Below are 288,358 nucleotides of genomic sequence, written 5' to 3'. Positions count from 1 at the left end.
GTAATTCCACATATTCAGGGCGATATCGAACTCCTTTCACATGACAGGAGAAAATTAGAAAATTTCACATTTCATTTTTTATAAACTTCATATCTGCGATGTTGAAAATGATTTCAAATAATATATGAACTTAAAGGACAAACACACCCCAATAAAAAGTTGATTTGAATAACAGAAAAATACAACAAACACAACACTCAAAATTTCATCAAAACTGATGTAAAATAAGAAAGTTATGATATTTTAAAGTTTCGCTTAATATCACAAACAGTTATATGCACATCATGGTGGCCATGCAAAAGAGAATACTGATTACGCCATCCACTCACTATTTATTTTGTATTTTATTATATGAAATATGAAATATTCTCATTTTCTCCCCATTGTCAAGTGTAACAGTAAATAATTCCTCACTGAACAGGTGGAATTAGCATTGTTTGATACTTTATGATTCAGTCAAGTTGGTCCTTGTCAAATTTGTAAAACAATGATATATTGTATAATTAAAACAATAAAAAAAAAGAAATAGTGAGTGATGGACATCATCATCTGATTCATTTGCATGACAAAGAATTGTGCATATCACTGTTTTGTGAAAAATAAGCGAAAATTTAAATGCCATAACTTTCTTATTTTACATCCGATTTTGATGAAATTTTCAGCGTTATGCTAGTTTGATTTTTGTCTATTTATTCAAATCAACATTTTTCTTGGGTGGACTTGACCTTAAAGTTGAGGTAATCATGTTATCAAGGGTTTTTGATAATAAACACAAAAACATTATTTTTTAAATGGAAATCAATAATTAATCGGGAAAAACATTAGACGAAAATAGTAACACTACATAGGTTTAAAACTTCGATTCAGAAGATGGCTAAAGCTCTTAAGCAGTAGGCAAGAACAAGATATCATTTTTTGTTGGCCTTTCTAAAATCTCTGCTTGAATAAGAACTATAACTCATTATTTCCAGGGTTTTTTTTTAATTGATGATTAAAAAACAGAGATAAAGTTCTACCGGGGGATACCTGATACGTGTCTGCGCATGACACAAACTAGAAATGTTAGCAAATGCAGGTACTACGCTTATATCATTTCTCCTCTTATTCCATGGCATAAATATTCTTGATTTCAACCTTAACCCTTTCGAAGGGAAACGGGAATAAGCACAAATGGAACGCTTCTTTCTCTCATTTACAGAGAAACAAATACATGTAAATCATATTCTCGTGTATTAAGGCATACCTTGAGGACAGATGAAAAGCTTAGCTTTGGTATCTTTGTAGTTAATTCAGAGTAGGTTCATTACAATTGGATAGAAAAAAATAGGTTGATATATAATTCAATTATTCTCCTGGTATACAAACTATATGATGTCCAATATATCATATTCTTGACAGTTTGAGGTTTTCTTTTCTTTCTTTCAACCAGGTGATGTTCGAAGTAGATAACCATGGGATTTAGAAAAGAAAAAAAAAGCTCGTAGTGTATTTGGTTCATGCAATGAATATATGCATTAATTTAAGAATCAATTTGAATTTTTTTTTAATTCGGTAATTGGTAGTATTTTGGAACAAGAATAAAGAATGTTCTTTCTGCCAAGAAGTTGGTAACTAAAAAAAATCTCCTCCCCAAATAAAATGGTATCAGCAAACAAATCATTAAAGCCTACTTGCGAGAAGTCTGACAAGCCCCACCCCCAAAGAAAAAGTGTGTGGAGGGGGGGGGGTTAACTGCAATACTAAGTATACTGACATAATTGTGCTCGGTGCTCTTCTCTTTTGCAATGCCTATCACTAAAAAGTTTACACTGTCAAAAAGTCCCAGGAATTGAAAAATATACCTTGCAGTGATATTTTTATCATACATATTTTGGGCTATGGGCCTCATGATCTATATTATGAAAGTTAATAAATTGACACCGTGCTACACTTGACTGAGGACTGTCCATTTTTGTAAAGCTCGCAAAAATCGGTTTGCACAGAAATGCTCATTTTCACGCTGTGTCAAGGAACATTTTTTTATACATTTCTCTTGCATTTTAGCCACTTGAAATAAAACATATACATCTAAGCCTTTTGTAACAAATTTGCCACCTAAATATTTGAGTCTAACCCAGAAAAAAAATTTGATTTGAATAAATAGAGAAAAATCAAACTAGCAAAAAAAATGCTGAAAATCTCATCAAAATCGGATGAAAAGAAGAAAGTTTTGACACTTTAAAGTTTTGCTTATTTTTCACAAAACAGTGATGTGCTTAACTCAAATGAGAAAGTTGACGATGTCCCTCACTAACCTTTTCTTTTGCTTTTTATTGTTTGAATTATACAATATTTCATTTTTATATATATATAGATTTGACAATGCGGACCAACTTGACTGAATCATGGAGTATCAAACAATGCAATTCCACATGTTCAGGGAGGAATAAATCATTGTTTCACTTGACAATGGGAGGAGAAATCCCTATTTCATATATCAATATACAAAAGAGAAAGTGAGTGGATGACGACATCAGTCTCATTTGCATACCCACCAGGATGTGCATATAACTGTTTTTTTTTAAATTAAGCAAAAATTTAAAATGTCATAACTTTCTTGCTTTACATCCGATTTAGATGAAATTTTCAGTGTTATGTTTGTGGGATTTTTCTCTCTTTATTCAAATCAGGTTTTTTGTTAGGGTGGACTTGTCATTTAATATCTAAACCGCAGGTAAGCATAACCGTTACATTTTTTGTTCCCGATGGATCCAAGGACATAACAGAATGTACACAATAATTTATTTCAGACATCTCCAACATTCTTTCACGAAGTTTGTATCATTTAAAGGGGGTTTATATTACATATTTCATTCAATACTTGTCTCTCTACACTTTTCCATAGATTGACAAGTATTAAAAAAACGAAAATCAAACCAAAGTCATTTCATGTGAAGGCACCGCTCTTTGTAAAGCAGATATCATCACGATGCCCCCAGTGCATGGGAAGGGGTGGATGTGCAATGGCGCTCTTTGATTTTTTTGGGGGGAAGAAAGCAAGTTAAAGAGGTGAAAGATATCTTGAAATCAATCTTCCAAGCTAAAGTTTTTGTGCTCTTCATGATTAAATTCTAAACCCCTCAAAAAAAAGTTCTGCAACTCAAGTTTGAGTGCTGATAAATTTATTAGTGAGCCATCATCATATGTAAAAGTTGTACCATTGGAAAGTATGATTATTCCTCTTTACAATCATGTGTCATTTGTAATGCTAGTGTTATCATGAAATACGCAGACATGATAAATATGCAGCAATGTAAAAAATGAAATGTTGCAAAATTCGTTGCCATCTCATGTTTGAGTTCTGCAACTCAAACTGCAAGTTTGAGTGCCAGTAAATTTCTTAATGTGCCATCATCATGAGTAAAAGTGATATCTTTAGAAAGCATGATTATTCTCCTTTACAATCGTGTGTCATTTGTAATGCTAGTGTTACCATGAAATACACAGACATGATAATACGCAGCAATATTAGAATTGAAATGTTGCAAAATGCGTCGTTTCCAATAGCGAATTTCCAATTGTTTCGAGGATGGACCGAGTGCATTCACTGTCACCGGCCGGCCTGCATGGTGGAAATTCTATAGAAATGGAGACTCTTGTTAGAAATCAATGCACTTTGCAACATTTCACTTCTGACTTTTCTCAATGTTCATGGTGACTGCATATTCCATGATTACATAATCACAGCAAATGGCATGTCATTGTCAAGAGGAATCATTCAGCTTTCCAATGAAACCAGTTTCATTTTTTATACTTCATTAACAAAACAGATATCATCCCCCAAAACTGAGTTGCAAAACTTTTTTTGAGGGGTTTACTTTATCCATTTAAGAATTTCCAAGCAAATAATTTTTCACGAACTTTCAAAAGTAAGTGGTGTTCCCTCGAGCAGAAAGATTTTTCTTAACTTTTTCATTATAAAATTCCCAATGAATTCATGTACTAGTTTTCACCTTGAAGAAAGAAAAAAATTAAATACACGTATCAAGGCCTTTTCCAAATCTGAATAGGAATTTCTCAAGATTTCAAATCTTTCCGTTGTTATTGAAGTGGCTCCAAAAACACATTTGCCAAAAACAAAACCCTGAGAATTACCTACATACCTCGAAATGAAAACATAACCACAGCTATTGTTAGAAAGGTATGCGCGTCTAGTATTAGGTGCTAAATGTCGATTGCGCGGTGGCCTTTTTCATGAGAGCGTGACATTACATTGATCAGCTACATGTCGAAAGTAAAATAATGTTACCTGTTTACTTGGACTGGGACCCTCATGTTCTGTGCGGCGTATTGGTCATCAACAGATCTCTTCAAATGCTTCTTCTCTTGTGCTAATAGTATCTGCCTCTTTCCTGGTAAGCCCCATTTTTGGAGGTCTTCCTTTAGGTAGTTATTAGCCTAGTTAAAAAAAAATAATGAGTGATAATAATTTCTAATGAGTAAAATTGGTTAAAGCTTAAATCCATTTGCATCCTTCTTCAGCATTTATTAGCCAATTTCAAAGAATCAAATGAATTTCGTTTCACGTTCAAACAGTTGTTTGATTTATTGCAATTTGATTCTAACCGAGCAGTTATCCATGATGTCTACCTGGTTATGTATGAATTTATTTCGAACATGAAATATTAAAACTTTATTTATTCATGATTTTAGTACTTAACAAGCTATTTTTATTTCTTCAAAGTTCTGGTAAGAGATCGATCGAATTTTAAAACGAAATTGTTGGAATAAAGACTTTCTAGTCGCACATTTTCTCTCATTGCGTACCTTGACACAATGTGAACATCCGCTTTATCAATGTTCGAAATCTAAAGATACTATAAACATGATAAACTCGGAGGCTTTGTGTACCGAAAGTGGAGAAGATGCGGTGAATGATTGGCAGACCACGAAAACCACCCACCTAAGAGGTGAGACAGGTGCTGATGATCTGTTTGATGGAATGCGTGCGTGCGAGTGCGCGTGTGTTAGAGCCAAAACAAAGGTGAATATCAATTGATGACCACACACTACCCTAGAAAACGCGCATTACAAAGAAATAATAGCACAGAGCTAAAGTTCATTTTTAGAAGAACTAAAACAAAGAGGGGGGGGATTGAAAGGAGACAGTACCCTTTAGTAAGCACACGCATTAGAAAAGAGGGTTTTGAAAATTATTTTTGAGAAGATTCGGAGAAGGGGAGCGAGTGAATGTGAAAGAAGTCTACAGAAGTAGGTTAGATTTATTACAGGTACTCCATAACCCGAACAATAGACAATATTTTGGAGTGAATATTTTAATGTACCAGTAACCATTGATTGGAAAAAGGTCCTCAATAATTTCCTTTGCACTATTGATACTAAAATGAAGTATTTTTATATCAGGATTTTTTATCAAAGCTATTACATTTAATGATTTTTTTCAGATTAAACAGAAAGATCTTTATGTGAAAATAGAAAATGCAATGAACACCTTATTTTGAGAAAATCAAAATGATTCCTTCAACTCAAGAAACATTCTAGTTCTCAGGATAGAAATGTCAATAATATTTCAAATTTGGTAATTTTTACTTAAGCATTCGTTTATACAATTGACTGTTTCATCTTGAGAAGATAATGTGTATTCCTCATAATATACTAAATTACACGAAAATCAAGCAAGCTTACATAAACTGAAATTGAATTATTAATAATATACTTCAATTAAATAAATTACTTTTATTTCATTTGTTTTACCAAGTTTATTTCTTGTGAGAAAGCCAATTCTAAATATTTGTGGAAAAAAAGCCATTTCGATAGACAGACCTACGAATATAGTCACATTCCAGATTTAATTATTTACAATGGTGATAGCGCCCCCTTCCGGTGCCCGCAATCCCAACTGTTGGGTAAAGTAACATCTTGAGAAAATTGTCTTTGAAAGGCACCTCTTGAGACGTATCGCATTGAGTGAGTGTTGCCGTGCCCCCAAGCCTCGAGTCCGTACTTAGGAAGGCACACATCGGAACGATGGAGACACTCCACGCAGACAGTTTCCCCGCAACTCCGTGATGGGCCACCTGCACCCTCTGGTCTGTAGTGGTTACCTGTTTAAGGCATTCTCCGAATGGGAAATGCGAATGCCTCAGGCCGGGTCTGACTGGATTCTCGGACCTGATTGACAGACAGGACTTGCTTTCTAACACCCATGCCTCATAAACACTCCATCCCTCTTGTTTACACCGGAAGATACGAAACCTCCTCCATACACAAACGAAAAGGGTGGTAACATTATTTAGGCGGCACACTCTCGAAGAAAAACAAATTACCATGACTGAATGGGGCCAACTGTATTGTCTTTGTATCACACAGTCTGAAATAAAAGATGTGACTGAGTAGTATTTAAGTACCAACGAGATATCTATTCTGCTGTATTATTTTTTTTTCAATTCATCAATTCAATTCAAGTTTATTTTTCTTTCTGCATAAAATGAACATAAAATTATGATAAAATACATGAGGAACGAATAAAACATAACCTCAAAGACACATACGTTTACCCACAAAAAGCATTGAGAGGGAAGCAGCCAAGAAGGGGAAAATGTCCTTTTAATGCGGCCAACCCAAATTACTAAAATAATAATGATTATTTCCTTTATATATATATATATATATATATATATATATATAAACAGGTTCTATTATCATTTCAAAAATATCTAAACTAACGTTTGAAAATATCAAATCTTTTCTCCTCTCTAAAAACATATATCTCCGATTGGTGTGTAAAAGAAAATTGTTGAAATCAACTTGAGACAGCATGTTCATAAAAACACTGGGGCTGTATCATCATTATTGGCGAAAATTAAACCTGTACTGATGTGCTTATTACGTTTCCTCTCTTTTGACATCCCGATCCAGGGGATGCGAAACGATTTTGAAAGTGGGGGGGGGCGAAAATTCACAATCAGATGATCATTTCACGTTTTTGTACAGCCCTCCCCCCTCCCGTGGTTCCACAGCCCCCGCAAATTCAGTAAATACGTACACATCTACTCTAGATAGCAGGTTTTCGTGGAGTTAAATATTCGTTACATTTCGTATGGATTAACACTTAATTCAAAATCAGTTGATGATGTGGCTAATCTTATCTCCTTAAATTTAATCTCCATTTGGTCAGCTTGTTAGCGAGTACAGCTTTAATACTTACACATCTACTCTAGATAGCAGGGTCTTGTGAAGCTAGATATTCCTTAAAAACTTACATTAGAAACGCATTATCACAATTACCTTGCTTAATAGAATTATTCAATCATGTGGCTATATCGTTTCCTTCCTTATAGTTTTATCTAAATATGATCAGTATGTCATCGAATACAGCTTGATTATGTACACATCTTCTCTAGAAAGCAGGGTCTTGTAAAGTTTGAATGCTTTATCACTTAAATTCACAGTTCTTTACTGATGGAGCCAATCTTGTCCTCTTTCTTATATTTAATCTCAGTTTGATCAGTATGTTAGAGGATAAAGGGTAAATATGTACACATCTACTCTAGATAGCTGGCTCTTAGCTAGTTAATGAATGGGCCGATCGTGTCCCCTTTCTTATATTCTGATCTCAATTTGATCAATGCGTTAGAGGCCGTGATGCCCCCCCCCCCTCTTCAACGCTTCACGCGATATTTCCGAAATGCAAAGCGATAGAGCCGCAAAATTTCATGACTTTATTCGCGTCATACATTTATAGCATTGCGATGCCATGTGACTTTTTACGGGACAATGTCGTGCCGAAAATGGCTCTTTTTGACACTTTGTGTACAAAGTCTATGGGAGATGGAATTCATAAAAGGTCGATTATTTTTTATTTTAATTGTTCTGCTTAATAATTTAGGGTTGAATTTAGTTCTAAAAAGGTCTGTAATAATTTCCTTTAAAAGAAAGAAAAACATTGGTTAAAAAATAAAGAAATACATTTAAAAATGCTAAAAACAAGAAATACATAAGGAAAAAAACAACTTTCGCAATTTTTCTTTGAAGAAACCTTTAAATTAGACTACAAAGGTGACATCTGGAATGCTAAATATGAAAATAATAATTTTCACGAATAAATTTGCATATTTTATTTATAATAAACAAAATATAATTACTTTGAGATTTTTTTTTGTACTGACTCTAGTAGATTCTCGTCTAGTGAAATACTCCTTACATTTATACACGTATTATCACTCTTGACTTCAATCAAATTTCTCAAATGATATGGTTATATTTTGTCTCCTTCCTTATATCTTTATCTCAATTTAATAAGTATGTTTAGAGAATATCACTACAATAACCATGTATACATCTATTCTAGAAAGCAGGTTAATGAATGTTGAATAGGGTCTATTTCTTATATTTCGAATGCATTCTTACTCAATTCAAAATCATTTATTGATATTCTATATTTTGAGTCCTTTGTTATATTTTCATCTCAATTTTATCAGTATGTAAGCGAATGTAGCTTATATATGTACACATCTACTAAAGAAAGCAGATTCTTGTTTAGTTAAATACTCCTTTCATAAACGCATTATCACTTCCAGTTCAAATCAAAATCCTTAAATGTTATGGCTATATCTTTTCTCCTTCCTTGTATTTTTTAAGATTTGATTTGTTTGTTAGAGAATATAACTACAATAATTATGTAGAAATCTAGTCTAGATAGCAGATTCGTGTGTAGATAAATAATCTAACACATTATCACTCTTGGCTTGAATAAAAAAAAATCCTTTAATGATATGGCTATATTTTGTTTCCTTTCTTATATTTTGATCTCAATTGGATCAGTACGTTAGCGAATATAGCTTAAATACATACACATCTACTCTAGATAACAGTAGTAAAATCTTTATTTATTACAAACGCATCATCACGACAATAATTGGCTTAAATAAAATTCATTTAATGATATTGATACATATTTTACCTTAGACATAGCTTGATCTTGACATGATCAATATGTTAAAGGATGTCGCTAAAATATGCACATATCTACTTTAGAAAGCATATGCATAATAGAGTTGACCATTTCACTAATCTGTGACTGTGACATCGTGACTTGAATATAAACCAAAATTATTATGCTATTTCTTGTCCCCCTCCCTTAAATGTATATGATATCTTAATGGGAACACTGTATAATGGAATTTCGCTAAAGTAGGTACACATCTACTCTAGATAGCATATTTCTACATAGTTTAATATATTCTTAAAATATTGACTGTATTGTCCATTTATGCTTGAATGAAACCCTCGACACATCCGTCTACACATTTTCTCCTTTTTTATCACCATTTCAGTATGTAAAAAGTATATTTCTAAAATATGGACCATTTACTTTCAATAACATGCGCTTAATATTTGAATATTCCATTACATTATATATATTTTCACTTTAAGTCTTCAATGAATCATTTAATATATATTGTCCCCTTGATCACATCTGACTTCACCATTTAGCCCCATACTTAAGTGGAAATCATCAAGATATGTACACCTCAATATGTGATGTAAAGCAAATTCCTAAGTAGTTGAATATTTCATTGCATTATGACTGTATTGTCAGCCGTGGCTATATAGCTGACACCTTCACTTTGTCGGTATGTGTATTGCTGAAATATGTATATATCTATCCTATATAGGATTTGAATATCCCATTATGTTTTGACCGTATTATCACAATTAGCATACACTAAATTCTACAATGATGTGGTAATGTCTCCTTTTGACAACCCCATTGGTCACTAAAATCAAATTATTTTACGACTTAAATGTGTACACATCTTCTGTAGATCGCATAGATAGCATATGCTTTGAAAGTTGGACATTTTTTATATATTTTTATTGATAAAAAAAGGTACAACCGTTATACTACATCTTGTTTCCCATATCAATTTAACTGACCCATTTAGTCACTGTCCCAAAGGATATTGATGAAATATGTACACATCTACTTTAGATAGTAAATTAGAATTATTTTATCTATTCAAAATGGATTTTGCAATTTTTATTTCAAAATAATTTTTTTAGAATTATCAATAAGGTTTGTGAAACATCCATCGTTTTGGAAAGAGTTTTCTTCAAAATATTCTTTCAAAGAAAACTCCATACTTTTACTACCTATCTTACGTTAACTTTTTTTTCAATTAATTATATGTTTATAACATTATCCTTGTCCTCCATGCAAAACATTACCTTCTATGCAACATTCCTACTGAAAATGATAATAACTAACCACAAACACTTCGTGCCCTGTTTAGTCATACTCAATCATTCATCATGTAACCTGAGACATATCATTCTAAAACACTAGGCCCCGATGTGAATATTTCTCCTTGATTCTCGACACATTATTCGAAGTCTTTCTCTATCTTCGTTGCTAGCTTGGGGAGAACATTCGTCTCCTTTTGCCCATTGTAATTATTTGTTATTTAGAGACCTGCCCAATACGAGCCGCTATGTCATGCAATCAATCTTGGGTCTTTTGGGGGTTTATGCTTCCTCTTTTTCTTTCTTTGTCTTTTCCTATTTTTTAACAATTGCAAAGGATATGTTACCGAGCCAAACAGGTCTTGGTTCTTGTTCCCTTTCGGGTTTACTTGAGGATCCCCGTAAATATTTCCGTGTCAAAAATTGTAGAATATAAAAACAAATTCCATGCGACAAAGCATGGAATTGTCTTTGTTTTTATGTTGATAAAATCCGAAGAATTGGGATGACATTAAAAGTTTCCTCTAGCCGTGTATTCAAATTTGCATTGAATATTGTTTATACCTTAAAAATTGTGAATAAAATTGTTTTTGTGTAATTTTACATTAATCTCTTAGTGTACTTCAGCCTTTCACAAATTTTGAGCATGCCCATTAGTTAGTCATCTTAAAAGAGGCAGAGAACACATTAAAATCGAAATCGTTGCTCTGAATTTAAGTTTCAAATTAAAAAGGACAACGTCAGGATAATACCTACTATTTTATTAAGCTGAAAAGTTTAAACTTACATGAAACTTCAGAAATGTTATTTGTCAGTACTCTTTGCAGAAATATTGGATATAAAAGCAATCATTCAGCATCTATAGATGCTTTGCACATAACAGGAGGATGTGTGAAGGAAAACTAGAATGAAAAGTGTACCAGATATAGGATCACGAGGTGAATGACGTAAATGAGAAGTAGATATAGTGATAGAAAGGGGATGAATGTGTGGGGAGATAGAGAGAGAACGGAAAATAAATGTAGGAGGGGGAAAAACAGGTGCATAGAGAGACAAAGGCGGAGAAAACGTTAAAAAAGATATTCGAAGTATCAACCGTTTATTCATAATTTTATGTCATTTTAATTTTTCCTTTACTAAACGACATGAAATTCAACTCTGACTCAAGCTAAATAAATCAATATCTGAACAACAACTATCAACTATTTTTTTAAGGGTAATATTGTGATATTTACACAAGAGAATATGGCGAATAAACAGGAAAGTCATTTGGATTCATTATTGTTCTAAATCCCTTTAAAATTCATCCGGCGGTGTCAAAGGTGAAGGAGGACGATTCCCAAGATCCATTCAAGCACGTGCAGGCGTCGAAGGCAGTAAATACATTGGCATTCACAGAGACAGTCTAACCCCGACCCATCAATATCCTGCTCCAAATTCCCAACAGGACCCCTCTCCTTGTCGATCGTCTACTCTAAATATACGTACACTGTACTTTATGTCGAACAGGCCCCCTCCTTTTCCTCCTCCTCCTCCTCAGCCCCTCACCCATTTGTGTGTCAAGAGAGTTTTACTTTCCGATCACGTTTGTGGCTTTATCGATGGCATTATAGAACAAGGATAGCGACCATTTGCTTTTATCGCACCGTTTATCTTTTGAGTCAGAGTGCCGATGCCCTGCTAAAGGAGGATTTCGCTTGCTATTATCTTAACTTTTACAACCCATTTGAGTTTGTATTCGGGGAATGTGCCAGAAAGTCGTCTGTTTTAATGCTTTTATTAGGGAATGAATAGTATCTAAATGTGTTTGCAAACTGTTGAAATCGCCTGAAGAGCCCACCAAGTCACAGAGATAAACAGACACGCGTGAAGTGCCACATAGTCACAAGTCTAGATGAAGTAACACCCGTCTTTGCAGCATGTACAAAACTAGATTCAACATTTGTATAACGTAAAGATCAATACATCAGTACTTTCGATTATTATTTATGATGATTTCAATACTCACAAATAGACAATTTTTAAAGGATACATCCACATGAGTTGAGCCAAACGTTTTATTTACATAAGGAATCAATCAGATATGAAAAGAACGGTATACTACTTGAAAACTTTGCTTATTTTTTAGAAATGCCTATAATCACCATTTTCCAGAATCTTTATTGGTAGGTCATTTTCTTCTGTTGTAGATATGTGCAAAAATTGGGAAATAATTGTGTACAATTCTGTAAAATATCACAATTTTGTTACAAGTGCAATACATCATTATGAAAAATTAAAGGAACATACAATGTGGCTCAGTGTACAGTAGATACCCGGTCCAGTTATACACCAAAATCTTTTGAACATTGGACCTTTTGTCATATAGCCAAGTGTATTTCATTTTAGAAAGGGTAATAATGGAGGGTTCGCCCGGAGGGTTCGTTGTCTAAAACTAGCTAAGGAGACAAAAGTAATGATTATTAATGCTATTGTTATGAAAGTAATGATAGCATTATTTATTATCATTATTGTTATTATTTTCATCTTCATCATTATCATCATTAATGATATTATCGATATTATTACTGTAATAAGTATTTATCATTATTAGTATAATGATTACTATCATCAGGAATATTATAGTAAAACTTCTTTCCTTCAGACATGAGGTCTACGGTAAAATTATATAAAATCAAGTAAATCATAATGGATAGGGGTGGGGTACCAGCCAGCATAGTATTAAAGTGAAATAATGAAAAGTAAATGTATCAAAGATATATGACTGTCCGTAGTGCACTAATGTACTTTTCAGTAGGCGTTTATACAACACGACCTTTCCTGTTCATTTCTGCAGTAGAAAGGTGAAAATTTGATGTGTGCTAATTACTATGTGCTTCGTCAAGTATATGATGTGCATTGACCTTGAGGAAAGAGGAATGAAAGGGGGCCAAAGGGAAAGAGAGGAAGAGACAGAGCGATAAATAATTAGATAGGTAGGCTGCAATTATGCAAGGCCGACAAAAAAATAAAAAATGGGAGGAGAAAAGATGACACTGGCTTGTGTTGTTGCAAGAAATACATAATGAAAGCTTTATGATTAACCAAATGGGATCTTCGGTGTACTAATAATAGTTTGTCTAGATATACAACGGCGTCAGCTGGTTCAATTAATCAGTATCGGATGCTTTTAACGACATTGCTTGCTCTCTATGATGAGTTTTACCTGGTGAATTATCACTGATTATAATAGACGAGGCTCCCCATCACAACTGGAAATATGGGTTATTTTTCATATAGTTTCTGTAGAACAACCAGCAATAATTGTGGGTTAGCTGATCTATCAAAATCATTGATGATGACTGCCGTATGGGGTGAACTGGGACTCCTTGATTTCGTATCAGAATGCGTTTACTCAGGTAGACGAGAGTGAAGATTCTCAGATTGAAAATAAATCCTCCAGGGAACACAAGGCTTTCTCGTATATTCAATCCCGCAAGACAATTATTGCATAGGAGTGACCTCATCTTTGATGAGAATTATCATTCAATGGTGACGACAGTTGTAGATTAGGAAATATTTAGCGGCGGATCCGGTAAGATTGGCTAGTAGTGGGGCCTACGAATTATTTTATAATTCTGTGACTTTCCCATTAAATTTCTCAGGAAACCAAAACATTAGTAAAAAGGTTGTCACTCCAATCTCACTCCGCCCTTGACCCCAGAGGGTAGGGGCCAAATAAAACAAAATATACCCATTTTGTATATTTCCAATTGTGTTTAAAAACTTTTCACATTTATTTCCTCAACTGACGAGGATCGGGGCTGCCACCGGAGATTAAACAGAAATAACATAAATGTGTCTTCTTTGGGGCGTTGTGGTCTCGTGGTTAAGACTCAAGTCTTTCAATCTGAAGGACGTGGGATCGATTTCAAGCCATTGTGTGTTTTCCTTCAGCATGAAATTTTTACCCACAGTCTTTCACTCAACCAAGGTGTGGTAAATGGGTACCGACAGGAATTAATTCTTCAAAAAGCTGTGAATACCGTATTCAGTAGACTAGCTTAGCCCGGGGTGATAAAGGACGACCTTGAGTACCTTACAAGGTGGATACGCGCGCTATATAAATCCTATATCATTTTTCCTTTTTTTATTACTAGGTAGAACCGTTCACACAAGTAATTTACAGCATGCCAGGCAAAGCATAAATGCAGACATATACGAAATTAATATTCTCAACAGTAGTATTCACAATCATAACGAATGTCTTCAGGGTTGAGGCAATGTTTCTTCTTTTTTTTTAATTATAAGAGAGAATTCTTCACCACCATATTCCACCAATGCCTCTGTAGGGTGAAAGGAGTATTGTGCTAAGTTGTTCTTTTGGCTGCATCACAGATCCTTATTAAAAAGCTCAGGAAAATCATGATATATTATCATTCTCTTTCCCTTATTAATACAGCTTTGCAGTTTTGTTAAGTGTTCACTCATCTCAATAAAAAAACAATATCTCGGGGTAATAGATGGCGTGTGGTGATATGAGAAGACCGTCGTTGACAGATTATGTGAATCATTAATGAATAATAACAAAAACATATTGGTGGTCGAGTAACGAAGAAAATATAAAGAAGTGAGTGTTTGGCAATGACTAAATGATGACGTTTGCAGTACCCCGCAGACCAAGGAAACACATCAGACCAGATGGTGAATGAAGATGGGGTTTCCATGGTGACAGACTCCCCAGGGAACATACCTGTAGGCCAATCTGTGTGTCCTATTTTGTTCTGCAGTCCTCTTGGGAATGATATTCAGGGTCATGATGACAGACCTGATGGTTGGGTGAAATGAACGAAACAAAAGTAACGTTACGGTACATCAAATGTTGATACATTACTTGTACTAAAATTCGATATAAAGTTTTCTAAATATATTTAACTGCATAATTGGATCATTGGTTCTCATGGAATATTTACTTTTGATTTTTTTTGTTTCATTGGGTCTCTTTCAGTTATAACGAATTCGTTAATCAATTGTAGTATTATGATTATCATATTGATATGAAAGCTCTTTATCGAAATAAAATAAACCTTTAAGAAATGATGGGTAATAATTGGGTAATAAGACAACTACAGAGTTCTAATTTTTTTCTGTTTCCTTAATTGATTTCCGAAATTCAAAACTATCCAGTTTTGAACTCACATAATACTTTCATACTGCAATAAGACCCTGCTATAAACATGAATGCTACGAAATAATATCAGACTAAACGTACCATAGAACATGCTTTCATTGCTGCCGGAAGTTTATTCATTAGTTGTATGGCAATGGATCATCCTAACATAATCATGAAAAGGGCCCTGAAATGAATGAATCAGAGTATACATTTAAAAACAGGCGCATGGAATACAAAGCTTATACATAATTTCACCTTTTCTGATAACGCTCCCGTAATAATGGCTAAAACGAAACTTAGCCCCTGCTTTTATTAGCACAGAAAATTTGACTTACATTGACATTTATCACCCCAGTATGAACAGCAATCTACTGGGGTTTGAAGCAAAGCCAAATAAGACCCATCTCATGAAAAGAGTCAGAAACCCCATTCTAATTCAATCGTAACAAGAGGGTATCGTTTCGAGTAATACAACAAGTTAGTTTAGAAAAGGTAAACAATTGAACTCAACGCGGTCATTCCAGGTCTTTTTCAAGTGCTAGGCACGGAGATCTGAAACAGGATACACCATACTACGTGAGAGCAATGTCGAGTCCTCAACGACTCGATGTGGCAGAGAATACGGTTCGAAATGCTTACAGCCTATAATCAAGGCGAGCAAAGCATGTTCGTTGTGTGGATGTATCCAAATCATGTTTTATTATTCATACTGATTATTTGACATATTTACACACATTACAGACTCGTTCCATCAGTGATGCTTTATTTGAGATAATAATACGCATAATAATAGGCAGAAAAGTGAATTAAATTAAAAAATAACAGTTACGTATTGCCATAGGCCTTTTCAAAATAATAAAGGTGGAATATTTTTTTTCACCAAATTTTCACAGCGTAATTATTACAACATAATTTAAATATGGCATTTATGGTGCATGATAACCACTTTAGTTTATTATTCTGCCTTTTACACACGTTTGACAGTGATATTTTACAAGTTTATGTCCTAAGCGATGGATGTCATGAGCATAGAACCACAATGACGACAATATACAGTAAATTAAAGTATCATGAATATTTATTTTCAATCTCTCTCAGTTTTCCAGATGACTTCTTTTTTGTGATTTCATGGACAAATTTGCATCAAACTTGAGTCATTGTTCTTACTCAGTCGCTAGTATCGGGTATGTCCACCCCTGGCACGAACCAGCGCATGCAGACGTCGTGGCATGCTGTCCACAAGCTTGTTGATGACGTCAACAGGCATAGCGTCCCATTCTTCCCTCAGAGCATCTGCCAACTCCTGCAGATTTTGAGGAATGACCTCTCTGTCGTTGATGGCTCGGCCTAGGGCATCCCATGCATGCTCTATGGGGTTCATATCCGGCGAACAAGCTGGCCATGGCAACTGTACGACGCCCTCTGCCTCCAGGAATTCCCTTACTGCAGCGGCCCTGTGCGGTCTAGCGTTGTCATCCTGCAGTCGGAAATTGTGCCCATACGCTCGTCTTGCATATGGAAGACAGTGGAACTCCAAGATATCCCTGTAGGCGGCGGCGTTGACGTTTCCGTCCGGAACCACCAGTGGCGTTTTCCCTCCATAATGGATGCCGGCCCATATCATCACTGAGCCGCCTCCGCCTTGAGTCGTCTCGTGGATACATTCATCGCGAAGGTTTTCCCCGGCTAATCGACGAACTCGTTGTCTCCCATCCTTTCGGTCAAGGATGAACCGGCTCTCGTCCGTGAAGACCACATGTTGCCAATGTCCTGGATGAAGCCTTCTGTGCTCCCTAGCCCAAAGAAGACGAGCTACTCTGTGGCGAACAGACAGGCGTGGACATTTGGTCAACCGTCGTGCTCGGTAACCATGTTGGAGCAATCTGCGATTAACGGTTGACCGGGAAACGTTGATCCCATGATATCTCCTCCACAATCGACGAAGACGGCTCGTGGGCAATTTCCGGTTTCTGCGGCTGAAATTCAACAGTTGGCGATCATCTCTTCTTGTGGTCAATCTGGGACGTCCTGGAGATTTCCGTGGCCGCACATTCCCCTCCTTACGTTGACGTTTCAGGATCTTAGAGACTGCACTCTGTGATATCCCTAGGACTTCTGCGATATCAGTCTGCTTGTAGCCCTCCTGTCGCAGTGCTACCACTCTCTCGCGTGTTGCTGTTGCCGTTGGACCAGGCATAGTCCAGGGAACGTCTCTACCGATTTTTATTTCAAACGGTACAAGGAACTCGAAAAAATGCAACCTTCTTATACACAGTGCCAAATCAGGGAAAGGGATAGAATATCACATGCATAGGCTTTTATAGTCTACAAAAAAAGAATTTATTACGTAATCCAAATTTCTCATGTTATAATGTCACCTGTGTAATGGGGAAACATTATGTAATCACTGAATTACCATTGTGTCTACGCGTAGCCTTTCAAATACCAACAAAACTGTCGACTTTCATTCAAAACTATTTTATTCCACCTTTATGACCAAGAGTATATGAACATATACATAAACCCAAATTAGTGGGATGTTTGAGACTAAAGAGGCTGACTTTACGAGAGACAAATAGGCACAATTATCACTATTCATTGTTTTAATGGGTTTCGAACAGAATGACGCGCCCTATATCACACCTATATAACTTAGGAAACGGGTCCCGTAACGCAAAGGTAAGCGATTAATCGTATTCCTGATTTTCACGATTGGTTGTACATTGAAGTCAATGGAATCAATCGTAGAAAAAAATGTTTTACGATCATTGCTAAGCTTTGTGTTATGAGTCTCAGGAAATGAACAACCAACTGCTATAAACCTACCTACTATCATGGCATACATAAGCATAAAAATATCATTACGATGACGTCGAAGACGACGAGGGTAATGACAATGATAACAAATCCTGACATCAAAGGCGGATCAGAAATGGGAAGGGGCAATTAATGAAATCATGATATTAATCTATCGATAAAGCATTGCAAATTCAACCATACAGAAATCACTCTCAAATTTGAAGAGTATCAAAGCTTTGCATTGAACTGTAAACGTTTCGATAAAGACAAACATGTTTACGTAGGCTCTAATTATTAAAGAGTGCACCGTTTTCCCTCGAACAGCTTCTAATGATAAATGGTTTGACATGAACCAAGTGTATGCGAGTTTCAATTGCACTCCGTGGCTTGAGGCATATCCGCTCCCTCATCATAATATTATAGCTAAAATGAGGGATTCTGTGACCGATATTGGTAATTGTTTTGCTGACATGTTTTCCCCATTTCCAGCGTTTTCCCAATTAAATGATAACGATCTCGCCGATTTTGCCGCCTGTATTAAAGCTCGGAAAGCGTCAGCGGGATATTAATTTCATTTACACCCTACGAGATTGATGTGGTGGAGTTAAACCGAACTCAGCCACCAACGATCCATGGACTAGATTTTGGAGCTATGTCCCGGTTTAAGATAACACTTAATACAAATTATCCCGATCAGAGGCACGATAAACAATGCAAATAAAAGAATAACTATTTGCAGAAGTACACAGATTTCAGCGTACCTGTGATCGAATTACCCTTCCTCACAATGCCTGCTTTAGGCATGTTAGTGTGTACAACTGATTACAGACAAATAAAATGAAATATGAAACTACCTTGGAGCATTTGGCATCAGTTTGTCATATGCTTGCTTATTTGGCTAACATCATATAATTCAATTTACAAGGTAGCAATTCAAATCCTATTTGTTTCATTTCTTTCCATTTAACCAGGTTTTTTACCCACTGATCAGTTTGTTTTTTATTATATCTCTCTTACAACTTCTATTTTTATGAATATCTCAAAAGAAACTATGTATTTCGATGTTATACTAATACATAATTCTGTGATAAGTTATAATCTGTATGTCGTATTCCATAAGAAATATATTATTGGTTAAAAAATATTCATTTTCTAGAAAATAATGTATAATATTTCACACAACCTCGAACATAATACACACAAACTATGCACGCACAAACACACCCACCCGCATGTACACCCTCCTACACAAACATCCCATGCACGTGCAGACACTCCCGAACAGACACACGTACAAAAGTCCCATATTTCATTTACTTATCATATCCCTATGGCTATGTGCTCTTATTACATTTCCAGTCAAATCAGGGGCGGCTAGAGGGTACTGTGAAGGGGTAAGGTCCACCTAAATGCAACATCTTTTCCCCTCAATTAGATAATAATTATGTAAAATATAAAGTTGGATAGTACTTTTCTTTCTCCTTACTCCCTTTCCCTTCCTCCTCTCCCCTATCCTCTTCTCTTTTTCAAAATTCTTAGAGAAAGGGGTTGCCCCCGGCCCTATCTCCTTTAAGATTGTGCAGCATCCCCACCTTTCACTCTTGCTTTGTAAATGTTCTTTAATTGAAAGCGCTGCGGCGTGTTAGCCTGGTAATATGGTGGTGTTAAGTCCACTTTAGCTCTCAAGTAAATGACCCTCAAACAGCGTAATTGGTCAACCCACGTCACTGATGCATGGTCCACAGCGTATCCCACCAAAGGTGCAGAAGTGATCAAGATTCCATGGAAGATTCGGACAAATTGTTGGTAGGATATTCGTTTATGAATAAAAGCACAATAAATAATTATATAAAACGGCTATTAAATGCTGACAATGTTAAAGCTAAATATTTGTTCATTTAATATGTGTTGTTATGTAAGATATCTCTTCATCTGAGGTGAAAATTTGTTTGTCATACACTTATCTTCTTCTCTTGCAGTGGCATCAATTTGACATTAAAAAGAAAAGTTTCTTTGCTGTATAAAGAACACTTACCAGATGTGAATATGTAGAATTTTTTTCATGACGATTAGCAATGTCTTTGGGGGAAATGGAGCACTGACACTCGAGGCTATAAGGTCTAGAGTAAGTATGATTGAAACGGAGGGGTGGGGAAGATGTAAAGAGAGAGAGAGGAGGGTAGAGACAAATAAATAGAGGAAAGAGAAAGATAGAGAGTGACACATGGAGAGAAAGAGAGAGAGATTAAACTTGGTAAGAAACCATTATATAATCATTTATACATACATGTATATTACTTCAAAACGTACAAATGACCAGTACCACGTAGGCCGTTACATGAAGAAGACTAAACTTTCGATCTTGCCTGTTCCCAAAGGTCACATCGATGTTTATTCCTATTCCATTGGAATGAAAATGTCATTTATCTGACATCAATCTGTATTATATCCCGGTCATTATTTCACTTCGGTTCGAATCTCATTGTTTACCGAGAGCTTGTCAGCAGCAGAAAGACCCAACAAATCTATTTGGCGTAAACCATACGGAGGAAGAGATGTTGCTGTTTAAACTTCATATTGCATTTTTTAATATATATAACTAATAGATGAAATTGTATTTCTTATGATTGCTTGTTCCTAATAGTAGAGGATATAAAACCATTAGCCGAGTAGAAAATGGATTCCGTTACTAAAGAGGCAACAACCCCTTTCCGTTCTTCAGATTGTATCACCTCTTGAGATTCCCAGTCAAACCAATGTCATGGCACTCTATCGAATATTCAAGGATGGAGTAAAGCAGGCTTCTCTCTCTGTGCCGTTTCAAATTACTTGCAAATTAGAAATGGATCGTATTGGTTCATGTATGGTCTGAAATGACCGCGTTCGGAGTGCAGGGTGGAGTGAGATGACGCTGGTTTGAAAATCAGGGCCACTATCGGAGTTCTTCTTAACCCGAGGAGTTACCCCCCCCCCCCCCTCCATCCCACTTGTAGATTAAGCCAACGATCTACCTTCTGAGTAAATTATCAACTTTTTAAATCTTTTGTCCTAAATTTAATCCATTTCATACTCCAAACTCGGTGGAAAATTTACCACACTTTCTAGATATGTATTCCAATGTGTCTGGGAGGACTAGATGACATCCTAAACAAATGCAAGTTTAATTTCTCGTCCACATTTAAAATAAATATATGTTATTCATTTATCACCTGCCAATCGCTTCATGAGGCTTGCAGGGTTATTAGATAGAGTACATGTAAAAGAAGTGGTGTCGTGAAATTGTGGATAACTGCAGAATTTCATTATATTGTCGGCTAAGTCCATAAGGACATTTCCCTAACATGCCCAAAGCATGTGGCTTTAGCCCCGGCTTCGGTTGTGGGCAATGCGGTTATTTCATCACTGACTTGCATGTAAGTTATCCCCGGTGGCATTTGTGATCAACCAACGAACATTTTACCTCTATTCATCTAATCACCTATAAAACCCAATCACAAACACAGTCTCTTCTTCATTAATAGTTGCGTCTTTTTCGGAGCATACCTCATCAAATCTATAATTTCTTGCCTATCATTACGTGCTAGCCATGACGTTGAGTATTTTTTAGTTAACGTATCAATCTGTTTTAAACCTTGGCATCACAACTTCCTGCACAGACGCACTTCCGGTACGATTAAGATCATTCATCCCTTCAAAGTGCATTACCTCTATCTACCCCTTTTAATTCCTTATTCTGTCTTTTCCGTTTTCCTTTCCCCCTAGAGGTGGAGGATTCCTACGTTTTCCCGCCGTCTGGATATCACGTGGCACTCTAGGGGAAGGACGAAGGCTGAATATATCTCGGTCAATATGTACTGGGATAATAACGTGTCTGCAACCCCCACCTATGAAAAAAAAGACCAGGGGCCCGTAACACAAAGCTTATCAACCGTAGATCTTTTTTTACGATTGATTGCATTGACTACAAAGTAAAATTAATCGTGAAAATCAAGCCTATGAATAATCGCTAACAGCTAACCTTCGTCATGTTCGTGTTACGGGAATCAGGGGCCAATGCGACCAATTCAATACAGTCTATGCCTATCTTAAAATCCTAAGACCACAAAGCTAAACATCTCTTAATTTTTTATTTAATTTTGGTGATTTTAAACGAACATACTAGGATGCAACCGCACTTTATAGTCGATTACCTTCCGCACCGACCCACACACACATAACACACACCCTCGAACACATATCCTTCTACAAGCACGTACAGCACATCCTACACACATAGAGACAGACAAACTAACTTATATCAAGATATTTTTTCTAGTCTAAGTTAGTCTAAATGTTTAGAAATCTCAAAGACAAGGAATTATTATGGAACTTATCTATACCATACCTTCAAACATTCTAGAAAGCAACTGGTTATAGTCTATGTTACACCGTATGTCGAATATCAAGACTATTATAATCCACGGTCGATGTTAGATGCCTTAGACAAGTTGGATGGGCACAGTTTAAAAAAAGTTCAAATACATTCGTCCTTGTCCTCTTGACTGCTGTCATTCAATAAAATCAATAACTTTCTTATGCAGGGAATGATCGATCACCTGCGCTAAGGTCTACAGTTCCAGGCCATGTCTGTTGTTTTGTTTCCAATTTACATGTACACATGGTTGGAACTACCCCTTATCGACCACCTAATCTTCTAAGTATCGTATCTGCGAAAATATTCATCAATTTTACCCAGTTTTCATCTCATTTGTGCTGAAAATTAAGCAGATCAGATTCCCATGTTTCGCACGGCGACTCCGATTCAATCCGCTTATATATCGACGAACAACGAATACGACGATTTTACATTTGCTCATTTGCACCCATCTTTTGAAACCGACCACCAGCGATACACTAAGTTTACGGCCGATTCTTGTCGCGGTGGCGAAGAATGTTAACTCTTCCAAATCAGTTCTATGATGTCAACATGCTAAATGATCGTCTCACTACTTCCATTGCGAGCTCCGGTACATGATTCGACGATTGACGACGGAAATTTGTTCTAAAGCCGTTTCCTATCGGATTTCTTGGTTTTTCAGTGGGGTTTGGGTCTGGTCAATACAATTTTGATTAATTCTACTCAATTTATACTTTTTGTTGCTTCCTTTTTTCTCGTAAAATCGATTTTTACCGTTTCTATGGACACTGCGCCTACTCTCCCGCGCGTATCGTTTGTAATACGCAATAATTTTAACGCGCGCAAGGTGGTCGGTTTCAAAAGAGGTGGTCGATATGTGGTAGTGTCACCATACACATGGGGCAGAGATTAAAAATAAACTCGGGTACCAACGGACGAAATTCGTTATGAATTATTGACAATTATCCTTTTTATAGTTGTATATGAATTTCAATTCAGGAAGATATATATATTAAAATTCAAGATTTCGAGCGAGCTGCGGGCTAGAGCACTTCGGCTTGTCCAATACAAGAGGAAGTTGGGGTTATGGTAAGGGTTAAACTTCATCATTAAGATCAGGATCCAAAGCCAGCTCGCATCTTATCCATTAATATGTCCCCAATTCACAAAGGTGGTTTTGAAAACCCACGGTTGAGTCCATGGTTCATGGAGATTTCCTATGTAAATTACGCTTAATTTAGTGCGTATCGGGCGCATGCATAAAAAATGTCCAATATTGATGCGCGCTTTTGTCCCAGTGCGCCGAATTGAAGCCTGTCGCCGTGGTTACCCACGCTATTTTATTAATGAGTCCACTGTTTTTAATTCAATTCAATTATTTATTTTCCACTTTCAATTTCATATTTACAATTATAATTCAATTGACATAGTAACATATTACAATCACATTTGAAGTACATACAAAAAATAAATTACATTCTAAAATTACAATAGACAATCATCAGATCGAGATATATAAATATTTGAAAGGGAGGGAGGGCCAACTAAAAAGCAGAGCTTGTAAAATGTAGGCCCCCCTTATTGTTTTAATTACTTTTTTTATAGCAACTGAATTGCCTTTTTTTGTAAAAAACGAAATAAAACAAACAAACAAAAAACGTAACAATATTTACATTATGGAATATATACATTATTATACAAATCATATGCATCATATTTTAAAAAATATATATATGAATCATTCACAGTATATACAAATTATTAAAGGTTTTCCACTTAACACTGAAGGCCTAATTTGAAATTGATGAATTGAATATTTAGTAATAATTCAGGAGAAATAATTTAAGTCGTTTTTTGAACATTTGTATAGAATTGCATTGTTTTATATCAATTGTAAATGAATTCCATAGTTTAGGACCCATAAATATAAACGTTTTTTGAGCAAATGATGTCCTGTTCAATGGCAAATGAAAAGAGTTTGCTTGGCGAGTGAAGTGACTATGAATCGAACTATTTTTTAAAAACATATCAATTAGAGGCAAAGGTAGTTGTTTAGTATTGAGCTTGAACATAAACTGTCCAAGTTGAAAAGTGTACAATTCTTTAATTTTCAGAATTTTATTTTTTAAGAATAGATTATTTGTACGTGCCCGGAAATCTGCATTATTTATTACACGAATAGCTCTTTTTTGCAATATAAATATTCTATCGATCAGCCAATTTGTTGCATTACCCCAAGCGATAAGTCCATAATTTAAGTAAGGGAGGATTAATGTAGAATACAAGGATAGCATAATAGTGTGTGGTAAGAATTGTTTTAATTTACCAAGGATGCCAGTATTTCGAGCCATGATTTTGCAGACATTATCAATGTGCGGTTTCCAAGAAAGCTTGTCATCTATGATTAGTCCAAGGAATCGAGTGGATCGGACCCTTTGGATGACAGTACCATCAAAAATTACATCACTTGGTAAAGCTTCAAATTTATTACTAAACAGCATATAACTAGTTTTATCAAGGTTTAGTGATAATTTGTTTGCTTTTATCCAATTTGCAACGTTTTTAAGTTCTTGATTTAACATTTGCGTCAATTGTTTTGGATCATGATGTGAGAAAAATATGTTTGAATCATCAGCAAAAAGAATGAATTGAAGTAGCCTAGACGACTTTTCAATGTCATTTATATAAATTATAAACAACATTGGACCAATAATACTGCCCTGTGGAACTCCGCAAAGGACAGGCTTGTGTTCAGAGAAATTGTCATTAATTGAAACGAACTGGGAGCGCCCTTTAAGATAATTCCTAAACCATATCAATGGTTTTCCCCGAATGCCGTAATGTGATAGTTTGAAAAGAAGGATGTCGTGATCAACAGTATCAAATGCTTTAGAAAAATCTATGAACAAACCAACCGTACTAGAAGACTGGTCACTTTCTTTGGCAACCTTTTGAACTAAGGAAAGTATTGCATGAGTAGTGCTACTCTTTTCTCGGAAGCCATATTGAGTATTAGAAAGAATATTGTGCTTATGAAAGAAATTTATTGTACGAATGTGGACCAACTTCTCAAGGATTTTGGACAAAGTTGTTAGCAATGAAATGGGTCTATAATTATTTTTTAGCTCTCTATCACCCTTTTTGAAAACAGGAATTATTTTCGATATTTTCATTGATTCTGGAATATTTCCAGATGATAAAGACAGATTGAATATATGAACAAGAGGATGAACAATATAATTCATAGTTTTTTGCAGAAGGTTGTTATCGATTCCATCAAATCCTGCACTCTTATTCAATTTCAGCCCATATATTATTTTGATTATTTCTTGTGGGTAGGTAGGAGAGAAAAATAAAGAACTTTCGTTTCTATCAGTCAGATAGTTATGAAAAGAGTGATCTGTTGGTGGTATATGGCTAGCGAGGTTAAAACCTACATTGGAAAAATAATTGTTAAATATATTTGCCATTTGAACTGTATTCTCAATTATAGCATTATCATGCCTAAGCTTAGTAATCCTAGGATGCTTTGATCCATTATGAAGGGTAGAATTAATTATCTTCCATGTTCGCCTTAGATCATTTTGACAGCGATTAAATTGGTCATGATAATATACCTTTTTTGCTGTGCGAATGACACTTGTAAGTACATTCTTATAACTTGTATATTGAATCCTTGTTTGATCAGTACATTTAGACATATGTTTATAGTACAACCTATTTTTTCGATTTATCGATCGCAGAATCGAATTCGTAATCCAAGGAAGTCTTGGCGACTTCTTATAATTTTTAGACTTATGTGTAGAAAAAGGAATATTTCGATTTACGTGAGACATGAAAATGTTAATGAAATTAACATACGAATGATTAACATCTTCGTTATTAAATACATCATGCCAAGTTTCTTCCTCAAGGCTTAACTTCAAACGATTAATGTTTTCATCACTAAACACGCGTCTTTTTGTGAAATCACTGGGGGTATTCTTTGGTTGAAATTTATCAGTGTAATGCATAAATATCGGAAAATGATCAGATATATCTGACAGAACGATTCCAGCATTAAACTCTGAATGTATATTTGAAAAGAAGTTATCAATGAGAGTTGCTGAAGTTCTGGTTATTCTAGTGGGTTTAGAAATGAGTGGAAGGAAGGAAGCAGAGAGAAATGTCTCTAAAAATTCATGTGTGGAAGTATTAATATTGCTCGATAAAAGATCATAATTAAAATCTCCCATTATTATACACCTTTTGTTTTGAACAGAATTATGATTTAATAAATTATTCAATGAATCAAGAAAATCAGTATGGTTGCTTTGAGGTGGCTTATAGATAACTCCTAAGATGGTTTTGCATTTATTTCGGTCAGTAATTTCGATAAACAACGTTTCCAACGATTCACTTAAGAATGACATGTCTTCAATGATAACATAATCAAAGTGATTCGGTACAAAGAATGCAACGCCACCACCTATTCTATTTTCACGATTTTTTGAAAGCATATCATAACCAGGTAAAGAAAACAAAATGTCATTTTTATCTGAAAGCCAAGTCTCAGTTAAACCTAATATTGTATTATGTGGAACTCGAGTATTATCAAGAAACATCCGAAAACGTTCACAATTCTTATTTAAACTTCTGATATTAAGGTGTAAAAGGGATAAGCAGGAGTCGGGCAAACTTTTGAAAACATTTTTTGCTAAGTTCTCAGTGTAATATTTAGAGGAAATAAGACCAGAGGCATTATCGTTTGGATCCAAATCACATTTCAACTCATCATATTTATCATAAATCTCTTGACTAAGATAACGATCATTAATGTTCATCATTAGAATCAAATGTTATTTACAAGGAACATATAGACAAGATAATATTTACTTAATCTTGGCCATGTCTTCTCGAGAATGAATAATGATAGGAGATGCCGTATCTTCCTTCCTCAAGTATATCCTTCCATTATATGTCCAAAGGAACTTGAAGCCAGCCTTCTTTCTTTCCACGTTCACTTCTCCAAAGAGAGCACGAGTTGCAGGGATCAGGTTTTCGTTGATGAAGATCTTCTTAGCTGGTGCACCTTGGATTCCAACATCCTTCGTCGAAACGCTTCTCATCTTTCGCCTTCCTTCGTATACAGCATTCCGAGATCGGCGATTCGTAAATCTCACGATGATGGGTCTCGCACCTCGTCGATCTTTAGGGGAACCAATTCGATGGGCGATGTCGATGTCACTCTTCATGATCGTCTGATCTACCTTCTGTGCCACCTTGAGTGCTATCTCCTCCGGATTTTCGTCCTTCTGCTCTAATCATGAGTTCACTCTTCAGACAGTGGACTCATGAATAAAATTGCGTATCTAACCATGGTAACAGGCGTCAATAGTATTTTGCGCACTGTGACAAATACGCGCGTCAACATTGGACATTTTTTATAGACGCACCCGATACGTGCTAAATTAAGCGTAATTCATACAGGAAACCTGCATAAACCATGGATTCAACCATGGGTTTTCAAAACCACCTTTGTGAATTCGGGCCTTTATGTTTCCGCTTGTGAAGTTTACTTTTTGGAAAAAAAGACATTCTTATCGGAGAATATGACTTAAAAATCAACCCAAACTTGATACCTTCAACCAATAAATTGTTAAATTTTGATTAATTTCATCGATCGGACGAATATTCACCATCAGATTGGTTACTTTGATTAATCCTTCTTGAAAGATTAATACATCTAAAAATTCATATTTAAAACAAAACAAAATGAAGTACACTTGAAGTATAGAGGTAGTTTTTACTATCGGGAGTATGGAGACTTAAAGACGAGATACAGAATTAAAGGGTAATTATAGTAAAGACAAAGAATAAAAGGAGGAAAAGGAAGTTACAAAGGAGAATAATGTAGAGATGAAAAACGACAAAGGGTGACGAAGAACAAGAATCTAAAAAAATAGAAGATGGACAATGCATTGGAGCAATGGAGAAAAAATGATAATACAAGGAAGAAGAGTAATGAATAGAAAGAGGAAGATCATATGATGATGAAGCAAAACAACAACAAAAATGAAAACCCCTAAGCAATGTATTGGAGAATAATGAAGTCATTTGACAGTACGTCAATGAATTTAATGTGCTTGCATTTGAAGAAAAAAAATGATCGTAATCATCTTAACCCTTTTTGCTAGGGGGATCATAATCCTATCATCATGCCACCATGATATTCAGAATATTACAATGATGAGCACCATTCGTGGATTCCAAGAGACATATATATTTAGTTATCCCCGTGACCAAATTGATTAACCCACATTTCAATGATGATCCTCCCGGAGATCGCTTTATACCAAGATCAATGAAGGCACATCTATAATAAAGGCATAAATGATCATCATCTCCTATCGCTCATTCAGTCATAAAGTTTTTTTTATTACGCAGGCTGAGAGCCTCTTGCCCCCGCTCCGGGCTTTGCTTCTATACGCTTCTATGGATTTATAAGATTCATTTCGTTCCCCGACTTTACTCCCTCTTTAACCCTTTCTTAAGACTGCATTCCATTTTGACCCTTTTCCTCAAATCTACCACGATTATCATGGTATGTCCCCCCCCCCCTTCGCTGGTCACGAAAAATAATTCGCATAATGGCTTGAATCATGAATATGAAACATAATACCTGTCATTTTTAATCTGGTTACTGCAAAGAAAAATCGATGGAAAAGGGATTGCCATTCGTTGCATTTTTACTTTATAATTTCATCTAGGATATAACGTAACTTCTAATCAGTATCACTCTCTCTCTTTTTCTCTCATTATCTTTAGGCTTGATACTATGCCCCGATTTCTTGTGATCATCAGCTCCATCCGGCCTTTCAATTCTTTCTTTTTTCCTTCTCAATCATTAAACAGTCCATGGCCTCGTTTTTCTTTCTCGCTTATTCACTGTCCGCAGATCGTTGACGAGAGCTGAATTCGGTGCTATGGAGAAAATCCGACAATACAGCAAATATTTTCCTTTTATTCTCTGACATTTTGCCACGCACGAACCAAGTCAACCGGGAGCAATCGCAACAGCAAGAAAGGAATTCATATGGGGCATCTGTGGCACAATTTCACTTCTTTTCCATCGTATTTTACTTCTTGATTTTTTACACTGATCGCAATCCATGCATGAATGGGAAGTTTTATGTATGGAGCTCAATGGTTTATGCATATGAAGTCTTTGATAAGTTATATTTATATTTGTTAACATGCCAAAACAGAAATTCCGAATATAAGAGCAAAATTTGTCTATTATGTAAATAGTGCAACGCACGGCACCATTCATTTCATAATATTTCCTGGGTAAATCGTATGCAACATAATGTGTAAGGAACCTTACTCTCTTTTCTTCCGAAATTGCAACATGGTATAAAAGCGAGATCATAAACCAGGCTCTTCCAGATGAAATACACCAAAAGAATCCAGGAGATTGGAAGTATAAGAAAGGAATTGTGCACTGAGGTCAGATATTAATCCGGTAAGCTTTCCTACCCAACCAAACAAAACATGGAATACGGCATTGCGCATCGAAGAACATCTGTCCATTCAAGTGCCATTTTAGCAAATGAAAAGAGTGTGTTGCCAAACCTTAGAAAAGAAAAGAAAAATCCATGTATATAAAGAGAGAGTCGCAATGACACACAGATAAATGTTTTCTTATTGTGAATTGCGAAGCCTAAGTGTTTTGTTTCGTGAGCATTAGTGAAGTAGATTGATACATACATTTATTTTCTTTATAAAGATCGGAACGCAATGATGCACCCTGACTCAAGCTGAGCAAGGGATATAGAGGTAATTAAATATATTAAACACAAATGCACCAATGGTATCAGCTTGTTTTCGTGAACACTGGTGAATTGGCATGATACATATTTTCACCACAATAGGCTCAAATACAATGATCCATACTGAATCAAGCATAGAAAGGAATGTAGATACAATCACATACATTATAAATAAATGCACCAATAATGTCATTTTTTACAAACAATTATCACAGGAGGACTTTTACTTAATTATGTAGTGTTTGCATCATTGTGACATTTTTTAAGGAGAGAATCCTGCCTGTAAGTTCTATATTTCATTTTACTTCCGATTGCTTCTCTAGTACCCCTTTCTATATTTGTCCAGCTCGTTTTCTCATCTTACATCCGTAAAGTCTCTATTTTTTTCTGATTCCTTTGTTATTGAGTAATTACGGTGAAAACATCAAGAGCAGAGATAATGATCTTCATAATGGCCAAACGTAGCCTCATCAAAACATCATTTCTGAAAGTAGAGGCCAGATATCTGTTGGATGTCGAATTAGGAGAGAGCGGGGAAGAGAAGAGAGGGAGAATGATTCTGGCATTGTATAGATGCATTTTTCCGAATGTTAGCTCTTAAATTGTTACGCTTTTAAAAACATTATATTACATTAATATCCTACATAGATTTTTTTCATAAAGAAAAATATTTTACATTGCTAACTCCAACCTTATGCCCTCTGAGATATCAAGACAGGAGCAAAGGTAGCAGGAACATAATTCGTCGGCTTCCCGCAAGAAGAGACTTGGTGCGCACGTGCGCAAACCGTACATTTTCGAGAAGACGCAAATTATGTTTTGATCTTATTTTTGTGCTTTTATCAGCTAGTGTATTATTTTCTGCCCTAATTCTCAAGTTTTCTAACAAAGCAAGATTTTTGTCTTCATTGATATTTTGTATTTTTATTTAAAACACTTTAAACGCTTTCTAAATCGTGAACTTCGTACGCCCTTTTCCCGGGAACAAACATGCGCGATCCACGATAACACAAAAGGGCATTCCGATTCCTGGCGCGTATCAATCTATGCGCGTAGGCACGTTGAACGAAGAACAGTCTTTTTTCCGGGAACGAAATGCACGATCCAGTTCCCAGAGCCAAAAGACGCGTCTATGTGCGTATGGCACGTTGGACATTTTTGCTTATTACGTCATAATGACATCACATTTAGGTTCAAGAATGGTACCAGAAGAAAGTTTATGACATGCTTTTTCCATTTCAAGACTAAAAAAAAAAGAATGTCGATAGGTCCCTTCGGGAAGCCGACGAAGTTTTGTCGTGTCATCGACTGTACATGACGTCCTTATTCGATTAGATATTCCTTTTGCTTTTATTTAGATAGATAATATACTACAGTAGTATAGTAATGGACTGGTATTTCAGTTTTCACACGATGCTTTGAATTTCGGCAGATTAATTTGCCCCCTGTCTCAAGGTCTACATATGTTGTGATGCTATATTCCAAAATCAGGTCACAAATCAATCGTAAGGTATATAGTTTCAATGAACTGTATGAAACTTAGAAAGCTTGGAAGTTTGAAAGTGTAAAACTTACAAAGTTTTGAAACTCAAGACCTTCTTCGGCTAGAGTGTCGTATGCAAAAACATTACAACAAAACACATATACATGAATCACTGAAAAGTTATAATAGTAATAATGATTCTTTATCTATAAATGACAACATCTTCACGGATTATTGTCTGTGATATCATGAATATATAATTAGGTACACTTACCATTACCATTAAGCACACATGCAAAATATCATGTCGTCTTTATTAATAAATGGACTTGACATTACAAAACATGCGCTTCATGTGATATCAAACCGACAAATAAAATGAGAAAATAATGGGGTTTTGATTGATGGTCGGAGCGATATAACATTACTCGTCAAAACCATAATCATCAAGGTTGATAAGGCTTTGAAATCATAATCACCTTAGATGAGTCAATACCACGGAGGATAGTCATCGAATTTTTGAGAGAAAAAATGTCATACTTAAACTTGAGGTTCATTGGTGCTACACAACATTGAGAGACGGCTAAAGCTAACCCGTTCGACTTAGACTTGACATCAGATGAAATCCCGATAGGATATGATTACATTTGTTATCGCAATGCTATGCACACTGTGGTCTCTGAGCGTATTTCTCCCTGATAAATGCTTTGCTTCAAATAACTAAAACAACAAAGAGTTTTGTTCTGTTGGAGAATGCAGTTGACGCTTTTATCGTCCGACCCCACTTTCAGACACCCCCAATTTTATCGTAGGATCGTACGACCTACGAAAGCTTGCGCTTGCTCTGATACGATACATGTATTCGGCCAGTCCACGGATCGTGATCACCAATGATCGATATAAGAGCATTCACACTTAAAAAATCCTATATCCATACAATTGTGTCCTAAATAAGTCATTTTGCACATAAAAAAAGTAATTGTATTTTATCCCTTTTCTAGTAACCTTGTTTACAGTGGAAATGCAAATCTAGTCAGGATCATTACATCCTGAAAATAAACAAAATTGGATACATCTTATTTAATCCAAGGACGGCATTTGAGCGGCAATAAGAATGTTATGACATTTAAAAGCTTCGCTTATTTTCACAAAACAGTGATGCAAAATTCAATGACATGTAAATGAGAAAGTCGATGATGTCCTTCACTCACTATTTCTTTTTTCTTTTATAGCTTGACTTATACAATATTGAGGTTTTACACATTTGACAATAGGGGCCAACTTGACTGAACCATATGGTATTAAACAATGTCAATTCCACAGGTTCAAGGAAAAACTGTTTCATTTGACAATGAGTAGAAAATAAGAATATTTCGTATTTTATATTAAAAAAAATACAAAATAAATGGTGAGTGGATAAAGTAATCAGTCTCCTCATTTGCATACCGACCAGGATGTGCATATAATTGTTTTGCGAAATTAAGCAAACTTTAAAATGCCATAACTTTCTTATCTTACAACCGATTTTGATGAATTTTCCATTGATATGCTTGTTGAATTTTCTCTTCTTATTCAAATCAATTTTTTGTTGGGATAGACTTGTCCTTTAATAAGGGGGTAAGTTTACTCCTGATCTTGGCGTCTTTATCTACATTTTGTAGTAGGTTTTTGACGTCATTTTGAAGTGTACTGTTACTAAATGCATTTCATGGGTGAGAATCCATATCAAGGTGAGGGATCAGGTAAATAAGATTAGCTGTTGTTTTTTTAGGCTGGTCGAACATCTAATTTCATTAGATGTTGCATCCCTGTCCTAAGCCATTCTTTAACATTCATGTAGACGGAATGTCTGATCGGGAAATAAATGCCAAGGCAGAAAGTTGATTTCTTGGTTTCTTCTTAGAAAAGTTTGAATAAAACAGGGAAAGGGAATACGACCAGAATGAAATTATTGATAAATCCTTAATTAAGCTAAGGTCTCAATGTGACAAAGAACACGCCATTCAGCGACCACTGAAACGACGAATTTGTATTGCACAAAATCGATCGGTAAACGAGTGGACATCGAGTGGCGAATGATCTGACACCGATGATTTTGAAGGGTATCAAACGGTCGCCGTAGAAATTTTACCGCGGACAAGAAATGTCACCGAAGACCGGCCGGTTTACCGCAATGATACGTACGATGACCAGTCAGTCCCCAATGGCTCACCGCCCGATAAGTATCTAACCGACTTATCGCTGTCGAGCAATTAAGGTCGAAAGCCAGAGCCCTTGTTCGAATGGAGATCAGAAATTAATAGACTTGGTCACCGGTCGGTCACTGTTTGGTCCCACATCTTTCTCCATGAATGAACGGTCACCGCTCAGGGACCTACCGCACCAACAAACCGCTTCAAAATAAATGATTAGGTAACGTATGTAAAAAAAAAATATTTCGTTATAAAAGCTGTAAGTTTTATCGTTGCTACCTTATTTTACTCAGACGAAGGGGGGGGGAGGGAAAAAGATTTTCAAACACTCGTGGTTAATGAAAATTATGAAACATAATTATGTAGTGCACAATGCAGTGGCGTAAATTTTGTGGGTTCTTAGGGACCATGGACCTCCCAAAATCAAATAAAAAGGAACAAAAGGGAGGGAAACAGGTATAATGTGATATTCTTTTCTTAGTAGACGTCAAAATATATCTCAAAAACAGGGTTTTTTTGTATTAAAAATGTAGAATTTTGCAAGCACGTGTCACTTTCTCGAAACCTTTTACAATTTTGCCGGATACGCCACGCCTATTTTTTACAATTAGTGACGCAATTAATAATACAAAAGTGATTGTTTTCATTGAATATCAGATTAAACATTGTACACAGCAAAAAACTGTGGTGTTAACCGGTGTACATAGAGGACCACACCAGTTATAGGCGTTATTACAACACATTTGGTTGTTACATTTTATGGACCCCTACGAAAAACAGCATGTGCTGATAGGGTGTTCCATCCCATAAGTGGTAAATAAATAAATAAAAAAATAAAAAAACATTTACACTCTTTGGTGTTAGGGTGTAATTTTAACACCTCAGGGTGTGGTCCTCTATTAACACCAATTGGTGTCAGTTTTAACACCACAGTTTTTATAGTGTACACTAGATTAAAGATTGAATCTGCGTTTAAAATCCAAGTTCCAAAACGCCCAAATTCTAATGTTCTTATCATAATTGAATCAAAGTTTGATTAGATTATGCCATTATTCTTTTAAACACATATTTTCATCGGAAATTACCTATTTGACCCATGCACTGGTTAATTATGGATTGCAGAAAAAAGAAAAATCGACGGACAGCTAAAATGTATTGATGCGCATTACAAGGCCAATCCAATGAATTATTCATAATGTGTCGCAATCAATCTATTCCAATACCCGAAGGAGTTCGGTAAAAGATTGATAAACAACAGCTGACGTGGAAAATAATCGCTTTTTCGACAGCTAACTAGATAGTACAAGAGAGTAAAAAATGATCGCAAAATTTTCATGAAGATACATGAAGAAGTATTTTCTCCCCAAATAGTCACATCTGTCTCAAATCGTTATTTTTTTAATTGTCGCACCAAGTGGTTTTCATCATTTTTTTTACAGACCTCTACATCTTCATGATTGTACTGCCATATTTGGCATATGAGCAAAGCTGTAAGTCATACGACCTGATAATATGCTAAATATTGATTTAGAAACTACTGACATCTAGAAGGAAAAAAGGTCGAAATTTGAAGAGGTGAATTTTAAGAACCAGCATAATGAAAGGTGTGCTATACGTTATAATGCCATTTAGCACAAGTCCTCTCAGGAATGAGTGCTTTTAGATTTTGTATTGTAAGTTTTTATTGTAAAATGTGCTAAATGCACTTCCGCTCTTGTAAGTAAATCAACACGTTCATTTCCTTTTGCAATTGTCGAGTCTTCATCCTGTATGTGCATTGACCAACTTTATAGGGTTATGTGTTTTTAAAAATAACTACATTGAATAAAACCTCAGGCCAGCAAACACAAATCTTTTATAATTTTTTTGCAATAGTTTTCTACGTTTACCCAAGGATCAACTTAATTCACATCGAACCTCACCGGCCCTCGGTAACAACCCCCTTCCCTTTCTTTTATTTTGATTTTGTCTTATCCTCAGATTGCGTTGCTTCGAACTCATATCGCGTCGGTATAATTCTGTTTTGTGTGTATTATTCAACACATTGGAGTACGTGTAAATGGTAAGTGTTTTAGATATACCGAGAAGTCGTCTATCAGAGGCCTGGGAACGATTTTCCTAGAGGGGTGCTAATTTGTCAAGAAAAAAATGAAGGCGATATTCATCAGAGCACTTTGGACCGAAAAACAAAACAAACAAAAAAGAGATAAGAAAAATGGATTTTAGTTTCAAAATAAAGGTGATTTTGGTCAAGGGAAGTTTGACAAGGAAAAAAATATAATAAAAAGTGACAATTGGTGACTCTCCACATCTCCCGCATTTTAATTTTGCTGACGTTTTATCTATGCCATGCTATATTCGAATATGTGAGATCACATGTGCATTAAACGAAGAATTATTAAATGAATTGTGGAAAATAATTCTATTAGGGCATTACCTCCTTTTGTAACGAGCAGATTTGACTTAATGTATTTAGAAATCTTTATCGGAATTGAACTGTTGCAGTTTCAAGAAATACCATGAAGAGTTTTTTTTTACCACAAGTTGCACGTGAAATAGCCTGTGGAAGTTTGAGGTAGTAAAAAGTTATTTTTCTTATCATTTTTCTATTTTTTTTTTTCTTTTGCACTTACCATGATTCTAAATTCCCATTTCTTTCGTTACATCATTTTAAGAGTTGCCAAATGCAATAGTTGTAAATATGCTATTCCTACACTAGGTATACACAACATACACACACACACATGCGTCTTTCCCTTTCCTCCTTTTCGCGTTCACTGTGCTATCTGTCCATTCCCTTCTTTCTGTCTCTCCCCCTTCTCTCTCCCACTCTCCCCCTCTCTCTCCTTCTCTCTCTTTCTTTTGGGCTCTTTCTACTCCAAACCCATTAAAAAAAAAAGTTGAAAGCTTTATCAGAGCGCACAGAGGTTCATTTATAGCTGATTTTTAAATTATGGCCGCCTGGTTGATATCCGGTATCGTGTTTTGTTTTACAGACAACGCCTCATCTGAATGTGGATAAATCGGACATACGATACGAAATCGAGACTGTTCGTGTATTAATAATTCCACGTATTAAGGTACAAGTACGACACTTTTAATGAGGGCGAAAAATGACATGTCTATCCTTTTCTCTAGGAGAAACCCTTTCCATCTGTATCACAATGAGGAAAAGCATACCGTCTTGTGATGCATTATGGTGTACAAGACTTTTAACTTTTTAGGATACGAGCTCAAAACGCAAAAACATATAATACTATTGAAATATGACTTAATCGTTTGGGACCCAATATTTGAGAATAGTACTCCTCTGGTAGAGATGAGGATATTCGATGATACACTATCAAAATAACAATACATGGGAAATACATGTGCATAATATTCTAAGTCTGACATTGTCACTATTACTTACTTAAAATAGACATTTTGTAAACCCACTACTACTACTACTACTACTACTACTACTACTACTATTACTACTACTACTATTACTACTAATACTATTACTACTACTACTACTACTACTACTACTATTACTACTACTATACTGCTACTACTACTTCTACTACTACTACTACTAATACTAATACTACTACTACTTCTACTACTACTACTACTACTACTACTACTGCTGCTAATACTACTACTAATACTATTAATACTACAACAACTACTACTAATACTATTAATACTACAACAACTACTACTAATACTATTAATACTACAACAACTACTACTAATAATAATAATGATAATAATAATAATAATAATAATGATAGTGATGATAATAATATGTATGATAATAAATATGCTCACCAAAGTTCTATTCTATCAAAAGAAATAATTACTTCAATGCGAAATAACGACATAAAAATGGAAATGACAATTTGGAAAGTAATTATATTGTTGGAATTGGCATAACGTGACTCTAACGTGAAGCAAATTATCACCCAAAATGAATAATAAAAAAAACAGGTGGTCACATGTAGTCATAAATGTAGCGTTTCGTGTTTTATGCTAAAAGAGCCATGATAAAGGTTTTTCTGCGCATTTCCCCTAACTACCACCTAATAATTTCTCTACGCCTCACACATATAAAATACATTAAGCGAATACCGAGACATTCCTTTTAATGAAAGGAATAGCCTTTATAATTTCGTTTTTTTCCCTGCTTTCTATTTTCGTCTTACTTCATCAAAATGTCATTTCTGTAGTCATGAGCATAGCATCCAGTTGATCATAATAAATGAAACTCAACTTACTAGTCTTGTGTAATTATTTTTCCACTCTGAAAGCATTTATTCCACGCCGAGAGCAATGTTTTCCATTTACCTGTTAATAGGTCTTCTGTCTACGAAAGGCCCTCCTATTTACGTATCGACGCGGAGTCTATTTTGTCTCCACATCATGCACGTAAAGCTTATGGACATCATACATATGGAGGGAAAGTTGTAGCTTTTTCCGGCAATAGAAAATGTTTATTGTTAAACATTGAAAGGAGCATGGGAGAAAAAGATACCGAGACTTCTGCAGAGAGAGAGAGAGAGAGAGAGAGGGAGGGAGGGAGAATAAGAGGGAAAATATAGTAAAGAAATAAAAAGAGAAGAGGGGAAGATATGAAGAGAAAGAGATGGCAAAGAGAATTTCGTCTCCACTCTTATTCTTAAGAATATAGAACACATAATGAACACATCATGCAAAGTATATACCTTGTTGCTGAAATAAGACAGCATCTTTCGATTTCGATCTTTGAAATGAGTTGCACTTTTCCATCTATAAGTACCTCGCTCACCTCTTATCTAGTCTCTATGTGTTTTTTATTTAAGATTTTGTGCAGTTGGTGCACACAATATCATCCATCATTTACACTGCAATGGAGCTATTTCTATCAGACTTTTTAGAATGTATAACATTGGGTTTTATGGCAACTTACTAAATTCAAATATGAGGTAAGTCAGACATTAACAAAATAATAATCATTAACATTTTGGAACGACATCAATTGTATGTGTAGAAAAATAGTATTACGGTACGATTAGCTAACATCAAGTAAGGTACAAAGATGACAAAAAGACAACAATACTGAAAAAACGTTAATCTTAAGATGAGTGATGATGATGATGATGATGATAATGACAATCATAAAAACAACGATTACTGTTATTAGTGATATTATTATCATTATTATTTATTATTATTATCATCATTATCATCTTCATTACTTCGTTTATAATTACAAAAATATTAATACGACTACTGCTAACAATGGCAATGATACTGATAATGAATGCAGTAGCAGATTACTACTATTTTTATGTGCACTGTATATGTATATTTGTTTGAATGAAAATATCGGCTTACACATTGTAATAGCGATAATAGCTCTGCCCACTTCTCATCTAAAAACAATCATTAGGAATCACAAATCTGCACCAGCAGCTGTGCAATATAAATATCATAATTCCAAGAAAATGAAGCGTCTGCTTCATTATACATACAGAATGTCTGCGAAATATCCATTTCTGTTTTTTTTTTAGTTTTTGTTAAAGGATAGCAAAGCAGAGATGTACTTGATGGCACCATTTTTAAAATAACTCATTATGATGTAGACTGAATCGAGGATCTTACATTAAGAATATAGCAGGGTTTTATGGACATATAAGCTCGTAATAGGTCCTGTATTTGAAGGTTAGCACACTTTGGCGACGCAGGGAGACTTCCTTTATATTGATTTTAACACTAAATTTGGAGGCCTTCACTAAAGAATCAGCCAAGCAGATTTTAATTTCACCTTTCCTGCTACTGTACAATATCTTCCCGACACCAGGGGAGCATTGCATCAAATAAATAGTCGGTATTTTTTCTGTTTTTTACTTACAATTTAATCTATGAGTTTTACATTGTTTTCAAGGACAAAAAAAGAAGTCAAGAGACCACCATCCTGCGCCTGAGAGCTTCAAATAGACATGCACGAAAGGAAACGGACGAGAACATAATTAAGATGCAATAATTCTTAATCTGATAGAGCTATTATTAGTCCTTAAGTTTTAAATTAGTCATTTCGACTTTGGATACAAGCTTTATTTCCCCCAATGAGCACAACCATTTCCATACGCAGATAATTCTAAATAGGTCCTTAGACCTACATGTACACTGATTGTCATTTGTTAGATTAATTGTAAAGGAGAAACATACAATTTAACCGTTGAATGTTTACAGGTGTCTATGGATAAGTAATGTCCCGAAGGAAAGCATGTGTATATATATATATATATTGCTTGTGTTTCAATCCATTCCGGATTTGTCTTGACAATTCTTTTCAATTTGTCGAATTAGGCGGTAATATATCACCGATTCGCCCACGTTTCTAGATTTTAATGAAAGTCTGCCCTACAAACCGAGTCACGGCGCAGCCTTAAATCAGCGACCGCCTGAACACCAGAAGAACTTAAAAAAAAAGAAGAGTTGGTAAAACAAATGATGTGACAAGATTGTGCTTTCAAGCCTTCATGAAGCCTCTGTTGTATTAAGTTCATGATGATTCAATCAAGATATAATGAGTACTGACTGTGAGACATACGTTTCATAAAAAAATATATTTAAATGCCCATTTTGCACCAAAAAAACCGTCTCCAAACTGGCCGATGGTTTGGCATTGGATACAACGTAATAAATTTGGTCGGTCTGAGAACGGTTTCACTTGTGTGACAATAGCGTTTGCATGACATTTGTTCCGGCGACAATTCTCCGGTGTAAAATAATATGTCCGCTAAGCCAAACATAAAACTTAACGTCCAAAACCAAATAATCCCAAATCCTCATATTTGCATTATTCTATACTCTCTCACAATCCTAACTCGAATACTATGTCCTCTGAGATATGAAGACCGGAGGACGTGTCGTGTCACCACTCCGGTACTGTATCGTACCCGCTGCCGTGTGATCCTTTACGACCGCCACGACTGGCTTTTCAGTCATCGCGAAAGTATTGGAACCTTAAAAAAAATCATACGATCAATACGATTGCCACGACTGATCTGCGATTACTACGATTTCACCACGATTATCAGACCCCCGTTTCAATCATGGCGCAAATTGCAAAAATGGGAACTAGAAGTTACTGCATTAAGAGAGCATACGTGCATTCACAATAGAGCCGATGTATTCTTCTTGATTCAATCTTAGGCATGTATTGTGCGCTTTACACAAGAAAATTCCGATGGGCAAGGTCTGTTTTCTTAATAAAACAAGATTAAGTTGTTAATCCAGAAGATCCCAGCCGCAAGCTGAAGAGCATCTGACAAATCGGGTAAACTGAGCTCTGATAGAAATCGTCTTTAAGAGCAAGAGCAGCCTTTTTTCCAAGGCTTTTTTATCCGTCTACGTTTAGAGAGCTTAAACATTTTAAGAAGTATTAGAGGGATGAGCAGGGGAAATCGACAGACCAGACTAGGAATATCAGAAGTTATCAATCCATCAAAATGAATAGAGGTAGGGGAGACGGACACCTGTACTTACCGAGGAGGATTTCATGAAGAACTTTATCAGTGAAACATCACTGATATAAGCTACTGAAAATCATTGCATATAATTGGCTGAGAGCAAATTTGACGGCGAAATTCAGAGACCAAACTGTCAATAACAGCTTCCAGTCTCCCCAAGACACGTGTTTATCTTAATATTTTTTCTGGTTTAGAAATCGGTCGAAAGCACTCGGACCATGCATTACATCACAAATCTTCTTAAAGTAGAAGTACAAATGTGATCTTGGTCTATGAAAGTGAGTGCGGCGGTGTGCTGACGACCGCAAGTCAACTGTCACATCGGTGAGTTTTCATGCTGGGGGATATTCCGAGACGAAATCAATGACACGATGAAAACAATTAAGAAAAATGCGTACGACTTAATGTTGCTTATTGAAGCAATTGCAATTTCGCCCGTGTCACTTGTTCTGTTCGTTTCCTTGGCGAAATCTGATTTGGGGAGAATAATTGATGTGTACTAGCAGTTTGCCATGGTCATACATCAATCCTTGCCCTTAGGTATCAATGTCGTTTACATTTTCAGAACATTTTTGGCGACAACGGTAATGACAATCACATGGCTCTGTGATTTCAGTTGGCTTAACGAAGTCATCGACCCCGTCCAAAACTATCCTTTATTTGTATTTCATTTATCATGCTTATTCTCAAACTTGTTTTCGCTCCCCACTTCAAATGCGCATTTTTTAACAAGTTTTTAATTGCTTCATCGCTTTCTGTTTGTTTTGTTTTTCCCTCACTGAATTCGTACTGCACTCACAACCATCCTACTTCTTAAAAACAAGGTACATGTATGTATAAACTTAATTGTTAGAAAGTAAAATAAAAAAATAGAAAAAAAATGTGCACTATCAATATCGTTGCTAATAAGGATAATAATGATAACAATAATAGTAATAGTATGATGATGATGATAATGATAACGATAAGAATAAATGTAATAGTAGTGATAAAGTTGATAATTATTTCGAAGTCAATGAAGATGGATGTTATCATCGTCGTCGTCGCCGCCGCGGCAATTATCCAGGTAACTTGCAAAGTGAATACTTAAATATATGCACATAAAGTACACATTGTCCAATATTTCGTATTTTCAGATAGTAGATGTTTTCATAAAGAGCAATAGAGCAAGTGCAATGCTTCTTTACCTGCAGGAAAAATTACATTCGTCAATATATCAGAAAAAATATAAACAGTATATATCTATGTTCAGTTTATCTTGGGTGTTTTTTTTGGTAGGGTATAATTTTTCGCGTTGCAATCATTTTAAAGTGTGATTTTTAATGTTCAGTTGATTCATGAATTTGTAAAGCGCTCAGAGATTTTGAACACTACGCTTGTAAGTCACCCATGTATAATCAAATGCACTATATATATATATATATATACTTAATATACAGTGCGTATCAAAAAAAAGTTTACACTTTGAAAAAGCCCTGGGAATTAAGAGATATACAACATATGGGTACTTTTTTCACATATTATCTTGGGTTTGGGTCTCATCTATCCAATGAAAGTAAAAGTTTTGACAGAATGTTACACTTGAGTGAGCACTGTCCATTTTTGTAAAGCTCGCAGAAATCTGTTTGCGCAGAAATGCTCGTTTTCACGCTGTGTCAAGGGGAAAGGGCGAAATCAAACTTACCCTGCGAAACATTTCTCATAAATGTCCCTCGGACTTTTGGTCAATTGAAATAAAAGGGATACATTCAAGCATTTTGTAACAAATTAGCCACCCAAATTGAAATTTCAACACTTAGTAAGGACAACCTTTACCCCTTTTGTGCCAGCTGGATCTGAGGACATAACTGAATCTGAATAAAAGTTTATCTCAAACATTTTCACCTTTTTTCATTGAATTTTTATCATTTAAAGTGGGTTTACATTTCATTTTTCATTTAATACTTGTTTCTCCACACTTTTCCCAAGCTTGACAATGATTAACAAAATGAAAATCAAGCCTAAGCCATTTCATGTAAATCGCAGCTCAGTGTAAAGCAAATATCGTCACGATGGCCTCGGTGTGTGGGGGTGTGGGGTGGGGCGTAATGCACTCTTCGAAGTGTTTTGGGCAAGGAAACAAGTTAAAAAGGTAAAACATATCTTCAAATCAATTTTACTAGCTAAATTCCACACGTTCTTCATGATTTAGGTCTAATTTTATTCGCATAACTATTTCAAAGTTCTGCGCAAATCATTTTTCACTAACTTTTCAAAAGTAAGTGGTGCTCACTCAAGCGGAAATATTTTTCGACAGTTATATCGTCATTTGCTTAAATGGATCTGTACCAATGTTAAAATGTTGAAAAATTTTCAGGATATTACAAATGTATAATTTTACAGGATTTTTTCTAAGTGTAAACTTTTTTTTGATACGCACTGTATATCAGCATATTTTCATCGATTATCATCACAATTGATATTATCATTATTACTATTACCACTATTATATTCGTTCCCCTCACGCTCCGTATGTATTTGAAATGTATCCTAACGAAGAAAAGAAATACGTCCGGGTTTATATACAGTAGTGGCTTTTCGTTAAATGTTTATAACACAATAATACATATCAAAGTGAAAGAATGCCGGAGTTAAATATGAAATAATGCGCAATTATTTTGTTATATGAATAAGATTAGCTTGCACCCAGGCATAAGGTGATGACGTATAACAACTTGGCATGTAATGGTCTCTTACAAAATACGTCTAAATAAATTCCAGTCATTCGGTATACCTTGTATTGGGGGTTAGAAGAAGGTGAATAGCCTTTGGAATTATACTTTGAATTACCAATTTGCTGACGGCTCCTGATGATATTATGATTGTTATTTTCTAAGGCACCATGGTTTGTTAACTCGGTTGTTTTCTTGTTTTGATTGCACGACACCAGACACCCTTTTGCGCTTATTGCATTACGAAGCGATGTAAGGAAAACAACATTTAGATTTATTTTTTTCACGCCAATTATTCAAGACCAATCGAATACTACTGTTGAATCGATTATGTGTCACTTAACTTAATGGTGAGATATTACATTTCCCTCTCGTAAGATTAAAGCAATATTTTGCTTTCAGTTCTCAAAAGAACCCAAGCCACTACCCCCCCCCATGCATACAACCATCGTCAGATGTCGGTCGGCGCTACTGCACAGTCATTGATGGTATCAATTAAATATCATGTACCCTACTTGTGGTGCTTTTATGAACTTGTCTGGAATATTTTGTGGTATAGAATAGGATGTGGCTACGCCGAAGTTGATACGATACAGTATTGTTTCATTTTGAATCAGACTGAAATATCACTCCGTTTCGAATTCAAACTATACATGATATAGGAGTGAAGTGGAGAGTGGAACGTGGAATAGAGAAAGGGTGAGAACAAGTGGGTGAGAGGAAGAATAAGACAGACCAACAGAAATAGAGAGAGAGAGAACGAAAGAAAGAGAGAGAAATAACTCTGAGTGAATACTGCAAAGGTTTAGTAGAAATATTGGGAACGAGTTATTCCGCATTTCCCTATCATCTAAGCATAAATTTGATTAAGGAGCTACTCTATTCGAGCGTTAATTTAATCAGAATTTCATTTGGTGAAATTTCTCGGTAAATAAGCTGAAAATGTTATAATCTTGGTGTATTCTAAAGTAGGAACTGATGAAATGATAATATGATGTACAAAGAAAAATTCGATTCTCTTGCATCAATATGAATCGGTCAAATAAAGACCTTTGTGGAAGCCTAGTTGTTTTTTTAATTCCTTTTTATTCAGGCGATCTGCTTCCAAACCATAGTGAATTGAATCGTGCCTTAACCTTTTGAGATTTAAGCAAGAAAAAAATCATCTAAAAGAGAAGGCTCATACGAAGGGAGAAATTTTAAATGTTATTGTCGTTTACATTAGATCTTAGTCACATGATAACATCTACACAAAGTAATGCTAAAACAATTTGTAAATCTGTAAATTCCTTGTTAAAGAAAAATGACAAAATTCGCATATAATGTATTCAATTATGATAAATGATGTTTACAAAACAAATCAAAAGTATTAAATTTGAATATCTCTGATTACACTAAACGCTACTTCCTATTTAATCTTTCAAAAATATCCAAGCTAGTAATGAATAAATTGTTCGTCGTCAGCAAAATCATACGTATTCTATGATCGCCTTTTAACAAGGGCGATATTGAATACTATATTTCAAATAAAGCATAGTAAACTTTTTTGGTAAGTGAATGAATTTGACTTAGACACGGTAAGGGAATTGTGGCGTGGTTGGTTGGCAGTATATACAGGGGTCGCGGAACGGTTGTGAAAGTGGGAGGGGGGGGGGGCTGACCATGAAAAACTCACAAACAGAAGGTATTTTTCACGTTTTCCTTACACTGTTTTGGAAAGAAAATGTGTATGGGGGTGAAGCTTACTCAGCTCCGTTTCCCCTTCTGAATATGAATTTTATCTGACAGGTACATGTATCTGACAAAGGCGAATGAGTTGTTAAATTTGCGTTACATTTGTGAACCTTTATTGATTGCATTTCATTCCGAGCCTTAAGCGCGTATCGTGATTGGTGGGAAGGCGAAGCTTCCATGCGCGGTGAGTCGGTAATAGGAAGCTTTGGCGACGCTGATTCCGTGACGCGCTCATTCAGCAAAGAAAGGTGTTGTAATACGCACGTGCGAGGTAACTGCTTGAAATGATTATCGAGTCTCCGTATTTCTCACAAAGAAGTCACAACAGTTCTGGATCAGATAACTGTCCGCTCTAATATAAGACGCATCCTCCTAAGCTGCACAACCTCCACGATAATGTATTTTTTTAAATAGGAACGTCCACGCCAGAAATACGTCATTAAAGCATGTTTGGATTTACGACATACAGTGTTCGTTCTTTAAAATGCGTTAGAATTCGATTTCATTAATACACAGTTCGCCTCTTGTGTTTTTTTAATTCTTTTTTACTCATCGTATTTATGTTCCTGATTATGAAATTAACATGATTTCAGTGTTGCCGTTTTCGTAATACTTTAGTGGCCGATATCCAAAAAGGAGGATGCGTCTAAAAACAAAGGTATTAGAGTCTTCCACGCAACCGAAGAGGGAGAACTCGGGAGGCAGACTCAGACTAAACAATGCGCATTGATCCACTATTCGAATAGCTACTCCAAGAACATTTAATAAAACAACCCTAGTGCTCAAATTGAGCATATTGTTGTTTCAGATCTTCACAACTCATCCATTAAACGATGGGCAAGGGTTTCCCTCACAGGCTGGGGTGCCCATATTAACCCCTCTGAGTCAACAATATTGTAAGGCCTACGCACCACAAACTTGATTAATAAAGGCTGCTACATCATCGAACAGCTTCTCGTCTGACCGTGGTAACCTCAGCCAGGATTGGTAGAAATATGCAGAGAGTATGAAAAAGGGAATGATGAGGGCTGATATCCAAAAAGAGAAAATGTTTTATATAATATTATTTTTTTTAATGATAATACTAGAGTAATATAAAAGGGGGCTTAAAATGTGGTATGATGTATTTTTATCATCATTATCGTTATTAGTAGTATTAGTAGTATTATTAGAAGAAGTAGTAGTATTATTATCGTCATCATCATCATCATTATTATTACACAGTAAAACAAATATACAATGCTCTTTACTATATGAACCTTACAGTAATTGTTTAAACAGTTTAAACAAGTGTTTAAACCTTAAGCAAAGAAGTTTAATTTTCATTATAATCTTGAATAAATTAAACATGATTGTTCAAACGCTTAAATAAATACTGTAAGATTTATGAAACGACGTTGTATAAAATCTTAAACAGCGTTTTTACTGTGCTTTATTGTTGTTGTTGTTGTTGTTGTAAAGGAGCATTTTGATATGTCTCTGGTGTGGAAGCTATAATGGAAAACTGGCTATTAAATAAATTTATTTCATTTATATTTGTCAATACTAATTATTTTAATGAATAAATGTTCCGATGGTTGTTGCTGGTTTCTTCTATTCATCAAAGAAGGTGCTTCAAAAGTGCGGCTAAATTGTGTTTTTCTAGTTCAGGAAACAATTTACTGCGCATCATCACATGTGACCGTAACACATACTTTTCTTAGAGGTTAATAAATACAAAGGCAGAAAGTTTAATTCCATCGTCTTAGCGTCTGAACAAAATACTGTGTGATTAACGATAAAAACAAGATGCAAGTTTTTATGTTAACAGAATTGACCTTTCAATCGAATATTTATCAGGCAGAGGTGTGCTGTTTTCAATTAGTTTGCTTTAAGTGCTTGAATATTTTTTACCCTTAGCTTGGGGGAATCTTTAGCCCGCGAGGTCTGCCTCGCAGTAAGCCCGTGAGCATGGTTGATGTAATCTACCTTGACACGACCCACCACCACTTTGATTGATTATGTCGCTCTCATTTCAAATTTTAATCAAATTCCTTTGTCGCTCCGATTTCACTTTTCAATGAAAGGAAGGAATTATGTCATCGATTGGGAAATGGTTCCGCGGAGTCACATTTTAGTCCCGGGAATTTTTACCCTAAAGGTTTACAGTTTCCTATCAAAGGGCGATGGAATTTTTAAAGAGCTATTTCGGGTGAAAATGACATAAAACCATGAAATTTAATTTCATTCCTCTTTTCTTTGTCACCGGGGCATGAAAAATATCAAGATATCTTCAAAATGAATGTACAATTAATATTTTGCGACCATGTACATTTGGTCGTGGTTAATTCTGTGAAATAGTGTTGCAAAGCTTGACATATTTTATTCCATACTGCGTGTCGTATTACCCCTTTTCTGGACCTCTAGGAAGAACAGAGCCATTATATTAATGGCTCTAAATAGAGTGATCCATCCGTATATTTTTATGTGTATGTTTATATATTTACATTTAATATCATATCTTGTGCAATGTATTTTATTGTGATTTTTATACGGTAAATAAAACCAAACCAATAATCAAGAACAATATCCAATAGATGTTTAAAAACATGTATTCTTCAAGAAATAGAATATGACCCATTACCCCCCAAATATAGAGATAGTCCTACTTCAAGCAACTGGAGCTGACTTGTTTTGATATAAACGCTACATACTAAGCTTAACATATCACGATTATTATTATGTCAATTACATGATTTAATACCTAACTATACACAACCACGGCCTAATAAACGCTATAAATGAATTATTTCACCTTGTTTCATATATAAAGAAATACATACCCAATGGAAGGAAATTAAATTATTAATACGATGATATGAATGTCGTCTGAAAGACATAAACTCTCCGACACTGGATACGATATCAACAGTCGTCTTTAACATCCGATTCTCTTTCCCTTTCAGAATTATGAAATACATATTTTATGATTTCTCATTTATAGCATTTATATCACCCCAGCCCCCAACGGCATTAACCTGTTGGCTTAGCCCTTGGACGGAAAATGATTGCAAATTGCTCTGAGCCTCCATGGTTGGCAGCGTTCTCTTTTCCTCCAACTTCTCACTTTCCCTTCTATTTGCTGTCACTCCCCTCCTGGGATGGACCGAGGAAATGAGAGAGGAAGATGGAAAGCTAGACCTCGATAAATTGACGTCGTAATAAAAAATAACTCCGGCTATGGTGTATAACCTCTAATAATATCCCACCAAACCTGATGAATAATAGATGCATATTAAAGCAAGAGCACAGTTTAATCGCGCTACACGACGGCATACAGGATGTGGATGGATTAGATAATGAAGGTTGGAGAGAGAAGTGAAGTAAATCAGGCAGACAATCCAAGTGGGTGGATAAGCCCGTTACACAGCAATTTATTTGGGCTGTGTTATTTACCGTTCGCTATGCTGATCAAATAATGGGTGAGAAGCGTTTTGGAGAGAGCTTTATTGGCCATGTGTAATGGAGCGGTTTCCTCTGGACAAGGAGCACATCTCCCATAACACTGGTCAAACAAGAAGCGTGAAAATAGTTGTCTACTTCACAGGGTTTTAAGTGGGACATGGTCTCGTGCCGTACTGTCTTGCCAACTTATTAAATTTCGAGCTCGATTAAACTACTTTTCAGCACGGTCACTTCGTTAGGCGTCTGGTATCGGGTCGCACACTGACTGACATTCCCAGAGTAGACCAACAACGTTGACTGAGCCGTGTTATACACGAAGTTCCACAACAAGACTTGAGATACACATCAGAATAAACGATAAAAACTTTCGTAGAATATCACGAATAATTAAGGAAACATTCAAAAAAATATCACATCATCAATCACGTAACACTCATTGAAAAATTTTAAGGCTTCACCACTTATAACGAGAAGGTTGTATAATTCAGCCATTGGCAACGACCACTTTGACTGTAAAACCATGTTTATCAGACGAGCTGAAGAAGCGTCCCGGATCGGACGGGAAACTGTTCTCTGTTTCAAACCAGTAAGCCCAGATGATCAGATTTATCTCTATTCGTAATTCATGTTTATCATCTATAGCATAATGGGAAATGAGTAAAAGCATATTCCGCAGATAGAATACCACAAACGATTTAGGAAAACATAGAAATATATTAACATCATCAATCATTTTGAAAACGGTTTAAAGCTTCAACGCTTATAAAGAGAAAGTTGAATAAAATTAGCCAATGGCAATGATCACTTTGCCTATAAAACCATGTACATCATTTATAGCATAACGGGAAATGTGTTTATCTGCTGATAGAATATCACGAATAATTAAGAAAACCTTAGAAAAATATTACCATCATGAATCACGTAACACTATTTAAAAAAACTTTATTTAAGGCCTCCCACTAATAACAAAAAGTTGCATAAATAAGAAAATGGTATTGATCACTTTACCTACACCATTTACATTATCTATAGCATAATCATGATAATGGTAAATGTAGTAAAAACATATTACACAGATTGTGCTCTAGTGTCAACATACATGTATCTAATACGACTGTAATCTGTCGTAAGACGGCTAGACGTCAACCGGGCGGTTTTTTAGCGTTTTTTTTCTCGAATTTATGATCCATCTCCATCCAGGCTCAGTAACACGTCATGAAGCCATATAGAAAGGGGTTTTCAGAAGTCCATATTACACATTTTTACTTATCAAAGGATGACGTTGATCGGTATGCCTTGTGAATAAGAGGCAATATACTGAACGTGCAAAACATGTCAGGAACTTCATTTTTCTTGCCAAACGATATCAACTATTAATCCTTGAATCGTATTACGTGCATTGCATTAATTTTTGCCTGATTCAAACTAGCTTTGATACTTTACGTTGACTTCATATTTTCACATTTAACTTATTTTCTCTATCTCTCCCTTTTCTTGTGCCCCCCTCCTATAATAATGTCGTTGTTTTTAATCTACTGATATTTAAATAGAGCAACAACATTTTGACTACCTACCCCATTACCCACTCCTTAAGGAATCCGATTTCCCTTACATGAGCATCAAGCTAAAATAGGTTCAGAAGCGTGACACCAAAGTCTTTAGGACTAAGGAGAGTACAAATACAAATACAATACTTTAAAAAGACAGCTTATTGACAATTTTCCAGAATGTTAGGAGGGCCACATTTGAGCTGAGCACGAAATTGCCTTTGTCATCGGAGGTCAATCTTCTATACATTCTTTGATTTGATCCTTCCGGGTACGCATTTACCTCGCCTGGGTCGAGTGCAGCACAATATGGATCCATTTCTTGCTGAGGAAAGAATATGTGACATTTATATAGCGTTTAATGCATTTTTTTCTGAGCGCATACTATTTACCCCGCCTTTACCACGCCTAGCCTGATCGGACGTTCAAATATTTAAGGAGTTACTTCCTACCGAGTAACCATTTACTTATCCTTGGTGAAGAGTGGCAAAAGTAAACAAAAAAATACTTCTGGAGACTTATCCAATGAGCCACAACACCTCGATTAAAATGATCAGGCTATAGCTGGGATTGGAACATGTGGCCTTCTGTTTCGTAGTCCGGAGACTAGTCCACTAGGCAACAACGCTCCACAACGAAATAAATTTACACAAAAAGTTATATTTTAGATACGTAAGGAGGCCGATATAAGTTGATAGACTTAATTTAATCCACTTTCCTTAAACTAAAGACAACTACATTGTTTTCCATAATAAGAGCCTCTTTGTAACTAGTCGATGTGGGTAGAATTTTCAGTCAAAAAAAGCGCTATTTTTCCCCAAAAAGAGACCACCACTTCAAAGCCGCTGATGAACTGGTAGCACGTTACTGACCCCGTTGATTATGATCGTTGCGCTGTCCTTGATAAAATCGACCAGGAAAGGCGACAGATAGAATTTGAAGGGTGAAAAATGAGTGGGAGGGTGGTTGGAGACGAGGGGCAACTTCACACTTTCCAGACTTCGACATAAGTGTTGTCCCGTCCTTGACTATTGATTACTCAGCTTTGACGCTACTGAACGATAAAAATTCAATAATCAGAAAAATACAGGCCTGTTGATCTTTAGGCCTCGCTTTTGCTTCATCAATACGCCTACAAAGGGATGGACAGATCTTCGGTTAAGTAGTACAGTATGCATAAATGAAATCAATATTAGTATATAGTTTACATGTAGATGGGAATTGTGATACTTACAATAGGAACACGTAACAGGGAAATGTGCCAATATAAATCATCAACAGCAAACTTATTGCGTTTACGAATCAAAATGTCCATTGACGTAAAAAGGGGAAACTAAAAACAGAGAAAAACTTGTCACTAACGGAATATGTGAGCCAAATATCTTAATTGCACATAGTGTATATTTAAAATGAAGTGAAAGAAAATATCACGGTAAAATATGCAAATACTTTTTTCACCCTGTAATGAGCCTCTTCCTGATAATCACATGATTACGACAGCCAACAGCTTCACCGCTAATAATGGGTTCACATCTACCTTAGATAGTCATTAGTTATTATCTACCACATTCTCTTCTAACAATTTTTACCCTTATGATGTTGAATAAAAATCTCTCTAAGTAAATCACTTTTTTAATATTTACTTTATTACCTTTGGATGATAAATTGCCATTTGGTCTACACCCACCTTGTCTACTTTCTGTCTAATCAGAGATAATCTTATCCTATTTTGTCGACAACCAAAACGGCTACTAATCATTTATCATTGTGTCTAATTTCTAGTAAGACGATAACTATTTTCTGTAATATACACTTAGTCTTAACCCTATCTAGGCTTAGTCTTAACCCTATCAACGAATCGCGCGATATTTTCGCTGCGCAAAATTTTTTGAGCGCGCCGCTCACTGACTTTTTACTTTCAAGTCTTGCGCAACTTTTGAGACCAATTCATTATTTTTAGTTTTGCTGGTCTAAATGTATTTATTTTATGCTTTTTTATGATATCAGAGGAGTCCCCAACGAATTTCATTGAAAAAACAGTGAAAAGCAAAAGGTCCAAAAAACAAAGAAATACATAAGAAATTGCAAAAAAAATATAAAGACCAAACTGGTATGAACTAAGTGGGCGTGACCGTGATGGTGTTAGACGATCTGGGAATTGACCATCCGGGTCCCTAAGCATAAAAGTTTCTATTATTCTAAGCAGCTAATCTAAATTAAGGATTTCATTATAGATATATTATTGGATAACAAAGCTAATAGTGACTTTATGCAAGGGGGTGCTAGTAGACCAAGTGGATATACACCTTTGGAATTTTCAGCAGTCGCATTTTATTTCAGGTCACCCGTCTGTTGAAATGATAACATATTTCAATGAGCCCTATGCCTCCCGGGGACCTTTGCTTAAAGAGTTGTAATCAAACACTTATCCTCTTTATCATACGTCGCTTGATTTTTATCCAATCAAATACGAGCATTCAGGACTTGGGCTTGATAATTTTGACTAACGTTTAAAAGCAACTCTTGCATATTCGACCTGCCACCTCTCTACTGTCAATAAATATGTATCCTATGAATTTTAACTCTAGTTGGGTGTGTCTAAATAATTTCATTTTAAAGCAAATTATCCGTGATATGGAAACAAACAGATGTTCATTTTAATTTTTTTTCTTTTAGAAAATTCACGAGAGGAAATATATTCGTGCATTCACAGAATAAACGTAAATTAAAAGACTATAGTCCCATTTAAATTGCATATCACTCATTTATTTAGCACTCAAAAACCTACATCTTGAATACGAAAAAATAAAAAGGATCAATTTCAGACATCGGCGATGCGTTACAATCGGACCAATTAAAAAACGAGGTCGGGATTGAAGTTTGTTATTCTGAAATAAAAAAATACAAGGATTTTTTTCAGATTGTTTTACATCTAGGACTGAACCATTGCAAATTTGAAAGAAATCTTAGACGATCGATTTCTTTTCATCTTCGAGTTGCCATAAGACAGTAAACATTGATAATGTAGAAACCTTGCAATATGTACATGCATTAACCTAAATGTCCACAAAAAACAGACCGAGTTGTAACGTTATACTAAGAACACGGAAACAGACTTTCATTATTTGAGGGTAAACTATTTCTTTAGTATAATTTCTCCCATGCACCTGTCAACATGGTCATTAATATCCTAGATATTTAACAAGTCATCGGTATCATTAGTTAACAAGTTGGCCTATACACTTTAAAAAAATGAAGTGCTAATTTAAACTAGAAAATCAACACTCGTAGTGCAGTCACTATACAAGCACTTTAAGTGCTAAATTAGCACTTCATTTGTTTTTACAGTGTATTAGGGACCAATTTCATGCCGATGGCCAATACTCCCTCTAAGTAATGTGGAACAAATGCTTCGATCACCCATACCCACTCAACCCAAATACACCCCCATATCGCTCATCATATTCACCGCAAAATGAAGTGCTAATTTAGCACTCACACTGCACTACAAGTGCTGATTTTCTAGTTTAAATTTGCACTAGAAAATCAGCACTCGTAGTGCAGTCACTATACAAGCACTGTCAGTGCTAAATTAGCACTTCAGCTTTTACAGTGTTCGTTATTTATATCTACTTGGACATATGGACACATACTCCCTCATCCCCTCTCCCACACACACTCACACACCCACACACACACACTATATATATATATATATCTACACTTATAATGTACTTGCTATCAAACAAACCTTCAATATGGCATGTCATGGATAAAATGAGTTGATAATACAATAAGCAGACGGGAAAGCAATAATCATTATCCATTCTCAAATAAATATTGACAAGCCCATCAGATAATCAAGGTCATGATTGTCATGATGGTCGTGAGATGGATCGGCTCGCTGTGCGTAATCAAAACAGTGTTTCATTAATCCCAACAGGGCAACAATCCGGGTAAAAAAACATTTGCTACCTTTAGTTGACTCCTATCGGGCGTAGGACGTAGATTTGCTCTCGTAGGCATTTTAGAACATTTATTTGTCCCGTATGTGGAACCTTTTTGGTCTCCAATGAAGCAGAAAGGGGTTCAAAACAGGTCTTTAGTACAGTTGTTGGTTCCACAATGAACCGTTGAAAAGGTTCTCTACAACCAATGCGTATAAAGAACCCAGAGGTTGTATTTAGGCCATCTATTTTTTTTTCTTCTTGAACGAACATTTAAAGATCCCAAATACGGGCCAAAGAAAGGCAGCTCTAAAATTTCTAAAAGTGTGTTTGATAAAATTGTTAACATAAATGAACGGGAGTTTCCAACTGTTAGCCTAATGGCCCTAAAATGCAAGGACAACGTTCAATGCAAAAAAAGGAAAAATATTTTCTTAAATCATGTAGTTGGGAGTAATTTCCCCTTATCAGCCAAAAAAAACCCCAGAACATTATCACACCTACAAGGGATGAAAGATGACATTATTCATGAACAACACTAAAAAGACTGATGGAATTAGAATTGACTAATCCTGTTACGAACCTCAATGCATGATTCAATAAAATGGAGATATGAAATCGTAATGAATACGATTAGCTTTGATCCCATTTACAAATTGGATGATGGCAGAGGATAGATTAGTTCACCTCAATTTTCTGAGTGCCGCTTTACAAAATGGTCTTCATAAGAGACATCGCCCTGAATCGCTTCTCCCTGTTTACATAAAAAAAAGGTTCTTCAGGATAAAGGTAAACTTATTTTTGAAATGATCACGTCAGGTCGTAAAGAAATATTTCGCTAGGAGAGATTTCATCGCAGTCCAATAAGCCAGTTCGTAGTTCCTTTTTGCGCTTGATCGAAAGATTCTGCGCATGATCAGAGGAAGGTAATTTGTACTAAAATGACATGGTGGTTTAAAATCTAATAAGCACCAACTTTGATTTCTTGATTATTCATATATTATTTTGAATTGTGTTTTGCATTTACATCCCGAAACAACAACAATGCGTCCACGAACGACTGGTATTTTACAGTTTGCCACATTGTCCGGCACATTGTGCAACATGCTATGATATGCAAAGTAGGAATGCTACACATACCTTCATAAAGTGTTCATTGTTGTGCTATTCTAGTCACCTGCCACCTGGTCTATTCAATTTCTTCAACCTGCTATGTAAGACATGCTTACGTAATATCTTGCTTTTAAATCTGCCTATCATAATGAAAGAAATGAAATGTTATTTTACCAAAATTGTCCACGAAGCAACTACGAACTGGTATATCAACCAATGTTCCAGTTACATATACATTAAGGATGATGCCTTTTAAAATTCATAATTTTAATTTCAGGGAAATTTTGAACTCGCAGTTCATTCACCATTTCTTTCTTTATTTAATATTCGTCAATTCTAATATGATCCTAAATACTAATCATGCTTAGAACTCTAGTTTATATAAAAATGAGTGAGATATTAAAAAACATCGTGAGACAAACAATCAGTGTTCACCACAAAAATAAAAAATGAAACGGATAATTTTAACTCAAAATAAATCGGCTGCCGAGGAAGGGAGTGAAAGATTTAAAAGGAAATGAGAAGTAAGAGAAAGAAAATGAGGAAAAGGGAAAAAGAGGAATAGAAAGAGAAGGTGGAGAAAGAGAAGAAATATACCGAGAGGAATGCCAGGAACATGGCGTGTGATTCATTTCTGCAACTCGGGATGTGAAATATCGAAACCATTGATGTGTGGGAGGCCCATTTTGATGAAGTCCTCGCGTCTAAAAAGTTCATCAGCAGAGATTGACTTTGTATCATCTAAAAATCCAATGTCGGATTACGAGTGATGTGCAATGATAGCGCGAAGGAATGGTAAAGTCCATTGCATCGGTTCAAGTTATTTCATTACGAAAACTTGCTGGTATGTAAATCAGCAGGGGAGATATTTAGATCACGATTGAAGAAACGACACCGCTTCAAGAATGAAAGCAATGTACATGTACTATAACTGGTCCGGATCAGCGAGTTACTGCAAGCGGTATAGATAGGCATATTGTGTTATGGTATTTTCATCTATTCTTTCCTGTTTTAAAGATAAGCTAGTGAATATTTTATAACTCTCCTCTCAATAGAAATGGCAGGCTATTGACTTCTATTACACCTTTTCCCCTTCAGAATTGAGAAAGAAGCTGGTTACCTTTGCAACGTCCTCTGTGGAAAGGTTAGACGATTTGATGGATATATATGTATCGCTATTCTGACTGCCAAGAATCTTGGATGAAGGACAAGCACGTAGATGTAGTGGCATAAACACAATCGAGTCAAGTATTGTTTTATAGATTGATAGAATATTTTACAGAATCTTGCCTTTCCTCTATACCGAGAAGGTTATGTAAAGACCTTTACTCAAGTTATATGTTGGCACCTTTTATTTTGTTGTAAATCCCAGCTAAACTTGTGCTGTAGTCTCACCTTTGTGTATTTCACTTTCTACGTGTTCCATTACAAACTATTCGCGCACAAAAGAATTTCCAATGAATAGAAGAAAAGCATAAAAACACATTTTGAAAAAAAATTTAAGTCCTATAAATGTTTACTACATTGGTAAATGTCTCTTAACGTGAAAGGCGGTGCCGACAATATATTCCGTGAGTACTAATTAAGAAAAAGTTCGCCAAAATCGATTTGGGCGAAGCAATGAAACAATGTTGTCTGTCCTAAGATCAAGCTGGCACAAAAAAAATCCAAAAAGTAGTGGTACCTATGTTGTCAAACTTGTTATCTTATGTACATTAACTGAAATACAGAAGAAAATATTACAAATGTGTACAACGCCTGTCAGTTCGTGTTTTCTCGTGTTTTTTCTCCCGTCCCAGCGTGATAACAATCATTTTTTTGCGAAAGCCGATTTCTGCGCGCTCTACAAATATCAAAATTTCTCACTCCAGCTAACATTCTGTAAATAAAAAAAAAGACTTATACTTTCTGGTGCTAGATTAGACCAAAGCCCGAAAATATGTGTGAAAATTTATCACCCATATTTATTTCCCAAATTAAAATACTTTTCAAAGTTTAAACATTTTACTGATCAATTGATATGAGCAGTATTATAGCGTTGTAATTTGACGTGCATTTTCAAAGGAATTAGTGTAGAAAGCGTCTGTGTTGTGAAAATTCATTTAATGGATAAATTTAAGAACGTAGATTTCTTCAAAAATTGGGTTCTCATTAATAAATATCTGCGACACTGACATTATAGCAGATTGTTCCCTTTGTATGAAAATAGATTGCGAAAAGCATTAAGACTCCTTCATAGAAATGGCAGCAAAACAAAAATCGATAACTTGGATCATTTGAAAATACCGTGATTTGCCTTTTGGACTCAATCATACTCATTCAGCTTGTTAGTAGTAGTGAAAAGCGTTCAATAATGAATGTGCAGTGAGATATGGTAAAGGAGGATTTTGCTGGTGTGAAATGTATGTCCATAAAATATTTTGTCATGTTTGTACTATAGCTATTCCCAGCGATATGATGGGAAAGATAAAACGTTACATTATTAGACCCCTGATAGACCTGCGTCGACAATTTTTTTTTTTGGGGGGGTCTGGAATAACGCACAGACGCACGAACTCCTTTCATTAGGGTTACCAAAAGGAAAATCTAAGTTTTTAAATCTATGTTAAAAAGCATTGAAAAGTACCTCACCTGAATCAGCATACTCAAAAACCACAAGTGAATGACTTTTGGTATTCCAAAGAGATCTAATTATCTGTTAATCTGAGGCTAAATTAGGTCCGAATTGTGACAGTTTTTGTGTACAAATTTTTCGTTGAAATTTCGTCGACACGCATGCACAAAGCTCGGCACTGAACGAGGGATTGTGGGCGTGTCCTTTCTCGCCTCGGCCCATTGTTACCCAAATAACGAAAGTACGTTCACCGTCCCAGTTAGTCTCGGATCCGAGCTTATCCAAATAAACAATGATTAAAAAACAACCAAAAAATAAAAAGAAGAGAAAAGAAAAAATAAACGGCTCAAATGCAGTCGTTTGGTGACGGATAGTATGCTCTGACATCTTGCTGATATAAGGATTAGACATGGCATAAGTTTTATGCTATGATAACTAAAGCATGGGGGGGGGGGGCGAGGGCACTCTGACTTTCAAAATTATTAATTCTTTAAACATCTATATCTAGACAAGGGAGGGTCCAGGATTTTCCAAAGGGGGGAGCATTATTATCTACGGCAGTCAAAAAAATTTAGGGGGGGGGCACCAAAATTTTTGACAAAAAAAGGTTATCAAAGGGGGGGGGGGCCGAAAAAAAAATTTGCCAAAAAAAGTAACGTCCCCCCATAGGCAGCGGGGGGGGGGTCGTGCCCCCCTCTAATTTTGAGGTGGGGGACGATCGCCCCCCCTAATTTTTTTGTTGATAACCTTTTTTTTTGCTTGTCATTTTTTTTTCCTGCGTGCCCCCTAAATTCCAGTGGACCCCCTAAAAAAATCATGTGGTTTCCCCTAAAATTTGTGCTGATAAACTTTTTGGGGGGATAGGGCTTGTCACTAAAGTTTGGTGGCCCCCCCTCCCAAAATTTTGCTTTCCGCTGCCAATGGTCCCCACCTGAATTTTAGGGGGATAAGGCCTATGGAGGGCACATTTTCCCGATACAAATTTGATATGCCTTAAAAAATGTTTTTACCAAAAATGGAAAGTCATTTCGTCCCTAAAAATTGACAAGCAAAAAATAGGGCCTATATATATATATATATATATATATATATATCCTCACTTTCAAGGGGGGCATGCTTGGGTAAAAAGGGCATGTTTATATAACAAATTACAATTTTGGCTCTCGATAATTATGCCCCTTGGATCCACCAGTAATCTAAGGGGATTTTTTTTTTTAGTTTTGATATGGCTACCTTCTCGGAGGGCGTCCTCGCCGCGGTAGCTGGATAGTGCTGCAAAAGAGTAGGCTTTATACTTCTTTTGCAGCATTAACTGACACTCCGAGACTTATAATTTTACCTTATACTTAAAAAATGAATGATACAAAATAAAACATAAACACTTGTTTTTAGAGTAAGTTGATGTAAAAATATATTCAGTCTGGGGCCATTGGCGTAGCGACGGTGGGCCGGGGGGCATCTGCCCCCCTGAGATTTGGGGCTCCCTCCCCAGGTCCCCCCCCAGAAAAAATTGGCAGAGCAAAAAAAAGTAAAGAAAAAAGGGAGAAAGAAGAAAGAAAAAGGAAAAGAAGAAGAAAGACAGAAGAAAAAAAGAAGAGAAAAATAAGGAGGAAGACGAGTGAATGAAATAATGTGAGGGGAAGACTTGCAATTTTTTAAAAAAATCTTTTCATGTTACTACATGTATATAAAATTTTTGCTGGCGCTTCGCGCCATAATTGCCTGTTCGATGGGATTCATATCTTTCTCAATAGGCTGATGTGGAGCAAGTTTTGAACTCAATATGCAACACATATTTTAGCTCGGACATCGAGCTTTCATTATTTTTTTTCATTTACAAATTTAATTGCTCTGTAAAATGTCCGTTTTATGGTCTACATTATCAGCATTTTAAGCTCACGCTGCGTGGTCACATTGTTTGATTTGCCAAGTTCATATTGTCTACGGGTATTCCATAATGTTCCATTCAACAAATGTATTCATGATGCCCAGAATTTAGGTCTGAATATAAAACATGCGCGATAGCGTGCATGTTCTTTATTTAAAATGTACTTAAATTATTCAGCTTTACATCAGAATATCAATAATTGTCTGCTCACGCTTCACGATCGCATTATTAATGATACCCAATTGACTATATCCTATTTATGACTTACAAAATATGAATAGAGTGTCCCGCTTTTAGGTCTAAAATCTCAGTTATCTTTCTCTCGCGCTTCGCGCTCGCATCAATTGTTTAGTTAAATACCTATTGGCTATCCTATTAATTAATACAAAAATTGCTTGGAATGATTACTTTTTTTTAAGGTCGGAATGTCAAAAAATTTGCTCGCGCTTCGCGCTCGCATTATTGAAATATATACCGTCTTCATGGGTAACTGTAAGCAGTCCTTAACAGGTCTCTTTTCGATAATGCTAGAACAGTTGATAAAAATTTATGTTCAAGCTTGGGGGTACATACGAATTTTGTTGAGGATCACACATAACATTGCCATGAAAATTAAATTTCAGGAAAAAATACATTAAAGTAGAAAAAAAAAATCGCTCGCGCTTCGCGCTCGCACTTTTATGAGATTATTTTATGTTTATGTTGTTTTATAAGAATAAAATTAACAAGTGACTGATATAGGTGAAGATAATTTCGGGCCCCGTCCCCTATTGGCGAAAGTCGGATCCGCTCTTGTGGACACATACACACCCCCTGAAAAAGCATGGACCCTGGAAAAAAAATCCTAGCTACACCACTGTCTGGGGCATGGAGACTTGGAACTCTGCCCCATATCACTGTGCTTGCCTCGCTCGATTTGTATCATAAAAAAAAAATGTTTCCACATTAAAATACAGATCTAAGTACAATGGCCAGAAATATTAGTACGAATAAGCTAGCAGAATATAATTGAACGCCAACGAAGGCGTTTCTAAAACCTGTTTGTTTTATCCTACTTTTCCACTAAGATCTATCCCTTTTGCGTGTCATATGAAAGTAGTTTTGTGTGCAGATCTAGCGTACCGGTAGGACCACATGCAGTCATTAATAGGTCTCTTTAATTTTTTTTTTCAACAAATGATGTCTCACTCACGCTTTCTTTAAAATTAATAAATTAGAGTCCTTGTATATGGTCCTGGGAAGTGGGGTGCTCGGGTTGTGACCCCCAAGATTTTTTTTTTTAGCTGGTGGTGCGTTTTTTTTTTGTACACGTACGACAGGGGGAGTGAAGCAAAGTTGAAAGTGGGGGAACAGAAAAGGGGCACCTTTTAGTGATTTTTAAAGTGGGGGCATTGAGCTCCCACCTATCCCCAGGATCGCCGCCCCTGAACCAGAAGCACCATCCCCTGGAAATCAGTTTAGTATGATATTCGACCAAAATCATCTTATCTTTAGAGAGATAATTTCTTTCTCTTGGCTTTTTTTTCAAAGCCAGCAACCCCTTTAAAAGATATCTCCTCGGGCAATCCTCATGATTATCTAAAAAAATAGTGACGGATGGTATACCCGGTAATCATATTACTAGCAGTGGCGGTATTGCCACCCCCTCCCAGTTTTTTTTTCAAGTAGTTTAAAACAGGAAGAAGAATGACATTGATTTTTGTACCGCATTATATTTCATCAATAATTTCATTGGTAGAAACACACAAAAAAAATTTCATGTTTAGCCCCTTTTTCAAAAATATTCCGCGGCTCCTTGAAGAATGGAGAAATTGATGAAAGGAGAGAAACAAATAGGATGAAGGGGTTGATTCAGCTTTCGTCAAGGGGGGGGGGGCCAATTCTTTTTTCACCCATATTTTTCCCCAAGCGGCCGCGCGAAGATGATTTATATTTGTTTCTTTGAAGAAATGTCACTTTTTAGCTTTTGTCTTATAAATCAACATAAATATATAACCCTTTTTATTTAGTGCGAGCGCAAAGCGCGAGCTAATTCATTGAAATAATTATTTTTTGATCCACAAACTTTGAAATTTCTGTGCAATGTTTATCATGAAAAAAATGTTTATGCAACTAAACAATTACTAAAAACGCAAAGCGCAAGCAGAATTGACATCATATATTGGCACTTTTTGTAACTTAAACAGGATAGGTATGCAACTCAGCAACTGATGCGAAGCACGATCACAAAATTGGAAGATTTAGACCTAAAAACGAGACATGTCTATTCGTGTCTTTTAAATCATGCAAGGAAAGGATGTCAAATTGCCAATCTTTAATAATGCTCGCGCTGTGCGCGAGCATAAGATTTTTGCCGGATTTTTGTATACGTTTCGAACTGATCAAAAAGGTACCTGTTAAGGACTATTTCACTTAATGGAGACGTTACTTCAACAATAAAATAATGCAAGCGCGAAGGGCGAGCCGATTTTTTGGACTCTTCTAAATAAAAAATTTGAAAATTTAAATCAATTATTGTGACCATGTACAGGATCGTCGCTATAAAACAATGCGAGCGCCAAGCCCGAGCAGAAAAAAAATCGAGATTTAGACCTAAAAATGGGACACTCGATTCATGTGTTGTACATCATGAAAAGGATGAGTAATAGGGGTTCCTCCTACATTAAAAATGCGAGCACAAAGCGCTAACATAATTTTGTTTTTCTGAAACTGGATAATAATTGAAATACTAACAAGTTGAGTATCTGGATAAACATGCGCGCGCGTGTTTCCGATTTATGCCTACAATCTAGGCATTCTGAATATATATTTTAATACGAAAATCCAAGCGAGCACGAAGCGCGACCTTAAAATATTTGATATTCCGATCTGAAAAAAGGATAGATTTCAGATCAAGTACTTTGTGAGGTGCATTTGGATCGCACTTAATAAAGAGCTGATATAGATTTGACAAAGGATCGGACATGAAAGTGATGAATATTTTCCTATTCCTCTTGCTAAGCGCGAGATGAAACAAAATGGACAATTTAACCATTAAAATTAATATCTGATCTATTAATGCCTAACGACTCACCTATTCAAGCACGCGCGCTCAATGCTAACTGATATAAGATTTTGAGAAATTTATGAAATATGGCCTTCATGAAGAGTGTAGGTAGTCCACAAATGAAATAATGCTATAGGGCACAGCGTGAGCTACAAATGTTGATACTCAGATCATAAAACAAATATTTTACAAAGCACTTTTTTATTGATTCGTGATACCTCGGTCACATTTTTTTCTAAGGTGAGTAGAAAACAGTTGTATTAAACATTTTTTTTGTGTGTGCCAGCTAAATATTGGTGGTTTCAATAAAAAAGAAATGAAATGGCTGTTTCGACTCTCCGCACGGCCGCCGTACAAGCAAATGTGACCGAGGTATAAATAAAAAAATAATAATGAAAGTTCAATGTTCTATAGCTGACCGTAGAGTATATGTTTTGTATTTTGACTGCAAAGCTTGAAATGTCAAGCTGATATATATCAGCTATTGACATTGGCGGCGGAAGCCAATAAATTTAGGGGGTGTCCACCTGGAATTTTGGGATGGACACATGTTAAAAATAGGACAAGCGCCCCAAAAATTTTTGAGAAGCAAAAAAAAAAAAAAAAAAAAAAAAAAAAAAAAAAAAAAAGGTCAAAACAAAATTTAGGGGGGGATCGTCCCCCCCAACTAAAATTTAGGGGGGGACACGTCCCCCCGCTTCCGCCGCCTATGGCTATTGAGCAATATGTACTCATCGAAAATGAGCAATGCGAGTGCGAAGCGCGAGCGAAAATGTCAATTTTGCATGTTTTTTTTTAAATCATCAAAGTCTCCCCTCCCTAATTTTATTCACTTTTCTCCCTCCCATTCCCCTCTTCCTTTTCCCCTCTCTTTTCCTTCTGTTTCTTCTTCCTTTCTTAATTTTTTGGCCAACGGGGTGGGGGGTGACCGGCCCCCTGATCCCTTCTTTGGTAGCGATTGTGAAAGCATTTGAATTATTCACCTCACAGTGCATGTTAAACGGGGAAAATAGGAAATGGCTAAATTTTGAAAATTATTAATGTGATGGAGCCCTATTAAATTTTATTTTCATCTATATACACCTTGACAGGTGCTGATCCGGGATTTTCAAAAGTTGAGGCATTCAATACAAAAAATAAACAAGACCTAGTATACTAGACCCCCCCCCCCCCTTTAATAGGTGAAATTTGCTAGGAAAAAAATCATCAAAAGTTGAAAAATAAGTCCTCACTTGAGAATGAACGACAAAATCCACTAACAAATATTTGATATATTACGGGAGGGGGCATCTTTATTTTTCTCCCCTTTCCTTATTCCTCATCCATTCCATAGGCAGATCCAGGTGCCGGACCCAATTATGGGCGGCGGCACCCCCTCCTACTGGCGGTGCGAAAAATAAAAAGAAAGGTATATCGTGCTGTTTTGTCAAGAAAAAAAAATCGGTTTTTAACGGCGCCGATCGGGGAGAAAAATTGTAGCCCCCCCCCCCCCCCATTAGCAAAATGTTGATCTACACTGGGTATTTGTCTGTCGTACCTCTGAGTAAATGAAACAAAAAAATCAACAAATCACCGTTGCACTATATAGTACTAAAATTTTTGCGAGTCTTTATTTTTTAAATATTTTTGTTTATTAATAGTGGAGGTTCGCATCCCGAGAATGTGAAATGAAAACAAAGAAAAAAAATGCACTTAATAGGAAACACTAAACGTCCTTTTCAATTCCAATTAACTTAAAGTCCTTTAAATACAAAAAACAAGCATCATTTTTTATACCTTAACTTGTTCATCACGAATACAATGAAGCCGATAATTATTATTTGCTTTGTTTTCGATTAATCTTTATATCATTAATTCACTTAAAATAAAATTCAAACATAAACAGGAAAACATATCACAGAAAATAATATAAAAAAATGAATTGCAGTTGTATAAAACATCAGAGAAAATAACATGACAGCTAAATTCTATCTCGACAGGCACACTGTTCATTCGACCATAAAACAATCGCGCTGTTTCACTCTTTGTATACCCACAACTCTATCAATATTGTTTCATCTTCATATGTCCTCAATGGCAAGGACACCAGCATAATAAATTCACTTCAAATAAAATTCATACATACATATACAGGAAAATATCAAAGAAAATAATATAACAAATCAATTGCAGTTGTATAAACATGGAAGAAAATAACATGGCAGATGAATTTTATCTCGACAGGCACACTAATTCATTCGATCATGAAACGATCGCGCTGTTTCACTCATTGTACCCGCGCAACTCTATCTGAATTGTTTCATCTGTCGTCAGTGCGGCAAACACTAGCAGTGATGATAAGTGCATGCACAAGTTGCAGTTGGACGTGCGCGGAGAATGAATTAAATTCGGCGGCTGAGTCAAGTCTACAAGTCACCAACGAACTTCACGATAGACCACGCCTACTTGCCGAGGTAACCAACGTTGATTGACGGCCCATTTAGTTTTTTGAGTAGTAGGAAAAAGTGCAGGCATGTATAAACTTCATTTTAATTTGAATTCATTCAAAAAAAGCATTTTTCTTCTAATATAGATGTTTCCAACACATTCAATGTGTAAAACATAATTTTTAAAACATTTATTGCTATATTTTTATAATGGAAAAAGGATTTCTTACGCAACAACAAGTATGATATGTGTGGGCAAGAGAACTGCCGTTTTAGTCATAAAGCATATTTTTTATGATTTTATTGTGAGCCTACTCAAAGGATTTTCGTTTATTTTTTATGAATTTCTAGACCATGTTCAACAGCGCCATCTCGAGCTTGCAATAATGCATGCGATCGCACGCATTTTTCTCCATAGCGAATACACGCGACGATAATCGTGGATTTCTCATGGATTTAACCTCCAAACGTCACTTTCGATACCACATAAAGGTAAGACACTTCATCCCACATTAGTCAAATTTAATATAGACAACAACGAGCCTAAAATTTGTAACTAAGATAAACTAATTTGCTGAGGAAAAGCATTTCAATGCTCATTTTTGCCATCGAGAACAGACGATGGGTGGCAATGCGCACGATTTACGCACTTGCAATTGGATTTTCATTTGCCCATAGGCTTTTTGCTCATTGGATCGGCCGACCTTTTGGTAACCCTACTTTCATCATTTACCACTTTGCTGATCTGTCTTTAACAGTTTTCAAATTCAGTTCACCAATCATTTCTAGTTTCTTTGACGGCAAAAGCGTTTTCCTTATCATACATCGCAGTTCGTGCGTTTAGTGGTAAAGGTATCTTGGTCATTGTGATTTTTTTTTTGAAAACTGGTTCGCAAGGTGGGGTAAAGTTCTAACGTGTTGCACTTAAATGCGATTGTGTAATTACCTAGAAAATTTGAACAACGTATGGCTATCTTTCCAGGTATTCTTTGCAATCATGGTAATTGATGGTCCAAAAATAAATCTTTAAACCAAGTAAAACTTTAAAAATGTCAATAATCAGTATCATATCTTGTAAGGCTTCGTTGATCATTCTATTTTTATTTGAATTTCCTTCTTCAGGGTTAGTAACTATTTTTTTCTCTTTTCCGCTTTTATGCTGATGTTCAACCTAAAACTTCTGCAAGTCATTGGGTATAACTTTATATTCTTGAGATCCTTTTGGTATATTTATCCTCATTTATCATGAAATTCTCATTTGTGCCGTCGTGGATTGACTCGCTATCTCATTATTATGGCGATGCACGTTTCCATCTGCCACCCTCTTCCAATGTTACTTATAAATCAGATTTCTGAAAGGAAAAAAAAACCCCGAGTTTGAAGGGATACGGAGACGGTATAATACACTGCTTTTATCAACCATCTTCCAATCAATCATAGGCATTCATATTTCTTTTTAATCCACAGCAGCGGGGTTGAAAAGATGACGCGAATGCAAGCTCGTGATGGGGTTCTGCATACGCATACTTGACTCTGTTTAAATGTGGGTATAGTTGCATCGTGATCAGTCATTGGTTTGGCTTAATATATCATTGGATGTGATCATGCTTGCCAGACTGATGTCAGTCAACGTTTTATTCCCCTCTAGTTATTTCGGTGTTTTAATCGATGTTGACCTTTTTCGAGAGTCATTTCAAACCCCTTTAGCTTAACATATATCTGATTCGGAATGCATTGAGCCGTCTGTTGATCCATATTTCTTTAAAGCACTTGAAGACCTCGGTGGACAATTTCTTTTGAAAACTTGACGCTAGAGACCCCGCATTACCCTTAATGATCATTAACCCTTCAGTCTCTGCCGTCTCCTTGAATGGTTCAACAATCATTTTCATATTTAATATTTCATTTAGAGTATACGAGTTTTAGGTTACAAAGAGACGAATGAAATAATATTCACTCGAATGATAAAAAGGTAACTGACACCAACGGTGTTTTTTACACACATAAGATTGTAAGACCTACATGGATCAGCCTGTTCCTTGTCTCACAGAATTAGAAATATACGCTTTCAGAAAATGTGAGATCTTAAGGAAAACGGAGGTAAAGTATTCGGCGTAGGTGGATACATTAATGACGCTGTATATGGGTGATTAACCCTACACATTCAAGTAGTTTGCAATCGACATGACAAAGTGGGGGAGAGTATTTATACGCTTAATTCACATCAAAGGGTTATGCTGAGAGGAATATTTGAGATTGATGGTTGTTTAAAGGTTAAGTCCACACCAAAAAAGGTGATTTAAATGTGTAGAGAATAATCAAACATGAATAACGCTGAAAACTTGATCAAAATCGGATGTAAAATAAGAAAACTATGACATTTTAAAATTTCGCTTATTTTTCATAAAACGGTGAAATGCACAATTCAGTGACATTCAAATGAGACAGTTGATATCCTTCACTCGCTATTTCTCTCTCTTTTTATAATTATATAATATTTCAGATTTTGTTTTTACACATTTGACAATAAGGACCAACTTGACTGAACCATGCAGTATTAACAATGTTAATTCTACATGTTCAGGGAGGAATTAATCATTGTTTCACCTGACAATGAGAAAATTATAATATTTCATATAATGAAATACAAAAGAAATAGTGTGTTTATGATGTCATCAGTCTCCTCATTTGCATACCTACCAGGATGTGCATATACCTATTTTGTAAAATTAAGCAAAACTTTGATATGTCATAGCTTTCTTATTTTATAACCGATTTGAAATAAATTTTCAGTGTTATGCTTGTTGGACTTTTCTCTTTTCATTCGAATCAAAGTTTTGTTGGAGGTTGACTTGTCCTTTAAAAAGATCAACAAAGCAAGTGAGCCCAGCTAGATCCTTAGTCCGTCCACTCATGTAAAAACATGAACGATGCATGTTGAATAAATTATAATACGTCCGCAGCGCAAGACAAAAAGAAGAGTAGGAGGAGGAATAGAAAAGGATGGATTGTGAAAAAATAAAGTGGATAAATAGCACAAAAAGGGGGAAAACAACGAATAAAGAAATATAAGTATACAAATAAATACAGGTGAAAATAAGAGATGAAGTGGTTTGAAGTAGCATTCTCTACATTTTGGTCACAACTTCATACAGGCACCTCAGCTGGAAGCCATTTACATTCATGCAGTGTTACTTTCCTATTCATGCCTCCACTTTGTTAATGGACCAGATGAATAACACAAATCGATGACGATGAAGCCGAAACCAAGTCCAATAATGCGTAAATAAAAAAAAGTATTAAAAAAGGTTCTATTCGTTAAATACCGTCCATTAACGGGAGATTTTTCCTTTACTCCACTTAACAGAAGAACCATGAGCACCACCATCTATGTATATCGTAACCATGGATATGGGGTTTTGTTGTTATTGTTTCTAATATAAGCAATCTGAACCCATATAAAGCAAGATATGGCTTACGTTATCAACCACGTAATATGACTTGTCTCATAGCACTTTGCGCGATGTGCGGAAGTCATTTTGATATACTATCAAGGATGAAAGTACTGAATAGTCAATAGCGTTTAAAAGAGTGCATTGTCAGTATTTCACGTGTTAATAGTCTGTGCATGAGTCTTCCAATGTCCTCCAAGTCTCCTAATGCAGTGTCAATTAAATGGAGAAATAAATGAAGCATTTTACTTACACATGGAGACAAATAAGAACCAGATAGTTGAGGAGTTTTCAAGAAAGCGAAGTAAAGAGGTGTAGACTGATGTTAATTAACTTTGTATGATCGAGCTCTATATTCTAGCCACTCTTTACATCTATCAAAGTCATTCTAATATGTGTATTAAAAGCCCATCACAAATCCTTAAGTCCGAAACTTTTACTGTGGAAAGTTAATTGAGGGTATAATAATATTCAGTTCTTGTAATAGCGCATATCAATTTATGAATAATGTCTCTATGCGCTTCCAAAGGACTTGGATATCATTACCCCAGCTGTAGCTTGGCAGCCGTAATGACTAAGATTACAGCGCACACCCATTTCAAGGAATAAATTCCTGCCAGGTACCAATTCACCTCACCTGGATTGAGTGCAGCACAATTTTGATGAATTTCTTGCTGAAGGAAATTACGCCATGACTGGGATTCGAACCCAAGACTATCCGTTTCAAAGTCAGAAGACTAATCCACTGGGTCACGACGCTCCACAAATCCATATATCGACTGCCTGCCAAATGCTTTTTATCAGAAAGTTCATCTCTCCCAAAGATAACACGTGGGTAATTGCCGTTTTAATGAGACAATTTGGAAGTAGCTATCTTTCCGTAGCGAAGGTGGGACACAATGTGTTTCACATGTTAGTCTGCCCTGTATTCTCCTCCTATAAATAAAGATGAGTTCATTGTAAGAATAAAGAGGTGCCATTCAGACTGAATACTCGCAGTTTATAGTTTTTACGCGACATTAACATTTTATCGCCCAACGACTTTCGGACGATCTAAACACAGACTGGTGTATTTCCAAATCCCTATCAAATGACAGAAGATTCCTAGGAATTATCTGTGGACAATAAAAATGGTTGAGATAGCATCGATATAGAAACTGAAGTGCTGTGGCGGAGTGGTCTAAGCTGCTCGGCTGGAGATCCGAGGATCGGAGGTTCAATTTCCTACATTGCATTCCTTTAGCAAGGCACTTTATCCACATTGCTGTTTTATCGTACATCAGATAAATGAAAATGCTAGTATGCATTATAAATGCCAATGTGTGAACTTGTTCTTTTAAAAAAAATGTTGCTTGAGGTAGAACGGAGTGGGAAGGGTTGCCCAAAGTGCGATAAATGCCGAGACGCCGCTGATTAATAGGAGGTATATAGCACAAATGCAGATTATTTATAATTTGTTTTTATTATTGATATGCTTGTCATTGATCATCCTACTTTCGAGGAATCTTTCTTACAACATCTGCCCTCCTTCTATGTGATATGAATCAAATATTGTGGCGATGTATTCAGGAAAACACTATGTCCAAAGGAAATTATTCTACAGAAGAAGCCTGGCATCTGCAAGTCAAGGTTATATATCTGTACATGGAGCAAAGAGCACTCCTTCATATTAGAGACCAGCCAACCATGAACACCGCAATACAGACCCACATTAAGACCTCACCAGGGCACGATTTGCTGGTAATGTCCTCGACGTATCGTGCTTTTGATGACGCCTTAAGATATCACTTTCAATTATGTTCTTGGCCAGGCAGTCAATTCGTAAATTGAACATTAGTTCCAGGGGGCTGGGTATCACCGGCGCGCAAAAGGGGTAATGTATCGTTCCAATTTCACGCTCATCTGAGTCGCATGCATTGGTTTCCCAAGTGGGCCGTGGCCTGTATTCAGATAATGCACCGGACCGGTAGGGTTAGATGCTGTATGTATTCTTATTAGTTCGTTCCAGTAACTATCTATTTATGTTAGAAGTTCATCAACCCAAACTCATAACACCTTCCAGCAGTGGCGCGATGAGTTAAAAATAAAAATAAGAGCCAGATATGGCGGATGGAAAATTACCTTTGACCTGAAGGAAAGATTTCGCCAGAAATCTTGTTTGGGTCGAACCTATTTGCCTAAATGAAATACCCATTTTCAGGCTTGTTCTTAAAAAATATCAAAAGAGGAATGAAAGATGCTGCTGAATCGCATCCTAATGTGTTAATAGTTTTGGTTAATGGAGTTGTTCCCTTGCTTAACTGTTAATCACTAGAACAAGTTAGACAGAAAGAGAGTTTTATCAATTTTGATAATAAAACAGAATGGAATGCTAAGACTTATATTTGCACGTATCAAAATTTGGATATATGGATATGTCAAACTTTACAACATTGGCTTACTTAAAAAAATAATGGTAATAATCAAGGTTATTCGTTTTCTCATTCACTCAATTCAAGGTCTCATATCCGATAATCTTGAAATTCATCAGGTGATTCTTTGGTGTTTCTTCTCGGTATTTTCTTCTACTTGGTGCACTTATAATACATGGCCGGCCATTTGGACATTCTGTACAACTTCTTACAGGCTTCTAGACATTTTCAGGTCTACACGTCAAAGGTCTAATCGACCATACCTCAGAAAAAAATGATGTAGACTGGTCTACAATGTCTATGGTTTGAATGGCCGACTTTCATGAAAATAGGAAGCGTTCTGATTGGCAAATAAGCTAAAATCGACCCATTTATATCAACAGTTGTTGGGAGTGTATATATCAATTGATATATACATATATGTTGGTGATGGAGGGTGTGCGTATGTGTGTGTGTGTATGTGTATGCTGTCTGAGGATTTTTAAGCCATCTCTTCATCTGCCTAAGAGGTATCTGGTTATTTTTTCCTTATATTCTTGACTCGTATTTCAAAATAGAAAAATGGTATTATAAAAGGAAAATATAGTGGTAAACAGGTCATGGAATCTCCTCTTTAGGAGTATATATTGGAAATGACTGGAAATTGGCGAAGAGAAAACAAAATGATGAGGGTCATGCATGTTTATGCAGAGTCATGAACAGACAAATATATATATATGTATGTATATATATATAGTAAAGAAATGGATGAAGAGAACAATGGTAGACGTATCCATTTCTTTACAATATTTAAATAAAAGAGTTGCCAAAGCTGTTGTACATGTATAGCTTCACACACACACACACACACACACACACACACACACACACACACATATATATATATATATATATATATATATATATATATATATATATATATATATATATATTGGCATAAATGTGCCAAGTGGGTAAATTGAAAGTTAATTATGAAAAAGAAGAAAATTGGTTTTAAGTTTAAGAAATAAGGCCCGATTAATACGTTAATAAGTATTAGTGTGAAAATAGCTACATTGAAACACAGATGAGGGTGTGCGTATTTGAGGGATGATAAAATAGTATTCATTGCTCATTGCATGATAGATCTTAGGACAGGGTAGATTTATGAAAAAAAGAGAGATTAACAAAGAGGGGACACTTTTTAGAGCAACAGAATTAATTTCGATATGTAAGTGAACGAGGGAAAGTGTGCGAATCTGAGGAAGGGCTAGTGAATAATGCGAGAGGAGAAGAGAAAAAAGTAAGTGATGTAATTTATAAAGTTATTATGGAGCCAGAGGAACATGTAGCGAGGTTAAAGCCCTTTGGTCATGTTTACAGTGCTACCTTGACCAGGATATGGTAGAATATGATGACGTCATGCTGTAGGGGGTAACACATTCTTCCTCTCAACGATTCCCATTTGAACATCGATTTGCTCTCTCCGGCAATTCCTCATCAAGTCCTCATACTGCGTGGTTACCTTTTTGCTATGCCCTCACTGGTTCCCCTTTTTAAGTTCATTCGAATTTCTATCCATATTACTTCCAGCTATGATAAGTACTTCAACCGAGTGATATGGCGATATTTTGGCTCACAATAGCATACATCCAAGTTGTTGTAATGTTCATTGGTGTATAATGTATTTCCATCCTCGAATTTTCATGATGGGAAATTGGTCGTTTACCCACTGTTTCAAGCATAAATATTTTAGCTATGCTTCATGGTAGGGTTAAATTTTAGTGTTATTTTCTGTTATCTATCTTCTACGACTACTTGTATGTTGGGAATTATTTTACGAATACAATATCTCGATTCTCTCTTACAGCACAGAAAACCTTGGGTGTTTTATAATTATGTTCTGAAAGTTATGCAAGAGTAAGGTAACTGGAGTATGAAGTGCAAGTATGGAAAACAATCATTGGACAATATATCCCGTCCGGATGCAAATCATGCAATAAGAAAGGAACGACAATTTCATTCGTACAATGGCGAGGAAAAGGTATACTTTACGCCAAAAATGTGTGGCAACGTATAGAAAATCAATCGTAATCTAAATAACTCATCTTTAGTATTAGTGTAGTGCATAAGGATAGGGGGAACCCACTTTGGTTTGTCTACATAATATCAAAGTGCTTCATAACGTCACACGTTAGTTTACATATATTTATACATGATCATGAAACATCCGCAGAATGTGAGGGGGTCATGGGTGTGGTTTTGGGGATATGAATTCACGAGTCTTAGTACTTTTCTTAACACCCGGGGTGGTACTTTACGTGTCTCTTTTCGGCTTCGTCATACCATCGAGCTATAGCTCTATGGTCATACCATTGATCGTTCTCCCCATGGACCGAGGTCCATGTTCTCTCGAACCGTACTCTCTCCTCTCCTACTTTTGATGAAACATGGATAGATAAGCATATGGAAAAGTTGTCCCATTCGAGGCTCAATGGGCATGGTGCGCGCGCGTACTTTACAAAGTCTATGGAGTGGAGATGTAAAAAGCAGAGGTAGAGGACATAATTCCAAATATGCAAATATTATATTTTAAGCCCGGATTTATGCCAACTCGGGTTGCATAGAAATTGATTTTCTATACTATTTGTAATAAGTCAGACATATATGACAACGGAAGGCCATTTCAACTCGTCGGACTTTATCTCCAAAGACCATCTTTTTTTATTAAATCTTCCGCAACAATCTCTAATGCTTTAAAGGACAAGTCCGCCCCAACAAAAAATTGATTTGAATAAAAAAAGAAAAATCCAACAAACATAACACTGAGAATTTCATCAAAATCGGATGTAAAATAAGTTATGACATTTTAAAGTTTTGCTTGATTTCATAAAACAATTATATGCACATCCTGATCTGTATTCAAATGATGAGACTGATGACGTCATCCACTCACTATTTCTTTGTATTTTATTGTATGAAGTATGAAATATTCTAATTTTCTCCTGATTGGCAAGTGGAACATCGATTTTTCCCCTGAACATGTGGAATAATGATAATAATAATTATAATAATAACGTTTTATGTACCCAGGGTAGCCACTTCAGTTAGAAAACTGCTCTTCCAGCGGGCCCTGCTTAACATAATGTTATTATAACGCTTCTCCAATCTAAATGCTGAGCGCCTACCAAGAAGGCAGAATATTCCATTTTTATAAGTCTTTGGTATGACACGACCTCCCGTTCATGAGGCGGACGCTCTACCACTGAGCAACCATGCCTATATGGTTCAGTCAAGTCGGTCCTTATTGTCAAATCTGTCAAAAATGAAATATTGTATAATTCAAACTATAAAAAAAAGATATAGTCTCATTTGCATGTCACCGAGTTGTGCATATCAATGTCTTGTGAAATATAAACGAAACTTTAAAATGTCATAACTTTCTTATTTTACATCCGATTTTGATGAAATTTTCAGTGTTATGCAAGTTTGACTTTTTTTGTATTTATTCAAGTCAACATTTTTCTGGGGTGGACTTGAACTTTAACATGCATATTGCATGGTTCACTAAATCACAGACGGCGGTACTGTGAATTCGAACTGTCCTATCTCTTGAATTAATGTAATTCCACCCAGACGGGTTTTCAGGAATCTTTTCTACTTTACATTTTAAAATCGTTGTGATTGGTTAAATATTGGCGTTGGACTTTATGAAGAATCAATGAAAGCTGATTAGACATTGTTGTCAAACTGGACCCCTCAGAAGAACAGCCGCTAGGCTGAAGAGGGCTATCCAGCCCATGTGTTGGAAAATGAATAAATAAATTAAAAAAAAAAAAAAACATTACTGTGCGTTAAAAACCAGTTTGCTTAGGATGTGTATCAAATACTATCTACAGTTAATTTCGTGAATCCCGTTCTTCTTCATGTCACCAAACTGTAACATTGTACGTGGTTCGAAGGTGATTACACCATAATTACCCCCGAGGACAACCACAGTCTCAGAACATAACTAGCAGCAAATTAAAAATAAATCTGATACTCTATTTTTTTGTCGGCACACGCACCATTGACAAGGGGGTGTTGGCCTACGCTCCCTATGCAGCTATCCCTACAGCTATAAGCACTGTAAGGGCTCTTTACCGCATTACCATCAGAAATTAAATAGTTAACACTGGGGTATCTGAAGTAGGCATCTCTGAACCTCGATGTGTAAAGTATTCAGCCGTAGGTAGGGACCTATACACTAAAATGAGCCGGTAGGGCACTTGCCGAAAACGGCCAAAATGTTTTTTGCCCTTGCTCTCCAGGACGCGGTGTGTATTTGTGACCCAAACCTTAGGTATATAGGCAGCTTAAAACCTAGCAAAAGCTCGAAAAGTAAAGGTTATCAATCAACTCATATTTGGGGGGTGGGGACTAATTGCTCGCTCGTTTGAAAGGCTAATGCAGAGCAACATTTATATATATGAAAAAAACCTTAAGAAAGATTAAACGCTTAATTTGTTAGTGGGACCCCAAAAATGCCCTTTGATATCTTTGTAGCTGTTTTCGAGTCCCTTCAGTTCATTTCTCTTCAAAGATTGCATTAACCTGTTATGTCATCTTCCGTAAAGTAATGACCCTGGGCTTTATATTACATGGAATCAAATAGAAGAACTCAAACTAAAAGCATCTTCCCGCTGCTTCAAGATCGCTTTCCTTTATTTTTTGAATAATTGTTCAGCGCTTTTTCCCCAAACAAGAAAAACGGACAGAAATATGAGATTGCAGAGTCAACATTTTCAGGGCAAACATATCGATTGGTGATGGAATTGACCCGAGCCTCCCTACAATGTCTGCGACATTTCGCTGACCAGAGGATCTTATAAAGAAAATGGTCGTTGAAGGTCAGGAATAATACCTTTTCGTCGTTATACCAATATTATCTGATATCCCATGTCAAACGACGTTCGGTTTTGATACAATGGATGTTTGTCTGGAGCAATTTAAGAGGCATCCATCTTACGTGATTGAGACAGATCCAGATTGTGATCTGGGGCCCATTTCATTAAACTTATAATAATGAAAAAGTTGCATTAACAGTTAAAAGCTACTGAAATACTTTAATGTGATTGGCTGGTAGGAAATTTGTTATAAAAATTATGCATTTGTTATTATAGCAGGTCTTTATGAAATAAGACCCAGAAGGAGTAATTGTCATCAAACGCAACTTGATTTCCAACCAATGACATGCGTTTATCAGGAGCTTCCGCTTGATTTTGATCTCAATGAATTATTTTTTTAAATGACAATAAAAGGGTTCACTGGTGTCCTGTCAAATTTGTTGGTATTTGTTCTAAACAAAACACAAAACTGGGGGGGGGGCAGACGTGTACATGGTGTGCAACGGGCAATTTTCGATTGTTACGCAGTAGAGCGCATTCTCATAGTCTGATTTGACCAGAGAGATCCTCACAACTCCCTGATTTGACCAATGCGGCGATGCCTTTTATACCGCACGTAACAGGGAATTAAAGTGCAACTTTAACTCACACATAAATCTTTGCGAAACGCCCCCTGTTTGGAATATAATCTACAATGTCATTCAAAACGTAAATCAAGGCCATTACGCGGATACAACATTTATGTAATATACAAGACGGTATCTCACCTCAGTTCTTTCCATGCACATGGGCATTGATCCGCGAAAGGGATCCCCACTGGCGTCGATCCTGGGCGATGAGGGCTGGTAGGAGTTTCTTTTCACATGCTCCAATACTACTAGACGAGACAGTGCACAACTGCAATAGTAGCCCTGGGTGTAAAAAGCAAATTGAATGACCGTCTGGGATTAAAGATATTGCGAATTCATTAAGGATACAACATGGTTAATTTCCCGGTAGAAATGAAGCTAACTATACAAACTTATCACTAAAATTATATAAGCAAATCAATGGCATAAATGAATAAAAGATAAATAAATAAATAAATAGATGAGTGATAAACAAAGAGAGAAATACGGAAAAGAATAAATTAAAAGAATTTATAAAGTTAATAAATTAATAACTGAATTAATTAACTAATAAATTAATATCCCTAGCACTGAAGCTGCAACATGTATGTGTTTATGTGTTCTTTGTACTATTTCATAATTTCATGATCGGCTTACACATTGAGAGCCATGGCCCTCAAAAGCGCTACCAAGATAAAATGGGAGAAAGGAAAGGAAAGGGGAAGAAAAAGGGGGTAAAGTATGTCGTCATTTTTCATATATATATATTTGTCAAAATCTGTAACAAACTTAGAATTTCTTATAGAAAAGGGTCTTTTTCGCGCTCGCTTGCTTAATGTTTTTTTTAAATATCTGATCATGCAACGTTTCTGACCCCCCTCTTTATTTTGGTTCATGACGCTACTGGGTAGATGTCTCGTTTTGTTTTTCTTTTTCGTTAACGCCCCCCCCCCCCCGAATCCACCTTTTTCTCTATTATTGGCCCCTTATACGCATGAATCGGGTCTGAGGCCGCCTCAAACGAGGTCTTTGAAGCCGCCTTCACGCTTTGACACACACCGAAAACGGACTGGAGGCGCCCGATATCATTATCCCCCCTTAATCACCTAAGCCGGCGTCACATTGCCTATTCACGTGACACGAGTCTCCTGAATTTTCATGTTAACATATCCTATTGTTCGTTAGCAATAAAATAATATTGTTCGCTTTTTCTATTCCAGTGATCAAGCCGGCTTGATTCCACTAGGAGGTGACACACATACCAATTTTAGGAATGAAGCCGGCGTGAAGGCGCCTTTATACTACATTCAAAGGTAGACTCAAGGCGGCGTCAGTCCGGAAATAAAAAAAAGGGAAGTGATACATATAAGTCGAGCCGCCTCCGTCGCAACGGTGATTTCAGTTCACTTTCAGCGCATGTGTATCACCACCCATTAAAAAACGGCAGATTTCCATTTATTTCCCCTTATGCTACATTCGGATTATCACCATCTTAAAAGTGCAAAAATAGACGATTAGTCAAGATATTTACAGAATAAGTAGCATCGCTTCCTTCTCATTCTCTGTACTTCAAATCTGATAACGACCATTGTGTCGGTAAGTAGAAGAAAAAGAAAATCACTGATAAATATTCCTCCTAAGTAGAAATCAGATAACTAGCATGACTAATGATTCATATTCATACTTTGACGAGTGGATTCGTGCAACTGAAATGTTAAAGCATGTACATAGCACTGGTGTAGATTCAATAAGAAATCATATTGGACTGCGATTCCCATATTCCAATCTTACTTAAGTGAATGCGTGTCACTTTCCATACTTGATAATTCGTATATACCGTAAATAGAAAGATGTTTTTAAAGTCATTTTATTTTTTGTTACAATTTGATTGATTGTACACTTCCGGGGAAAGCTACATAGTGCATCGCGTCTTTCTCATATGCATGTATTTTATAGCATACATACATGTATTCTATATCAAACAAGGAATGAAAACGTACAAAGAAGAATAACGTTTAGATTTACCAAAAATACTATGTAACTAAGCACAGAGCCTACCATCCGAGTCATTGTTGTTTCGTGTTTGACACTAAGGGTAGTCTTTAGGTCATTTTCTTCCCTTTTGGCAAAATTGGAGTAGGCCGAAGAGTTGCTTGATGTGTTGTGTAGTGTGTACTTTTAACACCATGAACTAGACCTTAAGATTAAGTATTGAGTAACGGAACGGTCATGGTCGCAGGGGATGTATCATCTAGACAGACAGTGTAATTCATTACACAAGACAGATATTAAGTCTACAATTTGTAACTTTGGAAAATTCTGTTCTTTTCGGATGCCCTGTTTACAGATCTAATAATGATAATAATAATCACATGTTTCATTTATATAGCACTTGATACAATGTTTATAAGAGCTGTATATACTATTACCCTGGCTATAGCACGGCTACCCTGATCAGGTTACGATCATTCAATGAATTCCTTCCTACCCGGTGGACTCGGATACCCATTTACTCTTATGGATGGAGAGTGGTAAATGTAGATAAATGCCTTGCCAAAAGACAAAAATGCAGCGTTGGAATTTGAACCCCGAAACTTTTGGTTCGAAGTCTGGAGACTTATCCACTGAGCCACAACACCTCTATCTATGTTTGTTTAATTTACACGCCCCTTGTCTCTTTAGCAAAGTGACAAGGTATTTGCTGAAACTTGACAACGGCGAACGTATCTAGGTTGATAAGTGACGATCTAACGATTTAATATCGGTAGATCAACCCGAATTATACTGCTCTAAGGGTAAGCAATACGCTACGCTACGTATTCCATCGAATACATCAAAAATAATATTTTTTGTTCCTGTGACAAAATAGTCAGTCGGTTTCTATCATCAGTCGCCAGGAATATTTTTTGGCGAAAAAAATCTTCCTTTTAAAATTCATATTTAACAAATCGCCTCCTTATTCAAACTTTTCTAAATTACAAAAGAATACGTTTGGAAAACTGTGAAAATTAAACTCCATATTTAATTGTTCGAAATATAATCTGAAAAAGAAATTCTTCAGAAATTCACTTTGCCCAATCAATTACAGGCCCCGCAGCTACTGTGCAGCGACAGATCGACGTAGCTCATAAGGACGTTCCACAGTTAAAATGAAATCCATGCCATTTTCACGAATTTTAGCACCTAAATATTTCAAATATGCAAAAATGAACATTTGTACATGTGCTTGATTTTTTGCTATTGAGCTTTGAAGTTCACCTATTTGAAAGGTCTCGAGAAATACGAGTTATGTATTATTGAATTATTTATCTATTCATTTATTGGTTTTATTTATTTTATACTACAGGGTAGGCCTGTTCAGGTGGGTGTTTCATATTAAAAGCTGTTCGTAAGTTAAGAGCGAGTTTAAGAACGACTTGTGATCCTTTCGTGTGGTAAATGATATATTCATTGGCGGCGGTTTCGCGCGTAAGAAAAGATCACCATTAAGTCGCTCTTAACTTACGAACGGTTCTAGGACAATTACCCCCCGGACAACTACCCCGGACAATTACCCCCTGAGGAAATTACCCCCGGACAACTACCCCCCGGACAATTACCCCCGAGGACAATTACCCCCGTACAATTACCCCCGACAATTACCCCCCCGGACAACTACCCCCCGGACAACTACCCCCCGAGAACAATTACCCCCAGGACAATAAAAGGAGTGCACAGAGTCATAGATCCAGGGGGGCGAGGGGCCCGCCCCCCTAAAGGGGAAAGAAAGAAAAAGGGGAAAGAAAGGAGGGAAAGGAAAGGAGGCATTAATGATTTTCGTGATAAATATATCAGAATGCCCAGATTCTAAAACACGCGCACAATATTGAGATATGCAGCTTCATCTTATTCAAAACGTGCTAAACTTGTCTAGTTTCAGATCAGATCGCGCTTTGCGCTCGCATAATTAACGTAGGAAGAACAAAAAATTACCCATCCTTTTTCATGATTTACAAAACATGATTAGAGTGTCCTATTTTTATGTCTGAAATCTCAATTTTTTACCTGCTCGCGCTTCGCGTTCGCATCATTATTGTTTGGTTTTATACCTATACTGTTAATGATTACAAAAAGTGCTAAAAATTTCCTTTTTTAGGTCAGAATTTCACCACAATTTCAGCTCGCGCTTCGCGCTCACATTAGTTAATAGTTGAAATATGTATCGTTTTAACATGTTTAATGGCTAAGTGCAGGTCCCTTTTCGATCAAGCCAGAAACCATATCAAAAGTTTCTGCTCGCGCTTAGCGCTCGCAGTAATATAGTTACATACGCAACTTGTTCAGCTTCACAAACATTGCCCAGAATCGTCAATTTTCAGGTGAAAATATATATTATTATTATTTATTATTACTTATTATTTGTACTGCGCTTTTCCCATTAGGCCCAAACCGCTTACAATGAATTAATTAAATGTAATATTTTAATAAGTACAAAGTACGAAAGAGATGAGTATTTCGTGCTCGCACTATTTAAATAGGGCTTATAAGATAATTACACTTTTTATGTTGTTTTATAAGAATAAAGCGTAGAAATGACTAATACGACATCGGCGTTTCCCCCCCCCCCCCACCGCCCTTATTTTTCACGACCAAGAAAAAAAGAGAAAAGCAAAGGGATGAGGGTGAAATATAGGCCTATCATTTTCGAAAAATGTTATGTCAAAATCTATCAAAAACTTTGATTTTTGTGATAAAAATGTTGAAATTTTTGCTCGCTCGCTTCGCTCACAACTTCTTATTAATTTTTACGTGATACGCTGTATTGAGCCCCCTCAAAATTTTTGGCCCATTACTCTTCTGGGACAACCCCTTCAAAAACAAATTAAAATTAACTTTGGGCGGCCGATCTGGGTAAATATGGGTGACAAAAAAATTCGCCCCCCCCCCAACTGGCAAGAGCTTGATTCGCCCCGGCCATCTACAAATCTTTACGAAACCCAGAATTCGATCATAATTTGTATGTCACCATAGCATAAGATCATTCGTTTTGGCAATCTTCGCAGTGGCGTAGTATACGGGGGGCCAGAGGGGTACGTGCCCCTCCCTGAGACTTGGTTTGCCCCCCTGAAAAAAATTGACGGAGCAAAAAAAAGGGGGAGAAAAAAAAGAAGAGGAAAATGAAAGGATTGAATAATATAAGGTGAAGGGAAGACTTTCTTTTTATGTCACTTTATAAAATTTTCGCTCACGCTTCCCGCTCGCATTGCCTTTTCGATGAGATTCATATCTTTCTCAATATAAGCTGATATGGAGCTTAAAATATCAAGTTTTGAAGTCAATATAGAAAACATATTTCATCTCGGATATCGAGCTTTTATTATTTTTAAATTTACAAATTGATTTTTCAAGTGCTCTGTAAAATGTCCGTTTTATGGTCTAACTATTAATATTTTCAGCTCACGCTGCTCGGTCGCATTATTTGATTTGCATAGGCCTACTTCTTTATAAATTCTTACAAACCGTCCTTATATGTATACTACCATGATTGTCAATTTGTATAGAAAAACACTGTATTTGATTATGTCATAATGTTTACAATTTAGTAATTTTAGTACTTAATTTCCTTCTTTAATGTTTAATTGCTTTCACCCAAGAATAATACACACAAAAACACCTTGTAATTTTACCATTTAGGGCCTAAATGGTAAAATTACAAGATGTTCTTGTGTGTGTTATTATCTTTGCATAATTTTTTTAAGCTTACTGTATTAAGTCATAAAGCCACATGTGCTGCACTCAACCCAGGTGAGGTAAATGGGTACCTGGCAGGAATTTATTCCTTGAAACGCAGAAATGTACACAAATTGTTTCATAATTCTTAGCTACTTGTTAGTTGAATTGTTTTAAAATAACAGGTTTATAGGTCCTACTTGACAGTGTTAGTGTTGATAGTTGCGTTATCGATATTTCTACCTATGAAGGTGTCTTTTTTACGTTTTATCTATTTGCCTGATTTCTTTCCTGAAATTAAACCCAAAATAAATATTTTTAAAAATCAGATCAGTTGGAATCAGAGATATTCAGCATTTATGATTATTATGACTAATCGTGTTGAATCTTTCTATGAAAACTTAGTATGAGGGTCACTTTACACATTTTCTGATGTATATATGCATAGCCAAACGGGAGGTTTCAGGTAGAAGCCCCCCCCCCCCATTTTTCATGATGCAGAAGGCGCCGCTTAACAAAAAAAAGGAAAAAAGAAGAAAGTGAGAGAACAGGAGAAAGACCAATATAAAAGAGAAAGAAAAAATTAACGTAAGATAAAATATGAAATATTTCGAAAACCTGTGCCACCGACCAAAACTTACAAAAGGGTAATTGTCTGGGGGTAATTGTCCGGGGGGTAATTGTCCGGGGTAGTTGTCCGGGGGGTAATTGTCCAGGGAGTAGTTGTCCGGGGAGTAGTTGTCCAAGGAGTAGTTGTCCGGGGAGTAGTTGTCCGGGGGTTATTGACCGGGGGTAGTTGTCCGGGGGTAATTGTCCGGGGGGTAATTGTCCTCGGGGAGTAATTGTCCGGGAGTAGTTGTCTGGGGGATAAATGTCCGGGGGAGTAATTGTCCTCGGGGGTAATTGTCCGGGGAAGTTGTCCGGGGTAATTGTCCGGGGGGTAGTTGTCCTGATCCCCTTACGAACAGCTTTATGAAACACCCACCAGGTATGCAAAACTGCTTTCCAAAGGCGCCCTGCAGTTTAACAAATAACTCAACATCATAGCAAAGCAATGCATGTAACATGTAATACACTAAAAGCAGAATACATTATATACATATAGAGTGAAATCAACAATTACTCATGGAATCACTACATTAACATCGAGAAGAATTGTTAGAGAAATTACATGTACATTCATTCAATTAATTATTTTTTACTTCAAGGAACTTCATTGCATAATAAGAATATTCAAGAATGTATCAGATAAGCTTTGTTAGGCACACATATTAAATGAGAGACTGCAGTGCCTGGTCTTTTTTTTTGTAATTTACGATCATAGAGACTGCTAGACAATAGGGACTGCCAGCAGGGAAATAGTACAATAAGATTAGCTATGCTGTTTACATTTTTAATTTCACTGAGGTCATTCAAGAGTCTTCTAGAATTAGGATTGCTCTACAGAAAGGAGAATGTTCTTTTTAAAGACAATACTAGAAGCTTCCAGATTTGTGGAAATTTATATGTGTAAGCTGGCAGTTTCTTCAAGGACATCATCATATCATATCAGATCAGAGTTTCACACCAGACTTTATGTCAGAGCATAGTTTACTTCCAACTGTAATAAAACGTCTATCTTCTGTGGAATTATTTTGCACATCATCAGTTAACTGTTTGCAGTGTTATATTTTAAGAAATTCTCAGTTCTCATCGAGATCATTCACCTGTTCTAAAGAATATTTTGTCAACCCATGGATTCCTGAAATCGACTGTCTATTATCATCTTCGTCTTGTCTTCCCGGACATTTCAACTCACTGTAGTGCTATAATCATCCATCTCATTTTTTGAACTTTAATCTAAGGAATTTTCGCCAGCCAACCTGGAAATTATTTGAATTTAATACTGGAATATACATTTATGGACTAACCAGACCCGATCCTTCAATATATGTAAGATAACTCAGCATTTTGTTTTATTATTTTGTCATTTGTTGTATGTAAATAAATAAAAAGAAGAGGATAGTTTTAACTCTTTTGATTATTTCTTTAATTATTTGTTGCAATATCGTAACATATGCAATACAAATAATTTTGCATTTTCAGACACAACGAGATTACAACGTTGAATTTATACCTCTGTTACTTAGTCAAAATCCATATAGATTTTACAAAACTTTACATTATAGCTTATAATTATATACTAAAGATAAAGAATCCCTTCATATTGTTATTCGTTTGCTCTATAAAGAGTAGTAGTATCTTCTTTTCTGAAAATAAGGTGTGGACGACGACAAAAACATATCTTAAAAATCCGAAATTTTTATGAATAATTTGAGAAGTAAAAAAAATGCTGTACTTTATTTCAAACCCATGTCATTTTCACAAAATTTTGCATGATTGTAGAGAAAGGTATACTAAAAAGCTGTGAACATAAAACAATTGGGGGTTCAGGTTTCTAACTATCATCGCTTTTGTTGGAGCAAATGTGCTTTCAAAAGACGCGTTAAGAGGCTTGTATCGACATGAAGGAAAATTCTTCATCGCTATCCCGTTTAACATGTTTAATCAAACTCGAGGTCATATTCGTCAAACTTCGCAGCACTGTAGAGTAAAGTATTCTGAAGAGCTAGAAGCGTTCAAGAATTTGGTCCACATATTATTTTCAGCTAATAGCTTCGTAAAATAACACTTTTAAGATATGCAGTTGTTAAGAGTATCGATGACTGGAAAAATCAGCTGACGTGTAGCTGATTACTCACCTGTTCACTTATTGTGACGTTAATGCGCATTTGAATCGTTGAACGCCAAACAGGGTAGAAACAACTCCCATCTTTTAACTTCTTGACCTGACGCGGGCTAAGAACTCCCGGACGCTCTACCAACTAAGCCAACACACCGGTCACTATGCAGAGGCTGCGTTCAGGTCTTAAACCCTTCCTTCAATAAACATGTATAAAAACATTATAAATACCGTCATATTGTGATTTTATGGTGTTCAGCATGTTTACAGCCCCTTACTTTTGATCCCCCCCCCCCCTCTCCCCATAGAGTATTCCTGGTTACGAGATCGATGTGAAGATGATGATCTTAATTGTGAAGTTTGTGAGTGATAAAGAGTGTTATACGAAATATTTAGAGGTAAAATAATTCTCAATCTTTCTTTTAATCTTGTAATTATGAGGATTGCGTGATGCTTAATTTTAATACTCAAACAGTCATGAACATAGTTTAAATCAAGCATTCAGACGAATGTTGTCATTTCAAAAGGATGACACATTTATTATTGAGCGGCTAAAAAAAATCATAAAATATAAAAAAGCATTCATGCATCTCCATGTACAGTGACAACCTTAAGTAGTATCACGAGCTGAAGCCGGGTTGAGAATGTTTTCTATCATCTGACCAAAAGCGCTATGTCGATCCAACTATTATTACTATCAGTATCATTTCTTAAACTGGAAAGATTTACAATATCGGTACTCACAAAAATTTAGGTAACGCGAAGCAAGAACTCCCCTTTTCCATCTGAGAGGAAACACCTACCGGGGCTTGCAGAGTACGACTGACACCAGTGACGTTAATAAAATGAGACAACTGGCAAATGGAGGATAAATCGTATTGAAAATGTACAGATTTTCAGGTGTACTTCTTTCCTTCTTTCAGAGTGTGTTATCGGTATTCAACGTGGATATATTTTCGTATCAATGGGCGAAAATTTATCACTGTCATTTGAACGATCTCCTTTTAAAGGCACCCTTGGTAGCGGAAGTCTGCATTATAAAAGATTAACTGTCATTATCACTAACAATGGAATTGTCTACCCTTAAGACTATGACAAAAGTCAGTGTCAGCATTTTGTGCATGAATGCAGCCATATTGTTCCCTGCTAATCCAATGAGACTGCTGGGCGGGCTTTTCAAAATAAAAAAATGCCAACTAACACGAAGCGTACCCCTTCCTGCGGGCTTATGTCGAAAGGGTGGGTGCTGTCGCGTTAGGGTGCGTCAACGCGAACGCGAAGATTCGTCCAAAGCCCCCCCGGTTTGGCCGAAAGGGTGCGTTGGGAGCGCCACGTCGCGTCGCGTTCACTGGAACGCGCCCTTTCGTCCAAAGCCCCCCCGGTTTGGACGAAAGGGTGTGTTTAATAATAATGAATAAATAAATACAAATATTTATAAGAAAGCTGAATATAAGGTATTTTGTCAAACATTGCCAATTTGCACGTAAAATAGTGGATTTTCAATCATTTAAAGCATTGACAATTTGAGGAAAAGAAAGAAAAGTTCAACTAAGAATAATAATGATAATAATAATAATAATAATAATAATAATAATAATAATGATAATAATGATAATAAAATCAGATACCCACCCTTGCAATAAGCCACTTGGCGCCAATTTTTCACTCCAAATTGATTTCCATAAATTCACTCTTTGGGGTGAAAATTATTATTATTATCATTATTATAAGTATTATTATTATTATTATTATACAAACAACACGCACTTATTATTATTATTATTATTATACACACAACACGCACACATACACAACATACATCTCACAAAATATACTGAGGCAGGGTCTCAAGTGTAAAATATAGTAAGGTAGGGTCTGAAGAGTTAAACGTTGTGAATGCCGACCCGACATCAATTTTGGCCTTGCCCTTCCAGGACACATCTGCCGTAAGTTTTATTATTTGGGGGACACCAAATATCTCCAGGTATACGAATGTTTTCCTTTGTAATAAATACACACCTGCAAAGTATAAAATTGAAGGTAAGTTACTTTTTTTATTTGAAAGAACCTTGAAATCAGTCATAATTTTTACATGTATCAATATTACACCATAAAACATTTCCACCGAAAAATCCTCATGCAGCATGCCGTCATTGTTTTTTTTACCTTAAAAAGAATGTTTGTGCCATGATGATTTATGTTCCTATGCAAATTTCACATATCACTCGTCTTTTTTGTTTGTTCAGCTTTCTTATAAATATTTGTATTTATTTATTCATTATTATTAAACACACCCTTTCGTCCAAACCGGGGGGCTTTGGACGAAAGGGCGCGTTCCAGTGAACGCGACGCGACGTGGCGCTCCCAACGCACCCTTTCGGCCAAACCGGGGGGGCTTTGGACGAATCTTCGCGTTCGCGTTGACGCACCCTAACGCGACAGCACCCACCCTTTCGAAATAAGCCTTCCTGCGAATGTCTTTGTTCACATGTAGCCATGGTAGTCGGGTTGCTGGGCATCTTCTCTTGTATCAGCACAATAAGCCAATTGCGATGTTTTCAGTTGCAATGAATGCACTCATGATCCATACGCTTGAGCTATACAGAGTGAGTCTGAATTAAAAAAAATCCCATTAGTTTGAAATTGTCATGTCTTAAGTATGAACATTCATTGGCTCATTGATATGTCATGATAGAGATGTTGTCCCTGCATATTTAGATACATTTTTATATGGCTCTTTACACGCATGAATGAGTACAAGACAAATTCCTGAAGGTCGTAAAATCTTAACTTTACTACTGTAAGTTACTGGGTGAATAATGAAACAAAGTGTGAAAAAGTAATTATGTCCACACAAAAAGACACATATATCCATCTTTCCACACAAACCATTACACAGAACACATCACCTCTCTTGTACACACACTCACACACTCCCGTAAACACACAACAATTCACATATCCACACACAAACCATCACCCTACAACAGACACACACATGGAAGGGCTTAACAACTGCTTCCAAATCAGGCAAGCTATTTAATTGGACAAGCGATTAGGTAGGTATAACAATAATTTTTGTCCAGTGTCATCAACAAAAAAATAAACAATAAGATAAGGAGAAACAGGGAAATGTAAACGCTGCTCTATGGAGTGTTTACAAATGGTTTAGAAAGCGTGTGTGTGGATGTGGGAGTATGAGTGGGTGTGTGTGTGTGTGTGTGTGAGGGTATAAGAGGGTGTATGTGCATGTGTTTGTTTCTGTGCAAAGGGATAAGTAGATCAGGGGCGGATCCAGGATTTTGAAATAGGGGGGCGCCAGCGGCGAGGGAGCGAAGCGACCGAGCGGGGGGAGGGTGTGGGAGGGGGGATACCCCCCTCCGACGGCAAGGACTTTTTCAAAAAATCATGTCCAAAAGTCGTATTTTGAGAGCACCTTTAGAAGAAAAATGCACCCTTAAATCACTGTAACTTCATGAATAAAAGACACATACTGACTCATTTAGGAGCTGGTTTCCAGTCACACACCGTACAGTGCGTCCCAGAATAAACGAAACCGATATTTAGCGATCATTTATCATAACTTAATCATAAATAGAATAGACAAATGACCTACCAATTTAAAGCTTAGAATCTCCTCTTTCATCTGATTTTACTAAGGTTATTTCTTATTCACGCATGAGTGAGCAAAAACAATTTGAAGAAAGGATACCAAAAACTCATTTGGCGGGGGTATCTGGGTTTCAAAAAGAAAACCACATTTCTTAAAAGTTCAATATCTGCTCTTTAATTTGGTACCTCAATTACAGAAAATGGTCAAGAAATAAAAAAGTTCTGGTCATTTGAAATAAGGCTTGTATTTCCATAATTTCATGAGATAAACGTGTTTTCACCGGTTTCCCACAGAAGCTTTCGCATGGTGAACAAAAGATTTAATGCATGGCTGATCGTCAACAAAACGGAGTGTTGAGTGAGTTTGAAAGCCAGCCTGGAGAACCTCTTCATTTTATGAAATTATTGAAATTCAAGCCTTATTTCAAATGACCAGAACTTTGTTTTTTCTTGACCATTTTCTGTAATTTAGGTATCAAATTAAAGAGGAGATATTGAACTTTTCAAAAATGTGGTTTTCTTTTTGAAACCCAGATACCCCCCGCCAAATGAGTTTTTGATATCCTTTCTTCAAATTGTATTTGCTCACTCATGCGTGAATGAAAAAAATCTAAGTAATATCAGATGAAAGAAGAGATTCTAAGCTTTAAATTGGTAGGTCATTTGTCTATTTTCCTTATGATTAAGTTATGATAAATGATCGCTAAATCTCGGTTTCGTTTTTTCTGGGACGCACTGTATAAGCGGTCATTCAAAACATACATTTGGCAAAGGCTCTTCACTTGCTTGCATCGTGTGATTGAAACGTCAAATTTAAATGATACGAAACTGAGACTTGTAATCGATAAGTTCCGAATAATCCATTCTGTTTATTGTCATTTGTGTATTTACATTGTGTGTTTCAAACGAGAATTGTTTAGTCGTATGGCAACATGCATAAAATTTGGTTCTTTTTTCCCCAAAATGCACAGTTTGCTCCTTGATAATTCGTTGGAATGATTGCTTCGGCGAAACTTAGTTGGGGCGCCCTGGATAATATGCCTCTGAATCTACCAGAAAGTGTAAAAGTTAGTTTACATTAAATACAAATATGTCTGACCTATACATTTCAGTGAAAACGTACATGACCAAGGCAGAATGATAATGCTGCGCACGTGGCGCCTGATATAGGGCTTCATCTTTGAGTGAAGAATAATCTCGGGGATAGACATTATCATTCGCATCGTTGACACTTTCTCTCGCGATCTGTTACTTACAATTTACATGTATTTGCCATAAAGACGGACAAACGCATGTTACAAAAAACACAAAACTTCGGGAAAAAATGATATCCAATCCAACATCTTCACACTGGTCACTGCACTGCAACTCCCGATTACAAGTGGTGCAACTTTCCAACCAATCGACTTGCGCGCCCTGGAATTCCGGAATTTACATATTGCAATACAGTATGACAGAGGTGCATTTGTGCGAACACAAAGGCCATGAGCGTAAGTTAAAATATAATTTTGACTAGATCTAGCCCTTGAAATTGACTACATTGTACCAATCCAGTAAATATAACCATCAAAAAAAAAAAAAAAAAAATCCGGCGAAAATAGGGGGGGGGGGGCGCGCCCGGGGCGCCCCCCTCTGGATCCGCCACTGTAGATATCTGCCTGCTTACTCTTTTTCATCCTTCACCCAACTACTTGGCGCAACTGAGATTTTACGACCTTTAGAATTTCATCTCTAGTAGGTCCATGGCAGTAAGTCACGTATGCAAAGATAAAAATCTACCAAAATATGAGCGGAGAATAACTCTGATCTAATGCTCATAATTTAGACAAGACAACCTCAAACAGTTGGGATTTTTTTCTGACAGATAGGCAGATAGTACAGGTAGCATGTCTGCTTACTTTAAAATGCCGAATTTCATCGAATTCATCCGTAATGATTGGCTATAAAGAAGTCGTCGTATTATTTTTTTTATATTTTCTCTGTTTGCATCCAACGATTTTTTACCAAACAAAACTTTACAGATCTGTCATCTAATGATTCTAGCATAAAATGAATTCCTGATTTTTGCAACGTAAAAATGTGTTTGTGTAAATACATTAATATTCCTTTTACGATGCCACGCTCACTCGGGAGCGAACGATCGACAACCCTAGCTATTAGTATTGCCTTATAAAAATGCATAGCATACGTTCATTTTAATTAGCCAGAACTCGTTAGCTTAAAGCCATTAAGCTACTAATCACCTAATGGCGATTTGTAACTTCATGGAATAATAATTTATTGAACATTTTCTATTAAGCTTTGTACAGATTGGCATACAAAGAGGGCTAATGCCAATAAGAATCAGATGGTCTCTACATTCATAATGTAAGTCTGATTCCATTTAACCATCACTCTTACTGTAAGGCATGTTGCTGGAAATGGGATCACATGTGACATTTCTTATCGCAGTTAGATCATGAAAAACATTTCTTGAACGTTGATCATTCTTTTTATTTCATTAGGATGAGAACAAGCACTTTCAACTGAAGACGTTTCGCAAGTTTTCTAGGCATAGCATTCAAATTCTAAGAAAGAAAGGCATGGTATCAAGTAACTAGAATAATACGTCAGCGATCAAGTTTATTTGGGGTCCGACCACTTGATCGAAGGCCCGCGAGATCGACTTTTTTTATTATTGTATTTTCCTTCATCAGGAACCGAGTGGTTTAATGCGCCTCGTTATGCCTGTTATCAGACGGGGGAGGGGCAGAGCCAAATATTTCCCGGTAAATCGGTCTAGAATTAGTGACATGGATTTCAGGATTTCAGTTTAGGGGCGGTAGTAAGCACGGGAAGCTCGCTCCGGGGGGGGGGGTGGTGCAGGGAGGGAGAGTGTCCCCGCGAAAAGCATGGAAGCTCCGACGATCCTGTGCATGAATCGGAACTTGTCTGCTCCCGCTCATCCTTATACGTCATCTGCCTGTTTTTTTTTTTTTTGGGGGGGGGAGAGCCAAATTATTTCACGGTAATCTAAGTCCAAAAGGGTATCATTTTAGGGGGCGTTAGTGAGCACGCGATGTGGCGAAACACTTAAACTGAGAGCGCGATAGGCGCTCCCTATATGGGGGAGTTTTTACCCTCCCGCGCAAAGCACGGAAGCTCCGACGTTTTCTTCGAATTGTTCCTTTTCTGCTTCCGCTTCTCTTACATTCTCTGCCTGCTATATTTGGGGGGGCAAATTATTCCCGATAGCTAAATTTAGAATCAGTGGCGTTGCCAGGATTTTATTTTAGGGGGCGGCGGTGAGCACGCGAATCGTGCGAAACACTGCGCGCACGAAACGGCTCTCTAGGGGGGTGCAGGGAGGGGGTGTTTCCGCTACTTACAGTATAAACTTGCGTTGCCTAAGACTGCGACAATGCCTCTCTAAAGGATTCATATATTATGAAAATCGCTAAACTGTTAGATGTATTGAAAGAAAAAAAATAACATAGTTGTGAAAAGATTTGTTTGCGAGAATCTTGCTCTCCAAATCAAAATAGATCTCAAATTTATTCTAGCATCTAAAGAAAACCTTCACATAAAATGAGACTTTTCTTGCGAGTTGAAGAGAATTGGAAATACAAAATTTTCGACACTGCTGTGACAGACAATGGACATACATAATTTCCAATTTCACAGAATTCAAATGTGTTTTAGCTTGAGTTACTTTCTACCGGCGCGATTGAATGGCAGCGAGGAGAAATGACATCCGGAAACATTTTTCTCCTCCTACCCAGGAGATGTGATTGTTGATGGTAGCCCACGCAGAGGACAAAAGAATTGAGTAATAAGATGATCTTGAAAAAAAAGCGAGTGACCTAACAAAAAATATAACAAAGTGATGAGAAGAGGGAGGCCTATAAAAATCTAATGGAGAAAAGGGCAAGAAGGGACGTTGTTTCGTTGTAAGATGGAAGAGATTAAAAAAAGGCATAATTATGTTAATATACAGATGTAAAATGGCGGGCTAAAATGGGTAAAAATATAATCGCACGTTAATAAATTATGATCTTATTGTTTTCTTCTACATTCATATTCGTGTATACATTTTTTCCATAACATAACAGACATGATTAAAAACTGTTTTGGCATGAATCATAGAGAAACAAATAACAAAATCTAAACAAATATGATCTACTACCAAATTAAAACAAACAATCGCAGGAGAAGGATTGTCATCATAAGCAGATTCTGGAACTCCCTATCTAATAATGATAAAGACAGTGTCTCTTTAAATTCATTCAAACGTAAACTCAAACTTATCCTGCTTCATTCCTATAATTCTTCGCAACGGAACTAAGACTTCATTATCTTGATTAAATCATCATTACATTTGTCATTTTTTATTGTTTTATCTATTTTATATTGTCCAGTCATATCACCTTTTGTTACTTCACTTGATCAAGCTGGTTTGTGGATAGCCCATCTCCATTCTGACTTTTCTCCTTTTATTAATTATTTTTTTCTTTAATTTATTATGTTATCTTGTCTTGTACTGTCCTGTCTCTTGTTTTGTCTTGCCTTCTATGTCTTGTCATCCCTTCTCTCCCCGCTTTTTCTTCTGTCTTTTGCGCAACATATCCTTCACAGCGGAGACCTCTTTGTGTGAATAGATTTGCACTTGTTCTGTAATTATGTTTACATCAATATGATTTCGACATTTTGGTTCCTTCTGTTTTTTCTTTCCTGTATATAAATGCATATATGAATAAGTCGATTATATTTTCTTCATTTTCAAGGGGATCCACACTTTACAAGCTTTGCTTTTTAGTGGACCCCCTCATTTCCATTTATGCTCAATATTATACTTTTTTTCATATTTGTTTTACGAAGTAAGAATGTTCGTCTGTATAATTGTATTTGATTTGTATTACTTTATATTACTTTGTATTATGCTTTTAATGGAAATGGAATCAAAGAATTGAATTGAATTGCTAGAGAGAAAAATGACAACCACATATTTCATAATTAATAATACATTTATACAGCAAAATAATCAAAATAATGAAGATGGAGATGATGAGCATGGTGATGCTAGGTCGACATGAATAGGTTTTATCTTTCTATTCTATACTATAAAATGGAAATGATATAAAAGTTGCTACGTGCCGTCATCAGCCTTCTTTCAATTGTGGTGCATTTTGGGGGAAAGAGGCAAAATTTACCAATTCCTTCGCAAAAGACATACAATCCTCTTTATTATGTCATGGAGCCCCGACCACAAGAAGGACAGGCCTGTTGAATTAAAGTGTTTATTTATGCTTTCCGTATTTCCTGCGAACCTAATGTGTATTAATCCAGTTTGTATGCATTACTTGTTTGTTACTTTGTTCGAGCAGGCGTCTGACAATGTTACAGGTTATTTATTTTTTTAGAACATTTATTTCATAATTAAGCATACAATTTGAATTTTCTAGTAAAAAGGTCTATTGAATGCCGACTTGTCTGCCACCACAACGTGGTGACCACATGATCTCCTCAATTCGGAACAGAACCGTGGAGGTCCCATGAAATTGAACTTATTGGGGGTTTCCCTCCACGTTAAGAAAGCAGTGCGATCATCAAACAACAAAATCCACTGATAGAAAACGAAGAAATTATGTTTATCCTTCAATTCCCTTTCTTTGTTTTTATTCTTTCCATGTGACAGTGGGTGAAGGGGAAAGATAAGCGTCTTTGGGGTGATTGCTTTGAGGTGGCTACAGTAAGACTGCGGCTTTTTGTCCCTCAGGGATCGTTGGCCTAGTTTAAGTTCTGATTCAGGCCGCGTTCTTATAAAAAGGGTAAGATATCGCTAGAAAATGAGGGAAAATATCCATGCTGTTGCTTCAGTCACGCCAATGCAACCAACCCCAAGCCGGTTGATGCTGTGTCACTGGAAATAGCGTTATAGCTTTTGGTCGGTCTTGATGAGGTTTCGCGGGTAAGACTGTAGCATAATGTGTATAACTCATTACCCATGACATTTTGAATAATGATTGAAAAAGGGAGTTTCACTTTCTTTGAGAGACAGTGATATGGAGGTAAGGAACGGAAGGTAGGAATAGGGAGTTCTAGAGAGTTAAACCCGGCTCACACTCTGCGATTCGTTGCGTCGCGATTTATCAAGAAATCGCATTTTGCATAAAATGTGAAAGTTTCAAGAAGTAAAATTAGTTTATTTAAAGTTTGGCATTATGTTAGGAAATTACAAAGTAAATTTTTACTTTGCTACAAGCCCTGCATGTGATCGGGGTAAAGTCCGATTCAGCTTCCAGTCACAGCCGATGATGACGTCATTACGATTTGGATTTGAATTTTTTTTTAATCATTCAGGGAGGATTGAACTGGACTGAATTTCGATTTCAGTAGTCCTACCACTATTCTGAATTCTGATCCGTAACATTTTATTAGTTGGAATGGCCATATCAAATATTATCACAATATCTTTGAAATTCGGATCGCAACGAAGCGTTGTGGCCCAGTGGATTTGTCTCCGGACTCTGAAACAGAGGGTCGTGGGTTCGAATCCCAACCATGGCGTAATTTCCTTCAGCAAGAAATTAATTCACAATGTGCTGCACTCAACCCAGGTGAGGTAAATGGGTACCTGGCAGGAATCTATTCCTTGAAACGCAGCGCGCGTAACAGCTGCACTGCTAAAGCCAGGGTAATTATGCTGCATATACTGTAGAGCGCTTAGAGACTTCTGACAAAGTAAGTGTTAAGCGCTATATAAGAAAGTATAATTATTATAATTATTATAACGAAACGAATGGTGTGAGTCGGGCTTTAAGTATTTCGTTAAATCGTATCGTATATATTGTTCCGTATCTCTTTTTGCGATTTAATTTTTAAATTACAAATCATAAGAAGTTGTGGGTACTTCGGAGAGAAAGAAAACCATTGAAAAACAAAAATATTGGTACAAATACAACAAACTCTATTAAAAAATACTTATGATCTGGCGAGGAGTTAAAGGGATACTCCAGGCTGAAAATATTCATATGTAAATAAATAGAGTAATACTGAAAATTTCACCAAAATCTGATAATAACAAAGTTATTGAATTCTAAAATTTAGCAATATATTGTGAAAACGGTAATTGCACGTCGTCATGAATATTCATTAGGTGGGCTGATGATGTCACATCTCCACTGTGCTTTTTCTTATGTTATTACATGAAATCGTGATTGTTTGATTTTGTCATACGTGACTTATGTGAATGTTATGTCTCCCTTCTTGTGAAATAAGTTGCAGCAATAAATATCTAATGCACTGAATTAGTTGTCAATCCAACAATTTTAATTCCTTGAGTAAAAAGGAAATGGATGAACCTAATTTCATATGATAAAAAACAAAAAAAAAGTGGGGATTTGACATCATCAATTTATTCACTGAATATTCATGAAGACCTGCCTAAACTGTTTCACCGGAATAATGCAAATCTTTAAAACACTATAACTTGTTATACCTTGTCCGATTTTGATCCAATTTTCAGTGTATTGTTTGTCTGATTTTATCTAATCTGTTCAAATCATTCGATTTTCAGCCTGGAGCATCCTTTTAAACAGGTTTTCAGACAACAGAATCGTAAAGATACATAAATTCGGTAATTTTAATTTCACCAGATTAGGGAAATGAAAAACAAGAAGAGATTTAAAAGGAAACGATTGAAGTACTAGGGGGCGCTTATTTGGGGCTGAACGTTCCCCTCCCCCCCAAAAAAAAAAAAAATAAATAAATAATATAAGGCCGGACATGTGCACTGGTCATTGAACATCCTAGACAATAATATCTGGCCGAGAGATAGTACATGTACGTGTGTATGGTAGGTAGGTAGGACTAGCAAGTATTGTATCCTACAAAAATTAAATCCTGTGTGCTGATTGGTTTAAATAGCATCATGCGACCAAATATATTCTCACTATTTTGCGATGATGTTGAAAATGGAAAATCTACTGAAGAAAATATACTATTCCGTGACGCCAATGATGGAATTGTGCACTGTTCCTCATTGACGTCACAGATGATGACGGCGCAGCAGGACCCCGAAGCTCCGCCATTAAATAATCCGCGTTCCTCGCACTGAGCGCGTGGCTTCAGGAATAGTAGGTCAGTCAGCGTAGCGGGTTATCTATATTTGGTTAAGATTTTTAAAGGATGAACTACGGATGAACTAGGATTGGTCTTTATTTCGAAAGTACAGAGGGAATTATTTATCCTTGGTTTTACTGGGAAAACAATAGTGCCAGTCCAACCTCTGATGAATGAATCCCGCTATACCTAGGCTACAGGATATGCATCTAAATGCACATGCATTTCATATCATTTATATCGATCAGGATGTTTATAAAATGACTTACCGGCTACATTCAGGTTTTTGCCAGCTTGCAGAAAAAAAAAATTTTGATGATAAATAAATAATGAAGAGGATGGGCATCTAATTATGCATTTGCGTCAAACACATGTAAAACTTGAATTTGGCGCCCCAGTCAAACATCAAATTAGCGCCCAAAAGGTCAAATATAAATTTGGCGCCCCCCCACTTCCTAGGTTGGACATGAATTTGGCGCCTCGGGACAAATATCAATAATTGGTGCTCCTAATTCGAAAATCAATTCGGCTCCCCTTAGTAAAACATCAATTTGGCGCACCCCTAGGACGGACATCAATTTGGCGCCCCCTATGTCGAACATCAATGCGGCACCGCGAAGTAAAATATCGATTCGGCGCCCCAATGTCGAACATCAGTTGGGCGCCCCCTATATCAAACTCTGATTCGGTGCAACTGGTAGAACATCGTTAAGGTGCCCCCCCCCCCCCCCGATTAAAGATCAATTCGGCGCCCCTATCGTCCAGCTCTCCTTCTCTCTTTTTTCTTCTCTCTTTCTTTCTTTTATTTTCTTCTTGCCTTCCTTTTTTCTCCCTCTTTTATTTTCCTCTCCTTTCGTCTTATTTTTGGCGCCCCGCTTTTCGCATACCAGAGGCCCGTTGCATAAAACGTTTTATCTGAGAAAACTCAGGTTGTTTTTACCGGAGTTTTTGTCCTGTGTTAAAGTCAATGGCAGAAATCAGACTAACCTAAGTTTTCGATTTTACCAGAGTTTTCTCAGGTAAAAAGTTTTATGCAACAGGCCCCAGGAGGCGTAGGTTCCGAAACCACCCTAGAAAACACGCTTGAAACCGGTATGTACACCAGCAAACAATGCATAATGAACGAAAAGTGATTAATATAGATTGCATGATATTAGACCTAATTGCTTTGGATAGCGTCTGTACAATGCAAAGGAGGACTTGGCGTATAGTTATCCCTTGAACTAATCAACTATCGTACAATTATTTTAAGTTAGTATTCCTGTCGTGCTTGTCTTTTGAACATTAACCTTTCGGCAATGTTAAATATCTGAGTCGGAATGGTTTCATTTAATCACCCTGATCTGCCATTATGACTCCAAAAATACTTCATATTCAACCTTTATTTGATTTGGACCCTGTTATGTAATAATTGCTACAACGGTATCTTTTCCATCCCATGGCAACTTCCACATTATTATTATTATGTATTATGCTTCAATTTGATTGGCTGTTGATCTCTGTTTTCATAAGAGTTACAGTTGTATATATAATAGGGGTCGTGTGATCTATTGGTTAGAGCATTGGACTCATAATCGCGATGTAGTGGGTTCGAATTCCCACTCTGCCATTTTCTCAACTTTGATAAAAAGGCCCGAGGGTAATAGATGTCAGCCATGAGGTCAGCCACTATGACTGATTAACCTAAACGTAAAATGTTTCCAATATAGGTAATGGGTTATACACCAGCTTGGCGTTTACCAGCAAAAACTCTCCTGCCGAGTTCTTACGGGAGTAGTATAGAAGATCACTGAGAGTAGAACAATATTTCAAAATCTCTTTGCGGTTTGTATTATTATCATTACTATTTTTTTTATCTTATACCATAATAAATTACTACAATTATCCAAATCCATAATTCCAAATCCATAATTTGTTGTTCGAAATAGACATGAAATGAAATACTCCGAAAATTTGCTTTGCCCAATTGATCGTGGGCCCGGCAGCCACCGTGCAGCGCCAAATCGACGAGGCTCTATCCCTTTAATTGTTGAACACCAAACAGGGTAGCAGCAACTCCCATCTTTTAACGTCTTTTGGTCTGACGCGGCCGGGGTTTGAATTTCCGACCTCCCGGTTGTGAGACGGACGGATAATCATAATTATAATTATGATTATCATCGTTATTAAGATGATTAATATGCATCTTTACTACCATTGTTACCATATGTTTATTTTTATAGTCCTAGCAATGATAATAGTATTGTTATCATCATAATTGCTACTTTTATTAAACTGTAAAACAAGATTCACAAACCCTCCAAAAAAATTTCGCAAATATGATAGGCAATTTTTCTTTTAGAATATACATGAAAATATGACATGCCTACTTCCACTTGAGAGCAGACCAATGCTGCGTGACGCCTTGCCATTTCTTTTAAGCTGGAGTATATAGGCGTAACCCAATTTACTTTCATTGCATTTGATTTCCCTTAAGACAGGTTCTTACAACGTGAAAACCTATTCCAACATTTGATTATCTATCGAACCTCAAATATCTATGCTATTCTATTTTCGCAGTCTAATAAGAATTGGTGCACCATTTTCTTTATCCAAGACATGACAGGCGTTGGTATTTGGCTAGATGTTTAAACTAAAGGAAATCAATTACTTCACTCTAAAAAAATATTTAATATTGGGTAAAATGTGAACATGCATGTTGGTTGGGTAAAACGATACCAAATATTTTGTCACCTTTACGCAATGTTGGGTAAATTTACCCTTAAAACATGCATTTTGCCCAATATGGGTTAAAAAAATCCAAACAAACATGCATGTCCCCTTCTTACCCAATATTGGGTACAATTTTATTCAGTGTTTTTAGAGTTTTCTTGTAGATGCAAGAAGCAGGCAAGCAAATATGTAACAAATTAAAAGTTTGTTGATTGATTTTACGACCTAATTGTGACTTGCAATCGATCGCAATTTTCTTGCAATGCCCATAGTCGTTCATACAGTTAGAATAGCAATTAAAACTTGTGTGGAATATCAATTGACACTTTTTGTAGAATATCAAGCTCAAGTAAGTGCCTCATCCTATGAGCTTTCGACTTGGGAAGCATGTTTTGACAGGGTAACTACATGGGCATGCTGGGAAGCCGAGCCAGCAAGCCGCATGCCGTACAACCCGAAGTGTACTGGCTTGGTTTACCTGGAATTTTTCCGTCATAGGATTGGCGATATTTCATTTGAATAATGTCATAAAAACTTAGGACGACGCGCATTTGTGTTTGTTCATGCGCAGAAAAGATGGATTTTCGTTATTTCATTACGGCTGCTTTCTTCCAAGTAAGACCTTTTACCACTGTCTATAGATGGAGGTATCCCCCCCCCCTAAAAAAAATGAGGACCAAGGAAAAAATGAAAGGAGAATTTAAAAAAAATAGAAAAGATTTTATATCATCTTAAGATTATTCTGGTAAAGTTTACCACAATATAAAATAAAAGGGTAGAAAAGCTTTAGTCGCTCACGGCTTTTAGAAAAAATTATTGCTCCATTTGCCATGTTGTGTTTCGAATAAAAGAAAAGCCCCTTTCTTAGTCTTCATATTTTGCATAGCTGTTACGGGCTAATAATGATGATGATCATAATATTTTTTTCCTGCCTACTTGATCATTATTATTATCATTATTGTCATTGTTTATTATTAGTATTGCTATTATTATTATTATTCCCACCGTCATCAATTACTTAATTATTATAATTACAATCATGAAATCTATGTCATGATTGTCATGGTGTCATTTTCCTTTTAAAATCTATTTTTTATCAATTTACATTTTCATCATATTTAGACTGCGAATTTTTCTTCTTTTTCTGATTTGCCATTTAATGCCTCATTTCGTCATTGATTGATAAGGTTCATAACGAGATTGATAATACTTATAACAAATGATAGCTATGATGATGATTACGATATTGATTATTATTATTATGATTATTATTATTATCATGGTTTGTTTTTATGTTATAGCTACCATTCTGATACATTGATAAACCATGTGAATGCGCAAGTCCCAATGCGCGCGTTTAATTGGTAGAAAAAGAATCATAGTTTGCTTTTTAGAATTGCATTTGATTGTAACTCTTTCTGCAAGGGGGGGCATGGAAGAAGTTGTAGACTAATCTAAACCTGGACGTTAGTAGTTATTTATTTTGGAAAACACCTACACTCATTCATCCCAAACAGTTTACACACTGTCTTTTCACTTCCTTTCACCGAGAAGTGAAAATGCCGTGTGTGTGTCTGTTTGTGAGGGTGTGTGTGTGTGTGTATACTGTGCGGGAAGAAATGAGAGTAGGTTTACCAAATAAATAACTTCTAACGTCCATATCTAGACTCGTGGTAGACGTGATAGTCCCATTCCTTACCTCTTTGACTTTGCCCCCCCCCCCTCTCTCTCTCTCCCACTCTCAATTTTCACTTTCTTTTTTTTTCTCTTCGCTGGTTTCCATGTTGCACTGAATCATCCCTCCCCTATATTTTCCTCATTTCAAAACTAATCAAAAACAGAAATAAAGCTGTTTTTGTCACATTTATTGCAGTGATATATATATATATTTCGTGCATTTTTTGTACAACAAATATCTAATACATAATTTTCTTATAATACAATAATTACATGTATTATACATTGTAAAATAGTATACATCACATTTCGGTTCATATTCACGTGACTTGTGACATTTGCCATGTCAATAAAAATATATTTTTTTAATTAAATAAAAAAAATTACTGCATTAATGAACCTCGAAAAGAGACTTCCCCTTTTCTATAGTTTATTTATTTCCAGCTAAATTATTTTAGGACTACATGCTCTCAATATTGATTCAAATATCATGGTCACCGTTAGCATACCAAATAAACACACAATTTATTTACTTCAGAATAATTCTATATCAGTATCTATCATTAAAAACTACTTCAAAATATTGACAGCTTTAAGTCTAAGAATATGAAAACCTACTACTCTATAGTATAGGCGGTCGGGATTAAGCGATTCCTGATAATTATCACCATAAGTCAATCTCTGTGAATAGTGTATTTCTATTCCTCATCTATAAATGCATATATTTAATATTCCAAATATACAAATGATGCTATATAAAGAGGTTTTCTAGCATACTACCAACATTTGATTGCACTCAGTAACGAGTTTTCGCTTCGCGACGTACGTTACTTTTGGTGACACGGGGGTATGGCAAGTCATTTTAACATTAAATGGAATGAATTTAATCCTTATTCTATTTCATGATATCTAGATTTAACTTCATGTATTCAAGAATCGATTCCTTCGAGCTACAGGAAAATATAATTCAAATCTTTATAACAAGACATACAATTTTTGACATCATGGATTGTTTTTTTTTTATATATAATAAAGAAATGTAAAAAGGCTCGCCATACACCAGCGTCGCTTGGAGCTCTGTACTTCGCTGAGCGAAAATTGCTAGTACTAATTATAGGCATGTGGAAAATCGTACACCCCTGAATGTCGGTAATTCACAATAATAAATTTGGACCGGATTCGGATCTGCTTATGACGTTACTAACAAGTAAAAAAAAATAGTTGCTTGATCTTTTGCAGGGTTTATTTCAAGGACGTACTGGGCTTTCAGCAACGCGTGTGCATCGCCCCCCCTCCCCTTTTTAACATCTGTCCCCTTTCTTGATATCAAAAGGTGTAATTCTAAGTGTCAAGACTTGTTTCTTTTCAAATAAAAAAATAAATTCTTGAAGAAAAAAAGAAGTAAATTTTTTAAAGTCTTTAGTGGGAATGAGTGTTAAACGATCTTGCCATACACTCCTGTCGCTGAAAACCCCGTAAGTGCTGATCAAAACTCGCTAGTTACACAAAATTTTCAGTGCGATAGCAATTCCTGTACCTCGTAACACACTCATCAATTGAATACGAGTAAGAGTATCGGTCGGATAATGAATCCACTAGAGATCTTCGCATCATACCTAAAGACTTCCGAGGGAAAGATTTATTCATCTATTTCTGGATTTAGTGTGTATGACCCTTTAGTTGCCCGGCTGTTATTGCCCTTCTCTGGTGCGAAAAGAAGAAACTGTTTTGTCAACGCCCTACTAAAGACCTGGGGAGCATTCCATAAAGCAAAATAATAGTCAGTGGTTAACACTTGAGTCTGCTATAGGCTACTGAATTCCTTGGAACTGATTGGCTCAGTAAGTTAATCAGTAAAAAATCACAGAGAACGTGTTCCATGGAATACTCCCCAGAAGCCTTACATAAAACCTCCATTCGCTTTAATGATGGTAAAACAAGAGCAAAGTGGAATAGTGTGAATACCATGTACAGGAAGTTAAAGAGGTTAAATTTTGCGTGGTTGATAACATCACATTCGTGAATTATAATGTACGTGATACAGAAGAGTATGTGACACCATCATAATTACGATAATTTCCATATTGATACGTCACATGCTATAAGTCATTAGCGTTCTACAATAGTCATTCAAAATATGATACACATGTATACTACACCTATATAGAACTATGTTGGATGGACGTCAGAAACTATTTTTGGACGTTACTTTTAACCTTTGGTCAAAGATCAATGAATCTTGGATATTACAATGTTGCTTTTCATTGTAATAAAAAATGGATCTTGTGGTAACCATTTAGACACTCATATAAGAAGTGAATGCAAAACAAATAAAGAGGTGTGATTTTTACTATTTTTCCCCATATATACATCAAAAATATGCATTTACAGCAAGGTAAACAATCACGTAACAGTACAGGCCGAGGAGACGCGTTTTTTTTTTTTTTACCATGCTTTGGGTAAGATCTGAGAAATGTGTATGTACAACAATTGCAATGTGCGTATGTTTTCAATTATCAATATTGATATCATGAAGATAAAAGCGTTTAAAATTCATCCGGTTAAAGATTGACAAATAAAGGCTTTTTCGTATTTCCGATGATAAGAAAAAAAACAATCGATGTCAATCACAAATCGTAGTTTGGCAGTGCCCCTCTCTCACCCAATGCAAATCGTTTTAATGGTAAGAGTTAGTACCATAACAATACATGAAAATAATTCCACATCATGATTCAATTTTGTTTGTAACTAATGATTACATTCCATATCAGCAGCATGAATACGTTAATAAGAAAATAAGAAGCATTAATCAAAACTGACCATTAATAAAGAAACACATTTAATATGTAATAAACCTCCATGAGGAGTAATTTCATCACGCCAGTTGAAAATATTGTAAAATATCATTTTTTGAAGATTCGTTCAGATTTGCACCATTTCAAAAGATTTTTGATTATCATAATTTTTTGATAAACTTGTTGCAACTGTCATCAGAGCTGGAAGTCCCAAAACAATGATATCGTTTTCAAATAGTGATTATAAATTTTCAATTGAAAATACTTGTCATTTTATCGCCTAATGAGAATTTCGGGCTTTCACATCATTTAGGTATGCCTCATCATAAATCCCATTTCAGATAAGCGACGGATTTTTATTTTGTCAAAATAAATCTTAGCCAGTAACTTCATTTCATATTTTTTTTTCAACCTTGCAAAAATTCCACACTTTCACGATAATTGCACAGTCTTTTATATTCATTAAAATCCAGTTTCCTTTTCTCTCTTGCTATATCTTTCTCTTTCTGTCTTTGTCTCTCCCTCTCGCTCCCTCTGCCTGTCTTTCCTTTCTCTCTTTCTCTCTCTCTCTCTCAGATATGTCTTTATTTGCATACTTCTCACTTTTCTTTTCTTCTGGGAAGATATGCATAAATAGATGATCTATACTAGTTTGTATTTAAAAAAGGTGGCGATGTACTCTTCAATATTACTAGGAACGACTTGACATCATTTTTGTAATAAAAAATAAATAAATGGGCCATATATTAGCTATTACTTACAAGATCAATTTTTTTTTAATCGGACAATACATGACCACAAATAAAGGTTCAAACGGGATGGGCCACCCCAAAACCAACATTAAGTTGTCCAGAACGAATTTCGATATGTTTAATGAGCTTGGAAATGCACAATCCAAGTCATATAACTTCAATGTATTACCAGTAAGGCATTCAAGTACCTCATTGAGGAAGAAGAAATTCAGTGAGAGCTCAACAACAACAACAACAAAATAAGGAGAAAGGGTTTGCAGTTTGGGTTTACTCGAGCAGGAGATGTGCATTCTCGGTGAAACTTCCAATGAGTCAGAAAAAGGTGTTTTCAAATAAAACTTACAATTTTCACAGTATGAAGAAGATGAAGAATTACGTTTTCAGATGAGCTATTTTTCTTATTTTCATGTTTTGAAGACCAATTTACAGGAAACCTTCCATGATGACTTATTGTTGGTTTGTAGGTGGCAGGTAACAATGAAATATAAGATAAAGGATAATCTGAAGAAAAAAATCTTAATATTGTTATAGAAAAAAAATGGGGGAAATGAATTTGCCCTACCTAAACTCACTATTTCATTAATAATGTAATATTACCCTTCAAGACCATATGAAAAAAGACATATACGATAAAACATATTGGCAATGCATTTTTCAATGAACATGTTTTGATTAATATAATCAGAACAACCCAATGTTTCCTGTTTTTTTTCAAATATTCATAAAGACTTAATCGAAATGAGGACTTCGGCCGTAATTGCAATCGTCCATTTGATAATGGAAAGCAATTTCGAAGAGGGAACGGCGGTCTATTTAAAGATTTATTACCTGCGAGCAAAATACAGCGAACCTATCTCTAAACAACAGCCGTAACTTAGCTCGGTCGCTCACCATGCTTATATGCGTTAATGATTCAGATAGTACAGATGATTTTTTTTAAGTCAAACCTACAGACGGGGTCCATTATAGAAAACATGTGCTCAGCATAAAATGACAAACTCCGTGAGAGATTAGCAGAGCCATGATGAGATGCATCATTAATGTTGTTCTTACAACATTTTCCCCCCTTTTCATCAAAAGAGACCCTTCGCGTTGTCAGAAAATCTTGATTCATATACATCCATAAAATATTCAAAAGTGCCCTCAATTGAGTAATGAGTATGATTATCACATCGTAAATATTGATGTAATTATTTCAAACTGTTGGGTTGTATAAACTGTACATTCACTTCAACTAATATGTATGGTTGACATAATTATGTGTAGTGATTTTTTTAGTTGAGTTCCGTTGAAATGAAAAGGAATAAATCTTGAAACTTGGGGACAAAGGGAATCAACGTATATGATGATGATTTCAAATCATTTTGTCAACATTTGAATACAAATTCACTGGATATAAAAAAGGTGATTCTTTTATAGTCGAAAATATGAATGGGTTGGATAATCTGTGGATAAATTTGAATATCTCGTAATACGATATCAATTTTAAAAATCATATTTATACCTTTTCAAAATCAAAATGAGGGCAGAAATGTTGCGACAAAGGAAATCTGACCGTTTGATAAGGCTCTTTGAAAACTTAGATTACAACCGGTGCAAAAAAATGTGAAAACGTGATCAACTCCTGAATTGCATTTATAACACAACCTGCCCGGTGGTTCGGTTAGATTTAATCAGTAAATTAATCTAAAACGGGTTGCTGATGAGATTTAGGTGACCAAACACTTACTTAGAGACTGTCGAAAAGGCTAGGGGCAACATATTTTAATCACACACCCAGCTCACATATCTCCCTACAGCCCAATAATTTCCTTGTTTTACTCAAGCAATATAAACATTCTATCCACATTGAAATCCAGAATATTAATGGAGGGGGCTCGCTTCGATGCTTATTCGAGTTAGAACCTGTGGTATGACAAATTGCTTATTTCATTTCCACAATCACCTTGTTGGATTTTTCTGCCTCCCGCCCTTTGGAAAATTTCACATTTTACATTTCCATGATCTGGGCTTTTCACATAATAAATCGGCAGTGAATTCCACTGACTAGGTTGTTCGTAGCCAAGTAGAACGAAGGATTTCTTTTTTGTTTATACATCTGACCATGTTTAAGTACGACTTAGGTACTATATTGATTTTCTAGTATATTTTAACTACGATCATGGTTAAGCCAGTTCATTATAGGCCTATATAAAATTGGAGAGAAATAGGGGGCAACCTACCAAAAGATTATTTTATGGAACTGTCTTAAAATGCATAATAGTTCAATTTAAATACCCTCATAAACAAAAAAAAGGCTGTTCACAGTATTGGAGATATGAATCCCCTTCCTCTAAGAAATATCACTTGTTACTTTTTGTTTGAAATATCAAAAAGACGGAAACACATTGGCACATTGTGAAGTCCACGGTAAAGACGAATTTAAATGAAGGATACAGATATATACATGTATACCGTTTTTACTAAGTAATACAGTTGCTTAAATACTTGATTGACTAAAAAGACAAACACATGAATGCGTAATTGGAAATGGACTTTACAAAAATTGTTTGCAAAAGTCATTGTAACATAATAAAATTATTTAATCTATTCCACATATATTTTTAGTCATCAGTTGACATGCGAGGACATATATAAATACATAAGAAGTTTAACCATGGCTTAGTGTGGCTTTTGATCAGACGCGGTTGCAGATATAATCCAAGTAACATGTAAGAGAAATTAAAACCATCAAATTATAATTGTTGATTCCTCCCCATATGCATTTTTTAAACGAAAATTCCAAATTTATGTAGCCAAGTAGAACGAAGGATTTCTTTTTTGTTTATACATCTGACCATGTTTAAGTACGACTTAGGTACTATATTGATTTTCTAGTATATTTTAACTACGATCATGGTTAAGCCAGTTCATTATAGGCCTATATAAAATTGGAGAGAAATAGGGGGCAACCTACCAAAAGATTATTTTATGGAACTGTCTTAAAATGCATAATAGTTCAATTTAAATACCCTCATAAACAAAAAAAAGGCTGTTCACAGTATTGGAGATATGAATCCCCTTCCTCTAAGAAATATCACTTGTTACTTTTTGTTTGAAATATCAAAAAGACGGAAACACATTGGCACATTGTGAAGTCCACGGTAAAGACGAATTTAAATGAAGGATACAGATATATACATGTATACCGTTTTTACTAAGTAATACAGTTGCTTAAATACTTGATTGACTAAAAAGACAAACACATGAATGCGTAATTGGAAATGGACTTTACAAAAATTGTTTGCAAAAGTCATTGTAACATAATAAAATTATTTAATCTATTCCACATATATTTTTAGTCATCAGTTGACATGCGAGGACATATATAAATACATAAGAAGTTTAACCATGGCTTAGTGTGGCTTTTGATCAGACGCGGTTGCAGATATAATCCAAGTAACATGTAAGAGAAATTAAAACCATCAAATTATAATTGTTGATTCCTCCCCATATGCATTTTTAAACGAAAATTCCAAATTTATGTGGTTATGTTGTATAACCACGAGCCTAAGCAGTCAAATATCTGCATTTAGTCCGATTCTCATCACATGTGCATCGTCGTCCATGCTTATCCTGTCTGATTTTTTTTCCCCGATTCATCGGGTGCTTGTTGAAAATCACAAATTACACCAGTTGAAAATCACAAATTACACCACTGTCAGCTCATCAAACCCCGAAGTAACGGATATCAAACATCTTTGCTTTCCACATACTTCGATCTTCAGAAATTGTAAGATAATCTTAGATATGGATCGACTCAGTGGCTTCTACTCATGATTCATGTATGGTCATTTAACGCCATCTGAGTACATGCTTCGGCGTCTGTCACCTAATCAAATTTTGGGCCAGTCACAACTTATCTGGCGAAAGGCGTCCTTGTAACGCGAGATGCAAGCCCTGAACACACCTACTCCAGTCAGGTTTTGGTCGGCTAATAACGCATGCACACTTAAGGGGTGGGGATTCATTGTCGAATACATTTCCAGAGAATATACTGGCACGACTGGTTGTGATTCAGGCATATGAAGGGGCTCCCATGGCTCCATTCTTTTGGTGCATCGTGATTTCAGACGCGGCCGAAGTGACTGCTGTTAGGGGATATACATTTAACCTCGCTCCTGACATTGTGTCGTCATCGTTTCGTTTACCCAGTCTCCTTGCCGAGCTCCTCTCCGTTTTCTCTCCCAGGCAAGGATTACGTAATCTCCATGGGCGTGCATCCGTTGATGTTAATTCATACCCTCTCCTGTCGCCACAGCGCCACACCTTCTTGAAGCTTTTCTTGAAACTGTCGCTCAGAAAGCCGTACAAGAATGGGTTTGCACAACTATTCATATAGCTCAGCAATATTGTGATTTCATTTACTAAATAATTAGTTCTCATGACCTCAAAGTCAAATGCTACAATAAACCGGAATAAAAAGAAAGGGGACCAAAACACAACAAAGACAATAATAACACAAAGTACTAAACGGTTAACTTTTCTCGACTTTTCCCATTTCCCAGTCTTTGTGCCCATTTTGTGTAGCCTGACGATGATCATAGAATAACATGCTGCTATCACCACCAAAGGGATTAAAAACCCCGTAATAAATGTATAGAAGCAGAAACCTTTGGCAACTGCCAGGGCCGCGTGTGCACCTACGACTTTATCGAATTGTAGGTTACACGAGAGCTGTTCTGGATCGTAACGAGTGAATACGATGATCGGTGATGCTGCGGCAAGAGCAAGTAGCCAAACCCCGACGTTGATTATCGTAGCGACGCGCATGTTCCGGTAACAGGAAGCTTTGACCGCGTAACAAACAGCCACATAGCGATCTATCGCCATAAGCGTCAAACAAAATATGCTTGTAAAAAGATTTAATGCATCGATGCTATACACGAGATGGCAAAGAACTTTGCCAAATATCCAGATGGGATGAACCGTTGCCGTTGCTAAGAATATAAGTGCGATTAAAAACAGGTTATCAGCCAGCGCTAAGTTAAGGATGTAGACATTGGTCACAGTTTTCATCTTAGCAAATCTCAGGATAACATAAATGACTGTACCATTGCCGATAAGTCCAACGATTGCAACTATATAGTAAAGTGACCCTGTAAAAAGAAATAACCAGTTTCCGTCATCAGTCGAGTTCATAGAATTAGTATAACTGCTCTCCGACACCATAGTGTATAAAGAATCCACGTCGGTAGACATTTTGGAGAAAGTATGTGCTATCACAACATTCAATCGTTGGTGAGATGATAAATATTACATTTCGCCGCTTCCATAAAAATACAATCTTTCGAAATAAGGAAAGAACATGTTCCTATTTCCAAAGGTCTATACTACCGACGCCACCCAGCTCCCACAAGGGTATATTGTTGATGTTGAGATGGACAAATCGACCTATCATCGCTTCCATAGAATGATTGTTTATGAAGAAAAACAGATAGGCAAAAGCATCGAATTTGGTAGGGCTCATAAAGCCAAAACTAGTCAAGGAATCCAGCCAGAAAGTTCTTCAGATCAGCAAAGAATACGATGTTATCATCTCGGTGACGAATCGAAATGTACAGATGCTGGAATCAGGATCAACATTCTATAGTGAGATGATGTACATCAGCGAAGTTACTTTGTGAGATGCAGTCGCAATAACGGTTCAACTTGCAATGCTTGCTGACGAGGCAACTACTGACGATGATACTACCCGTCTCCCAGCGATAGAACAACGCGCCGAACTGCAGAGGGGAGGAGCCTAAAATGCAGTCGCATTGCAATTGGCTAGATAGGTTTTATAATTAAACCCTGTGAGTTATCGTTATGGAGTGAAGGCGCTGATTTTTTTTTCTGCCTCTCATTTTCTTCTTTCATTTCTAACGTATTCTTCCTGCTCATTCTAATTCTCCTTTTGTGTTTGTATACTACGTTTTATCGTATCTTTTCTTTTTTTCATATTATATTTTTACTACTTCTACTTCTACAACTTCTGCTATTTACTATGACCAAGTTATCAAGCACTTATAAGAATATTTATACAAACCCTAAATTAAGTTGAGGAACGAAGAAGGCACCGACGCAGCTATTTCTTCCTCTCTCTCTCTCTCTCTCTCTTTATTAAACCCTCTGGTTTTTTCTACTTCGAATTCTTCTCAGAGTTAATCAAGAAACGCACCCGTCCATCTTTTAAAAAGCAAATAAATACACACATAATTATCAAGAAAGCAAATAGCACTTTTTTTAATTAAACGTATGATCATAAGAGAGCACTGTTGATTAAATACCTTGCCCAAGGCATCGGCACAAGTCACAAGTGCCTTGGTCTGGTATTGAACCTCGGACACGCATAGGCTTCCAAAACCTGCTTATGCGCGCACACACAGATACACCCGTAACCACACATCCTCCTTATAACCCACACACACATACACTACTTGGTCAACTTTGTGTACGTGTGTATTTTTATTTCTTTGTCCAGCCGTGGCAATACATTATGTTGGGAAAACACGAATCCGTCAAATTTGGGAGTGCGTGTGGGTGTGTGCGCCGTGGTTGTACATGTGGTAAGTGTGCGTGTGTTGTGGAGCGTTGTGGCCCAGTGGATTAGTCTCCGGACTCTGAAACAGAGGGTCGTGGGTTCAAATACCAACCGTGGCGTAATTTCCTTCAGCAAGAAATTGATCCACAATGTGCTGCACTCAACCCAGGTGAGGTAAATGGGTACCTGGCAGGAATTTATCCCTTGAAACGCAGCGCGCGTAACAGCTGCACTGCTAAGGCCAGGATAATCATGCTGCATATACTGTAGAGCGTTATAGAGATTTCTGACAGAGTAGGTAAAAGCGCTATATAAGCAAGTATAATTATCATTATTATTATTAGGGGGTGGGGGCACGTGTTTGGGTGTTATGGGAGTATCGTGACGATCAAAATAATGTTTTATCCTACATTCAAATAAATGGAAATGATGCACGCATTCTTGGGGGAAATTGTGTGCACTTCTTTTTTTAATGAGTCGTGCATCTGAGGCTGAAACCACTGAACTCTGAATTAATTTGCAACTTGATTACAGGCCCACGTCGTGATCGACACTCGGTTACGTCACAATTCTCTCAATAAAAAAATCACTGAGCAAGATCTTGGGAAATTTACATTAACCTGTCAGTTGCTGTGCTGAACATGCTGAAGGCATCACATATTAAACGAATTTATATGCCCTCAACATTGCTGGAGAATGAGTGTAAGGTGGGTAAATACTTTCATTGTGCTAGAAGTAATGATCGTTTACTCAACCTGTTTTACAATTATTTTAATCATATTTTGTTAACTGCGTAAATGTTTTTCATGGCAAACTTATTTGTTTTTGTCTTTTTTATATATTAAGTTTTACAATTCATCGTGTTAATTTGGTCTAGACTTAATTGATGTAGTTTGTAGATTTTTATAGGTGTTTTTTCATAGATATACATTGTTTTCAATTACTGATGTAAGGACCCCATTGAAAATAAGCCATCTCAGCTTTCATGGGCAATACTGTCAAGGTATACACTACTGTTCATATTTTCTTATACTTGTTCATAGTTACCTGACAAATAAAATCAATCAATCAAGCCTAATCACAAATCCGAATGGCTTGAGAGAAAAAAAAATAGGATTACAAGTGTGATACTATTTCAAAAAGAAATCGCTTTAAATAGTAAGAACGTCCCACTGATTGATCAGGCGAAAGCAGGGGTCGCGGAACTACCCTTTGTACTTAAAAAACCGTTCCAATTCGTCTGGAAGGAGAGACATCATCCATATATGAAACATTATTTAGTCTGTCCGCTTTTGAATACCTGCTGCCAACTTGAAGCAGATGAGTTCTTAATGGCGGTGGAATGATTTTGGACCCCTTGCGGAGTTCCGTTTGAACGGAACTAAATTGCCATTATTACACTGTAAAAAAATGTGGCGTTAAAACTGACACCAATTGGTGTTAATAGAGGAACACACCATGAGGCGTTGAAATAAAACCCTATAGATTGAACATAACACCAAAGGGTGTAAATGTAACAACCATAGGTGTTGTAATAACACCTATAGGTGTAAAACTAACACCACTAATTTAACACCGGTGTAAAATAACTGGTGTGGTCCTCTCTGTACACCGGTTAGCACCACAGTTTTGCTGTGTATGCTGTTCCACAAAACTCGACTCATAGCCAAATGCCACTCAGAAATCTCTCACTACTCTCTCCTAGCAATTTTATCAGACAAAGATTCTCTAGCTATTCTTTACATCTTTACGCGCAATGTGATCCTAGTATCTCGACCAGTATATCTCCTCTACTAACACCACTAAAGGACATCGTCAGAAGTATAAAGCCTTTGGTATCAGATACATGTCCTTGTTTGATATAACTAGCATACACGGATTATGGGCAGATTAACAGTTTTTATTCTACTTGAAATTACTCATAGTCTGGTGCTCACATGCATGTCTACCTGCTTATATTCCACTGGCATCTATAGATAAGGGCTTGTTTCACGACCAAAAAAGCAAGGAGGAAAAACAAAGAAAAGAAATGGAATATGACGTGTCTTAAACATATCACGACAACATTTATTTTTAAGGAATAAATGTTGTTATAAAAAAGACAAAATTTTGGCTCACTCGATTCGCTCGTTCTCAGATTTGTACAAATTTTTCTCCATTTCCAATGTCTTTCCCCTCAATTGGTTAATTGGGTTCATTATATATATTACAGTAATACTTCATTTTTTTTTCTGCATCGGCAATTTATCGCATGGACGGCCCCTTAAATGCTATTTTATTTGAGGACTTCCAATAATAGTGTGTTGGCTGAGTTGGTAGAGCGTCCGTCTCACAACCGGGAGGTTGGGGGTTCAAACCCCGGCCGGGTCAGACCAAAAGACATGTTTGGCGTTCAACGATTAAAGGGATAGAGCCTCGTCGATCTGGCGCTGCACAGTGGGCAAAGCAAATTTCATTTCATGTCTATTTCGAACAATAAATTAGATTATGGATTTGATGGAACGTATGCCGAACATAATAATAAGGAAGCCTGGGATTCTAATAATGGGATATCCGCTTTGTCCGTAGTCTGAACATAGAGATTGGAAGGGGGTAATGATTATACACTGCAAAAACTGCGGTGTTATTTTAACACCAGTCCGGAATCTATATATGACCACACCAGAGAAGTGTTGAAATTAAATCGATGCTGTTTAACACTAATTGGTGTTGTATTAACGCCTATCATTCTGGAATTAGTCCAAAATCAAACCGGTGTTGTTTTAACACTTCTCTGGTGTGATCATATATAGATTCTGGACTGGTGCTAAATTAACACCGCAGTTTTTGCAGTGTATACTAAAGCTATTTTGTACATTTTCAACGAGTGAAAATGGAAACAAATTTGTATTGGGTGTAAAACGTTCTTCAGCCATACTTAGGACTCTGTGTTCGGGGTCTTAATATAGAATTGATAAAACAAATTTTCACTCAATACTGTGATTGCACCTTGCTTGAGTGGATGTAAAGGGTCTATGCATAAAAAGTGAATTTAAAAATCATGCCAAAGAGAATATCTATACATCTACTACATAATTCAAATATCATTATCTTGTTATGAGTATGTACAGCTGTTTGGAGTTGAATGCTTTAATGTAAATAAGAGATATCCCAGCTTAACAATAAGATCGGAATAATACTAATACAAAAGCAAAGTTGAATCAACACATTATAAGGTATTATATAAAAATCGTGTGAAGGTGGTGAGGTGTTAATGAAAGAACGTTTAATATGTCTTTAATATGTTAAAGCCTGGGCAGAATATTCTGAATAAGTTGGCCAAAAGGGGAAAAAACTCAACTCAACTCAAAGTCATGGATATTTCGGAACTTGACTCCGATGGATAACAAAATCTGTACTCCGCTCAAATCAGAATGCGGCGTCACGTACTTTGTAGGATGTATTACGCCAATGGATGAGGTCAAAGAGGTTTACACGTAAAACTGTTATAATCGTTCGAAAGAGTCGTTTTATTTTCTTTTTTTAATATTCTCATGAGGGCTACCGATGTGTTCTACATGTTGGACTAGGTTTACCTGTGCCGTGATATAATGTGACATATGTTTGTGGGTATGTTCAAATATATTATTAATTTATTATTATTGTATATGTGTAAAGCTTTACATGTACAACAGCTTTTTGGCAATCTTTTTTATTTAAATGTTGTAAAAGAAATGGATGAAGAGAACAATGGTAGGCGTAGCTTAAATCAAGGTTCCCCAGAGCTATCTACCCTTAGGATCGGCATCACCAATTTTCCAAAGGGTAGATAGCTCTGGGGAACATTGATTTAAGCTACCCCTACCATTGTTCTCTTCATCCATTTCTTTACAATATATATATATATGTGTGTGTGTGTGTGTGTGTGTGCGTGTGTAATTTATGTATATGTATATTTTGTATATATATATATATATATATATTATATTTAATATATATAAAATATCAGATATTCAGATATCATTAGCGTGTATACGGCTTGTGTCATGCTGAAAATCTACGAGCAGAAAGTGTGAGAGTGTGGGTTTGGGGTTCCGGTAAGTCGGTTTCGATTCCCACTTGGTGTGCTAGTGCCTTTGGTAAGGCATTAATCCTCAGTACCAGGTCCCTCAAAGAGGACCTTAAGCCGTCGCGACGGCCCTCTGGTTGCTTGCTTACAAGCATTCATGCTTTCTATTAAGGTAAAAAAAATCACCAAATCATCACCATTGTAAGCATATATGCATCGATATCACTAATCCAATGGCGCGATTGATAGGCCTGTGTAATATGCGGACTCATGGAGATTTTGTTATTGTTTGCACCATCAATGAACTTTTACCACTATGACATATAACGGAAATAGTATAGCACTGCATTGAAGGAACTGTTTTATATATAATTGACATCACGAATAAACATTGTTCACTTAAGATATATCGAAAAAGCACAAAAGGACACAGTGAACTGAATAGCAAAGGAATAAACCCCGTAAAAGATAGGGAATATAATTTCTGCAGCTTTGTGATTGTATATGCTTGCATGAAAAATGTGGGGGGTTTTTGCGAAAAGGTGGACTAGAACGCCGCCAGTGAGGTGAGGGAAATGTGAATAAATCAGCACATTAGTATTGAAAAATTACACTCATCAATGATGATAACATACGCGAATAGTAAATGCATACGATAAGATATAGGATAAAATATGAACACGAACAATAACAACGCTGATACTCACCATGATGGCGAATTTTCTATTTCATGTTATAAATCTCTCATTAAAATTAATGTCGGACAATGAGTAGGCGGTGTTACTGCTTCTAACAATAACGACCATTACCAGTATTTAGTCCTAGTACCACTGCTATTTCTGCTTGCTTACTGTTACTGCTGATGCAAATTATACTTCTACACGTACATGCATGTCATTGTGCGTGGGGGTCTTGATACATCATCATTTCAAAGTGCCAGTTGGAATCAAAGTAATATTCTGGTCAGAGGCGTTACCCAGGGGGCGTGGGGGCATGTGCCCCCGCCTAGTGAGAAGATTACCCCCCCCCCCACCAGTTGCTCCCATAAATTTAGAAAAGTGAATGCATCTATGCCTCCCCCCAAAAAAATGTAATTTTGCCCTTACTAGCTCCCCCGCCCCTAATATATTTTAAAACTACTGGTGCCCTCACCGATTCTGCTGTTCCCGTCTTAGGGAGAGGGGTGCTGCAACGCTTTTCATGAGGCTTCTGGACAACTTTCAGAATTTAAGAGGGAGAGCCCAAATTGCCACTGATGCTTGCATCCATTCAGACAGTCAATTTGTGCATTTCAATTTCAAGACAACTTGACGTGATTTCGACCGCATGGGGGCGCCAAGCCTAACATCTACGCGCACTACATTTAGGTGGGTGTATTATTTCAAATTCAATGTTGATTTCAGCTGACAACCGATCGTGACGAGATTAATTTTCTTCCATCGTTATAAGAAAGGGATGCTAATCCTATGACGAATTTGTCAGATGTGACCAAAATCGCACTTAGCAGGAACCAAACCAATAATTATAATTATAATCCAGACATGCTTTGTGTCAGCCAGGGAATTGTTAAGTAGAAGCTGCAATTCTTGCACTTCATACAAAACGCGTTGATGGATTCAAGGCATAGAAACGGGATTCGCGATTATTCACCTAGACTTGAGCTTCCATGCAGCACATTGTTCTCTTGCCGAGTTGACTTTCGGAAGCCCGTACCAGTTTCAAATTCATAAATGCATTTGTTGAACTGCAATATAAAATTCATAAAGCTCATGAATGGTTTGTGTTAGTTAAAGGACGCCAACAACTTTCTCAATTTTTTTTATCATGCCCATTCCATAATTTGTGTACCAGAGTATATCAAACATGCCAAAGGTTCTCTTAAAAAAATCGTGTGTTCCAATCATTTTATGCACATCTTAACTTAATCTAATTTATGTACATTCCTCAGTATAAAACATTTTTTGTGGTGTTTATGCTTGAATTTTATAATGATGAAATTGAAAGCAGTGTTAAACGCATATTTGAACATATTTGAACGCTATAGCGTACAGCATCTCCCATTCCAACCGGACTAGACTTTCTGGTAGTAGTGTCCATTCAGTCATGCATGAATGCCATGAGTGCTTCCTAAGTCGAATCATAACCTTAAAATAATCACCAATAACATTTCAATATCTGCTATTCAGTTTGATACGAAAATACTGCAAAGGTATAACTACGATGACAATTGAAATATTGCCGACAGGTTTCCGGGTTACCAAAATATGTAGAGGGTACTTATCTTGTTCAAAATAGCACAAACTTTTCTTAAGATTTGGAAATGTAAACACAAAGCTTAAAATATTCCAAATGTTCAAGATCAATGCTCTAATTTGATCACAAATTCGATGCCAGCATTAATGTAACAAGTCACTTGTTTTTTTTGTGTGTGGTTTGCTTGCCACCCCCCCCCCCCGAGATTACAAACATGCTTTCTTCTTATTATTTTTTTTTAACACAAAGCCAAAAGACTCGAGACTTATGCACCAATAATGCCTTGAAACCTCAACTCAGACAGGCCCAGTTTTTTTCATGTACAGTACATAATAGTTTCTTGAAGATTTGATCTATTAGTCCCCCATGAAAATATACCACATTGTCCTTTGCCCTTCTATAATCAATTCAATAAGGTGCAGACAGAATACCCATCGATATAATTTTTTAAAAACAAAATGGATATAGCAACTACGCGCCCTTTTGAGGCTACCGGAAACAATAAAAATCAAGCGCGCGCAAGATTCCACACCATTTTCCTTCTTTTGCTTATGCGTGCGCGTTTTTATTCTTACTGCGTCATGGAGTACCTTGAAGGCCGTGTGTGCGGCAGCATTGAACGAGCTCTATCCAGTTTTTTTAGTGTATATATGTAGATGAGTGTACGTCAGAAACCAATCGTCCATGGTGATTAGACTATATGGTATTGTGTGAAATGTGGTTCTTAACAATGGCCGCCAAATATTTGATAAATGACGATTGAGTTCTCCTCGAGAACAATGGAATTCCTGCCCATTCAGCGCAAATCATTTGAATTAAATCTAGAGAAAAGGGAAATATGAGGACAAATAAAAAGTAAATCGCAATACCCCCAGGCAAACAGAACAAAGAACTTTTCAATACCAATTTCTTTTTATGCTACCCTCACTGACGCTCCCAAAAGCATATTTGTCTTGTTCTTTCAATATTCTATTCATTTTATTTGTTCTATCTTCTATTTATTTTGCATGAGACTTTGAAAACAACAACCACAGAGTCAGCATGAGGTAAAGTGCAAACCACAGGAGACACCTCCATGATCTCGATTTGCTTCACAATGTCAAAAGTTCATAATTTAGTAAGATATAATGCTAAGGCAAATTCCAATCATTAAAGAAATATACACTGTAAAAGCTGTGGTGTTAAAACTGACACCTGATGATGTCAAATCACCACTTTTCTTTTTCTTATGTTATTACATGAAATCATGATTGTTTGATTTTGTCATACACTGTAAAAACTGTGATGTTAAAACTGACATCGATTTGTGTTAATAGAGGACCACACGCTGAGGTGTTAAAATAACACCCTAGAGATTGAACATAACACCAAAGAGTGTAAATGTAACAACCATAGGTGTTGTAATATCACCTATAGGTGTAAAACTAACACCACCAATTTAACAGCGGTGTAAAATAGCTGGTGTGGTCCTCTATGTACACCGGTTAATACCACTTTTTTTTCTGTGTATATATGTTTCGCAATCACTGAATATCACAAGGTTAGATAATACACATATAAGGCAATGTTGTATATTTTACATGCACACTTAATGTTTATCTCGCACTTCAATTCATTTTTAAATTCAATTAGATTCAAGGAAAAGTAAATAGGCCTATAAACGAAGGTTATTTAGACAGGAAATTTAAAGTTACAAATTTGTTTTCAACCTTAAAACCAGAACCTCATTAGAAATATTCCCGACAGTAGGTTTACAATGCATGATGACGGAGCAGCAATCTGATTTTTTAAGAATGTTTTTTATCATGACTTCACCAGAACAAAAAATAATATCAATGAATTTGAAAATCTTGTTTTATTAACCTTCGTTGTCTTATCAATCGTATGCCTTATATTTGGACACACCTAACCAGGATTATCAATAATTCACCTGTAGGCTTTCCTTTGTTGTTTTGGTTTTGTATTTGCATTTGCTCCGGTATCCAGAATAAAAAAAGTCCCGTTTCTGCTCCGTCGTGTATATTTCAAAATGAGGTTGGGACTTAAAGTTGAAAGGGGCAGCCATTAGTTAATCTGGACCTGTTGCCATATCCAAATAATAGGCTATATAATAATATTGATGCAGTTATCTTTATTGACCTTTTCAGTACAAATACATTTCGCCTGTATTTAATTTCATTGTGTGAGAGAATTTTGCCTAAATTAAAGTCCTATGAAAATCCATCAATTTCGCAATTTTTTCTTTAGGATATTTGCATAATGCCCTTTGAAAACAGAAATAAGCATATTGAATTAACAAAAGCCAATGTATAGTAAATTAAGAGGCTTTTATAAGAGGAAATTATAATTTGTTAACAAATTAAACCAATGAATGTATGAATAAACATCATAAAAAATTATCTAGAAAATATTTTGAACAAACATGTATATCAGATGTTGACGTTGCTGGCTTTCCGTAGTTGTGGTTGATTGGATCAATCGTAACTCTTTGTAAGACGAGGTCCCTAACTCTTCAGCTACCGGACGAGGATGAAAGAAAGACATCCAATTCTACACTGATAACAGAAGATGAAGAGGCAGGTTTGTATCTTAACACAGTGTAACAAAAACCAAATTCCATGACTGCTGCAAAATTGTAGGTCAATTGGAAGTTACATGTATTGTTTGGTTTCACCGTTTCACCGTTTTCTGACAGTTATGCATAGAACTTAGTGAGAAAAACGTTCTTATTGTGATGAATTATCGAGAGTTGATACGGTAAATACATAGCAAGTAAATATCCAGGCTGCTGTTATAAACGCTCTTTTTCCCATAAGGAGAAAAATTTAATCATGCTTAGATTGGCTTGACCCCCCCCCCCCCCCTGCTGACACTCCATCTTGTATAAGGTTGCCAATCTTTCATTTCAGAAATTTATTATTACAAAACAAATTAGTATTGGTTGGTGTTACAAACTGAATCAGTTCAAGGTTTACTACAGCTTTGGGTTACTTCACCCATGACTATTCATCGAGACGTTTTATTTGACCCATTACTCATCACAGATGTATTACATCAAAAAACATGTTTAGTAATAGGCTCACAAAATCTATCACGTTCTTTGAAAACAACTTTGCTCGATCCCTCTTCAGGAAGTGCAGCGTATTAGTATCACACAGGTCTATATCCAAATATACATCATCGTGGGATGAATATATGGGCAAACATGGGATGGGTTTGTTTATTCATATCGTAATAATATACAAATGACAGGTATCTGCCTATTTGGAAATAACCACGAGCTGGCTTTTATACTATTTTAAACATTTTCTTAGGATTTATTCTAACAATTTATTTGGATTATTTTTTCGATCTTTTCTTTGTTGATATGGAAGTGGAATATGATTCTCAAGTATCTATTTACAACTCGCGATCTGCAGATATTGGGATGCGCCTTGATGGGCATGTATGGAAAAAATAGCCAATTATTCTTTGGAAGCAAAAAGGAATTGAAAATAAAACATTCAAGAGCATGCATTTTCTCAATGATACTGCTCAACCGATGTGATCTAGGAAATGAAAATAGATGAAAATATATTAAGTGCTGAATCACACTCTAGCCTAAATCTGATTCAAAAACACATCAATGAAAACATCACAGTCCTTTTGTCGCAGGGATTATGTGTTGATATTCCTATTTTTATGAAATCCAATAGAAAACACATGAATAACCTCTTATATTATATCAACTACCTTTTTCTCATTGTTTATTGGTTCTTGAGAAATTTTCAATTTCCCTTGTTATAACAAACGAAAATTGACTATAAGTAGAGTGTTGACCCAACTATGGGCTGCATGCCAGGTCGCTTTCTTTTCACGTCGATGGCATGTTGATATGATTTATTTAGCGTTATGGTGGTTTTCATCGGGAACAACGTCTTTCATAATAAGGTGTTTTCGCTTCCATGACTCGCAACGGAACATAGACAATGTATTTTCAAAAGCCCTTCATGACAATGAACAACCAACAATTCAAAAATTGTTGAATCAGCAATGTCGTAATGAACTCGAGACCCGGCTCGAGACATAAAAAATATTTCCAATATTTCGTCAGCCCCGAAACTTCAGACGAAAATGCTTTTCCGGTTCACTAATTTTCGACAATGACCTTCCATCTGTTCATTGTCGTTTGACGTATATTTTCCAAAAGATTTACTGTGTTCTTGAGTCCGTCCACGTTGCAGTTGGGAAACTCTAATTTAGAGTATGCATAATAAGGCATATTGGATTGGATATGAAGAACTTGCTCCATACTGATCCAGGAGCTACCAATAATAAAAAAATATCTATAGGCCCTGTGAAAACAGGGGGATAGAAACAAATCCTTTTCTTTCTCAAAGTGGTGTTCACTTCTCAAACTTTCCAAGACAATGGAGACGTGGAAAATAAGAAGAAAATCAACAAAGTGGCAATATCCATTGGTGAGTGGCGAATTACTGTGTATTTCATTCGCAATTTTGTAGGTGACATCCCTGGACGAAAATCCCATTGAACTTTTCATTATCAAATCTTTGTGAAAGTTGCATTACCGTTGCATTGAAAAAATATTGTAAGTTATTAATCGTTGTGATTCATAAATGTGTTCGTTACGCAAGACTGGCGACTGTCACTTATTTTGTGCCGATAGGCCTATCAAAATGTTTAATTGAAGTTTCATCATACAGTACGTATCAAAAAAAAGTTTACACATAGACAAAATTCTGTAAAATTATACGTTTGCAATATCCTGAAGATTTTTTCCACATTTTAACATTGGTACAGATCGATTTAAGCAAATGACGATATAACTGTCGAAAAGTATTTCCGCTTGAGTGAGCACCACTTACATTTGAAAAGTAAGTGAGAAGGATTTGCGCAGAACTTTGAAATATCCATGCGAATAAAAGTAGACCTTAATCATGAAGATCACGTGGAATTCAGCTATAGTAGGATTGATTTGAAGATATTTTACCCTTTTAACTTGTTTCCTTGCCAAAAACTCTTCGGAGAGTGTATTGCGCCGCACCCCACTACCTCACACACCGAGGCCATCGTGACGATATTGGTTTTACAATGAGCTGTGATTTACATGAAATGGCTTAGGCTTGATTTGATTTTGTTAATAATTGTCAAGCTTCGAAAAGTGAAAAATGAAATGTAAACCCACTTTAAATGATAACAACTTAGTGAAAAAAATGCGTGAGATGTCTGATATAATCTTTTGTTCAGATATAGTTATGTCCTCAGATCCAGCTGGCACAAAAAGGGTAAAGGTTGTGCTTACTAAATGTTGAAATTTCAATCTGGGTGGGAAAATTGTTACAAAATGCTTGAATGTATCCGTTTTTATTTCAATTGACTAAAAGTGCAAGGGAAATCTATGAGAAATGTTCCGCAGGGTAAGTTTGATTTCGCCCTTTCCCCTTGACACAGCATGAAAACGGGCATTTCTGCGAGCTTTACAAAAATGGACAGTGCTCACTCAAGTGTAACATTCTGTCAAAACTTCTACTTTCATTGGATAGATGAGACCCAAACCCAAGATTAGATGTGAAAAAAATTACGCACATGTTGTATATTTTTGTAATTCCCATGCAGGGCTTTTTCAAAGTGTAAACTTTTTTTGATACGCACTGTAGTTTTAATTGTTCGATAATCTTTATTCACTTTTGACAAATTGCTACATTCAGCAGCTTGTTAAGAACATGAATCTTACACAACAGCGATTACAGAGTCTTTAGCTGATCATTTAAAGCTTTGATTAACAACACAAGATCCATGCAAACTTTAAATAGGCACTAATATTATAGTGTTAACTCTTTCAATGCATATCAAGTATGTCGTGAATTACGTCGATAAAACAGATGGATTGCAGTTATGTGAATCAATCTACCAAAATACATGTACTTCCTACAAGTCAACAAGTTCAAACAATGTAGTCTGTGGCATGAGATATGGGTGTGTGAAAATTGAGGGAGGTTGGGAGGGACAGAATGAGAGAAAGAAAGAAAGAAAGAAAGGGTGTGACAGAGGGAGGGGACTAATTATTAGTCAGAGGTATTTTTTAAGGTAAGAACCTGAAGCGTTTGTTGACAAACAATGATTAATAAGCCAAAGATGTACGGTCAATCTAACATTATTATGATTCATAGTTCGCAAAATGATCAAACATTGCTGAGATGTCAGCAAAGGCTAGTTACTGTTTTCTTCTTCTTTCTTGTAATCCATGCCTGTGTATAAATAGTTCATGGTAGTATACAAGGTCAAAATCACGGATAAGAACCGTGGAACTCTCCTATAATGTAAAGGGAACACTGGTTGAGACCAGCAGTTTTCTGATATACCTTTCTTTACCACCTCCACGGCTGAACCCTCCATAGAAACTTGTCTCTTTAGAGGGTCAACAGACCGTGTCTCCATCTATTGAACGTTCGCGAGACACAATAGGTGACATCCTGGGAGCGGCTTGAAGGTATGCTGATCAAATAATACAGAATTATGGAAATTAATCTATAACGTGCCCCCGCAATAGCAACAAAGAAAACAATACTCCCACCACAGTGCAAATGAGAAGCTGGTCTCTGGTTGGCTACAATTTTGGGGGCAAACAGGGCGTTGGCAGTATTAACCTGGCTTTCGATCTCGTCTCCGCTATTACCTGCTGGAGTTGAAGTTAGTATTGAAAGGAGCTATATACTACGTGATACGGGCTTGACGAGACCCTAAGAGGACTATTAAAACTTCGATTTTTCTTACCGTGGATAGATAAACAGGCTCAATATATGATCAAAGGCTTTTTATGATATATTACCTACCAAGCAGCTTCGGAAAAGACTGTTGCAGATAACCAACCGTAATCATGGAGACATGTTTAAAGATGTTGGTCCCTGCTCTCTTCGTTTGGTTCACTCTGTTTGTGACAGATGTCCATGGGCGTATGTATTTATAAAATAACTTACCCTTTATAAATGAAGCAAAAAACAGCACTTCCATTTTACTTGTATAACTCAATAGCGAAGTAAAAGTTTCATCATTCTCACTAAAGTTTTCATGTAGGTTTATGATTTGTTTCGCCTTTTACTTTGACAACGCGAATAAGTAGTTGTGCATAACCATATTTCTAAGAACGAAGAGACAAAAGCCTGAGAATGTATATAAAAATATATAAATGTTTTTTTCGATTGGATTGACAGGACTTTATCAAAGTGTACATGTTTTATTGATACGCTCTGGTATTCATTATTATGTTCTAAGTTGTATCACAGTCACGACAGTGGTAATATTCAATTAAAAGAACAATTATTCTTTTTATATTTATTTTTTTCTTTTTACCTTTTCCATCCTATATTTTTCCCTTCTGCTGTTTTTGTCAAGACTTAAAAGATCATACATGGCTTCTTCCTCCTGCCTCACCCCTTTAGTGGAAGGGATGATCAGATGACAAGATCTTGGATCTCGTCACATGTCTACATTCTGTGGGAGAGAGATGATCAGATGACAAGATTTTCGATCTCGTCGTAAGCACGACGTCTTTTAGACATGTTAGAAGAGATGATCCGATGGCAAGATCTTGAATCCAAGATCTTGTCATATGAACATCTCTCAAACAGGGTGTAGACATGAGGACATCCGAGATTTTGTCATTTGAACATCTCTTACACAGGATGTGGACATGACGAGATCCGAGATCTTGTCATCTGATCATGTATTCTACAAGATTTAGACATGACGTGATCCAAGATATAGCCATCTGGTCATCTCTGCTAAAGGATGTAGACATGACGAGATCACATATCTTGTCATCTGACCATCTCTCACATGGGATGTAGACATGACGAGATCCGAGATCGTGTCCTCTTATCCTTTTCCCTAAGAGGTGTAGACTTGACGATATCATTATATTAACAATTGGGTGGCACGTTTAAGCTTCCATATGTATAAGTCCTGATTTTTGTTTTTACATAAGAAAATAAGTTTATTATAATATACTTGGATATACAATCGAGAAATAGCAGATCAGGGTGAGGACATGGGTTTGAAAATGTATATGTTTAGATATGGTAATATCAGACAAGAATACAGTGTTAGCAGAGACGGAAGAGGGATAAAGGTTTTTAAGCTATATGTGATACCTTTATGACACAATTAGTTTGGAAATGTAATTAATATACGAAATTCAGGAGAGCTCGTTATCTACCTAGATGTAAGAAGAAAACACTTTTCAACTGCATCTTCAATACAAATTTTAAAAGGCAACGGATTTGTACTATTACTCATTAACATGCATTTGTTTTGTTTTTTTTTTTTACGATTGATTAATGAGTTGCTGAATCTAATCCGAATCAAAATTTGAGCTCATTCAGAGTTTTTTTTTTATTTCAACAATGGTAAGTGGAAGAAATGTGAAGAAAAGGTATGCTGATGCGAACTGGGAAAATATGCAATATGGTCAATCTTTCATTAGAAACTGTTTTGCAGATCTTTCAGCCAGTATACATTGTCTTTCATTTGTTCTTTTTTGTCTGTTTGTTTCTTTGTTTTTGTTACGTGTAAAATATTCTAAAAAGTTTTTTTCTCTGACTTTATAGAGTGCAGTAGTATCGAGTGCCTGAATGGAGGTGTCTGTAATGATACATTCTCAGCAGTGCCCTCATGTTTATGCACTGGGGCATTCGCAGGAACTCTTTGCGGAGAACAACCATTCTTTCGTAAGTTGGACATTTTTTTTTTCTCTGTCACAGCCTAATCTTAGGAATTAGAGTTGCTTTTTACAATTACATCAGTCACAATACTAAATAGTCAAGTTGGGTATGACTGCAATTTTTTGCTGGAAGTTTGTAGTATAGCAAGTATAGGGTGTCCACTCAAAGAATAAGACGGGTATCACCTGGGCACCCTTGGGCACTTTTTGTTATTGACGTCATAGTCCACTCCCACTTTTTCTCATACCTCTTCAATATGATTTTCATATTTTACGGAATTAGCATGACATGTTTGGTATCATATAAAAGCTAATGAAAATAAATGGACAACTGGGTGCTTCAATCACGCATTGGTCATTTGAAGGTTGTTTAAGGTCATACAATGTCAAATTGCCTCACAAATATACGCAAGACATATTATGCGGAACATACCATGCTTTGAATGCAAACATGTTGGTATTATATGCACTTTTTGCAAAGGTTTAGTTTGAGATTGAGAATAACAAGAATACGTCGGATGCTACCTTGGCATCTTGAGGAATATTACTTTTCTTACGTCATAGAGCCACACCAACATTCAGTTACATTCCTCTTAAATATGACTTTTCTATATATTTTAGCGGAATAAACATATCATGTTTGAAATCACATTAAATAAAATGCAAAATAAAATCCACATAATACGAATCGCTACGCATTTAAAACGTGTCCAGGTCAATTAAAGGTCATTTAAAGTTATTTCTGTGCAAATAGTTCTATACATAATTATTCATATGACTAGGAATGCATCAAACTTTAACTTGCCATTTGTTTAAACCTCTTTGTATAAACAATCAATATACTGTCATTTGGAATTCCATTCCTTGCCAAATAAGTAACAGTTAATCTCTAAATGTTTTCAAAGAGAAATATAAAACTTTTTTACTGGATCTTTTTCATTTGCATTAATATATTGTAGGCTCTTGTATCTTGGATCCTAGTTTTGATTTTGTCTAGGATCTACACGGTATTTTGATTTCCTAATTTTTAGTTAAATTATGATTATAAGGCTCGTATGTTCTTGCCACTGCCCTCACTCATGTTAACTGGATTTTATTGTATATTCATGTTGTCTATCTTATCTGTTTATATGTTTGTACGTGTGTGTGTATTTGAGTTTTGTCAGACGTGTATCAATCAGATATGATTATTTACGTCTGGGACCGACCTTTAACGTCACCATCCGAAAGACGTGAACGGGGCTCGAACCTCTGCATTAATTTGTAACTTCCCCATATAGCTTGGATTACAGGCGCACGCCACAACGCCCAGTTATTGTTGATTTCTTTTTATGAGTGAAAAATAAATACGAATTGAATAAGGTCATAAAAGGTCAAATTGGGTCACAAATGTAAGTGATGCAACACATAATGTGGAATATATCATGTTTGGAATACAAATAAGTTGGCCATTATTCATGTTGGTCTATTATTGGCTGAAAGTTATAGTGAGGATGTGCAGATTAAGTATCACTGAACATCCTTTGCGAGTTTCAGGTCACATGACCAGGGTCAAAGGTCAATGAACTTTGGCCATGTTTGGGGTATTTGTTGAATAAATATCATAATTCTGAAAGTGTATACATATAGGCGATTCCCGGGGCGAGGGGCACGCCCCCCCCCCTCATTGGCGGACCAAAAAAGGGGAAAGAGAGAAGAAAGAGGAAGAGGAAGACGAGTGAATAAAATAAGATGAGAGGAAGACTTGAAAAAAAAATTTCATGTGACTATATAAAATCTTCGCTCGCACTTCGCGCTCGCATTACCTGTCAGGTAATTTACATATCTTGTTCAATATGGAGCTTATCAAGTTTGGAAGTCAATTTGGAAAAACATTTCTTCTCGGAAATTGAACTTTCATTATTTTGTGCGATTTACAAATTGATGGTTTAAAAAGTTCTCTGCTGTAAAAATGTCAGTTTTATGGTCTGAATATTAACATTTTCTGCTCGCGCTGCGCGCTCGCGAATTTTGATCTATCAGGTACCTTTTATTTTCGTGTATTCCATAAAGGTTTCAAAATATCCCTTTTCAGGTCTGATTGTCAAAATGAATCAGCCAGCTCTGTCATGCTTGCATTTTGATTGGCAAGTTATTTATTTCTCAATATTGGTGACATAACAAACTACCTAAACGCTCCTTTCATGACAGTAAATCATAAAATTCGGCTCGCGAATGGCGCTCGCATTAATGGTTAAAAATATATCAACTGATTAGTGATACACCCTATTCATAATAGTAAATTGCTTGAAATGTACAATGTTCAGGCCGAAATATGATCAGATTCCGCGCCCTCATTATGCATTAATACATACAATATCAATCTAATAGTCCAATTGCCCGTTTTGTGTATAATATCGCGCTTACCAAGAGGAAGATGGTTATCATCTTCACATGTCTTAAGGATGTCCCAGTCCTTTGTCTCAAAGTAATGATAATGGAAAATATAAGTTCTTTATTAAGTGAGATTTGTATTTAGAATTCCTAGATTCTAGGTCTAAATCTGAAACACGCACGCGCATGTACATTCACTTATCCAGTTTCAGATCAGAATATCAAAAATTTTCTGCTCGCCCTTTGTTCTCGAATTATTAATGTAGGAAGATACCCTCTTACTCCTTTTCATGATTTACAAAACATGAATATCCCGTTCTGGGTCTAAATCTAGAATTTTCCCGCTCCCGCTTCGCGCTTGCATTACTGTTTAGTTATATAGCTATCGTCTTCAGTTCTTCACGATATGTTCCACATTATATGTATTACTTACATTTGCAAGGCAATTTGACCTTTTATGACCTTGAATGACTTTTTACTGACCTATGCGTAAATTTAATGTCCAGTTATCCATACATTTACATTTGAATTTTCACTGGCTTTAATTTGATACCAAACATGACATGTATATTCCTTAGTATATGAAATTCATATTTAAGAGGTATGTGAAACAGTGGGTGTGGCCTATGACATCAAAAAATGCCCGAGGGTGCCCAGGTGACACCCGTCAGATTCTTGAAGTAGACACCTCATATAACAACTTCCAGCAAAAAAATCGCAGTCATACCCAACTTGACGGTCAGGAAATAAATTAGACAATATCTACCCGAAAACTGCAGCTCATCGGCATGTGAATGATAGATTGTTTGCGTCGCCATGGGAATGAAGCCGAGTTGCTGCCTATCATCGAACTGGTTGATAGTCCCTCTCTCAATTCTTTCAAACGTACGTTTAAGTTACACCTCTTGGAGAGGTACAATGCTGGATCGTATTGATGATTGATGTTTTCTTATTCTTTCCTTCTTATACTCTCTATTATACATCTCTTGACCCCCCCCCCCCGCCCCCCGGTCTTTTTTGGATCGTTTTCCATTTTCATTTTATCTTACTATTTTTTGAATTCTTTTTCTACTCCATCATTTCCTGGTAACTTGATGCCTTTTGATATATGTTGTGTATAACAATCTAGATAATAAATAATTATTCCGTTTCCACATTTTTTCGCTCAAAGTAACAACTTCTATTTTCTCCCAATGGGAACCTCATTTTCTACAAGCTCTGCTTTCTATTTGGCCTCACTTTTTTGTAGTGTACCTTGTGTTAAATACTTTATATGTTAGATACTTTGACATTATGTTATTTGTTTTAATAAGTGGAATATGTAAATAAATAAATATAAAATACAAATGTTATAGGCCTACAACATAGGCACCCCTTGGAAATCATGTTGGTGTGCTGATTAAAAAGGTGAAATTTAACTAACACCACCTTCAAATTCATTTTGAAGGTGGTGTCAAAATCCCTTTTTCGGGGAGGGGGCATGTTAAAGTTTGACTAGCCAAATTTTTATCCGTTTGTCTGACCAGAATTTACCCTTTCAATTTGGCATAACAGAAGTTGAAACAATTTTGCACAATTTAATCTTCATATTTAATTTCCATTTTGGCGCGTCGTGGTCAAGAGATTCTAACTCTCGCATTTCAAATTGAAATTCATTCAATAATACATTTTTGTGGTATATCCTCGACCATATAAGTGGACAGGAACACATACGTTTATGATAATCTATTAATAGTTTGGAATATCGAAATACCCCCCCCCCATGCCGTGACCCACGATACGCCAACGCCGTTAGTTTTTATAATGAACAAAAACGATAGTTGCAGTCTCTTTCTCGCCACCTTCCCATCCGGTCACGATAGTGTTGATTTCAACTTTGGAGATCCCTCCTTTTGATACACCTTTTTTTCTTCTTGCTTCACCTTTATTACCCCCATTGGTGCAGTCTTCATTTCTCTTTATTTGGTGCCTGGTGGTCACTTTCCTTCACTTCCTGCCCCTTTTTAATCGAGCCTACTGATAAATGAATAGCATGAGAAATCAGTTTTCCGACCATCCCGAATTCCAATAAATACAGGGTCTTTATTTTACAATGCAGATCTAATATTGCAATTCTCCGCAGATAGTATGGGTATTTTTTTTTAACTCTAGAGACAACTAATAAACATGAATGATAACTATATGTTTGTGACTTATTCTCCACCCTTCCCCCCCCCCTTCCCCTATACAGGACTTTGCGATTTAGTCACCGACGATGGAGACACAATCAATCATGTATATGACTACGTCACAACAGTGCGAATGGATACCATACCACATAGACAACAATGTTATTCCCTTATGAGGTTTCCCGGCGCTACTACAGTGAATTTTACTTTCACAAGACATAACATCGAAGCTCAAAAGGATGAACTTTATCTGTTCCCCGGAGGCGAACCTGTATCTCCTGGAACTTCTGGATATACGTCTTACGACGACACAAATTTAATTGATAATCCGCAGATTACTTTTACAAATGCTGGTCCAAACTACGTTTTGATGGTTAACACCGATAAGAACATGTTCAGTAATTTTACACTGGAAATAGACGCTGGTAAGTACATGACTTTTCCTAGCTACTCCTACCAGACAGAGCGCATCGTGCTCTGTTGATTCTGACTCATGAATTTCAAAAATAAGGATGATCGATTCGAATCCTATAGCCATGCCGTGTTTCTTTCAATTTATTCACACTCTTCTGCACTCGACCCAGGTGAGGTGAATGGGTATCTTGAAAGATCAATTCCTTGAATGCACTGAGTGCTGTGGATGAAACGGCACCTCGAACTAAAGCCAGATGCGCTGTAACTTACCCTCAACTTACAGCTAATCTGGGGCCCATCTTACAAAGAGTTGAGATTGATCTGATCTATCGCAACTATGGAAGGCCAGCAATGTCAACATCTAAAATACATGTTTGTTAGAAATTATTACTAGAAACGATGTATATTCATGCATTTTCTGTTTTCTTGACAATTCAGTATGCCTCTCTTTGGTTTCAAAGGACATCAATCCAATCTCCGAAAGAAAAAAATATGACATTGTTGGATTTCCATAGAGTTAACGATTGGTCGGATCAATCCTAAGTCTTTGTAAGACGGGGCCCTGGGGACCGTTTCATCAACATTTCTGTCTGACAAGTTGTCAGATCTGACATCTTTCCTTGATTCTGATTGGCTGAGATGCACTGTTACTATAGTAACTGTCGGATAAAATGGGACTTGTCGGATAAAACGTCTGACAAGTCCTTTCATGAAACGCTCCCCTGGTCTCTAATCACACTCCAGGGGAGCGTTTCATGAAAGGACTTGTCGGACGTTTTATCCGACAAGTCCCATTTTATCCGACAGTTACTATAGTAACAGTGCCTCTCAGCCAATCAGAATCAAGGAAAGATGTCAGATCTGACAACTTGTCAGACAAAAATGTTGATGAAACGGTCCCCAGCTCTCAGAGTGAGAAAAGGGACCACTCATTTGGTGGAGTTTACATCTCTTTAGAGTGCATTTTAGCTCCTTCTGAAGTAAACAGTGTGTATTTTGGACATTTTCACTCTGGAAGGAAATATAACGCACTCTCAAAACATAATGCAAATCCCACTTCAAAACGACTGGTCCCTCGCTCACTCTTGACGAGTGTGATCAGTTAGGAACCAGATTAGATCGCTTGCATTTCAGATTTAGAGTGTATGAAATGAGTTCTAGATGAATCCAGCTGTTATTACCATTAGTACAAGTAGTAGTAGTAGTAGTAGCATGACGATTATGATTATGTATCATTATTGTTATAATTAATATTTTTATTTATATAATTACTATTATTTTTATGATCATAGTTATTTTCATCATAATTGTTATAGACTGGGTAGGAGAAAATACCATTCTACTGTATATCTAAGCCTCAATTCATGCATGTATCGCGGGAAAGAATTTTGCACACAAAAAGCAGATCTGTAGGGCCTGTAACCCCCCTGTAACACAAAGCTTAGCATTGATTGTAAAGTAGTTTTCTACTTTTTATTTATTGACTATAATGTACAATCAATGTTAAAATCAAGTAAAGCTGGCAATTATTATGCCAAGAGCGTACGTCCAACGCATAATGTAACTTTTCTAACGCATAACGTCAGATGTTGCAACGCATAATATCGCAGCAAATATCTAAAGCATAAACGTAACATGTCGCAATGCGTAATGTCATAGCTGTATTTGCTTCAGGAATCGAGTTACAGATAATATATAAAATGTGTTTCCCTCAGTATTTTGTTCAAGCTCTTTATATGAAGGTTTTTGTGACTGTGTGTGTTTGGGCAGGCGCGGATCCAGTATTTCGTTGGGAGGGGGCCACAATTTGATCTGATTTTGGAACCCCTGTGTACTTTTCGAAAAATGGCGCCCTCTCTCTCCGCCAGGCAAAAATAAGTACCTTAAATTATCGTATTTCACAGTAACATGAAAAAGGGCAATTAAAGACCATTTGTTGAATAGGTTCATGAAGAATAAAACAAATCGATTATGTAATATCTTTTAAAAAGAAAAAAATAAATAAATGCGAGCGCGAACGTTTTTCTATTTTCTGTCTTAAGCATTTGGGATTTTCAGTTTTGTTTAACTTCTCATCAGAGTAGGCCCTACTACAATTTTGTGAGCGGGAGTTGTAATTTCTTTACTAGTCGTTTTAGAATATCAAGAATATTTATTGATAACTTCTTGCGATCTCGAAGGCAATCGACTCAATCTCCTCATCTGTGGCGTAACTGGGACTTATTCAGCAGGGGTACACGGGGAGTGGGGGCTTGAACTTTTCTAGGGGGCACCAAGATAATTCTTTTGGTGGGTATAGACCGAAGTTTAGAAAATCTGGCATTTATTCTCAAAAACACAAAGAGGTATCTAGCAAGGCCTAAAAAAGAATGCGAACGCAAAGCACGATCTGAAAATTCGTATAATGAAATTAAACAGGACACTTTGAGTTTTCAGGTGAGAATGTAAAAAAAATCACCTCGCGCTTCTCGTTCGCAAAAAATGTCAGAACAGAATACGTATATTATTAAAGGCCTGGTCACACCGCCCGAGCGTTGTTGGAGCGGTTGTGGAGCGGTAGGGAGAGAGGGTCGAATTTCACTCACAAAATTGGGGAAATATCGAAAACAATCGAAATCGAAAAAGGTGAACGGTAGCGAGCGGTGATGATTTTTTTCTCACCGCTCAACGACCGCTCCAACAACGCTCGGGCGGTGTGACCAAGCCTTAAACAATTGATGCGAGGGCGAAGCACGAGCTGATTTTTTTTGTATTCTACCTGACAACTGGAAACTATAAGCATGTTAAAAAAATAATGCTCTGTATCTCGCGAATCAAGTAATACGATCGCAAAGCGCAAGCTGGGATATTTTTCATTTTGCCATCTGAAAATTTGACATTTTAAATACTTTTTTTAGATAATTATTTTGCGTTTCTCAATGAATGATTGATTAGAGTCAAAAAGTGGGATATATGTATATACATGTACATGTATATCATTACAGTCCATCGAATCGATATTGCATTTAATGTGGATCATTGGTGGATCTATGGCAATTGATTCCATGGGTCAAATCACCTCCAGCCGAAAACATTTCACATGCGTTGATTATGTACACAGCATGTATACGTGCGGGGTTTTTTATTTTGTTTACTCCTACACAAAAGACATGCCTCTAGCACACAATGTAATGGGCATTATGCTTTACTTTCCCCAGAAATGGGGATTCGATTAGAATTCCCGGGGAACCACTTCCATTGATGGGTCACGGATGCCAGGCACGACCATGCGGTTTCGAAAAGTACCCTTAAACAAGGGAAGCAAGGTTTTTCCAGATTATAAAAATGCATCTCTTATTTAGCTTGTGAAACCCTACAAGTATTGAAAAAATATCCTCCTTCTTCAGTATTTTAAACATCGTTTTTGACACCCTTATAACGTTACATAGGCCTATACGTAACTTACTTGCCCACTCTTTCTCTTTTTACGCGAGGTCGTCACTCTTTAATGAAGTGTCACACACTTTGCATTGCAGGACAGAGTTTTACGACCATGACGACGGGCCCAAAAGTCTCTTCCAAAATCATCTACCGTCGTAAATAAGCGTTCGCGTTCTCCAACGAAGGGGGGGGGGCACTTCCATTCACGAGTGGATACCATGCGCGACCATGGGGTCGCGAAAAGCACCCTTAACACGTAATTTCCATATTCTGAAAGTGCACCCCTTAACAAGTATTGGCGTGTGAAACCCTACCCTTAACGAGTATTGGAAACAAAACGATACTCTTGGCAAATCTTCCCTGAAATGAACCCCTAAACAAGTACAGGAATGTTTTATTGTTACAGGTCCTTCGGTCGTCGGCTTTATCTTATTTGGTTTAGTACGACCCCACCTTCTACACCTCGCGCAAATCGGACTCTAGACACGAAGTGTTGAGGCAAAAAGGACATCCTTTATAAAACATTTTAATTTTGTTTTATCATCCCCGCAAATTCGACCCTAAACACGTAATTTTCCTAGCGAAATAGATACCCTTTTTTCAGTATTTTTGTGTTTTTGACACCCTTATCACGTTACGTACGTAACGTGCCCTATCTTGAAAAAGACATCCTTTTTACGTGTTTTTTTTTTTTGGTCGCGCATGGTATCCACTCCTCAATGTAAGTGCCCCCCCCCCCCCCGGGTCGGGATAATTGGTTGTAGGAACGCCTAATAGTGTCGGTAAAATATTTAATAAAAGTCAAATCTAGATACAAGCTATAGGAAATGTTAAAACGACTCATTCTATTTATTTTATTCGTTTACAGACCGCGATGACTGCTTCTCGGCTCCCTGTCTGAATGGAGCGACATGTCAGGACCGCCTTCGATCTTATAGATGTGAATGTCCAATAGACTTCGAGGGCGAAAACTGCGAGAATGGTAAGCATCTATTCTTTATACGCAAACGATTAGGCACGAGAGCAGACCTTTCAATGTACTATTCACCTAACAAGAAATATCCATAATTCACTCAAAATGGTATATCCATATATTCAAAGTAGACGTAATATGCATGTGACGCCATAATCTCTACGTTAATGGTCCTCATATTCAGCAGAGGATGCCTACGTTTGAACGGGGTTGTCAGAGATGCTCCAGTATAGTAAAATTCACTCAGCAAAACACTGAAAATGTCATGAAAACCTATAAATAACCAAAAAAAAACGTTATTGAAAACTAGATTTCAGCAATATTTTGTGAAAATATTCAAAAGATGGGTTGATTATATCGTGTCCCCCACACTCTTTACGTGAAATCAACTTTTGCATACAGATATGTCTCCTTGAAACAAAATACGTTGCAGCAATAGAAAACGTACACACTATAGTTTTCATTCCAGTTTGCTTCAATCTTGGGGAATGCATGGTTTGAATAAATATTATTTTGTATGATAAAATACAAAATAGTGGGGATATGACATCTTCAGCTTGCTTATTCTACATTCATGAAGGCATGCATAGAACTCGGGATAGAACTGTTTCAGGGAAACAATGCAAACCTTTAAAATGTCATAACTGATTCATTCCTTGTCCGTTTTTTAATCAAACTTTTAGTGTTTTGTTTGGCTGATTTTATTCTTTCTTTTATTCATGAAAAGTAAGTAGCTACAGGAAGGCCGGTTTTGTTTTCCTTTGACATAATGTAAGGCATGTATCATATTTGTTCTTACAATAATGTCTATTACACTTCAGTGTTTGAAATGTTCAGGCCTATTCATTGGCGGCGGAGCAGAGGATTATCTTTTGTTTTTCAATGATTTTGGTGGGATGACCATGGACAAAAAAGGAAATCCCGCACAAAGCTGATTCACGACTATATAGACTAGTATATTCACCGAAAGTGTATTAATAATAGAAGCCAGGTAATATGCAATACTTTTATTTTTGAATCCATTTCCTTTTTCGAAAATAGGCATCGTTGTGGTAGAGAGCACGACACCAAATGTGATTTCAATCAACGTGCGCGAGGGGTTCACTACACAGACATTGGGTTTTGATTTGACCTTATCGCCTGCCGATGGAAACACATTCTCTATCACTGGAGGTTCGGGTCTCTGGATGGTTTCCGGTTTCTTCTCCCCGGCATCTGATGGAGTCACGGCCGTAGGTGGCGGAACCATTGATCTCACAGCTCCCCAACAGGCTGAAAACTGGGAACCTCCTTCTAATACAATAATCGCCGCGATTCAAGCTAATTCGGTGCCTGTGCCAGCTAACATCTTATGTTCTGATATGCAGTATTTCTGCGCTCGTATTGACAGAGGTCTGAGTCCTTCTCCTGACTTCAGGATCATAGGCGATCCAGATGAGACAGCTCTACGCGGTTGTACTTCTGTAACATGCAGAGGTGAGGACGCTGAATAACCAGGGGTCCAATGCAGAAAGAGTTGCGCTCAATCGCAAGTCCCAAATGCGCGCTGTTGATTGACTGAAATCAAGTAGCGCATGATTTTTAGAGTTGCTATTGATTGCAACTCTTTCTGCATCCCTTGTTATATTTGATAAATCTCAGAATACAAAATAACATTCCCCCTGCGTGCAAATAAAATATATGAAAGAGAGAGGGGGATAGACAGGTACATGCAGATCTAGATAAGGAAGAGAATAACACTCATAGAGGGCCCTGGGAGGGGTAGGTAGAGAGAGGGAGATTCAATTACATTACACCCATGTAGGTATATCATGACCAGATAAATTCCTAAACCTTTCCTAGGTAGAAGCTCACCAAAAAGAACCGTTGTAAAAATACAAGACAATATTTGAAAGTTTGAGGAAAATGCATGATAAATGCATAGAAATGAAGAACAGCGTTACCCAGTATGTTGTATATATATATAATGCAAGTAATTATTTTTGTTTGTTCATGACAAAATAATTTCTTTTAGGAGTGGATGTGAAATTATTTCTTGAAATACTAAAGGAAAAACCATTCTCAATTTTAGAGAAAGTGACATTTTATTTATTCAGTTTTATGCGGGGAAGGTGTTTGCGTACGACGTTGCAAATAATATTCTAATAATTTCTGTAATCTTTGATGATTTTCCACAAACCTTCACCAATGAATTCTAATCCATTTTGTCTGCTATTTTTAGAATAAGCGTTTTTGGTCAGGATATACTTCCACTCTAATATGACAGGTGTGGCTCACGTAGAGTGTCAAACTTGCTGAAGTTAGGAAAAAAATAATTATCAGAAAACTGGCTAAAATATCAAGTTTGGGGGTATTCAAGAAGAATTCAGAAATATTAATATAGTTGCATTTCAAACATCAAGAACTGCATCTTATTACAGATAGTTGATAGAAAATAAATTAGCGTGTGATTTAATCAAGTACTGTTCCCTCATTATGTCATTATTCAAGGTGTTGAAATAATTGGCTCAAGTCTCACCATAACATCAGGAGATCTGAGAGAAGGAATAACACAAACAGTCACAGCGAACTTCAATCTACAATCTAATGCTGCCGGTGGGGCTGTTAGCGGTACTGCACTATGGAGACTTGGATTCTTCAGCAGTGACACCCCTACTTCTACGGCCGGCAACGGGGCTTTGGGCTCTGCGTTTCCACAACCTTATAATGTAGGAGTTACTCCTGGCCAAGATGCAGAATTCAATGATCTAAGTTTTGAAGTAGATCTGTCTGGACAATACACCTGTGATGATATCCCATATATCTGCATCATTGCTGCTAAAAATGTCGGTGCATCACCGGATTTCACCCTTACAACTATACCCAATGACGATGTTCTTTCAGCCTGCACAAGTATCACATGTAGAGGTAAGAATCCATGTTGAATCAATTATGCACATGCTTTCCTTGTCAAAGTAAGTTATACTAGGTATTAGCTCATATTCCCCTAAAATCCAGTTTAGCAGGTCTTAAGTTACGGTTTTGTCCATGGGTCTACAAACCACCTCAGATTTATCATCCAGTTTAGTACTCAAAGCATTTCAAACCATCATCAAAATTAAAAATCATAGTTTTCGTCATCATGTAAGGAGAGGAAACATCCATGGAAGAAAACACACAAGAAGCCTAGGGTTGGCATATTTCCCGCTTCGGAGGCTTATTTCCCGGACGCCGGGAAATAAGCAGTATTTACCGGTATTTGCCGCGTTTTTCTGGTATTTACCACTTTTCACCGGGAAATATATTTTTCCACTAACTTTTCTATAGGGATTGTCAAATTTTGAACATAAGAACTAAGGTGGTGAGTATGGTTGCTCTGGTGTGTACCATTTGTGTGAGTGGGTGTGTGTGTTTTTGTGTGTGTTTATGTTTGTGTTTGGGTCTTATCTATGTCTGTTATCATGAAATGCTGGAAAAAATACAAATAAAATACTAAAAAGATCCCAAGTATACGTTTAATTTAGATATGATGTTCTTCATTAAGTCGGTCATTAATTACCATATTCATGAATACCTACACTGATACATGTACACACTAAAACTCCTTACATACAGTAGAATACTGAGCTTTATTCACACTTGAAAACAAAAATCATATTGTAATGATACAATGGCATGTAAAAAGTTAAACCTGGGAGAAATATTTTTTATGTATTAGTATGATTATTCAATTTCCAGGAACATAATTCGAGTTTTGTGATTCTAATTATTTCAGAACACTATTTTCATTTGTTGAGGTTAAAAACAACTAAAATTATTGAAAAAAGGGAATTATAAATCATATTTCCCGTTTTTTACATATTTACCGGACGCCCATCTTATTTACCGGACGGTATTTACCGCCCAACCCAGGCTTACAGTGCGTACAAGTATTTGACACTTATTTTTTAATATTTTTTTTTGGGGGGGCACTTATTGCTTCCCATAGTCCTTAGAGGATGATTGAATAAAAATCAGAATTCTTTAGATTATCGTGAATACTAATTTTTTTAATGACAATAAATGAGGCCAGAGCGTCATATACTATTCAGTTTCTGCTATGTTCAGTGAACATAGATTGTCTCCTCTTATTACACCTAAAGGTCAAGTCCACCCCAGAAAAATGTTTATTGAATAAATACAAAAAAGTCAAACTAGCAAAAGGCTGAAAATTTCATCAAAATCGGATGTAAAATAAGAGAGTTATGACATTTTTAAGTTTTGCTTATTTTTCACAAAACAGTGATATGCACAACTGAAATGAGACAGTCGATGATGTCCCTCACTCACTATTTCTTTTATTTTTTTATTGTTTGAATTATACAATATTTCTTTTTTATATATACATTTGACAATAAGGACCAACTTGGCTGAATCGTATAGTATTAAACAATGCCTATTCCACATGTTCAGGGAGGAATTAATCGTTGTTTCACTCGACAATAAGGAGAAAAGTAGAATATTCCCTATTTCATATAATAAAAATATAAAATACTAAAGAAATAGTAAGGGTAGACGTCATCAGTCTCCTTAATTGCATACCAACCAGGATGTGCATATAACTGTTTTGTGAAATTAAGCAAAACTTTTAAATGCTATAACTTTCTTATTTTACATCCGATTTTGATAAAATTTTCAGTGTTAAACTTGTGAGGTTTTCCTCTTTCCATTCAAATCTACTAATTGTTGGGGTGGACTTGTCCTTTAATACATGATACTGATTTTGTATACAATGTTGTATACATGTTTTATACATTGAAAAAAATGAACTTGTCTTCAGATGTAGGATACCTTTCAATGCGAAACTGTAAGTTGTTTTATTTTTTGCCATTGTTCGCAGGTGTGGAGATTTCTGAGACCAATCTGGATGTTATTGAAAATGCAATACAAGAAGGGACATCACAGGAGCTCTCAATCGAGGTCTCATTTTCATCTGTTCCTGAAGCTGGGAGCGTGGGAGGGTCCGATCTCATTGATGTCGTCTTCTTCCTCACCAACAGCGATGTTGGAACTGGCAACCGCTTTGACCTTACAAATGCAGTTCCTTTAAGTGTTACAGAAATAAATGCCGGTGAAGTTGTTACGGAATTGAACATTGCTGCAAACTTTGATCTTACAGACGGACCAATATGTTCAGGTTTTAGCCATATTTGTGTTGAAATGGAGAGAGGCGCCTCTTCTTCTGTTGATTACCAATTATCGGGAAATCTCATTGGTTGTCAACAGATAGCTTGCAGGGGTGAGTACTCGATTCGTGTGAGAGCGAGATTGTGAAATTACTTGAGGAAATGTTAAAGTGATTCTTTAATCTCTTTGGTCATTTTTCAATACATTGAATACCATTTTGGCCAGATCATGTCTAAGCAAGATTTAACATTTGGAGGTTTAGCCTCTTTGGTAAAGATACATGCAACATGATACATTTTCATTTCCTCGCAGATGACCAAATGTTATGCTAATGGATGATTGAGCCCCTATGCTTATCATACTCAAAACACCATATTCAAATTATGATCATCCTTTGACTACATGAAAAATAATTTGGTGATGACCCCTTGTTGCACCCACAAATGTAATAACGCCCACAAATGTAATAACGCCCACAAATGTAATAACACTTTACCCACAAATGTAATAACGCCCACAAATGTAATAACACTTTACCCACAAATGTAATAATTTTTGATCGCCCACAAATGTAATAATGACTTTACCCACAAATGTAATAAATTTGAAGGGATTTTTGGCGAATCCGATCTAAACTGAAATCCTATAGTAATGTGTTCATATAGCACAAAAGTGCAGTCTTTTTTCAGACCGGGTTAATAAAACATCAAAGTACAAGTCCAAAGTCTTTTTTCCAGACCCGGTTGTTTAAAAAAATATAATAAAAGTCCAAAGTCTTTTTTTCCAGACCCGGTTGTTTAAAAAATTGTGATATAAGTCCAAAGTCTTTTTTTCCAGACCCGGTTGTTTCAAAAATTATAATATAAATCCAAAGTCTTTTTTCCAGACCCGGTTGTTTCAAAAATTATAATATAAATCCAAAGTCTTTTTTCCAGACCCGGTTGTTTCAAGAATTTTAATAAGTCCAAAGTCTTTTTCCTGACCCAGTTATTTCAAAATTTATAATTTAAGTTCAAACTAAGATACGATAATGATATTCCTGTGGAAAAAATGGGAATCGAGCTTAGTCTTTTCTCCAGACCCAGTTAATTAAAACTGGTGGAATTAATGTCTTTGTTGTTGTTTCAACTTATACGGTGTATATTGTGAATATATGCACTAAGAGTAAATTGAGAATCAAGCGTAGACTTTTCTCCAGACCCGGTTACCTGTTATTTAAACACTATGAATAACAGTTTAAAAACAGTATAAAGACCCCATAATCTTATTAATTCTGGATATATAGCGTAGTCTTTCAGCCCGACCACTTTTTTCTTTAAAAAACGCTAATAGTAAGAATTAGAAAAAATCAAAGTTTAAGACCAAACAAACCTTCAACCTAAGAACCTGTTTTAAAAGAGTTTTAGAGTGTTGTCTTTATTCCAGACCTAAAACAGTCAGGAAAATAAAATCTTGTAACATAAGACCTTATATTCTTATTCTCGTGGAATAACACGAGTTTTAAAACATACTCTTTCCTCCAGACCCGGCTATTAAAAAAAGTAACTGAAAAACTTCGAATCTAAGACCAAATTTCCAAAGTTTCACCCAGTAAAAATATGTCTTTTTTTAAATAATACTACTACCCCTACAAAACATTGTAATAACGCGTGGTTAAAGCAGACATCCTTTCTCCGGACTTGGTTACTATTTGAAAAATAAAATAGTTTTTACAAATATTCTAAAACGAATACCCAATAATCTAATTACTGTGGAACAACATGAAGACCGATTGTCGAAGATCGACTTTCCTCCAGACACAATCATTTCAGGAATAAAAAATCAATAAAACTCAACCCCCAACAACGAATCTAAGAACCAACAATCCTCAAAATTAAGACCATGCATGTAGAAAAGCACACGTTTAGAGCGTTGTCTTTATTCCAGACCCGGTGATTTAAAAATGATTTAAACAATCCTAAAAACAAAAGACTCATATTCTTATTCTTGTGGAATAACACGAGTATTATGCTTAGTCTTTCGTCTGGACCCGGTTATTTAAAAGATTAAAAAATATTGAAAAAAAAATGACAGCTGAGACCAATCTTCAAAATTAAACCCACTTAAAATGCTTGGGCTTAGAGTGTTGTATTTACCCCTCACCGACGTATATTATAACTACAACTAACGACCGGGTCTGAAAAAAGGCTTTGGACTTGCATTATAATTTTTGAATTAACCGGGTCTGGAAAAAAGACTTTGGACGTATATTATAATTTTGAAACAACCGGGTCTGGTAAAAAGACTTTGGACGTATATTATAATTTTGAAAAACCGGGTCTGGAAAAAGACTTGGACTTGTACTGTAATATTTCATTAACCGGGTCTGGAAAAAAGACTTTGAACTTTTGTGCTATATGAACGCATTACTATAGGATATTAGTTTAGAACGAATTCGCCAAAAATCACTTCAAATTTATTACATTTTTAGGTAAAGTCATTACTACATTTGTGGGTAAAGTGCATTATTACATTTGTGGGTAAAGTGTTATTACATTTGTGGGCGTTATTACATTTGTGGGTAAAGTGTTATTACATTTGTGGGCGATCAAAAATTATTACATTTGTGGGTAAAGTGTAGTCTAGGAGCCAGGGGGCTTTATTCAGAATTTTTGGTGGGGAAGGTTTGACAAGTTTATCCGGGGTAAAATTGTGCGCTGATTCCAAAAATGTCACTCTTATTGACCGTACTCACGCCATTTTGGTCATTTTGGCCAAATTTTGACCAAAAATGACCATTTTGACCACTCTTTGGAAAATGGTCCTTAACAGACTGCTTTTGTAGCCACATGCAATAAAAAGGGTCTATCTTAAATAAAAATGCACACAGATTTCAGATAAAGTGCTTTCATTTGCCAAATCACAATAGCAGTGGTCATTTTGGCCATAATTTGGCCAAAAATGACAATTTTCATGATTTTTTGGCCGAAATGTGTTACAAATATTGATCAGAGCTACGACTGGATGTTTTTAGAAATCCACATTTATTTTCAAAATGTGCGCTGGATCATAACCATCAACCTCATGTAATTTATTCCATCAGTTTTGACCTATGAGGGTCATTTTGGGTACTTTAGACATAACTGACCATTCGCGCAGTTTGCATTATTAACTGTTCAAATAGGCAGGAAATTGAGGTCTTCAGCATGTTTTATCTTCTTCCCTTATAAAATGAGAATGCATTTAAATGTCCTTCATGTGTAAAATTTTATGCTGATTCCAAATATATCAGTCATAATAACCCTATTTGATAGCTTGTGGTAATTTTGACCACTTATGGCCCTCAAAATGGCCAATGACATCAGTTCATTTTACCCCCAAATACTTCGAACGTTACCAGAACCATAACAAGGTGTGCTGCGACACCTAACATTGGTGTGTTAATCCTTTAAATTGAACATCTCACAAAGTATTTTGACCTTATGTAATTTATTACATCAGTTTTGACCTATGAGGGTCATTTTGGGTACTTTATACATAACTGACCCTTCACGAAGTTTTGCATAATAAAGTGCACATATACATGTCGGCAGGAATTTGAGGTCTCGTAGCGTGTTTTATCTTCTTCCCAATATGAAATGCAAATGCATTCAAAAATCCATCTTGTGTAGAATTTTATGCAGATTCCAAATATATCAGTCTTAATGACCCTATTCAATAGCTTATGGTTATTTTGGCCACTTATGGCCCTTAAAATGACCAATGACATCAGATCATTTTACCCCCAAATACTTCGAACGTTACCAGAACCATTACAAGGTGTGCTGCGACACCTAACATTGGTGTGTTAATCCTTTAAATTGAACATCTCAAAATTATTTTGACCTCATTCCATCAGTTTTGACCTATGAGGGTCATTTTTGGTACTTTAGACATAACTGACCATTCGCACATAGGCAGGAATTTGAGGTCTTCAGTGTGTTTTATCTTCTTCCCTTATAAAATGGGAATACATTTAAATGTCCATCTTGTATAGAATATTATGCTGATTCTAAATATATCAGTCTTAATGACCCTATTGAACACCTAATGGTCATTTTGGCCACTTATGGCCATAAAAATGACCAATAACATCAGTTCAATTTATCCAAAATACCTCAATGTTACCAGAATCGTTTCCAGGATGTGCTGTGACATCTAACATTGGTGTATTAATCCTTTAAAATGAACATTTCAAAAGTATTTTGACCTCATGTAATTTATATCATTAGTTTTGACTTTTGACTATTTTGGGTAACTGACCATTCGTGCAATTTTGCATAATAACTGCAAATCGGCAGGAATTTGAGGTCTTCAGTGTGCTTTATCTTCCTCCTTTATAAAATGGGAATGATGCATATGTCGTTCTTGTGTAGAATTTCATGCTGATTCCCAATATGTCAGTCTTAATGACCCCATTTAAGAGATTATGGTCATTTTGGCCACTTTTTTGGCCCCAAATGACCAATACCATCTGTTCAATACTTCAATTTATCCAAAAATACTTCGAATGTTTACTATAATCGTTACAAGGGTGTGCTGTGACACCTAACACTGGTGTATTAATCATTTAAATTGAGTGTCCCAAAAATATTTTTGACAACCTTGGTCATTTTGGCCAGATTGTCCCCTGCCCAATGTGTATACTAAATTAGCCTATAGTGAACATAGTGAGGAGACAATTCAGGATTGTGTTAATATTAGCATCAATTATTGTTAAATTGGAAAAGTTTGAAAGCTTTTGGGTGAAAATCAATGCAATGATTCCATATAAATCAGTGTTATTGGCCGATCGAACTATTGGACTTTGTGGTAATTTTGATCACCTTTCCTCAATAATTTCTCGTGACCACACATTATTTGATTTAAAAAGGGCTCAAATGTTGCTTAATATTATTTCAGCTTGAGCTACTACACCAATAATCAAGAGTTTAATGAATGTGATAAAAACCTTTACATCAAGTACACATAAGGTTGTTTGACCATGCACTTTGGTCATTTTCATGATTTTAGGCACATTAACCATTTTGTAATTCATGGAAACAAATTCAAGAATGATGTTAGATAGGACATATTACAAAAACTTTCTGCACCAGATTAATACAATGATTTAGAATATATCAGACTTAATGACTACTTAGTGGTCATTTTGGTCCCTACAATTAGCAATGACAATTACATGTATCAAAAGTATTCCAATGTTCTTGCTCTATATTTTTGTAAGCTTTGTTGTATCAAATGACGAATTATTTAATTCAATATGATATTACTAATAGTACATAATCAAAATGTGACCATTTTGGCTACTTTGACCGTTTATCCAATGTGTGAATTTTGAAATAAACATGACTTAGCAGCAATTGTAGGTCTATGAACATGATGAAATGCGTTCAATCCCTTTTCATGGGAAATATTAAAGGCTCACCTTGAGTAAAAATTGTGCCAAATATCATGTGACTGTCTACTGTGGCCCCTTTGATCACTGTATGTTCCTAAATAGCCAGAATTATTTTCCTTCTTTAAAGTCAAATTGTACTGAGAATCATTACAAAGCCAATAGGTCACAGTGAAGTTCACAAAGAGTTTTGACTATCATTCATTTTTACAATCTTTGTTTTTTCTTGTACAGTGATTCACAAAGCTCACATTGGCATGATTGGTGAGCAGCAAATTTACCCTTAATTCTTTTGAAGACGTACTGGGTAATAAAATACATTCTCTATATGAAATTATTCTCTGTGCCGAATTTTGGTCACTCTTTAACAATTTAGGGCAAGTTTTCCACTTTCAACTTTACCAATCATGCCAATGTGAGGTTTGTGAAACATTATACAAAATGGCAAAGGTAATAAAAATGCATCATGGTTTCTATTCGTGAAATCCACTTTCACCAATAGCTTTGTAATGACGCACCTTTGAGTTCAGGAGCAGTGCCTTCCTCTAGAATATAGTTATCTGTATAATTTAAATAAAAAAGGAGGGAATGATGTTATGGCTACTCAATGACCATACAATGACCAAATGGTGAGGTATTTGGCACAATTTTTTTACTCAAGGTGAGCTTTTAATATTTCCAATCGAAAGGGATTGAACGCATTTCCACCATTGCTCCTGTCATGTTTATTTACAAAAGTCATACATGCGATAGATAGTCAAAATGGCCAAATTGGTTTCAAAATTTTGATAATGTGCTATTAGTCATATCATATTAAAATCAATAATTGATATAATACATCTTATTAACAATACGGAGCGACAACAACATTTGAATCCTCCAAAAGCGACCAAAATGACCACTAGCTCATTAATGGTCATTAAGACTAATATATTTGGAATCATTAATCTACATTAATCTAGAAAAGTGTCTTAAAATAACATGTAAATGATGCTAAAATGTCTCATTCCTGAATTTGCTGCCCCATATATGTGAGGTTTCCATAAACATTTACTGTGTGGTCAAGGTGGCTAAAATCATGTAAATGACCACAGTGCCATGGTCAAACAACCTTATGTATGCACGATGTCAGCACTCTTCACCGATTATTGGTAGCTCATGCTGATAATGATACTGACCAGCATTTGAGCCCTTTTTGACTCATCAAAGCATGCGAGGTCTCTCTCTTAGCTGATCTCTCCACTAATTGGAGATTCCTAGGGTCCATGGTCACTGGTCAATATTGAGGGAAACGTGGTCAAAATGACCACAGGGTCCAATAGTTATGGTCTGTGTGGAATAATTTCATCAATTTCCACCAAGAAGCTTTCAAACTTCCCCATTTAACAATAATTGATGCTAATATTAACGCAATCCAAAATTTCTCCTCACCATGTTCGATATCACCTGAATTAACATACACAATGAGCAGGGCTGGCCGGGGGGTCAAGGTGGCCAAAATGACCAAGGTAGTCAACTTTGGGGATGCTCAATTTTAAGGATTCATTCACCAGTGTTTGGTATTACAGCACACCCTTGTTAAGATTCTGGTAACATTCGAAGTATTTCTGGATAAATTGAACTGATGTTATTGGCCATTTTAAGGGCCATAAGTGGCCAAAATGACCTTAAACTGTTAAATAGGGTCATTTAGACTGATATATTTGGAATCAGCATCAAATTTTACATAAGATGAACTTTTGAATGCATTTCCATGTTATATGGGAAGAAGATAAAACACGCTGAAGACCTCAAATTCCTGTCTATGTGCAGTTTATTATATGCAAAACTGCGTGAATGGTCAGTTGTGGCTAAAGTACGCCAAGTGACCCTCATAGGTCAAAACTGATGGAATAAATTGCATGAGGTCAAAATACTTTTGAGATGTTCAATTTCAAGGATTAATACACCAATGTTATGTGTCACAGTATGCCTTTGTAACGATTCTGGTAACATTCAAAGTATTTTTGGATAAATTGAATGGATGTCATTGGTCATTTTAAGAGTCATAAGTGACCATAATGACCTTAAACTGTTAAATAGGGTCATTTAGACCGATACATTTGGAGTCAGCATAAAATTCTACACAAGGTCATTTAAATGCATTTGCATGTTATATGGGAAGAAGATAAAACACGCTGAAGACCTCAAATTCCTGTCTATGTGCAGTTTATTATATGCAAAACTGCGTGAATGGTCAGTTGTGGCTAAAGTACGCCAAGTGACCCTCATAGGTCAAAACTGATGGAATAAATTGCATGAGGTCAAAATACTTTTGAGATGTTCAATTTCAAGGATTAATACACCAATGTTATGTGTCACAGTATGCCTTTGTAACGATTCTGGTAACATTCAAAGTATTTTTGGATAAATTGAACTGATGTCATTGGTCATTTTAAGAGTTATAAGTGGCCAAAATGACCTTAAACTGTTAAATAGGGTCATTTAGACTGATACATTTGGAATCAGCATAAAATTCTACACAAGGACATTTAAATGCATTCTCATTTTATAAGGGAAGAAGATAAAACATGTTGAAGACCTCAATTTCCTGCCTATTTGAACAGTTAATAATGCAAACTGCGCGAATGGTCAGTCATGTCTTAAGTACCCAAAATGACCCTCATAGGTCGAAACTGACAGAATAAATTACATGAGGTTGATGGTTATGATCCAGCGCACATTTTGAAAATAAATGTGGATTTCTAAAAACATCCAGTCGTAGCTCTGATCAATATTTGTAACAAATTTCGGCCAAAATATCATGAAAATTGTCATTTTTGGCCAAATTATGGCCAAAATGACCCCTGCAATTGTGATTTGGCAAATGAAAGCACTTTATCTGAAATCTGTGTGCATATTTACTTCAGATAGACCCTTTTAATTGCATGTGGCTACAAAAGCAGTCTGTTAAGGGACCATTTTCCAAAGAGTGGTCAAAATGGTCATTTTTGGTCAAAATTTGGCCAAAATGACCAAAATGGCGTGAGTACGGTCAATAAGAGTGACATTTTTGGAATCACCGAACAATTTTACCCCGGATAAGCTTGTCAAACCTTCCCCACCAAAAATTCTGAATAAAGCCCCCTGGCTCCTAGACTATATTACATTTGTGGGCGTTATTACATTTGTGGGTAAAGTGTTATTACATTTGTGGGCGTTATTACATTTGTGGGCGATTATTACATTTGTGGGTGTAACACCCCTACCTATGTATAGCCCAGTGGAGTTGCACTGGCGAATATCTTTAAATCATTGTTTGATGAGTATTGACTTTCATGACAGCCCACAGTCTTTCCCCTTGGATAATTACTATTCCCGGAACAATTTGCTCTTCCATCACTAGTCCCTCAAAGATTAACTTGATCTTCCTTCTTATCTTCCTCGGGGAAGAACAGATGGGTTTATTATTTTTAGCCCATCTGAAACGAGTCATCCCTGCGATATGTATAAGTTTTATGTGTTGTATTATATTCATCATTTACGTTATGAATCTGTTATACTAATTTGATCTTACAATGTATATTTTGTTTATATTTATATATTTTTATCATGAATAAACCAAACCAAACCAAACAATTGTCCTATCTTCCTATTTCTCATTTGTTTCTAAAGGAGTGGAGATTTCAGATACATCAGTGACAGTTTCTGGTGCTATCCTCGAAGGTCGATCTGAGATATTGACATTGAACATCATCCTTCAATCAATCAGCGAAGCTGGGAGTGTGAGTGGGTCTGGTCTCATTGAGGTGATCTCCTTCTTAAGCAACGACGCTAATGGCTTGGGGACTCGTTACGACACTTCAAGCTCCACTGCCTCGCCAGGAGATCATGGCTTTCAAGGAGTAACGGCTGGTACCCCTGCGCAAATATCTAACTTTGATGTCAACTTTGATCTCACAGATGGACCAACATGTTCTGCCTTTAATTATGTATGTGTCGAAATTCAACGAGGAACATCGCCTTCGGTTGAATATCAGTTTTCAGGAAATCCTTCAGATGCCGTACTAACTGGTTGTACTCTGATACCATGTAGAGGTAATGTTTAGCCTATTTTTGCCACACCTGCGAAGCAAAGTGAGACTATAGGCGCCGCTTTTCCGACGGCGGCGGCGGCGTCAACATCAAATCTTAACCTGAGGTTAAGTTTTTGAAATGACGTCATAACTTAGAAAGTATATGAACCTAGTTCATACTTGGCCATAAGATTATTCAAGTATTACTGAACATCCTATTAGAGTTTCATGTCACATGACCAAGGTCAAAGGTCATTTAGGGTCAATGAACTTAGACCATGTTTGAGGAATCAACATCGAAATCTTAACCTGAGGTTAAGTTTTTGAAATGTCATCATAACTTAGAAAATATATGGACCTAGTTCATGAAACTTGGACATAAGGTTAATCAAGTATCACTGAACATCCTGCATGAGTTTCACGTCACATGACCAAGGTCATTTAGGGTCAATGAACTTTGGCCGAATTGGGGATATCTGTTGAATTCCCATCATAACTTTGAAAGTTTATGGATCTGATTCATGAAACTTGGACATAATAGTAATCAAGCATCACTGAAAATTTTGTGCAAGTTTCAGGTCTCATGATTAAGGTCAAAGGTCATTTAGGGTCAATGAACTTTGGCCGAATCGGGGTATCTGTTGAATTACCATCATAACTTTGAAAGTTTATTGGTCTAGTTCATTAAAGTTGGACATTAGAGTAATCAAGTATCACTGAACATCCTGTGCGCGTTTCAGGTCACATGACCAAGGTCAAAGGTCAATGAACTTTGGCCGAATTGGGTGTATCTGTTGAATTACCATCATAACTTTGAAAGTTTATCGATCTGATTCATGAAACTTGTACATAAGAGTAATCAAGTATCACTGAACATCCTGTTCGAGTTTCAGGTCACATGATCAAGGTCAAAGGTCATGTAAGGTCAATGAACTTTGGCCATGTTGGGGTTTTTTGTTGAATAACCATCATATCTCTGTAAGTTTATTGGTCTAGTTCATAAAAAGTGGACATAAGAGTAACCATGTATCACTGAACATCTTGTGCGAGTTAGAGTAGTATTCAATGTCAGCACTGCTGCTATATTGAACCGCGTGATGCAGGTGAGACGGCCGGAGGCATTCCACTTGTTTTAAAATACATGTTTCATTTCAAGTATGTTTACTATTCATGCATGTCTGTGCGAGTACAACCGATTTAGAAACACTTTCATTTGAATAATTTCTGGAATAAGGGGAATAGATAGCAATTAGAGGCGTAGCTTTGATCAAGTTATCCCCTCTCTTCCAAAGATTAATGAGGAAAAAAATGTCTCTGTCAGGTATTGAATCCAGTTGCTCAGCTTAGAATGCGTGTTACTTAACCGCTAGACACAGGGCAGGTTATTGTCCACTGTGAATCAGATCCAACTGCCGGACAGATAAGCCAATTTTCAACTTCACCAATTGTTTTTTGTTGCGGGTAGATGACTTTTGAACTATGACAAACCCCCTTGCCTCAGCTGCATCAAAGCATACGCTTGGATCCAATACAGGAGTAAGATTCTATTGCACATTTAAAAAAATATATGATTAGCTACCAGTGTCTTTTCCTTTCACTTACTTTATCAGAAGTCTGTACTTCACAATATGCAGGTAGATGATACTGCAATACGATGATCTACAACTCATTCTCTTATGATTTGATTACAGGTGTTGAAGTATCAGGTACAAGTGTAGGAATCAGTGGAGGTGAAATCATTGAAGGAATTACGTCCCTTCTTAACTTTGATGTTGCTTTGCAAACGAGTGCAGATGGAGGGAGCGTGTCGGGTACTGGTCTGTGGCAGGCATTAGCCTTTGGAAGCTCTTTCCCCGATGGATCAGGTATTAGGTACCTGGAGACGCCTGTCAACTTTCCGGCTACAGCAGCCAATGCAGGTGTGGTTGCTGGCCAGGTCACATCCTTGTCTGGGCTGGATGCATCTTTCACGCTGAGCTCATCTGTCACGTGTGCGGAGTTCCAGTACCTCTGTGTCCAGATCCAGAGGGGTGGATCACCAATTCCTGACTTCAGTCTTAGTGCGGTGCCAGATCAAGATTCATTAATTGGCTGTGCGCAGACCAGATGTGGCGGTAATTTCTTTTATTCTTCTGCTTCTGGTTAAAATTTAAAGAATCCTTTTACACACGCATTTGTTTGTTAGGTGGATGCTTTTAAGATAGCATTTAATAATATTACTATTATTGATATTTTTACATATCGACTTACCTATAGGAAATTGCATAATTGACTCAATAAATTATATGTCATCATGATCAGTACAGTTTAACATAGGTATCTATTTTCCATCTCCTGGATATTCTATTGCATGCATATTAGCATGAAATCCATCAGGGACAATATATCGTATGAAATCATAAAGGTGCAAAAGGCAGACAAAACGGGAATGATAGCAATATGCATGATGATAAATACAATTCAAAGTAAGAATAACAAGCCTGCCCTAAAACATAGCTTCTCACTAGGAATTGGTAAGAAATATGATTTAAAAGATGGCAAAAAACATTCAAGTGGTTTGACTGCATAATGAGGTATACATTAAAGTTTATTTGTGTAATTTTCATAATTTTGTTCAAATTTGTAATGACATTTTCCAAAATTTATTGCATTTCATAAATCACAGTTAACTAAAATTTCTGTTTATTTGAATTTAAAATGCATTTCATTGCAGATTTGTAGAATATATTTTTCATTGAAAGCATAAATCCTTTTTTTAAATTTGAGGTGTATATCAATATGATGAAGATGAAACTTCACCATACTAGGAAATGGTATATGATGGGGTGTCCCAAATTCGCCTACATTTCGTAAATATTTATTTGGCTAAAATGCACTCACAAAATATTTTCATCATAGTGAAACAAATTCAAATAAAAGCGCCCAAATTGACGGCAAGATCGTAAACTAAAAAGAATTGACGAAAATGAGAAGTAGGTCAAGGGGTTTTACCATTATCAGTATCTTAAGATTCTATCCATATCGACAAATGCTTACTGTACTGGAAAATGGTTCTGAAAAAGTGTGATCTAACTTTACACATAAAACTTTTGTGTAGATTTAAACAAAAATTTAAGCTCAAAAATGGAGATATTTACATCAGATGTACGGCAAAGTGTTATTGAATCGGTCAGTACCACGTTCTACTCACATATTTTTTATGATATATGCTTGCAAAATGACGATTTCCCGATGCTTGTTGATAGTTTTCATTTTTTTTAGAATGGGTGCTAATTGTGACAAATTTGTCGATATTTTGTCAATATTTTCATGAATATTGATCTCGTCCTAAAGAAATTTACATTATGGGGTGAATTTACATTGATTTTTATGATGATGTAGGTATTTCAGAAAGTGGGGGGGGGAGTATGAACACACGCGAAATGTGGACACACTGCATTACCTAACTCAAAGAGTTAGTCTCCAAGGGATTTTGCAAATAGTTTTTTTAAACCATTGTTCTTACCAGGAATTGAAATAACTGAAACGGTACTTCAAATCCAGAGTGGATATCTACGAGAAGGATTTTCACCAAACACAATCGCTTTTGATATCTCTCTCATCTCCAACCCTGATGGCGGGAGTGTAAGCGGTTCAGGGCTATGGGATGTGACATCATGGATTTCAACAGATCCTACGGGTGTAGCTCCAAGGTTCCTAGAACAGTCTATCAATCTATCTCCAGAACAAAGTGGAACACCTATCGTATCGGGAGAGGATACTGCTCTAATGGAAAATGTAATGGTGACATGGGATTTGTCTGGGGGTCCATTGTGCACACAGGCAACCTACATGTGTGTTCGTGTTGAAAAGGGAGCAAGTGCCAACCCAGATTTTCAAGTTTCTGGCCAACCGAACAATGATGTGTTTACGGATTGTGCATTGATCACGTGCAGAGGTTAGTGACTTAAAACAAGTTATTGAGCAAGGTATAGGTATAGTTCCTTTGGTTATCATTTCTTTGCTCCATTTCGTATACAGTTGTTATCATATAATCAGTGCACAATTTCTATAACAAATCACTGACAGGTAGTCGTTTTTAAAGAATTTCAGTAGCAATTGTAATTGTTATTGCGAATTTATACATATTGTATTTTTAATTGTAGCATTCTGTCGCCCTCTTTGGTATAGCTCAAGTCCGAAGGGGCAGTTCTTCTCACTTCCAAATTAATTCTTGGTTTCTTTCTTGGTAATAATAACCATGGAGGTCATTGCATAAATTGGAATGGGAAAACTTTCTTGTGGTAATTGATATACCCGGGATTTTCATTGAATTAACTGCTTCAAAGGGTTTTAACTCTGTGTAGGCATGGGTAAATTACCAACAAGTTCATAAAACAACCACCAAGATGCCGATGTCTACATGTATTATGAATCGCTCTGATGATTATAAAGACTGGGTTATCGTAAACATTAGGATATGCACAGTCAACCGAGAAGGAAATCCGTACGCACTTCTCCAATTATGGCACCTTCAAAGTTTGTATTCATGGTCCAGAAAAATTGTATCACAAAAAAAATTCTGCTACTCTGTTTATGAAATTCACTGTTTCAGCCCTCAAAAATTGTTTTCTTATGATTTGAATATATTTTGTATGATTCTGTTTGAATTATTGACATTTTACATCTTGTTTTGTTACGATGCCTCCTTGGATAGGCAGTAAAATATTTTTTGACATCCTTTCTTTCTTCGCAGTATAACATTGTGTTAGAAAATCCTGCTTCATGCAACGTTAGTACTTTTGAAGGAAAGTGGTTTGTATGTGCTGTGATATCTCACTCCAATGATTATTCCATTCTCTAATTCTGTTTTTGCAGATGTTGCAATTACAAGTACTGAACTCAACCTTCAATCTGCATCTATTCTTGAAGGTGCTTCCCAGACTCTTGTTTTCGACTATACAATTAACAGTGACCCACTAGCAGGTGGTGTTAGTGGAGCAAACCTCTGGGAGCTTTTTTTCTTCCTGAGTGATGATCAGTTTGGTTCTAACCCAATCAACGAGCAACAAATTCTGCTCAATCAAGGACAAGCAAACTCTGCAATATTTCCTGGAACTCCTACAGAATTGACAAGCGTTGATACTGTAGCAAATCTCCAGAATGGACCGACCTGCTCACAGTTCAGTCATGCTTGTGTGAGACTGATGAAGAGTTCCGGTGCCAATCCAGATTTTGGTCTAACAGAATCATCTGACCCTTCTGCATTCATCGCATGCCAAGCTGTTACTTGTACAGGTAAGTGGCTTGTTCCGTTGATACATAGCAAATATACGGCCGATGCATCCTACAAAATATGAAACAAGGAATCCCAGGAATTGTTTTCACAAACCTACACAATTTACAGTATTTCATTTATATCTTCATAAAATTCAAATTCCCTCTTCATTTTGTAACCAAATATGATATGATATGAGTAGTTTACGCAAAGATGAGCAAGAAGAGTGACAAGGCTAATGTCAAAACCGAGTTGCGCAGAAAAATGTGTTGAGATTTGTCCGGGATGCTCTTACCTTTCGTAAGGAAGGGATTGCTCTTTATTAGCCCATATTGTATTCTTTTTGGTTAATATCTTTCACTAATCTCTAAATGAGGTTGGAGGCAGATTCGCACGCAAGTTTCCAAATAATTTCTGGTATGTCTCAAAATTTATTGTTTTTAGTCTGCAATGTGTAACAATATTTGGTCTCAAATCAAAGAAGATTCCATTATTCTGATATCCAGTTAAAATTTATCGAGTTATTGAGATATCTTTTGCTAAATACGGGTTAACTTTTTGTGGGATTTTTATATTATAGTGAAATGAGAAAATTTAGGGTATCTCAGGACAGATCACTGGTTGTGCATAAAGTTCTATGTAAACTCTTGCATTACAAACAGACAAGTTAATGAATAATTGACTGAATCTGAAATATTGGGGTTATGTTATACTTTCAATGATCATTTGCTTTGTGAACTGAATAGTTCTTGTGCAATTTTCCCTTCAGGTGTAAGGATTACTTCCACCCGCTTTAATCTTCTATCAGGCGATATCCGAGAGGGTACGCCAGAGGAAGTTAGATTCGACTTCATTCTTGAATCTGATGCAGCAGGGGGTAGTGTCAGTGGTAGCCAATTATGGAACGTAACTTTCTTTGGGAGCCAAGATGGCACTGGACTGGGACCTCGTGTACAGCCACAGGTGATTGATCTGACCACAGCGCAGGGAGAGACGGCCATTACGGCTGGAACATCTGCAGTCATTTCTGGCCTTGCCTTAAGCTGGGATCTCACGGATGGTCCGCTATGTTCAGAGTTTGACTTCATCTGTGCTCGGGTAGAGAAACATGACAGTTCTAGCCTTGATTTTGCCCTATCTGGGATCCCAGGTGATACAGTTCTAACAGACTGTGTAAGCGCCATATGCAGGGGTGAGTTATCAATGCTCAAGTCACCATACCGGTAAAACAAAATCCAAATGGTTTGCCATCCAAAACTATCTAACGTTTATGGCTGTTCTGGAGTTGTTTTCAGAGGTGTGATCGACTGTGGCATGAATTTCTTCTTAAAGGGCATGATTAGATATTGGAACGTGCACATTGAATTACAAAGTATATTTAATTGAGCCAGGTTGAATAATGACATTTGGTGGGATAAAGTGAGCATCTTTCCCTTCCAGTGATTTTCATGGAACTAATGGTCAGTAATTATCAATCACAGATGTTATAAGCTACTGCAAAATCTTACATCTGATAGAGGCAATTTAGACAGTAAAAAGCACTGACAAGACTTTTCATGACAGTTGAAACACTCCCTCTTTCTCTTTTGGAAAGCAATGGGGGCATGAAGATAGCGGTAGGAAATCATTGCAGCAAAACTGGTTCCTTGAAAAGTTTCAATCATGTAAAAATATATTTAGGCCTTCTTATAAGGATAAAATTAATTTTCACATTCTTGTTACATTTTGTCTAAACCCCTCAAAAAAAGTTTTGCAACTCAAGTTTGAGTGCTAATAAATTTTATTAGTGTGCCATCATCATATGTAAAAGTGGTATCATTGGAAAGTATGATTATTCCTCTTAACGATCATGTGTCATTTGTAATGCTAGTGTTAATACACAGACATGATAAATATGCAGCAATGCAAAAAATGAAATGATGCAAAATTCGTTGCCATGTCATGTTTGAGTTCTGCAACTCAAACTGCAAGTTTGAGTGCTAATAAATTTCTTACTGTGCCATCATCATGTGTAAAAGTGATATCTTTAGAAAGCATGATTATTCTTCTTTACAATCATGTGTCATTTGTAATGCTAGTGTTATTATGAAATACACAGGCATGATAATAAGCAGCAGTGTTAGAAATGAAATGTTGCAAAATGCGTCGTTTCCAATAGCGAATTTCCAATAGTTTCGAGGATGGACCGAGTGCATTCACTGTCACCTGCATGGTAGAAATTCTATAGCAATGGAGGCTCTTGTTAGAAATCAGTGCATTTTGCAACATTTCCCTTCTGACTTTTCTCAATGTTCAGGGTGATTGCACATTCAATGATTACATAATCACAGCAAATGGCATGTCATTGTACAGAGGAATAATTCAGCATTCCAATGATACCAGTTTCATCTTTTATACTTCATTAACCAAAAAGATATCCCCCCCAAAACTGAGTTGCAAAACTTTTTTTGAGGGGTTTATATATCAGGCTTATATTCAGGTTGTTGGTTTCCACTTTGTGTTACATGCTAATGATTTATTTAATGCATGTATTGTCAATTGGATCTTTCAATTCAACATGTACCATTATTATCAGGACTATTTGGAATTTCTATTTGTTGGTTTTCTTAGGACTTGCCTGAACAAAGAAGTGGAATAGACAAATAAAACGATTGTTTGTAAAATTGTGGCAATTGCAAGGAAAATTTAAAATTTGATATGTTATCCTGGTTTTATTTTATTCATGAATAGGGGTGGAGATCACACAAACAACAGTGTCAACTATTAGCCCAGAAGTCTTGGAAGGAACTGATCAAGGATTGGATCTGTCAATAACGTTGGAATCTAACAGTCTTGCTGGCAGCGTCAATGGTGATGACCTCTGGCGCGTTAACGCCTTCCTTAGTGCAGATCCTAATGGCAATGGTGTGAGACTAAATGAAAACAACATTCCTCTTACAGCTGCTCAGTCAGGATTAGATATAAATGCAGGAAGCGCGGCTCAACTGGCATCTCTTGTCTACCAACTTGATCTGGTCGGCGGCACAACTTGTTCCGAATTCCAGTACGTGTGTGTGGAGGTTTTGCAGGGGCTGTTGCCCAATCCAGCTTTTAGACTTGAAAATACACCCGGGGATATCCGAGATTGCATACCGATAACATGTAGAGGTAGGTATCACGGATAGTTTTTGTGTATTTTCCATGTCCTTTAATATGAGTAATAATCTATGGCCTGGGCTGATGACCATTATTCATAATTGATTAACTGAGAATACTAAGCAGCAAATAATGTACCCAAATTTTGCAGACCTTACCTAAACACTTCGCCATTTAGGAATGGCTGTTAGTTGTCCATGTTTTTTTCTTGTTTTAAAACCCCATATGAATGAAAAAATGACTTAAATCACATTTATAAGGTTTCTTTTTAAAAAACCCTGCAGAATAGTTTATTGTGGAAAATTGAAAATTGGCTACATGTGAGTGGGACAAAAAGAATTTGAGGTCCATCAGTAATTGATAGGTTTAACTGTAGTTGTTTGGAAAGTTTGGCATTGATGTTATATCTTTCGTTCCAAATTTTAAATCTACATATATCTTAGGCTCTGGTAACAGGTCAGTAATTAATGTAAACTAATTGAGCATCATCTGACATTACAATATCACAAAAGCCTAGTAGTAATTAAATGCATGTTCTTCCCCATTAGGATTTAAATGTGGCATTTTTTCTAGTTAATATCTAATTGAAATTTTTAATTTAAATTTTGTGCCCTCTTAGTCCCGGTAATGATTTTACTTTTATTTACTTAAATAGTAATTTGAGAAAAGAAATCTACATATACATGTATGTGGTTGTGATGAAATTGTGATAATAACAAAAGGCTTGAATCTTCCTGGCCTGTTGAAATGCAGTGTATAAAAATTGAATACATTCATACACAAAATTATAAAGGTGTTTAGTTTGTATTCATTTACAGTGCAGAAATATATTAGACAAGAAATAGAACACATCAGAGGATTATTTAATAAAATTATCTTGTTGTTATAACAAATTATAACTTTTTAGATCATGTAAAGTTAATCTGCATATTCCTGTTGTATAATCTGCAAAATTAGCATACATGGTTGCTAGATCAATCATTATACTCAAGCATTGTAAAAGTTAGATTGAATTGCATCAGAGTCAAAAGGTCGGTTTAGGAAAATTATCACGTTGAGTGGACGGTAAAACACAATGATTGGCGTGCAGTTTGATTTAAAAACTTTCTATGGACGGGGAAGATAACTAAGTGTGTGAAAAATTGATAGATCCTGATCTCTGATTTTTCTTGCTCAAATGTTCAATTCAGGTGTTGAGATCACCGACTCGGCAGTAACCTTTATTTCTGGTGGAGTCCGTGAGGGTGTGACTGGACAGAACTTGATCCTTAATTTTGCCTTGCAATCAAACCAACTTGCCGGGAGTGTAAGCGGAACCAACCTGTGGAACTTTGAGGTGTTTGGCAGTTCGACGGCTGATGGTAGTGGGGATCGAGTGACACAGGTTGTCCTACCCACATCATCTCACTACAACACACCAATTGTGGCAGGTGTTGATGCCGTCTTTGATGACATTGCAATCAGGTGGGACATGGATGCAGGTTCGACGTGTGCTGATGTGCAGTACGTTTGCTTCGAGGTGTCAAAGAACGATGCATCAACACCAGACTTCACCCTCGTTTCCAGTGGCAGCGTTCTTCGTGATTGTATAGCATTGGATTGCAGAGGTAAGTGCTTTACCTCAGATCAAGTTTATAGACAAAGAGGCGGAAGGGAAACGTGAAGAAAGAAGGAATTGGGTTTAGAAACTCTATCCCCCCTGTTATTCATTTTTTATGACATTGTTAGGGTGTTCTCCCACCCCCCCCCCATAGAAATGCCTTGCTATGGTGATAGCATATGCTTATTTGTGTTGTTTTTCATTGTTGTGAGACAAACTTGTTCATTACTACTTTAGTGAGAATCTTTTCAATAATGAGTTAAGTTTGGAGTTGAATAAAAGAGAATATTGAAGCATGTGTGTAGCTGCCATGTAAATATAAGAGAAGCAGGGAAAGGGGAAAGTGATCAAATTAAAAACTATGGTGTCAGTATCACCCTGTGCTGCCAATTTGCCACATCAGTGGCCTTCTTGCAGGCAATTTACAATTATGTGCATGGGTAATTCTTGTAGTTAATTTTAAGCCAAATCGTTCCATTTTTCCAGGACATTAATTTGGGAAGTTCATCTTGTTCTTGCATTGATACAATGGATTATGCTGCTAAGTAATACTAATGTTTATGTCTATGGCAAACTGTCCAAATTTACAATTGATTATGGAAATACTTACCTGATTTTCTTATAATACGAGATAACTCATACATCTACTTGATTTGCTAGTTCAGCCCTCTGGACTGCCATACCCGAAAAGAACTCCCAAGAATTTAAAAAGCGCGAGCGCGCCCTCTCCCGTTCAGGCTTACTACCCATGATCACCGCGCAATTAGCGTCCATCTTCCTCAACTTTTGCAAGCCCATACGTTGGAACATGTTGCTACGCAAGGCGGAGGGTCGGTGGGAGGGTATCAAGTAGATGTATGAGTTATCTCGTAAATAAGAAAATCAGGTAAGTATTTTCATAATTTACTTCAATAACTCCATACATCTACTTGATTTGCTAGACCAACACGGACTCAAACCGTAGGGAGGCATGTTTTCAATTGTAAGCCTAAGAAAAATTTAAAAAACAAAAACAACGAAAATTAGGGAGAGGGAGAAAAAGCCGCAGCTGCTTTAAGCGCTGAAGCAGCAAATCTCGCCTCGCTGGACGGAATGTCCTTCAAGTAGAATGAAGTGAAGGAGTTAGCTGAGCGCCAAAAGGCGGCCCTCAAAATGTCCTCGAGAGGAATGCTCTGAAAAAGGGGCCATGACGAACTAATACCCCTAGTATCATGGGCCTTAGGTCTGGTTGTATCAGACAATAACGCACCAGCGCCCGCTGAGTTGATGGCCTCAACAATCCATCTAGAGATGGTGTCGCGGGATGCTGCTGAAAAGGGTTCACGTGAAATTATAAATAATTGATCTGAACTCCTAAACGATTTAGTGCGATCCAAATACCACTTTAACGCCCTCACGGGGCACCGCAATCTATCCTCTGAAATAGACGAAAAACTAGACAGAGGGGCCAGAAAGACTTCAACTGAACCATAGGACATGGTTTGATTCTTTGTGATGAACGAGGGGGTCGGAATTAACTTAACACCCCGTCTCTCCCAGCGAATGTGTCCCGGCGAAACACACAGGGCATGGAGAGAACTTCGCCTTTGGTCCGAAGCGATAGCCATCAAAAACGCTGTTTTGATAGCTAAGTTATGGAGAGAAGCCTCCACTAGGGGCTCAAAGGGCGGTTTGCAAGGGCCCTAAGAACTGCAGACAAATTCCACGACGGGGCTAGGGATTTGACTGGTGGACGCTTCAAGAAAAAGATTTTAATAACTCCGTAATGACTGACGAGTTAGATACTGAAGAGCCGTCCGTGAAACCGCGGTGCGTCGCTGTAATCGCGGACCGATAGCCCCTGATAGTTGCGATCGCTTTGCCTTTATCAAAAAGGCCAACCAGAAAATCTGCAATCGATGCAATCGAAGCAGAACGAGCGTTGACTGCACCACTCCGAAAAAATGCCAAGTCTGGAGTTGTATAAGTCCAACGTGGAAGCACGCCTGCTTTCCGAAACAAACTTGGCTGCCCGACCCGACAGACCTAGGGCCCGGGCATCCTCCCCGAGAGCGGCCACGCGGTCAAGTGTAGCGACTCCGGCCGCGGATGCCTGATTCCCGAGAGGGGCTGAGAAACTAACTGACTTGTCGGAGGTAGAGTGAAAAGATCCCCCACTAACAAATCCAGTAGTTGAGGAAACCACGCCCTTCCCGGCCAGTTGGGTGCTATGAGAAGTACCCACGCCCTGTCCGCCTCCACCTTCCGGAGGACTTGCGGGATCCGAGAGAAAGGCGGGAAGGCATAGCACCTCTGATGTCCCCAGTTCACTGAGAAAGCATCGAGATGTGACGCTTCCGTCTCGTTTACTCGAGAGCAGAAGACTGGGAGCTTCCGGTTCAGCGCTGTTGCGAATAGGTCGATGTCCAGTGGCGGAGAATCAACCTGAAGATTTCTGGATTTAGTGCCCCCCTCGGAGGGGAGGCAACGCCCCCGAGAGAGGAAGTCGGCTATGAGGTTGTCCCTGCACGGTATGTACGAGGCAATCGGGACAATCTCTGCTGCACGCCACCACTTCCAGAGATCCGCAGCCAACGCGTCGAGAGAATCCGACCGCGTGCCCCCTTGCTTGTTTATGTATGCTGCCACAGACCTGTTGTCCGTACGGACCAGCACTGTCCGCCCGGTCAGCTAGTGCTGAAAGTGGCGGAGTGCGTTGGACGTCGCTTGCATCTCCAACACATTGATGTGAGGGAGAGCGCCTGGATAAGCCCAAGCTCCGGACACCATCTCCCCTTCGCAGTGGCCACCCCAACCGGAGAGCGAGGCGTCGGTGGTCACTGAGGCTGACGGGAGGGGAGTCTGTAGTGGCTTGCCCTGAGCCACGAAAGCTGGGCGAGTCCAGGGCGCTAAACTGCGACTGATAGACAGTGGCAGAGGAATCCGAGACTGCAGTGAGTCTACCCCGGGGCTGCAGTAGCGGAGATGTCTTTGGAAGGGCCTCATGTAGAGACGACAATCTTGTATTATGTCTACTAGACTGGCCATATAACCTAGCAACTGAAGCCAGACGCGGGCTTTCACGTGACTGCGCCCCCTTACGGAGTGGGCGAGAGACGTGATCGACCGCACCCTGTCTGGGCTGGGCCGCGCGAGTTGGTTCGGTATATCTATCCTCGCGCCCAAATACATGGGAACGCAGGAGGGAGTGAGCTCCAATTTCTCCAGTTGGTCATGAACCCGAGGCTCTGAGTCACCCGTAGTAGCAAGGAGAGGTGAGCTTGCAACTTTGCCTCCGAGTCTGCGACAATAAGCCAGTCGTCTAGATAGACGAAGAGTCGCAGGCCTTGGTTTCTCAAATAGGCTGCCACAGTGGTGACTATGCGAGTAAACACTCGGGGCGCCGGTCGCAGCCCGAACGGGAGGGCCCGGCGCGAAGCTGGATGGTTGGGAATGTGGAAGTACGCGTCGCGTAAATCCAGAGACACGGCCAGGTCCGACGCCTCCAGTGAGGGGAGGATCGTGGCTAACGTTTCCATCCGGAAGTGTTCGGCCGGAATGAACGTATTGATTCTCTTCATGTTGAGAATCATTCTCAATTTGCCCGAGCGCTTGGGAATGACGAAAATCGCGGATAGACAAAGATTGGGGTTGTCTGTCGCCCTCTCTATCGCGTCCTTCTCCACCAGTGCGGCGATTTCGGCCGCGATGTACTGATGGTGGAGGGTGGAGGAAGGCGGTGAGGCGATGCGAATCGCACCGTGCGGGAAGGCTTGTATTTCTATAGAGAAGCCGTCTCGCACGACGGATAAGATGTATGCGTCTTCCGTGATTTCCTCCCAAGCCGGGAGAAAATGCCGGAGACGCCCGCCTACCTTGCCTAGCGCTCGGGACAGCATGTCAAACCGACTGCTTCGGTTTGGGCGGCGCCCTCGAAGCGGGTCGCCCCCCTCTTCCCCTGCCTCTGCCTTCTCGCTGGCCTCGAGAGACTTGAAAGTTTCGAGACGGCGGTGCCGGAGCCTGGCGCTTCCGGGCAGCAGCAGAGCGGGGGTGGGTTTGCACCCTCGGAGCTGGAGGCTTCCTCGTCGTAGGAGCTGCCTTGTCTAGGGCGACCCCGTCACTCTCCGAGACCCCCAATTCGGCCGATTGAGCTCGGAGCGCCTGAAGAGGCGGGGCGAAAAATAAGGACTCCCCTGCTTCATCAATACCCCCGCTCGGAGGGTAGATGTGAGGTAGATACTTGTCAAGCAGCGCCTGAGCGCTTACTGAAGAGTCAACCGCGGGATAGGGGTTATCCTCGCACTGGTCGCCTTCGAGAGACTCCTCGTAAAGGGAGTCTCGCTCCATGGACTGAACCGGGAGGTTGTCCCCATGACAAGTTTCCTCCCCTGGAGGAGCTCCGAGAGCCGCGGGAGCCGTACGGCCTCTCGGCCGGCTCTCATGAAGGCAAGGGAGTCCAGTAAGCGCCAGGGTGGCCATGCGTGTCGGCTGGGACACGTGCTCTGAGATCGACGAAAATGCTGGAAAGCACACGCGATCTTGAGGTGCCCGGTTAGCCGGTGCACTGGCTGGCGATTCAACAGAATCGCTCGAGGATTTCCCGGGTGTCTGGTGGTTATTGCCCACTTGTCTCGCTTGATGCTCGGGGGCATCAGCGGGGTGAGTAGACGTCGAGGGTGGGGTGAACCCGCACTACTCGAAAGCAGAATGTAGCAGCATGAATAGCTGTGACATCTGACCACCGACACAAGGGTCTGAAGGAGGAACGCCCATGGCAACAGGGCTGGCCGACCTCTCCTTCGACCTCTTCTTCTTCTTCTTTTTTGCGGGCTCCGCCGGCGTGGCCGGGGCAGAAGAAGGCACAAGAGGCACGGGTGATTTCTTACGATTTGCCGCCCCTGGCAGGGCGGCCGCCAACAACGAAACTTCACCCGAATCTGACGGGGTCAGATTGTGGTCACAGTCTGATGTGTGACGCCTCTCGCGGTAGCAGAATGTAGCAGCATGAATAGCTGTGACATCTGACCACCGACACAAGGGTCTGAAGGAGGAACGCCCATGGCAGCAGGGCTGGCCGACCTCTCCTTCGACCTCTTCTTCTTCTTCTTTTTTTGCGGGCTCCGCCGGCGTGGCCGGAGCAGAAGAAGGCACAAGAGGCACGGGTGATCTCTTACGATTTGCCGCCCCTGGCAGGGCGGCCGCCAACAACGAAACTTCACCCGAATCTGACGGGGTCAGATTGTGGTCACAGTCTGATGTGTGACGCCTCTCGCGGTCAGGGGCTGGGCGATCTCTGCCGATGCTATCACGGAGGACGACTTAGACGACAGAGAGCCTGACCTGTGCCGGGGGGAGAGAACCGCACTCTCTCCCCGGACTTCCGGTGACCCGGTAGCCGGTGGGTCGCATAGCCCTTTGGGTGCTGCGGCGGCAGAACCTGGTTTAGGCTTGGAAGCCTTGGCTACCACTTTTTTCTTTGTCCGAGACCGTGGCACCACAGTCTCGGCCTTCCTACTCTTAGCATCCGACCGCAAATTCGGAATGCTGATTGACGCAACCTCATACTCACCGCCGCCGGAGGAAGCGGCCGACTTCTGTAAACTTGCAATCGGGACGGTCCCCGTGGAGGGCACCAGGTCCTCTGGGGCTGTGTTAGTCCCACTCATCGGTACCTCTCTCTACCTTGAAAAAAGAAAAACAAGAATTTTTCTTTTTTTTTTTATTATTACAAAGATCTCGCTTAGATTAAAAGTGGAGACCGGAGTGGTCTTTCCCTCCTCCTATAAGAAATTTGTTTGAGCAAACAGAACAATTCAAAAGGGGAAGGGTAGGGAGGAAGAAGAACCTAAGAATAGTTTAGGTATCTACCTGTAAGAAAATAGAAAGGAGGTCGGAGACTTTGAAAAAAGAAACTCCTACAAGGTTCCCCTACTATATTCTTTTTTTTTTTGTGCCCGAAGGAAAAAATCGAAGCAAGAATTCAAAAATGAATGCAAGCTCAGAAGGGAACGAAGTTTCCACCTGCGAAGAAACACAAAAACAAGAATTTCAGAGCAGGAAGAAAAGGGATTGAGAGACAAACAATTCCAGATAAGAGAAATTTTACGATAATTTCCAAGAGGAAAAACGTAACCTCCTGTGGAAAGGTAAAGAAATTCAGAACAGGAGGAAGGAGGAACGTCTCTAGTAACGATTCCAAGAGGAAGAACGACACAGTAAATCCTCAAAAAAGAATCGTAGAGCCCGCCTGTCGAAGTAAAAAATATAAGACTAGGAGGGGAGAGGGAATTGAACGAAGAAAACAATTCCGGGAAAGGTCAAAAAATTCCTAACAGGAAGAAGACCCCACCTGTAAAAAATTTTTTTTTTTTTTGGGGGGGGATTGAATAACCAATCAATCAAGTTATAATTGCGTAAGTCGAATTAAACAATCCCAGAAGAGAAAAAGGGCTTTAAGTTCCGTCTGTGAATAAAATATTAATCAAGAATTTTATTCAGAACAGAAAGGAAAAGGAATTGAGCTTTAAGATCCGCCTGTGAATAAAATATCAATCAAGAAATTTATTCAGAACAGAAGGAAAAGGAATTGAGCTTTAAGATCCGCCTGTGAATAAAATATCAATCAAGAAATTTATTCAGAACAGAAAGGAAAAAGAATTGAAGAATTAATCAATCAATAATCAATCGAAAATCTTAATAAATCAATTCCGGAAAGCAAGGAAGGAACAGAGTTGAAGATCCCAACCTGCAAAAAGAAATAACAATAACACCCTCGACAACAAAGTGTAAAGGCTGTCTAGAATTTAATTCAAAAACGGCACCAAAAACCACCACACTTTGAACGTGAAGAACAATAACCGTGGCAGGAGGTGAAGGCTTGCTGCCACGTAGGCAGACCAAACCCGGTGCCTCGCGAACGCGCTAGCTATGCGGCGCGACGAGAACCCAAACGTTAGGAAAACAATTTAAGTGTCACCAAAAACACGCTAAAAAGTCGCGCCGGGTGTAAATTCTGAACACAATCTTACACACAAACGGAAAGATTGAATTTAAAAGGGAGAATGCACAACAGATAAGCAAAAATAAATATACCAAAGCTCAAAAAAGATTTGAGCTTTAGGAGACTTATTTGAGCACGTCTTGACAGATGGCTTGCCGAAAGCAAAAGAGGAAGATGGACGCTAATTGCGCGGTGATCATGGGTAGTAAGCCTGAACGGGAGAGGGCGCGCTCGCGCTTTTTAAATTCTTGGGAGTTCTTTTCGGGTATGGCAGTCCAGAGGGCTGAACTAGCAAATCAAGTAGATGTATGGAGTTATTGACGTAAATTGTAGATATCGATCTTGTGTTACAGCTATATTACGATGTCTTCTGTTTGTGATTATAGTTAGCAATATCAGATGTATATTAAAATTTCTTTATGGTTATTATCCAACCACTAATTTTGTTAAGGCTAAAGTTAAGTTTGTGTTAGTTGATGCATATATTATTCACTATCTTGACATCAGTGAATTTGAAAAGTATCAATTTCTCATGTCTTCTTTTCCTGTATCCAATCTAGGAGTGGAGGTAACAGGTACAAGCCTAGAAGCTGTTTCTGGTGACGAGCTTGTAGAGGGGGATGCTGCACACGAGGTCGTCTTCAACATTGTGGTCGATTCCGACCCAGCAGGTGGCAGTGTGTCCGGTGAAAATCTATGGCAGGTCAGAGCTTATGCATCAGACAGCAGCACACCTGGTGGAAGTGTCATCAGTCCCATTGACGTCACTTTGACTCCTAGTCAGAGCCGCGAAGGAATTGTTGCTGGTACAACAACAACCATTGAAGGCATGAGTGCCATTCTTGATCTGAGTGGCGCCTTGTGCAGTGAAGGGGTTGAAGGATTCTGTGTGGTGTTCCAGCAAAACCCCTTTTCACCAACGAGCTTCACATTTGATCCTCAACCAAATGACAATATTCTTACTTCTTGCATCCCAGCTACCTGCACTGGTAAGCAGAGTTCAACAAAAGTGAAACTTTATAAAGGGGGTTTACTTTAATCTGATTTCATCATTAAACGTTGGTTTCTGTCTACAAGCATGTTGGAAAGGAATTAAATAATCTTTTTCAGCTGTGAACTATAGTCAAAGACAAGAAGATTTTGGAATAAACTTGAAACAAGTAGGATCTCACAAGGTACATTTGCACAGATTTACCTGCCTTCTGTTAAGATGAATGAATAAACTTTGATGGAACACTTCTTGTTTGTTACAAATGGAATAGTATATTTCTAAAAATTATAACTACAATGAAAGTCATGATGCTTTTGGAATGAACAATAGATAATAGTCATATTAAAAGGTAGGTTTTGCATACATTTAAATGCATTTTTTTAAAATTGAATTGAATGTAATCATATATCTATTGTCCATTTATCAAAGAAACTCTTCCCACTTGGTTGACAAAAAAATCATTTTATTTTTTATTGAACCTTAGGTGTCCAGATAACAGATATCAATTTCAACATAAACTCTGGTGCAACACTTATTGCTGGATCTAGTAGACACGACATAGACTTTGATATCAATATCATTACTGATGCGGATGGTGCAGGCGTATCAGGTTCAAATCTTTGGGAGGTAAGTCCTAATGATCATAATTGATCTATTATGATACCATATATGAGATATACAGCGTTAGACAAAGTTTTCAAGGAGTGTAAGAACATTTGTGACCAGCTGCCACAAAAGCAACAATAAGTCGCCAGGGAAGGTTCTCTGTAAAAAAAGCCCGAATCGTAATTTGGTGTTCAAAAAGCAACAATTAGAAAATATGCTTATCTGAAAGAAAAATTATTCGGACTGTCAAAAGTTTAACTTGTACAGTTGAATAAAAGACAAGAAAGTTATAAGAGTTTCTTTAACACAATTTTTTTTGGAATGCTTGGACGTTTCACTGACATTGCACAGTGTGCACCTCTCATGTTTGAGTGGACCAAACTTCAAACCTTGTTTATCACCTATTTTTTAAGCTCTTGCTGAGTTTTTTTTCTGCATCTAATCAAGTAGTTGTAAAGGACATGTTATAGATAATTTTGAAGCTTAGGTTGTGTGTTTTTTTTCAAGTGTAATGAAAGTCTCAAAATTTATTTTAGGTGATTTGTTGGTGGGGGGGGGGTAGTCAAATTTCTACATGGCCTGTCTTGATCAAAGACCATGCCAGGAATGCCTCTCTCACTGGCTATGGGTGGTATTGATGATATTTTTCTAAGTATTCCTATATGTGTTCAAACTTACTCTATTGTAAAGTTACCTAGCCATAAGATATCAAAATGTACAAAATGATTTAATTGAAAACTTTTTCATTTAAAATTTACGCCATTTTGATTTAGATGGAACTTTATTAGACTGTCATCTTCCCCTTAATCCCTTATACTTTTCCTTACTAACAAGTATGACAGTGTCATTTTTGTGATATTTTTTGTCATAATGTTTGTCTTAAAGTCATGCATTCCTTCTTTTTCAGGCAGTGCTATACATTTGTTTGTTGTTTTAGGGGAGAATGGGAATATTTTTTATGTCTTGCCTGATAAATATCCATTTTTGTCAGTACAAAGTAATATCTCTAATGAATGAATGAATTCCATGGAATTGTTGAATTTATCTACCAATGCTTTTAAGAATTTCAACTGCTACTTTCTCATGCAAATGCCTGTTACAGTCTAAGAGCCTTGTTCCATCACGTCATAATTGAATTGCACGTTCACATAACGCAATGTTATTATCACCCCCCATCCATCCATGCATGTCTGTACTGATCATTTGTTGATTAAAGTACCTTATGAAATGTTTTGTTTCTATGATCAACAGGCTGAGTTGTTCCTGAACTCCCAAATTGACGGACAAGGAACAACTACTGTGTCTGCCCCAACAGTTATTCCACTTAACGGTGAAACTCTGACTGCCGGTGTATCCTATACTTTGGAAGGCGTTAACTCATTCCTTGATCTGTCGGGTTTGGCTTGTAATTTACCATTTCTTTGCGTGAGGCTGAATAAGAACCCAAACTCAAATCCAGACTTCACCCTATCAGCGTCTGCTGACAGTCTTGTCTCTTGTCAGAGTCTACCTTGCATGGGTAAGGAAACATCAACAATTTATCGAATGCTGTATTGAACTAAATAGTAATCGGAGCCCCGTAATAAAGAGGTTTACAATGCATTACAATAATGATTGGCAAATTTTGATTGGTTGTTGATCCTGTTCTTTTTTAATGTGTGTGTATCAACGGTCTTGACTCATCATTGCTTAATTGCAAAACTTTGTGTCACAGCCCTGGGTACAGATTATTTTTTTTATTTCTTTTTTGTTTTAATTTGGTTATTAGAAACTGTTGTTTACTATCAATGAACTTCTCCGTAACCTCAACTCGCATATGAAATCTTAAAAATTTTGCTAGTAATGAGAATGCAAGAAGTACAAGCAGAGATTCCTAGCAATTCCACTCTGCTTACAGATAACAATACACGTTAAATTCACTTGAATTAAAAAAGAATCATTAACAATTAATATTGGAATTAAATGTTGAATGATAAATAATATATATACATATATTATTTAAACTCCTCAAAAAAAGTTTGGAAATATGACTCTGATCGATAATCTCTACTCGGTTTTAGGAAATATTAATGTGTGATAGATACTTATAATTAGATCATTTAATTCTTTTTTAAAATGATACCTTATATGATATGATTATGGTTTACATGGGGGTGCATTGCCTTGAAATGTGGGGCAAGGTAAAAAATCAAAAGTTGTAAAATTGAAAAGTCATTATTTTTTCCGCGGTGATGAGTGAGTTTCTCAGCAATTTCTTTTGTTTTCATGCACCTTAACATCAACATTAACATGGATTCAAACACAGCTCTGCACAAGCAAGTACATAACAAACAAACAAACATGCATGAGTATGTTAAACCACGACTCAAACAATGCTATCTCACGGAACCATCACTACATAAACCACAACGAAACATCAAAAATGAAGAAGCAGTGTTTTGATTTGAATTATTTTTAATCTCTATTGACACAGACGAAATAGTCACTTCGTGACTATTTCTGCTCGCTTTGCAGTTTTTCAATTTAGACTTTATTCAACACTTTTGAATCTCTTTTCATGATTGTATGATCATAACATAAATGGTATCATTTTAAAGAAAATTAAATGATCTTTTGAATGATATCAAACATGCACATGCATTGTGTAAAATTTGGAGTTGTGACAAATTAATGGCCAAACTCAGATTTCCTAACTTTTTTGACGGGTTTACATATATATATATATATAATGTGAGAGACAGTGTGTGTGTGGGTGCATTAATGTATAAAAATATATGACACTTTACAATATTATTAATGGTGATTTAGCCAGAAAAAACTTAAATGCTTGTGCTTAACATTTTTAACAATACCATCTTTTTCAAACATAAATTGCTTTTACAGACACTGATGAATGTAATCCAAACCCTTGCCGCAATGGAGGGATATGTACGGATCTTATCAATGCATACTCTTGTAACTGTCCAGCGGGATACTCTGGAACAAATTGTGAAGAAGGTAAAAAAAAAGAGCATCTGTATTTTTGTGGGTACGATTATGTACAATTATGTAATTAGAATTAACATAATGAATAGCATTCATATAATTTCCATATGGTAATGAAATGACCAAGTAATTTCAAAAAGCAAAAACGAAAAAAAAAACTTGCAATCTATTATAACAATAATTTAATGATAAAAATATAAATGTAAGAAATTTTAAACCCATATCATTCTTAAACCAGAAAATCAAAATAAACTAAAAGAAAATTAAAAAAAGGTATTGTAGAACCAAGATTTCTTGATTCGTATTGCTCAAAGATTTTATCAACTTAGTTCTTATGTTTTATATCTTTTATGTTTGTTCCAATAATATCTGTAGATATTGATGAGTGCAATAGCTTTCCATGCCAAAATGGTGGAATTTGTATGCAGGGAGTAAATACCTTCACATGTAACTGTGCTGCTGGATATACTGGAACCTTCTGTACAGACGGTAAGAATTAACGATTTAGTTTAAATATGAATGGACATGAAGAAAACAATCAATTTGGATTACTGGACAATCTCTCGTAAACCTGATTTATCAGCAAAATTCCAAATTTTGATAATCATTTTGCTCAAAGATTTAATGTATCATTGTGCTCTTGCGAGTGAAATTCATGATTTGAACTGAAAAGAATTGACAGTTGACTATTCAAAATATTTTTTTCTTTGTGACGAAGCCATTGTTGTAAATGAAATTAAACTGTGATACCTGAAGTACCACAATGAGTTACTTCAAGATATCACTTTTCTCATCTTTAAAAGAAATGAATCGGTCACATCGTGCAATCTCTATACTAATGTAATTCAAGTTACTTGAAAAGAATATTATACTTTCCAATATGAAAAAGATGTATTTAAAACTTAACTGCAGAGTTAATTGTATATTTTTCAGTGTTATGAGTCTGTGCTTGTATTCAAATATTTACTTATGATTACATGTATGTCTTCTTCATACTTATGTTATTATGAGTTTATTCGTAAACAGTCACATTCATCGGTCTTCAGACTGCTTGCAATTGTGCAGGTTCTGAGAGTTTTATTGCATCAAAATCCAATTATATATATTGACCCTTTTATGAAAAATATTTCAAATTCAAGTAATACACCTGTTAAAAATTGACTTTTCTGAAACTTGAACTTTTGAACACGTAATTCATTCTTTAAAAAAATGGAAAAACATTTCGCAGGGACACAGCGTCAATTCCCAAAGTGAAGCTTAAAGAGGAAGTTCCCCCTGACGATAAGTTAGCTTCAATAAAAGCAGACACACAAAAATCTCGGTGAAAATTTGGGAAAATCTATGAAATATCTGTGAAAGAGTAACAGAGTTATGGATTTATATATATATATATATATATATATATATATATATATATATATATATATATATATATATATATATATATATATATATATATATATATATACATATCGTTACGTCCCAAATGAGCAGCACATCCATATGTTGTGGGATATCATTTTCCCCAGTATGCCATTTCCTATTAAAAAAATGAAAGTGATTTAATCTGTGCAGTGGATATGTCATCAGTGTTATCATTTCTCAGCCCTTTCTATAAGAAAAAAAATGTTCATGTTCAGTAAAAAAAAATCAGTTTATGAATTTCTCTTTAAAGGTCTCAATTTCACCCTCAAATACCTTTTGGGGTCCTTTCCTCCAAATAACAGAAACACATAATGGAAAATTTAGAAAACATGAAAAATGGAATAAGTATATAAATATGTTACACCAACATTGATAAGACGGAATGAAATAAATGAAATAGATTACAAATTAAGTACTTAGATGAAAAAAAAATGAATATACGAATTAAAGCGCAAGCAAATAGATAGTGAGGCCGTCGTGGTCTAGTGGTTAAGACTCTCGTCTTTCAGTCTGAGGGACGTGGGTTCAAATCCCAGCCATGGCTTGTTTTCCTCCAGCAAGAAATTTACCCATATTGCTTTACTCATCCCAGGTGAGGAAAATGGATACCGGCAGGAAGTAATTCCTCAAAAAGCTGTGAGCACCGCAATCGGTAGAATAGCTTAGCCGGGGTAATATAGGAGCGCCTTAAGCACCTTACAAGGTGGATAGTGTACTTTACATATCCTATATTATAATTTATTATTATTTTATAAATAAGAAGAAAAATAATAAATATTTAGAAAATATAAAGAGTAACTGAAGGTTTGTGGTGAAATATCTGGTAGGTATTCACTGTAAAAAATTAAGTGCTGATTTAGCACTTACAGTGCTTGTATAGTGACTGCACTACGAGTGCTGATTTTCTAGTTCAAATTTAACCCTAAAAAGACTGGGGGGGCTGATTCAGCCCCCCTCGACATTTTTCGCGATAAATCCGCCGCGCAAATTTTTTTGACCGCGTCGCTCACTGACTTTTTACTTTCAAGTCTCGCGCAACTTTTGAGACCAAAATTGTGACCCCCGGGTACGCGGTTCGGAAATTACGCAACATTTCATAAGTGCATGCACACCCAAAATTACTCAAAAACGTGAATTTTTGTACAAATCCAATGCAAATAGTGTTTTTAACCAAAATTCATAAATTAGTATCATTATTTTTCCTTTTACTGCTTAAAATCAATTAATTTTATCTTTTTTATGGTCCAAATAAAGTCCCCGACAATTTCCATTGAAAAAACAATAAAAAACAAAAAGTCGAAAAACAAAGAAATACATAAGAAATTTAGAAAACAATAGAATACATAAGAAAATAAATGTGATGTTGAAATTTTTTTTAATAAATTTGATCAGATGCCTATCTAGAGTATGTGAAACAAAAATTAGCATTTTAGGGGCATTATTTTATTAATTATAGCAAACTTATGATTTTACGCATAAATTAGCATAATTAATCAAACATGAGATTTTTGCAGAATTTGATGTCATAGTTTTGTAGATAATGCCATGGGTAACGCGTGTGCCAATTTTCGTCGTGATCGCGCGATCGACGGCCGAGATCATAAGGGGGGCTGAATCAGCCCCCCCCCCCCAGTCTTCTTAGGCGTCGAAATAGCCCAGTCTATTTAGATTTAAACCAGAAAATCAGCACTCGTAGTGCAGTCACTATACAAGCACTGTAGGTGCTAAATTAGCACTTCATTTCTTACAGTGTTGTTTTAAAACAGTGTGAGGATTAGCTTTAGGATTAGAGATAAACGTTTAACATACAGATTATTTAAGCTTGGCTAATTTTCCAGGAGTAATTCTGGAGAAAATATCAGAAAATGTTTTTCTACTGCCAACAGTCCAGGTATTTATGTTTTTAAATCAATTAGTAATAATGCCATTCCTTTTTTCCATTACCATCATGATTTCCAATACAGTTATATTTATTGATAATATTACCGATATCATATACCACCCAGTTCAATGACCATTATTGTCACCATTTTGAAAACCATTACTATCACTGATTCTTTACCATTCACCACTCCAATTTTCATTACAGTTATCAACACTTTCATTACCATCACCATTTCGAATACTATTACTGTTATTACTACCAAAGCACCACTTACACTTCCAATAGGCTTTTCATATTCTAAATGCCTTCTATTGATCTGTTATTTCCTTCCCAGATATCGACGAGTGTGCCTCAGCTCCATGCCAGAATGGTGGTATTTGCAACAATTTCATTGCCTCATATACATGCACTTGTCAAGCTGGTTACACCGGAACTAATTGTCAAATTAGTAAGTTGGTAAAAACAAATCACTCTGAGTCTAAAAGGAAATCTAGATTGTTCATTATACATGAATATTGCTTTTGGATCAAACCTTTTCTACCTCGGAATATTTTACCCAGCCTTTTTGAGTTATTTTTGTATTGGGGGAGGTTCAGTGCTGCAAAGAGAAAGAAAAAACTCGGTAGTCGGAATTGATTAGAATCAATACTAGAATCAATCAGTATTGATTATAGTATACTTTTGATGAACCTTTTTACATATATGTTTGCGTTTACACTCCTTGTTTTGAAAATATAAAATTGTGCAGTCCCATTATTTTTGCAAATAAATTTTCATTTGTTATTATTCTTAACTCTGTCATTGTTAATACTAAGTTCGGCAGGCCGAATGAGTGTGAGCGGTGCATCCAGTTCACTTGGCACACTTTCTCGTCTTAGATGCATTCTTTGCTCGACCAAGGACATAGACACCTTAATAAAAGTGTGCGCCACATCATTTCATTTCACTTTTGATTATTTCATGGTAGTTCTAAAGTGTGTTATCTGTGCTGAAGTAAATGGATTCACAACAAAAAGTTGTGTGAGAATGCTGCTGCAAGATCGGTGAACTGCTGAGCAACTATCGTTCGTTGCAAATTTATAAGCAGTAAATTGGTGATTGTATGCTGGCTTATTCTGGATGTTTTTAAAGCTGCCAAGTGAATGGGGCTAATGTAAAACTGTCCTTTATTGCGATTCAATAGTCTATGTTGCATTTTTATAATAAGCAATCATTAGGCTTAATTTTTGTTCCTTATGACGTCCAGTCTTCTGAAAGTTTTTGATCCAACAGCTTTAGCTGCACTGACATATTTCTTTCAATCACATTTAGAGTGTGCAGATCGTAGATGGGTAAGTAGGGAATTAAAAATAGAAAGTGTGTCATTTCTGTCAAGGGATCCGTTGAACAGCGACAAGGGAATAATGGATATCAGCCAGATATTACAACTGATAATATGTACATGGTGTATTAAAGCTTGATATTGATTGATAGAGATTCTTGAACCCTGTAAAACCACAGGTCCAGACAACATATTAACTTGGCCCTTAATGGCAAGCATCAGAGAGAGAAGATCCAGTATTAACCTCCACCTTTCCTTTATCCTTCAAGAATAGGTGTTATTCAAGAAGACTGTATTGAGCAAATATCACGCAAGATCTTATTGTGAGGATACCTTTCAATTATAGACCAATGAACCTTGAGAATCGAGCAAATTAATGCCATATATCATAACAACATCATGTACGATGTAGTCATAGAAATGAATATGAGCACCAGCATATCCCACCATGACTCTAAAATACAGGATATTGAACAGGAAGTGGACCAGGGGATGCAGATTAACTTTGTGGCTATTGAGGAGGTTCTCCTGAGATGTCACCTCTAGACAGGGATATACCAGTAGAAGTAAACCATAAGAAACAGATCGACCAACAAAATCCAAGCACTCCACTATAAATCACTAGTACAATGTTCTAGATATAGAACCATTACAACCATGTAGGAGAAACTTGACTAGAAATGACTGCATAAGGTCGGTTGTTTTACAACACATCTTGGGCATATCAGGCATAAATTCTAACTAACTTTGCACTTTTAAGCATCAAACAATATACAAGTACAAATGGGGATGAATGTGATGGGAAAAGATTTTGCATGAGGTGAAAGACAGATGTAGACTGTCTCCTCCTTTCACCAAATAGGAAATATCGTGCAATTGCATGATAATTTGTGTCGTACAACGCCTCGGAAGTCTAATGGTAAAAATGCAAACAATAATCAATTTTCCTATGTTTATCGATGAAAATAAGAAAGAATTATCCAAAGCAAAAGGCAAAATCCCTCATGCACTCCAGAAGAAATGTTAAGTCCACCCCAACAAAAATTTTAATCCAACAAACATAACACTGAAAATTTCATCAAAATCGGATGTAAAATAAGAAATTTATGACTTTTTAAAGTTTCGCTTAATTTCACAAAACAGTTATATGCACATCCTGGTCGGTATGCTATTGAGGAGACTGATGACATCATTCATTCTCTATTCATTTTGTATTTTATTATATAAAATATTCTAATTTTCTTCTCATTGTCAAGTAAAACAAGAATGATTTCTCCCTGAACATATGGAATTAGAATTGTTTAAGACTTTATCGTTCAGTCAAGTTGTTCCATATTGTCAAATTTGTAAAAAAATGAAATATTGTGTATTTCAAACAATAAAGAATAAAAGAAATAGTGAGTGAGGGACATTATCCACTGTCTCATTTGCATGTCACTTAGTTGTGCATATCACTGTTGATTTTTTTTCTTTGAAAAATAAGTAAAACTTTGAAACATTATGACTTTCTTATTTTACATCCGATTTTTATTTTTTCTACTTATTTATACAACAGTTTCGTGTGGCAGACTTGACCTTTAATGGTACAAAATAATGTTTGACATTCAGCTTCTCATTATCGTGCTTACAAGAAGGTACAACTAGTAGGCGTTGTACAATGCCATACATTCTGCTTGGTTGACTCCTTGGTTGTTGGTCAATGCCGGCAAAATTTTAAAGAGTCAGCAAACTTACTAATACGTTTTGATATAACATGTTATAAACAGCAAATCTTCATAAGTATGCTATCATTACAAGACTACATAGCTCAGAATAATACATTATGCTTACCAAATGTAAGCTTTTGAGAATTTGAGGTGGCATGATTATAGCTGCTGGTTCGTGGCTGGTTTAAGAGCACGAGAGTCTTTGTTTTCAAATGTATAATATTTGTGTTATGGTGTGAAGCAGATGATGGCACAAAATGCCATTATTCATAAGTGGAACAAAACATTGATATATTATTGATTTATTTCACAAAGTTTATTTTGCAAAGAAGAAAAAAAAATTCCAGTGGGTTTTTAATTTGTGTTCTGTAATTTTCCCACTTTTCCCGCTTCAGACATAATCCATTTGTGTCAAGCCACCACAAAACCAAAAATAAGCCACTCGGAAAGGTTCTCTGTAGCAGCCAAAAGAGTAATTTGGTGTTCAAAGAGCAAATATAAAAAAATAAATTGCTTATCTAAAAGAATAGTTCCTCTCTTTTATATATATTGTTAAATTTCACATGTTAAAGTTGAGTAAATAATCAGATATAAAAGTTTCTTTGACACAAGTTTTTGAGGACTGCTTAGAAGTCTCACTGAGATTGCACTCATGCTTGAGTGAACTCCACACTTCAAATGTCATTTTCTGCTTATTTTTTGAAGCTCCTACTGAATTTCTTTGGCAATTAAAACAAGTACTTGTGTAAATTTTTAGTGATCAATTTTTACATGCTTTTTTAAAAATCAATAAAATCACAAAATTCATTTTATGCAACTTATTGTTGATTTAGGGGTAGCTTGTCACATTTGATAATTTCACCCAATTGCTCAGTCTAGAAATCGTCTCAAAATGGGTTATAATAGATTGAAGTAAAGTGACCACAAATGTTTATGAAAATAGAAAATTATATGCAAAATTACTCTGGTAAGAAATGCGTACTTATGTACCAAATGATTCTGGTATAAAAGGCTTCATTGCTCTGAGCACCATTCCTCTTGGTGGTGGGTGTCTTTCCAAGCAAAAATAGTTATGCCCTTCCAATATGTAATTTTTGCGATCTTCAGTAGTTTTCATTATTCCATAAAGTTTAGTTTGTGTTAGCAATTACTTGATCTAGATCTCAGGTGATATGCTAACCATTAACCTTTAGTTTAACCCTCAAAAGATTGTTTTGACACCTAAAATACTGGGTGGTGCTGATGTCGGCCCTCGACTGGACGATCCCAAAGAAAATTTGCATGCACATTACCGATGGCATAAACAGCTAATTGTTTATTCTCTAAAAATCTCTCTGAAATACTCTGAAAACTAATTAAGCCAAACATAATTTCAAAGGTTTGATTTAATTAACCAAATGAGGCCCGCAAACTGCAATTTTTTGCTTAAAGACTTTTATATTGAAATTTAAAACAAAATTGATTCATTTTTGTTCAATTTATTTTATATTTCTCTGTTTTGTTACTTTTTGTTGTTGTTGTATCGAAAGAATCGTCAACTGCATTCTGGTCAATAATCATAGAAATAAGGATACATTTACGAATTTTTGCTATAACCACTATAGCACTTGATTTGTACACAAGTTCACTTTTTTGAGCAATTTGGGGTGTGACATGCACTTACAAAATTGCATTGTATCACAACCTCACAGCTTTGGGTCACATACTTGGTCTCAAAAGTTGCACGAGATGTGAAAAAGGGTGCTGATCAGTCCCCCACCATCTCCTTATAAGGTTTCATTATTTACCTAATTATTGGTTGCTCAGACAAGCAAAATCATCCATATTCACATTAAACAAGTTCTTAGCAGTTTAATTTAAACTTTTTTAAATTTCATTTCCTGTTTCATTTTTCAACTTGTGGTAGATTCGAAAGAAAGATGACTTTATTAGAATAGATAAACATATCTCTGTATACTTTGATCACAGCCATATACAACATATTTATGCCATGTTTTCAGAGGAAGCTAATCTGGGTTATACGCTTGATTTTATGATTAATTGTGGATTGTATTCAATGCAATCAATCATTCAAAAGGTCCTACAATGGGTGCTAAGCTTTGGGTTATACATCCGAGATATGAAGTTTTAATTGAGCAAAATAACATGAATGACTGTATCTCTCATGTATAGATATCAACGAATGCAATTCCTTTCCTTGTCAAAATGGAGGCACCTGTACGGACCTCATCAATCGCTACCGATGTGACTGTGCTCCAGGATATGGTGGAGACAACTGCCAAACTAGTAAGTTGAAATAATTCTTGTATTTTTGGATAGCCTGAACATTTTATAAATTTTAACCATTTTTGGTTTATGATAGATTTATACTAGCTATTAGACAGTGAGGATTTTGTTAGCTTACAATATTAACACAGAGCTGCCAAAAAGTAGGATTTTATCATTTTTAGTGTGATTGTTAAGGGGAAGGTGAGATTGAAGATTTTCCCATAGAAGTAGGATTTCTAAACTTGTAGGAAAATGCTTTGGTATGCTTTTCAACATAGTAAAGAAAAATATCATTTCAAGCTTGAAAATAAGATAAAAAGAAATAAGGAATAGGATTCTTACACAATTAAGGTGGCAGCTCTGTTTCTCAGAGACATATATATCAATGACTATCAATTTTTACAGTTATGTCAGGGGTGCAGATTGGAGAATGTTGATTGATAGATTTTGAACCCCGATTTGGAAATCTAAGGCAGGAAAAGAATATGCCCGATTTACCTTGAATGCTAAATTTTTAAGAAGCCTATTGCAAATGTGCGATTGATAGATCAGTTATGTTTATAGAAAATAGGTTTTTTTTCTTATTGTTATATCTTTGGCTCATCAATCAATGGTAAATCTACACTTAAAAGCAAATACCCAAGGTGTGACAAGTACAATTATTTACACAAGCTTGAATAAGGAAATAGTTAATGCAGTTGTGATGTGTGGCATTTAGCATTATGCTGATGACATTGTCACAGGGTATAGTTAGCATCAAATGACTTCAAACTTCTATTTCTTAGGTTGAACATCTTTTAAATGATCATGTGTGATGATGATAACACAAAAATAACACTTGTAGTGATACATACAGGTCCGGGTGACCTCTTTGAGGAGTCATTGCTCGACAGCATGTTACTCCAATCTCTGACATGGCAAATTGTTTGAAATTGTATAAATATTTCATAAGAATTATATGAATATATTGTCTCATTATTTTGATTCCTTTGTTGTGATTTATCTAACACATTACCTTTTTTTCAGATATTGACGAGTGTGCGAGCTTCCCTTGTCGAAACGGAGGGAATTGTATTGATCTTATTGATGCGTACACTTGTATGTGCCAGCCTGGCTGGACTGGTTTCACATGTGATATGGACGTAGACGAGTGCCTTAGCAATCCTTGCGTCAATGGCCAATGTAATGGCCGTGGAACTAACTTCTACATATGTACATGTGATCCCGGTTACACAGGAACCAATTGTGATATGAGTAAGGTGTTCTTGTATTTATGGTTGCTATTTTATTATTGGTGTTTTCAATAGATTTTTGTTCTTTTTTTTAATCTTATAAAAGTCCGGTCTTGTGTCAATAAGCTGAAATATGTCTAATTAGATGATATTATCTTGGCAGTTATTGTCAGGATTGTGAATGAAAAATTAGAAAATAACAGGTCTGCAGCCTCCTGTGATACAAAAATAAGAATATATGTTACCTCCAGTACTATAAGAGGTTAAAATTGATAGCAAAATGTGTTGATGTTGTTCTTGCCATTTAGCACTTTTATAACTGGGCGCACCCAAACCAGGTTTACTTTACTTGAGGTGGATTTTGTAACCCTATCCTCTTCAGATCTTGGTTGCAAATTAACAGATCAACAGAAATTATTCTAATGAGATTCATGTATAGTGTATTTCTATGTTTGTTATTGATTCTCTCAAATTAGGTGTTTTGCCTTTTCTGGTCTATCTACAGAAGAAATGCAATTAGCTAATTAAAAGGATGTTTAAATTAATGTTCAATGTGCTCTCTGATCTTGTTTCAGATATTGATGATTGTTCTCCAAATCCTTGCCTCAATGGTGGTCAATGTATTGATGAAATAAACGGCTATAGATGTATTTGTGAACCAGGCTGGACTGATACTAATTGCCAAATAGGTAACATAAAACAAGACATAAAACAATGTAAGATTGAATGAAAGAATAATAGTATTAAATATTTCCAAGGAATCCAAAGAAAGATTACACGACGCCCAGGTTTTACTCAGAAATTAGAGATAATGATATAAATTTAAAGTGAATGATTGACTTAATACAGTATGTCTGACCATTCATGCAATTCAATTCACCTTCCAGAACATATGCACATCTCCCAAATCAAGTGAACTTTTCAAGTAGCTCTAATTTATTATAACAATGTTCGTATTGATTGTCTGTTAAAATTTAAGAGCTGAAACAGCTGCTTGATAAATTTTTGTTTGAATTAGATATTCTATCTGAATTCTAAATTAGATGAATGAATTGAATTGAATTTATTAGAACTTCACTGGCAATTGCCAATATTTTGTTCAAAACAAGAAGTAAAAAATGATACAAAACAAATATACTATGCAAGGAATATAAGCAAATACACAAAAACAAAATAGTATTTCGTCAAAAAAAGAGAAACAACTTATAAATATAAATATACAAAATAGACGTAGGAATCATTCGGATAGATATTTTGACAATGAATATAGAGACTGATGTCCAAGAAAAGATAAAGAAAAGATAAAGAAAGTGAGAGAGGAAAGAAGTTCGAAAATGGAGAGAGTGGGAAAGAGAGGAAGAATGAGAAGAATGGCATTAAATGTAAACTCATTGTGTAAAAATATTGCAAATAAAAGATGTATAAAAGTTTACAGTTTTCGTAAACTATTAATACCCCACAGTTACTTTTTTTTTTAATCCTTGGTTGTAGAATCGGTTTCATATCCAACCCATTTTAGAACAATTTTTCATCAAAACTTTGATGACTATATTACACTTTCTCTTGATTGCTAAACATCAAGTTTCTTGACACATTTGCAGAATTTTGAGACAACATTGTCCCAAATTATCCTTTACATGGTGCGTCGTAAGTGAGCTTTTCTACATTTCTTTTATTTCTGTCATTAGATATCAATGAATGTGAGGAGACAACCAACCCTTGCAATGGTAACGGTGTATGTCGCAATCTACAGAATCGATTTGAATGCGTATGTTCACCTGGTTGGACAGGCCCACGCTGTAGCATCGGTACGCATGATGATCACATTTCATGTTTTAAGCATTTTCCTCTTAATATGATATTGAATATACAATATAGAAATGAATAGCAAAATATGGTTGTGAAATTATTTATCTATATGTGTTATTCACTCTACCACATACATTTCTTGAATGTAATTCACAAACTGTGATGTTTGATAAAGTGTCTGATTTTTTTTCTGGTGCATAATCATATTTATCCAAGTAGTCATTCCACTTAAATTTGGAACTTCACTTTCGTAAGATGCAACATGAAGTAAATTATCCCTGAATATAGAGATAAACTATATTAGTAACAGACCAGACAAAAATGTAAAAATACAAACATAAGTTATTTCCTATTTGGAGTATGTGCTTACAGAATTGTGCAGAAGGTGTTTTGTGTCAGTATGTTAAATTATCAAGTGTGTGTTTTGTAATTGTGCTCTAACATTCATCTAAAAGGTAGTCAGGAGAAACGTATTGTCACACGGAGTTAAGCAGCTATAAAACAATCGTCACATCAAATATTTATCAAAAAAGACGCTTTATCAAAATAGTCTATGTGTAATGCCGTAGCGGAATCAATTTGCACACTGTATATATATGCTTATATCAATTCTGCAGACATCGACGAATGTGAATCCTCTCCTTGTGAAAATGGGGGCACCTGTGACGATGGCATCAATTTCTACACCTGCATGTGCCCAGATGGCTATACTGGTGTTACATGTAATATCGGTAAGAAAAGAAATTACACCCAATATTTGATTAGGTTTAAGAGATAAAATTCATATTTATACCACCCGAGACTGCAGTGACAGAGCTTATTTCTCAAAGTAATGAGAGAGTCTGAATGAATCGGATCTGGAAAGAGTGAGCATTGGATTGTAGCTCAGACGAATACAGGGAAAGAACGTTGGGTTATTGCAGTCTTTTACTCAGTTGGGTAATCAAGAATTTATGTCTTTTTATTCTGTATAACACAAATGCACTCTAAAACATTTTGGTAAAAATGTTCCCTGAGGGTAATTATGTGTCCAACCAACATTGGGTATTTCTTTTGGGCATTTTTATTTCTCGAGTGTGATAAAAATTTTGCCAATTCTAAAGTAATTGCTGCTTATTTTTTTTAGCCTGACTAGACAATGCCTCAAATTAGTTGGACACATAATTACCCTCGTGCTGGTCAGAATTTCACCCAATATATTTTAATAATAATAATAATCCGCTTTTATATAGCGCTTAATCCATCGGAACGATGTTTCTAAGCGCTTTACAGATATATTATTACCCCGGTCATCGGATTCAATCTGTCATTCCCGCACACAATGTGTGCACATCCTCCACTCCCTGGGGAGTATTTTACAGTGTATGTTAACCAAAGAACATGTACATACATCAGTTGGCTAAGAATTGACCTCCAAAATCCATTTATTTTAATATCATTGGTTGTTTTCTTGCAGAAATAAATGAATGTACAAGAGAGCCTTGTGAGAATGGTGGAACCTGTGAGGATGGTACTAACACTTTTGTCTGCAGGTGTCAGGATGGTTGGGAAGGTCCAACATGTGCCACTGGTGAGTAAAGGCTTATTTCATAAGTGGAATGACAAACCTCATGATTTTTGTGTTCTCCAAAATCCATTAATTACCATAAATCATTAATTAAAATTACAGAAAGAGAACTTATAGTAGAGTCATTTTGTTGGAGTTTATTAAAATGCAGAGCAGTCTCCGAACTTCATGAAAATAACCCCATCCCCCAGCTTGTAATAGCTGGGTTATTTTTTTTTCAATTAATCCCCTTTCTCATTCATCACATATTTACATCGTTTCTCTTTAAGGACCTGTTTTGATATAATAATAGATGTCTATTTTCCATTTTTCATTTATTCCTACAATTTTTGCTCTTTCATACTTTTTAAACTCATCAGCTGGATTAGTGTCATGTAATCTGATGCCTCCTTATTGTCCCTTTTCAGTTTAACTAGCTGTAATGTATGGTGTAATGGTAGGGTGTCTCGCCATGTCTATGGAGATTGTTGATATTTAAAAGTAAAGGTAGTTCTTGAGGTGAAGAAGGGGGAGGCAGATTTAAAATAAATTCAAATGACATTCTTCATCATTGTGGAATATCAGAATATTTTTTCTAAGGTAATGTTAATATCACTGGTAAGATTAAAAGAAGGAAATGATAAATATGATGAAAATAGTAGTAGTGGTTGTGGTGGTGGTGGTGGTAGTAGTAGTAGTAGTAGTAGTAGTAGTAGTAGTTGTGGTGGTGGTGGTGGAAGGAGTAGTAGTAGTAGTAGTAGTGGTAGTAGTAGTAGTAGTAGTAGTAGTAGTAGTAGTAGTAGTAGTAGTAGTAGTAGTAGTAGTTGTGGAATATCAGAATAATTTTTCTAAGGTAATGTTAATATCACTGGTAAGATTACAAGAAGGAAATGGTAAATATGATGAAAATAGTAGTAGTAGTGGTGGTGGTGGTGGTAGTAGTAGTAGTAGTAGTAGTAGTAGTGGTATTAGTATATAGTAGAAGTAGTAGCAGTAGAAGTAGTAGTAGAATTAGTAGTAGTAGTAGTAGTAGTAGTAGTAGTAGTAGTAGTAGTAGTAGTAGTAGTAGTAGCAGTAGTAGTAGTTGTTGGTGGTGGTGTCTCGTTGAAGTTGTAGCAACAGATGTAGAAGTAGTCAGGCTGCAGGGTCTGGGATGCAATTGACGAAATCAACCAATGATTTGGTATTATTGTTTATGAAATTGTATATATAGCAGGCAGGGTGGCTCAGTTGTAGAGCGTTCGCCTCATGAACGGCAAGTCATGGGTTTGATCCCTGGCCGAGTCATACCAAAGACTTATAAAATTGGAACCTTCTGCCTTCTTGCTAGGCGCTCAGCATTTAGATTGGAGAAGGGTAATAATAACTTTTTGTTAAGCAGGGCCCGTTGGAAGAGCAATTTTCTAACTGAAGTGGTTACCCTGGGTAAATAAAACGTTATTATTACTTTATTCTTATTAATGTAGAAGGAGGAGTAGACAACATCATTCATAACAAAAATGTTCTATCTCTTAGATCTTGCACTGTTCTTTCTCCATATCATATCCCTTTTATCTAAAGATATAAATGAGTGTGCGTCATCCCCTTGTTTGAATGGAGGAACATGCACGCACGGCGTTAACTTCTACGTCTGCCAGTGCACACCTGCTTGGTTCGGTGACAATTGTGAACGAGGTAAGTAAGCCAGAAAATCATAATACACCATTCAGTATAACTTATTGACTTTATCATCAAATATCATTAATTATAATCAAATATTCACAATTAATGGAACAGATTCTAATCTCACTCTTTTTGTCTCATACATGTATTAACCATTTTTTAGTAGTACATCAAAACTTAGAACAGTAGTATTTGTATACCTGAAGATAGAGTTTTCTACAATGCAAACAAACTGGATTACATATTTACTGTTTCTAGCAGATTTGATGTGACTGGGCATAATGCAAATTTTGATTAATTTCTTAAAACTACTTAAATTGCTAATTTTACCTCTTACAATATGATGCAAGTCTGCAATTGCATTTCAAAATATGAAATGGAGAGTAAAAAAAGGAGTCACTGATGGCGGTTGTGTATCTAGACTAATTAAAGAAAATAGCATAAATATAATTATTATTAATAGTCTTTGAGAATTAATTCAGCATGCAAAGGGTTTTAATAGTAGTACTGCTTCTATTCCATCCGTAGAGCGTGAGGAGTGTAGTAGCAACCCCTGCCAGAATGGAGGGACTTGTAATGAACTGACTAATGGCAATGGATATGAGTGCACATGTGCACCAGGATACACAGGAACACACTGTGAAACAAGTAAGTATGACAGATAAATACCAGTTGTGGTAACGATGTTAAAATGAGTTCGAACAGAATCCAATTAAATTACTGCCAAGGTGATTGTATGCATTTATAGATTTCAAAAAATACGTGCCAAAAAGCTCTGGAAGGAAATGCGTAAATGCAAAATAAGCACTGAGTTCCTTCAAGTGTAGGGTATTTTTTCAAACCAATACTAATACACTGTTCCACATTTGTTTTTATGTGTTTTATAGTGATCATCACAATTATAAATTTGAGCTAGGATTTCATGATTTTACAGAGATAGTTAACATTAATGTACCAGATGTAGATGTATGATAATTGACAATCAACCTTGATTTTTAAATACTTTCTGTTGAAATAAACCCCTCAAAAAAGTTCCGTAACTCAAGTTTGAGTGCTAATAAATTTCTTAGTGTGCCATCATCATATGTAAAAGTGGTATCATTGGAAAGTATGATTATTCCTCTTTACGATCATGTGTCATTTGTAATGCTAGTGTTATCATGAAATACACAGACAGGATAAATATGCAGCAATGTAAAAAATGAAATGTTGCAAAATTCGTTGCCATGTCATGTTTGAGTTCTGCAACTCAAACTGCAAGTTTGAGTGCTAATAAATTTCTTAATGTGCCATCATCATGTGTAAAAGTGATATCTTTAGAACGCATGAATATTCTTCTTTACAATCATGTGCCATTTGTAATGCTAGTGTTATCATGAAATACACAGACATGATAATACGCAGCAATGTTAGACATGAAATGCTGCAAAATGCGTCGTTTGCAATAGCTAATTTCCAATTGTTTCGAGGATGGACCGAGTGCATTCACTGTCACCTGCATGGTGTAAATTCTATAGAAATGGAGACTCTTGTTGGAAATCAATTCCTTTTGCAACATTTCACTTCTGACTTTTCTCGATGTTCAGGGTGATTGCATATTTCATGATTACATTATCACAGCAAATGGCATGTCATTGTAAAGAAGAATAATTCAGCTTTCCAATGATACCAGTTTCATTTTTTATACTTCATTAACCAAAAAGATATCATCCCCAAAACTGAGTTGCAAAACTTTTTTTGAGGGGTTTAATTGCAACTACTGTATTTTACCTTTAATTCAGTAATGGTAATGGATATCAGTGCACTTGTCATTTATAAAAATAAGTACAAGCTGTACGGGTTTGGGGCAAATACGTTACATAGTATATCATTGTTAATATATGTATACATGGTTGTGTGTGGTTATATATATTTCTATATATTATACATACCTGCAGTTAAAAGATGAATGCTATGGCTACTACCCGTTTTATAAGACTGTATAATTGACAATTGGGAAATGAATAATTAAGCTACTTAGTACAACAGTGTTAGTTTGATGAATATTATTTTGCTATAAAAATGAAAAATTCAAATTAATGGGTTCTGACGATAGGCTTTATTAGGCTTCATGGATTTAAATCATCTGATATGCGTCAAACTATGGTCAGGAGGATTGTAATTCCATAGGTTTGTACATAGAAAACCTCAATTAATTGTTGTAACCAAAACTTGATACTCCCTTGTGCAAGGTTTCAAAGGTTTAATGTTTTCAGTCCTATGGAATCTTTGTTTTTCTTTCCAGACATCAATGAATGTAAAAGTGGTCCCTGCATGAACGGCGGAATGTGCATTGATGGTATCAATGGATTTACATGTGACTGCGTAGATGGCTATACAGGGACAATCTGTAACATTGGTAAGTAGATTTCTGTTTCTGCCAATAATCAAATTTCTGGGTTTATATATATTTGGTAAAAACCAAGATAAAGATTGCTGATATAACAGAGCTAATGATGAAATGTTGGTTCCATGAATTTTAAGAAGTCATGGACTATAATCAAATAAAGACTATTACATTTTATTTTATATTGCAATCGCAGCAAAACAGGAGATTAAGAAAACTTTAATTGATGCTTCCTGAAAACAAAAAACCTGTTTTGTAACACTTTGTTTACCTATGAAATTCCAATACAATATTCTAGCAAGGTGATTATTTCAATTTGGTGGTTTAAATTTCATATATGCCATTTAAAATTAAGCTTTGTTTTGTAATTCAGTTATTAGTGTGATGTGGTCAAAGAAAGCAGGGAATAATACAAATATGTGCGTAATGATTTATTGCAATGTAAATAGCTACACGGCTTTCCGTTTCTCATTTTCTTTAATAAAAATTTTATTCATTGTGCAGTTTACTGAAATTCGCCTTATCACTATATTGTTTTTTTACTTCTTACAGAGATCAATGAATGCTCTTCAAGTCCCTGCGTCAATGGAGGCACTTGTGATGATAGAATAGCATTTTACGTTTGTACATGTGCGCCTGGATGGACTGGAGCTAATTGTGATATCGGTAAGTATATAGGGTATCCATACCTGAAATTTTACTTTTGAAGTAAAAGTGTAAATGAAATAATTGGCTTCGGTGTTTATAGGGAAGCTACTATTTATTATAATTATTATTATTATTATTATTATTATTATTATTATTATTATCATCATCATAGAGGGTTGTTTCAGCTGAGTTTTCCTCAATTTGCATCAATTTCAAGTGGCATTCCTGCTTGAAATTATAATACAATTCTATTCCAAGGATGAACTTTGGTTCATTTCTGTTCAATTCCGTATTTCATTTTGGCTTTTAGTTCTACAAAAGAGAATTAGTATCACACTACCCTCCTTCCCATACTCTGAGATCAAGCTCAACAGCATTATTAATTTTTCCTTTCATCTCAACGATATGATGAACATTCGTATGCACACACCTTTATGGAAAGCACTTCCTGATTCCATGAGATATCAAAGTTTCTCTTAAGAGATACCTACTAAACCCTTGGATATTTGCCAGTGAAGAGTGTCCAATATTGGAAATTTAAACATGCATCCTCTGGCTTCTACACTATGTTATACTATCTATATATTTAGTGCTGTTATGCAGTCTGTTGTGTCATTTGCTATAAAAGAAACGAGTAATATTGTCATTATTGTTGCTGTTGTTCAACACGGTGTTGAAATAAAGATTTGCTTATACCCCATGAAAAATATTTGATTGAGGAAATAATTATACATTGCATGCAAATAATTATTGTCTACATGATTATATAAAAAATAAATGAGGTCAATCGCAAATCAGGAGTGGTGTCCTGGTTGGAGGGGCACGGGGGTGTTGGATTATTATTTTCACTTTAGATACTATGAGCATTATGTTATATATTTTTTCCTTTTTTGATAGATATTCTTGAATGCGACAGCTTCCCCTGTCAAAATGCTGGCGTGTGTACTGACTCCATCAATGCATACTCATGTAATTGCCAAGCCGGATATACTGGAATCAATTGTCAAACTGGTAAGTCATGCCCTGGTCTCTTTTTTTTCTTTCTCATGCTTTGGTAACATTTTACAAGGAGGATAAGATATATCCTACAATGAAAAAGAGATAGCTCTAGATTTATTTTGGAATTCCAAATTTCCTAGTGTGTTGTTCAAGCAAAACCAAAGATAGAGAGAGCTTAAGGGATAACTTTGGTATCGGCCATCTTAAAACTTCCCAAAAATTGAATAATTCTCTGCTAAATGTTCCGATTTCAATCAATCTTGGACAGAATATTGGTCGTACCGACTTTCAAATTTGAATTGTGTTCGAGTTTAAATTGTGTTGGAGTTTATACCAACAGAGGTCTATGACATTTTTTTAGCCCTGTGTTTCTTTTTGTGTGTGTGTGTGTATCATACCTGTATATAACTAACCTTGCCAATATTTACATCATTATAATTGAACAAAATTCTTATTCAATTGTCATGTATGCAGATCTTGGTAAAATTATTTGGGCTATGCTGGGAAGCATTTCATGAAAACTTTTTATAAGTGGTTTTTCCCCGATTATTAGCTCTCAGTCAATCAGATGCAAGGATTTCCAGTAGTTCAATGCCTGTGCGTGAAAATCACTGACATTGATCTTCATAACATGCTCCCCTTGACAAGTGTTGCAGTGCGTTTCCCCAGCAGATTCATTCATTCATTCATTTTGGTTTATTTTACAAAATACTCCCTTGTTAAAACAGTTGGGAGACTGATACAAACAAAGATTACAATGTAAACATAAATTTCATAGTTACATAAGTCAAATGAAATGGTTAAATGATATAAAGTAACAATCAATTTATTGATGTTGGTATATTACACTTACAAGGTAATTCTAGATGAGAGCACGTTACAAAATTATTTCCAAAGATATTTATAAAAAGCTATAATATGATAATGATAACTGAAATACATTCACTAAATTCAATAAACAAATCTATAAGTTGTGGAGAAGGTTGTGATTGGGCTATAAAATTAAATCACAAAGTTGAGAAATAAAAATGGAATTATGTTTTTAAAATATAAATTTTAAGGATAATGTAAGACATCTGACATACTGAAAATGAGGCATAGAGTACTGTAAATTTTATTATTATAGATTATATCATTATTGTCACTGTATATAAAAATATTGTCACTACATGTATTATTATGCTTTATTATCATAATCATTACCATTTAACAGTTATCATTTGCAAAGGGATCAATATCGTTATCATAATCATCAAACATATAAGGCATGAAAAGCAAGATAAACTATATAATGTAGTATTATATTGCATGCATATCCAATTGGCCTACGTTTGAGTTAGATGTTATTCAAATTGATGAAAAGTGAAACAAAAAGAAACATCTATATTCCTGTAGCTGCATTGTTAAACTTTGCCCACTTGTTTACTGTCTCCCATGAGGGCCAAGGATAAATTGATGATACCTCCTTCAACTTCGGATATTACCACCTGTGTGTGTTACCTATGTTTGTAACTAAAGAGAAGTTTACGAGTGTTTGTGGGTCGGGGGTATGTGTGTGTGCCTGGATGCTTGTTGTTGCATTTGTTCCACCTAACATGGGCATGGGAGGGAAGGACATAAATTTCCAGAAAAATGTAGATCCCAGAATGAATGGTACATGTACTGCTTAAGGCCTGGTCACACCGCCCGAGCGGTCGTGGAGCGGTAGGGAAAGAGGGTCGAATTTCTCTCTGAAAATTGGGGAAAAAATCGATATCGAAAATGGCGAATGGTAGCGAGCGGTGATGATTTCTTTCTCTCCGCTCCACGACCGCTCCTACAACGCTCGGGCAGTGTGACCATGCCTTTAGGGGTGACCTAATCAATCAGTTGCATTTTTTTTTGGTTTGATATGCCTATATTTGTTCTCGGTATTTTTATTGATGTTCAGTATGGCCTGATGGTAAATGGTCCAAGTTCAAGATTATTCAAACCAATCAGTCAAAGTTTGACAAAATGGAATAAAATATGGTAGGTAATATGGAATTTATTATGAGATTAACATTCATCACAATTTGTTGTCTTCCAGATATCAATGAATGCTCCAGCTCTCCCTGTTTGAATGGTGGAACATGTGGAGATTTCGTCAATTTCTACAGCTGTACCTGTATTGCAGGCTTCACTGGGCAGAATTGTGAAATGGGTAATCACTTTACTTCACACTTACAATAAATGCGAGGGGAGAAGTTTCACAAATTTTTAAATTGATTGAAGTCACACTAAATGAAATCTGATTGTCCTTAGATCTGTTGATCTCACTATTGGTCTTTCTTATTATTAATATTCACCTTAATTCTGATCCTCTCAAATTTATCACCCTTCCATGCATGCGAGCCAGTTATACAACAAAAGAAAATCAAGCAAATCTACATCGACTATGTACTCAAGAAATTTTATTGTGAATTGAACCAGTCTTTTGAGATTTCATTGTTCAATTTACTAAAAAAATAAATTTTAAGGGCAGTATCTAACATTTTGTCTGGCAATTGGTTCGTCTTCAGAGATTGTTCTTTACTGATAATGTAACTTAAAAAGATGAATCATTGGTATTGAAGTTCTAGTAGTATCAACTAGGGAGGATGACCTCTCCTTGTTTGTGCAATTGACCCTTATGAATATCTATTTGCAGCAGAGGATTACCTTGAACTTATTTATTAATTCCAGTGTCATTTTCTCGTTCTTATGGTTTGTTTAAATCTGCAATAACTTAGATGAACTTTCTCCAAGTAAATATTTTTAAATGATTTGGCAAAACTTTGTAAAAAAATGCAAATAATGATGACAATGATAACAAAAAATAATAATAGTAGTAACATATGAATTTATAAAGCAATTTTTACTTAGGATACAGAATGCTGGTATTATCATCCTGACTTTAGCTCAAGCTACCAGTTTTTCGATGGCACTCAGTGCACTCATATGAAATTATGCAATGAATTCCAGTAAATTATTTTGACCATTATCTTTGCAAAGAAAATGAAAGCATTTCATACTAGTGTGGACTAAAAATATTTTCAGGTCTGGTTTAAAACCTTGTTTAATTATCAATATACGACCCAAAGGGGTTTCACGCATTAAGCACTCTGCAGAACTGAAATGAGGATCTCAATAAATCAGTATCCAGTATCAACTTATTCAAATTCTTATTCATTTCTTTATTTATTGTAGATGTTGATGAATGTGTAAGTGGACCTTGTTTGAATGATGGTACCTGCGTTGACAACATAAACTCATTTACTTGCGAGTGTGCCAGTGGATTCGGAGGAACCTTTTGTCAAATAGGTAAGTTTTTCTTTTTTTTTCCTTTCTCGTTTTAGGATGAGGTGGGAAGTTTTTATTTTTGAGGCTTTCTCTTTTTGTCTTTGTCGTTACACAAAAATATTGATTCAGCAGTTGTAATCTTTTGCAATTTTGCTCCCTATGAAACTGCCTAACATCTTGTACTAACAAATTATGAAACACTACATGCTATCTTTTCCAAATGGCTGTAAATCGATTGTCCAGACACACAACTGGATAAACATAATTTGAGAATAAATTTTGGTGTTAGCGTTTTTCTCATTAAAATAGTAATAATCATAAACAGTTCTTGTATAGCAGATATTACACTATGAATATAACGTCTCTATGCAATTCCAAAGGACTTGGATATTATTACCCTATTAACCATGATACAACTTACTGAAATATATTCAATGACAATTTATCTTTTCACTTCAGTGTGGTCTACGGTGTAGATTATAGGCTTCCCAGTCACATAAGTGGTTAAACTCATTCTTATATTTTAACCTCCAGCCTTTTTTAGTCAATTTTAAAATTTGACCATCATGATCGCATATATCTAAGATACAGTAGATACAATTCATTGTGTATACTTATTGTTTTTTTATTAACTAATTACAGATATAGACGAGTGTGCCAGCAGTCCATGTCGATCGGGCGCAGTTTGTAATGATCTGATAGATGGCTATGAATGCATATGTCAGCCTGGTACAGAAGGCCCCCGATGCTTTATCGGTACGTTTATTAATTGGTTTATTATTGATGAGATCTTGTAAAAGAAAAAATGGTGAAACTCAGAATGGAAACTGCCGTGGTGTGATAAAACATGTAGGAGGACATGATAATGATACTGCGCCAGACAAACAAAATTCCCTTGCCTTTTTTAAAGATTCTACCCAATGAATATGATCTCAGAATAATCATCAGGTAGATAGCAAAATATATCATCTAAATTCTTCTTCTGGTCTTCCGCAACGTTTTGTAACTGAACTTAAAATGCTATTTGAATACATATCAAACCTAAAATGTGATCAATCTATAATTCCTATCTCTTTCATGAGACAGATTCATATCAAGAATTCATGATTTAAATTGTTGTCATGCTTTCACAACTTTTCTTTTGAAGGGGGCCATGATTTAACAGACATTCTGGTGTGTATACATTAATAAGACATAGTAAAGCTCAAAGAAATGATGGCAATTTTTCTTTGAGCTGTTTACTCATGCAGTCTTCCACGGCATTCCCACTGCATGTATCATATTGATGACAACTTTGTTATTTCATATATTGCTTACTGTTCAGTTCCTACTTAAAGTTGATCAACATGGTTTGAGACACTCTGATTTTACCAAAGGGGTAATTCCATAAAACGTGAAAAATCCATTCTTTATGTTGGAGTTACTTTAAAAATTTTCTTTTTTTTCTAATTCATGTGAAAAATTGCTCTCTAACTATTGTTACAATACTGCAACAAATAACAAGTAAAATTTAAGTTTAATTTCCTCTTTTTTTATTACAGGAAATAATTAAGTTTACATAAACAATTCATAAATAATAATAGTCTTACGTCTCTTGAAATCAGTTCTGGTGTTATTCCAAATTTATGGTCCAAATGATAAAATCCCAGTTGGCTGGCAAAAATTCACAATGATGGCGATGATGAAACTGATGTTGAAGCACGATGAATAACAAGAGTCACTGTAACGAGTTGAAATGTCCGTGAAGACAATGTTGACGATGATTAACAGTCAATTTCAGCAATCCATGGGTTGAAGAGTGTTCATTGAACAGGTTGATGATGTTGATGATCTCGATGAGAACTGAAAATTCCTCTCTCAAAATAACTGCAAACAGTTCATTGATGGTGTGCAAATAATTCCACAGAAGATAATTATTCCAGGTGGAAATCAACACCGCTCTGACAAAGTCTGGCATGAAACTCTGAGTTCTGATCTGATATGATATGTGATCTGATATGATGTGATGATGTCCTTGAAGAATCTGCCAGTTTTATATACTAATTACAACTATTCTAGATCCTTCTAGTATTCACTATTCTAGAGGCTTCTAGTATTCACTATTATGGAAGCTTCTGGCATTGTCTTTTAAAGAACATTTTCCTTCTTTCAAGAGCAGTCACACTCTTGAATGACCTCAGTGAAATCATAGCTTATCCTATTGTGTATTGTTTGGCAGTCTCTATTCACAAATAACAATAATCCTTGGCCTTTAAATAGGCAGAGGCCTGCTTAACAAAAGCTTTTACAAACTTGTTGTGGAATGTTCTTGATCATTCCAAAATATCCTTTAAGGGGGAAATCACTAAATAAATGAATGTAATTGCTTTTACAATTCTTCTTATATGTAACACTATCAGCACTCAAGCAGTGTAGTGAGACAATATAAGGATGGAGAAATCTTGTTCAGCATCCAAGAGTGTTTGAATATTTTATTGGAATAGACCCTTAGAGATTCGGTAAAATTTTGAAAAGGGAAAAGGGTTAATTTGATATTTTCACCATGCTTTTGCAGACATTAACGAGTGCGCAAGTTTTCCTTGCCTGAATGGCGGAGTTTGCACGGACCTACCGAACGCATACACCTGCACATGTCTGCCGGGATATACGGGCACCGATTGCCAGATTGATGTAGATGAGTGTAGCAGTGGCCCTTGTATGAATGGTGGTATCTGCACTGAGGAGATTGATTTCTTCTCATGCCAGTGTATCAGTGGATTTGAAGGACTTCGCTGCCAAACAAGTATGTAAATCTAGTAATTGCAACCATTATTATTCAATTTGTGGTGTTGCATTTCTTCTGTCCATATGATTTTTATTCTTTCAGTCTCCCTATAACGAGAATCTTGATGTTATAGTTATGATTAGGCTTTCTTAGCAAAATCTGTAATTATATTTATCATAATTATTGTTATTCTGATTTTTATCATTATCATTTCTATAATTATTAATTGTATTATCATCATCATCATTATTATTATCATTATCACTATTGTTTCTAAAACTATCTATTATTAGTAGAAGTATTGTGATTATTACTTTTATTATTTGTATTCATAGTATAACTATCATCATGCCTATTACTATTATTTTGATCTTTATACTATGAATAATGCTGATGGAAGTATCAGTAAAGTAATAGTTCAAGCAGTATCATAAAATCAGGATTTAAAAGATGATGAAGTGACAATATTGACAATTCAAAAAGATATTCCCCCAGTACTGAAAGATTTTAACATGTAGATATTCAAAGTTTGCCATCTCGTCAATAACAAATTCACCTTTTTTTATAATCCTCCGCCTACAAGAATAGATTAGGCATTAGGTTTTCAGGTTACTCCCCTCCTCACAAAATTGGGAATCTCAGAAATTGATGAAAATTAGTTAACTTCATTAAGTAATTATGATATAGGTAATACTGAAAGAAATTGAATCATCGGGGGAATTGGGACCCAAATGGGTGGTCTTTATTCCCTAAAAATTGTCCTTTTTCTGAATATTTTTCTTACATAAATGTTTATAATTTTCTCATATTTTTATTCGTGTGATCGATCATATTTCAAACATAGAGGCAAATGGGGTGCATGAGTTGTAATATTTCTTCATTCTTTTCTTATTTTCTTTCTAGATATCAATGAGTGTGCAAGTAATCCTTGTCAGAATGGTGGAGTTTGTACCGATGGGGTGAATAGCTTTTCCTGCACCTGTGCTAATGGTTGGACGGGTACAAAGTGTGAAATAGGTAAGTAGTACATTCCAGTAATCGTTCATTAGTCGTCTGTTCTCATTATGCGAGGTGATATTTTTGGTCTTAAATTATTCCTTGATGTTAATGATATAAACCACAGTTCAACACCTCAAATCACTTTCAAGAAAGAAGTCACATATTTCAATGATTTTAGTGAATTAAACAAGGACTGTTTATGAAAAGAGGGCATCACCCTTTTTTATTAATTTATATTTTTTCTTAAATTTTATTTTATGATTTTATTCTCTTCGTACAACCAAGAAATACTTGTGCAAATTTTTGTTTTATTGTAAAATAAGGTAATAATCTTTTTATATATTACTAGTGATATCATTATGACTTATTTAAAGATTAATAAAGCATCATTGACATCTTTGTAGAGTTATTGTGGCGGAGTGGATAATTTGGGGCTCAAATCCCACTGCAGCTCACATATCATTTGGTAAGGCAATTATCTACATTTGCCACTCTCTACCAAGGTGTAGGAAACGGGTTCCCACCAGATAGATATTCCTTGAATGCTCCAGCATCCTATTTCGGTAGTCGTGTTAAAGTCGAGGCAATAGAATACAACACTTATTTAAGAGCATTACATTAAGCACTACATGTATATAAATGTTGCCTCTTATTATTATTATTATTATTCATTTTAAATATATTCTTCCATGTCTGAACAGAACTAGATGAATGCGAAAGCAACCCATGTGTGAATGGTGAATGCGAAGATGGTGTATATGCATTTACTTGTTACTGTGATCCCGGTTGGACTGGACAAAGATGTGACATACGTGAGTAAAACTTATTTTTAAATTTGATCCTATTCATCGAGAATGTTGCAACATTGGTGAATTTAATAATAAATTTATAGTGTTGTGAGCGTTGTTGCACAGTGGATTAGTCTCCAAACTCTGAAACCGAGGGTCCTGGCTTCTAATCCCAGCTGTGGCTTACTTTTTTTCTGCAAGACATTAAAATTAATCCACATTTTGCTGCACTTGACCGAGGCGAGAGAATGGGTAGCCGGTTGAATTTAGTCCTTGAAAGCTCTAGCACCTATATGGCGGCTCAACTACAGCAGGGTATGATAAAAAAAACCCAAGTATTAAGCACGGCACAACATTTGAATTGATATAGCTACTGCATTTGAATCAACCCAGTATTAGTAATAGTAGTAGTAGTAGTAGTAGTCGTAGTCGTAGTCGTAGTCGTAGTAGTAGTAGTAGTCTTCGTCGTCGTAGTAGTAGTAGTAATGGTCTTTTAAAATATTTTATCAATTTTGAAATAATTGATTCTATTGAAATACCAAGATGCCTGACTTGCAGGGGCAATATTTTAACAAAGTACTTCGACAGTGCCCTTTTATTGAAACAATATTTATATCTCTACACAGCAATTGATGAATGTACAAGCGGACCATGTGAGAATGGAGGTTCCTGTACTGATGGAATCAACAGCTACTCTTGTCAATGTCTTCCCGGCTGGACTGGATTCAATTGTGAAATAGGTAATCTCAGGAATTATTATTTCAATGGAATATTTTCTCGATTAACTTTTAGAAAATGTAAAAACAGTTATAGAAATTGCTGGTCATAAGCACATCAATCCTTTCATTACCTTAGACAGCTATCTTACCCCCTTTCATCCCCCACCCAAAAATGCCATTGATAAAACCTGCTATGCTGTTGATATTTTTTTCCTAATTTATAAGTGTTGTTTTTTTTTTCAGATATCAATGAATGCGGCAGCAACCCTTGTTTAAATGGAGCTAGATGCCAGGATGGTCTGAATCAATATACTTGCATTTGTGCTGCAGGATGGACAGGAACCAGATGTGAAATAGGTATATAGGCTTGTTCACATTGTAGAGAATCGTGTGCCACTGTGCAAACACCAGACAAGATCATAGTTAGCCAATATCCTGAATGGAAAAGGGGTTGTTTCATCAGTTTGATCAAGTGCTTGCAAAGTAGCAACAGTGCCTCATGGATAGCTCATAACCCCATTTTTTTTTAAAATGAATACCTCCATTTGGATATAGAATGAAACCATGAGTTAACAATAGATTGCTCTATAGAGCATTCAAATTGGTGCTTGTACCATGCAGCTAGAGCATATGGAGAGAAGCTTTCCTTCTCTCTTGCTTTATAATAAGTGATGTTTGATATTTTGAATACCAGTGTCCCGTTTCAAAATAACTTGTTATGGTAACAAATGCACAATTATTATAACAAATTTACTATTAGCCAGTCAGAAACAGGTATTTCAGTAGATTTTAATTATTATTTGCAAATAATGAATGGTCAACTGCAAATGGAATGCGTTTGAATTTACAAAAGTGTTTCACAATGGACATAAGTTTTTGTAGAAATGTACCAAACCCGACGGTGCTCTCACTCCATGATGTGTCTCTTCATCATAGCAATACTTTGAAATTACTTGGTGTCTATATCCAGTCGGATTTGAAATGGTCTACACATGTTGAATATATGGTCAAGCGTGCAAATAGTCGTTTGTATATTCTTCGCACTTTGAAATATCATAGTCTGTCATTTCAGGACCTTATAGTTGTATATACTAGTTTTGTGAGACCAGTTGTTGAATATGCTGTACCTGTATGGTCAGGAGCACTAACAAAACAACAAGTACAAGTCATCGAACGTATTCAGAAACGTGCCCTTAGAATCATTTTTGGAGCAGCATATTCTTCATATGAGCATGCTTTACTCCAGTCAAAACTGATGTCTCTTGAAGATAGACGGATCAAACTCTGTCTTGCGTTTGCGAAGTCTATGCAAATCCCCACGTCTAAACTGCATCATCTTCTACCTCAAAATAGGACTTGTCAATATCAGACCAGAAGCTCGACTGGAATAGTAGAGATGCGATGTCGAACTTCACGATATAGAAATAGCCCCTTGCCCTCTTTGATTCGTCACCTAAACTCTAAAAGAATTGATTACAAGGAGTAGTTTTGTTTATATATCCTCCCCTATCGTTACATGTATAATAATATCAAGCTATTCAACATTCATTGGACTTTTTAAATAGGATATCATTAAAAGATTGTTGCTTTTTGTAAAATGCAGATTATATGTACATAATAATTCTAATGTTGAGCTCTCTTTATGTTGGAGAACTCAAGTTTTATTTCATCTCATTTTACTTTGCTAATCAAAATATTTTTCTTCCATATGAGCAATTATTCACTGATATCTAGTCGTGAACTTAATATTTTAATTGAAATCACAAAAATCTGCCAAAATATGTATCATTGCAAGTATGTATGAAAACATGTGACCTAATTGCTTTTTCGCCCTTTTCTCTCAGCTTCCCTTTCACTATCAATTTCTTCTCTTCTCTCTCCCCTCTCTGCTTCTCTTCTCTCTTCAACTATTTCTATTCATTTCTGCTTTCCATTTCATTTCCTGTATCCACTCATATTTACATGTATTTTGAATATTTTCCATTTTTGTTTCATTTATCAGTGAGTATTGATTTGAATTTCTTTATGAAATACTTTGTTACACATATGTCTATATTGAAATTTGTCCGTAGTACTATAAGTTATTTTTACCTTGTTATTGATGATTTTGTTTGAAATGTAAACTTTCGCAATTCGGCTTTGGCTGCAAAGAAAGGATTTTTAATAAACCATTTTGAATTGAATTGAATTGAATTGGTTATCATAACAAATTTTATGAAAGAGGCCCCAGTTTTACCCTTATTTGAGTGTTGCTATGGTAGGCAGTCATCTTACAGTTTCATGTCAGTGGGATTGTGTTAAAATCTTTATTTGATTAGTTTGATGTAAAAACTTTCTACAATTGAATTTATTGTGGTTTATTATATGGTAAATATGTGCCACTTCTCATCATATTAATTACGATGGTAACTTTATAGCCTAAAAAAACTTTGTAAAAAATCTGCATATGCTTAAGAGTGTTTGTACAAACTGACTATTTTGAGCTTTGTTTCATCAGCTCATTGTACCCTGTTTTAGCAAGCATTGGAAACGCATGCATGTATTGGAGTACATGGTACCAAATCTAGGTAGAGAAGGATCGATGTAGATTAATGTTTTCCAAAGGATTGGAACTAACTGTATGGGAATGATAATAAATGAAGCAAGTGACACAAGTACTTGGCTTCATGCATTACATTTTGTACAATCTTGCGTGATCTCCAAAATATTTCAAGTAAGTTAAGCAAAACCAACACAAACAGCAGGTCAGGTCCAGTTTTATTTCCATCAATTTAATTTTTTGAAAAGTATTTTCATAGAAATATACAAATCTGAGCATTTTCATAGAGAACAGGCAATTAACCCTTTGCCTACTGGAATCAGATGATCCCTGTACAAGTCTATGGGATTCACAGGATTCACTAGTCAACGGGGTTAACATTTGCAGACCCCTCTGCCCAAATGAGAAGTTATAGATAAATGAACTGCTCTATTGGAAATGACTCAATTTAAAATTACTGAATACAGACAGACACTGTTCACATTTAAATACTAGTATACATTGGGAATGACTGATTGGATCCGATGACCAGGGTAATGATATATCTGTAAAGCGCTTAGACACGTCGTTCCGATGTATTAAGCGCTATATAAAACCGGATTATTATTATTACATTTCTTAATCTCTTTTTACTCTCCATGTGATTAGATATTGACGAGTGCGCATCTTTCCCTTGCTTGAACAGTGGATCTTGCATTAACTCCCAGAATGGATACATGTGTACATGCACACCAGCATATACTGGCACCAACTGTCAAATCGGTAAGTTTAAGTAAGAAAAGGATGGTAAAAAATGATATGGAGAATTGCAAACAACCAAGTTAGATACTGTCCCAGGCAGCAGTCAAATAAAATTCATAAAGGGGATGTTCTTCTTGGTGATATCTTAATTTTATGAAAAAAGCAGAAAAAATATAGAATATATTGGTAAAGGTTTGATGAAAATCTGCCAAATATTTTTTTTTTAATTTGAGACGTCTTATGCGAGCAGCTTCCCCATTTATCATAAATTCATTTTTAATGCAATATGAGGAATTTTTATCAAACCATTACCAACACCTTTCTCTGTTTTTTCTGATTTTTATTAAAACCTACTTATTATCAGGGTTGATTTTCCATATAAAGGTGTGTTTTTTTTACTGCACATATGAAATAATGGTAAAATCATTATTGAAAAGGTATTAAGTATATAAAGCATAAGACAGATCATTTATTTTGCAAAGCTGGTAAATGATAATATTAGATTTATCCGTACAAGAATAAAATCAAATGTTTTCCAAATAATGAGGGAGATTTTCATGCCGAAGTTCCTCTGTATATAAATGTATAAAGTGAAAACGCAGCATTTCTAGACTTATCTGAATAATGAAATTATGAATATGCGACTTATAATTATACATTTCTATTTAATTTAGTTGATAAAAACAGGTTTAGATGTCGATTTTGTTATTGATGTTATTAAAAAGTAATGAAATGTAGTAGTCATTTAAATCGAGAAAAGTTTGTAAATTCTTCATTAAGTGACAATTTTCTTCCATTGACAGAGGTTGATGAATGCCAGAGCAACCCTTGTCTGAATGGAGGGTTCTGCAATGACAGGATAAACTTCTATACATGCACCTGTGCAAGCGGTTACACTGGTGTGCACTGTGAGACACGTAAGTATTAGTCTGTATTATCATCCACTCCATTCCACATATCAAGAATGGCGTTGTGCAATTGATGGAAATGAATCATTTGATTACTGGTAGATTTGTCAAACAATACACCAGACGGTGACTGTACTGGTTCCAGAAGAAGAATAACACAAGCTGGTTTTCTATTTTTCACCGGACTCTCAGCTTAACAGTTTTGATCTAAAGACTCACAAAGAAAACTGTTATCATCTGCAGTATGCAACTATGCACATACTGAAACTTTATTGCGCTGTTTCTGTTGTTGGTGATTAAAAGTTCATTGTGTATTGTCCTAAATGGCAGTTGGCCTGCGCATTATCTTCTAAAAACACACCTATATGAGACGCACAGAGGTGCACATTTCGCGCACGATAAAAGCAAACGGCTTTAAAATCAAATACAGTACAGGTTTAGTTTGAGGTCACCATCAGATCCAACAGAATTCTGCATTCATTCAATACTGATACTGCATGGGCTATGGCAGTTCCATCACATCATACAAGCATGTTTCTAACTGCTTTCGATTGCACTTCTGTCAAACCAAGTCGGTTTTCAAAATATGTTTGAATTTCCAGCATACCTTTAAACTTTAAAATGTATTTTTAAAATTTGAATATATTTAAAGCAAAGGTTGGTTATTGACAACCCGAAAGCTTTTCAGAGGCTTGTTCGACATAGCAGCAAAGAATATATGTTAACCTGTGGACAGCCAACCTGTCAATTAGACAGTCAACCTGCCTGAAACGTCGATTCTTCTCTCCTGCTCTACATCTCCACTAGCCAACTCAAGCCAGCCAGATAATTGCAATTGACTTTTTCTCAAATTTCATCAGCAATATATTTCCTATTACATCATATCCTCTCTTAGATCTATAAATATAGTGTTGTTCAAGGAAATTGTGAGCATAATTTAATGTGGCATCATCAATCTCTTTCTTTATGCAAGGGTGATTCATTCTAACTGTAATCTTCAACTTTGATACTGATTTTATACAAGCAACAAAGTGAATGTGAACATCATGACTATTTAGTGCAAATTAATTAATTTTGGAGCATTCAAATTCATCATTTGTTAAAATATCATTATTTTTTAACTCAGCGATTCGTTATTGCTCTAGCAATCCGTGTGTTAGAGGCATCTGTGTTGATGAGGTCAACGCTTTCAGTTGTGTATGCGATGCAGGCTGGACCGACGTGTTATGCAGCACAAGTAAGAATAAATTCTAAGAAAATGAATTCTCAGGTTTTATGTAATTAAAGAAATAATGCTGTCAAAATTACTGATATATTAGCTATGCACGTAATTATTGTTCGATTTAAGAATCATAACCATCTTCATGTTCTAACACAAATATATACCAAAATAATTTTTCAAAGAAAATGGTCAACAAAATTTATGAAATGGAAGGTTATGGGGTGTATAAGATGTAGTATGTTCTGTAAAACAAAGTACAAGTCACAAAGCCTGTGCAAATTCCAATCAAAGGAGCTGCATAAAACTTAACGTAAATGTATTTTTTCATATTCAGTTAACAAAGTAGAGCACATATAAAATATGAATTCTTGAAAGCTGCTAAAGCAAAACGTGTAATTTCGTCAAATCGTGTACTGTTGATCAAATTATACTTACAGTCGAGTTAAATTTAGAGATGGGTAAACTTTCAATGTTTTGTGAATATTAATTTTCTCTTTTCAAATTAATTTGATGAATAGAAATGACAACTTAACATTTTTCCTTAAAATAATTTGATTGCTCTTACCTATCCCCGAAACATTTGCTAGCATATATAAAAAATGAACAAGAAATAATATCAACATCATTGAACAAAAAGAAAATGACGAAGATTGTTAAACTGTATATATTTATAGTATAGATAAGATAAATATTAAACTGAATGAAATTCAATTTGATTCTTCACCTCACGATTTCTTTTCTTTTGATTTATATTCTTTTTTCTACAGTCTTTTTCTTAAAGTGAAATTGAAATTATCTTGATATTAAAACATTGGTGGTGTTTCTCATGCTATGATAACTATTGTGTTTCAGACATTGATGACTGTGCTGTCAACCTGTGCTTGAATGGGGGAACGTGTATTGATGGTGTGAATAGCTTCAGGTGTAGTTGTGCACCGGGATGGACAGGAGACCTATGTGGCCAGGGTAAGGAAACAATAAAGGAGAAGTCTGTTCACCCCGGAAGAGGGTTTGAGGAAAATCCATAAAAGTTTAAGAAAGTTATTAGAATCTCTTAGTTTTTTATTTGTGACCTCATATACAAGCAGCTGCCCCATATGTTATGAAATATAAAATGCATAAATTACAAATTTTCCTGCATTATCAGTTGATAAAGGCTGAATAATTTTTTTCAGGAGCAGGTGATGAATAATTTGTCTGATCATATACTGAAGGTACAATAAATCCCATTTTCAATTTCTTGAGTAAATTACATTTCATTGATATCTTAAATTCACTATACATAGGAAGCTGTTCGCATGACGTCACAAATGAATTTATTTTGATACTGGAAGTTGCTAGGAATGCCATAAATGATATTTTCTCCACAAATTAGCTTTCATGGAGCTTTATTTAGTGAATTATAACAAAAAGTACGATTTCATAAATAAATTAGCATCATTAATTCATATAAAAAAGTATAGGAATTTTATGCAATTCACATGTGCAACGGCAGAGATTATGTCATTCTCTCTCTTCTTGATTTTTTTGTCATGATTCCCCCCCCCGACTTTAAACTTGTATAATAGCCCAGGTAAGTTAGGTTTCGCTGAATAGAAGTTAACTAGTTGTTTTGTTCTAAATGCTCTATTGTTTATGTGCTGTCACAGAATTTTTTTTTGTTTGGTATTAATATTATCCAGATATAGTTTGCTTAATGTAAATAAAATATGGATCATACACATTATCAATTATGCAATGTAACAAGAGTTTTTTTATCTTCACACTGAATTGTCTAAAAATGTCGAGGTTAAGCTTCATGCAACATCTTCATCAATTCAAGTGATGTTTTAGATTGCCTATAGAAATGAGTACCCTTCAAAGTTACTTAATTTAATTTATTTTCTATTTTTCTGCTTGTTTTCAGATGTGGATGAGTGTGCAAGTAATCCATGCAGGAATGGGGGAATTTGCAACAATTTGCAAAATATGTTTACTTGTACTTGCCCAACGGGATACACGGGAGTGATTTGTGAAACAGGTAAAGTACACATAGCTTCCCTCTGATTGGTAGAGACAAGATTGTTCTGTCTTTCTACAGATCCCATTGTAAAGTGCTCTCCATTCAAAAAAGTTAATGTGACAAATGAATAAATGAAAAAAAATACGTTAACCTGTTTTCTCTCATATACCTGTCTTTATAGAATTTTACAAATTTAAAATATAATTATAATGTCAGCACTGTTGCTACATTAAATTGCATTATGCAAGCAAGACTTAAAGAGATATTCCACTTGTATTGGATCATGAATGTGTTCCAGAATTAAGTTCCTATTAACGAACTGAAAGGCATTTGAGTTTAAGAAACTGCACTCCGAACATTAATGATTTTAACAACATTATTTGTGTTGTCGTAAATTAAACTATTACACCATATTTAGCAGTACATCCTGTGTGTTGTCATGATGCTATAGAATTGCAGGATTCGTTTCTTATGGGGGGATACATTGAACAGTTTTGTGTTCTATTCCATCATTGATGTGTATAATTGTTGAAAATATTCATAATTTAATTTAATGCCAATTTTCTTCCCAATTTCAGAGATTGATGAGTGTGAAAGCCAGCCTTGTCGCAACGGTGGTTTGTGCTTTGTCAATCCAAACGGCATATCTTTCAGGTGTGCATGTCGGGCAGGTTATGTAGGAGATCTATGTCAGATAGGTAAGAAACTGGAATAAATGTTGTATCCTCTTCTGTTATAATATAAGGATCTGCCAGATATCCTTTGCAATCAATATATCTAATTATCCTGATTCCAATTTCACATATTTGTAATGTTTAGACTTGTAGACTTTATTGAATGAAGCTACAAAGCTTGTATTACTAGAGGGAACCTGAACAGATGAAATCAACACCTTGGTTTCTATAACTTATATATATATATAATTTATCCTGATTATTCTAAGATTTTCACATCTTTTGTAAAGTTAATTGATAGTAAACTTTGATGAATGTAACCCCAACTGTTTTTTAACAGAGTCGCTTGCGTGCAGGAAGTCAACATCTTTTTGTCTTTATTGTAAAACTTTATCCTGATTACAAATCCGTTTCTTTCAATGTCATTTCTTTGTAGACTTTGATGAATGTAGCTCAAATCCTTGCATAAATGGAGGGACCTGCACGGACGAAGTCAATGGCTTCCGTTGTACATGTCTCCCTGGGTTCGGCGGGACAACCTGTAGTATCAACATCAATGACTGCACTGAAAACACATGCTTGAATGGTGGAATCTGTTTGGACTTGATCAGTGGATACATGTGTGCATGTCCTCAAGGGTATTCAGGAAACAACTGTGAAATAAGTATGTTTTTAATTCCTTCAGTCCTATGCAGGGTGCTACATAAGCACTTGCCCGATTGCCCAGGGCAAGTAAAAGTTAGAGTAGGGCAAGTGTTTTGAAGTAAAGACCATAACTACCAAAATTCACACAGTAAAATGACCAAAATTCGGGTCAATATGATATTGACCATAAATTTGGTCATGGCAGGCAATAACAAGGTAGATCAGTTCATGTCAAAAGAGAGAAAAGGGTCAATGGTTTATAAAACCGCAATACATGTACTTTCTTTTGAAAGGGTAAAACTTTTTTAGGGTTTTTTTCGGGCAAGTGAAATAGATTTTCGGGCAAGTATCTTATAACAATTTTAAGATTTACTTGCCCGACTGGGCTTCTAAAAAGTTATGTAGCACCCTGCTATGTAAAAATAGACCTTTCCATGTTCTGATCCTTCAACCTCTTACTGAAGAATATGCGACAACAAAAACTCTCCCCCACTATTTTTTTTTTGAAGAGACACCACTTAATTTTGAATTTGTGTCAACTTGATATTCCGTTTCTATGTATTATCATTTTCTATAGCCCAAGGCCTGCATTTGTTCTTTAGATACATGTATATTTGCTTTATATTCAAAATCTGAAAAGACGTACTAAAATGTCTAATATCAGAATATTACTTTACAATACAGCCAAAGCAAGATTATTACCTTTCAGAAAATTACTTAAAAGAAATTTGATTATATGCATGAGTGTAAATTTCATATGTTATGAATAAGTCAAGTTTTGGGGGATAGATTCAAAGTATGTATCATGAATCATATCTACATACTAGTAATATACAAACATCAGGTCCTTTGCTTAACAATAAACAAATAATGATCATACAGAGACTGGGGCATGATAATAGAATAAAGGATCATACAAGAAAAGATGAACCTTAAAACGTATTCATCACAGTCACAAATATTGAACTTTCAGTATAATTTTGAGGAGTGCTTATCTGTTTTAAGGGAAGTTCTTCCACACATACAGTATTCATAATTCAGATTTGCCTTATGTTGCCTTTCGCTGGAATAAGAAAATAATTCCCTTTATAGTTGCTATATTAATATTTGTGAGACATTTTAGTATATCATCTGTGAATCGTCTTCCTCTATGCTTATTTCCATATTGACAGTTCGACTTGATATATATTCTCATTGCTGTAGATTTCGTTGTTGTAATTGATGAAGTGGAATAATGTAGTGTAGTTTGATTTTAATAGTATGATACCTGTAGAATGATTGTAATTTAATAATTTTTCAAATTAATAATGTAAAACGCTTGAAAATCCTGATATTAAGGCCTAAAATACAATATTATTATTATCTGACATGCCTTAAGTTGATTTATTTATATTTGAGGATAACAAATACCAATAAGATTACATTTGAACAAAAGCTCTGAACTAAAGACGCATGAACTTCATAGATTTGTTTAAAAACAATAGCTAATTCTTTCGGATGAATACGTTGCTCAGCCCTGCATCTTTGAGTATAACTCAAGATATAAATTAACACTTCAATCTGGTTTTGATTTCAGATGAGGATGAGTGTGCCAGTAACCCATGTATGAATGGAGGGGAGTGCATCAACCGTGCCCAAGTTCATGGTTATGATTGTACTTGTGCCCCGGGCTTCACCGGCACTCATTGTGAAATAAGTAAGTTTTAGTTGCATTAATTGTCATGATTGTAATTGTGCCCCGGGCTATAATAGCTGGCACTCATTGTGAAATAGGTAAGGTTTAGTTGCATTAATTGTCATGATTGTAATTGTGCCCCGGGCTTAGCTGGCACTCATTGTGAAATAGGTAAGGTTTAGTTGCATTAATTGTCATGATTGTAATTGTGCCCCGGGCTATAATAGCTGGCACTCATTGTGAAATAGGTAAGGTTTAGTTGCATTCATTGTTATGATTGTAATTGTGCCCCTGGCTTAGCTGGCACTCATGATATAGGTAAGATTTGTATAAATGGTAATATGATTGTAATTGTGTCCCAAGATTCAGTGGCACTCATTGTGAAATAGGTAAGGTTTAGTTGCATTAATTGTCATGATTGTAATTGTGCCCCGGGCTATATTAGCTGGCACTCATTGTGAAATATGTAAGCTTTAGTTGCATTCATAGTCATGATTGTAATTGTGCCCCGGGCTTTGCTGGAACTCATTGTGAAATAGGTAAGCTTTAGTTGCATTCATTTTTATGTTTGTAATTGTGCCCCGGGCTTAGCTGGCACTCATGAAATAGGTAGGATTTCTATAAATGGTAATATGATTGTAATTGTGTCCCAAGGTTCAGTGGTACTCATTGTGAAATAGGAAAGACTTTTTACTATCGTTTTAACGATATTACATATTACATCAAATAACTCCAGCTCTATTTCAAGTCGCTTGGGGAGACCTGGGAGTGTATCCATATTGCTGTCTGTACACTTATAACTTCACAACTGAACGATATACATTAACAGAGTAATAACCATTGAACACTAACTGAACTTAGATGTATATCGTCAACGATATTTATTTGTATATCAGTACATGTTTCAGAGTAATGCTCATGTTTGGAACAAATATTTATAACTTTTATCCTTGTCTTTCCTTTCCTAGATATCAATGAATGTTCCTCATCTCCTTGTATGAATAATGGCATCTGTAATGATGGTATCAATTCATACACCTGTACTTGCTCACAAGGATGGACAGGAGTTCATTGTGAGATATGTAAGTATCTGGAATGAAAAGCAATGAGCCTTTCACAGTTAGCACATGATCAGCTTTTCTCAAACTACCTTTCCCATTTATGTATGTATTTTTAATGTATGCATGCACATGTATCTACGGGTACATGTATGTATGTAAGTATGTATGTATTATTATTATTTTCATCATTATTATTGTTATTATTATTATTCTTGTTATTATTATTGTAATTATTATTTTTATTACTAGTATTATTATTAGAATTACTATTATTATTATTATTATTATTATTCATGGCTTATTTCAAATTATTGTGTCTCCAGGAAGTGGCTGAATTGTGCACAATTTACATAATAGAAACCATACAAACAGTGCCATGGTGATAATCATAACATTAAAATCCGTAATGAAATGTCTCAGGAATAATTAGAGGTAAAAGAATCAGATTTTTTTAATCCATAAAGAGAAACTACCATGCCGATAAGTTAAGATTGTGGAAGAATTTGGCATGGAAACTAAAATAAATCCTTCATAATCTCACATATCATTGCTAATATGGATTTGAGAATTGTTAATTTACTAGATGAAATCAAGTTTAAATGTAAATAACTATATTGTTTGTTTTGTATGTATATGTATTGAAGCTGTAGCGTAATGAGAACATGTATATTTTCTTCCTTTAATAGCCATTGGGTGCAGAGTAAACTATACGCTGGGAGTTGGAGGAAAGGTCATTATCAACTCACCTAACTACCCATCCAATTATGGCAATGGAGAGAACTGCCTATGGTTTATTACTGGTATCAATGGTCGTGACGTCAACATTGACTTCAAGGATTTCATAACAGAAAACAGATATGACAACTTTATTGTAAGAATCCATACACCTTTTGTGAAATATCATTTTATCATCTATTGATCATGCATACATACATGTAGTAGTAGGCTAATCGAGTGACTGATTTGTCGGTCCACTTCTTAATAAAATGAAAATATGACGGGAACAATTGGAACATGACAGTGCAATAAATTAAACATATTGCAAAAAAAATCAAGGAATTAAATATTTTATTAAGAATAATAGTGGGAAATGGTTCCTGGTACATTTATTGTATCTGTATACAGAACGTAGATATGCATACATGTTCGCTCCACACATAGCTACAAGATTTGCACATGGGTAGCTTGCTTTATGAATGATGGTCATGGCGGATTCATGTAGTGATTAGTCATTTCAATGTTACCCATGAACCGTCTTAGAAACTCAGGCATACTCCACATTAGATTCTGAAGACAAGATTGATAAAGCAGGGGTCATCGAATAGCCTGTATCTGATACCAGGTCTCTCATCACCTTATTTAGTAAGATATAGATAATATACCATGTCCCTCTGCAAAGCTTAAAACTATCAGTGTTTATAGCAATCATTCATAATTACTTAGCAGTCGAAAACTATAATTAGAAACTCTGGTAATAGAAAAATGACATTCTTATTTGCCATTGAGACAATGTCTTTCATGATCGAAAACAGGTTGGAGTTGGGCCTGACCCTAATATTGGCAGTCAGCGGATGGGCTTCTCTGGCCCTGTCAAGCCGGGCGAAAACTCATTGCAGGGAGTCAATACAATCTGGATCCGTTTCCAGACTGACAGTGAAAAAACAGATCGGGGCTTCTCGGTGGAATTCCGTGACAGTGCATACCAAGGTGACTAACACACTCAAATCTTGAGACAGTTGATTTTTTTTCCTTATCCAAGTGTTTTTATTCTTCATATCATTGGACAAATATTCATATTTACATGTGACAAACAAGATACATCTTGGATGCCTTTATGATTCATGTTACAGCTCTACAAACTAGTAGTTTTTCATTAATTAGTACTGAAGAAAATGAAGAATATTGATTGCTTCATGCAAAATACTAATTTCTAAAGCTTCATTTTTATAGGTTCTATGGTATTTCTCTGAAAATATCAATCCCTTCATCAAAATACTGTTTTTCAGCTTTCAGAATACTGAAATGCTTTTGTTCAGTTTTGTACCTCTTATGTTTGATATATTGGCATAATAGTATAGCAAAAAATTCATATGGTATTTTTCAAACATTAAAGTTACATCATTATATTTCTTATGTCACTTATTTTAGTCATAACACCTTGCGATGCCAGGCCCTGCATCAATGGGGGAGTCTGTTCAAATGTTGGAAAGATTAATTTCCGCTGTGATTGCAACAACTTGTGGACAGGACAAAACTGCGAGCTTCCTTCAGGTAATTTACATGTTCTGATGTTCATTACAGCATTCTGTAGAGTATTCCATAGGGGCATGAACTACGGAACATCATATTTGCCTTTGATAGTCTCACTTAATTTGGTTTGATGCAACGGATTTAAATCTGAATAGAATGCTTCATTTGATAATCCATCTTATAAATTGTGGCTGACAACCTCAAATTCCACATAATTCATCTTTGACTGATTAGAGCTCTGACTTTTGATATAATTATGAACTTAGATATTAAACTTTCATGTAATATATTTTCAATATTGATCATTAAAGACCTACTTGAAAATTCAATCTCATTTAGAAAAGAGAAATTTAAGGAAAATGATAAGGCAAGTTGTTTGAAGTTTTAGGTCAACGCATGCATGTTTGGTCTTAAAAATGGTTGTGGAATATTGATTAGTTGAGTTTCAAATCTTGACAGCAGGTATAGCTGAATTATTCGTCTGTCAACAAAGTCATTTCTATTACCATTTATCTTCAAGACCAAACTATTTTTTTTGCAAATCAAAATTTCAGCTGGTCTCAATTATTCACAAACCATTGTTTGACTCTGATATCAGTTATTTTTTATTGCTTTATTTATTTAACAACTTTTTCCATGTAATACCACATGAAATAATAGTCCAACATAGAAATATCAGATTAATGTAAACATCAACACTACATTCAAACTCTGCATTAATCAACTTGATTTCTGTAAAAATTTCATTTTTGTGAGGCATGGGGATATCCTTACTCCTTATACAGATGGAGTCTGTCTAAGTTGGTAAATTTTCAAAGTATGGATGAAATAAAAAAAAAAAAAGGTTTAATTAAACTGTATCTTAACTCGTTTAATAATGCCAAATTTGTATTTTTTATTGTAGTCCATGAATATTTTTCTGATTCTACTTGTGTTGTCTTTGTTTCTAAATTTTAGTGATAAACAAATGTGGATTGAATCCCTGTACCAATGGTGCTGAATGCATGAATGCTGGGGAGGATTACACATGCCTCTGTCCGGCCGGTTTCACTGGAAAGAACTGCACTGACGGTAATTATCCCTGTTTTCCAACTCTAACCAATATCATTTTAAAAGTTCTTTTATTTCCACATAGTCTTTTGTTTGAATAGAATCCGACACATTTTAGCCATGCAGTAGAAATATAATAGAGATATGGCATAGCGTTTCATAGAATCAATATTAATTTCTTTAATAGAAGAAATGGCAATATTCTGTTTGTTGGGGACCCCCCTCACACGCCCACACACACTCCTTTCAGTTTACTTTCATTTGTTAAAAGATCATTTCTTTCACCAAGAAATTCATCCATATTGTGCACTTGACCCAGATGAAGTCAAGTGGTACCTGTGCCCCCTAACATGAAACTTCGCGATTGATCATGAGGCTGATTTCCGTGATTAGTTTAATATAATCTATTGTGTGTGTTCAATCATGTAAATCAGCCACACGATCTAAAGCCTTTTGTTACGGGTGCCCGGAAGGAATATTTAATCTTTCAAATGCTTGTGCAGGGGCCGCAAAACTGGGGGGGGCTTCAGCCCCCCCCCCTCCCCACTTTTTTTCCAAAACCGTGTACAAAAATTGGAAAAATGACAATACAATTGTAATTTTTTGCTTGGTCAGCCCCCCCCCCCCTCCCACTTTAAAAACCATTCCGCGGCCCCTGTTGTATTGTACATATGTTTGTTATCATGTTTGATTTTTTTCTTTTTCTTTCTTTCTTTTTTTTTGTTACCATTGTATTTTTCCCATGCCTATTATTGCCATTGTTATAAGTTGTTATATTTCTTCCATGCCCCCAGGAGGGGCCGTCAAGAAATAATATCATTTTCATTGTCATTGTCAGTATCTGAGCGTAATCCTATCCTTTTTTTAACGCAATTCTGTTTCTCCAGTCTAGACCCCTGACACTGACAATTTCCTTTCTGATCTTTTTTTGGCAGACATTGATGAATGTGCGCAGAATCCATGCCAAAATGGTGGAGAATGCTTCAATCTTATCAATGCCTATGCATGTGCCTGTCTGTCCTGTTACTCTGGACGCAACTGTGAATTAGGTTTGTATCGTTTTTAAACGGCAGTTTTAGAATGCCACCTTGATATGACAATGACACACATGATTTGACATACTAGGAACTTACCGAGGCCTATCTTAAGAATTCTAGTGCTTTTTCATGTAATTGAACATACATTTTGATAAAATTCTCCTTAGTGTACTAGACATAGAAAGAGCTAAGTTTGTTTGACTAATTTTCAAATTGAATCGTTAATTTGATAACAGCTGTAATCACTTCAACAAATTGCATGTTGCTTTAGATGCCAGTAGGGATTTGATATATCAAGTACATGGTTTGATGTCTGTATGTAGACCTTTCTTTTCTTCAAATAAGAGCCTAGATATGTAAAATATTTATATATTTTTAAATGACATTACCCAACTTGCAATGAAGGCATGTTCTGTGAGGGTTACCGTTAACAGTTGAACACAATAAATTTGGGAGCATTTCATTGATTTATCATTGATTTCCACTGACTAATATGCTCTAAGCCAATCAGATGCAATGATTTCTTGTAGCTTATAACAACTATCATTGAAAATATCAGACAAAGGTGTTCATGAAACAGTCCTCTGGTGCTCACATTGGAGTATTTTTGTGACACATTGCAGCAAGCAAAGTTGGTCGTGAAGGGAAAGCCCATTGTTAGTACCCAAGATTCATTTTCAATTAATATGATGTTTCTTCCCATTTATGTCAATGCAACAAAGTCTTAACCCTTAACGAGAATCCACTCTTCTTTGTTCAACTTGCTTAGCTCCACCTTCTGCCGCCTGCAGTGTAAACCTATGTGAGAATGGTGGAGACTGTTCCTACAACCGTGGAACCTACGACTGCTCGTGTGCAGAAGGCTACGATGGAGAATACTGCCAAAATGGTATGCCAATCGGATATTCATTTTGTGTATGATAATTCTGATTTTAGAAATTATAGCGAACCATTACGGTTGGTAATTTTGACCCATGGCTCTGGGAAGCTTAGATGCGGTAGCACCCCAAGATTTTCCTTGGGGGTCCTGCCTGTATTATTCTCCATTTGCAGCACCCCCTGGAATTTTGGTAGATGATAAAAAGTGGGAAAATGGAACCAAATTGTTTTGTAGTAAAACATCTATTTCTTGTTTGCTTGTCAAATTTCTCGTGACCAAAATAACCTTCAATTAAAACATTTTCAAGTGAAACTTTTTTTTCTTGCTTGTCAAATTTTACATCAGCACCCCCCACTAAAGAAATAATAATTCCCACGGCCCTCCCTCATCTTCCAGCTGTTCTTTGTCCAATCAACATGGTCAACCTTAATTGTAGAATTCCATCAATGCCATCAGTCCTTGACAGGAGATTGGCATAACATCTCTGTGGAAACCACAGTTTTGACAAGACAAATATGCATGCAGTTAGTTTACAGTATATCTTTAAAAAAATCATTAAAAATATGCATTCTAGTTTTTCGGGTTTGTTTTCCTTATGCAGTTTTAATTGATTTTAACATGGGGTTATTGTCTCCATTTTACCAGAACCATTGATTTTAATTCACTGAGAAGCACTAGTTAGCAATTGTTCCTATGGTAAAAATTTATGCATGACAGCTAGGCAAATGAAGCAATGCATGTTTACATCAACTGACAATTCTTGTCAATAATTTTTATATCATAAGGTTTTTTAATGACACTAATCTTGTTTCTTATACAAAATGACAAATGATGTTTGACTGTCATTGAAATAAAAGTAAAATATACTTAACTTCTGTACTTCTATTCTTTCCCTCTCTCTCCAAAACTATAGATACTGACAGATGTCGCTTCAACCCTTGTAATTTTGGTTCATGCTCTACTCTGAATGATAACTACCAATGTACATGTCAGGAGGGTTACATGGGAACCCAGTGTGATATTCAAGGTAATATGCAAGTTATTAAGAATATGTATTAATTATGAATATATGAAGTATACTTTACTTTAATCCAACAATGCTTGTAAAACTGTGCCTGTTAATCGATCAATGGACATTTACAAAATGCTACAATTTATGATCAGTTTCCAAGTAGTGGCATTGCAGCAGTATTGAAAATTTATTACCAGGTAATAGATTTACCCTTCATGTAAGCTCACCTTCATATTACACATTAATTTTAGTTTCATATGGCATAAATGGGCAATTCCATATATGAATATGTATGTATGATCGTCTTATCATGTGTGACCTACAGAGTTGTGTCGATTTTCAAGTTCATATGGAAAAATGTAATGTCTGGCATTATCAAAGCTTGAGCACTTTGTTATGTGAAGTGGGATTGGAAGAAACTGGGAATGGAATTAATGTTGATTATTTTATTTCACTACCCAAGTATGTCTTTATACATGCAGTTTTTATGAGAATACATGATTGGAATTGTGAGAGGATTTTAATAATATAATTTCATTCTTCTATTATCAAGATAAAAATTGTAGTTTCTCTCTATTGTATGTGTATTTGAAAGCAAAGCTACAATTCTTTGTGTGCCTGTCTTCATGAACCAATGAAACCTTGAATCTTAAATTTCATGATCAATTCAACAGATACTACCGATTGCGTCAATGCAAATCCCTGTCAAAATGGTGCTGCCTGTATGGTTGAGAATGGCACCTATTCCTGTGACTGTCCGGTAGGATTCCAAGGAGAGTACTGCTCAGAAAGTAAGTATGTTTTAATCTATTAAAGCCAATACGAACCAGCAGCTTTTTTCACCACCTCAATGTCCTCAACCCTGTCCAGGTTTCTTACCCATAATGCAACATTCTGAGTTGTATAGTCTTAAAAGATAAAGACCCACGAGAGGTCCTATAATACATATCAATTCATTGCATTCATGCATGCATTACTCGATGCACTCATACCTCAAAAACTATGTTACCAAGTAGCAAGTACTTTTCTTACATTTTTTAATTTACATAATGAAAATTCCCAATGTCTTGTTTGTTTCTCGATGATTATGATATGTCTTATTGAATTAATTAAGCTACGTGGTCACAAAATTGGAAAAGTTGTCTTATTACCTAATATGTTGATCATTTACCATGAAAAGGATTCCACAGTTTTAGAAAATTTTGATAGGAGATGATTTATGTATTTATCTTTCCCTTGAAGATATCAATGACTGCCTGGATGAGACCTGTAGCGGGAAAGGAGTTTGTGTGGATGGCATCAATGGATTCACATGTGTGTGTCGCAGTGGCTATCTGGGTACCCGCTGTCAAATAGGTATATTGTTGTTATTATTATCATTTATTTGGCCTTAAAAAGCACACAAAAAATGTACAATGTAAATACATAAATACAATTTGAAATTGAATAATTAAATATGAAATATGAAAAGTAGACATGAAAACAAAGAAGAAAAGAGTAAGATAATAGTTTTTCCATGGGGCAGGGCTTGAAAAAGTAAAATTCATTAGTATTGCTCAGAGGCATTCGAGCCCTCATAGAAAACCATTGAGAGAATATTGCACATTACGGTATATAATATTACACATTATTATGATTCAAATAAAACACATTCAACAAACATTATTAATGCCAGGCAAGATATAAGTAAAGAGCGGTATTAGGGAAAAAGTCAAATTTGAATACCCATGTCGGACTGACTAAAGAATTTGTGAATGCTGAACCTAACGTACATGTAGAACGAAAATAATTTAGATTTGTGCAAGGTACTAGAGCCTGAAAAGCAACAATGAAATGAGGAGGAATGCCCTAGACAACAGTAAGAGCATGCCTCCACATTCCTATTAATGACATGTGTACTCGCTAGGCTCCAGCACCTAACACGTTACAAACCATAGACTGAGACAACACATGGTAAAAATACAGGAAACTCGCCCCTTTGATGAAGAAAAAAAATCAGATTATTTTTCATCAAACATGAACAAATATTGTCTATTTTTTCTTTTCCGTCAATTTGTTCAAATTTTATGTATTCATCAATTAAATTTCCTGTATTTTATACAAAGTTCATTGTGCAGAAATATGTATGCTATGTAATAAAGTTTTCAAATTATTATTATCATTACTATCATTATAAAAAATACTCTCTCGTCCAGCATTGACAATAAAATAACTACATTTTGAACTGTGGAAAGGGAAGAAACAATCTGCACCTAATGATTGCAAAAAGAAGGGAATAAAAGGCCATGAATATCCATTACACCATTAATTTCATGATACTATTTAGTGGGGATGCCGCTCTTTAGACGAAACCCTGAATTTAGACTTTTTCAACAGACTAATAGCAATAAAAAATTTTAGTCATGTACGAACGAGGTAATGATAGATGATTTTTTAAGGTTTTTACGGACCCACGAGGGTTCCCTGTATGTGATAATATGTGTCGATCATTATTCTTGAGAATGATTTGTTAAAATGGTAAAAGTCTTTTATTACATTATTTTGTTATCATTATAAATGTTATATTCGCTGGTTTTTGGTCACATTATTTCAAGTTGTATCACCTCACTTAACTTCTAATATTTGAAAAGAATAAAAGCAACTGAACCAGTGTGGTGACGTTTTTGTAAATTGTAATTATGTAATATCTTGCTCATTACGTTCAGATGTTGATGAATGTGCATCGAATCCATGTTTGAACGGCGGAGTTTGCTTAAACCAAGCGAATGGTTTTACCTGTATATGTACTGGTAGTTTTGTCTTACCTCTCTGCACCCAAGAGCAAAGTAAGTATTATTTGACTCACATCATATTTTTCACCATAAAGATTAGAGTCTTGAAGATAAATTTGAGTTACGGTTACAATCACAAATTTAAATTTGAAACTGTATTAAACAAAATGACAGCCAATTTTTTATATTTATGTACACCATGTAATGTGCTTGTGACTATTTTATGATATGTCTAAATGCTTTATTATTAGCACAATAACCAGCAGAACTAGTCTTCCACAATGATGATTAAGCACTCCTTTCAGAACAAATTTTAAAAGGAAAGATGAAAAATGCCTGAAATTTTGCAGGTTAGAAAATCACTGCACATTTTTATGTTTTGGGCATAATTGCACTTGATTTTTCATCTTTTAATGAATAACATATTAAGTGAGCTTCAAAATAATTTTCAAAATCCAAAGTGGGCCTCGTGGAAAAGGATTTGAGAAGCACTGCCTTATACCATTAAAGTGGGAGCAGTATAAAGAATCCGCTGGAGCACTGACTTCAAATTCAAAATAAGCTTCTGAAAGAACAGTTTACAAGATGAAAGGGAACATATTTTTCATTGAATACATTCTTTCATAATTATGTCTGTTTGAATGTTAACAGTAATGGTTATGATGATGTCTATTGTGTATTAGAAACCTCTCTTCTTTTAACCTCTTCAAAAAAACATCTCAAAACACACTTATATAACCATAAACCTTAACTTGTCTTATGAAGTTAACAGCGCTTTGAATCCTCTGGAAAAAGCGCTATATAAATCCAATTATCATTATTATTAATAATACACTTCTAATTTTTAGCAAATACTTATATTTTGTTCTAATCTGTTGTACATATTTTGTTCTAATCTGTTGTACATTTTGAGTAGTATTTTTTATGTGTGTTTTCTTATCTTTAATTATATGTAATAGTTACTTATTTTTTAATATATTTGTTGTTTATCATATCCCATTTTTATATTCCTATTAACCTCTTGCAACAGGACCATGATGAACGAGTTATGCTGATCATGTTTTATCCTGTATAAATGAATGCAAATAAGTGAATAAATACCTAAATATATGTTGGTCTTTTACATTATTTTTACAGTTATCAGCTCTGGTGGTAGCCAGCAAAGTACATTCCGAGGGACTCGTATCACCCTGGATCCATATTTCATCCTCCTGATTGTGGCTTTAGCATTGTTTGCCATATTCTTCCTCCTCCTCTTCCTAATTGCCAACTGCTGTAGAGCTAGAACGTAAGTATATAGTATCTTATTTGTTGAATCCATTATGTTATATTGTAAGTATATTCCTCATGTCAAATGTTTTGTGAGAAAACATTGTTGGGCATACATTGAATCTTCTTGTAATGATCTATAGAATGGGTATCATGCATAATTAATTACCGACCCATGGCCAGCCATGCTTTCCGGTAAATTTGTAATGCATCCGATAAATTTGTCATGCGTCTGGTAATTACTTTTGCCTGGCAAATTTAACAGATGCATGGCTAGCCATCCGTCCGTAGGTGCATGGTTATGCATGGTTTTTTAAAAAATCCACCATTCTATAAAACAAATGATACACAGGTTTGTTTGTGCATTGGTAGGACTAGTAATACCTTGGTCACATTTGTTCTACGGCGGCCGTACGGCGAGTCGAAAAGTCATTTTATTCATTTTTATTCAAACCACCTATATGTAGCTGGTACAAAAAAATGTTAAAACGGCTGTTTTCGACTTGCCGTACGGCCGCCATAGAACAAATGTGACCAAGGTATAAACATGAAGTAATTATGGAAACTAGTCTAAGCTGAATCGGCTGCACCTCGTGGGTTTAACAGTTCCATATTTTAATAACTTATGCTCACAAAACCTACCCATGCACTCACATGTGTACATCATTTGTATAATTTCACTTACAAGTTGAAAATGAAAACATTTAACTAAATAGGATTATTGAACTCATAGTTTAATTCCAAAAGAAGTTCAATAAAAGTTTATATCAAGCCTTTCAGACCCCGTACATGGTCCTAGGAGTATTTATATATCTGTTGAGATGTAAAAGTCTAAAAAGATAAAATATCCAATTTTTTTATAAGTTTTATTTATAAGAGCTCTGTGTATGACCTCTTCTTTTCAGGGACCAATATGATACAGAAAAAGCACGATTGGGTGAATACCCATCCCAAACTCGAGCTGAGATGTCCATCTTGGCAAACGCTGAACCCCCAGGTACACGAGAGAACGACTACGCCATTCACGGACCGATCCCTCCATCTGGCGGGTAAATATTTACATTTCTCATAATCTGGACACTGAGAATAATGCATTGATTTTATACCTAGAAAGTATGGAAATGATCACCCTCCACCCTCTTCCCCTACTCAAATCAACTATTGGCTACACAATTGAGATGAAAAATTGGCACGCAGTTGCCTGCGGTGTGATTTTCCATGACTGAAACTGTATTGTTCTGAATTGCACATATGCTAATATATTTGTGAGATCTAATTCTTTGAATCTTTTTCTCTGAATAATGATTCAAAATGTCCTTTCTTGTGTAGAATACTCATTGTAAAATTAAAAACTGCAGTATGAGGTGTGGTAGAATTTATTCCTTGAGCATTCTACCGCCTATATGTCGGCTCAGGTACAGCCTGGATAATAATTATGATACCAAGTATCAAGGGCAGTAGAGTATTTGCATTAAGTAACAGTGCTATATAAATGGACATATAATTTCCATCATTTATTATTATTATTACTATTATTGTCATTGTTAATATTATCATCGTAAGTGTTGTAACAAAACCAGTTATATATTTTGTTATTTCAGTTGTGTCGATGTCAAAAAGTTATGACAAAATTCAGTATTCAAGTAATAAACTTACTTATATTTAGAAATAGAAATATAATTCAGATAGAATCACATAAAATCCCTAATTATGACACAAACTTACATATATATGTATCTTTCATGATTCACTTATTACAGATGCTATTACTCATAAAACATTTGTGAACTTTAATTTTTTGAGATGACAAACGCATTAAAGTTTCAACCGTGTTTCTCCTAATATTAATTCAAAACATGGATTATCTATCATATACATTACTTGCATATAAAAGACTTATTTCACATGGTAATTTATCCCTTTTTTCCTGTTTCTTTTTAGTGGAAATGTATCTACCATGAACAGCTTTGAGAACCCATGGCCACAGTCAGAAGATGAACTAAGGAAAACTGCTTTGTAAAGAATGACCATTGTCCTATTTCATAAAGACCTGTTTCAATAACAAATGCACAAATCTATACCAAGTTCAATTACCAGCCAATCAAAACAAATGATTTTGGTAGCTTAAAAGTGTTATTTCAAATTTGTTATTATGACATGTCTTATGAAATGGGCCCCAGATCTGACCAACGATGACGATTTTTACTACACTGTGATCTGCAGTGATGTTCTATACTACATTGACAACAATAAATCTTATTGAATGAAGCAGTATCTGTAACGAAAATTTAGACATCAAATTCAAGTATTTCTAGATGATCAACATTGTAATTTACCTCTTAAAATTACTAATTAGTAATGGTCGACTCTCATTTCAGTGAGTCGTTCTTTCTCGATGATTTATTTATTTCGAGAGGACAATCATTCATGAAACTTGTCTATTTCAACCATGGCAAATACTGTCTTATTGTCTTTTACATATTGGTCCATTCTAGATTCTTTTCTCACTTTTTAATTATGAATTTTAAGTGGCCTGTCTGAAGATTTGTCAGTACTTTAGCTCATAATGGATTAAGTATTCCATATTCGTAGTCCATGATGATTAGCATGCAGTTAAATGACATGTCTACCCCAAACAGAGAGCAGAGTTAAATGAAATATAACAATTAAAATTTCATTAATTAAATTTGACGTTTTTGTAACAATTTAGATCAATATGCACAACAAAACAACAGTGATATGCAAATGAAAGTGAGATTCAGTAATGTTGCTCACTTTATATTTATTTTGTATTATTTGAATTATAAAATATTTCCATTTTTGCAGATTATACAAAAGGAGAATAATCACAATAGATTACAAAAAATTGCACATAAAATGTTCAGGCAAAAATCAAGTTTTTTGTACATTACAATGAGAGGATTAGCATTTTTCATGGAATAGTATACATATGAGAACTAGTATGTGACCTCATTGTATACTATTATAAACAGGATGAGTATATCACTGTTTTTTGACACTAAGAGAAAGTTCAAAAATTTCAAATTTCAGATCCGATTTGATTAAAAAAATCAGTTGTACATTTGTTTTCCCTTTTATGTTCACATCAACTTGTTATGGTGAACTTCTCTAAAGGGCCATTCTTTATGCTAATCCTTTATTCCTAAACATGGTATTCAGACTTTCTTCTACACTTTGTTGTCAACGTATTATCACAGGATTCAAGCAAGCTGTGCTACTTGAATTTCTTAGCATGAATATCAAGATTTGAAATTTTCGAAAAAATAAGTTTCTAAAATGTTTGATTATAGAAAAAAAATATTTGCGTTCTTATTTTCTTATCAAGCAAAAGTATTTTCTTGTATTGTCACTTTTCTCCCTTGAAGTTGGTATTCTTTACATACATATAGGGAAATTAGGTGATGGTTTCTGTCAAGTACTGAAATGTTTCGATTTTACAATAAAATTTCTTTATTTCTAATTTTGTTTTTTCTATATGCATTTTTACTGTTAAGCATTATTGATTTTTATTCAGCGTCACTACTTTTTTCAGTTTGATTCATCTTTACATTCTTTAAAACATATTAGCACCATTTGCGGTGCGGCAAAATGGAATTCACTTTTTTTTATTCTTCAAGCATTTGTTCACTCAAAGATAGGTTTTAGATTTCATTGGTTTGAATTTAAAGTTTTTTAGTCATGGATTTCACTATCACAGTTTAAATTTATTTCGCTTTGCGACTTATGAAACTTGGTTTCCTTTCATTTCCAGCATTCAATCCTTTGATATAGGCCTATTTCTTTGTTAAATATGTTTTTCAGGCATTTTCAAATTTTCTTGATATTGCTTGGATATAAGTAATATTTCATATTTTTTCTATTTACAAGTGCACATTTGTACACATCTCTTTTTGTCAAATGTCATTCTATCAAATTACAATAAGTCACTATCGGTAATGGTATTCCTGTTATATTAGACCAATCTACACTTGATAAGAATTTTTTCTATTCAATTTGAAGTAGGCGATAGCATTTCTTTAACCTATGGGATATGATTTGTTATATGGATTTGGGGTTTGTAATACTTTTTACAAATACTACTAAGCTCATATATACTAACCAATCAGGATTCCACACAATCTAATATCCCATAGACATTCCACAAAGCTTTTCCCTAACAAATTGTACCTCCATTTATGGTTTCATAGTTTTAATCACACTCAACACTAAATAAATATATCATTTGAAGGGCGACACTTTTGGATCAACCCCCTCCTCTCCCTTTGATGACAGAAGGCTTTTTAAACTACCCCAACATTCACATTCTTCATTCGCTGTAAATTTTCAGCCGTAAAGGGGCAAAATTGAAAGGCTGTGATTACATTTTACACTAGAAACTACTCCAGTTATTATTAGCTTCTAGGCTGTAAAAGAGCCTTGGGTGTTATGCCATGGGCTGCTTGCACCTAACTTGGGAGTGTGTCATCGAAGACAATGAGATATCATCATATCGAATTTATAGTGTCCCGTTCCTCTCAGCCTATTGATTACCCCCCAAAAATGGCAACAAACATTAATTTTGTCATCATTTTCATTGAAAGAAAAATGATATTGATATAGCAGGAGTCAAACAATTTACTGAAAAGTTGTCTTTATGATGCTGCCAATTTAAAGTGTCTAATGATTAAATCGAGTTAAAGATCATTTATTCAGGACCGGCACTACATACTGTACTCGGAATGGTATAGTACATTTTTCCCTTTCTTACCATATCCTATTTGAAATTGCTATAGCATTCAGGATTTTGAGAAGCTGCAATAGAGACAAATAATATTCAAATTCTCAAGCAAGCTGACGCCCAATTATTCATAATTGTTATACAATTACTATGTCTTATCTGTCAGCAACTGGGAGGGCTAAAATCCAAAAATCTGTTATACATCCAATTATTATCTACATATGGATTACTCGGTTATGAAATCAAATCAATTAAGGGACTAATTGTTATAGGTTAAAGGGATAATATTCAAATTCTCAAACTAACATAATGCCCATTTATTCACTAAATGACTTATCTGTCAACAGTTGGGAAAGCGAAAATCAAGACACTGTATTATACACCCAAATTATCTACATGTGGATAACTTGGTGATGATATCAGTTAAGGGATCATTCAATTAGTCAAGCAATGGCGATCATTCAATCACAGAAATTATTAGTCAGCTTCATCAACAATGAATTGCTAAACTATTGATCATAAGAATATCAATCATATCATCTTAAGAACATGTTAATTATCATTCAACTCCTAAATTCTATTACTTTGATCAAACAATTATTTGAATCCAATCTAAAGTCACATTGAATCTCTGGAATCAGTCTTTCATTTATCAACCAAATTAAGAATTTATAATCAATATATTGTCAATCAAATCATCTAGAAATTGCTCATTCGATCAACATAATCACTCAATTTGATCACCAGTATCATATAAACAACTAATCCAGCAGCAAAAAAAAATCCCCATCAATTACAATAATATTATGTACTTCATATTTCCATTTTTTAAGGGTATTATAATTAGGTTAAATCATAATTTTTGTAATTTCTCAAAGCAGTGATTTCACAGCACCAGCATGCATCTAAGTCTATGTATATGAAGTATTGATTGACACGTTGCTTTAGGGGTGCAATTCATTCAACCACTTCAAATAGCTAGATGATTGCGCTGTGTTGGGCGTATTCTAAAAGGTTCTGATGATTTACAAAAAACATATATATATACTTAAAAATAAATATTCTAAAATGCAAGATATCTGTATTTACTCCATACAATATTTCAATCTCTGGTCTGACTTAGTCATGCGGGCTTTGTAATGATACCATGTTGATATGGCAATGATGTCAATGTATTTCATGTCTTCATGAAACCCTTATGACTTTGTGTTATTCATAGAGATGTCATCATATATTTTGGTTAAAAATCAACCTGTTTTCATAAACTTGTCAGCTGTAACTGCTACTCAGTTGCTATGATTGGAAATTAATGATTTATAATTAAACAATGAATTGATGGGGACAGAGGAGACGTACTGTGTTATGATTGTCAGTATTAGCAATATAATGTTAGCACTACCATCAACGTATACTGAAGTAGCCTTAAGGACTCAATGATGATATTGTTTTAATATTTTGACATATACTTCTTCATCATAATATTAACAAATAAAAAAACAATTAAAAATATTAACAAATATCATCATGGAGTCCTCAAGGCTAAGACTGAAGCATATTTTATACTGGACTCATATTTTTCACAAGACGCGAATTCAAACAGGGCTAAAGAACGAGTTTGAAAGTGGGGGGCAACAGTGTTTTGGAGTTTAAACATGCATAACATTCCGATTGGATGATTATTTTCACGTTTTTGGTACATTTAATGTGAAGTTAGGACTGAAGGCCCTAGTCCCCGGATCTGTGCTTCATGAGTTATAAAAAAATGCAAAGTCCAGCAATCGCAATTGTGCAACAAAATCCAAGGTCATTTCGGTTCTGAAGCTTGCCATATTATAATTTCTTCTCCTCAAAATAAAAAAAATGAAATATTTACAAAAATATGTAAACTCACCATATCCTTCGAGAGCTTGAACAAAAAGAGTTGTTCCACCATCCGATTTGAAATAATTTCAATCATGGCATGAACACCCTATGATGGCGCAATTTCTGTTAACCATATGGAAGTGTAAACGAAAAATGGAGACCATGCTTGCACAATAATAATCAAGATTATGTTGATTGCAGTACTCTCTGAAAAAATATTGCACAACTGCCATTGGGATATCGCAAGACGGCAGTCAAATGGATACAACTAAAAGCCGAGTCTCCTGATGATAGAGGACATAACTGGAAATTCCTTTGCGTAAATGATCCACAACTCTTGATTGCTTCTTGCTGAGTCGAGAAAAAATGATCACAAGTAGAAACTGTACATGTCCAGACTTGGTGAAAGACTGAGCGCGATGTGGAGTGGTTGTTAATGTGGTTTGTCGCATTCCTAATTCTATCTGTATGCTTGTTGCTTTGTGAGGAAAACATCTACAGACAGTAGGTAGAATAAACAACATACAAACATTCAAAACATGTACAACATACCATGGCCGTATAAAAGAACGTGGATGAATTCTTGGCTGCTATTCTTGACAACGAATCCCATACCCTTATAGATTCACACGAATAGAACAAAACGTTACATTGTGCTGGATCAGCTGCACTGGGCATTAAAAAGGAGTGATCAAGTTCTGACTAACGGTAGGCTTATAGCACCAACGAATGAACCCATGCCTTGGGCACCTAAGAAGTTGGATATGCGCACTATGGAAACAGGTGTTTGACGATTAAACAATTTCTATACTCGACTTATATGATGATTAGATACAATTTGGCTGATTTATGATTGAACAATAAAAAACAAAGAGACACGTGAAATGATTTTTAATAGTAGGATTATCAACTGTTTATTAGCATTAACATCAACACATGCTTTAGGCATATAACTTAGCCACAAATGGCCGGGGTTGAATCTCCCCCCCCCCGGCCAAAATGTCCGCGATCATCTAATTCTGCTTCGCAAATTGATGCTTTACTTTCAACTCTCACATCCAGTTTATACTAATTTTCGCAATATAACATACCCTTACGCAATGGCGTAACGAAGGGGGCCTGTACCCCCCTCCCCATCGGCGGCAAAAAACGGGCTAATGGGGGGAAAGGGGGGATGAAAGAGAAACGTAGTGGGGCAAGAAGAGAAATTATTGCCTATTTTTATATTATGTTATATTACATATCTGTTAATCTAATATATTACATAAGATTTTTTTTCTCATAACTTTATGAATCATAATTTGCTTAGGGTCTATGTTTCTCACTCCTGCATGGTGCTCGCATTGTCTATTTAGCAAGATGGATAGTCCTGTTCATGGATTGTTGTAATTATCATAGTAGATGATATAGATAAAAATATTATTATCACACAGAAATTAACAACTTATTAACCGTTTGGATCAGATCTACAAGCGTGTACATTTTCACGGCGATCACGTGATCGGATTCACCCCAATTTTTTCATCCTCCCCTCCAGCTATTCTCCACGATAGTCTAGCTTGATGTGTTCCACTTATTTTGTATAATGTTGATCATTCAAACGGGCAAGACTGACCCCTCCCATTTCGCACCCCTTCTCTCTCGATCTCTCAAATACACACACACAACATTCGATCTCAAAACTTTTGCGTCTAATCCGGAGGGATTTGAACACCCCATCACCCCACCTTCTATCTCCCCCCCCCTCCCTCTCTTTCTTTCTTTCTTTCTTTCTTTCTCCTCCACTCTCACTGTTTCTCCGTCATATCTCCATTTCTCTGTCTCTGACTGTTACACAATAAACACACACGAGTCAAATGAATACAGTCATGACAGTAGGCAGCAAATAGTATTTTGTTTTTTTTTATTAAAACATTGCCCAAAACGAAATTTACCATTGACCATGGAACGCCATAAAGTATTTGGTGCTTATCAAAAAACGATTACTATTACACTTCGAGGTGGTATTGTTTGCTTTCCACTATCATTATTACATTTACATATATGCAATGTTTTAGTTAAAATCAATAGCGCGAACATTTTATTTAAAGAATCATGTTTTTCAATTGGAAGGCTGGTTTTCTAATGGAAGACTTTATCCCGTCATATTTCTCCTAACAATAAAATGCACGAGATTATTTCTTAAAGAAAATACAAAAATATACCACAAGGCACAGATGAAAGTAAAAGAATCACCACGTATCTTTTATACATCTTACGATTTAACATTCACATTTTGAAAGACTTCATATTATATACAAAATATATAAATGTCATAGTACTGCCAATATCAAAATGAACCTAAAATATACTCTAGGCTACAATGATTTGATGTTTTGTGGTATCTTTCTAAACAAATGAAATGGAGCACACACCTCAGGTTTCAGTTGATTTTGCGGTACAAAATTTAATTGTTAACAATCCTCTTCATATTCCAATCATTTACACTCTAAAATGAAACTAGTGATATTGCATAGAAAAAAGGATCAGCTAGATTTAACTGTTTTATGAATTATATCTTAATATTTCCTAGCCCAGTTCGACGAGAACATAATAAATTCTGAATAGATAACAGTGAAGAAAAAAATATCAGTTGCGCCAGGCTGACTACAAATGATTTTAGAGCATTCCAGCACAATCATCAAGAAAATATAATACAATTTTGCACCAAAGGGTCAGTAGTTTGGCCTTTTATATTCATCCCTTGAATAGTATGACTTTTAAATCGAAATCGTGGATAATATACTATAATATACAATATTAAGATGCATCATATGAATATATATTTGGGAAAAGTATTTCGTCTAAAAGTGTAAAGGACAACTCGAAATGTTATATCTCATTAAACTGTTTCTTTGATTTCGTTCATGAACCATGGTGATAGCATTTCCATACAAAGCTATCTTATGGATAAATCATATAAGATGCAGGCTGAGCTCTAGATGACTGCTTTTACAGTAAAATAAAGAGTGAAAATCATTTGATTGTTATTTATTTTCATTAAAAAACATCCAGAACATTACATAGTATAGTATAAAAGGGAGATGTATTATCTTACGGAGGACAATGACAGGGTGTTTTGATCGAGGAATGCGGTGGGGGAGGGGCAAAGTGATTTTAAGGTAAATCCCCCTTTTTCTTCAATGAGAATAAATTATACAGCTTTATGGCAATTTTTTTATTTTCAAATTTTCTTCTTTTCTGTCATTCCCCTTTTCCTTTCTTTTTAGTTTTTTCCCTTGTTTTAATCACTTGGAAAATATAGGGTATTTGCCCTGCCCCATACCCGCTCCACTAAACTTCCCCTGCATCTTATAGCTTTTTAGAGCCATTTCATAAACTTATTACTTGAATAACATTTCATTTTAAATGAAAGACTTGATATCCCATCACCTCATTGAGTTTCAAGGAGTTATTTCAGTATCTACATTTAATCAGGAACACCTATATTAGATATAGACCTCAAAGATCTTCACGCGGAGCAGTGCTCTGCTGGTAACGAGTCCACTTGTCTGTGCCAATCCTGGAAAGAATAAATTCAGAAGTTACTGTTAGATGGATCAAAAGCATTGGCCCGAATTCACTTAGGTGGTTTTTAAAACCATTGGTTGAACTCATGGTTCATGCAGATTTCCTGTATAAATTACGCTTATTTACCGCGTGTATTAAACAAAATTTGCAATGCTGATGCACGCTTTTGTCACTGTGCACCAAATTGGCGCCTGTTGCCGTGGATATCTACACTATTTTATTCATGAGTCCACTGTTTTGAATTAATGAGTCCACTCTTCAAACAGTGGACTCATGAATAAAATAGCGTATTTAACCATGGCATTCCTTCTGTATTCTCAAGACCACTTCTCATCAGTCACTTATCTCGGTTGAATACCACATATGTAATTGTATGTTTGTTATTAAATGCCATTTATTTATTGCCAATTTCACTACATTTCACTAGCAATTTCACTACATTCTACAACTTGTCCTTTAGTTTAATACTGTGTCTCAGTGATCTTGTTCCTGAACAATAATTGCCAGCCTCCTTTTTTATATTATTGTTATTATTTGATATGATTGTATCTGATTAGATATTGTGATTGTTTTTAGATCTATTCACTCACCAATAAAACATGTAATGATAATTTGTTAAAAATATATAAACGTATTTTTATATATATATATATATATATATATATAACGAGTATAGCGATGACTTACAGCGTAGCCCGCTTGACTGCAGCACAGGTGGTGACACGTTCAGTGTTAGTCCAAGTGGTGTAAAGTACCTCTTCTCCATCACACAAATGACACTGTCCAGACCAGCTAGTGGTTGACTTGCCATTGTCCCGGGTGATTACAAAACCAAAGGATGGGAAGTCACAATTCTGGTTTGCATATCCAACGACAACAGTGGGGGCTATGGGCAATAGAAATATTATATTGCACTGTTACGTACAGATCTTAAACAACATTTAAATATGTATATGTCTGTAATCGAAGCTACATTGGAAAGTTTAAAATTAATTGAGGCTCGAAGTTTAAGCCTGGGTAGGGCCTTTTGGATAGTGATGTTAGACTTCGTTCCCAGCAGACATAGCAAAATAGTCATACACTTCTTCAAAAACTAGATTGTACAATTAAAATAATAGATAAAGTAAGATTGAATAATCCTTTTATCCGGCAAGTTATTTGTTGCTCACTTAAATTCAGCACTACATGTATTCATACGTCATTTGTACTGTTCTAGTCTAGATGTCTAATCTTGATTGATATTATATCATTGAAGGATTTCTGTGACAGAAATCTGTATTTCTTTACATTATTCCACCTATATAATGAATTATGTCACTTTAAATCCATCATATATTAAGCAGCCAGAATTTTTAACATCTGAATTTGTAATATGCCTTACTGCAGGAAGAAGATTCAATGTGATGCCTGTCATTTGGATATTCAGCTGTACATACCAAATTATTAACATCCAAGAGATTATTTGCCTATAGGCCACGAAAGGCCCAAGGGAACTATTTAAACAAGTCATTATTTGCATGATAAGAATGATAAGTGGTTCAATCCTTTCAAAGCTTACCATAGTATCCGGTCAGAACCTCGATGCTGCTCTTGTAGTCACCCAGGAACATGCCAGTAGACGTGAGACTGATGGAGATTTGATCATTCAGCTCGTTGAACCATACTCCCTCCAGATTACAGAAACCGACTTCAACCATGAAAGAAAAATGAAATCAAACCAAGGATTACGGAAAGATAAAGCAAAATAATACTAGATATCTCTAGTAGATAGTCCACGTGTTGGATCAATATTAGATTTTTGAAGAGGCCCCAAAGGCTAAAATTTTCATTTTTTTAGCAAAGTCAGTGGACTTCATTATAGTTTGTGGAAAAATAAATACATACATATTAATAAACATGCATCCGTTCGATCAAATATTAAGAATATATGTGAATATCGTCTTTAGGCCTACACGGGAAAACAAGAACTCAGTATGACATAGCAAAACCGTCGTCAGTTAGATAGATAGATAGATAGATAGACATTAAACTATAGAACAAAGGTTTGCTTACCCGAGTTGCAATTTACTCCGGAATATCCTTCTGGGCAAATGCACGTATACATTGCAATGCCATCCTTGCACTCTCCACCGTTCTGACATGGTAAGCTGGCGCACTCATTAACATCTGCGTATAGAGTTCAAAGAATTATTTATAAAAATTGTTGATATGCTGATACACACTATTTAGAAGTAGTAATTTCAAACTAACCATTGCAAAATATTTGACAACTTCAACCAATAGCTGTATGACATTATATTTCTAGTGTTGGATAAAAGTTGGACATTCTTCATTCAAATATGTTACAGTAACACTTTGGAGACGACTGGGTTACCAAGGAATTTGTTCATTTTTCCATTAAGTCACTGAAAACATTCTATAATGCATATAATTGGTGTAGATTCTGTCTCCTGATAGGTACGTGAAGCACCTTCATCCTTATTTCTCAAGAATGCACAGAGTACATGTAACTTGAAAACTTACTAATTTCACAGTTAGTTCCTGCAAATCCAGGAGGGCATTCGCAAATGTAGTCAGTACCAGAGTTCCTGCATGTTCCACCATTCTGACATGGACTGCTTAAGCATGCATTCAGAGCTATGAAATAATACACAAGATCGAAATTGTTGATAATCATTCTTTTTTTTTACAATTGTAGAAAATTACTTTGTTCGAATATTTCACCGTAGCAAGGTCAAGAGATTGCATTGATGCCTAGAATGGATGGCTAGTGTTACACGATATGCAGGATGCTTGCTATCAATAATAACTGATGAAGAATATAATTTGAGTTTTGCACTGCAAAAGGAATCTGTAATGATATCACTGGCATATACTTAGGGTGGCTTAGGGGCCGCGGTCCAAAAAAAAGAGAGGAAAAGAAAGAAAATGAAAAAAGAGAGTGATACTAATATTATATTCTTAATATTAAGTCGAAATCAATCACAATTTTTTTATTAAAAGGGTTAAAATTTTTTAACGTTTACTTCGCTTTCTCAATGATTTTTATCATATGTCATTAGTGGTTCATTTGATTTCTTTGGTTGTTAAAGCCGCTGATTGACATGTTTGATCTTTTTAAAAAAAATGATAGTCAGAAAACTTACATATTTTGCAGAGCTGTTAATCACATTTTATGTTAAGATTGTAGTACAGAGTGCACAAAGTGTAGATAACCACAAAAGAGTACAAAAATCACACATTTGAAATACCTCATGCTGTTTGGAGAATTCCAAATGACAGTTTATGATTTCATACATTCTTTTCATGGCATAAAAATTTGATATACATAATCATTAACAATGAATTTCTATCCCTGGTTAATTGTGCACTGCTGAAATAGGGCACTCACACATGCATCCACATTCACGCACACACACACACACACATATATATATATATATATATATATAAACTTCCCAAGTATTTCAAAATTAATGAGAGGCCCATCCATAGAGATATTTCACTTTCGGTGGTATCATCCACTTTATTTTTTTATTTTTTTTTTATATATTTTCCCTGATTTTGTTGTGACTATACTAACTTGTCTGGCATATGACTCCTGTCCATTGTGATGTACACTGGCATGTAAACATGTTAACTCCATCTAGGCAGGTACCTCCATTCAGACAAGGACTACTGGCACACTCATTGATATCTGCAATGCAATAACAAGTTATTCACAGTTTTTAATTATCATATGATGCTAGAAAGCATTCTCTCTCTCTCTTTCTTCGCCAATGCTCAGATCTTATACATTTTCAATGTTGAGGAAAAAAATTCACACATATTTGAAAGATTAATTTGCTTTCTCCTCACAATTAAATGGTCTGATATGGCTATGAGGAAACCAAGTGAAAAATGACTTATTCCTGTCACTGACATGAAAAGTGGAGAGAAAAGAACATATTTGAAACCTGTGCATGTTTCATTTAGAATAATCTGTCTTTATGCTCAATTCATTTAGCCCATAATTCCAAAGAATCGTGTCTAAAATAATAATAAACAATATCAATAATGATAATAACAGTAACAAAACTCATAATAATAGTAATTTATTCACCCAGAATAGCCACTTCAGATATAAAAGGATTCTAGCAGCTGGCAATACCATCGCATAGAATAGATACCCTTATCCATCGTGAAAAAAAATCTTCGGTATGACTCGGCCAGAAAATTCTGATACATGTCACTCTTTCTTATCAGAGAGTGGTAAATATAATAGTACAAATCGTATGAAAAAATAGGTAGATATCAAAAGTGCTATCTCCCCCGACTACTCAAGCTCATCTTTTCACATTCAAATTTGCTTTTCAAATTTGTCTTAATCAGATTTGCTACGATTTATTAAAATAAAAAACCGGTTATAAATATACAATTTCATAAACTTCCTAAATTTGATAAGATAAAATTAAATTGTTTCTGAGGCAAAACAAAGTCATGTTCATTATAAATCATATAAAGGCAGTCTTCACATTGCGACGTAGGAACAAATTATACAACAAAGCTAATAGGTTGAAAATGCAAGTCAACTCACAATAAAAAGCTGGGAGGTATTTGTAAAAAATTGGTGTATCTGAAAAAGGATTTCATCCTGCATTTCAGAGCTGATGTAAAAGTTGCAGATATGACATTTTCCAGAGTCTAAAGCGAAACTGATCTTTCGATTCACCAACCCTCGTTAATGACTTCATTGTAATGAAGGGAGGGCATATGACAATTTATTCTCTATGTTCCATAAATCGATCTGCGTTGTGGTTGTAAAAACTCTTCTAAGGAATACTGACGTGTGACATGTATCATTATAACTAGATGAACCCTTTACTTACTTATTTCACAGCGAGTACTAGTAAAGCCAGCAGCACATTGGCAAGTATAGCTGTTGATTCCATCCACACAGTAACCTCCATTAAGACAAGGAGCACTGGCACACTCGTTGATATCTACGAGACAAAAATCGAAGAATATATTTTGTATATCTCACACTGGATTGTTATTATTGTTATCGTAATTTTATTATTATCATTGCCGTCGGGTTAGTTTCAGTTTATGGGAACTCCTGTAGGAACTAGGCAGCATGTCGTTTGTAAACACTAAGCTGGCATACCTAGGAAACATTTTAGTTTAATTAGTTTTATCAGTCACAGTGGCTGACTTCATAGACGACAGATATCACTCTCGGGCCTTTTGATAAAGTGAATACAAATCTTTAAGGTAGCACTTACTAGGAAAGAAGAGAAAATGCAAAATTGTAATTGATTTGATACAGGGCTCTGGAACGATAATTCTAATCATGGTATATTTAATGTCATTATGTAGTCCAGGAGCACTGACATTGCGAGGTAGAAGTCATACACACACAAATGCAAGAAAGGGTTGTTTTTTAGGGCCGGCAGCGTACGCACGTACAGTGAAGTGTGAAAATTTACCAAATCAGAAAACGGGGTTTTTACTTATAAACAACCTGGTACGTGTTTTTCAAACTACCATGAAAGTAAGATATCAGGCGGAAGTTAGGGTGTATAACAAAATACTTATGTATGGCATTCTGAGATCGAAGGATGATTACTTGTTTAAGGTCTATTTGCGAGTACGATGTCCGCCTTGTAATGACATTACTTCTTTGTAACCCCCTTCCCCTTCCGACATAGAGTTAAGCACTTACTGATTTGACATCGAGTTCCAGTATATCCTGGCACACAATTACAGGTGTACTGATTAACTTGGTCTGTGCAGGTTCCACCATTCTCACAAGGCCCACTAATGCATTCGTTGATATCTTATTTGTTAAAAAAAATTGTAAATATATTTCAATATAAAATCAACCCTTCATAAAAAGTCACTCATATCCAAATAATGTTAAATACAATCCAATGTAAATGTATTTACAAAATAAAATCAAAAGCATAGTGAAATGGCTGGATAAACCCACTCTGCTTTGTTAACATAAAAATTATATTCTTCCTTGGGGTCCAGACCATTATAGAACCAATGGCGTAAATCCATTTATTTATTCATTCATTCATGTTTTATTATAATAAATGATTAAATAAGTCGGTGGTAGATCGGTTCAGTTATAAAACTGCTTTACAACGAAGCTCTCCCCCCTTTTCAAACATGAAATAGAATATAAACATGATAATAAATACATAAATACAAGTGAAAATTAACGTAAAAAGTTATAATCTATAAAATAAACATTAAAGAGAAAACAAAAGTAAACAAAAAGGAAGGAATACTAGAAGATACTTTGTTATAATAAATGGCCGATTGGTACCTCGTTTAAAAGAATTCATAGAATTGTTGAATTGAATTGACGTCATTCTATTCAAGTGTGGAGGATGATACAATGGATCATCTCCCCCCCCCCCCCGCCCTCCCTTCCCGGAAAAAAATAGGTTCACCGCTTGGATTTACTTTAGTGAGGACAACAGTTACTGTACAAGACAAACAATGACGTGCAGCAAGTTTGGTAGTGTGTATCACTGATTTAACGAGTGAATGCAGGCAAAAATATTCGGTCGACGGTTTCTTTCTTCTTCTTTTTTTGCTCCAGATACACATACATTTAACATGTTGTTCATTGTGGTGTGATGGATGGAATGATTTGCACGGAATGATTCGGTAATGATAGGAAATTTTAGCATGAAATTTTGATCAATAGTATAGGACAACAACTATCAATCGCATCAAAATGTTACATTTTCTTAATATCAATATCATTGCAATCATCAGTCACCAGGACTAATAATCTGTCTTTGAGTGCACCACTGGGATGTTACTGGTATTCACTACCCGTTTGAGTGACCATAACTGTTATTCCATGAAAACTTTCACTTGCCCTGTTATCAGTTCAACTTACTGCTCACTAACGAGAGCGACTAGATAATTCATGATTTCTTTAACGATTTAATGAGGGGGTCAAGTATAACAAGAAAACACGCTTTTCGTGACCAACTCATTACTAATTGATGTTTTCTTTACTTACTGATTTCGCAGTTTGTTCCGGTAAATCCCGCCGCGCAATTACAGGTGTACTGATTCACTTGATCTATGCAAGTTCCACCATTATCACAAGGTCCACTAGCGCATTCGTTGATATCTATTTCGTTTTAAAAAGTGAAATAAAAATGGTTATTCTAGTTGGGCATAAAAGAAATAAAAATGGAAATCGGCCTCTCCTTTCAGATGACATGTATTGTTAATAATTACTGTTTTTGTTAATCTCTATCAGTTCTTCCTTCTCAACCTTTATTTCTTTAATAAATCCATAATTAATAGCATTCATTGTTCATCGAATGTGTTAATTGATCTGTTGTTTGTGTTTTTCACAAAGAAAGTTGAAAATTATTTATTAACACGAGTTTGATATGGGATGGGGTTGACTAGCTGTCTCATTGTGTCATGCTTGGGCGGTGCGAGGGTATGACTTCAAGAATGCATCACTTCCCTTCCTGCCTAAAATTTTAAAGTCATTTTAACGGTGGGGTCCACAGAATAGGATAAGACTTTTGCTAAGAGGGTTCTTAAAGTTGAATGGTCATTTTTTCTCTGCTGCTTTTTGAAGAATTCGCTGTCCACATTATCACAAGACACATATTTGTCATGTGTGAAAATAAAAATAATCTAATATCTGCAGGAGAAATTTGAATAGCTGAAGTGTTACCTTCTCATATTAATAAATATGAATAAAAAAAGCAAATATTCAAATCAACACAAGCTTCCGCTGGAAAAAAAATCATTAACGAATTTACGAATCAATTGTATCACGTAATCAATCAGAATCACTTTAAATTTTCATCATATCGCATTAATAATACATGCATAGATGAAATGAATATATACCTGCTACATTCAATTATCAAGAAATAATAGCCCTACGTGATCATTTGATAAATTCTTAAAAAGCTATTCAAAGATTTTTCTTACTGATATCACATAGCGTTCCTGTATACCCAGGGAAACATTGGCACTCAAATGCATTAACCCTGTCTATGCAGCTTCCTTGTGAGCACGGATTGCTGGCGCATTCGTTGATGTCTGTCGATAAAAAAATAAGATATCATATTGTTATACAATGGTTTAATTCATGTTTCCAAAATACATGGGCTCAAGTTGAGACTTATTATGACGTCACTCATTCGCGCTAGTCCCGGCAGATTGTGCGGCCACAGCGTACTTAACACTATTATCTAATCATAATTTTTATACTTCAAAGTGAACGAAAACTCAATTTAAACACTATTGTTTTCCTAGAATCTTCAAACATACACCCGCCAGAATTAGAACAAAATCGCTACTAATACTTTTTATATCATCCACACCACTAAATGCCATCAACAGCTGGCCAAGGAAGAGGGATTGCAGAGTTGCCTTCAAACAATCTACTTGTGATACAACTGGCTACTAAAGTTCATAATTTAATTTCAGATTTTTAATCAAAAGTGATATGAAAACCAGACGACCCAACAAATCATTTGCCTAAAGGCTGAAGTGATAATATCTGAACAAACGCAGTAAAGTTCAAACAACACAATGCTGAAATGATAATATTTATATATTATTAAATTTAACGAGCAAAACGCTGAAAATTTTGGTCAACTGTAAATCTGATAAAAAAATGAGTTTATTGGATTTAAAACTTAAGAAATCTTATATCATCATATCATGAGTGGTCCACATTTTCATAATTGTGTGTGAAACACCCCCCCCCCATAAAAAGAATAGCTTTAATAATGATTTACTTTCACTTAAATTAGTAGAAAAACATAATTTACATTCTTAGACGACAAAGTTTGAATAAAACTCAAATATTAAATACACAAGAATGGGGAGATCACATCATCAGCTGGCCCATTACATATTCCTAATAACTGTTTCTCCAAAGTCATAAAAAAGTTGAATATATCATCCAATATGCTTTGAAATGTCATACAATTTTAATGAAATATCATTTCAGTGTTCAAATTGGCTAATATTTCTCTGTTCATTCCAATAATTTGATATTCAGCCTGGAGTAGTCTCCTGACCCTACCAAAAGTCTGAGCAAGTATAGGAACCACTCACCAACACTACAGAAAGTGCCAGTAAATCCAGGGGCACATTGGCAGGTATACATGTTAATTCCATCAATGCAAGTAGCTCCATTTCGACAAGGACCACTGAGACACTCGTTGATATCTGTAGGGCGCATGAGAACATGTATATGTTGGTTGAATACACTAAAACTTAAGTCCAATACATCAATGTACACAAATTGATTATGGTGGCATATAGAGGGGCAATGTTCCCCCGCTTCAAGCACCAGAATCAGAATTTTAGATCTATTGAAATGTCCCCCTTTCTTTCTGAAATACCTTCTTGACCCTTCCTTTTTTTGGGCAATAATTGCACCCGATTTGGGGTTAATAGTCCCAAATATTCTGACTATCTGGAATTTTCAGTGCTATTAAAAATGTATTTAATAAAATAAGCCTTATTTTAATAAATGCATTTCAGTAATCATTTCCAACTAGTACACCAATGCCTAAGGATTCCTAAAATTAATAAATATAAAAATGATGATAATAATAAAAAATAATAATAATACATACAAAACATTTATAAAGTGCTTACTACGGGTGTTTCTAAGCACACTGTGTTCTGTTTATAACATTATCAGTAATGATGACTTTTATCACTTTCTGTTATCGCTATTATAGATCACATACTGATTTCGCAATGAGTTCCAGTATATCCTGGTAGACAAAAGCAAATGTACTGATTCACTTGATCTACGCAAGTTCCACTGTTCTGGCAAGGTCCACTGGCACATTCGTTGATATCTGCAAAAATGAATGCATCAAATTATACTGCATTATTAAACTAGAGCCACAACAATGTATCACACACAATTCAAAGAACCCTATTGTCATTGTTGAGATATTAGTTGATTAAACCGACAAACCGAGAACAGTTTCATTGAAAGTTTGAGAAATACAACATCTCTTCATTCACAGACCTACTATGTCATTTCCAAAATAAAATCATCTAAATGTATTAGGCCTTGATATTGAATTGAACTTTTGAATTTATTGTCTATATGCAGTGTTATAAAAATGCATCATCTAAGACGGGGGTAGGGTAGACAGAGTTTGCCTCCCCCCTCCCCCCATGATTTCGAAACCTCTGAAAAAAAGAAGAAATTGAAAAGAATGAGGAAAATATAAAAGGGACAGAAAGACATGAGATCCGGGGAGTCTTTAATGAAAGAACTAGCCGGACCGTTAAATGCGATAAGTCCTGTTTTATCCGACAGTAACCATGAAAACAGTGCTTCTTGGCCAATCAATCATCAAGGAAAGTTGCGAAATCTGACAACTTGTCAGACAAAGATATTGATGAAACGCTCCCTGGGTCGTGTAACTAGACAAGGTCCCTATCATTCAATGGATAGAAAAAATGACGTCATCTATAGGTGCATTAACCCCCCCCCCTCACTTCCCCGATGAAAATACTCTGAGAGGTCGACCCTGACTATTACTACTATTACTGATCACTTACTGATTTCACAGTGTGTTCCAGTATATCCCGGCTGACAAGTACAGGTGTACTGATTCACTTGATCTATACATGTCCCAGCGTTCAGACAAGGCCCACTAGCGCATTCGTTGATATCTTATTGGGGGAAAAAGAGTGGTGTGTTAATTGATAAAGTCATATCTTTCTTCACATTTCACCCAAACTTCTTTCATTTTTCTTCTCAGACCTTTCCAGCACTATCCACAGGATAGTAGGGTCCAATGAGTAATTCAATAAACTTGCTTCTTGAAACCATCCTATCTGGAAGATATGGATATATTTTTGCGAGGCCATCTACTGTTAGGGTACTTTTGAAATGGATAAACGACATGATTTAGCCTGGAGTTGACCGAAGCATTCACTAAATAAATGTCGTTTATGAACTGATTGTGCCAGAAATCGAAAACCTATCCTCCATGTCTCATAGATCAAGAAAAAAAGACCCAAATTTGTCAACACCCATTAAGCATGTGCATTGCGTTTTGCTCCACTGTGTAATATAGGGGCCCGTTCATAAAAGCCTAACTCTGTGATACCTTTACCATTATGGTAACTACTGTGGAAAACTGGACTGTTATTGGCTGCTGATTCCTGTTACTATTGAAGTTGCCAGAATGGCAAAGTTACAATATTTGGAACCCTTTATAAAACGGGCACCAGGTCCTCGCTTTACAAAGAGTTGTGACTGATCCGACACAGCACAACTATGGAAGGCTAGCAATGCCAACATCTATAATGCAAGCTTCTTCAAAATGTTTCTTAGATGATGTATGTATGATGTATACTCAACTTAGTGTGCTCCCCATTGTTTACAAAGGACATGTTTCCTGAACGAAAAATTCTGACAATGGTGGATTCCCATATATTTTGAGTTGATTGGATCAATAACACGATATCCAGATGTCTGATACGGCTGATGATTAAAATTACTTACTGATTTGACATTCGGTCCCTGTATATCCAGGAAGACACTGACATTGGTAACCATTTATTTGGTCCGAACAAGTACCTCCGTTTTGGCAAGGACCGCTGGCACATTCATTGATGTCTGTTTTTCAAAAAAAAAAAGAAATTGTAACACTATACTCTGTGAGTTTCATTGACGAAGTTTCTAACATGGAAGCATTTCAGTAGCTCATAACATTAGTTTATGGTGGAAGTTGCTATCAAAATCATTTATGGCCGCCACAGTTTATAAACAGAATATATTAACATAGATTATTATACTTGCTTGTACGATATAGTGCTTAACACTAATTTTATTAGAAGTTTTAAGCCCTTTAGGGAAGTGCAGCATAATTAACATGGATATAGGAGGCTTTAAGATAAATCACTTAAAACGGATTTGAATTGTAAGCGTTGTAATTGGAGTTTTGAAACTGCAAGGCTTATATCTAATATATTTGACACACACAAGGGTATCAACATAATCCGAATTTCAGGACATTCCTGTGATATCTTTCGTGAAATGTTTCTCCAACTACATTAATTTACACAGATGAAAATACATTTTCTTCCATTCTTGGCTCCAACAATATCAATTGCTATCTGTTTAAACATGTTGGTAATTGTTTATCCAGAAAAATATTGTTTATGTATTTTCCTTATACTTTTGTCTACGTTCAGTTCAATAGCTTCTATTTATTGTGTTCATGAAATTGAAGCGTGGACGTTCCCTTAAATATAAGGGATAAACTACCTTTATCTGCCATAACAAATACAATCTAAGATTTTTTCATCCACACTCGCAAACTGGAGTTTGTTAAAAATATTTTTTCTTATACGTCAATGAAAGTTATCAAATAAATGATAAATATAATTTTCATATTATTGTGTACCTTTTTCGGTGTATCTTTTGCTTTAATTTCATCACCGTTTCTTTATACTATTTCAAGAGTATATTGAAATTCATCATCATACAAAGAAAAAATGACTGACAAATAACAATATTTGTATCATTCACCCCCCCCCCCCCCCTAAGAACATCGATCAACACCCATGCTCAGGTCCCTAATGCGTGCATTTCACTGATTGAAAATCAAGTTGCATTTGATTCTGGGAATTGCACTGGATCGCATTTCTTCTGCAATGAGCCACCAGATATACAGATATATATCGTCTCAGTACTCACTTATAGAACATAAGGGTCCGGTATATCCAGCAAGACATGTGCAGAAGTAAGCATTGACCTGATCTGTACAGAATGCCCCGTTTTGACAAGGAGTACTAGCGCATTCGTTGATGTCTGTAAGAAACAAAGATGATATCTGAATGACTTCCATGCTATATCCTTTGGCATTATCGGAAACATTCCGCCTTCCATGTTACAACATCTGTCTTGATCATCAGCTACTCTGTTCATATTACTCGTCCGTGGTTTGTTTCACGAAGGTCTGAGCGAAACTAAAATTGGAGTTTGACGTCCTAATTTGATCATGAAAGTGGGCTACACATGTAAATTTACAATGAGTTGATAAGTGACAAGAAGTGATAATTAGTCACAATAAAATACGGGTCTAAGGTTTTGTGCCCGCAACATTATAGGTGGTTTGTCGTTATATTTCCGTCTTGGATGTCGCAAAGATTGGAATATTTTGACTCAATACGACAATGTTAACAAGTCGATTTTGCGTCACATGAATGTGTGGATATAACGTGCATTAGCCTTCTTTTCGATTTGAGTAACATATGCAGCTTCTATTCTCAATGAAGTACAGCGTTTAAACAATTTTACATATATACTTAATTGTTCGGCACTTTTACTTGTATTTTCATATCCGTTTAATTATGTTCTTACCAATTTCACAGTGTGTTCCAGTATATCCAGGAGCACATTGACACATATACGAGTTAACGCGGTCAAAACATGTTCCACCATTAAGACAAGGGCCACTGGCACACTCGTTGATATCTGAAAAATAATTTGTATTTGCATGACAATTAAGATTACACGTGACTCCTGATTGAAAATGTAAAAATTGAAGGTATGAGAAAAGAACGGACCAACGAAAGAGTCTTTCCTTTAACCGGTGTATCAATACATCACTTTTAGTTCCACCCTCCCCCCTCCCCAGCCCCTAATAAAATACCTTGTTATCATGTGAGATTGTAGTGTACAAGGAAAGATAAAATCACCATTACTTACTTGTCTGGCAGAAGACACCGGTATATCCTGGTCGACAGGAACAAGTATATCCATTGACCATGTCATTGCAAGTACCTCCGTTCAGACACGGACCACTGTCACACTCATCGATATCTTTATATCAAGCAAACAAAGAAGGACTTTTTAAAGAAGTTCTTTTCTTTTCCCTTTTCAAATGATATAGTTTGTAAGCCTTAAGCTGAGGCAAGAAGGGAATAATCTTTGCACGAAGAGATAGCATGTAAATCTGTGTGGTTATTTTACTTACGAACTGCTAAAGAAAGCAAAATTATAACAACATTAGATTGCAATTCCACTTTCTTGTTACAATTCATAAAAATGGAATCCGAATAGTTGTTTGGTAAAAGGCTAGGAATAGACAATCGTTTGTGGGAATTTGACTTACATTGTATATTAACCATCAAACTTTGAGTTAAATCTCAATGTTCATATGGGTTACAACTGAGAAACAAGGAAAAAATAATACACATGTAAGGTATGCTACTATTCAATGTTCATTTGAGCAGAAAACCGGATATCAATTGAGTTGGGTACATTCAGTTTATTCAGAAGAATGGTTCATAATTGCCTAGAAATTAAAAAACACCGTTAGGACAAGTCCACCCCAACAAAAACGAGAAAAATCCAACAAGCATTACTTAAGTTTTACTTAATTTTACAAAACAGTAATATGCACGTCTTCATCCTGGTCAGTATGGGCATGAGGGGATTGATGACGTCACCCATTCATTATTCTTTTGTATTTCATTATTATTCATGAAAGATTCAATATAATTTTATTTTTTCCTCACTGTCATGTGAAGAGAAAAGATTCATTCCTCCCCTATAATGTGGTATTACCAATGTTTTAACATTTAATGGTTTAGTCAAGTTGGTCAGTATTGTCAAATTTGTAAAATATGAAATATTGCATAATTCAAACAATAAAACCAAAAATCTAAATTAAGAAGAGTGATGAGTGAGGAATGTTATCGACTTTCTCATCTGCATATTACTGAGATGTGCATATATCATTTTTGTAAAAAAAAAAGAAATAATAACCAGCGAAACTTTTTTATTTCATATCCGATGTTGAAATGTGTTTATTTCTTATATAAGCATCGCTAAAGAAACATCTTACGTTTTTGCATGGTATTGTTCACATCATTAGCAATAGATTTGGCAAGTGATATTTTATTGATAAAATAATTTTACAAGAAAAAAGAAAACAAGGAGAAAAAGCACTGGACATCGTGCAAAAACGAAGAACTGCTTTATTTCCCATGATCATCAAATAATTGTTTCCTCCGGAATAAAAAGTATAAATAGTACAGATACATGCACCAACACGAACGATTAAAGAAATTAACAAAAAATCCATAAGGCCTGTTCATTTGTGTTTCATTGTATGTTTTTTTCATAAACACGTGGCTAATCATCACACTACATTTTGCACCTTCCCATCGCCTGGTTAACTTATTAAAAGCAGGTAAAATCGTAACAATGATAATAATAATGATGAAAGTAATAATAAATTGATAATAAATTCATTACCATTAATATCATTTGCATTAATACTACTATTGTTATTAATTTTATTATTATCATTATTATTATTATTATTGTATAATAATAAGTCGCAATAATAATAAACTACCCTCGTGCTTAGATCAATATTTGATTTTACATCATCCATTCTGTCGGGATTTCTTTTTACTAGAATCCCTTTGAATATATTTATCATTGATTGAATAATGAATTTATCAAAAGAGACCACCTCACCTGTACACGTAACAGGAGTACAAGCCATGAGGTCTCCAGTCAGCTCAAAGTCTCCAGAATTCCGTGAAAGTTCGACGCATACGTAACTGAATTGGTCGCATGTTGGAAACGTTGTGAGGTCTACGAAATATTCCACGTTCATGAATGTGGTAGTTTGGCCAGAATTGATTGCCATAGAAGATATTGGAACATTGGAGTCCAGCTCATACCTGGTACCACTTCCGGTCTGGGAATTGCTAAGCCATGCTGTTAAGCCCCAAAGGTTTGCTCCTGAAATGCTACCATAGTCGCCGCTGGCCGTAGCGAAGAGGTCCATGATGATGTTGTCGGCTTGACCATGGAAGACTTCGGCGGTATCCAAAGTGACTGTTAACTGACCGATATCCACGCCTATATTCAAACGAAGGTAAAATAAAGTGGACTAGAAGCGCGTAATAATTAAACGACTGTTTTCAAATTGTTTTAAGAAATTACTCATATCAACGATTTTTGTTAGATCTTACCGCCTCTATTGCATGTATTATTGCGAATCTGTTTTTTCTTTTCTGTATATGAACCTTTTGTAACCACATACAATTCAGGCACTGGCTGTCATATATGTACTGCTTTTTTTCTCAAATGAATAAACCATGATTGTTATCAGGGGTGATCTTTCATTTGATCATTAAACATTTATTAATCATGATTTATTATTTGTCATGACATTAATGATGGAGCCCAATATCATGAAATACTCTCTCTTGAATAATCAGAAAGAGTGCTCACTATATTTCCTTACGTTTTTTCAACTCAAAGCAAAAAAATAATATGTGCAAGAAAGCGCTTAAACTCATGTCCTTAAATTAAAAATTTAGTGCAATAATAGGGAATTTTTGTGCAACGAGGCAAAACGAAATCAAGAACACATTAAAGATGGCGAAATCACAATAAACAGCTGAGAGGTATTTGTCGAAATTGAATGAACTAGAATAGCAGTTTCGTCCTCTACAAGTATGTCGTTTGTCCAGAGTCCAGGGCAAAACTTCAGTATTGATACACAAATTTTCGATAAAGTTTTCTTTGTTGCTCTTTGTATAAAAGGGCATTTGAAAGGGCATTTTCGATATTCTTAAAAGTGCAGAATCTCCACTTTCACTCCGACGGCGAAATCGGCAATTGAAATATCTGCGCATGCGTAAACTGAAGTCAAGTTTTCACGACTTTTTTTTAATGAATCAGCGCTACGCTGAGTGAAAAGGCGAAATGGCCATAGCGTTCTGGACTTCTGGTCATGTGGCGATACGTTCAATACGTCATTACAAGCATGTCTTCATCCAATAAATTGAAATTATTCCAAGGATGGGCGCGCTGTAGCACCCAACGGCACAGATACGGTTGTCAGTAGTCGCAGAAGCGCTCATCGTCCATGAAGATAGTGAACAAACAAATCTTTGACTAACCTCTACAGTCGACCGCGGTACAATCGGTGATAGATGTAGGTTCCAAATTAAAGTCCGGTATTGGGTTGTCTCCCTTTTCTACTTCGATACAAATATAACCGAATTGGGAACACGTTGGGCCATTATTCGTGCTCAAGGTGTACCCTAGCCCGCTGATTGTAGCCGATACTCCAGGTTGCAGAGTCGTGCCTGCTTGGCCTGCATTCAAATTAATGACTTGTTCATCGTACCTGAAGCCACTTCCGGCTGCATTAGAACTGGCAAATGCTGTCACCTTCCAGAGTCCGTCACCACTTGCAACACTACTATCCGCAGAGGAAGTAAGCATGAATGACAGATCAACATCATTGTTCTCTCCTTCTACCACATATGCTGGTGCAGTCAGAGATAATTCAACAAGCTCCACAGCTGAAAATTAAAGAACCGGGTGAAACGGTTATCACAACGCTCCCTAGTTAAAGTTAATATAATACTAGAACTGAATACATTTTTTAATTTAATCTCAAATTTTCACATCGACCGCATAAGATATTCAATATAATAATGACAATAGCCAAGTCTTATATAGCCCTTTTCCAGAACGGCTCATGATATATGCATTAATAATATATTCCATTAAATTGAAACAAACAGATGTCAGGTTTATTGATCTGTAATTAAATGAGTCGGTTTCGTCTCCTGTTTTGAATATCGGGATAATGTTAGCTCGACATCACTTTTTTGGAATTTTACCGGTTGAGAGGGATAAATAAAATGTGCTTGTGAGTGCAGGTGCTGTTTCCCGTATGACCCAAGGTGATATTTCGTCCAGACCTGAAGGTTTATATCGATAAATGGGTTCCTTAATCATGTTAATAACACATATGATATTGTGTAAATTCAATATTTTCCCGACTCATCTCTCATAAGATACCATTTTATTATTTTTGTAGTAATAGGAACGACATGTTGCTCAACACAAGTCTTCTGGAATTTCATCTGTTCAGAGGTATGCTTGTGAGTGCTGCTGCTACTTCTTCTGCTGTTGCCATATGACCCATCCTGCTTCGCTAAGAGAGGAGCATGTCTTTTTAGCTGCACTTAGTAACGTTTTAGAATATTTTAAAATGGCACTGTACATACTCCACACCAGACCTGCCAAATTTAGTACGACAATACACCAATCGGTGGACTGTACTTTATCAGAAGAAGAAGACCCAAGTTGATCTTCCATCCGGACCTGTAGGTTTGTCTTGATGAATGAGTTCCCCCCAAAACCAATTTAATGTTATATAAATGCAGTAGTTTCCTTTCTCAGCTCTCGTTTTATCTCATTTCATCTTATTTTATTTTAGTTATAAATATTATAATCCTACATGAAAGGCAAAGGTCATTGCAATCCTCTTTCGATCAATTCAACTGGAGACGTGATAGTAAAAACCGTTTGTAAAACATTTTCAATGGTAATAATTGAAAAGACGCTTTGCAGTGGATTTTACTGCAATTTTTGAATGTTCATACTTCATTTACATCTTGATTCATTGATTGTAGTAGCGCAAATCAAACTCTCGTCATAAAAAGAATACATACTGGTTATCAAAGCATAAATAAGAGCATATACTACATAATCATGGGAAATAATTGGGGAGAAAACACTCTTCCGTGCTATATACTATGATGACTCGTTTCATTTTTTTCTGACTCGCACAATATATGGAGTCTACATTTTGAAAGACAGTGGCAAATCGTACATTTTCTTTGCCCAAACGATGTACTTACCAGAGCAATCAACCGCAACGCAAGATACAGTACTGCCTGATGCCAACGTATAAGAGGGCTGTGGATTAGCCCCCCGTTGCAACTCGGTACAGATATGTGTGAATTGAGAACAATCAGGACCATCGGCCAGATTAAGAGGGTAGACCAGTCCACTGATCGTAGCCTGGGAGTTAGAAAAGAGGGTTGTTCCTGCTTGCGCATTCGTAAGAGCGATGTCTACTTCGTCAAAGCGAGTACCACTTCCATCAGCACTTGCGCTGGCAAAGGCAGTTATCATCCAGAGTCCATCCCCAATTGCGGTACCGCTGTTGGAACTGGGAGTGATAGTGATGGAGACGGGCACATTGTTGTTCAGACCGTCACTTATCACTCCCGCAGGGACTGTTGTGGTTGTTGATGCAATTGAAACATCTGTTCGATACATGAGCAAACGAAGTATATGTGTTGATATCAATCTCCCTTGCTAAATTCCATACCATAATTACTGAACATCACGGTAGAATATCCGAACTATTGTTTTTTTTTCAATCAAAGGTGAATTTTCGAATTCTTAGAAAAGAATTGTTTTTTTTTTATTTTTGAGGATATAAATGGGCAACAATCACTTGCACGAGACTTGAACGTCTGGTCATACAGGTATGCTAATTAAATCAAGAGCATTAAGTTAAAATAGGCTTCAACATGGTAATTTATGGTAACTGGCTGATTTTTTTCGGGCTAGGTCCGGGTATATGTCTAGAATAACATACAAAAATATTTCATTAGTCTTCATTTAAGGAAGCCATCTTGTTATTTTGTGACATAATTGACCAATGACTGTCTTGTTTTGTCTAAATGTACTATTTGACCCTTAACTATAACCTAATGCTCTTTGCCTAAATACCGGAAGGAGGCTCCCCGAAAGAAGTTGGCAACCAAGGCCGCCAGGACATACAGGAAGAGTGCTCCAGCCACCGGAGGAGTTAGAATAGTGAATGCCTTCATCCGTCTTCTTTACTACCCAATGATCTTTCACTTCTTTCCTTTTTTTTTCTTGAATTGTAAATACTCTAAAATATATATTTCGTAGCTTTCTTGTTAGTATCATTCTTAAAATAAACTTGTCAAAGTAACCATTATGATGGTGAACATGGATTACGTGCGACCTTCAAAAATTGTCAAAATCGACCAACGTTTTCAACAGGTATTTGTTATTATAATATTTAATCTACCAGAATTTCCGTTCATATTGACAACGTTTATCCATTCACCAGCAAACTGGTCAAAAATAACTAATTCCTTTTAGTAGCTTTTGTGCGAAAAAAGTGTACATCTATTACCTCTGCACGTTATTGTATCACATGATGTCAAGACGTCGTCGGTAGGAGTTCCACTAAAAGAGAAGTCTGGGTTTGGTAATGGTGAGGTGGTTCTCTTGGCTATTGTAACACAGATAGAGGGTAGGCTGTCGCAGTTGACATTGCCGGACAGATCAACTTCAAAATTCAAGTTCGAAAATGTCGAAGTAGACCCAGGACTAACACTTACTCCTCCTTGTCCTGCCAAATTCACATTGTAGTTTGGCGTCAGAGCATTCGTTCCATCACTTCCAACAGCGACGAAACTCCAGAGATTGGTCCCACTCACTGCACCAGAGTTTGACGATGGATTCATCGAGAAGGCGAAGGTCACGGTCTGTCCAGACTCTCCTTCCAACAAGTCGCCCGATGTGATGATAACTGATGTGTCGGCTATTTCCACTCCTGAAATAAAGATATTTATAGTAAGTACTCGGATTTCTCCAATTCTCACAGCATATATTGTACTGCCATAATTTAGTAAAAATGAAGCAAGTTACATAAGTATCATTTGTTGTTAATGTATTATTTGTTTTGCAGCAGAAAGTAACAAATGTCAACTTTGTAAATATTCTTTAAAGATATAGTATTTAGGACTGGATGACTATTATAATTTATTAATATTGACATGAATTGTTAATATTCAGGATGACATGCAGCCTTCAATAGAATAGTAGTCTCGAATTAATACCAAGTGTTGACTTATATCTAGGGTAACTTACGAGAAAATCACCAATCAAATATTATAGAATAAAAAATGTTCACTAACATGTTGAACTGAATCTAAAATTTGTGAGAACCAGTTAAGAAAAATCTATTAATAAAGATATAAATCGATTTTTCAAAGAACATCAAAATTTGTGCAAATACCAACGTATACCACAACTGCAAATGGATATTGATTAAAAATGAACAAATGAAAATCGTATGCGAAAGTTCGTGATATCTTTGTCTGAAAGTATAATTCAAAATGCTTGAATTCTTTTATTTTATATCAGAGACCTATAAACAAATACTTAATGTAATTTTCATCCCCATACACCATGCTTGACAAATGGTTTAATATTACCAAAGTGTGAAATTGAAAAGATGTTTCCCCTGAGCCGATTTTTAATTTTGATATTGTGATTGTAAATGTTGCCTATATTCAAATAGCAAAAGTGTGAAATTAAAAAAAATATAATCTATTCTAAAATTAATTTAAGTTTGAAAACTAAAAATGTTTAGGAATTTCAAGCTGTCCTTTTTCTAATAAAATACACTGAGTTATCTTACCTGTACACGTGATACTTGTGCAGGCTGTAAGAACATCGTCATTGGGTATAGTTGTAAGGGTGAAGTCCGGTGATGCACCGACATTTTTAGCAGCAATGATGCAGATATATGGGATATCATCACAGGTGTATTGTCCAGACAGATCTACGTTAAAACTTAGACCATTGAATTCTGCATCTTGGCCAGGATTAACTCCTACATTATAAGGTTGTGGAAACGCAAAGCTCAAAGCCCCGTTGCCAGATGTACTAGTTGGTGTGTCACTGCTGAAGAATCCAAGTCTCCATAGTCCAGTACCGCTAACAGCCCCACCGGCAGCATTAGATTGTAGATTGAAATTCGCTGTGACTGTCTGTGATAGACCGTCTCTCAGGTTTCCTGATGTTATGGTCAGACTTGAGCCAATTATTTCGACACCTAGAATAACGACATTGTGAGAGAGTGTTGATTATTGTATGAAGTTATTATATTTATATGTGTGCTGTGTATATGTTTCATATATGTTGTGTATATATATATTCATATTCTATTCATTTCTTCTACAACATATTAAATACAGAGTTGCCAACGCTGTTGTGCATGTATGATTTCTCGTATCTATCTGTATATTATTACTATCATTATTATTACTAATTACTTATACGGCGTTTTTCCCATAAGGCCAAAAGCGCTTACAATGAAAATACTTGACATTAATAAAATAATAGTAAAACTATGAAACTAGGAAAGAGATGTATTTTTAATGCCTTTTTGAAAATTGTTGGAGACTGTCTTATCATTAGAGGCAAATCATTCCAGTATTTTGAAGCTGACACGCTCAAAGTTCTATCACCGGCCAAAGTACGAGGTAATCATGTGAGACGTAGATGATCACCAGTTGATCAAGTACTTGTACAAAATATCCCAGCAAAATATTTGGCAAATCTATAAGTTAGATATCTTGTGAAAGCAATAGGAATAGAGAATAGTGGTTGTCATAGCATTAACCACTCTTTACCAAAGCTGTGCCTTATTTTTTCGAACACTTTGCTGGGAATCGAATCCAAGCGCCCAGCATGAAATTTCTCCCACAGAAACAAATAGTACCCGCATTCCAAAGCATGATGCCTGAATGATCATTATCATTGTTTTGGCTATAATATATTAAATAATATAACACATTAAAAAAGATTTGCATACGTCTGGTGAGGTAAAAAGAAAATCAAAATGGTAATTGATTTCCTTCACAATTAGGTCACTATATCAGACATAAAGTCACATTTAAATTTCGTGCACTCTTCAAACAAAAGATGATTAATCTTCGTCTACTTCAGTGTTTCGACGAGCTGAGCTATTAAACTTTTTATCATTATTTTGAACTTGAGGGAATCTAAATGATTTTGCTCACAAACAGTCGTGTGTTAAGTTGCGCTGGATTTAGCGACATTTTTAAATATCACACCTGCAAAAGTGAGGGTCCCGGCGAAAAGCTGGGAAAATATTACACATTTACTTTCACATTGCTTTTAACCGTAACCTTATAGGCCTGTGTGGAAAACAATTGATATTTAACGAAGCGTCACTGCCATATCTCACCTCTGCATGTTACAGATGTGCAACCACGAAGAGCTGTAAGATCTGGATCACCCAAGAGTTCGTAGAAAGGATTAGGAGCTGGACCTCTGTCAAGTCGAGCGCAGAAATATTGCATATCAGAACAGAGGGTGTTAGATGGCACAGGCACAGAATTAGCTGCAATCGAGAAGATTGTTGTAGTAGAGGGAGGATTCCAATTTGTAGCCTGTTGGGAAGCTGATAGTTGAAGGGCGCTGCCACCGACTACCGTCGCCCCATTCGAAGCCGAGGAGAAGAAACCGTTGACCTGCCATAGACCCGAACCTCCAAGGATAGAGTATGTGTTTGTAGACGCAGGCGAAAATGCCAAATTGAAAGTTAATGACTGAGAAGTGAACCCCTCGCGCACAGTGCTTATAGACACAGCGGGTGTAGTGTTGTCCACAATGACGACGCCTGTTGGATAAAATAAATGTATTGATCATCATGATTAGCTCAAAGTTCAAGTCTTATTTCAACTAAAAAAAATATTTAATGAAATACGACGTAAAGAAGATGGCAATAGGTCAATGATATGAAACGTACAGCGCGTCCCAATATCAATTTCTCTCTGATGTACGGCTGAATATATTCCAAAAGGTGAATATTATTCTCAATTAAATGTTAAGAAAAATGAAGCTCATTTGATGTTCAAAGAAAAATGATCCATTGGTCTCGTTTCAGTGGTTTGAATGCATAATCTATTATGTTTTCATGCAGCACTGCTGTAGGCCTATGATCTGCAATGTCGAGCATGTCACCCCCTTTAATCGTCCAGAATCTGACCAGGTAATTCCCTGATCTGACCAGAAGAATGATATGACAGGGCTCATAAAATTGCATCCTTAAGCATGTTCGGAAGGGCAACAGCAGCGCTTGACCGACAACTTCAAGTTTGGTAATGAGAAATACATGCCGATGGAGCCAACAGGTCATGACTGCTTCATGCCTAGTTCCAACAAATGCATTTCATTCATTATTAGTTTCGTTTTTAGGTTACTGAGGTCAAGTTCAATGTCAATGTACTAGTTGTTTAGATAAAATGAATAAGTTTGTACCAGTTATGTTTAATATCGCTAAGAGTGATACACTTGGGTTTTGCCTTCATTGTATAGCTTTTAGTATTTATTCATTATTTAACTTTTCTTTCGGGTTTGTGCGCCGGTTCCCCTGTCATTTGTCTAACAAACTTCGCTCTGGATTTTTTCTGCCCTTCTGAACATGCTCAAATGTATGATAACATGTTCCTGGATAGATCATGGAAATGTCCCTGCTCAGATCCTGGATGTACAAATGGGAGTTAACATGATAAGCACAATGCAGGAATACAGTATTCCAAACTTGGAATGGGCTGAAATGCAACGTTGTTACGTAACAGAGTGTGCAGTCAAAACCACTGAAGCGAGACCAATTATTTTGTTTATAGAATGTAGAACATGAAAATGACCTTTCTATTCTGGCACAATTATTTTAGATACTACCTAATTTTGGAATAAATTCAGCCCTATGTCAGAGGGACATTTTTCTGAGACGCGCTGTATAGTTAGCGGGAACAGGATAGAAACATTAGTAACTTTATACGTCTGTCATGTTGTAAAAGTAACGTCACGGAAATGAACGGATCTACCAAAAACAATAAGACATGAAGGGTGGGATCCCTCAAATGACTAATGTAATATATACACGACAAAAAGTACCCCCCCCCCCCCGCTTTAAATCAAAATGTCGTAACTTTTAAACGGAATAATTTTTAGATACAATATCTCGCAGGTAGTTTCCTACACTCATTGAGCAGCTCCTGTAAAAAATAGACCGATCGGTTGAGTCATGCATGAGTAATCAAAGACTGAGTTAAAACTGACAATTTTTTAAAGTCACAAAAGTCGTTTTTCAAATTTTGTAAATAAAATGTTTTGCGAAATTTATTTTTGTGAATTTTATGGTGCTAATGCTGTTTTACTATCCATCAATTTAGCCACTCCACACAAAATGTTGATAATGTACGTTCATGGTTGAGTGAGCATAATTTTTAGTGACGTATCATCATAAGGGCTCATGGTTATAAATCCTTTATAACTGTAAAAAAAAGTTAAAACTGAAAAAAAAGTTTCTCTGCCCCCTTCCCCAATTCTACATTCCGGATCCACCAATGATTTTTCAATATATTTAACTGATCCTCAGAAATGTTTAGGAAAAGAATGTATTTTATGCAACATAAAGAGCATTCATTCCTAAGCTTTCAAGTGTGCTCGCTCAACCATGAAAGTGTGAAAAGTTCGGAAAGTGTGACATTGAAAATGTCATCCCCTCCCCCTTGATGCGTACTCACTTATACATAAATAATCAAATCGATTCTCTCACTGACAGTTTTTCTCTGCCAACAGTTTTGTCATGAAACTTCGCACATGGCTTCAGAGTGACACTATCGATGAGGCGCACATGCATAGTTTATGAATCTTGTGTGCTCACTGAAGCATTAGACATATGGATTTTCATTTTTGTTTTAAATCAAATCAAATGAACTGTACAAGGAGGTTTGAGACAAATATCCGTAGTTAGCAATTGCATTTTTCCATTAACGAGAAAAAGAGCTATTCACATTCCACATATTTATTCAAATGTGAATGTTTAATCAAACGCCTTTGAATCATTGAAGAATTTTGATTAGCCATGTACATAACGAATAAAGTGAGAAAAAAATTAAACAATACTTGCCTATGGTATTTTTGTTTTCATTAAATTTTCATTCAACCGTAAAATGATGAATCATTCAATTTCATTTATTAACCATATAAAAAAATATTCAAATACAATGTAGAATAACTTATATATATGTACACTTTTATGATTTAAAAGTCTCCCATTATAATCCAGTTAAGTTATCGTAGGCTTAATCCCAAGACCGCATTCTGTTTTATGATGTGGACTTTCATGTTAGTAATTTCAATACTACATTCCACTACGATTTCTTAAAATTGTCGATTGGGAATAGAATGTAGCATTGTAATTTGATCTTCTCCTTAAAAAAGTCCGGTAGAAGTAATATTCCGATGGATCATGTCTTCTTTCTAGTTAGCATTACACCGTGGGAATATGACATTTTAACTCTAAAACCCAGGACTTCCACATTATAATTTCAAAGCTAAATATTAGCCATTAAAATTGTTTCATATGTGCTGTTTCAAGACGCAACAAAAAATTTGAACACTGGTTATTTCTTACCTGTCTCGCAATGGACTCCCGTATAACTGACTGTACAAGTACACGTGTAGCCGCCAGTAGTAATTGTGTTGCAAGTTCCTCCGTTTTGGCACGGGCCGGACTCACAGTCATCAACCACTGAATATAAATCAACCACAAGAGGTCGCTGTATAAATTAAATCTATCCCAATTCATTGTAAATACTAATCTTAATCTCATACGAACCCAAACAAAGGAGTTATTGTTTGATTACTGAAATAGGATGTGAGTAATCACAGATACAAAGTACTGAAAAAAACTTAATTTGATAGAACTTCTACAAATTTGTAGAGAGGAAAGCTAAAATAAGATAAAAGAAAAGCTGAAATCCGCTAAAAAGCTCAACTCTCAGATCCTTCTGAAAATTAAATTTCTTTAAATTTTCGAAGGACAATGCTGTTTTATTCTATTCTATGATAATTTACTTCAGACATTTTTTTGGAAAATAATTTTCATAGATTCCATTCTTTGTAACACATTTGTCATTCATGTATCTGTTATTAATATTCTTTACGTGTAGAAAATAAATAGATATAACTTAACTGAATATTTAAACATATTTCAAATTGACAAAAAATGTGTTGATTTTCAGTTCATCGTATGAGACTACAGATCTTTTTATTTGTAAGAGGGCTTGCCCCAGAGAAAAAATGGATTGAAAAAGTCATCTTTATATAAAAAGGTCACCATTTAAAGAATATGAGGATGGCAAAGATTGAACTACATTCTTACATTGATGAGAGAACTTAATTTTAAATGGAATTTTTCAATGTCGTATGAAAATGCTTTGTCAGTTGTTTGTTCTAAAATGGCGTTAAGAATAAATTCAGTGACAATTATTTGAGTAAAACTCTTTCAGTAATAGCTGTAATATCAATAAAATGCAGATGAATATTTTGAATTGCAGATCAACATACTGAGGATTAAAATTACAATAAAAAAACAAGACTCCGTTTGCAAGACAGAATATATTCGAGACAATCAATAAGTGTGAAGTTGCATTGTTCCAACTTTCGTAAAAATCAAGGGTACGATTAATCGCTAACCTTTGTGTAACGGTACCCTGATTGCCAATCATCTGGTGGGTGTTTCATAAAGCTGTTCGTAAGATACGAATGACTTTACGAACGACTGGTGATCCTTTCTTGTGCTCTGTGATATCACTATGTAATTGAGTTATGACCTAAGAACATGTTCCAGTCGTGCGTAAAGTCTTTCGTAACTTTACGAACAGCTTTATGAAACACCCACCTGGAAGGGATAATGACTATATAGTTTCAGAAAAAAATATATCAACATTTAGCCGACCAAGAGATACTATCATGGAAGAGAATGAATGCAGGAAATGAAAAATCTTGTAATGGTTTAAATTCCGGATTTTTTGTTAGTATTTGCTACGGGTAAACTCTCTTCAACGCACCAATTCCTTTGAAAATGCAAGTCAAACCGCAATGTAGAGTTGAGAGGCTTTTATCAAAAGTTGGTTGATTGGGACAGCGTCGGAATCTCTTGACTCCGGACAACGACAAAATTATTTGCAATTGTTCGTCCGGTGCAAATCTTCGGATGATCTGCTGTCCCAGTCCACCAAGTTTCCTCGGAGTAAATACGAAAACTCTCTATTGACAACATGAAAGCATGGAATAAGGTTATTCGCTCCTGGCTCATCAAGTCTTTTCTTTGGAAGTGTAAGGGTGGTGGACAAGATCAGAAGCTTCCTGACACAATCATGGCGACGTGGAGAACCAAGCCCGAAAATACTATCCACACATGCCTGTGAAAGCTAGCACCAATATAGGAATTTTAAAGGGAGATGCTGATGGTGGTGTTGGTTTAGATAGGATAGTTAATTTACTTAGTTATGTACTTACACAATCAAGGCTTCGATTTGACTTCGATTCAAGAGCAACTTAAAATAAATCGTATTCTGTAGGTCTATAGGACTTCAAACTATTTGGCAAGACAGGCCCAGTCCCTCGATTGCACCTTGCGGATATTTCGCGAAGAAATTCAAACAAACGACAGTTTTTTATATACCGACCGGAGGAGGAAACGAATCAATCGACAAAGGATGTTACTAAGTTGGAGGAATATTGGTAGACTGGACATGCAAGAAGCATATAAGATAAAACATCATGGGATGAAGACGAAGAATGAGGCCGAGCATGCGTTTCACGAAAGGAGAATCACTCAAAATAATTCATGCCCAATCAGAGATATTCATGGGCTGAGCATGCTTTAAGGAGAAAGAGAATGTTAGAGAGTTAGGGACTGTCTTCACTAGAAATCGAATTGAATCATTCCGCTTCATGTCCTGGGAAGACATGATGACTTTCTCATATAGTTTATTAATTGATTGTGACATAATAGTGACACCATGACATAACTAGCAATGAATATCATTTATGATTTACGACTTTTCAAACTCACCCACTCCACAGAATGGGCCTGTAAAACCGGTTGGGCATACACAGGTGTAATTTTGCCATTCGTCGATGCACGTTCCACCATTTTCACACGGGGTTTCTACACTCAAGCAGTCATTTCCGTCTACATATCAAAGATATATTATGTACTTATTAAAATCATATATGGACTGGGACAATTTCATATCATCAAACATATATAATACATCAATGGTGATATGGGTGTATTTTTATATGGAAAATGTGAGGTAATACAAGCAATGCATTTATGAATACACTCAAATAAAAATAACGACAAATTCAATATAGACGAGATTATGAATTACCATAATTAATATTAATATATGTCATTCTTATACTTTCCAAATCCTCAAATTATAAAATGTATAGATTTAGGCATGGAAATTTGCAAAATGCATAAAATCTAATGGCGTTATTCAAAGAATAATGACTGACTATCGATCAAAGAATGAAAACTAATTCTACAACGGGAAAAAATTGAGAACCACTAAAAAACACTGATATCAATGGAAATCATTATATACATGGGGTACGCATAAAGTATGTACACTTGATAGATGCCTATATATATTTTGTTTCAAATTTTGATAATCTGTTTTATATAACATATATTTCGCTAATATTACTATAGTTGTTACTATTATTTTGTTTATTTGTATACTATTATTTACATCGTCACTGTACACTGCGCCAAAGAATAGCATGATATATATACATATGTATATATCAGTACTTTTAGACTGGTATAGTATATACTATAAACATGATGATTACCATTAAGTAACCTTTGACTACTTCCTGTTCATTTCTAGAAGGATTGATCGTAATCACCTGAAGAAATTCTGAAGACCCAAGAACTTTCTATGTTCTTGTCAGTACGCGTGACAATATATAGAGCACTCGTGTTATATAAGCCGCCTGTGTATCCGGCACCATTGTTTGAAGCTTGGTCGTATTCCGGATTGTTTCCGGGCAATTCAGGACCAACCTCAACGGTGTCTTTAGACTCTTCCACTGAGAAGTTAAAAACTTCAACGCGAATGACATCAGCACCATGCGGCTTCACAGTGATCGCACAAGTAGTACGATGTGCTATGTTGGTCGCGTTAATCCATACGTTAGCCTCGTCTACGTTAGGGGCGGAGAAATCACAAATTTCTGTTGAAAAGAAAAAAGGTCATGGTGATTCAAAACATATTTACAAAATGAAAAAAGTAGACCCTTTAACACTACCACCTGTGCTTATAATGCAGATCGACATAACCTTGATTATTGTGATGGCTTTTAAAGGTTTATTACATTTTTTCAATTGTGATGAGAGTGTGAATTGTGAGATCTAACCAAATATGAATGATTATATCATCTTTTATGAATATTGCAAGTCGTGATCCTCACTGAGGTTGTACAAACGAGGTTCGGTGAGATTAATACGACTCCTACCCCCCCCCCCCATGAAAATAGATACTTCCTGTTGGATGTGCTTTATAAGTCTTGCCAAATTTTCCTCTTTTTTTCTTTTACTTGTCAGAATATACAACTTATCAGAAATATGTGTCATAATACCTTATTAAAAGTAACATTATGCATATTATCATCAACATGAATAACTCGATCGAGAGTACTTGCATATCAATAAGCAAAATGCAAATACAAATATTATAATCATGTTAATAATATTTACACACAATTTCATTACAATCATGGATAAGAACATTGCATTCAATGGGGAATTCTAAACTTAAGACTACTTCTTCTATTGCCCTTTTTTCCTTTTACTTTGCGCGAGCCATTCTTACTCTCTGAATGAAATGTTCGCTCAAGCATAAATAACCAATTCAAATTTGTCTTTTTGGTGCCAATACGACAAACGGGAATGACGGCAATAACTCGAATGTTGAAATATTTATTTCATATAATAATAATAACAGGCAATTGTATAGCGCCATCTATCCAGAAATAATCAATTCCGAGGCGCATTATTCACCGGCTTTAGCCCGAGCTGCCTGTCAGCGCTCAGCGCATTCAAGGAATTAATCCTACGGTTCCCATACATCCCACCTGGGTTTTGATTTGATTTGATTTATTTGCCAAGTCTATATACACATACATTTCAAGCATATTAAAGTATACATGGTATATCGATTCATAAAGCTTGACAGGATGAACCCATGAAAGCTCAAGAGCTTATTTCCAATGGGGTCCTAAATAGTAAAATCACACTTTATAGTAATGAATAGCAAAACGTATATACACATTAAAAAATTGAAATTAATATCAATCAAAAAGCAAAATAAATGAAATAGAGAATTCATATACATGTAGAAAACAGAAGTAAGAAGACATAAAAACAAGAAGAAAAAGAAAAGGAGGAGGAAAAACAGCAGAAGGGAAGAAGAAGAAGAAGAACGAAAAGAAAAAGAAGGATATAGGAAGATGATCAAGAAGGGGAATAAGCTAAAAGAGATAAGAGAGAAAGAAAATAAAAGAATGATAAAAAAAAGTGAGAAAAGAAAGGAGAGGAGCAAAAAGAGGAAAAGAATATGGAGAAGGGAAGAAGAAAAGAAGAAGATTAAGAAGGGGCAGGAAGATTAGGAGGAGTAATAAGAAGGGTATGAGAAAGAAGGAAAGGAAATAATCTGAACATCACTTTAACTGTAAACAAAAACAAATTAAAATATAATTGCTAAAACTGTTGACAATCTCTCGCAAACAGTTTAGAGAAGTTAACTCATTTGTTCGAGTATCTCATACTCATTGGCTAAGTAATCTTTTAGCACTCTCTTAAAATTTGCGAAGTTTCTGATCGCTTTAATGTGATTAGGGAGAGAGTTCCAGTACTTTATTGCATTATAATAAAAACACTTGTCAATAAGGGCAACGTTTTCGGGCAATACAAAGTTAAATTGACGATTTCTTGTGTCATGATCATGCAAATCTCTAACAAGATCAAAGTTATAGCCAATGTAATGATTCACCCTTGAATGATATATTTTGTGCGCGTGGTGAAGTATGAGTTGCTTCGATCTTTGATTGACATCCAGAAGACCAACAGCAGACAGCTCAGAGTAACCAACATGGTTTCTTGGACCCAAACAAAGAATAAATCTTACCACTTTATTTTGAATTATTTTCAATTTCTTTTGTTCCAACTTTCCTAAATTATTAAACCACACAGCGTTTGCATAATCAAACAAGCACTGAATGAGAGCAAAGCAAAGTATACGTCTCGCATGCAAATCCATGCAATTTTGGTATCTATACAGAAATTTCAAACGCGAATTTGCTTTTTTACTATAGACTCTACTAAAGAAGAGAATGAAACCTGGCTAGTTAAATGGACACCTAAATATTTTACTGATTCTTTTCTCTGAACTGTAGGATCCTTATATTTCACCTCAAAGCCGTCAATTTTTCTGGTATTACCTTTACTACTAAATAAAATGCTTTCTGTTTTACCGAGGTGTAGAGAAAACTTGTTGTCTGTCATCCAATCTACACAAGCTGACAGCTCTTCACTCAATTTTTTTCAACGGATTCGGGGTTAGAGCTTGAATAAAGTAAAACACTGTCATCCGCATACAACAGTAGCTTGCAGTCATGTAAACAAATGCACATGTCATTGATATAACTCGTAAAAAGTATAGGACCTAGAATACTCCCTTGTGGCACTCCACACTTTACAGGAAGTAGCTCTGAATGAACATTACGAATTGATACCAGTTGGTGTCGGTTTGATAAGTATGATTTGAACCAAGCTAAATTTGCCTTATTAAAACCTAACACTTGTAGCTTTTTAATAATATCTCATGATTTACTGTGTCGAAAGCCTTTGTAAATCAAGAAGCACCATGCCAACGAATCGCCCATGCGAGACTTGTGTTCTTACATAATTTGTTATATGAATTAGACTTGTTTCAGTTGAATAGTCGTGCCTAAAGCCAGACTGAAAGTCATAGATAATATTATTATCTTTGTAGTATCTTTCAATTTGAACAAGAACAGATTTTTCCAAATTTTCGATACTACACTTATACACTAATTGGTCTATAATTCCCGACATCTGTTTTATCTTTCTTCTTGTGCAATGGTTTCACTTTAGCAATTTTCAAATCGTCAGGAAAGGTACTTGTCATAATAGAAAGATTGATCATAAAACATATAGGCTTAAATAAAATTATTGCCCCATCTTTCAAAAACTTAGCAGGAATCAGATCAAGACCCGTTCCTTTTGATACATTCAATTTTTGTAATTCGTTATACACAAACTGCTCACCAACTGGTAAAAGCTCAAAGCTATCTTCGATTTAACCCTTTTCACTGTAGAACTTAGAAATAAAAGCTTCATCATTGTACTTTTTTAGCGATCTCAAAGTCGTCGTTTTGTGCTGGTTAACTACCAATTTATTCATCTTTCGCGTGCAAAAAAAGGAGTGGTCACTTATACCAAGATCAATAACACCACACTTATTGATTTTATTTTCTTTACTTCAGATTACGTGATCCAACAAAGATGAACAAGTTGATGTGACTCGTGTTGGTTCGTCGATGAGTTGACGTAAACCATTAAGATTTAATAAGTCGATATATTTTTTGGAGAAAGATGAATTGTGAAGTAGACAGATATTCATATCACCTAAAACGATAATTTCTTCATCCTTGCTGAAATTTTCCAGAGAATTTGATAAATGTTCAATAAACTTATTATCTTTAGGAGGTCTGTATAAAACTCCTAAAACGATTGGTTTTGATCTTGGTAAAAGTACATTAATCCATAACGATTCAGTATCTTCCGTCTGCATTTCACTAATAATGTTGAATGCTAGGTTGTTTCTTATGTATAAACAGACACCTCCACCATGGCCAGATGATATGTCATTGCGTATAACTTTATATCCATCTATATTAATTTCCTCATTGTTCACCGAATCATTTAACCATGTTTCTGTGAAAGCAATGACTGCTAGATTCTTTCTCTTAAAAAGAATTCGAAGTTCAGGAATTTTTTGTAGGATAGATCTCACATTGAGATGTACAAAGTGTAGACCTTTCACATCAAATGTATTTTCAAAATCTTGATAAAGAGCCGTTTGATCCTTCAAGCATTTTGGTTGTAAAATTGGTTCTGGTATATTTTCTGGTACTAGATTTTCGGTTGAGTGTAGAACAATGTGGGTAAATTCCTTGCTGAAGGAAAACAGGCCCGAACCCCACCCCCTTAACATTACACCTTAGAACCCTCACTCATTTAAATATAGATGAGAAAACAGAATACTTTTCAATTATGAGTGGGTTATCACCAAACTAGGTAGGCTGACCGTGTTTTGACCAAGTTCTTTACTCACGAATAAATTGAAAGCTTTCACAGTTGTTTCCAAAATATCCTTCATTGCAGTAACATGTTGATCTGTCGTAAAAGGTGCCGGTTGTAGCATCGTCTACACATGTACCTTGGCCACCGCAGGTGTCAGCTGCACAAGCTGCAAAACGAAAATTTAAGAAAATATATGTTTATAAAAAAAGAGAGAAAACCAATCAAGTATACATCAACGTTCATCCCTTTTTATTTCCCACTTTTTTATACAAAAGAAATATACATGACATAGATTTATGTTCATAAATCAAAATGAAATTACATTTGTTACACAAGGAATTAGCTTACTTTCTAATCAATCCATTTATTAAAGGACAAGTCCACCCCAACAAAAAGTTGATTTGAATAAAAAGGGAAGACTCCAACACGCATAACACTGATAATTTTATCAAAATCGGATGTAAAATAAGAAAGTTATGACATTTAAAATTTCGCTTAATTTCACAAAACATTAATAATGCACATCCTGTCTGAAATGCAAATGAGGAGATTATGACGTCATCAACTCACTATTTCTTTTGTATTTTATTGTATGAGATATGAAATATTCTAATTTTCTCCTCATTGTCAAGTGATACCAAGACTAAGTCCTCCCTGAACATGTGGAATTAGGATTGTTTAATTCAGTCAGATTGGTCATTATTGTCAAAGCTATACAAAATGAAATATTGTACAATTCAAACAATGAAAAACAAAAGAAATAGTGAGTGATAGACGTCATCGAGTGACTCACCTAGTTGTGCATATCACTGTTTTGTTAAAAAAAAGCGAAACTTTAAAATGTCATAACTTTCTTATTTTACAGATGTAATTTTCAGCACTATGCTAGTTTTCTTTTTCTTTTTTTATTTATATTCAAGTCAGCATTTTCCTGTGGTGGACTTGACTCTTAAGGAAGGGAAATGAAAGGAAAACAATGATTGGTAATTCTTCCATAATTCTTCGGGGGAAAAAATAAAAGAATGAAATTAAAGAAAATAAGGGATATTGGAAAATAGTAATATTTTCGGGTCACTATATCAAAATAATAATTCCACTGGCCCTTCACGCTCGCATTGCCTGTTTAATGAGATACATATCCTATTCATGAGGATTACAGCCCGAATTGTAATAAATTATATTCATGTTTAACCGCGATGGCAATATTTGTTGTAAAGCTCGAGTTTCCCTTCGAAGATATTTTTTTTTAATTCATTTCTTTATTTAATTTTCATTCAAACATAACACAAGCAATATAAATCACATACAAATCAACGGTTTGACATTTAAAGGAAAAGCGTTAATAGTAAGTGATATCCGTCCTTCGCTTCAAAGATTGCTAAATAGACTAATCTTTAGTTCGCCCAAAAAAAGTATGGTGCAGTGTGGACAAGCAAAAGTCTGCAGGGGGCTTTTCGACGCCGGAGTTGTTGCATGTCCACACATGGTCTGACACACCAGCCCTAACCACATCGTGCCAGCAAAACGGTTCTCAGCTTATTTTTCTCCCAGGTATCGCCACAATACTTCGGGAAAGCTCTTGATTAAAGCCCCTCCTCCGACCACCATGAGCATGATGAGAGCACTTGTCTTCCATCAGCTTGCCGGAGAGAAATCTCTTTGGCAGACGCTAGCTCGTCTGGAATTCTGACGACTTGCCCTGCGCATCTGAGTAGGGAGCGCTTGAGAATGGCTTTGCTTTCCGTTCGGGTTATCTGCAGAACTTCTCTGTCTGGCATTTTGTCCTGCCATAAGGCGTCTCCTATGTACGGAGTTCGGCTGCCTGACATGCCGGCTGTAGACTGCCCATGTTTGCTTATTTGCTTGAAATTTATTTCTGCGTTCCACATGTTCAACATAATACAACATAATCAATTATTACATAGATTTTACATATATTTACATTTTAGACACACGTATCATTTACAATCTCTTTCTGAATATAAAAGAAGTATATGAAAAATATTATTTAACTCAATTTCAGAACGCAGGAGACCGTCGTCATGAGCGACCTGCTTGATGTTGACGACGGCCTCTGCCCATGCTCTACTGGCATACAGCAGAGGGGACAAGATGGCAGCCCGGTACACCTTTAGTTTGGTCAGTAGATTCAGGGGCGGATCCAGGATTTTCCAATAGGGGGCACATTTTCGAGAGGAAAAAATAGACAAGCAAAAAAAGCCTTCACTTTCAAAAGGGAGGGGGCATACTTTTGTTATAACGGCATTTTTACATTAAAATTTTTAATTGTGCCTCTCAAAAGGGGGGCATTGGCCAAGACCTGCTGTCAACTGAACAGGCTCTTGCAATTCTTAAGGAGATCTCCTCATCACTATTGACAGACTGAGACAGTGAACGTTCAAGTTAAATGAACTTATTTGCAACCGTCAGCTTCTCACCGTTTACCGGGATGGATAGCTCTGTTTAGGAAATTGCAGGAAAGGGGTGATATTACTTTGTATAGCTATCGTCAAACGGAAGTAATTACAGTCTTTGGCAAATAGGTCCATGCATGCTTTCCTGCATGTCAGACTAGCTACTAGTATTCAATGCGCAGTCACCAGCAAAGAGAAACACATGAGCTGTGTCTTCCTGGACTTTGGCTTTAGCCTGTAGTTTCTGTAGGTTGAACGCTTACCGTCAAAATGGAAATTGATGCTCATTCCGACGTCGCCTACACGAAAGACATCGATCAGGCAGAGAACCTCAGGCTGAATAAGAGTTGGGCAAAGACACACCGTTTGAAGAAGTGAAAGACTCTCAGTGCACGCTTGTGTCGTGCACGCTAGCTTGCATGCCATCATGGAACTGTCTGACTACTGAAATGGCAGTTACACTCAGCCATGATCATCCAAGAGTTCTTCTGTGTACCTCTAGTTACAAATAAGCATATCTTGATATGTGGCAGTAAACGCATTTCTTGGGTTTGAAGATGGGTCGTTGATGTGTGCACTGTGAAGGAGACGTTTCTCGTCGAGACTGGATGCTGATATTGTAGATCAAACCAGACTTGGTACTTACATGTGGTGGCATGCACATCGTACATCAGAGGCACCGGCATAAACAGTATCACGAAAGAGAATCCAAGCAAACTCAACGGCTTCTGTGTCGAAGCTCTGATGCGCGGCAATTTGCTGTCTGCTTGACCTTGTCTGGGTAGCTGGATCCTGATGTTGTGATTTGAGATTGATAAGCGATGATCAGTCAAGGAGAGGAGATGTGTCCTAGATGTTTTGTTACGAGTGTATATGCCAAAGACTGTTCGTGATAAGAAGATGGTTTTGACGCGCCGGTTTCCAGCAACAGTAAGCCATTACTACGGCATTTCCCTAACCCATTCTCTCCCAGTACAATCAAGGAAATCAACCACGTGGTTCGATTTTTGTAGATCATAATCAGAAAATTAAAATCAAATCAGAAATACTTTTGAGCTTTTTCTGATTTTTTATTCTAAATTAGTGTTTTTATACACCAAAAAAAAATCAGAACACGGTTTCAGCTCTGTGGTTCTGTTTGCAAAAAGCAAATCGCAACTTTCTTTCCGCTCCGTGATTCTGTTTTCGGACAATCGCACCGCAAACATTGAAATTGCCGTCTGCTCTCTGATTTCTGATTTGATTTTCGTTCATCAATATTAAAGGTCAAGTCCACCCTAACAAAAACTTGATTTGAATAACAAGAGAAAAAATCAACAAGCATAACACTGAAAATTTCATCAAAATCGGATGTAAAATAAGGAAGTTATGACATTTTAAAGTTTCGCTTCATTTGACAAAATAGTTATATGCGTATCTTGGTCGGTATGCAAATGAGGGAACTGATGACATCACTCACTCACTATTTCTTTTGTATTTTATTATATGAAATAAGAAATATTTTGATTTTCTCATCATTGTCATGTGAAATGAAGTTTCATTCCTCCCTGAACATTTGGAATTCTATTATTTTAACATTTTGTGCTTCAGGCAAGTAGGTCCTAATCATCAAATTCGTAAAAATTTAAAGATTGTTTAATTCAAGCAATAAAAAACAAAAGAAATAGTGAGTGAGTGACAGCATCGACTCTCTCATTTGGATGTAACTGGATCGTTCATATAACTATTTTGTTAAAAATAAGCGAAACATTGAAATGTCATAACTTTCTTATTTTACATCCGATTTTGATGACATTTTCAGCATTGTGCTAGTCTGATTTTTCTCTATTGATTCAAATCAACATTTTTCTGAGGTGGACTTGACATTTAAAGAGCACCATCTACGTCAACAAAATGTTTAAAGCGCCATATTTCATAATTATCTTGATAGAATTCAAAGTAAACTACCGTTCTAGCATATATACTGGCAAGCTGTTGGTGTCGATCTGTATTCATGGTCGAGGGCTGTTTTGTCTCTTGTGAGGGATCTTTTTTTTGCATACATACATATATATATATATATATAAATACACTGTATATTTCCCTAGTAAAGCCACGTGTTTACGGTCAAATTTGCAAAGGTACAAAAAGAATAAAATGCCATATATAGGTTTACTTTTTTCCCAAACACTACGTGTTTAGGGTCCGATTTGAGCGAGGTGTGGGAGGTTGGGCGCCAATCCAATTTATGTAAAGGTAAAGCCGACGTCCGTGATCATGTCTGGTTTAGGGTGTTAATTCAGGGAATGCTAGAAGGGTTTCACACGACGATACATGATAAGGGCTGCATTTTCAGAATGCTTTTTGAAACCCCATGCATGGTCGCGTGTGGTATCAATGGAAGTGGCCGCCTCCCCCGGTATCACACCCTCATTTTGCATTTGTACGTTTCTCTCTGTTGTACTTAGAATCCTGCTGAAGGAAACTACGTCATTGCTGGGATTCGAACCCAAGACGCTTCTGTTTTAAAGTGCGGAGACTACTCAACTGAGCCGCAAGGCTCTACTCGCAATAATACTACCCGCCGAATGTCTGGTGTTCGTTGACCCCGGTCGTTGACTTCGTTATTCTGTCTGTCTGTCTGTCTGTAGTGGCTGCCACGCCCCCTTGTGGCCTTTCGTCGTACAATGATGATCTTTGGCTTCAATCACTGGCTTTAATCAGTTTTCCTCCGAACCTCTTCCTTCCGCCTTTTTCTGAACCTTTTATTTTGGCGTTCCCCTTATCTCCATAATATAGAGCCCATTTCCCTCGTTGCATCTCTTATAAGACTGTTCTTTCCGTCGTGACAGTTGAAAAGCCGGGCAGAAAAGCACACGTGTATCACTAAGTGTACCACACTGTATCACTAAGTGTTTTTTTTTTCTTTTTTCTTCAGAGGCTGTCTCAGCTCATACTGCAAGCTGTTGGTTTGATTAATTTTCGCTTTTTCTGAAGACCATCCGCCTAAATTCACATTTGCTACTGAAGCTGATTTACATCTGCTCGTGTATAGGGTCTTGCTCTGACTTTGAGAATGTGATACAAATTTTTCAAAATGTTCTGAGGTAGGTTTTAAATGGGACATCTACCATGTCTATTATATTCCATTTTTTAAATCTGTTCCGATGGATCCCGTAGAGCATAGCCCATCAACAACAGCAACAGTCATCATTTTCACCACCATCATCATCATTTCTTGTTTAGTGCATATTCAGTTATTTTGTCGTCTCTTTGTGCTTCCATAGGGTCTTTGGATATCCTTAGCCAGACCTTTGACATCACGCAACCAGTTCAAGGGATTAATCCTGTCAGCTACCCACTAAACTCACATGGGTTGAGTGCAGCACATTGTGGATCAACTGTTTGCTGAAGGAAAGTGCACCAAGGCTAGTGTTCAAACCCATGATCTGTTTCAAAGTCTGGAGGCTACTCAACCAGGCTACGATGTTAATCCCCTAGGCTCCGATGTTAATCGCTCAAATCTTGTTCGTGTTTCTTCCTTATGTCCAAGGGCGGAGATGCATGGTGTAATGTACCATAACTGATACATTAGCTTATTCTTCTTTCTTCTTGATCTACAAGTTTTTTATTCAAACAAAATTTAATTTGCTCTTTTTGTTGCCATTATCGTCATTATTTCGTTATTATTATTATCATCATCATCATCATCAACAACATCATTATCGTCGTCGTCATCATAACCACTTTCATTGTCACCATCATCACTATTATATAGGCCGGTTATTACTAATGCGCTTATGTTTTCAGACGCAGTTATTAATATCACTGTTAGCATTGCGATCATTATCTTGAGTGACAATACAATGGTTCTCTAACCATTATTCTAAAATTTATGTTACAAATCAAATTTGAAATGACTAAAAAGAAAAAAAAAGTTTCTCACATCCTGCAGTCTGGGCAGTTACTTCAGGCACCCGGGCCAAGCCCAGGAGAAGCAGCGCTGAGAGTCCCACCAAAAGCATCGTTACTTATCCAAAGGTATCGGACGAAGGCCGCGTTGGAAGACCAAGGAGGAAAACTCGCTGTTAGATACTTAGGTTTGGGCACCAACGTCCCAGTTCGCCGGCATCCACGAACCAACGCAAAGTGTCAAGTGCGGATCCCTGCTGCCACACCTAACTCACTTAGGCTGAGCAGTGAATGAAAGCGCATGCGCATGTTTCCAAGTTATCCAATCAAACTTCGTCCCCTTGAACTCTGGTTTTATGGATAACGCTCAAGCAAACAGATATCATTTTTGTTTTCGCTCAGATTTGAGGAGACTTTGTGTAGAGTTTATTCAAATGAGCTGCACCCTCTTCTTATTCTGCCAAACATTTTTTTTTTTTCTATGTCTATTTCTTCCTTTCTTTCAGAGCGAGCAGTCGACCGTGCTTTATGACACATTTGCATTTCAACTGCGGTGTTGCGGACAGGTTGTTTATATGGGGTAACTATTCAGTTAAGCTCTTGATATACAATTAGATTCACTTGGGTAACAATTAAAAGAGAGGCGGTATTAGTAGTATAATACATCGTTAAAGGTGAAATTGTATTCATTTTCAGCACTATTTTTCTCTCTCTCACACAAATGGCCCATACATGCTAAATGAGATATAGTCCATATATAGACATAAATAGTTCTTGTTTACTATACTCTTCTTTAAAAAAATGTGTTATTTCATTCCCAAGATGTCGGTTACTGAGTGATGGGAGTGAAATGAGATTTGACAACCGTTGCATCACTGTCTTCCATATACTGTAAAGATACGCGTCTCCAGATCGCAGCATTTTTTTAAGCGACTAAGAAGATAGCTACTGAATCATAGGCGGATCCAAAAAAAGAAAAAAGGGGAAAAGAAAGGAAAAAGAAAAGGAATGGAAAAGAGGAGAAAAGAAGAAAGGCAAACATAAGAGGGGGAAGATGAGTGAATAAAATAACATGAGGGGAAGACTTTGAAAATAATTTTTTTGAAAAATCCATATGTTGGGATATAAAATTTTCGCTCGCGCTTCGCGCTCGCATTGTCTTTTAGGGAATTTGCATACCTCGCTGGGGACATCCCGATAGACCGCGGGTCCGATAGACCGCGGGTCCGATAGTCCGCGGGTCCGATAGACCGCGGGTCCGTTAGACCGCGGGTCCGATAGACCGCGGGCCCGATAGACCGCGGGTCCGTTAGACCGCGGGTCCGATAGTCCGCAGTGCGTGTAAAATTATGATCAGATATATCAAAGTCATCGGGAGGTCCAAAGGTCAAATGATACGAGACCATGGGGTTCTAACAGGTGCGGATCCATGGGGGGGGGGGCGAATGGGAACTGCCTCACCCAACCCCCCGCTCAAAAAAAGAGGGGGAGAGGGGAAAGGAGAGAATGGAGAGAATAAAAAGAGAGAGGAAGATGGGAAAAGAAGATAATAGAAAAGAGAGTAAGAGGGGAAAGGAAAGACAAAGAAAAAGGGAGAAGAACAGGGGGGAAAGAAGAGAAAAAAAGAGAAGAGGGAAAAGGAGGAAAAAGAAGAAGAAAAAAAGGAAGGAAGAGAAGAATATTTAAATAGAGAGGAAGATGGGAGGAAAGATAAGAAAAAAGAGAGATAGAGAAGAGGGGAAAAGAAGAGAATAAACAGAGAGAGAGTGGAAGGGGGGAGAGAAGAAAAAAATTAAAAGAGAAAAAAGGGGAAAGGAAAGAAAAGAAAGAGGGATAAGTAATGGGGGAAAGAGAAAAAAGAGTTAGAGGGAAAAGAAAGAAAAAAAAAGAAAGGAAAAGAAGAAGAAAAAATAGGAAGAGAATAATATCAAAAAGAGAGAAAGATGGGAAGAAAGATAAGAAAAAGAGAGATGGAAATGAATGTCGAATGTCCGATTTGGGGATTTGAAATCTCATCTTATTAGGTTGGAATATAAAAAAAATCAGTTTAATCGTTGAAATATGTATCGTCTTAATGACTAACTTTTCGAGCAGTCCATGATATTTAACATTTCTGCTCGCGCTTCGCGCTCGTGGTAATCATCTAGTTACATACGCGTCCTGTTCAGGTTCACAAACATTGCCCAGAATGTTAAATTTTCAGGACATTATACATGAAATTTAATTTGTAGCTTGCATATGGCTTATGAGATTATAACACATTTATGTTGCTTATAAAGTAAATCTAGGAAATGACTGTTAGGACATGGGCGTTTGCCCCCCCCCCTAACAAAAAAAGAGTGAATCAAGGCTAAGAAAAAAAAGAAAAGGAAAGGGAGTAGGATGAGATATACTATTATTTTCCAAATATTATGTCAAAATCTATCACAACCTGGTATTTTTGTTATAAAAGTGTCAACATATTTGCTTGCTCGCTTCGCTCACTGCCAACTTCTTATTAATTTTATGCGATACGCCATATCGAGCCCCCTCGAAATTGTTGGCTCATTACGGCACTTGGACAAATCAACTTTGAGCAGCCGATCGGGGAAAATATGGGTGAAAAAAATGGTCCCTTCCCCTATTGGCGGAAGCTGGGTCCGCCCCTGACTTAGGCTTTCAGGATAAAATTCAGGAAAATTCTTTTTAAAAAATGAGATCGCGCTTCGCGTTCTCATTATTTATTTAGGCCTTGTGAGATACCTCAATGTGTTTTTCAAGAATAAAATCTCAGATTTTGTTTAACGTCTACCCCCCCCCCATTTCATTTATTTTTTTATCTTGTTGCCCTCGCCCCCCCCCCCTGCACCCATGCTGAATAAATACGCCACTGATGAGGATAATTAGTCGAGATTGCATATTTCCTAGAGGTTATCATTAATAACATTGAGGGTATACTAAAACAACAGTACAGAAAGTACAGCTCCCGTTCACAATATTCTAGTAGGGCTTACTCTGGTGAGAAGTTAAACCAAATTGAAACCCCCCAAAATCACTCGTGCTTCGCGCTCCCATTGATATTACATCATGGGCGGAAATCCCAGGGGGGACAGGGGGACGTGTCCCACCTACTCAAAATAGTAGGGGGGGACACAATATCAAATGTCCCCCTACTATTTTGGTATTTGATAATCATAGAAATACATCATTCTAAATCGAAATAAAACATGTATTTTGGGACGAGATGACCTTATTTTGTCGATGATAACTTTTTTTTTTGCTTGTCATATTTTCCCGCCCCTTGTCCCCATAGGCGGATCCAGGGGGCCGAGCTCCCCCCCCCCCCCCCTCTTGGCGGAGCAAAAAAAGGAAAAAAAGGAAAGAGAGAAGAGAAAAAGGAGGAAAAAGAGAGGAGAAAGGAAGAAAAGGACGACGAAGGCATAAAATAAGATGAGGGGAAGACTTGGAAAATAAAAAAAATCTTTCGTGCAACTATATAAAACTTTCGCTCTCGCTTCGCGCTTACATTGCCTATTAGGTGATTTACATATTGTTCAATGTGGAGTTCGAATATCAAGTTTGGAAGTCAATATACAACACATATTTCACCTCGGAAATCAAACTTTCATTAATTTGTGTAATTTACAAATTGGTTTTTAAAAAGTGCTCTGTAAAAATGTCAATTTTATGGTTCGAATGTTAACATTTGTTGCTTGTGCTACGCGCTCGCAAATTTTGATTTATCAGGTACCTATATTTTCGTGTATTCCATAAAGTTTTCAAAATATCCCTTTTCTGGTCTGATTTTTAAGGCGCATCAGCTAGAGCGCTGCACGCTCGCATTTTGATTGGCGAGTTATATAAATGTTACAATATTGTTTATACAACAAACTACTTAAAATCCCCTTTTCATGACAGTTTATCAAAAATTATAGCTCGCGACTTGCGCTCGCATTAATGGTCAAAAATATATAAACTGATGCATCCTATTCATAATCACAAAAGTGAAACGTCCAGTTTTTATGCCATGATATCATCACATTTCGCGCCCTCATTAGGCATTAATAAATATGATATCAATTTAATAATTAAATTGCCCCTTTGTTCCATCTCGCGCTTAGCAAGATGAATAGGAAGATAGTCATCATTTTCATATTCAGTTCAGTTCAGTTCAGTTTATTTTCCATTATTCATATACAGATATTTACATGCGTGACATGAGTATAACATAATTATCTTCAGTTGAAATAAATGGTTCTTGAGACAAAATTTATACGCAATAAGATTTTAAATCAGTGAAAAAATGGAGGGACCTAAGTTGAAAGCAAAGCTTGTGAGTTATAGGCCTCAATGGAAGGAGATAAAATAATATAAAAGGCTATATAGTTATTAAAATTAAAAGGTAAGAGAAAAACAAAAGTTTATGAACCAATTGGTTTAATCACATCTGTAGCACGCCCTGGAAGGAAAGTGATGTTTTAAAGGGAGGTATGTTGGTAAAATGGAGCTGCTGAAAGGTTTAGATATCTATTGCTGCCTGAACTGCATAATCATTCAGAAAATGTAATTTATGATATATGATGGCATGTTGTAAGGATGTCCCGGTCCTATGTCAAAACTCAAAGTAATAATATTATCAGCTCTTTTTAAGTGCGATCCATATCCACCTTACAATTTTTCTACAAAGTGCTAGAAATATAAAGCTGAAATTTACTCTTTTTTCAGATCGGACTATCAAAGCTTCATTATTTTCATGATTAAAGTTGTATTTAGAATGCCTAGATTCTAGGTCTAAATATGAAACACGCTCGCGCATGTTTATTCAGATACCCAACTTGTTCTCTAATTTAAATCATTATCCAGTTTCAGATCACAATATCAAAAATTTTCTGCTCGCGCTTTGTGCTCGCATTATTAATGTAGGAAGACCCCATATTACTCATCCTTTTGATGATTTACAAAACATGAACAGAGTGGCCCACTTTTAGGTCTAAATCTCGATTTTTTTTCTGCTCGCGCTTTGCGCTCGCATCAATCGTTAAATTACATAGCTATCCTGTTCACGATTACAAAAACTGATTGAAATTTTCCATTCTTTCTTTTAAAAAGTTAAAAAATGTTCAGCTCGCGCTTCGCGCTCGCATTTTTTGATTGTTGAAATATGTGACGCCTTCATGGCTAAGTGCAAGCAGTCCTTAAAGCCTGTGTATAGCTTTGCTAAAGGGTCAATAATGTGATTGATAATCGAATATTATCTAATATGACTGTCTTACTGAAGCGTAGAGACCGTTAGATATTTTTCCAACTGCACTTCTCTGAGAAAATTTCAAATATTCAAACCTTGGATATATTGCGCCCTCTCTCGGCGATGCTTCTTTTAAATTAAAAAAAAATGGGCATTCAAGCACTTATCTTATAAATTTAGTGTTTAGATATCCAAAAGTTACAGACAAAGAACATATCTTGAACGTTTCAGCCCATTCCATGATTTGGAATAGGATTTAATTGAAAGACAAAAACTTACAGATATTTTAATTTGATCGGGTGACCCGATCAAGTTAAATTTCCATGTAAAATCGCAAAATTTATCCTGTAAAACACATTTTCATTTCATATCCTCCACATCATAACTGTTATAGGGCATATCCATTCATATTAGCTAGCAATGAATTGGAATAGTGATAGGTGCATTTTGGTGGATTTACCAAAACTATACACAAGCTTTAACAGGTACCAGTTTAAAACGTATATTTTTTTTTGCTCGCGCTTTGCGCTCGCATTATTAATACTCATATTTTTTAAGGATTTACAAATCATGAATAGAGTGTCTCGTTCAGTAAATATTATAGGACTAAATCTAGAAATTTTCCGCTCGCGCTTGCTTTAATTGTTTACTCATATACCTACTCTGCTTGAGTTAAAAAAGTGCTTAGAATTTCCTATCTTTGGGTGAAAATTTAAAAAAGATTCAGCTCGCCCTTCGCGCTCGCATTATTTGATTGTTATATGCTACTTTAACAGGTATCTTTTTCATCAGTTCATTTCCCCTCGCGCTTTGCGTTCGTAGTAATTATTACGTTGCATACATGTCTTTTTCAGGATAACAAACATTGCCCAGAATCAGTTCAAATTTTAGGAAAGAATACATAAAATTTCCCAAAAAATTAGCTCGCGCTTCGCGCTCGCATCATATAGAAGAGGATTATGATATTATGTATTATTTTATAAGAATAAAGCCAAGAAGTGACTAATGAAGACTACCCCTTCAAAGAAACAAACAAAAATTATCTTCGAGCTGCCGATCGGGGAAAATATGGCTGAAACAAATTTCCGCCCCATCCCCCCTATTGGCGAAGGCTGGAACCGCCCCTGTGTCCCCCTACCTTTTGGTATCGATGTATTCATGGATTTTTTTCAAGAACACATTAAAAAGTGGTCTTTATTTTTTTTAAGTGATTATAAGATAATTTAAGTTAGCCTGGCCAGGAGGGCGTGGGCGCCATTTTTCGAAAAGTACACTTGGGCGCCAAAAAAAACCCAGGTCGAATTGCTCCCCCTCCCTCCCCTTGAAATCCTAGATCCGCGCCTGGGTTCTATAACAATAACCCAATAAGGGCAATCACCCCCTGACAACTACTTCAAGGAAAATATTATCCCCATATTTTTTACCGCCGGGGACTGTTACCCCCCCCCCCCCCTCCCCGGAAATTTACTCTCCAGACAATTACCCCAGATAATATGAAAATAATAATTGTGAAAATGCCTTAACATGACGACATGGCGTGGTACTTTATCTTACCATGTCTTAATTAATCATTGGCGGCCGAAGGCAAAACATTTAGGGGGATCCACCTGAAATTTTGGGATGGACACAGGTAAAAAATTGACAAGCAAATCAACCAAAATTTTAGGAGGGACCACCAAAATATTTTGACTAGGAAAAAAAAAGATGGTTATCAACCAAAATTAGGGGGGGGGGCAAAAATATTTTAGGGTGGTCTACCTCAATTTAGGGGGACGTAGAAAAGAAATTGACGACCAAAAAAAGGATCTCAACTAAAAATTAAGGGGGACATTCCTCCCACCTCAAATTTAGGGGGGAAGCACCCCCCCCCCCCCGCTTCCGCCGCCTAAGTTATTAATAAGCTTCTTATTTCGACATAGCGATATATTCTATCTTGCCAAGTCGATATGTCAACATGGCGAGATATGAAGTGTACAAGTCCCGGCAAGAATCCCGATATATCGCCATGTTGACATGTAACATAATTATTTAAGTCGACTTGGCAAGATACAATGTTGACATATATAACCTTTTATAAGTGGACTGACTTGGCAGGATAACGTATCTCGCCATGCGGACATAATAAGCTTATTTAGTCGGCATGGCAAGATAAAGTATCTAGCCATGTCGTCAAGTCGATGGCATTTTAGAGGCTCCGTATGGCGTCTAAAAGGGCATATTTCGGGGGGGGGGGGGGTAACAGTCCCCGACGATAAAAATATGGAGATAATATTTTCCTTGAAGTAGATGTCAGGGGGCGATTGTCCTGTGGGTCATCGTTATAGAACCCCATGGACTCGTATCAATGACCTTTTGACCTCTTGATGACATGGATCTCACTATATTGTCCTGATCATAATTTTACACACACCGCGGACTATCGGACCCGCGGTCTATCGGGCCCGCGGTCTATCGGGCCCGCGGTCTATCGGGCCCGCGGTCTATCGGACCCGCGGTCTATCGGACCCGCGGTCTATCGGACCCGCGGTCTAACGGACCCGCGGTCTATCGGGCTGTAACTATCTTGCTCAATATGGAGCTTGAAATATCAAACATTGAAGTTAATATACAAAACATATTTCAGCTGGGAAATCTAACTTTCATTATTTTGTTTGATTTGCAAATTGATTTTTAAAAAGTGCTCTGTAAAAATTTTTGTTTTATGGTCTGAATATTAACATTTTCTGCTTGCGCTGCGCGCTCGCAAAATTTGATTTGTCAGGTACCTATTATTTTCCTGTATTCCATCAAATTCTCAAAATAATTCAGGTCAGATTGTCAAAACGTACCAGCTAGCGCTGCACGCTAGCATTTTGATTAGTGAGTTATGTATATCCCAATACTAATTCTAAATCAAACTACTTAACTACTTTGTCAACAATTTCGGCTCGCGATTTCCGCTCGCATGGATAGATATTAACTCATACATCTTATGCATAATTACAAAAGTACTTTAAATGTCCAGGGGTCCGTTGCAGAAAGAGTTGCGTTTAAACGCAAGTCAAGAAATCAATTGCAACTCCCAAATGCGCGCCGTTGATTGGTCGAAAATCAAGTTGCGCATGATTTTTAGAGTTGCGATTGATTGCAACTCTTTCTGCAACGGGCCCCAGTTTTCAGGCCATAATATTAACAGATTTCGCGATCTCATGCTTAGGAGGAAAAATAGGAAGATAGTCATCATTTTAATATGATGACATAATGCCCTTATAGAATGTCCCGCTCCTATGTCAAAAATCAAAGTAATAATAATAAAATACATCAGCTCTTTTTTAAATTTGATCCATATTCACCTCACAATTCCCACAAAGTGCTTGCAATACAGAGCTTAAATTGACCCTTTGTTAGATTGGAATATCATGTATTTTTAGCTCGCGCTTTGCGCTCGCTTTATTGATTTTCATGATAAGAAATGTACTTAGAATACCCAAATTCTAGGTCGAAATCTGAAACACACGTTTATTCAGATACGCAGCTTGTTCTCCATTTAAATCATTATCCATTTTCAGATCACAATATCGAAAATTGTCTGCTCGCGCTTTGCGCTCGCATTATTAATGTATGACAATTTTTAATAACTTATCCTTTTCATGATTTACAAAACATTAATAAAGTGTCCAGAATTTTTCCGCTCGCATCAGTAAAGTTTAGTTTATGTACTCAGAGTCCTTCCAAGATTACAAAAAGTGCTTAGAATTTCCATTATTCAGGTAGAAATGTCAATCTTTTCAGCACGCGCTTCGCGCTCGCAATTTTTGAATGTTAAAATATGCAACGTCTTCATGGCTTAGTGCAAGCAGTCCATATCAGGTACAATGTCGATCAGTTTAAATGTATACAAAAAATTTCGACTCGCGCTTCGCGCTCGTATTATATGATTTTTACAAATATGTAACGTCTTCATGGCTAATTGCAAGCAAGTATTTAACAGAACCTTTTCCGTCACTTCATTTCTGCTCGCTCTTCACGTTCATAGTAATTATAAACTTGCATACACATCTTTTTTCAGGAAAACAAACATTGCCCAGAATGTTCAAAATTTTAGGAAAAAGTACTTAAGATTTCCAAAAAATTTAGCCCGCGCTTCGCGCTTGCATTATATAAATAAGGGTTATGGTATTACATATTTTTGTTTATTCATAAGAATAAAGCTAAGAAGTGACTATTAGGACTACCCCTTCAAAGAAACAAAAAATCCCGACAAAAATCGTATTCAGGCGGCCGATCTGGGAAAATATGCCTGAAAAAAAATTCAGGCCCCCCACCCCAATTGGCGAAGGCTGGATCCGCCCCTGTGAATGATGTAAGTGAAATAAGATTTGACAACTGTAGTTGCATCACTGTCTTATTATGCTGCAAGAACATTATATGGTTCCCAGATCAAGGTGCCGTGGAGTATTGCTTTTAAAAATGGTGTGTTCGAATCCCAACTTGGTCTATCGCCCTTTGGCAAGGTGTTAATCCACACTTTGTTAATCTCCAACCGTGTGCTAAATGGGAAACCAGGATGGGAACTTGGTAGGATGCGGAAGTCGTTGTAGCATTCCCAGCATAATGAGCGCCTCCATGAAAACTGGATGAAATATTCCCCAAGGAGTAGAGGATGAGCATAGTGTACACATTGTGTACATCCGATGACGGGGTATCTGCAAGCGCTTAGATAGCGGATGTCGTAAGCACTTTCTAAATAACCAGATTGACTTAGCACGTGCTAGCTGAGTAAAGTCAAGGGTAAACTCTACGAGCAGCATTGCGCAACAGCTCCCTCCCTAAGTTTTAGTCTAAGTGAAATGCGATGGTTCAAATCGGTTTATTAACTCTTTGCATGCTGAATTATTATTTTTTTTTGGGGGGGTAGATAATTATGACAATTGTTTCCTTGTAATCTTCATTAACTCAATGATACTTTAATATGTTATCCAACATTCACCAAGAACCATTGCCATAAGCTTATCTTATTTGAAGGTAGGGGAGAAAACTAATTATTACGACTGTTGAATTTAATTGTGCGAATGTGCAAGATCGCAACATCAGCGCGCAAAGGGTTAAGTATAAAACAAAAAGAGCCATTTTCCTGTTTGCTTATGTATTTTGGGAATGGTTCCTCTTAGGAGAGTACGTTAGTCCAATGCACTACAAATTGAAAAATATCATCAGACCAGTCAAATGAAAGTCTGGGGGTCAATCCATGGTCACGGCACCTATGTACATTTCATCATCTCTGCCTATTTTTTTATTTCATTTTTTTAAATTTATTTATTCATTTGTTTCTGCATGTCATGATAATGTACACAGTGTAACCATCACAAAATTGATTACATTGAATTTTACACAATAATAATGTATAAATTATGATGATTAACATAACATTAACATAACTGATTATAACAATGTTGCAGACATGCAGTGGTATGACAAAATAAGCAGATGCTTGAGCTGTTGTCAGACCTTTGGATATATGAAATGCATACCTAAATATAAAAACAATACTGAAAAGTCAAAACTAATGATTACTCAAAGAAGGGAAAGAAAAACAAAAGAAAAACAACGAAAACTAAATAAACAAATTATTATGTTCCACAACTATTTACAAATATTTACAAGGAGTGTGTGAGGCGTAATAATACTTGAAATTATATCGATCCTTAAGTTTAAAATGTACAGTACAACAAAATGTGTCTTGCTAAAAAAATACATCTTAGAGACAAGTATGCGTTTTACCGCATTTTTGAAGGAATGCACTGATAATATATTCCTAATACTAGTAGTTATTGAATTCCAAACATCAGGTCCATAATGTTTGACAGATTTGTGAGCCAACAGTGTGAGAGGGTTATACAAATGCATATTCAAATCCTTATGACTTTCGAATAAATGGAAACACTATAAACATTCTTAGAAAAATGTACGTAGTAGTTTTTATTTATTCTATTTCTATTGATATAGCCCCTACAAACATATTTGGAGCAGTTCTAACATGCTCGAGCCGAAGCTGGGGGCGTTTGGACATTTTTTTAATAAATAATTAGTGTATGTCATTATTCTAATGCCAAATGACAAAACATGTGGGCAATTTTTATTGCATAAACCATTCTAATCTAAACTAAAACTTGACCGGTCGATAGATACAGTTATTAGTACCAGCCACTGAAAAGAATCCTGTATGCCTACACTCTAATTCAAAGGATTAAAAATAAATCGTAATCGGTGCGAATCGGTTGTGAATAGTAACCCGAATTTTAGATTAAGATTTAAACTTTGTGGATTTGAATATGAATCTAAACAAAATTTGAATCTTTCGAGATTCAAAACTTAATCTTCATGATTGAAATATATTTCAAATTCGGAAAGTCATTATTTACAGTCAAACTGAATTTATTTTAAATCCCTTAACTTCTGAATTTAAGCTAGAAAATTTGTTTCAGCTAAGAGTTTTGAAAAGAATCTACAAACCATTTTACAATTCTTTACAATTCTTTTACAGTTCTTAAAATACAATTTGTCCTTTAAATCTGAACACGTCGAGGTATTATTCATGATTCTGTTTATTCTCAATACATTGTATACGAACTGACAAAAGGCCTTGAAATTTCGATTGTAACTATCTTTCCACAAACTGGGCTCTATTATCATGCACATTCATTATGATTAACATTACTTCATATGAATGTTTGCGTGCAAGTAATTTCAGATTTGTCATCGTACCTACGGGGTGAATTTTTTTTCATTAGTTTGTTAACTGAGTGAGGATATCACAGTTATGAAGTCATGTTAACAATTTTCTATCTCTTATATCGTAGATTAACAGGTACGTCGATGAATACTTTTAATTGGGAGTGGCAAGGGTGGAAAAGTAAAAGAAATGTCCCAGATTTTCACCAAATATTGAAAACAAATAAAGGTTAAATACTTATTTTCATGGCAAACTAAGCGGTTTTATAGTGATATCCAATGCTTTTTAAAACATAATAATTCAAGTTGTTAAAATAATTAGGGGCAAATCGATTTGTTTAACCCCCCCCCATATATATATATATATATATATATATATATATATATATATATATATATGTGTTTGTGTGTGTGTGTGTGTGTGTGTGTGTGTGTGTGTGTGTGTGTGTGTGTATTTATATACATATATGTATATAAATATACATATAGTTTATAATAATAATAAAATAATAACGTTTTATTTACCCAGGGTAGCCACTTCAGTTAGGAAACTGCTCTACCAGCGGGCCCTGCATAACATTATATATATGAGAAAGTTATGAGCATTTGAATATTGCGATCACTAATGCTATCCTCAAATTGGCAATGCGACAGAGATGTGTGAAAAAAAAGAAAAATACTCCTGATAACAATCCAACAATCCATGAAACCTTTGAAATAAGTAGGCTTGTGTCGAATCAGAAAAATCAAAGAATAACAACAAAGAAAGTTTAAGAAAAATTGGAAAAATAATGAGAAAGTTATGAGCATTTGAATATTGCAATCACTAATGCTATTGAGATCCTCCTATTGGCAATGCGACAAGGATGTGTGATGTCACTTGTGAATAACTCTCCCCATTACTTTAGTACATATATCACTTAAATTGCCTCTTTTATCACATCTATCAGTAGATCATGTGTTCTTTCTAAAGGATGGCATGTAATACAGATTTTTAAAGTTTACATTATGGATAAAGAGTTTGTATCACCACAATAAAAAGCAGAAAGAGGCATTTTGAGGGTATTTTATAGTCCATCAAAGGGAAAGTTGTTCACATGTGACATCACACATCCTTGTCGCATTGCCAAAAGGAGGATCTCCAGAACATTAGTGATTGCAATATTCAAATTCTCATAACTTTCTCATTATTTTTCCAATTTTTCTTAAACTTTCTTTGTTGTTATTCTTTGATTTTTCTGATTCGACACAAGACTACTTATTTCAAAGGTTTCATTCCCCTTTATTGTGCAGCTTTCTTGTTTGTTCTGGTCTTTTTTATTGTTCTCTGGAGTATTTTTCTTTTTGGTTTGTTTCTCTGTCCTTGTTTGTCATGTCTTGTTTTTTTTCTCTCTTGTCTTGTGTAATTTATCTTATATACAATATCTGAATCGTTATCTTGTATATATTTATATATATTCCCATACCATGGGTATGAATATACTGTCATGATTGTATTAATATTTTGTATAGTGCTAAACATCCGAAGCTTGACCCCATTAGTATTCTTCAAATATTCTATTGAACATTGTTAATTTCTATTTGTATTTGATAAATTCTAATCAGTTCAGGGGACTCACATAAGCAAGCGAAGCTTTCCAGTGAGTTCCCTTTATTATTTCTGTTATTCATATTATGTTTTGTTCCGTCTTACTTTGTCAATTTGTTTGAAATGAAGAAGAATCCAGTAAATGAAACTTTCACCAATAACATTAAACAGCGCGAAAACATAAAAATAGGGGAGAGGGGGGCGTTTATAGAAATATAATGAGGTATAAGTTTTAAAGTTCCTGACGACAATATGTTGTGCCCCCCCCCCCCCACCCCTTCTCAAGGTCGGAGTGACGCCCATGATCAGATGATGGTGAATAAGTACATCAAGAGCCATTATCGTGGTTTTTTCAGTCGTTCTGTGGTCGGTGAGACGCGATTGCTTTTCATTCATTCTATACAAATTCATATTTGCGAGTTTTCAAGCAGATCAAAAGAGAACAATACGTATTGAGGAGTCTCTACGTTGACATACTGAAAAGAGTTCAAATCAGTCACCTACAATACCAGAAAAGAAAAATACCTGTCTCTGGTTTTGGTTAATTTGAACAAGAACGGTATAGGCCTATACACCATGACCCCACGTCATAGTTATGCAAATCACACCTACAACGATTTCATAAATCCAATAGTCCAATAACGTTTGATACCAATTTCCTATGTTAGCTAATGAATCTTGGAAGCTATTTGCGCGTTTAAATTGTTACACATTGTCACTGTAACATGTACTCATATACTTCTATTTACTATTAACCATTAAGAATTGTTATGATTATCAAGCAAAGGGCAAGGCCTCATAACTGACCTCGAAACCGGTCTTATAGGACTCAGGCACGGCTGGACGATCGCAATATGAAAAAAATGATTTTCCAAATATTTAGACCTGGGCCCTATTGACTTTTTGTTACCTTCTTTTTTTTGGATAAAATACTGCTTATGTAATGTCACTTGGATTGGAATGAAAGACCTTCGAGATGTTTTTTCCCCCGGCATCCATGTGACTCTGCTTATTTTAGATCTTTTTGTTCCTTTTATGTTTGCTGATTAAGCCGAATAAGATAACGATACTAAATATTACAAGGCTTCGTACGGTATATATTTTCCCATATTGATTGTTGTACATGTTAATGGCTTAACAAAGTGTTGTTAATATAAACGTGTACCCTTGAGGTCATAAAGACGATAAGCATTTCATGAAACTGTTACACAAGAAATTAAACAATAAGTTTCACTTTTTAGACTGTAACCTAAATAGTGACACGACATTCGCTTCTGTGACATTTACTCCGGTTTTGATATTTCAGAGGGCATAAAGGTTAGGGTTAGAATTGTAATAGAGTTTTTAGTTCAAAAAAATGTAAAGATAAGGATTGGGGTTTATTTAGTGTTGGAGGATAGATTTTAACGTGCTGATTTCCAACGGAGCTATTGTCGCCGGAGCAAATGTCATAGAACCACATAATAGATATACAAATATACGAACACATCTTAATTCTCATTCCTATATCTACGCCAACCAAAGAACACACAAAAGGGGTTGGAATGTGGACAGGGAAGAAAGATGAAGGGAAAGATAGCGTGCTAAGAGGTGAGGGGTTTGGGGCTGGTGGATGCACGCGCGTGGGGTGTTTGTTTGTGTGTGTGGATGTGTGTGTGCTTGATAGATAAGGGTGTGTATGGAAAAGGGAGATGATGTTTGGTATGGTTGCTTTTCTTTTAGCAGATTGAATTTTATTCCATTCAATTTCAACAATTCTATCATTACAACATTAGATAGATAAAGATACAAATAGAAAGACAGCGAAATGGATAGAGGATAGAGAGACGGGGAAAAGAAGTTAAATAAAAGATAGAGAAATTGAGTGACTGAAAAACAACAGGCGAGCGTAGGAGTATAAGCTCTAAAATAACACTCCTGTTTTTTATCTTGTCTTTCGCTATATTAACTTCTAGATATTTCCTTTTTCCCTTTCGTTCTTGATAATAATCTATAACGAAAATATTTGCGTGTTAGGGTGAAAGGTATACATGACTCTACCATAGACTGCAAAATCAAAAGGGACTTACAAATTGTAGAAAAAGATCAAGGTGGGTAGGGCTAATCGTGGCGCAATACAATAGGAGAAATATTTCCAAATAATATAAGAGCCAGGGATATGAATCTATTGTGACGAATAATACCATTGACTTTTCACTCTAAGGCATAACGTGAGATCATAATAGGCTTCCTGTTTTTATGGGCTAATGACCAAAATGAATGGCTTTGTCATGGTATGTCTCTGGGTCAATATTAAGTCAGAAACTCATCGTTGAAAAAAATGATTGAAAGGGTGAAATCTTAAATAAACATAAAATAGAGCAACCTTCATAGGAGTCCTCGTGGGCTATGAAAATAAATGAAAGGCTTAATAGTTCAGCAAAATTCTGAATCATATTTTTACTATGCAGAAATCTGGACCACTTATATCTGGGGCCCGTTTCATAAAGCTGTTCGTAAGTTAATAGCGACTTTAAAAATGACTGGTGATCCCCTCTTGTGGTGAATGATATGTTCATTGGTGATTACTTCGCGTGTAAGAAATGTTCACCGGTCGTTCTTAAAATTGCTCTTTTCTCACGATTAGCTTTATGAAACACCCCCCCCCCCCTTGACCGACGAAAATGTCTTGCGTAATCA

The 288,358-nt window shown here is 36.0% G+C and overlaps 3 protein-coding genes and 1 long non-coding RNA gene across 4 annotated transcripts; 1 reads left to right on the top strand and 3 right to left on the bottom strand.

The window, feature by feature from the left end:
• Positions 1-77,550: 77,550 nt before the first annotated feature.
• On the bottom strand, positions 77,551-86,811 carry LOC121423156. The gene is made up of 3 exons (XR_005971243.1): positions 86,562-86,811; positions 85,837-86,014; positions 77,551-77,689 (listed from the first exon to the last, which is right to left on the bottom strand). It is a non-coding gene; the product is annotated as an uncharacterized LOC121423156 (long non-coding RNA).
• Positions 86,812-109,109: 22,298 nt separating this feature from the next.
• Positions 109,110-111,179, bottom strand: LOC121422967 (somatostatin receptor type 1-like). Its single transcript, XM_041618217.1, has one exon. It carries the CDS (start codon positions 110,704-110,706, stop codon positions 109,522-109,524), a length of 1,185 nt encoding a protein of 394 aa, XP_041474151.1. The 5' UTR covers positions 110,707-111,179; the 3' UTR covers positions 109,110-109,521.
• A 13,776-nt stretch (positions 111,180-124,955) lies between these two features.
• LOC121423126 lies at positions 124,956-227,834 on the top strand. The gene is made up of 61 exons (XM_041618417.1): positions 124,956-125,281; positions 126,935-127,054; positions 131,651-132,013; positions 136,291-136,404; positions 137,437-137,871; positions 138,886-139,302; positions 141,254-141,652; positions 150,608-151,030; positions 152,700-153,122; positions 154,517-154,945; positions 155,866-156,285; positions 157,035-157,457; positions 158,996-159,412; positions 160,591-161,007; positions 168,540-168,968; positions 169,455-169,597; positions 170,828-171,095; positions 172,460-172,573; positions 172,937-173,050; positions 176,206-176,319; positions 181,071-181,184; positions 182,193-182,420; positions 182,974-183,087; positions 184,087-184,206; positions 184,825-184,938; positions 185,664-185,777; positions 187,314-187,427; positions 187,944-188,063; positions 189,700-189,813; positions 190,354-190,467; positions 191,347-191,460; positions 193,517-193,630; positions 194,656-194,769; positions 195,391-195,504; positions 197,303-197,530; positions 198,416-198,529; positions 199,213-199,323; positions 199,926-200,039; positions 200,262-200,375; positions 203,206-203,319; positions 204,102-204,215; positions 205,333-205,443; positions 206,281-206,394; positions 207,335-207,448; positions 208,009-208,128; positions 208,541-208,768; positions 210,326-210,445; positions 211,393-211,506; positions 212,172-212,356; positions 213,018-213,192; positions 213,634-213,756; positions 214,693-214,806; positions 215,721-215,834; positions 216,592-216,711; positions 217,616-217,729; positions 218,389-218,505; positions 218,957-219,070; positions 220,420-220,539; positions 221,623-221,773; positions 222,660-222,803; positions 223,696-227,834. Exons 1-61 carry the CDS (start codon positions 125,206-125,208, stop codon positions 223,772-223,774), a joined length of 11,280 nt encoding a protein of 3,759 aa, XP_041474351.1. The 5' UTR covers positions 124,956-125,205; the 3' UTR covers positions 223,775-227,834.
• Positions 227,835-230,241: 2,407 nt separating this feature from the next.
• Positions 230,242-272,415, bottom strand: LOC121422208. Its single transcript, XM_041617112.1, has 28 exons — positions 272,191-272,415; positions 265,883-266,017; positions 261,372-261,698; positions 260,524-260,643; positions 258,076-258,192; positions 254,836-255,270; positions 253,261-253,677; positions 251,968-252,390; positions 250,649-251,059; positions 248,891-249,298; positions 247,452-247,841; positions 245,670-245,783; positions 245,322-245,435; positions 244,656-244,769; positions 243,459-243,572; positions 242,507-242,620; positions 241,675-241,788; positions 241,031-241,144; positions 239,894-240,004; positions 238,953-239,066; positions 237,630-237,743; positions 236,794-236,907; positions 235,509-235,622; positions 234,449-234,562; positions 233,978-234,091; positions 233,484-233,612; positions 232,613-232,811; positions 230,242-231,917 (listed from the first exon to the last, which is right to left on the bottom strand). The coding sequence occupies exons 1-28, from the start codon at positions 272,267-272,269 to the stop codon at positions 231,857-231,859; spliced, it is 5,244 nt and encodes a 1,747-aa protein (XP_041473046.1). The 5' UTR covers positions 272,270-272,415; the 3' UTR covers positions 230,242-231,856.
• Between the last annotated feature and the right edge of the window lie 15,943 nt (positions 272,416-288,358).

This window comes from Lytechinus variegatus, chromosome 10, assembly GCF_018143015.1.
Source record: "Lytechinus variegatus isolate NC3 chromosome 10, Lvar_3.0, whole genome shotgun sequence".
Lineage (NCBI taxonomy): Eukaryota > Metazoa > Echinodermata > Echinoidea > Temnopleuroida > Toxopneustidae > Lytechinus > Lytechinus variegatus.
This window is presented reverse-complemented; position numbering and strand designations above follow the sequence as displayed.

What these genes read in the sequence shown, in the direction of transcription:
- LOC121422967 (XM_041618217.1), bottom strand. Translation starts at nt 110,706, where the DNA reads ATGTCTACCGACGTGGATTCTTTATACACTATGGTGTCGGAGAGCAGT.
- LOC121423126 (XM_041618417.1), top strand. Translation starts at nt 125,206, where the DNA reads ATGGAGACATGTTTAAAGATGTTGGTCCCTGCTCTCTTCGTTTGGTTC. An exon ending in TACACTGGAAATAGACGCTG is followed by an intron (nt 132,014 to 136,290) that starts GTAAGTACATGA and finishes ATTCGTTTACAG; the next exon opens with ACCGCGATGACTGCTTCTCG. An exon ending in ACAGATATGACAACTTTATT is followed by an intron (nt 212,357 to 213,017) that starts GTAAGAATCCAT and finishes GATCGAAAACAG; the next exon opens with GTTGGAGTTGGGCCTGACCC.
- LOC121422208 (XM_041617112.1), bottom strand. Translation starts at nt 272,269, where the DNA reads ATGCTTTTGGTGGGACTCTCAGCGCTGCTTCTCCTGGGCTTGGCCCGG. An exon ending in CGTTGCGGTTGATTGCTCTG is followed by an intron (nt 249,299 to 250,648) that starts GTAAGTACATCG and finishes TTTAATTTTCAG; the next exon opens with CTGTGGAGCTTGTTGAATTA. An exon ending in TGGAACTCGATGTCAAATCA is followed by an intron (nt 236,908 to 237,629) that starts GTAAGTGCTTAA and finishes TTTGTCTCGTAG; the next exon opens with ATATCAACGAGTGTGCCAGT.